Below are 288,358 nucleotides of genomic sequence, written 5' to 3'. Positions count from 1 at the left end.
AGTCTTTTGTACACGAAACGCGCGTCTTGCATATAAACAAATTTTAGTCTTGGTATCTATGATGAGTTTATTTAACCCTTATTGTTATACATAAACTAACATAACTATTATAACTGTCTGCTACCTTTTATATAATACAATCAATCCTTACATAAAATTATAACTCATTTACTATGTGTCTATATAGATTTACATAATAAAATGCTAATATGGTCAGTTTTGGTTATTGCAAAACTAATAATTTTATAATACGAGTCAGTCTGAGGTATGAAAACTACTTAAATTGGTTAACGATTCAATAATTTGTATAAAAATTCCATGCTGGCACGCTTAATTGATGCGAACCAATTTTGTTAGGTCATAATATTCAAATATTGCTACCGTTTATATAACATGTCCGACCGGCAGTAAAGTTGTAGTCCGTTTGGATGTGTGGATGTACAAGTTCTCAACCATATCCTGTCAGAATCGGGACATTAAAGTCGATGCCCTATTTAGATAGAGTGCCACGGTCTGTCCGCGTTAAGAACCTTAGCAACAACTCTTTGATGTATCCGTCGGTGGTCTGTTTCAAGGGAAATGTCAGTTCCAATCCAATTTATACTAATTTTCGTTTGCACAATACCCGACCATAATCCTATTACAGGATCTTCCTATTGTATATATTCGTCCTGAATATTCATGATATATTTGTCACTGGACGTTATGCAACCAGCAATCCAGCAATCATAATGTGATGAAAACGTATTACCTGGCTAGCACAACCAATATATACACCTTGCCCGTCATGAATATTTCTGAAATGTGTCACTTATTTCAGATCTATTTTGGGAAACATGAAGTTAGATTTTTGTTAAACACTTTATTATGCATGTTATGGGAGTTTATAGTATAGCTGTTGTGATATATAAGGTTTTATTATAGTTGCATCAATGTTTATCATTTTTTAAACTGTGTAAGATATTCTTATGCTATTAAGCTTTAAAATACAAAATCATCTGCTTTTGATACTACAACAAAAACAACATATGATCATAAATACCACTGCTACATTCGTTTTAATACTTAACCTTGAACGCCTTTTGTTTTATAGGCATCCGTCTCGTGCAAAGTTTTGAAAGAACAAAAGCATGGAAAAGCCTAGATGCTAGGTTAATTCGAATGGATTCTACAAACCATTGTGATAGATCACCATTTAACACAGATGCCCACTGGGACTGTATAATCAGACATTTTGCAGACAACGGAGGGCATCAAACCGGTACTTGTAGAATGGGTGCAAAGTCGGACCCAACCACTGTGGTTGACCCTTATTTGCGGTAAGCAGTAAGTCCCAATAAGGATTTGTGTTTCTGATTTCTATGAATAACTACTTACTCTAGTTTTCAATTTAATACTTGACACATTTGTGATTGCAATTAAGTGTAATCTTCAGCTATATATGATGAATTTCGTTTTCCAATAATATAGCGTATTTTATATCGTAAAAAACAATCAAAAGTCGTAAATTAAACGATATAATGCATTTTGCCAGTAAGAAGAAAGCAAAATGACAAGAAAAGGCAGTAAAATAGTAGATTCTGCTTAGAAACATGTCTTGGTTCGCCATTTGAAGATCAGAGAACATGAATCTCAACCAAATCCTGGATGAATGCAGGTTCCATAGTTCAACCCGTTTTGATGCAGAGATGATACAATAGCATTAAAATGTTCCATGTCTGTGTTTAATGTGTTATATGTGATATTTTTTTGTATTTGTTTTACAGGGTAAAAGGAATACGAAATTTGAGAGTAGTTGATGCATCAGTGATGAGAAACCTCCCATCTGGTAACACACACGCCCCGACTGTGATGATTGCTGAAAAGGCAGCAGATCTAATTAAGCGAGCAAGAAAATCCAAAAAAATATAATGAAAAGAATTATAACTTGATGGTTTTAAATTTGTACCTTGCATAAAAGTATTAACAAACATGATTCGTGTGATTCATTGGCGCAGATTTTAACCATTTGGGATATGTTGTCGTCTTGCAAAAACACTCTTGTTGAAGCACAAAAAAAATTATTATAAATATTTCTAAAGCATGTGATACAAGTGGAAAATACCAATGATTTAACAAAATGTTTTAATCAAACACAACGCTGTGAAAAAATGCTCATTTCCAATGAGTAATTTTGAGTAATCAATTTTATTTCTTAGATATATGTATTTTTTTCAATCATTTGTAACAAAAAAGTCGAACAAATATGCAAATTGTACTTAAAACGGAGAAAGTTCACAAATTTACAAAATTGACAACATGGTAGAATGAGACACAAAAGGCATCAAAATAGGATAACACTTTCTTATTTAACACCTACCTACAGTTTTTTTTTATTCAAATTTATTCAGATTGGTCCCCTTCATCTTTATTGAAAGTATGACGAAACGTTTAATTGTGGAATTGTGATTTTTTCATGATTATAGCTTAAAAATCGGTAAAAGTGATGACAAATGTGAAAATCAAAATCAAAATTGGGTAGTGTTAATGGCCGTAGGAAAAAAAGTCTACCACCATACAATGCTTTCTTCATCAATTATTTTTTTTACCGTCATATAAATCCAAAAATCTGGTTCAGAATAAAGTTTAATTCTAGAAAAGTTTGGCTCTTCAGAAGTGCGTATCCTTGAGAGTAAAACAATTTTTTTTTACCGATGTTAAAATCAGATACATTCATTCAGATAAAAATATATGTATAAACAAACCGAGGATAACACATGAACTCCAAAAAAGAAAAATAGCTACATGTATACGAAAATGTTGTATGAGTGACTAGTAACGGCAATAGTAACATATAAATAAATTCATCAAAGATACCAGGAATGAAATTTTAAACTTACGTCGGACGCGCGTTTCGTCTACAAAAGACTCATCAGTGACGCTCGAATAAAAAATGTTTAAAAGGCCACATTACTCAGGAAGTTGAAGAGCATTGAGGACGAAACATTTCTAAAAGGTTTACCAAATGCAGCTAAGGTTATCTATTCCTGAGGTAGAAAAACCTTAGTATTTTACAAATTCAAAGTTTTGTTAACAGTTAATTTATACCGCTGTTCAAAATTCATAAATCGAGTGAGAAGAAAACAAATCCGGGTTTCAATAAAAAAAGTGAGGGAAACGTATCAAATATAAGAGAATAACCGCGACACAACAGAAACACAACCACTAAAACACAACACACACACACAAAAATAATAGTATAACAATGGCCATTTTCCTAACTTGGTACATGATATTTTTGAAGAAAAAAATGGTGGGTTAAAACCTGGATTAGTGGCTAGCCAAACCTTCCGCTTATATGGCATTGTTGAATATAAAACTAAAATGATAACATTACTATAGTTCAAATAAACCCCATCCGTTGCATATTAAACAGTTGAAGCCTGCACATAAACGGATGCTCTTACAAGCACCCCATTGCAATCAACGAACCGATGAAAGTGTAAATTCTAGCAATTTAGTTCGATATCAGTTCTAGCGTCGTTGACATAAAATGACACATCGACTAAAATTGTTTAAATCTATCACAATATGAATTGGTTGATCACAACATCCAAAAAAATATAACATCTTGGATGTTTAAATTACAATATTTTTGTTTCAGTGTGCTCTCCTTCACAAATCGAAATAGACCTACATTGTAACAAGACATAATTATTTAAATTTGACATGTACTTTGTCTAAAATTGAGGAGATATGGTACATGTGTAATTCCTAATAAAACATAACTATCAATCAAAGTTGTAATGAAATGGATGCAGATAACGATAGGCATCTGTGTATTCTTCAACAATTAGTAAAACCTGTTCGTCTCTAATTTCTGACAGCATTTAATCAAATTCTTAACAAAATAATTACGTTTGACACATTGACAGCTAATGATATTGTTTGACACATTGACAGCTAATGATATTGTTTGACACATTGACAGCTAATGATATTGTTTGACACATTGACAGCTAATGATATTATAAATAATTAATTAATCATAGTATACAATTGATATCTGTCCTTGAACTATAAAAACTATCAGACTATCGGTTTACATTCGTGAGAGGATAGGTTGAAGAAGATATGGAAAAACACATTAATGGAGTTAAAGATGAGTTGATACAATCATACACTATGCAAGTTTAGAGAAAGGGTTTAAATGCATCAATAAATTATAATATTTCGAATGAAAAGGGTACTTGGCAAATATTCGTAGAATATCAAGATAAAGGTTGTTATAACAAAATAAACAAAAATCTTCGAATGTACACGATAATATAAAGCATATTTGCAGAGAACCAAATGTTATCTTGTTAACTTAGCGTTAGATTGATGTTGAGTCGAAACTGCTGTACAAAAATGTAAACAAACAAATACCAATCAAACATTGTATTGTATGCAACAGTAGTGTACCGGTTTTTAAAGGTAATAAATCGATAGAGAGAAAACAAATACAAACATGACTGATTACAAACTAAAACCGTAGAAAAAAACATCAACTTTAAAATGCAAATTAAAATCTAAATCAAACGATAGAATACCTGTTGGCAGAAGAAAAAAGTACAAAGTTACAACAAAAAGCAGTAAAATAGTAGATCTTGAATATAGACATGTTTCGGGTACTGAGAACAAAAATATCAGCCAAATCCGAGTTGATCGCGAAGTGCCTCGAAAACATAAACAACTATTCGATTCAACCCATCATTTCGCATATTTTGTCCATGTATGTGTGTATCATGGGATATTCTGTTTAATTTTCCATATCTGTGTTTAATGTGTTATATATGATATTTTGTTGTATTTATTTTACAGGGTAAAAGAAATGCGAAATTTGAGAGTAGTTGATGCATCAGTGATGAGAAACCTCCCATCTGGTAACACACATGCTCCAACAGTGACGATTGCTGAAACGGCAGCAGATATAATCAAACCGGCACGGACATTACAAACATACACATAAAAGTTATATTTAAATTGAATGTTTTAAACTTGTACATTGCATAAAACGTATAAACACACATGATTTATTGGCACGAAATTGATTTATTTAGAATATGCTGTGTTCTTTGGTGAAGCAAAAATAAAGGCCAAGCAAACATGAGTAATGTGGGTACATAGTACTGTACATATATGTTTGTTTGGACCAGGAAAGCAGAAATAACCATCGTGCAGCAAATCTACATAAATGTTTCACTACAAAACGGCATTAAAAGATTATCTGTGTTTTGTATCCCTTGTGGAGAGTTGTATTTCATGTTGAGTTATTTTTTTCATATTTTTACATTCGACAATATATCTGGCGTAGACGAGTCATTTAAACATTTCCAAAATCAACACTGTAAAACATATACAGTGTTCCCCTACAACTATTGATTATTATTTATTATTTTTTTTAAATATTTGTGAAAATGTTTTATTATCGAAGTTAGATATTATACTTCAAAGTTTATATATAAATCTTTTTTGTGTATACAATTTCATGAGGAAAATAAGATTTAATAAACATTTGGAATCGATGCACTGTAATTGTATTAAAAAAAATTGCCAAGTAAAATTTCATGATGTGGAGGTGTTACAATGTACATGTAGGTCATAAATAAAAAGGAATCTTTGTCTAGGTTAAATATAGAACCTTTGTCATTAAGATAACTTTGCCTTCGGCATGTTAACAGTAAAAATCTATAATCATTACCATCTTCAATTTAGCAATGAATGATGATTTACTGTTGACATTAGTGGCACAACTTCTTACTAATAACACGTTTGTTTCATTTGAATTGATTCAAATAACTTTATATAGGATTGCTAATTCAAACGTATGTTCAATGAAGTTCGCTACTTAGTTAAAAAAAAAAAGATTTTCAAAACACTAGAATTATTGCTAGAGGATTTTTTTTTCAAAATATGACCCTTTAAAATTTTGGCGGGAAAATAATCTTTCATTTTTTACAGTTTCTTATTGAAAAGTTTAAGTTCTCAACAACAATAATAAACAGAGATTATATAAGACCTACAGATGGCTTAAAACTATTTACATGTATGGTAAAAATATAAAGGCATTCAAATGGATAAAACAAGAAGATTTTGAAAATTCGACACAAATTGGATACATGACAAGAGAACATTCTTAAGTATTGAATGTGTAAATAACCGATTTCATGAGCAAATGTATGACTAAAAGTGAATTAGAAAGTCTGTTTCAGCTTTATCTGAGCAAGTTTTGAGATATGATGAATCGGGGACTAACATGCTCCAAATTGGTTTTTTTTTCGTTATCCAATTTGTTATAATTGAAGTACTATTTACTTTACAAAAAAGTATATTCAAGATTTAAACATAAAAAAAAGTAAAATGCATTGACCAAATAAAATATATTAATCATGCGTTTGTAATCGTACGGTCCACAACAATATGCAAACCCTTTTATTATTATATTAAATACATATTCCGCTAATACAGAACCGACATGATAAATTTAAAAGAATTGAATCGAAAACCATAACGGTAATATTTATGTAAAAGAAATGAACGAAATTCAGATATAATATACAGCAACACATGACATCAACGAATTACAAGCTCTGGACTTGTGATATGTGAGCCGGCACCTTATTCACCACAGTGCAATAGTACAACAAATGGATAAAATATAATAATCACTCGATAAGGATTTTACTCATCTAATGAAAAAATCCACACACACAAAGTAGTACATGTACATGATGTAGGTACACATATATAGAAAGATGTGGTTTGAGTGCCAATGAGACAACTCTCCATCCTTGTAAACCATTATAGGTCAAGGTACGGCCTTCAACACGTTAACTTGGTTCACACCGAACAGCAAGCTAAAAGTGAACCCAATGTATGTATACACCACAAGAAAACAGACATAAGGTACATATCTGAGTGCAATCGAAACTACTGACAGTTATTTCAAAGGCAAAAACAAGTAGTTAAAGACAAAATGTAACTCAAAATTTTGTATCAATCAGTACAACTATACATATAACTATATATATGTCAATTTGAAGGTTTGTCAGTAGATACAAATTTTGTAACACTCTTACGAAATCCAAAAACACAGAAATCAGCTTAAGTATTCAGAGTATAGACATATATAAAGGTAACCTATGAATAATTAGCATAATTAAAATTAACAATATGTCATTAAATAGTTTATATACTAAGATCAATAATATATATATATATATAAGAAAGTTACGGACAGTCTCCCCAGAGGGCATAAATGAAAAAACATAGAACGAGTCCATCATGTTCCTGTGACTACCTGTTTCAAACAACGCCGGATTTAGTACTGGCTTTACAGTTCGAAATTATTTTTAAAATAACAGTTTAAATTACAGGTTTTCATTGATTCGGGATGATGTATAAGTACGTTGCCACGTTCAATTATTTTACCTCATTATACAAAATTTATTTTCTCAATCATTATTAGACTGCTATTTGTTTGGAAGGCTTAAATATGTAGTTTCTGTTGTAATTGCCCTACCGTTGTCTCATTTATACCATTCTGGATCGGTTAGGACATTTTTGATTTTTTTGTTTGAGGACTGCCCTCAATGCAGTTGTAACATCTCATCTGTCACAACCTTTGGAAATCTAGAGTTGTGCCATTTCACATCGTAAATAACTATTTTTATTTTTGGCATATTTCTGTAGTCTTTGCGGTGTGTTTGGAAATTTTAAAATTGTTCCAGCGTTCGTTTAAATTGTATAAATCAAGATTTTGATAGAGACTCAATTTGAATTGACAAGATTCATTTGTCATCGTGCAATTACCGAAGAAGGATATCTGTTATCCGAAATATCTAATATTTGTATATTTTATAGTTATTTTATGGTGATGTTGTACCCTTTTTGACTTGTTATATATTATATTGTGTAGTGTTCAGAATCATATTACATGATCCATCGCCCTGTAAGATTGATCGTTGACTATTTATTCAGTCATTTTATATATAGATATATATATATATATACAACTCGTCTAAACATCAACCCAACAATGTTAGATCTGTAAATTTGCTTTCGCAAATTTTTGGTTCTTCCCTCGCCGGGATTCGAACCCATGCTACTGTGATATCGTGACACCAAATCGCCTGCACTGCAGCCGTCCCGCTAGACCACACGACCACCTGGGCTCTCAAAAAAAAGAGCCTACGGTGGGCATGTGTTACCTTTCCACGTCAGTTTTAATCTAGCGGCGTACTACAGTACATGATATATAAGGCATGAAGATGTTATTGTTACAGATCAGCTAAATTATCTATATATATAATGTCTAAAAATAGCAACAATCAACATTCAATCTAATTAAGCGTGGATCAGTTTGTGAAAATAAACTGATACAGTTACTGAATTAAAATTATATCAATGTATAAGAATATAACTAAAACACACTAATTGATACATAAAAAGTTCTATTAGATGTTAAATAAAAATACGCAATATTTCGCTTAACAAATTAGCTTCATCAGGCGTGTGCATCTCTCAATGTGAAATCGGATGCATGACAAAAAAATATTTTTGTAGCTTAATCTATACAAGATTTGAGGGACGGGTGTAACATATTAATTCGGTCATAAAATATGTTTGTAGCTACAACTACATCAAGTTGGAATAAAAGTTTAACACATTTATAGATGTTCGATTAATTGAATGAATTTTTATAAATTAATTTGTATGATTTCAAGATAACTATGGTTTTGACTTGCTTTGAAATCTTTTTTCGTCTCTCTCATTGAGTCCATCAGGTTCAAGAGTTTGTAACTGGTGCATCCAAAATCACTCTCTTTTTTGTCTTCCTTGTGTATCCCAATTTTGATTTTTCTCAATGATTTGAAATGTGATGTTTTCAAAATCATGTCCTGCTCTTAAAAGGTGTCTTGTAATTGGGCAGTTCCTTTCCTTTGTATAATATGACCGATGGTTATTTAGTCGGATGTTAAATGGGGTTTCTGTTTCACCAACATATTGTAATTTGCAAGTTCCACACGTTGGAACATAAATGCAATTTTACGTTTTGCAATTTGATGTTATAAATATGTTGTAATTTTTCTTTGTGACTGTGCTGATGAACTGGGTTTCTATATTGGCGACTTTGTAGCACTTACAATTGTCATCTATAAATGTGTTAAACGTTTATTCCAACTTCATGTAGTTGTAGCTACAAACATATTTTATGACCGAATTAATATGTTACACCCGTCCCTCAAATCTTGTATAGATTAAGCTACAAAAATATTTTTTTGTCATGCATCCGATTTCACCTTGAGAGATGCACACGCCTGATGAAGCTAATTTGTTTAGCGAAATATTGCGTATTTTCATTTAACATCTAATAGAACTTTTTATGTATCAATTAGTGTGTTTTAGTTATATTCTTAGACATTTATATATATATATATATATATATATATATATGTCATTAAATAGTTTATATACTAAGATCAATAATATATATATATAAGTGCCTATAAATAGCAGCACATGACATACAAATCTATGGGAGTGTGGATTAATCAGTACAGAGATTAATTCAATTACACAAATAAAATTATAGATTGCCTAACAATGTAATTTTAACACACTATTTAGTATGTACATATAAGAATGTTTAAAATAATTACAAAATGATGAAAATAAACGAAATATTTCGCTAGACCAACTAGCTTTATCAAGCGTGCATCTATCCAGGTGAAATCGGATGTAGATGATAAGAAACTTTTGCAGCTCAATGTATATGTTGAACTTAGCTGCCTTGAAAATAAGAAAATTTTGCAGCTCAATGTCTATGTTGAATTTGGATTGAGCTGCCTTAAAAATAAAAAAAAATTGCAGCTCCATGTATATGTTGCTCTTGGATTTAGCTGTCTTAAAAATACATAATTGGAAGTTGAAATTAGCAACGTCCATTGGCCGATATTACGGAATAAAAAGGACGATGCTTATATATCGTAATATCGGCCAATGGACGTTGCTAATTTCAACTTCCAATTATGTATTTCCGATTTCACCTGGATAGATGCACACTTGATAAAGCTAGTTGGTCTAGCGAAATATTGCGTTTATTTTCATCATTTTGTAAATATTTTAAACATTCTTATATTTACATATTAAATAGTGTGTTAAAATTACATTGTTAGGCAATCTATAATTTTATTTGTGTAATTGAATTAATCTCTGTACTGATTAATCCACACTCCCATAGATTTGTATGTCATGTGCTGCTATTTATAGGCACTTATATATATATATTATTGATCTTAGTATATAAACTATTTAATGACATATTGTTAATGTTAATTATGCTAATTATTCATAGGTTACCTTTTTAACAAGTTGCGCAGTATTGAATTACTTTTATTGATGAATGTATGTCTTGTTACATATCTTTATCATACTTGCAGTCATTGTCTTCTTTATGCATTCGTGCATTGTTATTTGTACATATACTTTTCTTTTAACATATATTAATTATGTTTTATGACACCAGAGTTTACATGAAAACCTAATAAAGGTATGAACTACTTTGTTAATTTTCGTTTGATGTCATTAACATACTACATCATCGGATAGTGAATATATTATGTTTGATAATGGATACTGTAATGTTGTTGCCCTATCATAGATTTGAAATACTAATTTTTATATAGTTTTATAGTAATTGTGTTAAGCTCATTCAGTGCTAGTGAAATTTCATCAGAATTATTCTAGATTTGATATATTTAGTAGTAATTGCTATATTTAGATTGATCTCTTTGTTCTCAAGGAAACATGATAAGTTAAACCACATGTTGACCTATTAACCTAAATTGCTGGTGCAACTGAGCCCTTATTATGGTGCCCGGTTGCCCTGTAACTGCTTAGTCAGCAATTATTTGCCCTAGTAAAGTTTATATAATGGTGCCCTAGAGCCCTACTAAAATGATTACTCAGCAATAATATGCTTTAGTAGGGCATATCTTTATGTTAGTTATGTAACTGGGCAGAGTATAGTATAAAAGGAAAGAGAGAGTTAGTGCGAGGGTAGAGAGAGAAATAGAGAGTCCGATTAGTGGTTGTCCGTTATATCTACTATGTTGTTGTATATACTTTACATGTATTTTTAATACAGTATTGACATTTATCAGCGACTTTGTGTCTTTATCTGCAATCTAGTTTATTGAGACTACACAAGGATCCCGTATTTTTCAAGGATATACTTATTGTATTTCTTGTTCTTGTAACCAGGATTTCCTTTAAGGAGGCGCTACCAGTTTTTATCCATTGGGAAATCCTGTTTCGAAGGTGCATCACTTGTATTCGTCGTCTTGTATGCTATATCACTGGCATCTCGTCGTTATACTTATCCTGGACATACCTTAATTGTACACTTGCATTTTTCGATTCGTTACATTGGTGGCAGCGGTGGGATCAGTATCCAGAATAAACTCTGGGATTCTAGTCATAAAATACACAAGTCAGTTTTATTCTTTTTGTTTCCATACTCTATTTTATAAGAAGTGTTTGATATGTTCGGGCGTGTATTTTTATTGAATTTGGTGTCCTGTAACCCTTTCATTTTTGGTGTTGCTAGACCCTTCTCTTATTTTATAGTTTGTTTAGAAACGGTAAATATGGAGGTATTTAACGCTTTGATCCCTGATAATTTTGGAGATCTCAAGCCCTTTTATTTTCGTACAGATGTATATATTATATTGCTCCGTCCTGGACCATAATTTTGTTCAGAGTCCCAAATGTGCCATTTTGGTACATTGTTAATGAATAGTAGCATTAGGTTATATGTAGTTTTTTAAATGGGATTCTAGTCATAAAATACACAAGTCAGTATTATATTTTGTTTTATTTTTATTGATTTTGTATTGACCTTGGGGACAATCAGTTTTCTGATTGTTATATGTATTATTTTAATAAATCCTAACTCATGTAGGTAATATTATGCATAGATATACGTAACAAAAAAAAACAAAAAAAAACTCCATACATTCATACTTTTAAATGCACATTTAAGATAAATGACCAAAAACGGCTTTAGTTTTTTCGACACCAATAATATTAAGGGTCTTAAGCACCAACATTATTAAATTATCAATTAAAATAATACATATAACAATAAGAAAACTGATTGTCCCCAAGGTCAATACAAAATCAATAAAAATAAAACAAAATATAATACTGACTTGTGTATTTTATGACTAGAATCCCATTTAAAAAACTACATATAACGTAATGCTACTATTCATTAACAAGGTACCAAAATGGCACATTTGGGACTCTGAACAAAATTATGGTCCAGGACGGAGCAATATAATATATACATCTGTACGAAAATAAAAGGGCTTGAGATCTCCAAAATTATCAGGGATCAAAGCGTTAAATACCTCCATATTTACCGTTACTAAACAAACTATAAAATAAGAGAAGGGTCTAGCAACACCAAAAATGAAAGGGTTACAGGACACCAAATTCAATAAAAATACACGCCCGAACATATCAAACACTTCTTATAAAAAAGAGTATGGAAACAAAAAGAATAATAAAAAAATTACAAACAAACAAACAAAAATTGTCTACATAAAAGTACATTGCAATTCGAAAAGTGTCTTTCTCCTCCCTTGGTAATCCTGTTCTGTGTTACTCGGCCTCAGCATTGTCATCTGATAGTTCCTCCACCTCTGCTTCTCTACGATGATCCTCTTGAGCGTGTTTAATTATTTCCTCTTTGCACATCTCCAAAGAAGCGGTCCCAGTCTAAATCTCTTGGGTCGTGATGTAATGACGACCCAAACCTATGCTCTCTTCTTTCTGAAAGTAAATTGCCGGTACTTCCTTGAAAATGTTTTGTTGTGATTAAAGTTATAGATATTGTCTCTACAGTTTCAAAATAGTCACTAATTTCCTCGACCTCATCATTATTATCAGCTTCATCTTCACTTTCTGACTGGTACACTTCTCCATATGATAACCCAGACGAGCCAGCAACTTGTTCATCTTCTGGGTGAATACGTACAGATGTGGACGGCCCTGAAGTTATAGGGGTTTCATCAACAGGGTCAGATGTCACGTGACTACTTGAACTGTAGTTATCTGACAATTCCTTTAAACTGTCCAAAAGTTCTAAAAATGTCTCACCCTCTTGTTCAACAGAGTTTACTGACTTTGATTGTTAATCGTCGAATTCAGAACTGTCAGCATGTACTTCAAGAAAATCAACACACTGGACTGATGCAACTGTCACCTTTGACTGTGCTGGCGGTTCACCTCCCACGGCTCCTTCTGTATTGTCGATAGAACTGGGCCCATCAACATACACCCCTAGTGTTGGGCTAGTGCAAGTAGCGCTCATCTTCCGAACTTTGCGGCGTGGTTCAAGTTCACTCCTGTTGCCTTTCTCCATCTTGGCTTGCTTCACTTTTTCCTTAGCTCCATTGTGGCCGAAACCATGGGCACACTCTAAATGAAGGGCTAAGTATTCTTTTCGGTAATAGAACTTGTTACATCTGAGTTCTGGGCACTTCACATAACTGACCTGTTCGTCATGCACCTGATTCCTGTGCCTCATTAAATTCCTCTTGTTTGCATACTGTTGCCCACAGTCCTCACAAATAAGCTTTTCATTATTATTGTTATCCATCTTTGCTTCGTTTTCCTCTACCAAGTGTATAAAATATTTGAATCTCGCTGGTATTTTAACTGCTCTTCCTTTGCGTGTTTGTTGTTTATGTTCTGGTTCAGTAATTTTCCCGCGCAAAGGTTTACATAAGTATCGGACACGTGTCCGGAGCACGCCCGGACTCCGGATTGTACTAGGGCTGGTGCCCGAATCGTTTGGACTTATTGCATAATCAACATCTGGAGAATTATTTAACTCAGACTTTTCTTTGTTTACAATTAATGGACTGGTCGGAATTTCACCTCCTACTTGTTTTTCCGTGTGTTGTTTTCCCGTTTGGTCTACTTTATCCTCGATGAAACGAGATAGGGTTGGAAAAACTGCCGGGACTTGCTTTCTCGGAATTTTTGCAACCCAATCGAGTTTCTTATTTCCTCTATATGGTTTTAAATTGTCTCCATGTATAATAACCGGCGGTGATTTCTGTGAATGTTGAATTTTAAAAATAACTTCGCTAAATTTATCAACAACTGCCCATGGGCCAGTCCATTGTCTAGAAAATTTTTAATTTAAGTCCTGGTGTATTCTTTTTCTGGTTCCTCCAAACTAAATCACCTACCTCATAATTTTTAGGTTTCACACGGGCATTGTATAATAATTTCTGTCTTTCTGCCGAAATTTTCAAATGTTGCCTCGCATAGTCATGCGCCTTTCTCAATCTTTCTTCAAGTTCTTGGACGTAATCAGACGCAAATTGGGGTTCTTCCGTATTTTCGTCTATAGGTTCCGTGATTATTTCTAAAGGAAGGCGTTTCTCTTGACCGTAAACTAATTTATGCGGGCTAATCCCGGTGCTCTCATGTGGAGTAGAGTTGTAAGCCATAGTGAGAAAGTCCAAATATAAATCCCAGTCTCTTTGGCATGATTTTATGTATTTGGAGAGCATATCATTGATACTTCTGTTCATCCGTTCTATCATCCCATCTGAACGAGGATGTAAAGGAGTCGTTCGGGTCTTATTTATTCCTAGTAGTTGGCACACTTCTTTGAACATTGCACTCTCGTATTGCCTGCCTTGATCGGAATGTATCTCCAATGGACAACCATATCTCTTAACCCAAGTTCGCACTAGGATGTCCGCGATAGTTGTGGTTAGCGTATCGGGTATTGCATATGCCTCTGTTAGCTTGGAGAAATAGTCCCCTATGACTAAAATGTATTTGTTCTTATGGTCAGTTATAGGAAAAGGTCCTGCAATATCTGTAGCGATTCTCTCAAAGGGGGAACCGACTACATATGATTTCATGAAATGCCGCTTCTTATTAGGCGGATTTTTGCGTTCTCCACATATCTCACATTTGTTTACATAGTTCCTCACGGACTCTTGCATATTTTGCCAATAAAACGGTGAAAGTTTCGCTTTTTCACAAGTTTTCTTTATCCCTACATGTCCAGAAGTTTTGTTATCATGTAAGTACCAAAGAACTGTTTCAGCCAAAATTTTAGGCAAACAGATCTTCCATCTAGCACTTTCCGTATTATCTTCCCAGTACATACACAAAACATCATTTTTTATCTCAAGTATTTCCCATCTAGCTAGCCAGAATTTTAAAGCCGTACCTTCTCGACTTATCTCTTCCCATTTAGGCTTTTCATCTTTCATTTTAAAATCTAAAATTTGTTTCAAGGTACCATCTGCTTCTTGTTTTTCACGAATTGAATTTAGACTTAAATCGATGCTAGGTTCATCTTTATTCTTTGCTGGTTTTGGTCTATTAGGCTTCCTCCCCCTTCTTAGAGTTGGTGTTTCTCCGGAAACATCGTTACCCAATCCGGGCGTAGCGCCGTCTGAAATGTCGGGCAAACGTCGTGGACTAGGGCAACTTGCTTCGGGGTCCTCTAAATCTCTGTGTTCCAAATCATCATCGTCTGAAACCATTCCTACAGTCTTACTTTCTTTACCTTCTTTCATATGCTCAATTTCAAACTCATTTGGTCCATCATATACATAATTCCAGGGCATTTCACATTGTTTACAAATTTCTCCTGATTGTGTTACAAGTCGAGACATAGCGTCGGCGTTACCATGACGGGCACCAGGTCTATGTTCAATTACCATGTGGAACTGACTCAGTTGTTGTATCCATCTGTGTATTTGACCATCCGGGTCTTTAAAATTCTGCAACCAGGTTAATGAACCATGGTCTGTCCTTGATAATGTTTGTAATACTTTGTAAAGTAGACTACTGCCAGCATCTCTCTTCTGGTTACACAGTAGTTCCTCTGTGGTTTATCTAGGCTGCGGCTACCATAGGCAATAACGCGCTCTTTACCGTCTTGTACTTGTGATAATACAGCCCCGATGGCATAGGCGCTGGCATCAGTATCCAGAATAAACTCGGACCCTTCTGCCCGGGGATATGCCAGTATGGGTGCTGTAATCAACTTCAGTTTGAGGTCTTTAAAAGCTGTTTCACAAGCTTCTTTTATTTTCGTACAGATGTATATATTATATTGCTCCGTCCTGGACCATAATTTTGTTCAGAGTCCCAAATGTGCCATTTTGGTACCTTGTTAATGAATAGTAGCATTAGGTTATATGTAGTTTTTTAAATGGGATTCTAGTCATAAAATATACAAGTCAGTATTATATTTTGTTTTATTTTTATTGATTTTGTATTGACCTTGGGGACAATCAGTTTTCTTATTGTTCTATGTATTATTTTAATTGATAATTTAAACAATTAATGTTGTTTATTTTCTTTACATGCATGCGAACCAAGTTTAATACTGTTTTTGTTTTTTTATGAGATTTATAAGGTGCTTTATATGATATTTTTGGTGTTAAGTACTGAACAGTGAAGGTTCAGTGTTAAGAGGATTTGAAATACTCATTTTTATATAGTTTTATAGTAATTGTGTTAAGCTCATTCAGTGCTAGTGAAATTTCATCAGAATTATTCTAGATTTGATATATTTAGTAGTAATTGCTATATTTAGATTGATCTCTTTGTTCTCAAGGAAACATGATAAGTTAAACCACATGTTGACCTATTAACCTAAATTGCTGGTGCAACTGAGCCCTTATTATGGTGCCCGGTTGCCCTGTAACTGCTTAGTCAGCAATTATTTGCCCTAGTAAAGTTTATATAATGGTGCCCTAGAACCCTACTAAAATGATTACTCAGCAATAATATGCCCTACTAGGGCATATCTTTATGTTAGTTATGTAACTGGGCAGAGTATAGTATAAAAGGAAAGAGAGAGTTAGTGCGAGGGTAGAGAGAGAAATAGAGAGTCCGATTAGTGGTTGTCCGTTATATCTACTATGTTGTTGTATATACTTTACATGTGTTTTTAATACAGTATTGAAATTTATCAGCGACTGTGTGTCTTTATCTGCAATCTAGTTTATTGAGACTACACAAGGATCCCGTATTTTTCAAGGATATACTTATTGTATTCCTTGTTCTTGTAACCAGGATTTCCTTTAAGGAGGCGCTACCAGTTTTTATTCTTTGGGAAATCCTGTTTCGAAGGTGCATCACTTGTATTCGTCGTCTTGTATGCTATATCACTGGCATCTCGTCGTTATACTTATCCTGGACATACCTTAATTGTACACTTGCATTTTTCGATTCGTTACAATACCTTTTGTTTTTATTTGTGCAATATTATCAAAATACTTCGCTGATTTACATTTTCCTCGCTTCCGTAAGTGAGCTGATTGATACTAAAGACATATATACATTGTTTGTTCATGGGCTATTATCCGTCAGTAATTTCGTGGCTTTTTACTGACTTGGTCCTTAATTCGTTTGGGGCTGATTTCATACACTCAGGAACTCCTTAGAAAAAAATAGAAGTAAGCAGTATTTTTTTATTTTTATTTTAGACATATGGCTTTTGATATCCCACTTATGATTTTAAAATGAGGTTACTTTAACGCCTTTACCACATCGAACTTTAGATAAAGGATACAACATATACAGTTGGATCTGCTGCATATCTTGACTTTCATCTATAAATTGATAACGACGGTCGATTAAAACAAAAAATTACGACAAAAAAGGTATATATATATATATATATACAATATTCAAGCGCATATATTTCTAGTCATTTTTTTTCTTATAGAGATTTGCTGCTCACTAAGAAGCTATTAGACTACATATTTGAAGTTGATACTATACCTTATAAAGTGTACGGACACCTGGACCGGTATGAAATATTCGTTTCAAAGATGATGAGGACTATGGGCAGTGGGGCACACGTGGAACTGGATCTTCTTATTTTCTCCCCGAAGAAAGTACTGACCCACAATATATCGCAATAGGTCACTACCACACCGTGTAACGAATTTATCTTACCAACTATCTTTACTTGTGATATTTTGCCTATCAAAATGATCAAGTCTTCAAAACTTAGTATTAGGATCCTACTTCCAGTTGTTCTTACAGAAAACAAATGCAACAATAGCAACTTTCAAGCTTTAAATTTGTTTTTTAAATTAATTCCAGTCGTTCATTAAATGTATTTTAATTACTTCGTCTGTTGAATCCTTTCAAATTTTGTTTTTTGTTTTGAAAGGGAAGTAACCCCGTTATGCCAACAACAACTTGTTAGCTTTAATTATGTTTTATGAACTTCTTTCAACCCTTCATCATCAATTCCTTCGTCTGTTGTTTCCTTTCAGATTTTTCCTCAACACCATGTCGTTTTTATGAAGAGTTGTGGCTTCATTTTTTTTTTGAACGGGAAGTAACTCCTTACTAACCAAATATGAAATCTAACCTGGGACAGGGTTGGCAAAAACCCGGTTTTTATGAGTATTCCCCCAGCCCAGTGAGACATACTGAAAAATACAGTGTTTTACTGGGTTTTAGTGGGTAATACTGGGCAATACCGGGTAATATAAAATACTTGTCTGAATTTCATAGATGATTCAGTGATAAACACAAATTTAATACATTTGATAAGATAGGTGTACCCCATTTAATTTGCCTAGCATGGAGTTACAGAGCAAACAATTTTATTTTTTTCAAATAATTATAACTCCTATTAAGCATGAATATTTACATGTAAATGATGTAAGAAACATTACATTTAAATAATGTATATATGTACTGTCACTAATTTAAAATAAGTAATTATTCAGAATCAGTTTATGTAACAATAATCAGCCCTTTCAAATATATAAGTGTTAATGGCATGCCCCCTAAGGGTGATAATTTAGCAATGTAAAGGTATGACAATTAGAATTAACAATTCACTTGAACACTGCAATAACATGCATGTTTTTAAAGATTGGAGTATTGAAACAATTTAAAAGGTATCTTTAAATGTGCAAATCTTGTATTCTGCCTACATGTAGAATTAAAAGAGAAGAGAATGAAATTAATTTTTTCATTCTCCTAAAAATTACTGTCAATGGTTATATGTATAAAACGTATATATTTAGCTGTAACATTATGAAACTACACCAAGTCTTTACTATTGTGTGTTAAAATAAGCATAAGAAATGATATTGCTCAGAAATGCACAGCATTACCCATTTCCCGGAGTATTGCCCAGCCTGGGAAAACCCGGACCCGGGAATTCCCAGACGAGTTATACATTTCCAACTCTGACCATGTACGGTTGCTAACCCTATATTTTTAGGACGCTCTATATCAAATACTCATAGTCACCACGTGTAGTCCTTCAAACAATCATATATCTATAAATCTATAGGATGTAAGATAAAATTATATATATATCCACATAATTAGTATAACTCGGCAAAATATATGTTACATTAAAAGTTCCTTTTTGAATTCATCAATAATATCTTTGAAACCATTATTGCAGATTATGCTTTTAGAAGAGTGTTAAAGTTAGCAACGGTGAAATGAATATCAGTGATCGTTCAGTGTTTCCTAGACAAATCTCATGCTTAAGAAGTATTTACATAGAGCAATGAATATCTTTTTGATGGGTTTTGCCCAGGACAACTTCCACCTTTCCTTACCTCTTTCGTCAAAACAATGCTTGGACATTTTATCAAACTGTAATCTATAATACCTATTTATGCAATTACACTGAACTGTAACAAAACATTCTATACTCGTTTAAAGGTACTGTAAAATTAGATTATACAGACAATAACACTTTTGTTGGGCCTACTTTTCAAAAGAAATTGTATTGCCAATAATTATTTTTTTCATCAAAGCATCAGATATTTATAGAAAAGAACTTAGTTGCATTCTTTGTATAATGCAAAAAAAAACACCAGGAAGACTAGGATTGAATATAAAGAAGAGTATTCGCCGGAGCAGTAATGGAGCTACTCTCATAAACGTTAGTACTGAATATGGTATGTCATCCTCAAACCTAATGTGATATTGATAAGAAATAATATTGTTATTATCTAGAAACCCGACAATTAATAATAACTATACCTGAAGTATGTGTCAACTCGACAGTCGTAAACTATGCATAATTTTGAAAATAAATCAAACAAAAAAAAATATTCAAGTCAATTTCAAGTTTCGAAACCATTTACAAATCGGACTGACTATTTTTTACGACGAAAGATCAATGCATTGTTCCTAAATGTTACCATTTAGAACGTTTACATCAATTTAACATATACAAGCTATTTAAAGACCACTTAATGACATTAAATGAAAATGATTCTAAGTACGTGAAGAAATTCATATCTGGATTATATGTTGTTTAAATAAAAACAAGTTTGATTTATGAAACTGTTTGTGTCATAATCAACAGTGCATGTATTATTGAAAACAAAGAATTAACTTTTGAATAAAAATATGATAAATAAAAGTTTATATAGAAAAAGATGAAAGTACGTAATAGGATAAAAGTAATCACACATCAATACAAATTATTTTAAACTACACATCGTCCTCATGCGTTTACCTGTACACAATCAGAATAATTAACCTTTTATGTCATTGAATAATGTATACATTAAAATAAATGATTAATGAATATTATCTTTATTTATACATGATGAATTTAAGACTTCAACTGATTTCTATTTTCCTCACAGTGGTAAGTTTTTAGAAAATTATGATCTTCACAATCGGTACTTTAAATTAAGTTTATATGGAATTTTCTTGTTGTCACGATACGGTTAAATTCACTTAATATTAATATGTTAACAAACTTTGCGGAAATAAAAGAGAAAGACAATATAATGTACAGGTAAATGCAAGTATTAGTTTATAAATTAGACTATTATTTAAATATGAACAGAAAATATTTTTGGTTTTACATGTAGGGAATTGTTTAAACGAAGTCGCTTTATATGAATAATTAGAAATTCATAATAAAGGTTTAAACTATTTAACTATTTAAATAATGGAACAGACAATAAAGAACCGTCAAAAACTTTCATTTTAGTGAAGATTACTGGTGCCATTTAGGGCATCAATACTTTCATAACAATGTTAAGCGAGTGTTTAAAAAATGTGATGCTATATTTCATGAATAACTATCAAAGTAAATATTGATAGTGGAAAATTATCACTGTTGTAATAAGATAAGTATGCTTTAGTATCTACGGAAATTATCCTGCGTAATGAATAACTATCAAATTTAATATTGGTAGTGGAAAATCATCACTGTTGTAATAAGATAAGTTTGTTTTAGTAACGTATCTACGGAATTTATCCTGCGTGAAGACGATCACGATTGATGAAATTTATAGTGTACGAAAACATGTGAACCCCTTCATCTTGTAAATCACATTATAAGAGTCGCACATAATTAACGAACTTTCACGGTGAAGTGTAACACTCGATAGTGGTCTATTGTGTCTTCACTTTGTAGTAGAACTAGCGGATACAAGTAACGTTATAGTATATTTTAGGAATCGAATTGATCAAAATTATTAAATATATCTAAAGTGGAGCTATACATGACTTAATAAATAAAATATCGTCACGCGATAAGATTGCAAATGAGATCACTCTTAATAAGAGTCCAATTGAAGAAGATTATAATAGAGGTAGGTCCCATCTGCCTATTTATAGAACAAATCAATAAACAAAAACAAAATATGATACTTAAGTACATGGCGTACATATAATATATCAGAGTTTATGAATATAAGGCAAAATGGTGTAAGTGCTAGTGAAATAACTCTCCAGTTAAGTCGCCATTTGTAAAAAGTAGATCATCACAGGTAAAAAAAAACGGCCTTCAACACAGAGCACCGAACAGCAGATTTGTATAGGCACCCATTATGACTCGTGTAAAATCATTCCACAGGAAAAGCATGTGTGTATAAATATAGAAAGATGTGGTATGAATGTCAATGAGACAACTCTCTATCCAAGTTACAATTTATAAAAATAAACCAGTAAAGGTCAAAGTACAGCCTTCAACATGGAGCCGTGGCCCACACCGAACAACATGCTATAAGGTTAATAACCACTAAAACAAAGCCACATTGGGCCCAAGACCACAATTAATGACCCCGCTTTTCGTTGTCCACGAATATAGTTCCTTTTAATTAGAGTGTATTTTTCCTTAATTTTTTTCTTTCCTTTCCTCACTCATTCCTTAAATCTTTTTGGGTGGAAATGAAAGAAGAGAGATCAAATAAAGTTTTGGATATTGTATTTTAACTGATTTTGATATGGAATGAGTGATTAGGCCAAGTGCAAAAAGGTGATATTTACAGTTTTCGGAACATCTCTTGACTTGTCAATAGGGGTATGGATGTGTATTGGCTATATTTGTAAAAGTGATTACGTCAGTCTTTCTGAATTTTGGATATATATTTGGACTAGGACAATACATTACACACACAAAAAATTTGACAAAAGTGCATGGTGCAGTTTTTTTAATGATGCAAAAGGTTATAAAGAACTGATAGAGGAATTAATTGTGGTATGTGGCCTAAGAGGTGCATTTCAGCAAATTTTGAACTTTTACTTTGGCATCTTTTCTGAATGATCTATTGGTATTGATTTGTCAAACTATATGAGAAGAAATGATTTTCACTTTCATTTGATAGAAATTTTGTGAAAAAGTCACTTTCAGGTTAAATGCCCAAAATGTAGCTTTTTCACTTTTTTCACAATTTTTCCAAAAACAGCATGCTTAATTTCTCTCTGACAGTTTTTTTATAGTTGAAAGTGACAGTCTTGTTACATCCAGGCACCATGTTTTATCATATCTAAGCACAGATTTTAGCAAAAAGAAGTATATCTCCATCTCCCATATCATTTATACGCTTTTAAATATGCAAGTGTGGGGAACGGCCTAAACTAGCAACTTGTTTTTTTAAGCATAACATTGCTAAAGACCATTTTATTCACATGTGTTATGCTATTTGAAACTTATATTTCCATTAAAAGTACATTTATTACCTGTTAAAGTTTTTTTGATAACTTAAAAACTTCAGAAAATTGTGGTAAGTGAAAAATATTACATTTGATATAAGGCCTCACCCTAATTGAAAACCTCTATTTTTTGGCACAGGCTCATATAAAATTAACTTCTGGCCATTTTTCATAATAAGTCTGAAACATGAAGTATGCTTTCTGTTGCTTTAAATAGATGTTAACTTATACATAGAGACATTAAAAATTGTCAGTTTTGGTTTCTTTTGGTTTATAGAAGCTCAAATTTGATAATTTTAATTGTTCTCATTGAACGCCACAATTCAGCACCCAAAGTTCAGATATAAAAAATACCACATTTTTTTATTTGGTATCATATGGCTTTGAAACTTTGTAACCTGTTTTATAATATACTAAGCTTGAATCATGCCAAGTTTTATTAGAATTGGTCAAGTTTTAGGCCCCTAATAGGCCCAAGACCACAATTAATGACCCCGCTTTTCGTTGTCCACGAATATAGTTCCTTTTAATTAGAGTGTATTTTTCCTTAATTTTTTTTCTTTCCTTTCCTCACTCATTCCTTAAATCTGTTTGGGTGGAAATGAAAGAAGAGAGGTCAAAGAAAGTTTTGGATGTTGTATTTTAACTGATTTTGATATGGAATGAGTGATAAGGCCAAGTGCAAAAAGGTGATATTTACAGTTTTCGGAACATCTCTTGACTTGTCAATAGGGGTATGGATGTGTATTGGCTATATTTGTAAAAGTGATTGCTTCAATCTTTCTGAATTTTGGATATATATTTGGATTAGGACAATACATTACACACACAAAAAATTTGACAAAAGTGCATGGTGCAATTTTTTTAATGATGCAAAAGGTTATAAAGAACTGATAGAGGAATTAATTGTGGTATGTGGCCATTGCTTTCTATGTTAAATTCTGGAATTTCAAGCATTAATGGCTAGTGTGTCTTAAGTTCAAATAAAATGGCAGTTTTTTCATAACAAAAATGTACCTTATCCTGACTTTTGCTGAAAAAATCCACATACCTTTGAATGAATATTAAAGCGTATTGATTCCCGGAAGTTTATTAGTACAAAAACAGGGTCTTTTGATCTGAACAACAGGCCAAATGTGCTCTCCTATCAAAATTTCATTTACTTCTTTATTATTTAAACAAATATTTCAAGGGTTTTACAAGTCCACAAGTTTTCATTTGATACCAAAACTACCAAAATATCCCCGCTAATGACAAAGATATAGCTATGCGTAAGAACCATTTTGTTTAAAATATGTACTACTTTCTTGTATGTTCTTTTCGACAAGGCCTGAATAAGTGGTTATATACCATAAAGGGACCCAAATATTACTAATGTAAAACCATTCAAACGGGAAAACCAACGGTCTAATCTATATAAAAACAAGAAATAAGAAACACTTATGAACTACATAAACAGACGACAAGCACTGCACATCATATTACTGGCTTAGGACATGTGTACACTATTGCAGCTAATCAATATACAAAAATGGAGATCAACATCAACAAACGAATAACAGATGCTTGACTTATGACAGCGGGTTAAACGTTGAAATTTGTTTGTTATTGATCATAAAACAGTGTTTTTTTATTCTATTGCATTATTTGCATATTTACATATTTCAGCAAGTCAACATGGCAGCTCTTTAGTTACGAAATGTCAACTTTGGATTTGACGGAAGTTTACGAGAAAACCGTGTAAATTAAAAATGGCAAATGGCTAACACTCAGGATAAAATTAGAATATCACGTCCCAGGCTATATGTAAACTTCCAACAACCTATGGCTTCTATGCATTATTTCTCAATCATTCAAACAATTCGCTTGCACTTGAATAAGATCACCTTATTCTGTGATCGGACATTTTAGTATTGCGTTTTACAAATCCATAACCTACCAAGTTGCATGCAAGATACTTAATCGACAGAAAGCATACTATTTACATAGTTCTTACTTGAATCGATGTTTTCTTTTAATAAACAGTTCGTTTTGGTTTGATTCATGTTAATTTAGATCATAATATTTGTTTGAAATTATGCTATTTTGGATGTTTATACCGCATCTTCTTTTAAGAAAAACGTCCATTCAAGAAGGGCACTATATGATTAGTTCCATCTTGTATGCAATCTAGTCTTCACTGATAGATAAAAAATATATATATATACGTCAGAGAATGGTATATCCCTTTTTAGCTAAAGAAAGGACACACATAACATCCCGTGATGTTGAAATATAGACAAAAGGTTTTCTGATCCCATTTACAAAACGGGTAATCCTCGTTTGCAATATTTCCTTACATATGACGGTAAGTCTTATGAACATATCTGAAGAAGCAAATTCACCCCGAATCTTTCTCGACGGGTTTTTTAAGAGTTTCAACCAAATTTGCAACCATATTCAGATGAAAATCGCCGTTTAAGACTAGCATTTATGTACAGTTGGTATTAATACTATAACGTTAAGTGGGGTGCTCATTTTCACCACCTCTGTCCATGTTTTCTACAGTTTATGTTCAGGTCTAAATGTTTTTGAAGTATACTGATATTTCTATATGAAGATAACTTCATATGCAAAATATTTTTAAGCTTGTAAACGGGTTTGTTTGAAAAAAATCATCTGAAAAGTTGGATTAAAGGGTGTTTGAAATTTCCAGATGTTTTGTCAATGGGGGACACATATTCGCCGTTTTTACACATCTATTTAAAACCAAATAACCGCAGCTTTTAACAATCTTTATCAAAACAATTGCATTATCGATGAATAGCAGACATTTCAAAGGTGAAAAAAAATCAAAATTAGGGCATTCAATCAAATATTTACTTAGAAGTACTTCTTTGAAATCGTGTTCTTTATTCAGAAAATTGTTCGAAAATCGTTGTCCGTTTTCCGGTCATTTTCGGTAGGAGCCGCAATTTTGTCTCAGTTTAAAAAATTATCATATTTGTTATAAAATATAAATAACCGGTACGTTTCTTCCATTTCAGCCATCCGTTGAGGTTTTTACACCTCAAAAACCTAAAACGGCGAAAGTGTGTCCCCGGCGAAAATGAGTACTAAGTGGGAAAACGTTAGTTTAACATGCTGTTAAATTAGGTTTATGTAGGTGCATAGACGGAACTTTACAAATAACCAAAAAATAAAAATGAACAAATATATGATTAATATCAATTATGATACGGTTATGAACCAATTATATGTATCAATGTGTATGTGATGTACATGATACTTATATTTTTTGCAGAAAATTGGTTTTATATCATGTATATCAGGTGGTAATATATGCGACCTACCAAAGGCTGTTGGTTCATGTAAAGCAGAAATACAAAGATATCATTATGATGTTAAAACTAGTCAGTGTAGAAGATTCAAATATAGTGGCTGTTGGGGAAACAATAATAATTTCAAAACGAGACGAGATTGCGCAACTGCATGCCATAAACGAGGTGAGTTATACGTTAAATATATGTTCGATACTGGCCTTCAAACAAAAGTCTGTGTTTCTTTGTAAATGTGTAGAAAACATCTAATAAGGCAAATAATATACAAGTGCATATAAAACAGTTAAACCTGCACAGGAAAACAAAAATGTTTACGCAAGTTCACTAAAATCTTACTTAAGGCGGTATCTAACACTACATGGAGACAGCTCTGTAAGGTCAGCTTAACGTCTTAATTACGTTGTGTTGTAAATGAAATATTAAGCTTCTCAATGACCAAAATTGGTGTTTGTCATACTGCTATATAACCAGTGTAATTTTTCTGACAAAACGGTTGGTTTGAAATTTTTGAAATTTTTATATTTTTGTTTAAGGGTCAAAGTAAATACTTAGACAAAATTTTAAGAAATGTAATCGAGCCAAATTAGTTTTAGTGAAAATGTTGGGTACTTCCTTGAAAAGGTAAAATTACTAAATTCTCACTTAATTTTCACTCACATGGTCAGAATTTAAAATTGTCAAAACGTGAATATTGAAGTATAAATAAAACATATTTCACACAAATATTAATACTGAACTTTTTGTCTATATTCTACCATCAAAGGATGTTATGTGTGTCCTTTCTTTAGCTAAAAAGGGAGATACCATTCTCTGTTTTTGATAATTGTACACACTATTTTACATGGTTTTTTTATATATTAGTATGAACCAACGGACGTTCATACTTTAGCTCTATTTATTAGTAAGTAGCTTTATGGCGATTTAACTTCAAACCGAATTGTCTATGTTGTATTAGTCAAGTATATCCTTCAAGTTCATTTAACTACTCACAATCTACTTGCTTAACAAGGTTTAGCGATGTGAAAGAGGACTGATACATGTTAATAGATATGAGAACAGGTGGTATAAGTACCAATGAGATAACTCACCATTAAAGTCACAATATGTAAAAATACATGTAACAATAGGTCAACGTACGGTCTTCAACACGGATTGTTTTTGTCATTCTATGAAATGCATAACACTTTATATGGTGTGCAAACATCATTATTTGATGTGGAAAGAGCCTTAAAAGATGTGCAAATATCCTGTATGTGAAAGCGTCTGTAAAAGGTGTGCAAATATCATAAAACATTTGCAAATATTACTTATATGATGTGTGAAAATATACCTGTATGATGTACAACTATACGTATATGATGTACACACATACGTATGTGATTTACAAATTAATTCTATACTATGTATAAGAAGCAATCTTAATTAAGTAGTGAGCATATATCCTCATCTCATGTGCATGTTTCTCAATAAAATGTACAGTTTTCAAGACATCATATTCATTTTTCCTAATATCATGTGCATTTTTCCTTTTATTATACACATGGTATAAGCAAACATGTTTGTATGATGTAGTTGTATCGTGCAGCCATATTGAATTTAATCGATGTTTGAATTTTCAGTATGTACGTTACCAAAGTTAATTGGAAAGGGGGATTCAAAATCTCCGAGATGGTTTTATAATCCCACGACAATGCTGTGTGAAAAGTTTATGTATGGTGGGAAAAAAGGCAATGAGAACAATTTTAGAACCGAAAGACGATGTGAGCAACTATGTGATGGCGTTAGTGAGTACAATGTGTCTAGTTTTTGATATTGTTGGTCATGAATATGGATTTTGAAAAATTAGAGTATAAGTATGTGGCACAACTTTTTGGAATTTCTGGTCCTCAATGCTCTTCAACTTTGTATTGTTAAGCTATGCAAAGTTTTTGATCTGAGCGTCACTGATGAGTCTTCTGTAGACAAAACGCGCCTCTGGTGTACTAAATTAAAATCCTGGAACATTTGATAACTTTTTAACGAAACAGCAGAAGTAAATATAAATAAACATATACATAGCAAAATTAGGTCTTACAGGCAAATGGTAGATATACAGAGTGTGGTTATAAGTACTCATCACCTTTGGAGTTGTTGCTATATATTGTATATAAAACTACATTTTTTCAAAAAAGTATTTTGGAGTCATTTTTGGTTTGCTTTTAAACAACTTGGCACCAATAGAAGCAGAATTATCACAGCTTTACTTGCATTTTGTTATATTTGTTATGTGAATAATTTTTTCAAAAAATAACCACAAATATTATTTTCTGTTTAGAAATTTGCTATATATTCAACCAAATTAAATATTTAATGTTGTTGTATGTCTTCACATCAAGAGAAATAAAAAAGACTTGAAGACAAAACTATGACAAAATGACATATTTTAGACAACTCTGCGTCTTTTAAGGGATTGATGATAAAAATCAAATTTAAGTACTCAAACTACTGTTTATCACATAGAGTCAGTAAACACATGATATTTCATGAATTTCAAGGATCAAATACATAACATGATTATTAAGGGGGGACAAATCAGTTCAACAAAGTATTCTCGGAAGGTTAAACCTTTTCTGGTTCGACGATATTCTGACTTGAAACTTCAGGATGCTCGTTCCACTTGTTTATGAGTTATGTCAGATATAAAGATCCTCTGGTTTTATTCATGCAGGGTCATTAAAGATTGTGCCCGCTAACCCATTATTTTAATCAACATGGTTTAAAATGCCATATTTACTTTTGAAATGTATTATAAAATCCTTATAACTTTCATTTTTTTGAATAGAAAAGTGAGGTCTTGTTACATTTATGAAAAACATAGAGAGAATCATTTCCTGGTTAATTTTTAAAGGCTCAATTCGCGAAAACAAGCACTCAAACCATTATAATTGTTCCATTTTCATTTATGTCTTCTTTTTTTTTGGGGGGGGGGAGGGAGGTCGCGTCTTTTTGTTACATACTTTCAGTTAATTTTCTAATAAAAAGCTTGTTTTTATGAACAGAGTATAGCACATCTTTAAGTTTAAAACAAAAGCAGCAATCAGAAAGGTAAATGTTTTTAGTATACTTGTTCTTGTAAGTGTAAGTGGTTTTTTTTTTATCGCTGATATTTGTAGATACCTGTTGATTGTCACATACAATTATACAATTACATTAACATTTGTAATTCTGAATATTTCTAGAGGAGCATCCATGTACACCACACCCGGGATGTCCACGGCCATTACCAGGTATTTGTCGGGGCTATATATATGATATCGTCAATGGCGTAAAGTGTTTTGCTGGATGCACAAATCCAAGTTGTAAAAAGGTAAGTAAATTTAAGTGAGAATTATTGTACATTTATGTAGAAAATAGTACGTATAACACAAATGAGCATATGCTTGTTGAAGGCCATACATTGACCTATAATGATTTACTTTTTTTTTAATTGTTATTTGGATGGAGATTTGTCTCATTGGAACTCACACCACATCTTCCTATATCTATATGATCGAAAAGTGTGAAATTGTTATAACTTATACACTACACATACAATCGTGGGGATTTATTCCACAAATTAACAATATAATTAAAATTTTAACACATGGACCGGTTGCTACTCTGTTGAAATTGGAATAATCATATAGCAAGTATGGAAAACGACACGTAGTTGACTACATTGTGCAGCGCTATTCTAAATTTTATAGTATCATTTTAACATATCAATTCCAATTCTTATTACCCAATATTGATGTAAATGAGATACTTTTGGAGTGTTTTATTAATTTGTTTATAAACTAAGGATCTTTTTTAGGGTTCATGTCCGTCTAGCCCCCCAGACCTTCCATGTAAGTCAAGATGCGACCTAGAAAGTGATTACCAATGTCCAGGTGATCAACTCTGTTGTCAGGAACGATGTTGTCGGGATCCAATTTTAGGTAAGTACAAATCATTCATATGTCTGTGATCTTTTAAAAATCAAAGTTTTATTTCCCCAAATGATATATTAATCTAGCTAAATCAACATATGTTTTCCATATTATGTTTCTAACTCAGGTTTACTTATTGAATAAATACGTATTATCTTTTAAAATTGACTATGCGGTATTGATTTTACTCAATGTTGAAGGTCGTAGCGTGACCTAAAATTGTTTATGTCTGTGTCATTTTGTCTCGTTTGGAGAGTTGTCTCATTAAGAATCATGCCACATGTTCTATTTTTTGAATAAGGTGTCTCACCGTTTTATTAAAATTCAAAGGATCAGAGGACTATTATGACTTACATCCTCTTTAGAGAAGGTAGTTGACCGGTGTAGAGACGTACATCGATATAAATTATTATCAATGTTTTATTCTGAAAATAAAAACAAAATCTTCGGACATCATCGTTTATATCCGTGGTTACCTGTCACGTATTAACAAGTCCTTCTTTTAAATTCATGCCAAGGAAGCTAGGGAATAAAACTGCAGGCATCATTGGTCTACCTCTGACCGGCAGTATAACCAATCCCATAGTGAGACGTTCGTTTGGCTCTGCAAAATGTAAAAATGTGCAGCCACGTCCGGTCAGATGCCTCGTTTGAAAAGTTCGGGGCACGTTAAGACCCCTTGCAACAACTATTTTAGAGGAACAGTAGTCTGCCTGTTACAAGAATAAATGTCTGTCCCTATCCAATTTATCATAATGTTTTGTTGCAGTCTAAAATGTCAACGACTGTCATCTTAATAGACTTCTATTTCAGAATATATCTATTGTGTTTAGTTTTCATTTATGAAACATGCATGAAACATTTGCCAATTGATGTTAAGAAACCAAGAATCAACCAACTGTTCGCACTCGATTCGCTGTTTTTTGTATATATTTGTATCGTTAGCCTTACTTTTGCATTTATTCTATTTTCAGAACCGAAGACGGGTTATTGCCCAGAAGATCCGAAACCAAGAAATTGCTATTTACGAAACTCCCAATGTGAATCAGATAGTCAATGTAAAGGGAAACGGAAATGTTGCAGATTTTCATGTCAAAAATTTTGTGTTGATCCTAAAGATGAACATGAAGTTATTATGATTAGTAATGTTGAAAATTAAAATTATACATTTTAGAACTCGGAATATGTTTCATTTTATATTAAAACGATCATGTATTTCGAAATTATTTTTTTTTTAATTGTGATATTCAGAACAATTTCTTACTCACTAGACGCCTCAATTGAAGCTTGGAATGACTTTACATTTGCGCAAAATGGGGTTGGATATAGTAATTACCAATACTGACAGCAAGTAACAAACATCAAAATACAAATTAAATCGCATCTTCTTTTTAATATTTCAACTCTTGTTCTACATTGCCATTCTTTTGGAAGTAGAATCAAATTTGCTCCTGAAAAAGGTGTAAAGGTTAGCCTTACCATGGAGGTGTACACTTGCGAATACTACTCGCAGCCAAATCGTTGGATACAAATTCAAATCCAAAACGATAAACATATTTTAACAATACAAATATCAAACATACAGAACTCCAAGAAAAATAGAAATCGGAAAGACCGGTATCAATTGTCAAAATCAAAAGCTCAAACACATCAAACGAATACTAGTAAAAAACAGCTGTCCTTTTCTTGCTTGATACAGGCTTTTTCTGATGATAAAATTGAGGAAAAGACAAACTGTATTTATAGCTATTTGAAACTCTCACTTGTATAAAAGAGGGACAAAAGATACCAAAGGGACAGTTGACTCATAAATCTAAAACAAACTGACAATGCCATGGCTAAAAATGAAAAAGAAAAACAGAAAAACAATAGTACACATGACACAACATAAAAAAACTAAAGAATAAACAACACGAGCCCCACATAAGAGTCGCTTACATATTTATGGTATTGAAACACTGTGTGAACAAAACAAATAGAAATTTAAAAAATATATATGAAAGAGGTACATACAGTACTTGCAACCTTAGGCGTTACTATTTCAGCGATCAATCAGCGGTCATCGATCAGTCACCGATCAGTCAAGTTCGCGTCAAACTCACGTCAGCAATCAGTCAGACTTATAGGAAAAGTAATTGACTGATCGGACTGATCGGACGGATAGTACCGATCGACCTTGGTGACGGATTGAACTTGAATACGTCACATGATAAACTAATACAAATTACGGAATCTTAGTTTCGTTTAATTTAATTAAAATGGCGTATCGTGAAAATGGAACGTTCAATGATACATTTTGTTTATTAATTATGTAGCAAAGTTTTATGAATTGGAATGAAAAGAAATGAACAGATAAAACCTGAATTAAAATATCTTTATTAAAGAATGGTCCTTTTCGTTTTATTTAGGTAATATATTTTCAAACCCGGCGAGTTTTAAAACGGGGTCTACATCGCGATTTTAATTTTATTTAATTTCCAAACATACTCGGGGAAAAACAAAATGAAAGGATCGATTTTTTAAAAAATGTAGTCTATTTTGTTCAATATTTTAAATTTTTATATGCTTATAATTCTTTAAATTTTTTTTATCACAATCACATACTTTCTATATTCCTGTCACGATCGAAGCTGTTAAAATAACAAATTACAAAAATAAATGCTGTTTTTTTAACAAGAAATATGAATAATTTTAAACAATCCAAACAACATTACATTTTATTTTTCTGATAGTTTTTTTTACCTTAAAAAACCACTCCTAAACAATGAAAAGTACAAAAATCCAATGGTGGTAAATATATTTCTTAAAAAGAAAAAAATAATTTAAAGCAGATTTTTTCTTGAATAATTCACATTTTCTACCAAAAATATGAAAATCATTTATAACAACTGATTGCAATTGAAATTACAATATTTTCCAATATGAGAAGAAATATTTTCATTTTAGGTAACGCGTACACAACAAAATGAAAATATTTTTCTTTAGAGTAAGCGTAATCTGTGAAGAACAACCAATCTTGATAAACAAAAAGTAATGAAATCATATGGCGGTTAAGAATTTTAAGCAGATTTATTGGCGGTCAATAATGTTCAGTAAAATAAAAAAAATATTTGCGTTTTAGGCAACGCGTACAAAAATTTTATATATTTTTCCTTAGAGTACCCATATCTTATGAAGAACAGCCAATTGTGATGTACAAAAAATACTGAAATCATATGACGGTTAATAATTTGTATCAAAATAAATCTTATTCCACATAAATAAAAGTTTAAGTATTTTAATTCTCATTCTATCTCAATTTTGATTAAAATACTTGTCTCAAGATGGTAAAAATAACCGATTTCAAATAAAATAGTTTCATTTTTAATAAAAAGAAGAATAATTTGGGTTACTTTAAACTATGCGAGTAAATTTTTGTGTGATTTCTCTGACATTCTATGAATTTCATGAAAAAAAACTATTCTTAACTATAAAAAGTACAAAAATTCAATGACGGTCAATAATTTTCAGTAAAATGTAGAAATATGTGATTTTAGGCAACGCGTACAAAAATTTATTATTTTTTTCCTTACAGAAACCATATTTTATGAAGAAAAGCCAGACTTGTACAAAAAATCATATGACGGTTAATAATTATATAAAAATAAATCAATAACTGCATGCTTTTTCCACAAAAATAGAAGTTGAAGTACTTTAATTCTCATCATATCTCAATTCTGATTAGAATACTTGTCTCAAGATGGTAAAAATAATTAATTTCAAATAAAATAGTATCACTTTTTATAAAAAGAAGAATAATTTGGATTATTTTAAACAATGCGAATAAAATTTTTGTATGATTCCTCTGACATTCTTTGAATTTCATGAATAAACCTATTCTAAACTATAAAAAGTACAAAAAATCAATGGCTGTCAATAATTTTCAGTAAAATGAAGAAATATTTGCATTTTAGGCTACGCGTACAAAAATTTATTATTTTTTTTCTGAAAGTAACCATATTTTATGAAGAACAGCCAATCGTGTCTGTACAAAAAGTACTGAAATCATATGACGGTTATTTGTATCAAAATAAATCAATAGCTGCATTCTTATTCCACATAAATAAAAGTTTAAATATTTTATCATATCTCAATTCTGATTAGAATACTTGTCTCAAGATGGTAAAAATAACTGATTTCAAATAAAATAGTATCATTTTTAATAAAAAGAAGAATAATTTGGGTTATTTTAAACAATGAGAGTAAAATTTTTGTATGATTTATCTGACATTCTTTGAATTTCATGAAAAAAAACCTATTCTAAACTCTAAAAAGTACAAAAATTCAATGGCGGTCAATAATTTCAGTAAAATGTAGAAATATTCGATTTTAGGCAACGCGTACACAAATTTATTATTTTTTCCTTACAGGAACCATATTTTATGAAGAAAAGCCAGACTTGTACAAAAAATCATATGACGGTTAATAATTTATATCAAAATAAATCAATTACTGCATGGTTTTTTCCACAAAAATAGAAGTTTAAGTTCTTTAATTCTTGTTATATCTCAATTTTAATTTAAATAAACTTATCTAGAGTTGTTTTATTTCAAATAAAAAAAGTGTCATTTTTTTAAATCAAATTTTTAAAATGTTTTCTCTGACATTCTTTTATAACTATTTTATGAAAAACGACCTTTTCTAAACTATAAAAAGTACAAAATTCCAATGTCGGAAAATTACCGGCATTTTCGTAGGAAAAAGTTTATGTTAACTGACACATGTAATACAATTATGTATCATATATGTCTCTGATGTTTACAATATTTAATACAAATCTATTAATTAACGCAAACAATTAACGCTTTAAATTAGCATCTTCTACTGTTATACTATTTTTACTTTTTTATTGCAACCAATTTTATTACAAATCAACGTGTAAATTATGGTGTCTTCGTCGAGGTCCGCGTTTATGGATTGTAAACACTGTTGAGTTCGGTTTACATAAGAATTTAAAATATATACGTATCCGTCCGATCCGTGCATAAATTAGATTTACTGACTGATCGATGACCGTTATCACGGTAACTCTCACATAGGTAATTTGACTTATCTGACGGATCCTATGAGTCACCGATAACCGATCAATCATCGATCAGTCAAACATCGGTCACCGATCATTCACCAATCAGTCAAGTTCCCGTCAAACAGTAACGCCTAAGGTTGCAAGTACTGTATAATCTTTATCACTTTAATAACAACAGAAAATATGACAACAAAGAAGAAAATGGATTTAAGACACATCAAATCATAAAACAAAGAAAGAGACAAAAATACAAAAATAACAACAGCACAGCAACATACATTTTGTCATTCGCGAGATGCATAGGTCAAGAGTAACGTGAATTATATTTTAGAATATAGACTGAAAAGTAACCATGTAAATACAAGAACACTTTCAACATGGTACATTGTGGTATATAGATGATAAACAACGCTAGTGACTTCAAACTATTCTTAAAGACTCGTATTAGTAACGTTGGTTCGGAAGATTTATCAACACGGTCTTGGTATATTCTAATGAACTTTTTTTTTCTTTTTAAAAAGACAAACAGTTTTTCGACATAACCCTGGTTCGTCAACTTTATGCACATACATTTGTGATATTTTTTAAAGTAGGAGTACCACTGTCAAAAAAAAAGAAGTTCCACGATTCCAAAGATAATGTATTAGGCAACAAAAATTCAAATTGGAATATTCCATTAGCATAATAAAAGGATTAAGTTTTTAGAATAGAGTGTAAACAGGATTTTAATAAACAATAAATATGTTAAATATGTCTTCTATTCTGTCAAATACGGACTATTGAGAACAAGAACTCGTTCTTACCTTTTGAAATTGATATTGCATGTAAACGCTTTCAGCCTTGAGGACATGTTGAACCTTCCAATTTGGGTGACATGTGGAAGTTTTTCAGTTTGGATGACATGTGAAACTTTGCAATCTAGATGGCATGTAAAAGCTTCGCAGATTGGATGACATGTAAAAGCTTTTCAGTTTGGATGACATGTGACAGCTTAGCAGTTTGGATGACATGTTGATGATTTGCAGACTTGATGACATGTAAAAGCTTCGCAGTTTCAATGCCATGTGAAAACTTTGCAATTTGAAAAACACGTGAAAGCTTTAAAGTTCGGGTTAAAAGTAAAAGCTTTGGAGTTTTGGTGACAGGTGAAAGCTTTGCAATTTGGCATGTAAAAGTTTGGCAGTTAGGGTGATGTGTAAAAGCTTTTCTTAAACTATAAAATAATCAGCAAAATTGCAAGAAAAACATATTGAGTATCATAAGCTTATCTCTTACAAGCTTCATCCGTGATTAAACATATAATCATGAGATTCCCAGTAAATAAACTTATCATGGATTTTTATTATTATCATTGATTTTATTATCATGGATACTAGGATTGAAATTTTGTATTTGCGCCAGACGCGAAATTCGTCTACATGAGACTCATCAGTGAAGCTCGTAAAAAAATGATAAAATTGCCAAAAAAACTACGAAGTTAATGAGCATTGAGTATCAACTTTGTAAACAATTTGCAAAATACATGTAAGGTAATGTAATCCTGAGGTAGAAAAGCCTTAGTAATCCAAGAAATTCAAAGTTTTGTAAACAGTTAAATATTACGACAATATCAATAATAATTCATGTCAACGCAGGAGTGATGACTACTTGACCCAGTGGTTGTAAATAAACTCATCAAAGACTTTTCTGAAATTGTGTATTTGAGTCAGACGCACGTTTCGTCTACATACGACTCATCAGCATGATCAGTGACGCTCGAATAAAAAAAATTAAACATGCCAAATAAAATACCAAGTGGAGATTTCTTAAAGTTTATTTAAATGAATGACCATATCAATGTTAAATCAAGTCAACACAAAAGTGCTGACTACTGGGCTGGTGATAACCTCGGGGAAATACACCGTATAAGTCTACGGATGATATGTTTGAAAAGGTCGCACACTCTAACTGATATTTCATCTTTTTATTTCTTATTTCCCAATAAATAAATTGCTAATTGAGATTTAATCCTGATGAAAACTGAAACATGTAAAATAAAGTTTATATTCTTTTTTATAGGCTATGAAACAATGTGTATGCGAGCTTTTAGCGAGCTATTTCGCCTGTTTTGGAACCGAGTACAAATACAGTTGATATTTAAAGACACTAAACAGTTATTGTCTTTATCCTGCAATTAATTCTGTATATTATTTGTGTTTAGAAAGACACAAAAACACATGCTTTGCATTTATTTTCGATTTAAAATCCCTTTAGGTCCGTGTAGTGATACCATACAGTAATTGCACATTCGGCTGCAGAGGCGTTCGAAAAAATAGAATCTCGAATGGTCAACAATAAATTAATATATCGCTCAAGATGAATAATTATTTTTTGCAACATAACAACTAATTTCAACACTAAAAATAAATAACAAAACATTGTCCAATTTTAAACAGGAGTTTATGAGTTGTCCTACGCTTCAGACTCGACATTCACTAAACATGCATGCTGAAATTGACATGTTTTTTTTGTGTCACAATCACACAATTTACGTTTTGAAACGATGATCGATAGTTGTCATTGTAGAAAAGACTGCTTTAAATGTGTGCATTTTATTGCTCTAAAGAAATGTCTAAAAACAAGCAGAACATATAAAAGTAATCGTTGATTGGCAGTTGATATGTCATTGAAATGCGACTGAAATACACATTCTGAGGTCACACAGGTTCATACAAGACTTAGTCCTGTAGTGGGCGGAGCTTTACAGCGATATATGTATAGTATACAGATACAGCATAGCGATATCTGTAGAGCTGTATCTGTATAGTAGAACATTCAATTGCAGTATGAATTACATTTAAACCACACAACAGTCGATGAGATTTGTTTGCAATGCATACACATTGTAAAATCGATTGACATGCCGTACTAAATAAATCATCAAAACAAAGTATTTATAAACCACTTTTTTTCTAGACGTTGTCCTGGAACGTTTAGTGCTATTTGCTTTAGTGTGACCTATAAAATGAACACAAAATGACATCAAAAGGAAGTTTACTGAGTTATATTTTTTTTATCTGCATTAGATGATATTAAAAATACAGATGTTGCTAATCCGCTTATTTAAACCTTATCTGTAAAATTTGCAGCTTTTAATATTTAATAGTGCATATTGTATTCTTGAGGGTTTTTCTGGATCGGTGTTGATTTTATCATTCAGGATGCAGTCAAGTCTACAGCTTTTCATATTTCTCGCCTCGGTAAGTTTCTGATTATCACCATTCACAATGTTATGCTGACTTTGGTATATAATTGTTTATATAAAAAAGAAGATGTGGTATGATTTTATGTTTTTTTACACGCTATAATAGTATGTCTCTAATTTGTGAAATAACGAATTTGAATCACTTATAAATGCTTCTTATATTCAGACATAAATGTGTCGATCTACGTACTGTTAATCTAGAAATAACCATGGAGAAAAGCTATTATACGGTGTTTATTTGATACCTCTTTATAATGTATCAAAAGTGTATATGCTCATCATATAAAAAGTAACTTATCTAGTTTCCTACATAATAAAGTGTGCCTGGTGTTTATAAAAAAAAGAATATCGGTTAATCGACCACTTCATTTATTAAATATGCATGCAATATTGTTACCATTAGGTGATACATTAAAAATTATATGTTTTTGTACATAAGTTAGGCCGATAGTTTTCTCGTTTGAATTGTTTTATGTTTGTCATTTCGGGACCTTGTATCATGTGTATAGCCACTGGTATTAAAGAGATAATCGTAACTGCAATTACGATTATCCCAATATGGCGACAGCAGATATAGGTAAAATCTTTACAGTCATTTTTCTCAAATGAAGCATGTTTTTGTCAATAGTTACTCAGCTGCAAGGTTTTTCTATACCATAACATTATATTTGAATCGTAACGGTGCACTGGAATTGTCGTTGAAAAATTCGGGATGATAATCGTTATTATGGTATTTAAAAATGAGAAGATAATCGTAACTGGATAGTGTTTTATTGTAAGTGACACTAAAAACGTATATATGATAGCACATGATTAAATTATTTCAACATCTTATGACATTTCTTTTTGTGCATATATTAATAATAGTTCTAATGAAAACAGCTACATATTATAATATCATAAAATTGGAAGTTTCAACCAGCTTCGAGGAATTTGGAAATGGGAAAAACACGAACTAGGTTAAATTACAGAAAAAAACAACAAAAAAAGAGGAATCTCACAAAATATGGGAATGAGCGAAGAGGCAATTGTAAAGGAAGTTATGATATATAGCAATAATTGTCGGGCGAATCGCATGTGTCCCCCTACATCAGATTTGTGATTAAGACTGTTAAAAAACATTGATTTATCCTGAATAAACATAATAAATGTAGAAAATATTGTTTTAAATCATTTATTGCAGGGGTCTATATGTGATATTTTCCCCCGGGAAGCCACTGCTGATTTAATTCTAGCCCATTCCCTATTATGCCATAATGAAGTAGAAATAACGTTAAGTTTTCGTTAGAGACAGCTTTATCATAATTAATGTTGATAACATACAGAAAATTACATGAAACTAACCCTTGTTATTTGTTTTGCACGAATATAATTGAACAAATACAAAATCTCCCATACTTGTTTCGTAGGTGACCGTTTTGTAGTGGACATTTTCACATGTTTTATTTTTTCCCCACAATCCCTAAATTGCAATAGTAACCAGAATGATTCTATTCATCAAAGCACGTACTAAGCTGTACACTGATATTTTTGTCATAATTTAAAAACCAGATTTGAAACTGAAGGAGATTTGAACAGTTTCGTAGTGGACATTTACAAAAATACGGTATCATTCTGGTCCATATTATAATTATTATGCTTTTTTTTTCCAACATTTAAACTGCCATTATAAAAGCATAAAATCTTTTGTGAGACCCTTAAGTCTGTATCTCTTGCAAACATTGAGAATGAATGTTGAAATAGGTCGTTTAGAGACATGCTATTTTTGGTTATTTTGAATCCTTCAGGAATCAACAGCTGATTAGTCCCTCTTAAAATAGTATGTTTCTTTGCTTAAAAATGTTAAATCTTATTGCATGTACTGACTGTACAAAAAACTCACTTGTAAAGATCAAACACATTTTTTCCCATAAATTGAGATATATAAGTAAATTTGTCCTAGATATTAACCTGTAAGTTTCTTCGTTTGTTTTTATTTTCCGTTAATGTCATCCATTAACTGGACATTTGCATTTTAACACACAAAATAGCATTGAAATGCTGAAAGACACATTAATTATTTTTCAGTTACTATTATCCGATAAATAAATTACGATTATCAAACAAGAAATATTCCATAGAGTTACGATTATCATCCCGAATTTTTCAACGACAATTTTAAAACCGCTTAGCCAATTACAGGACACAGTTACGATTCAAATATGATGTAATGGTATTGAAAAACCTTGCAGCTGAGTAACTATTGACAAAAACATGCTACATTTGAGAAACATGACTTTAAAGACTTTACCTGTATCTGCTGTCGCCATATTGGGATAATCGTAATTGCAGTTACGATAATCTATTTAATACCAGTGATAGCTGACTATGTGGTATGGACAAACATACAACAATTAAATTCAATCAAATAAACAATCAGAGCACGATGTGGCTTAGCACTAGAACAATTTTATTTGACATCATTATTTTTATTAATATTATTTAAGGCAGTTGGTGTAAGATCGAGTGATAATGTGTGCGACCTTCCAAAAGTGGTTGGTCCATGTAAAGCATCGATAAAAAGATTTCACTACGATGTACAGACTGGGCGATGTAAAAGGTTCTTCTATGGTGGTTGTGAGGGCAACTATAATAATTTCGAAACGAGACAAGATTGTGTTACATCATGCAAAAAACGAGGTATTTGTATATTTTACATTACATAGTATTTCAATAATGAAGTGTTAATTTTTGTAGATATGGGTTAATCATATAATAAGCCGTATTTTTTATTTTAGTTTTCTGTGTCAATCTCGGAGTTTGGTATGACCTGCATTATCACTGAACTAGTTTCTTTATTTGTTTAGGGTCAAACTGACGCCCCCGTGTGAGGCATTTTCTCGCCGCATTGAAGACCCATTGGTGGCGTTCGACTGTTGTCTGCTCTATGGTCGTGTTGGTGTCTCTTTGACACATACAATATTTCCATTCATATTTTTTTTGTCAACACACAATTGTACACTTAACCAGTTAAATAAGACACAATTACCGATAACTTTTTTAAAGATATATAAAAATGAATATGAATCGAATATCTATATTGGAGTTTTAAAAATTTATAAAATGTATGTGAAAAGTAAAATCACAAAAATACTGAGCTCAGAGGAAAATCAATTCAGAAAGTCCATAATCACATGGCAAAATCAAATAACAAAACGCATCAAAAACATTTTTTTTCTTCACATTAACGAAATCGAATGTCATGATTTTCGATTCCTTTCAATATACAAAATAATCATTCTAATATTTGAACATGTGCTTTCCTACGTAAAATGGTACTAAAGTTAAAAAATCAACTGGACGAAGACTACGAGGTGTATTTACTGTTAAATTTATTTTCAAAAGTATACTCAAATTCTCAAATCTGATATATAATATATTCAACCGTATACTCGAGTTACAAAAAAAAAGTATTATAAAACGTAACAATGTATGTACTCTTTTATTTGTTTAATCATCATATGTATTTGTGTTTAAGAAGATTGAACAAACAAAAAAATGATTATATTTTTACAGCATACATGTGTGAAAATTTAACAATTAAAGGTCAACGTGCTACGTTCAATAGCTATGGTGTTTATTTTGTCATACACGTGAGAGGTTTAGCTAGCTACAAAACCATGATTTGTCTACAATCTGTTTAAGAAAATGCCTGTAAAACGTCAGAAATATGACAAGTTGTTTTCCATTCGTTTGATGTGTTTGACCAGTGGTTGAGGTTTTGATTTTGACATCTGATATAGGATTTCCGTTTTTTTTCCCTCGAAGAGTATTGTGTTGCGAACTTCTATAAGCAGTTGACAGTGACATTCCGATAGTCTAGATATTGAACTGAATACATTTTGTCAACATTATTCAAATGTATATTTCTTAGTGTGCACCTTGCCAAAGTTGGTTGGGGATGGTCCATTTTCTAGAACCGGCTGGTTTTACAATACCGACTCGATGAAGTGTGAAAGATTCATGTTTGGTGAAATACAGGGCAATGGGAATAATTTTCGAACCAAATGGCGTTGTGACCGACTTTGTAATGGCGTTAGTGAGTACATTATGAACATACTTATTTCTAAAACGAATCTAAAAATAATTGAGAGTATATGTCAATGACAAAAATAGGAATGTTCAAATATGGTCGTATGAGTAAGGATCGAAAAGTTCCATACATTATAAATATTATTTGTTTGATGTATCAACCCTCATATTGCACTTCGTTTTTCAAGTTTTGTTATTTATACATTATGCATAACATATTTTGTAAGGGGATGAAATTACATGTGAAATGAATAAGATTATGTTTCTTTATCTTAAGGAGTGATCTAATTCGGGTAAAATAGGTAAAAAAATGAGTTTGTTCGAAGCTGTCAAACTGAATTATAGACCCCTTAACATTTGTATATCAATATTTTGAGTGAGAGCTGCTGGTTTTTTTTCTCTAACTTTGAAATTATCTATCCAAAAAGCATTTAACCACAATGTTGACTGATCTATATTTTCTTTAATTTAATTTATTGTCTAAAAGAAATACACCCTGAAATAATTGTTATTGTGGGCCATTCAATGTTGCCGATATTGAGCAACAGGAACTAATTAAAAAGATTGGAGGTTATCTTTGATGCTCCGAAAGAGCAAGTATCTCCTAAAACAGATCATCAATTAAATCTGAAAAATTAAATTTTATCATTCATGGTATTACAACAAACGTTGTGTCATAACAAGGTGTACTGTTTAAATTGTTTCAAAGAAGCAAATACATAACTCAATTATTTAGGAAAACAATATCAATTTCTGAAAATTTCTGAAAAGAACAAACATAAAAACTTGTTCAACAATATTTTAAGTTACATGTGTTTGGACTAGTTCTTCTTGTAGGTGAAAAAAGTATGGTATTGATCGCTGATATGTGTACGAGTAGATTGAGACATAAAATTTTCTATGTTTTAGAAGTATATCCATGTAAACCACACCCAGGATGTCCTGCGCCTGATGCAGGTATGTGTCGAGGACTCATTTATAACGTCGTCAACGGAGTGAGATGTTTCCCAAGGTGCATTTATCGACATTGTAAAGAGGTGATTATATTAAACAATGATACAATAAACTGTATTTTGAAAACATTGCAGTATAGAAAACGGATAGGAATTAATGTAAATTCATTTGTATTCTTTGAGATCTAAAATTTCTGGAATGTATCTACGACACTAAAATGATTCCGAAAAAGTTGTAATCATGACCCGGTTACTTCTCTTTTTGCAAGTTTTGATGATTATTAAAGTATATAAGTCATTTCATTTCTTTTTTTTTAACAACAAATATAGTCTTTATTCTAAAGATATCTTGTTACAATTATACTTCACTGTCCAAGCGCCAGTGGAGTATTCCTGTGAAAAAACTTCTGAGTTGCCAGGAACATACTCAGAATATAATAAACAATATTACATAAACTATTACAATATTTTCAACTTATTCTATTAAATCAATTTCTTCAAATTTATGAAAAATACATTTTCAGAAATTATTTTGCTTTCCTTCATAACCCTTCTTAATTCCTTTATAAACAATTCATACACATCTATATATTTCAATTTTTGCTCTGAAACATAGTATGACTTGAAAATGCAAAAACCTAAAACTGTCAAAAAATAGTTAAAACCATAATAACCTTTATCTGATATTTTGTATCCAAATACTAATTGTTTAACTGATATCTTATTTTTAAAATTGAGTTGTGCAAGAAGATGTTCCACTTTATCCCAAAAGTCTTTTAAAAAAGAACATGTTATAAAGAAATGAAAGTAATCTTCCTCTTCTGTTTGACAAAAATTACATTTACTATTAGTAGAAATTTTCCATTTAAATAGTAATTGCTTTGTGGGAATAATATAATTTAGCAGTTTCCATCTAAACATTTTCATCTTATTCTCTCTTAAAAATTTAAATATAAAATAGTTTACGAATGACATATTTGGCTTGCTATCTAGCTTTAAATTTTTTGTCCAAATATTGATACCAATCGGCTGTGTATACTTTTGATCTACTAGACTATTATATAACATTTTATTAAAGATATCTTGTGCTTGTATTTGTTTATTTCCCCATCTCAAATTATCCTTATTAATACTAATTTTACTCTTTAAAGAGTTTTCTTTAATTAGAATTTGCTGCCATTCCTTTGGGATGGAAGATTTTAATATTGTAAACTCTGCAATCCAATTAGACTTATTGCTTAATTTTTCTAAAATAAAAGCCTCTGATAACTTTCCCTCACGATCAAGTATGTCGTTGATGTAAATCAAACCACTTGCTACCCAGTTTTGAAAGAACAAACTTTTGTTACAATGTTTAACGTATCTATTTCCCCAAATAATCTGTTTTCTTATATTTGAAAAATGATCTTTAAGTCATTTCATTTCAAATGTTAAAACAAATCTTATTTGACTTGTTAGTGTCGCGCTCTGTTTTCTTTCATTTCTTATTTGATTGGACATCGCAACCTATTCTTTTCAGGCAGTACCGGTTAGTCTTATGTAGAGGAAATGCGCGTCAGACGTTCCAGTTAGACACGTTTTCCCCTAATTTGTCCTAATGTATAATAACTCGTTTACCATATTAAACGTGTCTCATCTAGAAATGTAATTTAACTTGACAGTGAACTTGTATAAAATGAGAATTCTTAAAAAAAATGAGGTGCTTATTACAATAAAAACACTATATCAATCTAAAGCATATGAAATTAACAGGTCATGCTTTTTTAATTTTTACTTATTGAAGTATTTGTTTTCTTTATTTTAAAAACAATGGATATTTTTTAGGGTTCATGTCCTTCTAGCACCTCAGTCCTTCCATGTGATGCAAGATGCAAACCAGAAACCGATTTCTTTTGTCCGGGTGATCAACTCTGTTGCAAAGGTTGTTGTCGGGATCCAATCTTGTGTAAGTAAAAAAGAAGATTGATCCTTAATCAGTTTTTGAAGCAAGCTTAGTAGTCAAACTGTTTAAGCTGCAATGATAAGTTTTGTTTGATAAAATTAACTACTTATATAAAACTTTTAAATATATTAAACATGCAAGAAACATTTTGTTTTCTACCTTTAATGTCGGATAAGTCTAGAGATCGGCAAAAAATTCTGATGTTTTTATTTGTTATTATTTTTCTAAGTTTATACATGGCTTTGTATTAAATCATTTTTACATTAACAACTTTGGCGAGTGTCAATCATACGAAATGAACGTTTTGCGTACAATCTCATATCCTGTTATTGGTGATGAGTTTTTCCTTGAACATACATGATGGTTAGTGCATTATCTGGGAGATCTTTCGCACAAATGTCTTTTACCTATGATGGCATATTGAAAGTGTGGACGAACAGTCTAAAAGATAAAAAGCATGTACACTTTTTTCATAATATTTTCGTATTAATTGTCCCATATAATGAAACATCATATAATTGCAGGAATTCTATGTTGAAATGCCTTTTATTTCGTTAAAAATTATAATAGATTAATTTAATTTTTTCATCATTAACTATTGTAAACGAAAAGGACATATTGTCATATGTTATACATGTTTGTACTGAAAATTAACAATCTCCGGATTGCAATGGCCATCACCATTTTTCAACCCCTCTACTATGGCTAAACATTGGTTGCATATGATTTTTCGCTGCTTTTTAAAAACTTTCTGTGTCCTTGTCAATATTGGAAAAAGTATATCTGTTTTTTTTTATTTTCAGATCCGAAGAGGGGTGATTGCCCCGAAGATCCAAAACCAAGAAATTGTGTTTTAAGAACCTCCGAATGTCAATCAGATAGTAACTGTAGTGGGATACGGAAATGTTGCAGATTTTCATGTCAAAATTTTTGTGTTGATCCTAAATTTGAACATAAAGTTATCATGATAAATGTCTAGAATACAAATCTGTATTCGAGATCTTGAGATGTGTTTTAATTATCTTGAAATGATTATGTTTGGCTTTTTTTTTATTATTTTTTCTACTAACACTTAAATACAATTACCTAAAGTAGACGTTTGTTTTATTACATCTGCAGTCATTTGTAACAATAACATGTACTATGCATTCGCTCAAGCTGGGTTTGATATTGTATCCATCAAATAGAGACAGATACAGCTAACATCAACATACAAATAAAAAGGCACATATTGCTTTAGATATTGCAGCTGCACATGTTCATAGATTTAGGAAAATATGGTATGAGTGCCAAATAGACAACTATCCATCCAAATAACAATTTATAAAAGTAAACCATTCTAGGTCAAGGTACACCCTTCAACACGGCGCGTTGACTCCCCACAAAAGCCAAGTTATTAAGGACCCCAAACATCACTAGTATAAAACCATTAAAACGGGAAAACCAAAGGTCTTATCTGTATATAAATATGGGTTTATAAAAAAATTAGGGGTGACAAAAAATTATGTACATTGTACTAGTGTAAGTTTTCAAATTAAGTATGTCAAAAGAACAAAACAAAACAAAGCTTATACAGTTATCAAACTTATGTTCACGGAAACTTAATTTTGCATGTAGACCTTTCTCATCCAATTCGCGAATCTTAAATTGACTTGATATAGATGAATGACTAATGATAATCAATTCAAACGTATCATTGAACGTTCTTTTAAAGTTTATTGGAGACAAATAAATTTTTTATTTGTATTTTATTTGCCAAATACCAATTATTATATACCAGAAATTCAAATATGAACTTCAATCAAATGCATTTTAGAACAGTAGTTAAAACAATTCATGAAGTATGTGTTTAGAAAAAGCAGGACAGTTATGATTACCAAGAATATAAGATGATTAAGATATAAAATAAAAACAGTAAATATACATCATGAATGTCCTATCACCAATATCATGAGCAGTGCAGACGTCTCTGTCTTCAACACGGAGCCTTGGCTCATACCGAACAACAAGCTAAAAAGGATTATAAAATTACCAGCGTTAAACCATTCAAACGGGAAAACCAACGGTATAATTTATATACAAAACAAGAAACATATAAATACTAGTAACATAAACAATTGACTGGTTGTGCGGATGATAACAAGTTTGTTGTTCCTTCGTATATCGCCTCGAGCAATAGTTGATATGCAAAGGAACATGACACTTGCTATTGCCAATACACCCAGTCATTAGGTGTATAATATTAACCAACTGAGAAATTCAGTCTATATAAATAGATGTCAAAGATACCAAATAATATACAATTGATATGAAGATAACCCACTTACAAGGCTAGGTATACTAATAAGAAAGACTGACAAAGATAAGCCGTATACAGCAGCACAACTCAGACACTATAAAAAGAAAGAAACTGAAATATCTTTAGAAAAAATTTCAGGTACATCAGAAACATCAGCTTATCATATGTTAAACGGAAATATTTTTAAAAACAACGTGCGTTCTATCATTTACGAATTTGGTCATACGGTTAACATGAGAAAATCGAATACCAAAATGTGTTTAATCGAGAACGCATACATAAATGATCTCTTCACGCTATGTGCTTGTGCATTGTTTATTTTCCACTTTTGAATTGAGTGAATTGACAGTGAGGCAACAATCTGTTAAAATATTGCTGTTTCTGATGCAACCTCCCTAGTAAACAACATTGATTAAAAATTCTTGAAATCTGATGAAAAAAAGTGAAAGCTTTTTTCGTTTTAAAATCATCAAACACTGACAGTAATTAAAATACCCACACGAAATTAAGTCATATTGCTTGACTAACATAATATTCCCCAAAGACTAATAACTTGTATTTAGATTAACTGTCATTATGTTTTCGGTATAAGTATATTTCACAAACTTTTTTCAGCATAAACACATTCTTTATAACACTAGTATCTAGTTGTTAACATCTGTCATACATATTACACTTATGATATATAGATGTATTCCTGTGTGTTAATCGTTTAGATTTTTCAGTGTTAGAATAATTTACATTTGCATGTGTATTTTACAAGAATTATGCGGATATCAATTTTCTCCGTTTACGTTTTGTTATTGAAAGTTATTTATGTATAACTTTCCAACACGAGTAATTTATCGATGGAGTTAAAACTTTGTCAATCATATTCTCTTTTAAAGTACCATCCTCTATTGGCTACTGAAAATCCATATATAATAATAACGACTTGATTTGAGATATAGATCATGAGAATATATAACAAGATATAATCTGCAAGCTTTTTTGATAAAAAGTAGCACATCCTAAATTTTACGACGATGTTGTAGATAATTTAAATACGATCTGGGTTAACTTGTCATTTTTTTTTTCTCTAAAAGGTAACCGATTCAACTTAGTAATCAAATCTTTAAATATTGTGATTCTTTTTAACTAAATACATCATATATTGATTTGTATTTAGTCAATTTAATCCATGCTAAATATAACACATATGTACTTTTATGATACTAAACGCTGTCGATACCTGTTAATGACGTCTTAATATGGGAGGTTTGCAGTGTATTGATTGATATTAATACAATATATACATATCTTTTTTATAAGTTGTTATTGTCTTTGTTGTGGATAGTTTTCATATTGGCAATCATGCCACATCTCCTTTTTGTTATTTTAAGATAACAAAATGCGTTCAGAGTAACTATTTCATATAAAGAAAATAAAACGAAATATTTTTGTCTGCAAATTTTTACATTTCGTACTCAAATTAATAAGAAATTAAAACCCCTCTTAATCCTATACGGAAATATTAAGTTATTTTTTTCATATCTGCATTAGGTGATATTTAAACTAAACATGTTGCCAATCCGCTTACTCGTGCCTTCTCTGTATAATTTAAAACTTTTTTTATTAAATAGTACATATTATACATTTCATATTATGTTGAGATATTTTACTGGATAATTGTGGATTTTCTTTGTTCGAAATGCAGTCCAGTATTCACATGATATTCGTATTTTTCGCCTTGGTAAGTTTGTCATAAATTTGAATATCACCACTCACAACTTTATGATGACTGAGACATATTTTGTTTTTCATTTTTCAAGACGATACAAAAAATCATAAAACTCATTCGGCAACTTAAACGTATTGTTTTGACACCACAAAATGTATACATTATAAAGACTAGTGCCTTCATACATCACTTTAGATTAGTGCGTTCTATCTTTATTATTGAAAAGCTTTAACAAGAGGGTGATTTTATCTTTATGTAATCTATAGTATTTTTAAATATAGGCCTGCAAAATTGTAGTAAGTGTGAGATACATTCTAAAGTATATGTTATTCTAGATATTTGGATATGACTATTGGTACACATAAACTTCACAAGTTCTTTCAGTAGAGCTTGCTTATATTAACTTTTGATTTATTTAAAAAGTCTGCAATTTCGTACTCTATTTGCCTTTAAAACATTTTTGATTTGAGCGTCCCTGATGAGTCTTTTTTTAGACGAAACGCGTGTCTTGCGTAAATATAAAATTGTAATCCTGGTATCTATGATGAATATATTTAGTACACGGACATTATCAGTCAGTCTGTTGATGAAATGTATCCCGGGTGCGGTATTTTCCATTGTAGCCTTCGGCTTCTCTTTGGTCGGGTTGTCTGTTTGACATATTCCCATTCCCCATTTCCATTCTCAATTTAATTATACCACCTTTTCAAACTGATAGAGTGTTCGTATAACTTGGGAATGGTCAATCGTTTTAAATATTGATATGTTTGGCAATCGATTTCATGTCCTTCCTTCGTTAATCGATCTTAAATTGATGATAAATACTGGGTTTTATTTCATGGTACATCTTGTCAAGTAATATGGAAATTAGAAGTGTGATATTCTTCAAGTAAATACATCTAAATGAATGTTATATACAATTCAATCAGACATACGTGTCGATATAATTGCAGAAAATTGGTGTTACATCGAGTAATAATATTTGCGATCTGCCAAAAGTCGTTGGTCCATGTTAAGCATCGATAAAAAGATTTCATTATGATGTACAGACTGCTTCTTTTACAGTGGTTGTGAGGGCAACAATAATAGTTTTAAGACTAGACGAGATGTGTTATTTACATTTTATTGTGGATATAGTCTCTCAACTATAAAGTGATTACGTGTATGTGTAAATAAAATACTGTGAAAGTATTTGTATTCGTGGGGTACCAATTTTCATGGTTTTCGTGGATGACTCTATCAACGAATTTAAGTGTCCAACGAAATGAAACAATCATTGTCCTAGTCAAGACATCCAAAGATCCCCATGAAGGTTTGACTACCGATATGATTTAGAGAATATGTTGAATAACCTCTCGAATCTGAGAATACTTTAATAGCAGTCACAGAACTACAACTGCATGCCGGATTATACCCATGCAATCTTTGATAACCTAAACTGTACAACTTTTGATTTCCGGTATTGATATGCAAGTATGATAAAGTGTTCATTTTATATCCTCATAGTTCTCGTACATATGGGAAATATTAATTTCATGCTGGGCTTTATTTTGATAAAAATTATTTGACAGTTAAAGATACGGTTACAGCATTTGTTTATGATACTGATTTCTTCAGGTGACATGTTTATGGCCTAATTAACACCTTTGATGGTTTTTAATCTGTTGATCACTTTATCCTGGATTAATAAGTGTTGTCACTACGATTTACATGATCAAATTATGTTTACTTTGCAATTTCCTTCAATTTAGACTATTTGTAACCTTCGTTTTTAAAGGCTTTATTTATTTTTTTTTTTTTTTAAGAAAACTGTATTCCACGAATTTCAAAACCCACGAACATCTAAATATGCTCAAACCATGAAAATTGATACCCACGAATTAAAGTACTTTCACAGTAGTTCAATCAAGGCTTGGACTTAAAAATTGATAATTTAAATATGTCGATCGGTTAAATCCGATTATCCACTTTTATCAATGTAAGAATAATATGTATCATGTATAGCAGTTCTGAATTAAAACAATACTTTACTTTTTAGTGTGCACATTGCCAAAATTGTTTGGGGAATGTCAATCATCTATATCAAGATGGTTTTACAATACCAAGTCAATGCAGTGTGAAATTTTTATATATATCGTGGAAGACTTGGCAACAGAAATAGATTTAGAACGAAAAGACGATGCGAGCGAATTTGAAACGGTGTAAGTGAGTACAGTTTTTTTTTTAATATGGATGCCAGTGTTCACGTTTATCACGAAAACCGAATAAATGTCAAGAAAAATAAATCAAGAAATGTAGGGTTGGCTTTGTATGTATTCCTATGAAAGTATAGCAGACGAACGAAAAAAATCATTAAATAGAAAATACGGACAACCTTTAATCATCAGATTTTCGTCGTAAGATTTGGTTATTTCTTTAAAAAATTTAGGAAAATGTGCAATCTCAGACAGTCTTCTTCTAATAAAAACACGTAAAGTAAACGTGCGCATCATAATTTATTTAAAAATCATGACATGAAAAAAGGTTAGAGACAACAATTTTTTTTTTAAAATTAAGTAGATAGTGAAAAAGGCGGAATGTATCAAGGAAGTACACCACTAATTCATGGTCCCATTGCTTTCTATGTTAAATTCCTCCGTTTCAAGCAGGCACACCTCTTTTTTTTTAAGTTCAAATAAAGTGGCAATCATTGCATGTCAAAGCAACACCTTCTGGTGTCCTGTACTGAAAAAATCAACATACCTTACATTGCATATAAGAAAGAACTGGTTCCCAGACCTTCGGATGTACCAAAACAGGTACTTCCGATCTGACAAAAAGGCAAAATGTACCTCCTTTTTAAATTTCATGCCATTTTTTTATTATTCAAATTTATCAGTCAAAAATTGTTTTACAATGATCACCAGTCATGCAAGTAAAAATGTGAATTATCTAGTTTTTGTTGATGTCAAATCAATACTAAAGAAGATTAGAAACTGTTAATAATTCAGTATATATATTTATATTATAAAATGCACATGTGTTGCAAATCAGCTTATTTGTACCTCATTACTTACCTGTGCATTTTATAATATAATAGTAATGTTGCAGTGTGTTATTTTGAATTATTACTGTTATTTTCTTTAGCAGGATGCGCTTTTTTCAACTGAGTATTGTTTTTCTCGTTTTGGTAAGTATGGTCTATTTCATAAACAAATGTGCAGCTTAACATGTCACCTTTTATTGACTGCTGTGATTTTTCAACGGATGTTTTAAGCTGTTGTCATACCTTATCGGATATCCTAAAAACAAAAATGTTCCGTTGACAAAACTGTTATCCCTTATGAGTCCGTTGGTGTATGTACTGACGAAATATAACGGACGCATAACGAATGCATAACGGACACACACCGGATATGCAACGTACGATAAATGGAAACGTACCAGACAGAACGAATGTCAAACGTATATCTAACGGACGAGTACCGCAACACCTAACTGATAAAACGAATGAACAAGATATATGGAAAAAATACATGTAAATCGAATAAATATTCAAAAAGTTTCTGTGTAACTGGTTGTGGTTTGTTCTTCAAAATGCCACCAACGGGTAGGTTCCGGATTGAAAAAGAGCTGCTAGATAGTGAAGAAGTTACTTTACTTCAAGATGGATTATGAATAATAAGAATTCATGACACTTAGTATATCTGAAATGCTCATTATTGGTATTTATGACGCGAACTTCACAATATGCATTTATCCATTTAAGATCCGTTAATCATCCGTTTTGTACGTTATACGTCTAGAAGGGTCTTGGTCACATTCGTTTTATCTGTTATACGTCCGGTAAAATTCAGTTAGTGAATTTGTCCATCCGACCTCAAACAGATGATTAACAAACGAGTAATGGATGCAAAACAGAAACAAAACAGACGCCTACCGAATGGCCGATTGACCCTTTATCCGTTGGACGTCCGTTCAAATAAGTGAAAATGCTCAAAATTTTTAACCGAACTAAACGGACATTAAACAGATATGTTTGGACGTTTAAGGGAGAAAATGTTATCCGTTTCGAGCTATCAGACGGGGTGTGACCGAGGTTTTAATGTATACAAGCAACATTTATCGAATACCTTAAGACATTTCAGTTATTTTTTTATCTATAAGTTTGACTGTCCCTCTGGTATCTTTCGCCCCTCATTTAAATGCATATAAGACGGTGATGTGCTAGCATGCTATGACTATGGTGTGTCGTTTTAGAAACAAAAATATGCCATGTAACTTGATATCATTATTGTTGCATTATGATATGATACACAACTATTAATCATTTCTATATTTTACTGCGCGAAAACTAAAATAAAAATAAGCAGTAGATATGATATCATTGTGTCGTTTTTATCTCTTGAAACGAATATTGAATGACAATCTTTTGTATTTTTGCCTTTACGAATAAAGTGACTATAATGCATTCTTGAAAGAATTTTCCTTGTAAAAATATGCAGTATTATGCCAAGCTTTACTGCAAAATAACGTTGTTTCATTTATAAGTTTCATCATATAGCTAAGTGAAGTATATCAAATATAAATATGAAGATTCATTACACAGAATAGATCGATAATGCTCAAATGCAAATACTTGATGTACAAGTAAGAAAAGAAAACATCTAAGAATTTCATGAAAAAGAGACCTAAAAACGCCAATCTTCTACTACGTGTTGATTTGACTGAGGGATTTTCAATCTACAAATCAATCAACAGATTCAAAATCTCTCAGTCAACGCTACATTATTCAATTTTAAAGATAAAATATTAAATAATAAAAGAGCTCCAAGAATTTTTTTAAACGGAAAGTCCATTATAAAAAATGATGGCAATATAGATAACTCATACACTTCACACGACTCAAAACAACTTTCGTATTCATGAAGTTTCCTTATGTATAAACTTATTGAGTAATAGTAGTTAGCTTCGTAGGCAAACCTCTCAAAATGACAGTCGCAAACAATTCCATTATATTGAAAACAATGATTGATCATTACAAACAGACATGCAGGCACAAATGGCAAAAAGGGGTACAGCAGTCAAGATTGTGTTGTAATCACCATAAAAAACAAACAAATATGTCAACAACAAAAAAAGACACTATAAATTAATAAATCTCAAATGTATATGTCATGTTTTGTGACTTAATAACTTTACAGGCCTGTCTAGCCACTTCATGTGTATTCGATTATTTAAGGTTGTTGGTGTTTATTCGAGTGAGAATATTTGCGACCTTCCGAAAGTTGTTGGACCATGTCGTGGGAGTTTTCCACGATTTCATTATGATGTAAAAACTGGTCTGTGTAAAAAGTTTGTTTATGGTGGTTGTGGTGGGAACGAAAACAATTTCAAAACGAAAAAAGACTGTCTTACTACCTGCAAGAAACGAGGTAAATTGTAATTTATACGATAGAGATAGTTTCTAAAAATCCTATAATGTGAGACACATGATAAATATAAGTTTTTCAAATAGAACGTCTTCTTCTGTGCATCTCTTTAATGCAACAAATAAAAAACTAGAAAATAAGGGTACATGTAAACTACGGATCGGGCAATGATAATAGTTGAAAATTGTCTAGAAGTATTTTAGAATGTTGATTGTATGGATAAATTGTTAAGGAAAATATTGTTTTATTTATACACACACTCCCTTCAATGTCAACCAGCCTTCAGTTTTCGTTATATCTTAATAAATGTTCATAAATTTGTGGTTAAGCTAGGTTACCTGTCTTTGGAAATGCCCAACTAGGATTATGTCAGTGTTTTGTTCTTGTTTATTTGCTTCAATTTAATATGAACCTCCGCTTTATTTATCTACCTTGGAGTTCAGTATCGTATTATATTTTGTTTACATTTGCAAATTGATTGATTTGGTATGTACTTAACCCCATCCTATGAAGTTCGCGCCATTTAGTAGAAACATAGTCGGTATGTCTGTTTATAATACAGGCGTCAAACACAGGATAATGGGTTATGTTACTTGGTCTTGGTGGTTTATTTTAATTCGCAAGAAAATCTGATAATCTCCTTGTACATTTGACCCTTTAATGGTTTGTCATCGTCCTAGTGCTTCAGAGTTTATAAAAGGATTTTTTCGTATACCTGCACTATCGTGCACATGACGTTTCTTCTATACAGGTGCTAGGAAGATCATTTAAACCTTGAATAATAACTCCTTACGTATCTGAACGGTGACTATAGGTTTTATTTTATACATATCATGCACATCCTATTATCTTGTCGAAGGATGTTCCATTTTTTTATCAGCCAGTTATCTTAAACCATATTTGTCACTGTGCACTTAATGTTCTGTGTTTTAATTTATTGATGAGTTTCCCTTATTGGCAATTAAAGCTATGTATCATCGACTAATATCTATGCATTTATGACGCCAGGTAGTATATGGTTCTTTAATCTAAGGTTTTGAATACCATCTGTTTCAGGTAAACTGTACATGCACATTTCGTGTCACCACTTTTTCACATTATTTGTGATAGTAAATAAATTGATTCCTGTCTGATTTGTTAAATCAAAGGGATAAAATCATTCAATCACTTATACAAGTTAACTTACACACTGTTATGTGATTTTGATAAAGGTTTATTTTTTCACATTGGGCCTTCTAATTGTTTCCAGTATTTATTACGAAAGAAAAAGTTCAATATACGTTGATATACTAGTATTTATTTTGTTTGATCGACGAGGTAAACCATAAATGCTGTCAATAACTTCTATTTGGGCTGCAAAAAAATCGCAAAAGGCTAGGTGTTCGAGTGTTCTAGCTCGTCGGGCATAGTGCAAGTCCATTCGATTCCACGATATTGCATAAGCATGAGTTCTAATCACGACCAGTGAAGAACACAAATTGATAGACCGATATTTATTATAATTATTAAAACTTGTAAGGCTTCTTCTAACACAAAAGGAATGTCACCACCGGTTAAATTATAGCCTAAATGCATTGATTTCGTTGCGCTAAATTTCTCGCTTATTTATTACTGAGATTTAAATATCGGTAAACCATTGTTTCCACTAATCTACAATGATCTATACGTTTTGACATTAACGGAGGTCGATGGTATCAAAATATTATTACTAAGTTAATCGATACTTTTTTAATTTTCAGTTTGTACATTGCCAAAGATAAGTGGGACGGGTCCATTGTCTATCTCAAGATGGTTTTACAACGTCGAAAGTATGAAGTGTGAAAAGTTTATATATAGAGGAGGAAAACGCAATAAGAATAGTTTTAGAAACAAAAAGAAATGTGAACGGCTATGTAAAGGCATAAGTGAGTATGGAATATGTTTTATATTGACCGATTGATTTTGTGTTGTTGCTTAATATCCAATGTTCTCCGATGGCAGTCAAAATTTCTAAGACTTTCATCCAGGAGGTCCTCTATTGTTTATATTGTTATTTTATTCTCATCCTCATATGCATGCAATACTTGCCACTGGACGTCAAGCAACCCAAAATCAACCCATACTAAAAAACTGGACGGTTTATAGTTATTTTGATAACAAAAAAATATAGTTAAACATATTCAGCCGTTAACTAGTGCTTATTTCTGTGAGGTTTTAAAACTGTTTTCCAAGCAAATACTCACCCAGTTGCTATTGCCAGTATGGAATTGCTGTCACAATTAAGATAACAAAAATATCGAATTACAAGGTAAGTCCTAAACAGGAATTCCCTATGAAAATGACAGAATTCAACCTTAAAGACATCAAGCGAATTGAAACAAGGAACGTTGTAGTAAATGTATCCCCATTGAGGAGAAGTAAAGTTTATTTCATTGCAACACATGTATCTGATTTTTTACAGGCATTTTTAGATGTAGAGAAGGATGGATTAAACCTGGTTTTATTGCTAGCTAAAATTCTCATTTTTTATATACAGATATAACCTCCAAGTAGTCATCGGGAAAATCTTAATTAATATGTGTTTAAAGAAATAGACCTAGGTTAAGGGAAATAACTCTTAAAATCATCAGTACGTTTGTGTCAATCATTTTCATAAATAGATTCTAAACTTCTATGTTACATAGATTATTTTCAATCTGTTTCAGGTAAATGCTTAAAATACATTGATGAACTTGACTTTTACAAACGTTTAACTGATTTAAAGAGTTATCTCCCTGAACAAAGGTCTACCACATAAGACAAATGCTATTATCAATCTATGTTCAGATGAAAAGCTTATAATTTCCGTTTTGACTACAGGCATATTTCAGAATGTTTTTACTACAAATATGATATACCAGATACTTTGGCTTAAATACTTACTAACGGGACAATTTATTGGTTTTAAAACAGATTAGATATTGACTCTGATACATGTATTTGTAGAGAAAGATCCATGTGGACCAATACGAGATTGCGCACGACCACTGCCAGGTACTTGCGCGGAACCTGTATATGAATTCATTAATGGAGAAAAATGTTTCGCTGGGTGCATATATCCAATGTGTGAAGATGTAAGGTTATAATATGATCCTGTGATTTATTGTTAAACTAGTGAACAAAAAGTGTTTTGAATAGGCATTAGTATATAACAAAAAAGAACGCATTTGTAAAAAAAGTCTAGTATGTGTGTCAATGAGACAACAATCCACCAAAGTTTAAAGGACGTTGATATGACCACATGTGATCGTTAACACTCATACATCACATAAAATGTAAATGTAGCTTTAATTTGATCTTTAAAACAATCAAACATAATTTATTGGAATAGTAATTCTTTGAGAATCAGCTGGGTGGCATCCTTGATAGAATTACTAATCAAAAAATTAAAATATAGAAAAACGAGCGACAGAACAACACTGTTCTTAATGAGTGCGATAAAAATGCAAACATAAATTATGTATATTATGTATATTAGAGATATGATTATTTATCATAAAACTCTGTGAAAGTCTTCCTTTTTTAAACTAGGGAGGATTGTTTAGGCTTGAAAATCATATGTTGACTTGGAACTTTACATATTAATATAAATCAAGGAAACAGAAGTATACCGCTGTTCACAATTCGAAAATCGATAGAGAAAAAAAACAAATCCGGGTTACTATATAACAGTGGTTTTATGTCTCAATAAAACATACGTTTAATTGAATTCTTGTTACTAAAGTGTTGCAAAACAGCGCAAAACACTTCCGGAAGTACTTAATCACATCTAATTGTATTAGCAAATAGTATGATTATTGTGTAACATAATCTAAAGTAATGATAGGTTTATCAGAATCATTGTACAGTAGCGTTATTGATAATTTTGATATAATGATACATATATCGTTTAATTTGTCAAGACTGCTGTAATAAACCCGCAACAATATCGACCTGATAAAACATATATATATCATGTAATGCAACAAGCTCAAAAATGTTTAATGTCTACATGTGGTCACAAAGACTAGATTATTCATACTGCATTATTTTTTAGACGTAAGAAAACCAAAACAAAGTCACTCAAAGGTACAGAAAAGAAAATCAGCAGCTTTGGTGTTTTTATAGTTCTGGATATATAATCCAGTAGATAAAAAAAAATAAAAACACAAGAATTTGCTAAATGTGGATTTTGCCATTGGACTTAAAACAAATATCAGCAATTATGTGTAAAATAGCTTTTTATTCCATAATTTGTAAAATAGAAAATATTTAATAAACAATGAAGACAATGTTTAGTTTATGTTTTATAAAACCATATACGCATAAGCTTATATATATTCATGTGAATGGTAATACAACAGCAGATGTTTACTACAGGTATATACACATGGAAAAAAGTATTGCAACACCTTGATTTTTTAAAACTTGAAAAATCAGCCTCTTTTTTTTGATAAAACATAATAAAATATGTGTATGATATTATTGAGACATAGTTTATGCTAACATTGGCATTGAAACGAACAAAAAATGTTTGAAAAAAATGATTTATATAACCACAATTTTAATAACAAAATGAAGTGTTTTTTGTACAAAAAAATGCATTTTACAACTTTGACTGTAGTCGAACTTTACAATGTCAGGCATTTCAAATTAATCTTCAGATAACTGTTCGCATCATGGTTGGTCGTTATACGCCAAAGAATTAGTACTTTGTGCGCAGCCTCCAATCAAACGGATAAGCGCATCTCAACGTCTGCTGATTTCTGCCACAAATCGACTAATATTTACCAATTTATATCACAAACAAATCAAATGTGTTTTTTTTCATTTCAAATTCAATTTGGTGTTGCAATACTTTTTTCCAACTGTAGAGATAAAAATATCACTACATACCATAACTAATGATAATCTAACACTTATAAATGTATGTAAACTCTTTGTAGGGCAAATAGCTTCATATCCGTATATCATGTTTATATGCACTGTAAATATCACTTGCATATGGTCAATTACATGGTATAAAAAGGGAGGTTTTGTTATACGAATGCTGAATATATATACCTCTTAAAATATTTCAATGCCAACCAAAACTGTTTTAAATCCATGACAATATTTAAGTTCTTTGAATCTCATTTTCTGCAGAGTTGTGTGTGCATATTATATTTAAAACTATGTTTATAAAAAAGAAGATGCGGTATGATTGCCAATGATCGAGACAACTTTCTACAAGAGACCACATGACACAGAAAATAACAACTATAGGCCACGGTAAGGTCTTCACCAATGGGGAAAGTCCATACCGCATAGTCAGCTACAAAATGCCCTGAAATGACAATTTAAAAAACGATTAAAACAAGAAAACTAACGGCCTAATGAATGCACAAAAAATGAACGAAAAACAAATATTTAACACATACACAAACGACAGCCACTGAATTACAGGCTTCTGACTTGGGAAAGACACATTATAACTCTTATTTCCCATTAATCAGATTATTCATTCCGGATCAATTCAAAATTTAGGTTGTAATTAAAGAGGCTGATTGATTGATTTTGTTGTTAAACGCCCTTTTTAAAACTATTTAGTACTTTGTGGTATTCAGTTTTCGTTGGTGAAGGCAGCTTAAGTTTTTCATCCTTTGGTGTGAAAACTGACAATCCTAGACAATTACGTTTGGAGACGAATGCATCTGCCACGAGTAGAATACAAACTCTCAACCTCAGTATTGACAGGCTAGTGATACAGTAGTTTAACTGTTTATATCACGTGGCTACCGAGACTCCAAAATTGTAAAAAGGTTAAAATACTGGGTGTTCCATCGTGTAAAAACTTCATTTGATTTTCTAACATTTCAACTGCGCATGGCATTTATTGGGTGTGTTATTCGCAGCCTAATTTTTTCTTATGGTGTTTTGCGTTCTTGAATACAACCAGGGGTGCTGCATGTTGAGCAGGATCTGCCTACCCTTTCGGAGCCCCTAATAATACTCGTATTGTTTAGTCTTTAGTTTCCATCGTAGTGGTTTAAGATATAGTACTTTTGTTTGTCTTTTTCTTTCTTTATTGTTGTTACGTCTTGTATTTTTCTCCTCCCCTATAATGAAGTATTTTGGGATCATTGTATATTTCATCAGCAACTTTATGATTTTTTGTCCTTTTTCATGTATTTTTTCTCTCATCTTACTTTGTGATATCTTTTTTTACGTCAAGCTACTCGCTCGAGAAAAAAAATATCATTCTCAATTAGAAGGGACGTGATGTTGTCAATCTAATCATAAGGCGCGCCTTAAGCAATTTAGTGAGGGTCAGATTATCTTTAAAATAGGATGTTTCAGTTAGATTTTAGCTAAGAAATACCCTCTCGTATCAAACACCATCGATATTATATAAGTTATATACCGTTTAGACAATAATCGTATTTTAATATGACTTGCTCTTATATATTATTAAGCATCTGTATTCAGGGTTAATTTGTTATCATATTTACAGAAAATTGATACAATTTATACTTTATTGTAATTCAATTTTTACTAAACAGTAAATGCAAATCTTTCTAAATGTTTGCTTGTGGTTTTTTTTATTATTGATTTTAGACAAATTGGAATGCAGGAAATTTAAAAATCGTTATTGTAATTCAATGTATCATAGAAACAAGGATAGTAAAATTACACCAGACCTTTATACAAGACTTTTCAGTAGTCAGTACTTCGGTGGTGACATAACTGTCAATGATATGGTCATTTTAATAAATTCACTGCAAAAGCATGAGCTATTCGAAATATAAAGGATCTTCTTATACCAGGCATAGATTGTTTTAGCCGTATTTGGCATAAATTTGACGATTTTGAGATCCTAAATGCTCTTCAACATTGCATTGAACTTTGCACTTAGATTTTCGTCTTGTTTAGACTTGTGTGCGCGTTTGGCGTATCAAATTATAAGCCTGAATAAAAAACATCAAATGAAGCTAAAGGTGAAAGGACCAAAATTTTAGAAAAAATGGGTCAAATACAGCTTATACCGCAGTCCCACTAAGCCACGATCGCACTCCGATCTGGAGGGGGGGGAATGCAAATGTTGAAGATCGTATTAATTTTTGGGATCCTTTTTAGCTAGCTGTTCGGTGTGAGCCAAGGCTTCGTGTTGAAGGCCTATATGGTGTACTTTTATAATTTGTTACTTAGAGAGATGTCTCATTGACACTCATAATACATTTTCTTATATCTATTGACGCATCTGTGCCATCTCTGCTATCGTTAACTAAAATATCGTCATTTGAGTTACATGGACCAGCAAAAGGTTGTAATTTAGGTTGAATTGGTCGGTCCAAAATTTGGCTTGATCAGGATTCGTTACTTTCAACTGCATAGCACCCTCTGCTTCTACATCAATACCTACCAACATGCCCACGTGTTCTAGAATATTTTGGTGACATGACTGTATTGTTTCCGATAATTCTACATATGTTTTAATCAGAAATAGAAGGAATGGAATTGTATGGAGATTGAACACGATGTTGACGTTGTTACTGATAACGTAGTAGGATCGCGGTATGAACGTAGTATAATCGGGGTAAATATGTACTATAATCGTAGTAAAAGCGTGGTAAGATCATGTTGCAATCGGATAACTCGTGGTATGGTCGTAGTGAGAACGTGGTGAGCGTAGAAAGATCTTGATAAGCGTATTGAGGTCGCAGAATAAGCGCGGTGATAACGTGGTATAATCGTAGCAGGGTTGTTGTAGAAGCTTAATGAGGATGTAGTAGCATTGTGAAAGCAACGAACATTTACATTTGCATGCCGCTCATTCTGTGACCTCACCACGATCTGAATGTATTTCAGATCGTGGTGAGGTCACAGTATGAGCGGCATGAAAATGTAAATTTTCGTAGTGCGATCGTGGTCAAGTGGGACTGGGGCTTAAAGTAATATATGCCTTGGTTAGTAAGTAACTTGCATAATATATTTATCTCCTTTCATATATATTTATCTTGTTTACGGTATTGCGTCCTAGAACTTGTACACTAGCAGTCTGTAAGCGAAAGTTTCTTAAGTATAGTTTCAAGTAAAAAAGGTGATTCATCCAGTTTTTTCTGGTTTCAAATTAATAATTAAGAAGATTAGAATCTGTATTTACTTTATTAAATAAGTATATATTAACAAAGACACGTGTTGCAAATAAGCTTATATGCACAATATTACTAAAATTAACATATTTCATGTAATAGTGGATGTTGTGGTGTGTTATGTTGAATTAATAGTGTGTTTTTCTTAAGCAGGATGCGCAGAAATATGATACTGATTCTTGCCATTCTCGTTTTGGTAAGTTTGTTCTATTGTCATTAACAAATGTGTAGCTTTACCTGTAACTTGTCTGGATTTCGGTGAAATTTTATATAATGTAGTGAGGTAAAAATGCATGCAACTTTTATCCTGTACCTATAATTTAAATACATTGTGATACCGGTGATGTACAGAAGGTTATGAATGAAATTCGTCGCCTTTTGAAAATATGTCATGTTATTTTCTATTTGTAATGTGGCATTGTCCCTTGATAATTTCGATTAAAAACAAATTCTGCTATTTCACTGTAATATAACTATAAAAAAAATGTATTCATTTATTTTAGTCGTTTCGTCACCTGAAAACATACTGAAATACAGTATATTTTATGTAGGCCTTTCAAAATAACTACTATCAATTCTTAGAACGATATCAATGAATTTTCATGATAAAAGAATGGAGAAATTTGCTCAACTAAGTCCGAAATAGCGTTTTTCAATTCTGAAATTACTTATATAGCTAAGTTAAACACATAAAAAGTAAATATACAGATACCTTATACAGGATGGATCTATTACGCTTAAAGACAAAATATGATGTACAAGTATTAATACATTTAAGAGCCATATAATCATTACGAGACAGAAGCCTAAAAAGCACTACTCTCCCCTTTGCGTAACTTTGCCTAAAGGATTTTGAATCCGTGATTGGTACTAGTAATTCATTCTAAATTTCAAGTCTTTAAACTTTCAAAAAAATATATACCATTATAAAGAAAAAACAATCTCGGAGAAAATTGAAGCCTTGAACGTATGATGGCTTATCGTATATTCTTGAAGTATAACGAAAAGTAAAATAGCAACAAATCCGAGCTCCAAGGAAAATTTAAACGGAAATGGCCACAACATACGACTGGAAAACAACTCTCATATTCCTGATATGGTACAGCCAATTTTATGATTATGTAGATGATTGTGGAGAAATTCTGGTTTGACATTTAACAAAATCTCTAACTTGTATGACAAGCGCATACAATTCCTTTAAATTGATACAATGAGTGAACATTACAAACAGACATACAGCATGTACAGGTAGAAATATCAAAATAGGGTATAGGAGCAAACATTGTGAATTAATCTTAACCACTTTAAAAACAAATAAATCAGTCAACAATGCTAATCTGACAATTTACATTATGTAAAAGTTGTCAAAAAAATCTCATTACCTCCCTTGTGGCTTAATAACTGTGTTGTCCGGTTTTGTCATTAAATGTTAACTGTGTCATTGAAGGTAGTAGGTGTTATTTCGAGGGATAATATTTGTGACCTACCAAAAGTTGTTGGACCATGTAATGCAAAATTACCACGATTTCATTATGACGTAGAAACTGGACGGTGCAAAAAGTTTGTCTTTGGTGGGTGTGATGGCAACGAAAACAATTTCAAAACGAGGAAAGACTGTTTTACAACCTGCAGGATACGAGGTAAATTGGAATTATTTAGCTAGCGATATATTTCAAAATGCGAAATCGTCTTCATATAATAACGTGAATATAATTGCGGAGCACCTGATATCACACCTAGTCGATTGGTGAGGTTCGTGTTGCTTATTCTTTAGTTTTCTATGTTGTGTGATGTGAACTATGATTTGCCTGCTTGTCTTTTTCGTTTTAGCCATGGCGATGTTTTTATTTTCGATTTATAAGTTCGACTGTCCCTCAGGTATCATTCGTCCATCGTATAATATAATTGGTGCTATAAGACGTCATAAACTTGCATTGAGGTGAGATATTTTATGTTTCTCCTTGTCGAAAACCTTACTTTGACTTTGAAATGCAGAGCAGCAATAAAAACACTGATGCTTTGCTTTTTGTGTGATTGTTTTTTGTTGTTCATGTACTGATTTTATGTCCTGGAAAGATACTCCATAGTATTGTTATTATATTATACTAGTATGTGTAACAACATAAACGTATAAAAAAAAATATTTTAATCTTTAATTAACCCATATAATTTTTATTTATTTCTGATATTAATGTTTGATCCTATTAGGCTGATACAACATATTAAAAAACAATATATACTTAGGATAAGTCAATGACTATTGTAGAAAACTGTTTGGACGAATTTTGTTTTATAAACGATATGTATTGGTAACAGAAATAAGAGAATTGTATTTAATACATGAACTCCCCACAAAGCTCTTTAATCGTCAATCCGGCTTCAATTCTCACTATTTGTCATTATTTGTTTCTATATTTGTGATTTAACTACTGGTATGTTATTTTTCATTAAAACATGCCTGTACCATTTATAGTTAGTTGTTTTTCATTTGTTCCTATGTTGATAAATTTATTTTGATTGATCGACGAAGTCAAACTATAACTGAAATTATTCACTATTTTTTGGTCTGCAGCAACAATAACGAGTAAAACATTTGTTTGAAAAATATGTTAATCAATTGATATTATGTACCCAAAAAGTGTAATACATCTAATTGTGTTTACATTCCACAAAACTTGTTACGCCAATAAAATGATATAACCGCCGAATATTTCCAAATACACCGATTGTTTGGGGTCAATTTTTTTTGATGTTGCTATTTCATTCATAAATTTCAAACATCGGTAAAGTATTGTTTCCTCTAATTTCAGATACAGGTTTCGATGATAGCAAAATGATATTTTCCAAATCATTTATTTAATCGAAAGTTATTTATTTTCAGTGTGTTCACTACCAAAGTTAAGTGGAACTGGTCCATTGTCTATTCCAAGATGGTTTTACAATGTCGAAATAATGAAGTGTGAAAAGTTTATATATAGAGGAGGGAAACGCAATAAGAATAGTTTTAGAACCACAAGGGAATGTGAACGACTATGTCAAGGCATCGGTAAGTATTGAATATGTTTTCTAGTAAGTCAATTGGCTAATTGATTGTTTGTTACTGTTTTATATCCGGTGACAAATAGTGCAAGTGTATTCCAGATCACAGTCAGGGTTCTACTTCGTCAAAATTATCTCTCCATTAGTCCAGTTCAATTTCACAATCGTAGAATTGAAGCTATTGTAGGGATAATGCGCTGTCAATTTGGCTTTTGGAAACCGATAATTGTATCGACATTGCACCATTTCGAAACTTATATGTAAGTTGTAATTTAAAAGACATATGTATCAACTAGCGAATGAGCATCAGTTAATGATTTTGTATGCATTGATTCAACTTAAAACTATTGTCTGGTCGGTTGTCAGGTTGAATTTTCAAAAATTCATAATCATTTAAAAAAAATCTAATTCTATAAATTCGTGAAGGGGCACACTAGATTTGTTTAGTGGTTGAGGACTATAAAACTCTCGTTATCACACACAAAAAATTATAATTTTCGAAAATATGCATTTTCATCGTCCAGCTTGAAAGACTGTCGTCGAGTACTTTCTTTAAACTCAAAAAATGTTGTCACAATAGTAAACTTTACAGTTAGCATTTATCGCCTTCTCTAACAAAGAGCATCGATTGGTTTGTTCTATTTCAACCGGGTTTTCGCCCGGATCAGTTAAAAGTCAATTATGTATTTTAAGTGCTAAAGTGTTGGCTTACCCTTGACTATGCTCACATTAGCTCCTTGTATAGTCTTGGTAACGATTGACTATCGTTTTTAAAACTCATTTTAAAACAATTTTCTGTGACATTTTTTACTGGAAAGGAAACATGAAAACAGATATTAGTTCATTATTTAAATCAAGGCAGACAAAATCTGGAAAACACGTATAATGATGTGTGTCTATGCACAGGACTAGAATTAAGTGTTTTTAATCTGTGATCAGATAAAAAAAAAACTTCAAAAGTTGATTTTGACACCACGAATATGGTTTTACAATAAACATGACATAACGGAACTTTCATTTTGAGTTAAATTCTTACAACTGAGTCGATATATAAGTGTATACATGTACTACATATTTTATATTGATGCTTATATGTGTAGAGAAAGATTCTTGTGGGCCACCCCGAGATTGCGCTCGACCTCCCCCAGGTACTTGCGTGGAATCCGTTTTTCAAATCATCAATGGAGAGAAATGTTACGCTGGGTGCAAATATCCAAGGTGTAAAAAGGTATGGTTAAATTCAAATAATCATTTTATTTGAATTTATTCTTTAAACTGGTAAAAAAGAAAGTGTTCCGAACAGTCGTCAGTGTATGCAAGTAATACATGAACCCCTATTTTAAATTCTACAAACTTGTATTACATACAATGTAATTCAACTTTAATTTAAGATTTAAAACGATTCAACTAAATACATAGGGGAAATATTGCATCTGGTGCAGACAAAAATTGGAACCGGTAATGTTATTATAGAATAACTAACACAAGAATTCAAATATAGAAAAAAAAATTAAACGAAGGACTAAACAACACATTTTTTCACAAATGTGAGTAGAATGTAATAATTATAATTACCTTGAAGTATATAGGTTGGAGATGAAATATATAATAAAAACTTTTTTCTTAAACTAGGAGCGATTGAGAGCCTTATCTTGTTTAGCCTTGAAAACCCTTTGTTAAGTTTAAGCATTTGTTTCTCACTGCATCGATCATTTTGATGGTCTTCTCTCTCATTAATGTAAATGTTTAACCAAATTCAAGCTATTTACTTTTTGCAAATCGGCGCAAACTACTTCCTTAAATTTCTGTGGCATTTTAATTGTTTCGGAAAATAGTTTGATTCTTATTTAACTCATGATCTAAACGACATAAGTTAACATTTTTAGAGGTATACATGTATTGTACTGTAGGATTCAAGATAAAACTGTGACCAGGCAATGTAACTCAGCAAACCGAAATGTTCTGGACGTATTCGTAATGAGTTTACAAATGACAGTAAATTGCATGCAAATAGGGGCTCTGTTATAAATTTATACGAAGCAACAAGTTAAAAACGTGTGATGTCCTTGTGTGGTTAAAAAGACACGTTTTTATGATGACGCTGTGTGTAGATCGAAATATTTTCTGTTTCTCGTAGGTTCTTTTAAACTGTAACAATAGTCTCTCAATTGTACAGTACAAAATCAGTAACTTTGATATTTTATAAATCACGATATATAATTTTAGTTAGTAGATCATGGAAGTCGAGATAATTTTATGATAAATATATTGTTATTCTATAGTTAAAAAAAAAAATAGATTTAGCTGCAGATGGGTTTTGTAATGTTACTCATATACATACATGTATAAGTTATTATTTGCAATAAAGGCTTATATATTAGTTGTAAAAACAGAAAGAAAAAATGTAGTACGAAGATAATTAACAATGTAAACATTGTTTAATTTATATATTGTAAGAACTGGTGTTATTTCTATAAACAATCAAATAAAATTACTGTAAATAGTAATAAAACAGCAGATGTGCACCCAAGTTTACAGACTAAAATATAAATATTTACCATAACTAATGCTTGATATACTACTTATAAATTGACACTTATGAATAATTGTAAGTTCTGTTTATGACAAATACCTTATCCGTTCATCATGTTTATATGCTTTGTAAACATAAGTTCCATTTGATTTATGTCATGGTATAAAAGGGTTATCCCAGTTTGATTATTTGACGAATGAATAAACATATACTTCTAAAACACGTCAATAGTAAAATTACAAAAATACTGAACTCCGAGGAAAATTCAAAACGGAAAGTACGTAATCAAATGGTAAAATCAAAGGCTCAAACACATCAAACGAATGGATAAAACTGTCAATCGAAACATTCATAAATCCAGAACAATGTGCAAGTTGTTTGAATCTCAGCTTCTGCAAACTTGTGTGTGTGCATATTATTAAAAGCCGTGTTTTACATTAAACTGTTCATTACGGATCATTATGAAATTAAGATTAAAACTGTAAATGCTGATGGATTCATTGGTATTGAGCGCCCTTTTACAAATCATTGGCTATCACATTGTGGTAAATTTGTATTGGTTAAGAAAACTGCAGTGTTCAAATTGAACCACTGACCTTTTGTATGATTTCAGACAATCCTAGTCAATTAAAATTAAGAGTTTACTGCGAATGCCACGTGTTGGATTCAAACTCTCAATCTTAGTGTTGACAGGCTAGTGATGGAGTCGTTTAATTATTAAGATCACTTGGCCACCGATGCTCCGAAAAGGTATAGAGGTTAAAAATACAGTGTATTATACTGTGTAAAAACTTTCAGTTTTATTATATTAAATTTTCTAACAAACCAACTGAGTATGGAATGTTTTGTATTTTATTGAAAACAATTCTGAGCCTGAGTTTTACAGACTGCTCTTTGTGGTCGTGATTTTTTCCTCTTGTGATATATATGGATTGAAATCAGCTTATCTTTTCGGGTTGTCCAATGTCTAATTGTTGGTTGGGTTCGTGTTTTGCAGTCCTCAGAAACGCGACATGTGTTGCATGTTGAGCTGGATCTATTATTCTTAAAAGCACATGAGGATACTCCGAGTTTTGCGTAATCATTAGTTTTCTAAGAATTGTTAAGTGTGCTATTGTTTAACTGTTGTTTTCCCTTCTTTATCGTGGCGTTGTCAGTATATTTTCGATCTATGAGATTGAATGTCCGTATGGTATTTTTCGCATCCAACTTAAAGGAAGTATTTGAATTATTGTATGCTTTTTCTTCCATATTTTATGTATACTTTCTGTGATATTTGTTCATGTTGTTTGTTATATATTTTCATGTCAAGCTACATGCTTGTGAAAGAAATTTACCGTCATAAATTAAGGGCGCACGTGTTTTTGTCAATGTAAACATCAAGGGCTTTGGTAGGAAAAATAGCGATACAAAATTTAATCTGACATAGAATGTTTCGATGAGATTGTAGCTGAGAAACACCCTCTCATATTAAACCATAATATATAAGTTATGGACCGTTTAGACAATAATCGTGTTTTGATATGACTTGCTTTTATATATTATGTAGCATCTGCATTCCGAATTTGGATCAATAATTCCCTGTTTGGTGATATTTTAAATTCAATTTTTACTTATCCTAGGTGCACGAAAAAGTATTGTGTCTTATACCGAATTGGTGAATACTTTCAATGACTGCATTTGCTTTGGTACATTCAATGTCGTCATTTAAAATAGCACAAAATTCAAACATTCTCTGAAATGTTTTATTCATCTTTGATGTCTTTGCAAAACTACATTATTGTTTCTTTCTTTTATGAATAGTATGTTTTCCAACCGACTATAAAAATGTAATACTGAACTACCATAACATAAATAAAGTATCGTATGTTTCACTTATAGGGTTCCTGTCCGACAAGCGCACCACCTTCCCCGTGTAGTAACACATGCAACGAAGGACACAACGGTGATGACACAAGCTGTCCTGGTGATCAACTGTGTTGCAGAGGAGGATGTTGTCGGGATCCAATTCTAGGTAAGTTTTATATAAAACTTATTTTATTTCCGAATCCAATATCGGTTTAATTCAAAACATTTAAATAACTGAAATTAATTTCCATGTAAGTAGTATCTGATTACAGGAAACAATGATTTCATTATTGATGCTTATCATATTAATTTAGTCAGTTTCCCATTTCAGGAAAGTTTAGTTTATACTTTTATGACAAGCAGATTATTAAAAATATCAAAAAATATTAAGAGCCATTTAGTGTGACTGGTGGATATCAGTAGTATTGCCTATCATACCACATCCACATCTGGATTGCTTTTTTTTGACGTTAAAATAAAAATGAATGCACTAGAACAAGCGAATGATTTCATTGATATTTATTATTCCTGTCATGTAATGTTTTCATTTTAGTTTCTGTGTGTGTTGCATTTAAGTTTTGTGTTTCTGTTGTGTCGTTGTTATCCTCTTATAAATGATTTGTTTTCCTCAGTTTTATAAAAAAAAAAGTGGTATGATTGCCAATGAGACAACTATCCACAATAGACCAAAATGACACAAACATTAACAACTATAGGTCACGTTACGGCCTTCAGCAATGAGCAAAGCCCATACCGCATAGTCAGCTATAAAAGGCCCCGATAAGACAATGTTGAACAATTCAAACGAGAAAACTAACGGCCTTATTTATGAAAAAAAATGAACGAAAAACAAATATGTAACACATTAACAAACGACAAACACTGAATTACAGGCTCCTGACTTAGGACAGGCACATACATAAATAATGTGGCGGGGTTACACATGTTAGCGGGATCTTAACCCTCCCCATAACCTGGGACAGTGGTATAACAGTACAACATAAGAAAGAACTATAAAAAAATCTGTTGAAAAAGGGTCAACTCATCAGATAGACAAAAAAATACAAGTGGACGTGACCGGGTACTTATACATCCCGACACAAAAAGACACAATGAACAGATCTGAGAGTACTTGCAGTTATCTGACAGCTAGTTCAAATCCACTAAGAACTAATAAAAAAAATCATGCCTCTACGAATTTAAACGATTATAAAATCACAGATTGAAACTGTATTAACGACATGGAGTCACTTTTGTAAACACATGCTTACCCGTTTGCAATACAAACTATTGGAGTTCTGCGACATATATCTAATGCATATAATTAGTCATTACAACTTATAAGCTGAATTTGGCGAATCAGTATAGGTCCATTTTTAATATATACATGCAGCTCATAACGTGTTAAAATTTACAACAATGTATCTTGGGAACAAAAGTTTTTGAACGCACGGAATTTTTAAAATGTTATTTTGATAAAACGCATGATAGGAACAAGGATTGAACTTCAATACGCTAGACGTATGTGTCGTCTGAAAAAGACGCTTGAATTAAAAAAAATGAAATAAAGCACGAAGAAAAGAAGACACACAATTTCGAAATGTTATGTTACATACAGCTTAATTAATCTATGTCTTGATAAGACAACCCTTAATAAGTAATTTATATAATACAATTTTTTCATTTAAGAACCGAAAATTGGTGATTGCCCTAAAGATCCAAGACCAAAAACTTGTCTTTTAAAACAATCTGAATGTCAACTGGATGGACAGTGTAACGGAAAACGGAAATGTTGCAGATTTACATGTCACAAATTTTGTGTCGACCCAGATGAAAATAAATAAATGATTGTGATAGAAATCTTTCATTTTAAAACACTAAGGTTTTTTTTTCTTTCGGCTGTCTCATAACATCGTGTATTTTTATTTTTTAACACCTGTCTTATTATCATATATTAATGTGAGAAACAGGCTATACAAGAACAATTGCTTGTCTCTCACCATAGTTATATACAATTATCAACAAAAAAATTATAAAAGATACGAAAAGTTAGAGTAAAAATGGTTTATTTTGGAAATATGTCTATGCAAAGTCTCTAAGTTTGGGAAATATTTGATAAATATTCCACGTGAAAAAAAATACAAGTATCAAACAGCTGTTGAGGTCAATATTTGGTTTTTCAATATCGATCAAACAAAGGGTGGTGGAAAGTTCATGTTGAAACTCACTTGACTTCAAAATGTGGATTGTTTAAAGTATCGTCTACATGGCACAACTTGGATGGGCAGAATCAAGAGGAAAAAGAACAATGTTTTGTACTTGACCACCATCCCAATAAGTTTAGAACATTTAGTATTTAGTAAATGCATTTCAATGCCAAAATCTAAATATTTATTAATACAGTGATGCCGACTAAGACTGTATAAACAAGACGAATATTAGGTTAATCTATATAAAATGTCAGCTAATATTAATGTTATATACATTACATGCATTAGTAATTCAAATATTACAATGAATGATTCAAAACTTACATTACAGATAAAAATAAACTTTTGAGTTAAAAAAAATCAGGAACAAAAATTGAAATAAGTTAATAAAATGCTATGTATTTACAGCAATAAATAAGTAAAAGTAAAAAATGTTATTTGCAAACAGAAAACACACGAGATGATTAATAGATGACAGTCTATATGATCATTGAACACTAGCAGTTTTATACTCCACTACATTAGGTACAATGTATCATCTTGAATAAAATCTAAATATGTCAGATTCAAGATATTTATAGTGAATCGTGTACTGTCTGTTCCCTGAAAAGGGATGATTATGTTCGTACAAATCCTGACAAACGTTTTCCAGCTTCTGCAAACTGTAATTTCAAATACAAATGCACCATTTATTTTACTCTGAAACCAGAGTTGTGCCTTTTAATGATAGGTATTCACACAAAACAAAACCAATATCCATTTGACAACTCACTACATTGCTACGTATTCATTATCACTTGCCCGTTCTCTTGAGACGAGTTGGTTCTGTTCAACGTTATTGGATTCTTCGTATATGCGATTGATAACACCTGTATTTTGGATAGTTTCTAAATGTGGGTTAATGTTTTCTTTGGGAGACTTTTTAGATACACATAAACCGATGATGAAACAGAGAATAACAAATGTACTGAATCCAAACAACGAATAAATGAAGACTTCTGTTTTTACCATATCTACAAAACAATAATTATTTAGTGTTACATAATGAGCATGAAAGAACAGACTTACAGTGTTCCTTCTGTTTGCACATGTTTTATGTAAAAACTATACGGACAATGCACGCGTTATTCTATCTCTTTCTACAAGGTTAAAATGAAGGTTAATGAGGTCGAGTAATTCACTTGCAAGTGAATAATTCAATATCAATGTGTATTAGCTAAATTTAACATAATTGAGCCATTTTAGCTGATAAAAGCAAATTATTATTTCACTATTTCACTTTCATTAATGATTGAACAAAAAACAATCATACTTTTGATGTTTATATATATAGTAGCTAGTGCCCCTTTAAGGAAATAAAAAGCAATGAAATGTGTTTAACAAGAGGCATTTAAAAAAAAGGAAGAGATATGCATAAAACAGTGTTTAATTTCATGTAGTTGGCTGTTGAAATTAGTTTGTGTTTTTTGTTTGTTTTTATTCGCCGGGTTTTTCTATAAAATAAACGGAGTGTAAAAATTGTATAATTAGTAATAATGATTCGACAGCCCATTCAATGCATGGGACCAAGAGGTCAAATATCTAGTTCGCTTTATCAGTAAGAACAATTAAAGCGAAAATTGAAAACTTACCTAAACATGCATTCGTTAAAGATGTTGTTGCCGCCACTGATGTTGGAGCACTTTGTTCATTTGTCACTGTCAGAGGTGTAAAACTGTCTGAAATACAACAATTATTTACTTCATGCAGTCATTTTAAAGTACATATATGTTGGTTATAAAGCGCATACAAGGAATTGTATTGACTTTAAACGATATACATGATAAAAATACCGAATATTTACAGATTATAACATGTTTGTGTTTAGAGAATACTTTTTGTCGAGCCTTCGACTTTTAACGAACAAGCGAGATATAGCGATCCTTTATTCGGCGTACTCGGTGGCGGCGGCGGCATCCACATTTGAAATTTTAATAACTTTCTTAAAATATCCTGGATTCCATTTTTCCATGTTTAACTTATAAATGGACTTAGTTTTTCTTGCAGTTTACAATACATGCAGTCTTCAGTTAAAGTTAAAAAATCATTCAAAAAATTCTTAATCTATCCTGGGTGTTTACCAAACTTGAACAGAAGCTTCCTTCAATCAAAAGATACTATCAAGCGGAATATTACTAAATTGTTTTTCCTCATTTTTGTTAAGCCTGCGAATAATCGGGAAAGAAGGCCAGACACTGGATTCTGTGGAACCCTTACAATTTTTTTGAATTGTATAAAAGTGTAATAAAAAACAACTTCCGGATTTAAAAATAATGTCTAATGTTATAGATTGCTTCCTGGGTTGATGCGTGTGTCGCATTTTCGTAAATTATTGTGTTGTACTTCAGTGTATCTGGTGTTTCTTTTTTTTTCTCTTATAGTTGTAATGTTCGCTCGGCTCCCTCGGTTTTAGTTTGAACCCGGATTTGTTTTCTCTCAATCAATTTATTACTTTTGAACAGCGGTATACTAATTTTGCCTTTATTTATTAAGCTGTTGTGATCTAGTTATTTGCTTGTGGCCTTTTTATATCATATCACTTTTCGTATCTTTGAGTAGTTATACATTCTCATCAATATATGGTTTTGAATGTTATTAGTACAGGTACATTCTAATAACTTAAGGTCTTTGTATTGAACCAATCTAGAAAGTTGCAATTTAATATTTAGGTACACGTATACAGTTGTTTATATCTTTATAATATTAAAATATTGCTATGATAAAAAAGACATTAATATAACTTAGAATGTCATAGTCATAAGTGATGTGCCTTGGTTAAACATGTGCTACAGATATTGTATGATACAAATATATGTGACTGATGAAAACCAAAAGAAAATAATAATACATGTTTGAAACAAGATTTAGGACATAAATGAAACAACTCAATATTTACAATTACAATCTTTCGCATAATAAGATAAACCTAATTTTAATTGCTAGATCATTTGGAAAGGTAATTGTCTTGTTATCTGAAAATTTACAAATACTCTTACAGTTTTGAGGAAGAGACACACCAATTTTGTTCTCATTAAGCCTTCATAATATAGAATACAAATATAAAAACAACATACTAGACAACACATCATAAATATTTGTTTTAATGTTGCTTCGAATAAAGTTTAAATAAAGGATTTATTAACATTACCATGTTTGCTGTCAACTTCTGTGCACAATGGAATAACGTCTACGCATCCATACACAGTGTGGCAACTGTAGACAAATATGTTTTAAAATAAACTAGAGGCTCTAAAGAGCCTGTGTCGCTCACCTTGGTCTATGTGAATATTAAACAAAGGACGCCGATGGATTCATTGTGTTTTGGTGATGGTGATGTATACATCCTAATTTACTGAACATTCTTGCTGCTTACAACTATCTCTATCTATAATTAACTTGGCCACGTAGTTTCAGAGGAGATTTTTGTAAAAGATTACTAAGACTTACGAAAAAATGGTTAAAAATTGACTATAAAGGTCAATAACTCCTAAAGGGGTCAACTGACAATTTCGGTCATGTTGACTTATTTGTAGATCTTACTTTGTCGACATTTATTGTTTTTTTACAGTATATCTTTATCTTTTATTGTATTCAATATGATAACCAAAAACAGCAAAATTTCCTTAGAATTACCAATTTAGAGGCAGCAACCCAACAACGGGTTGTCCGATTAATCTGAAAATTTCAGGGCAGATAGATCTTGACCTGATAAACAATTTTACCTCCGTCAGATTTGCTTTAAATGCTTTGGTTTTTGAGTTCTAAGCCAAAAACTGAATTTTACCCCTAAGTTATATTTTTAGCCATGGTGGCCATCTTGGTTGGTTGATCGGGTCACGCCACACATTTTTAAAACTAGATACCCAAATGATAATTGTGGCCAAGTTTGATTTAATTTGGCCTCGTAGTTTCAGAGGAGAAGATTTTTGGAAAAGATTACTAAGATTTACGTAACATTGTTAAAATTGACTATAAAGGGCAATAACTCCTAAAAGGGTCAATTGACCATTTCAGTTATGCTGACTTATTTGTTAATCTTACTTTGCTGAACATTATTGCTGTTTACAGTTTATCTCTATCTATAATAATATTCAAGATAATAACCCAAAACTGCAAAATTTCCTTAAAATTACCAATTTAGGGGCAGCAACCCAACAACAGGTTGTCTGATTCATCTGAAAATTTTAGGGCAGATAGATCTTGACATAATAATCAATTTAACTTCATGTCAGATTTGCTCTTAATGCTTTCTATTTTGAGTTATAAGTCAAAAACTGTATTTTACCCCTATGTTCTAATTTTAGCTGTAGAGGCCATCTTGGTTGATTGGCCGGGTCGAGCCACACATTTTTTAAACTAGATACCCCAATGATGATTGTGACCAAGTTTTGGTAAATTTGGCCCAGTTGTTTCAGAGGAGAAGATTTTTGGAAAAGATTACTAAGATTTACGAAAAATTGTTAAAAATTGACTATATAGGGCAATAACTCCTTAAGGGGTCAACTGACCATTTCAGTTATGCTGACTTTTTTGTAAATCTTACTTTGCTGAACATTATTGCTGTTTACAGTTTATCTCCATCTATAATAATATTCAAGATGATAACCAAAAACAGCAAAATTTCCTTAAAATTACCAATTGAGGGCAGCAACCCAAAAACGATCTTGACCTGATGAACAATTTCACTCAGTCAGATTTGCTCTAAATGCTTTGATTTTTTTAGTTTTAGGCCAAAAACTGCATTTTACGCCTATGTTCTTTTTGTTAGCCGTGACGGCCATCTTGGTTGGTTGACCGGATCATCGGACACACTTTTTAAACTAGATATCCCAATGATGATTGTGGCCAAGCTTGGTTTAATTTGGCTCAGTATTTTCAGAGAAGAAGATTTTTGTAAAAATTGATGACGACGGACGACGACGGACGCAAAGTGATGGGAAAAGCTCACTTGGCCCTTCTGGCCAGGTGAGCTAAAAATGTTCAACATAATATGAAACATAATTAAAGTTCCTAATGTTGTCAGTGTGTGACGCAAGTACAACACTTGATTTTAAATTTCAAGAATGTGTTGATACAATCGTTATAAAACTACAATGATTTGTGGCGAAATGTGTAAACTTTGATTTTATTATTCGAAATGAATGCCGTCGGGAATGTTCTTTACTATAGTTCAATTATTCATTTGCTCGTTTGACTGTCGCGTGATATTATCTCGTAAAAGTTAAAATAAAAATAAAACTTAGGAAACAATCTTAGTGGACCATTGGTGTGAGCATTTGTACTTTGAAATATGAATTAATAATTATAACCATTGTGTTTCAATGTAACTTTGAAAACATATATTAAGGGTGATTATTTGGGTGATGTCTACCTGCACTGTGCATGCCGTGATATATCATATGTTAATATCTCATATAAATTGACGTTGTGATTTTTACATCAGCTATAAATGATAAGTTGTACTCTCTTTCAGATAATATACGCCTTCTTAGAAATAAGTGTATTTCCACTGTATCCCCATTTAAATAGCTTTATAAACATTTGATTATTTGAAACTATCAATCACCATATTCCAAAGAACCTCAAATTTACCTCGAAGCAGCATAACCCCCTATCCCGGAACACCGTGACTTCTTTGTTCAACTTTAAGCGCGGTTAATGTACTTAACGTTTTGAAAGTTGAGGAAACACAAATTAAACTAAATGCAGAGGAACAAAACATGTCTTCTCTTTGCTGCCTGAAATATGAAGACTACATGACCATCGAATAGTCATACATCACTCGTGCATAGCTCCTGTGAATATGAATTTTGTCAAGTGAACTATCTGTCTATCCCCCTCAGAAACGGGAAATATATGTAAATATGTTTAGGTTATCAGGCTAATCAGTGTAACGCCTGTCATGCATTTCTTTAACTGTTTTGTTTTAAACTACCTTTTTAATTCAAGCTTTTATCATCAAGATAACAGTGTATATCACTTTTTTTTATAATTTATGTCCTTTTTGGCACTCATTATTATTTCCGATTCTCGATATTTTTTGCATGTTATATAATGTGTTCTCCATAAAACCGAATTGCTATTTCGGATCCTGCGACACATTTAACTATTGATGTCATACAACAATAACAATTCCGTCCGCATTTTCAGTGTAGAACGCAACATGCGGGTTATCGGCTATGTTTGACATGGAGTGAGAGTTTTGAAGCAAAGAAATACGATCAAAATACAATGTTAGTTCAAGTATCAAAATTTCTTTTTGAGAATTGTTAGTACTATATATCGTATTACACGAAAGGAACCTCTTATACATTTATAAGAATATGATTGGTTAATAGCGACCTCGTGGAGACCGTATATACTCAATATAAGGTTAGTAGGGAGGCTGGGCTTATTTCAATATACGGTTAGTAGTGCATTTACAACTTAGGAATTGTTTGATTATTAAAAAGTATTAAAAGATCTGTTTGATATTGTTGTTGATAATAGATATGTGTCGTTTACATGATATTATTTTTTAGGGCAGACCAATTGAAAAAGGTTCTTAAAATTGAACACTTGAACACTTTTTATACAGAAATAGAAGATGTGTTATGATAGCAAATAAGACAACTGAGGTCTAAATTCCACAAATAAAGATTGTCGGTAAGATAAATTCATTACATAGTGTGCTAGTGACCTAATATGATGTATACAGGGTAAGTAAATTCCATATGGGGTTCCAGCTTCGCTCTCACCCGGTATGTAATTTACTGACCTTGTATATATCATAGTAGGTCACTAACACACTTTGTAACTAATACTTTTTCCTGTAAGAAGAAGCAGATGCCTCCATATAAAATTTGCAGGAAGCCACCAACAGTCAAACTCCATTATATTCATCATTTAGTTCCTAAACAACAACATTCGAGCACGCCGCAAAAAGCGCTCACTCCAAAAATGAATTCGAATACTCTCTCCACAGAAATACTAACCGGCATCTTTATTATCAAATGACAGTACAGCTGAAAAAAGACTTGAAGACGATGACTGATCTATTTTAAACGATTTCAAAATATGAAAGAATTTTTATGTATTGGGCTTAAAGATATACAAAACAAATGGAAAATTGATATTTAAGATATATGTGCAAATCTTTTATGATCTTAAATTTACATTTGCATTAAAAAATTGAAATAAGTCACGGAAATATAAAAGATTGGTCTGTTCATAGCATTAACTAGAATTTCTTTCTATGCAACTTATTTAAAAGGTAATAATCTTTTTATGTATCGGGTACACCTTTTTTTGCGTATATACGTGTATTTTTCAACAGTTCTGTACTGAAAAGGTATAAAACAAAAATAAGTAACATTTAACATCTCTCCATATACCATTATTTGTCTATTTGGGGCTATTTTCTCTTTTTCCAACTTTAAAAATATACATTACCTAAAAGACAGAAAAATATATGCAACATAAAATACATTAAGTTTGTAATGTATATTAAAATAACAGAGTATGTGTGTTTCTATAACAACGAATCAGATAAAGGTCGATCGATAAGCAAATGTTTTCAAAACATTACTCTGCCCCTTGAGACGCAAAGTTTGACACCCCTAGCAACACAAGATATGAATTTTTTTTTTATCCAGAAATTTGTATATGAAGCTTCAAAATCTACAGCCCGGAAAAGTAGCGAAAAGTGTATGAGAAAATAGAGCATTGAACACGTCTGCTTCTGCTATAAATATATAATGGAAATACATAATGTTTCTGTTCCTTCTACGTAATTCATAATATGGAACTTAAAATACTATAAAAAGAAATATTTATACTTGTACTTATTTTAATCGTTTTCTTTTGTTGCTTCTAATCCAACACCCCGCATGTGGCGTTATACTCGATGGCTGTTTTGTCACACAATAATTCATGACGTTAACATATAATAGCCATTAGCAATGACTAAACAAACTGTGACAAGGTTTTTTTCTATGGCTTTATATGCATCCCAAGTATTTCAACTTTCTTCAAGTCTTTTCTAGCTTAAGGAGGTGTATATGAAATCTTGCAGCAGAATTTTTTTTTTATGATGGAATTAACTCCACAAGTATACACAATTACCCAATATTTCAATAAGAATTTTGTGTTTATAATAATATGAATAACAATTTTCATTTTTTTTTAATTATGTTGAACTTTTTCCACCTTGATCATAGTACATTTTAAATCCAATCAAATCTATCTAATTGTTAACAATTAAATTTGTAAGTATATTGGGGAAAAAACAAAGATACAACATGCAAAATTACCTATTCCAGTTGGATTGTTTAGAACATAGATAGTTAATTTACCGTTGATTGTCCTTGCAAATACACCGCCTGTTCATACAGCTGTATTCAAATGTCTTCCTCCTTTTTTCAAAGCCAGGATAACATTCTACAATCCAAGTTTATAATACCATGAATCAATAACTGTAATTGATTTAATCAACTACTCTCATGCAAGGCAAAATACTAGTATTTAATAATTATGCTTTGTGTTTTGACAAACTCGGCTCCGTAATGTTAACAAATCTCAACTATAACGTTATGCTACAATGTAGTGCATACCTACACTATACTGACTTCATTTACAGGCACTGCTTCAACAAAGTTATCAGGAGAAACGATTTAAAATGACATTCCGTGTTTAGAACAACCCTACGGTTGATCTAAAACGTGATTTTTGTCTCAAGTAATAAAGGGGCCAAGGATACCAAAGGAACAGTCAAACTCAAAATAGAAAAAACAGTGACAACGTCATGACTAAAAATGAAAAAGTCAAAAAGACAAATAATAGTAAACAAAAAACAACACAGAAAACACCGAGCAACACGTGTACGACACCACCAAAAACTGAGGGCGATTTAAGATCATGTTCCACATGTGACAAGGGATGATTTCAACTTCACCATTTGGAACTCTTGGTTTAGTAGCGATCTATGTGAACAGCAATCCTTTTTCACGGAAATCATAATAGGAAATACAAGTGCCGGAATATCGTATCAATTGGGAGAGATGTACTCCGTATGCAGGCGCATATGGAATGTCGCTACATAGAAATAGAAAGTTCACAATGGAGAAGCTGAATTATACCGTTTGTCGTAAAGTTTTGTTTTCAACAGACCCTCATTGTCAATATCTAGATGTTATTCAAGATATGAGGCAGACTTAGCTGTATCTGTTGTATTCTTTATCTGTAGTTTGATGGGATAGATGCGTTTAACATAGTCACCCAATTTCGAATTATTAAGTTAGAGAACATCATCTATATAGCGGAAAGTAAAGTTAAAGGATATTGCTTACTTTTTATTTTCATCCTAAGAAATTCCTGTATGAAGTCAGTCTCATAATAATAAAGAAATAATTCAGCAAGAAGAGGGGCACATTTGATTCCCATTGGAATGACGACAATCTATTGAAAATCACGTCATCCAAACGTAACAAATATTTTGTCAATCAAGCTTAAGAAATTAAGCATCTTGTTAATGTCAGTTTCAGAGATTTTTTTTTGTTTGAAACAGTGTGATCCTTAACACAGTAAAATTCATTCCTCCCTAAGACAATATACTTGTATCGAAGTTTGCCCTTTTTCCTTTTCATGAAACAAAGCAATACCAACTCTTTCAATTTGTCTTTTAGTTTGGAAGGGGGAATACTTATGTAAAGTGTAAAAAAGTCAAATGTGTTCATACTAATGCAAGATGAAAGAGTCTTATATTGTATGTACTATAAGAGCTCTGCGAAATATTTTAGTATCCTCATCTGATTCACGCCACCTCTAGAATAGGCAGTTTCACAATAACTTTGAAGCCCGGCTTTGGTCGCTGATAAAATAAATGTTAATAATTTAGAAAGAGGTTTCGTGGAGCACTTGGAAAACCCAGCAATATACCGTTGTATGCAAGGACACTTATGAAGTTTATGTATCCAATAGAGGGATGAAGGATCCAGTTCTTCATCTCTGGTTGAAATTCCACAGGAACATAGAACAGACCTATGATTATCAAGGATTTCTTGTTGTTAACTGTCGTGAGGGTATGTGTTGATTTTCCAAGTGAATTGTCAATGACTTATTCATTTATTAAGCAGTTTATCATATGTCATTAGTTCTACATACAAAAACGATGTTGTTTGTGGCTTTATCTGCATGAACAATAGCATATTTGTCATGGCAGGACAAGTGTTTTGCAGCATTTGGGTCTTTAAAGATAGACGTAGCATTAGTATTGATAGACCCATTAAATTTGGATTTGTATCAAAAACATCACAGCCTTAACCCCTTTGGAAAAAGTATATGCGTCGTACTTCTCGCGCTTAGCTCATTGCCTGGCATTGCCAAATCCTCGACTGAATTTATCAGTATTTTGAAGTTTGTTTCAATTGATGGATTTAGGGTCAAGATATATCGGCCCTTTTGATAACACATTTCGCAGTAAAATATTATAAACGACACGTTTAATAATTTCTTGTGTCCGAAGCGCTTTTCTGGATTTACCTTCATCAGGAACTCTCAAAGCCAAACAATCGAAATTCAAAGATGTATAAGTACCGAAACCGTTGAAGAGCTATTTGTCAAAAATACCTAAAATAATTAACCAAATTCATCAAAAGCCATTTTGGCCTGAGGGATTTGAAACTTTAGTTTCTTAATAATTTCAAAATTTTTAAACGGATAATATTAGGGTTGAGATCTCAAATAACATGTTAAAGCCCGCCGCAATTTTGCGCCTGTCCAAAGTCAGGAGCCTCTGGCCTTTTTTAGTGTTGTATGTTTTTAATTTTAGTTTCTTGTGTATTTTTCGGAGTTTAGTATGACGTCCATTATCATTGTACTAATATACATATTTTCTAAGGGGCCAGCTGACGGACGCTTCCGGGTGTGGGTGTTTCTCGCTACATTGAAGACCCATTGGTGGCGTTCGGCTGGTGTCTGCTCTATGGTCGGGTTAAGTACTGAAACCGTCGAAGAGCTATATGTCAAATCTATATAAAATAAATAGCCAAATTCTTCTTAAGGCTTCTTTGATTAAAGTTGAAACTTTCTGGATAATTTCAAAATTTTTAAACGGACAATTTAGTACGCCAGACGCGCGTTTCGTCTACATAAGACTCATCAGTGACGCTCATATCAATAATAGCACTAGTGAAATGTCTGGTATCAGTAAATGATTGGTCGGAATGAAGTATGACGTATAGTTTTCTCGGTTTCTTATGAATTTTCCATTGTGACGTCATGCAAAAATGCGACCATGCCTGATGTCGTCACATATATTAAAAGAACGCAGATTTCTGCAGATCTTCGAAATGGAAGGATAAAAATCAAGAAAAACAGATTCCATTATAATATTTTGTGTATGATGATATGTTGTCTCTCTCAACGGTTAAATTTCAATTGTTTAAACAGCTCAACAAGCCTCGCACTTTAAATATTAAAGTAGAACTGTCTCGAATGAAAAATATTGTAACATACTTGTTGCAGTGATATAATCTATATGTCTCCCTATACTAGCGAAATATGCAAAATGATACTTGTTTGTATTTTATAAATCCAAGAATTACCTTTCGATATGCTAAATGCACAGGTCATTTAATGAGATAACGTGATTACATAGATCATTTCAGGTATAGTACCAATAACTCAGGCCCGGTCGGAAAAACAATACAAGAAGTAGTAGATATTTTAAACAATATAGTTCCTCCACATAGCTGTATCTCTGTCAATAGCGGGTAAAATTGGGTAGTTTTTGTATCAAATGAAATCTTGGTGACTTGGGATCACTGTAGAACCCTTGTTAACAATTTTTTTTAAATAATAATGAAGTTAATGAAATTATGATAGGAGGGCACATTTTGGCCTGTTGCTCAGATCTGAAGTTCCTGTTTTTTGTACTGTCAACCTTCCGGGAACCAGTACGCATTAATATGCAATTTTACGGTATGTTGATATTTTCAGCACAAGTCAAAATAAGGTACAGTTTTAACGTGAAATAACTGCCACTTTTTTTAACTTAAGATAAAGAAGCCATTAATGCTTAAAAGTGCAGAATTTAACATAGAAAGTAATGAAGCTATGAATTAGAGGTTTTATACCTTCACAGAATTCGTTAAATTAGAAGTGACATTTAGGATTAGAAAATAAGTACCTTTGCAAATTCCTAATTTCTCTTGTGAATCGTCACAGCAAAATAACTCAAATCTTTTTTCTACACCAAATATATATCTGCAATATTTAAAAAAAAAAGATATTATCAAAATACTGCTAGGAGACATGTTAATATTAGGAAGGATTTTATGCAACTAAAACTATAATACAAATACAGTGAAGATCACTTCTAATCTCTCATTAGACCTGTCAGAATAATCTGTCATAAAACTGTTCTAAACTGTCCTAGAACAGTTCTTCCTAAAACAATATGATTTGATATAAACATCATGGTTTACGTTGCTTCGTTCCCCGTTTTGATAGTCTCTTCCAAATTATAACTTTATGCATTTCATACATGGAATTTTAATCGTAACTTATCTTGTTTGCCTTGGATTTACATTTATGATCCAAGATTCTGTTTTTCCAAATGTTCAAACAAAAACTGTCATTCGTAAATATAGCTCAACATGCAGACTTCTTATACGTTCAGGTATTTTACATCCATTTTTTTATGGAAATATTCTTTATAAAGCACAAAGGTGTCAGTATTCACCTCAGAAACTTACAAAACCTTTGAACAGACTTATCAAGAAGGGATATAATTACGATACTGTTGTCAAGTCATTAAAGATTGCATATGTTGGCGTTAATATTGAGTCACTGATAAGGTCTTTGCGTCGGAACTAAACACATTTATTCTAAAAACAGTTGTTGGCATGACACGGGTTATGTTCTTCTCATATATGTTATGATGGTATGATACTAAACCCCTAACGGGAAGGATAGTGCCTGATGTTCATATGACGAAATCATAATCTTTCAGTCAGTTTAATTGAAGTCTGGAGCTGGCATGTCAGTTAACTGCTAGTAGTCTGTTGTTATTTATGTATTATTGTCATTTTGTTTATTTTCTTTGGTTACATCTTTTGACTTCAGACTCGGACTTCTCTTGAACTGAATTTCAATGTGCGTATTGTTATGAGTTTACTTTTCTACATTGGTCAGAGGTATAGGGGGAGATGTGAGATTTCACAAACATGTTTAACCCCGCCGCATTTTTTGCGCCTGTCCCAAGTAAGGAGCCTCTTGCCTTTGTTAGTCTTGTATTATTTTGATTTTAGTTTCTTGTGTACAATTTGGAAATTAGTATGGCGTTCATTATCACTGAACTAGTATATATTTGTTTAGGGGCCAGCTGAAGGACGCCTCCGGGTGCGGGAATTTCTCGCTACATTGAAGACCTGTTGGTGACCTTCTGCTGTTGTTTTTTTTATTTGGTCGGGTTGTTGTCTCTTTGACACATTCCCCATTTCCATTCTCAATTTTACAGTATATATTTAGGGATATTAATGAAATAAGTGTTGTATGAGTATGTACATTTGTACTATATCGTCAATTTAGACAGACTTGTCGATAACGATTATCAATGATACCTGGGAGTCTGGGACGTCCGAAAAAAATATACTCGATCTGAACATGCATGAAATATTTGCCCCTTGACGTTAGGTGATGAATCGAGTTTGTCATATGTGTAGGATACCCATTTGTTGTAACCGATACATGGCTATATATACTGTTTTCAAACACAATCTTTTGATCAATATCCACAGAAATGGCAAACTAACTTGCAAGAATCGCCAAAAGCTATAAAGTGTCGTATGTATAATGAAAGCTGTGAATTTAAAAATCAATGTTATTTTGAAAATTAAGATGACAGAAATATTATTACTTTATGTAGACTGGTGAACAGGAAATCATAAATTTCCTATTAAGACTTGTAGATGGCAAAGTTGTTGCAAGAGAAAATAGTGCTTTCTTTGTATATGTATCTCTGGCGACATTAGAGATAAATTTCATTATAGGTATTTTACGATTTTTTTATTTAATCTTGCTGAATGAAAATAATCGCAAGAAACTAAGGGAACACGTGTCGTTGTTAAGGAAATTAACCGACTCAAGCGAGAAAATCAATCTCGTTGAGATAACCAACGATAATCTTAAAAAAAATTTGTATATGCTTGCAATCAATGATGGTTGTAAACAGTTTTCGAGAAACAGATATACAAATCAACCAAATTCATTCAAATTTAATGCACTGATGAATTATAGTATAACATATTTCTGATCTTGACACTTTGTGCAAATCTATAAGACTAGTAAATGTGCATGTAGGCTCTCCTGGGTAATGCATTAACTTGATATCATTAGTTTAATTGGTATACTGTACTTTATGATATTTTCGTCACTCTTGCTTCCGTATAACTTTTGTATGTCTGCGCATATACATTATGTTATATCTATTGTGTGTATCTCTATACCAATGTAATTTGGGTTGTTGGGAAATATCCTGCAATTACTATACAGCTACAGCCCTACATATATTGCTATGATGTATCTGTATACTATACAGATATCGCTTCAAAGCTCCACTCACTGCCAGACAATGTTTGTGTATTGCTGTTGACGAGTGTTGTATGAACCTGCGTGATCTCGGAATGTGTATTACAACATTCCAATGACGTGTTGTTTAACTTTATGCGAATTAAAGATTACTTGTAAACGTTCTGTTTGTTTTTTTACTCCTATATGCCGTGCTTTTTACGCTTTGTGTGAACCCCTCCCTCTTAAAAAAAATACAGTGCTAGCTGTTTGTTTCTTTACAAACAAAAAAGGGAGGTTCATGGAAGGGCCTACACAAACGCTCTACCCCTATACACATCGGACATAGACATTACCTTAATTGTCCTAATCAGAATCGAAATATAATTGATGCAAGCTATACTTCACTAGGGGTCGCCCCGATATTCCGACACCCCGTTAGTCCGACACCCCAATGGTCCGACAACCCATTGGTCCGACAACCCAATAGTCCGACACCCCACTAGTCCGACACCCCGTTAGTCCGACACTTTTAACATAGATTATGACAATATATTTAACTATGCAAATGCTTGAAATACTGAACGGACGAAAACATAATTGCAAACTGCATTCGTACATTAAAAATTATATAAAATTCAAACACTCAAAAGCATGATTACAGGTCTGTTCTTAGCGTCTATTTGTTGTTGGGATGTACAAGTTCCTGACAACGTCCACTTGTATGTTTGTCAATCTGTTGAGTTAAGCCGTTTTCAACTGACTTGTATAGTTTTTTTTTATAGATAAGGCCGTTAGTTTTTTCGTTTGAATTATTTTACCTACATGTCATTTCGGGGCCTTTTATAACTGACTAAGTAAGCGTTATGGACTTTGCTCATTGTTGAAGGCATACGCGTACAGTGACCTATAGTTGTAAATTTATGTGACATTTTGATCTCCTGTGGAGAGTTGTTTCATTGGCAATCATACCACATCTTCTTTATACATATATTTGTTGTGTACAAGTTATCATTTTGTACAACAACAAAAAATATAATTTGTACGATATTTGACGAAAATTAACATATTACTTGTACAACAATTTATAATATTGATTTAGTTGGAAAAAGCATTGATACACACCACCATTTAATAGTTATTAAGTGACCATGCACAGTACATCTGATGTACAAAATAAAATTTGAGCGGGTGTGTGAATGATAACATCGGGAATTTCATCTTTTGACTTTCACATTTATTTCTTCGTCAACACTTTGCAATGGCCAATTACTTTAATTTGGGTCAATTGCTCTAATAAGTTTCCAAAGCCGCATATATCCGAGGTATTATTATTCACACTCTTCTAGTCATTTACTCAGAAAAAAGTTTTGAACCTAGCAGGGAATGATACATGAAAGAACAATCATATGTCAAGGACAAGCATAATGGGCTTATAGTTAAATTGAGTATGACACTCACGTTGAAACACCGATCATTCGCCGTGTGGACAATAGACTCGAGACTAATATCTTATCGAGAAAACGAGACAATAACTTATAATCAGAACTTATTGTTCCGGGTTTATGTCATTATACATATTCCTCAGCGTGATCGTGTCCAAACTAGTTCTCAAAATATCTGAGGCGTAATTGTTGAATCTTGTAATTTTTGGTACCAAAAATATAAAAAGCTGTGTGTATTTTAACAGGTTTTTTTTATTTCTTATAGTTAACTTGAAACATTTAAAGACGTATGTTAATTTTACATCATCGGTTCTTGTGCTTCAACTTTTGCTACGTAAAAAGGTTTAACAGCCTTAAAACACAGGTTGTCCAGGGTTTCTTTTATGTAAATGCACAGGCTGGAACTGCACTTCCGAATGTAAATGTGATTGTCAAAAAAACAACAATTCCCGATCCCATAATTCACTCACCTGCTCAAAAGAAATCAAACATAAAGTACTACTTAAGTTTTTGATAAATAAGATGTACTGTGAGGGCATTTTGTAAAAATTCTGTTGTGTGTATCAAAGCTTTAACACCAAAATACATATTATAAATTATTGTACAATTTATAAGTGAATTTTCGTCAAATTTTGTACAAATTGTAATTTGTACAGGCACTTTTTGTACAAATTAAAATTTGTACAATTTGTACATTTTTTTTGTACAAATAATAATTTATACAAAATGATAACTTGTACACAACATATCCACCTTTTGAAGCCTACATGTACCTGAAAATTAGCAAAATCGCAAAAAACTTAAATTGAGGAACGCCGTTTTTGTTACAGTACTTCCTTCTGATTTGTTAACTTTTACTTAAAAAATTATTCTTCCAACCAACATGACCGACATAGAACATAGGGATAAAATGCAATTTGTGGCCTATATCTATGAAACTAAAGCATTTAGAGCAAATCTGACGCAGGTTAAACATGTTCATTAGGTAATGATTTATCTGCCCTTATCTAGGTACATACGAACGCTATTATGCGTTACATTATCATGACTGTCACAATGATATGCATAATTTTTACTGATATATATATTTCTCATGACGTTTGAACATTTTGACAACAAAGAAATGTTGAATGCTCTTTGGTTGGGTGATTGTCTTTTTGACATATTCCCTATTTCCATTTTCAATTGTATTCAAACAATTATTTTTTTTAAGCTCTTGATATTTCATTGGTTATATTAATATACCGTATAGCGGGTTACTTTCGCGGGTGTAAACTATCTCGATTTTCATCGAATAAGGTATACATGCGAAATATTTTGGTGGTTATTATTTTGGCGAATTCATAACTTTATTCAATACCTTTGCATGTACACTTTAATTTCGAGATTGTATTCTATCCGCGAAAATATACAACCCGCAAAAACAACCCCGTATACGGTATATGAAGCGATAAAGAACTCCATTTTGCATTCCATGACGTCAGCGTATGTAGATATATGCGCAGCAATACTTGTTTAATGAACAGCTGCGCCATGAGCGCATGATACGACCGTAGTCTTGTGTGTGAATTTTTTATGCAATAATCATAAATTTAAGTTTCTGACATACAAATATATGGCGCGGAATGTGGGACACCCCCCCCCCCCCCCCTCCTTTTTTTTGTACCGTAAAAAATCAATTACTCTAAAATAAAATTTTGAATAATCACAAAAAAGTATACAGATTTTTATATTGATATAACTAAGAAGTGTATAAAGTTATAAGCAATAATCGTAAATCGTAAACCCTGTTTTAGTTATAAAGTCCCGCCGTATCCCGTAACTCAAACATGTTTAATCTTATTTTTATCACAAAGTATACAGATCGTTTGACCATTATACGAAACAACTACATGTACATGTACAATGTACATGTATGTTAAGTGTCACGAAATTTGGATGAGTCGTTCTCAAGTTACGATGCGACATCTTGACACCGGACACACAGATGAACAGACGGACATTTGTATATAATCATAATACACCCAGTCAAAATTTTGACGTGCGTATAAACATAAACCCAGAACTGCCATAACATTACTTCCAATACTAGTATTTGAACCTGCATTGTTTTTGTTAATATTTTGATACCTTGCCTAGCTTGATGCTTTTTGTAATTATATATACATGTACGTGTGTTTTTCTTGGTTCCGTGAAACTACTTTTGCACATTCGAATACCCGTAACAAGTAAGAATATACCGATCAGCTATCTGGTGAGACTTTCTTTGTAGTGTTGTTTATATCCTTCCAGATCACCTAGTAACATTTCAGAATTTGAGTGCGATTTTTTGTTTTAAACAACTTTTTCTTAATAGGCAAAATGAGCATGGAAATGGGGAATGTGTCAAAGAGACAACAGTCCGACCAAAGAACAGACAACAGCCGAAGGGCACTTATGGGCCTTCAATGCAGCGAGAAATTCCCGCACTCGGCAGCGTGTTGCAGCTGGTCCCTCAACAAAAATGTCTAGGGATTGTTTTACTTGAACATTTGTATTGTCCTTTTTTCTTGTATACTTACAGATCGATTTTTTTGTTGCCTTTGACATAGATACAGTACTCTGGGGGTACCCCTTGATCAAAGTCGCAAAATTCCTGAATTTCTGTTCGCTTTTATTTCAAATACAATAGATCTAAATACAAAAAGCACTCAGTTTTCGGTTTCGGTTAAACTAACCCTTTGAATGAATATCTTTAATCATTAATATGGAATCAATTCATCACCAATAAATGAGTTGACGATGATGATGGTTGTTTGCATCTCCCGCAATGGAGTGGTGAGGGGTAAGAAATTCCGTTCGGATAGTGGGTTAAATAATGTAGAAAGTATGTGTTCAGCTTCGGTATGCAAATTTTCTTATGTTGTTCCTCGTAGAGATAAACATTTATATAATAGTAGGCTACCGATGTGTCTCTAGGTTCACAATTTAGTTAGTTACTGTGTACCAGCTTACTACTATTGGTCGGACTATTGGTGAGTCGGACCAATGGGGTGTCGAACTAATGGGGTGTCGGACCAATGGGGTGTCGGACTAATAGGGTGTCGGACTAGTGGGGTGTCGGACCAATGGGGTGTCGGACTAATGGGGTGTCGGACCAAAGGGGTGTCGGACTAGTGGGGTGTCGGACCAATGGGGTGTCGGACTAACGGGGTGTCGGAACATCGGGGCTGCCCCACTTCACTATCCCTCGGGCAAAAATAAACACGAATGTATAATGCCTACCCATGTTAAAACTACAATAAAGTATAGCTTGCATCAATTATTTCTTTGGAGCAATAAGAATTAACACACTTTCCTGATAACAAACAAACATGAACAGCGATATTTTTAACGACAACAATCATCGATTTCAAACCTTGAACGTGTATGATTGTGTTACAAAATCAACCATGTCAATTTCAGCATGCATTTTAAGTGAAGGTCAAGTTCAGTTCAAATTTTTGAAGCGTACGCTTCTGTTTCAAATTGCACAATGTTTTTTTATAACTGTTGAAATTAGTTGTTATGTTCAAATAGATAATTATTCACCTTGGTGTACCATATGTTATGCGTTTACTTTTCTACATTGGCTAGAGGTATAGGGGGAGGGCTGAGATCTCATAAACATGTTTAACCCCGCCTCAATTTTGCACCTGTCCCAAGTAAGGAGCCTCTGGCCTTTGTTAGTCTTGTATTATTTTAAAATTTAGTTTCTTGTGTATAATTTGGAGTTTAGTATGACGTCCAATTTCACTGTTCTAGTGTACATATTTTTTAAGGGGACAGCTGAAGGGCGCTTCCGAATGAGGGAGTTTATCGCTGCATTGAAGACCCATTGGTGGCCTTCAGCTGTTGTCTGCTCTATGTTTGGGTTGTTCTCGCTTTGACACATTCCCATTTCCTTTCTCAATTTTATGTTATAATTCACTATGATTCATAATGTATGTACAACTGGATCTTATAAGAGATTTATAATGATAAAAAAGAAAAAAAAATACCCGTAATCTTCCTGTACACCATCGTTGCAAATGAAAGAAAAAATCGCGGCGCAAGTGAAAGAAAAAATCGGCGCAAATGCAAAACGCCGCTTTATGAATACTAGGTATACGTGTATCCTAAAATGTGCGATATAAATGTTTGGTTCATGACTGCAAGACAGAAATAAGTATATGTAAGAGAGTGCTGTTATTATTAGCTTACAAACTTAGAACATATAGACTCTATATTTGATTATTCATATGTCCTTTAAAAGTCTGAATGATCACTATAATAGTTCTAATATTTCAACGTTGTATTTACCTTTGACGGCGAAAACATTTACCAATGGATGAAACAAGCACATTCCAAATTGTTATCAAAAGAAAGAAATTTAAAATATAACGCATTCCCATGTTTGTCTGACACAAGGAAATTATTGACAATATAAAAAAAAGTATTAATTTGATTAAAAAAAAACGGAAATTAATAATTACATTACATCCGAGTTCCTAAATAGATATCTGCTAAATAATATTTTTAATTTCGTGTATTTAATGATTGAAAGTGTACACATCAAATGTGGTTTTTTTTTTTATCAATTACCAGAAAATTACTTGTTGTGTATCATATACTGTTTCTGTGCGTTGTGTTGGTTTTTATTTTATAAATATGTTATATAGCAATTGTCTTTAATAACACATGATTCAAACAAAAAGGATATACACAACCAACAATTCTATGATATTTGTCTCTTTTAATTAACATTTCCGTATTATATGTACATACTGGATCTTTTGAATTTATTTGTAATTGTAACATAAATTGGATTTTTTCCTTTGATGTCTTTATGAAATAATTTGCTTAAAAATTGTGGTGAGGGAAAACCATGGTATATTATATGCAAATTAATGTTGTACCATACTTTGCTAATTAAATATGCAACTCAACTAGAATTCAAAGGAAAAAAGGCGGAGCTTCAGCCATGGTATAACATATTCATGTCCATGTTATTCCATGGCACCTTTTCAGTTTTAAATGTATCCGCCTCTTGAATATTTAGGAAACTGTTAAACATACTAAAAGGTCAAGATCTTCATTTGTTTTCATTTCATAACAAAAAGCAAAAAATTATCTGTACCCAAATCTTAAGAAACCTTTTTCAAACTATATAGGATTGTTATGAATTCCCCTAATTTTGGAAACAATTACTAAATGTTTCTTCTTTAAGTTGTGAAAAAAATGAAATGTGAAACTATCATTTCCTTTGCAAAGATCCAATTAAATTTCGATTTAAAAAAGGGGATACCTATAGGAAAAGGAATAAATATCGGCTACAAATATCTGAAAAAAATTTGCGATCAATTAGGAGAACGTACACTATCTACGCTCCTTGGATCCGCTACTGTTTAAATACAGTGTTTTATCATTAAAATGGTGTTTTAATAAATAATCTAAAAATCGAATTAATAAAATAACGGAAGAAAACAGTTTGTACGAAAACTGGAAATGTATAAATATGCATTTTTCAATGAGATGAAAATTCTGTAAAATATGATTAATTTGTATGATACTTGAAAAAAAAGAAATCTTACCGCCATTAGAATAATTATTTAATCTTTGTCTTTTGTTTACCACAGCCTGATGACATTATGAAGTTACTTGCGCAAACAACCATACACGGGGCGCAAAACGAAATAAAAATCGGGAAAATCTGACATTTTCTTTCCTTTTTTGCAAATTCAGGGGTTCTATTACATAAAATACACAAAAGATCATACACGAGGCGCAAAACTGACTTGTGCGAGCTTCCATTTCATTGGATAAAACTGTAACGTGATCAATTTCCAATATTAGTTGAAGGTCTTGAAGCTGTCAATCATTTTATTGATATTACAAATTGTATATACCATGTGTCTTACTCATTAACATATTTAAACAAACTCATCCTTCGGATTCGTTTGTTTAAATATGTAAACTCGTAAAAACCATGGTATATATAGAAAATGTTGATTTAGATCCAAAATGTGTGATGCATCTGTTTTGCTATCTAGGTGTCGTACATAGTATTTATTGAAAGTTAGTATATCTAGTTTGGTCTTCTAACTGACAGTTCACTACCATAGCTTATGTTGCTATTTAAAGTTTTAACTACTCTTACATTTGCAAGATTAATTGAAAAATTGTTGAAATTGGCCAACATTTTTTTTTAGTTTTTTTGTAGTTGTTTGTTATGGTTTTTTTTGGAAAGGGGGAGGGGGGCATAAACTCTTAGACGGAGTTTAGTTTGTTGTAAAAGATCAAACAGTGTCTAGTTATATCTGTTAGTATCCAAGTCATATGATCTCTCTAACGATTTCTCCGGGGAAAAAAATAAGTAAAAAAGACAAATATGAAGAAAAAAAATAAAGAATAGATAAATTGGGTATTAAAATATGAAGAAAAGAAAAAAATGGAATGTTAAAATATGTATAGAGAAAATGGGATGTTAAAATATGAAAAATAGAGAAAATGGAATGTTAAAATATGAAAAATAGAGAAAATGGGATGTTAAAATATGAAAAATAGAGAAAATGGGATATTAAAATATGAAAAATAGAGAAAATGGGATGTTAAAATATGAAGAATAGACATAAGACAAAGAAGATAAAGAAAAAAGAAAAATGGTATGGAAAATCAAAGAAAACAGATATAAGGATTCCAATCCAGACCCTCATGTATATTGTACGAACATTCACTGATGTACATTTTCGACATTTCATAGACAAGGATCAGTATTTAAATCTGTGTTTTGTTTGTCTAATCTTCAAATCTTCTCTCTCTTTATATCACAATGATTTATCATAAAAGAAAGAATTGAAGCATTTAAACTTGAAAGTTTATTAATCATTAGTCTTTAACGTGTTAAATCGTGTAAACAAACTATAATATTCATTATATTACATATTTAGCTTTCATGAAGGTATGTTTTGTGTGTTTTTCTAATTCTAACTACTATTTAATATATTTCGTTATTTTTGTCTATTTCTATAAATCTGTTTATACATAAAATGAAGAAAAAAAGATTACTGCATTGAAAAATGATCGCAATGTTAACATAATTATTATAGTCAATTGTCTCCCATGCTAACTTTCCCCCGAGTGAAGCATTTTCATTTCATTCCTCCCAGGGATTACCATTCCCCCCTCTGAAAGATGACAATACGTTAACATAATTATGTCCACCTTCCCCCGGTGCTAATATATTTTCCACAATATAGAATTTGCTAGATATAAGCATAAAATAACGGCCATATATTGCATATACTTTTCGTATTTCTTTTAAACATTATTGATTCTTAAAATGCTAAAATAGAATGCGTTGGATTGCGTTGCATAAAAGAGATGGGGGCACACTATGCAGGTGTGGGTTTGGGCATATATCTTTTGTTACAGAGATGCCGTTTGCATTCGCAAAAAATACACCCCTCAATATTTTACCCAGTCTGAAAGTTTGATTTATTCGTATGTCTTAAATGCAAACGGTCCTATTCGTATTTGCTATGGATGATAAAAGGCTACTATAAAAAAAAAAAAACACTTCAAAAGCAGGCATAAGCTTGATTTAATTTCGATAAAGATGTTTTGACCCATTGATATGTTGTTAATAACAATGCCTCCCACTGCTATATTGTAAATGATGGGCTAACATATATGTCTACCTGTTCGCTAGTCATTTGACATACTCGCCCCTCGGTCCAGCTATGCGTCAAGATTATTATAATGAATCAACAAGTCTGATAAAATATCAACATGTAGCCTGTCAGTCTGTGTGTGTGTGTGTGTGTGTGTTAACTGGTCTGTTTGTGTCTCCACGATGGCTGTTGTAACTCTCAGCCATTTGCAAAAGGGGGGGGTCTCCACCGGATCGTAAAAAACAGGGGTCCAACCCCAAAATAGCCCCGTCCCCTCTTTCATCCCCAAACCCCCTATGGATCCGCCACTGGTAAACATGACAAGTTAGGGTTTGATGCCGTGTTTAAAGAATAGCATAGACTTTATGCAGGTTTGTGATTCATTCCCATAATTATATGAGGTGTCCATATATGATCTGTTAAAGCAAAATGTATAGACTCTATATAGCAGACTTTATTTTGATTATTCAATTTTCCTTCCCTGATCTAGATAAAACTACAATGTACCTTTGTAGATTGAATTTATTGTTGGTTAGCCTTCATTCGTAATATGCATGAGATGTTTGCAAATAGACAACGCAAACCCAAAGAGATGAAACCAAAGTGACAATAACATTAAAGATTCCATATAAAGAGGCAGCACCATTTAACAAAACAGAATACTAGTAAATAACGAAAACTAAATGAGAACACTTAAAACTGAGTGATTATATTTTTTTGCATTGATTTTACAGTTGACTCTTAACATAGACAGTGATGGCTTTTAAAGGTCTCATCTTCTTGTCTCTATTATTCTCGCTAACATTAAGCTGGTCAAGAGGAAACGTGTTTAGTCCGAAACGTAAGTATCTTATAAAACATATATTGAATGCATGTCAACGAGAGCGGGTGTCACAACTAGTATGGGCTTTGCTCATTGTTGAAGACCGTACGGTGACCTATAATTGTTAATGTTTGTGTCATTTTGGTCTCTTGTGGATAGTACCAGACAGAAGCTAGCGAACAATAGCTAGCGAACAATAAGCCAACGAACAATAAGGCGATATATCGAGAAACCAAAAAACAGAATAAGACAACAACGGCCGTTAAATAAAGAAATATTCAAAAAGGCAGAAAATCAGTTAAAATATAGCAATTTAAACTCAATTTTGAAATGATTTTATCCAATCTATTGATTTAACAAATCGCTTAACTTTTTAGGCTAATATTCAGTACCACAATAACTGGGGGTAGGGTCGGCCTATTCCAGGAGTTCTAGAGAAAAATAATGAGGGGTGTCACGGGGTATGACTGTATAGGTCTTGTAGAGGAGAAACAGGCGCTTCTTTTGCACTAGGTATCGAAGGGCGATATGTTCAAAAATCTGAAACTAGGGCTCAAAATTTGAAAAAAATGTCAAAAAATTAGGGGGGTTGGCCTATTCTAGGACTTCTAGAGAAAAATAATGAGGGGTGTCACGGGAAATGACTATATAGGTCTTGTAGACGAGAAACAGGCGCTTCTTTTGCGCTAGGTATCGAAGGGCGCTATGTTCAAGAATCTGAAACTAGAGCTCAAAATTCGAAAAAATTGTCAAAAAAATGGGGGTAGGGTTGGCCTATTCCAGGAGTTGTAGAGAAAAATAATGGGGGGTGTCACGGGAAATGACTATATAGGTCTTGTAGACGAGAAACAGGCGCTTCTTTTGCGCTAGGTATCGAAGGGCGCTATGTTCAAGAATCTGAAACTAGAGCTCAAAATTCGAAAAAATTGTCCAAAAAATGGGGGTAGGGTCGGCCTATTCCTGGAGTTCTAGAGAAAAAAAATGGGGGGTGTCACGGGGTATGACTATATAGGTCTTGTAGACGAGAATCAGGCGCTTCTTTTGCGCTAGGTATCGAAGGGCGCTATGTTCAAAAATCTGAAACTAGAGCTCAAAATTCGAAAAAATTGTCCAAAAAATGGGGGTAGGGTTGGCCTATTCCAGGAGTTCTAGAGAAAAATAATGGGGGGTGTCACGGGATATGACTATATAGGTCTTGTAGAGGAGAATCAGGCGCTTCTTTTGCGCTAGGTATCGAAGGGCGCTATGTTCAAAAATCTGAAACTAGGGCTCAAAACTTGAAAAAAAATGTCAAAAAATAAGGGGGGTCGGCCTATTCTAGGACTTGTAGAGAAAAATAATGAGGGGTGTCACGGGGTATGACTATAAAGGTCTTGAAGAGGAGAAACAGGCGCTTCTTTTGCGCTAGGTATCGAAGGGCGCTATGTTCAAAAATCTGAAACTAGAGCTCAAAATTCGAAAAAATTGTCCAAAAAATGGGGGTAGGGTCGGCCTATTCCTGGAGTTCTAGAGAAAAAAAATGGGGGGTGTCACGGAGTATGACTATATAGGTCTTGTAGAGGAGAATCAGGCGCTTCTTTTGCGCTAGGTATCGAAGGGCGCTATGTTCAAAAATCTGAAACTAGAGCTCAAAATTCGAAAAAATTGTCCAAAAAATGGGGGTAGGGTTGGCCTATTCCAGGAGTTCTAGAGAAAAATGATGTGGTGTGTCACGGAATATGACTATATAGGTCTTGTAGAGGAGAAACAGGCGCTTCTTTTGCGCTAGGTATCGAAGGGCGCTATGTTCAAAAATCTGAAACTAGAGCTCAAAATTCGAAAAAATTGTCCAAAAAATTGGGGTAGGGTTGGCCTATTCCTGGAGTTCTAGAGAAAAAAAATGGGGGGTGTCACGGGGTATGACTATATAGGTCTTGTAGAGGAGAAACAGGCGCTTCTTTTGCGCTAGCTATCGAAGGGCGCTATGTTCAAAAATCTGAAACTAGGGCTCAAAATTTGAAAAAAATGTCAAAAAATTAGGGGGTCGGCCTATTCTAGGACTTCTAGAGAAAAATAATGAGGGGTGTCACGGGGTGTGACTATATAGGTCTTGAAGAGGAGAAACAGGCGCTTCTTTTGCGCTAGGTATCGAAGGGCGCTATGTTCAAAAATCTGAAACTAGAGCTCAAAATTCGAAAAAATTGTCCAAAAAATGGGGGTAGGGTTGGCCTATTCCAGGAGTTCTAGAGAAAAATAATTGGGGGTGTCACGGGATATGACTATAAAGGTCTTGTAGAGGAGAAACAGGCGCTTCTTTTGCGCTAGGTATCGAAGGGCGCTATGTTCAAAAATCTGAAACTAGAGCTCAAAATTCGAAAAAATTGTCCAAAAAATGGGGGTAGGGTCGGCCTATTCCTGGAGTTCTAGAGAAAAAAAATGGGGGGTGTCACGGGGTATGACTATATAGGTCTTGTAGAGGAGAAACAGGCGCTTCTTTTGCGCTAGGTATCGAAGGGCGCTATGTTCAAAAATCTGAAACTAGAGCTCAAAATTCGAAAAAATTGTCCAAAAAATGGGGGTAGGGTCGGCATATTCATGGAGTTCTAGAGAAAAATAATGAGGGGTGTCACAGGAAATGACTATATAGGTCTTGTAGAGGAGAAACAGGCGCTTCTTTTGCGCTAGGTATCGAAGGGCGCTATGTTCAAAAATCTGAAACTAGGGCTCAAAATTTGAAAAAAATGTCAAAAAATTAGGGGGGTCGGCCTATTCTAGGACTTCTAGAGAAAAATAATGAGGGGTGTCGTGGGGTATGACTATATAGGTCTTGAAGAGGAGAAACAGGCGCTTCTTTTGCGCTAGGTATCGAAGGGCGCTATGTTCAAAAATCTGAAACTAGAGCTCAAAATTCGAAAAAATTGTCCAAAAAATGGGGGTAGGGTTGGCCTATTCCAGGAGTTCTAGAGAAAAATAATGGGGGGTGTCACGGGATATGACTATATAGGTCTTGTAGAGGAGAAACAGGCGCTTTTTTTTGCGCTAGGTATCGAAGGGCGCTATGTTCAAACATCTGAAACTAGAGGTCAAAATTCGAAAAAATTGTCCAAAAAATGGGGGTAGGGTTGGCCTATTCCTGGAGTTCTAGAGAAAAAAAATGGGGGGTGTCACGGGGTATGACTATATAGGTCTTGTAGAGGAGAAACAGGCGCTTCTTTTGCGCTAGGTATCGAAGGGCGCTATGTTCAAAAATCTGAAACTAGGGCTCAAAATTTGAAAAAAATGTCAAAAAATTAGGGGGGTCGGCCTATTCTAGGACTTGTAGAGAAAAATAATGAGGGGTGTCACGGGGTATGACTATAAAGGTCTTGAAGAGGAGAAACAGGCGCTTCTTTTGCGCTAGGTATCGAAGGGCGCTATGTTCAAGAATCTGAAACTAGAGCTCAAAATTCGAAAAAATTGTCCAAAAAATGGGGGTAGGGTCGGCCTATTCCTGGAGTTCTAGAGAAAAAAAATGGGGGGTGTCACGGGGTATGACTATATAGGTCTTGTAGACGAGAATCAGGCGCTTCTTTTGCGCTAGGTATCGAAGGGCGCTATGTTCAAAAATCTGAAACTAGAGCTCAAAATTCGAAAAAATTGTCCAAAAAATGGGGGTAGGGTTGGCCTATTCCAGGAGTTCTAGAGAAAAATAATGGGGGGTGTCACGGGATATGACTATATAGGTCTTGTAGAGGAGAATCAGGCGCTTCTTTTGCGCTAGGTATCGAAGGGCGCTATGTTCAAAAATCTGAAACTAGGGCTCAAAACTTGAAAAAAAATGTCAAAAAATAAGGGGGGTCGGCCTATTCTAGGACTTGTAGAGAAAAATAATGAGGGGTGTCACGGGGTATGACTATAAAGGTCTTGAAGAGGAGAAACAGGCGCTTCTTTTGCGCTAGGTATCGAAGGGCGCTATGTTCAAAAATCTGAAACTAGAGCTCAAAATTCGAAAAAATTGTCCAAAAAATGGGGGTAGGGTCGGCCTATTCCTGGAGTTCTAGAGAAAAAAAATGGGGGGTGTCACGGAGTATGACTATATAGGTCTTGTAGAGGAGAATCAGGCGCTTCTTTTGCGCTAGGTATCGAAGGGCGCTATGTTCAAAAATCTGAAACTAGAGCTCAAAATTCGAAAAAATTGTCCAAAAAATGGGGGTAGGGTTGGCCTATTCCAGGAGTTCTAGAGAAAAATGATGTGGTGTGTCACGGAATATGACTATATAGGTCTTGTAGAGGAGAAACAGGCGCTTCTTTTGCGCTAGGTATCGAAGGGCGCTATGTTCAAAAATCTGAAACTAGAGCTCAAAATTCGAAAAAATTGTCCAAAAAATTGGGGTAGGGTTGGCCTATTCCTGGAGTTCTAGAGAAAAAAAATGGGGGGTGTCACGGGGTATGACTATATAGGTCTTGTAGAGGAGAAACAGGCGCTTCTTTTGCGCTAGCTATCGAAGGGCGCTATGTTCAAAAATCTGAAACTAGGGCTCAAAATTTGAAAAAAATGTCAAAAAATTAGGGGGTCGGCCTATTCTAGGACTTCTAGAGAAAAATAATGAGGGGTGTCACGGGGTGTGACTATATAGGTCTTGAAGAGGAGAAACAGGCGCTTCTTTTGCGCTAGGTATCGAAGGGCGCTATGTTCAAAAATCTGAAACTAGAGCTCAAAATTCGAAAAAATTGTCCAAAAAATGGGGGTAGGGTTGGCCTATTCCAGGAGTTCTAGAGAAAAATAATGGGGGGTGTCACGGGATATGACTATAAAGGTCTTGTAGAGGAGAAACAGGCGCTTCTTTTGCGCTAGGTATCGAAGGGCGCTATGTTCAAAAATCTGAAACTAGAGCTCAAAATTCGAAAAAATTGTCCAAAAAATGGGGGTAGGGTCGGCCTATTCCTGGAGTTCTAGAGAAAAAAAATGGGGGGTGTCACGGGGTATGACTATATAGGTCTTGTAGAGGAGAAACAGGCGCTTCTTTTGCGCTAGGTATCGAAGGGCGCTATGTTCAAAAATCTGAAACTAGAGCTCAAAATTCGAAAAAATTGTCCAAAAAATGGGGGTAGGGTCGGCATATTCATGGAGTTCTAGAGAAAAATAATGAGGGGTGTCACAGGAAATGACTATATAGGTCTTGTAGAGGAGAAACAGGCGCTTCTTTTGCGCTAGGTATCGAAGGGCGCTATGTTCAAAAATCTGAAACTAGGGCTCAAAATTTGAAAAAAATGTCAAAAAATTAGGGGGGTCGGCCTATTCTAGGACTTCTAGAGAAAAATAATGAGGGGTGTCGTGGGGTATGACTATATAGGTCTTGAAGAGGAGAAACAGGCGCTTCTTTTGCGCTAGGTATCGAAGGGCGCTATGTTCAAAAATCTGAAACTAGAGCTCAAAATTCGAAAAAATTGTCCAAAAAATGGGGGTAGGGTTGGCCTATTCCAGGAGTTCTAGAGAAAAATAATGGGGGGTGTCACGGGATATGACTATATAGGTCTTGTAGAGGAGAAACAGGCGCTTTTTTTTGCGCTAGGTATCGAAGGGCGCTATGTTCAAACATCTGAAACTAGAGGTCAAAATTCGAAAAAATTGTCCAAAAAATGGGGGTAGGGTTGGCCTATTCCTGGAGTTCTAGAGAAAAAAAATGGGGGGTGTCACGGGGTATGACTATAAAGGTCTTGTAGAGGAGAAACAGGCGCTTCTTTTGCGCTAGCTATCGAAGGGCGCTATGTTCAAAAATCTGAAACTAGGGCTCAAAATTTGAAAAAAATGTCAAAAAATTAGGGGGGTCGGCCTATTCTAGGACTTCTAGAGAAAAATAATGAGGGGTGTCACGGGGTATGAATATATAGGTCTTGAAGAGGAGAAACAGGCGCTTCTTTTGCGCTAGGTATCGAAGGGCGCTATGTTCAAAAATCTGAAACTAGAGCTCAAAATTCGAAAAAATTGTCCAAAAAATGGGGGTAGGGTTGGCCTATTCCAGGAGTTCTAGAGAAAAATAATGGGGGGTGTCACGGGATATGACTATAAAGGTCTTGTAGAGGAGAAACAGGCGCTTCTTTTGCGCTAGGTATCGAAGGGCGCTATGTTCAAAAATCTGAAACTAGAGCTCAAAATTCGAAAAAATTGTCCAAAAAATGGGGGTAGGGTCGGCCTATTCCTGGAGTTCTAGAGAAAAAAATGGGGGGTGTCACGGGGTATGACTATATAGGTCTTGTAGAGGAGAAACAGGCGCTTCTTTTGCGCTAGGTATCAAAGGGCGCTATGTTCAAAAATCTGAAACTAGGACTCAAAATTTGAAAAAAAATTTCAAAAAATGGGGGTAGGGTTGGCCTATTCCAGGAGTTCTAGAGATAAATAATGAGGGGTGTCACAGGAAATGACTATATAGGTCTTGTAGAGGAGAAACAGGCGCTTCTTTTGCGCTAGGTATCGAAGGGCGCTATGTTCAAAAATCTGAAACTAGAGCTCAAAATTCGAAAAAAATGTCCAAAAAATGGGGGTAGGGTCGGCATATTCCTGGAGTTCTAGAGAAAAATAATGAGGGGTGTCACAGGAAATGACTATATAGGTCTTGTAGATGAGAAACAGGCGCTTCTTTTGCGCTAGGTATCGAAGGGCGCTATGTTCAAAAATCTGAAACTAGAGCTCTTCAAGACCTATATAGTCATACCCCGTGACACCCCTCATTATTTTTCTCTAGAAGTCCAGGAATTTTTGACATTTTTTTCAAATTTTGAGCCCTAGTTTCAGATTTTTGAACATAGCGCCCTTCGATAGCTAGCGCAAAAGAAGCGCCTGTTTCTCCTCTACAAGACCTATATAGTCATACCCCGTGACACCACCCTTTTTTTTTTATCTAGAACTCCAGGAATAGGCCAACCCTACCCCAATTTTTTGGACAATTTTTTCGAATTTTGAGCTCTAGTTTCAGATTTTTTAACATAGCGCCCTTCGATACCTAGCGCAAAAGAAGCGCCTGTTTCTCCTCTACAAGACCTATATAGTCATATCCCGTGACACACCCCATTATTTTTCTCTAGAACTCCTGGAATAGGCCAACCCTACCCCATTTTTTGGACAATTTTTTCGAATTTTGAGCTCTAGTTTCAGATTTTTGAACATAGCGCCCTTCGATACCTAGCGCAAAAGAAGCGCCTGATTCTCCTCTACAAGACCTATATAGTCATACCCCGTGACACCCCCCATTTTTTTTCTCTAGAACTCCAGGAATAGGCCGACCCTACCCCCATTTTTTGGACAATTTTTTCGAATTTTGAGCTCTAGTTTCAGATTTTTGAACATAGCGCCCTTCGATACCTAGCGCAAAAGAAGCGCCTGTTTCTCCTCTACAAGACCTTTATAGTCATACCCCGTGACACCCCCCATTTTTTTTCTCTAGAACTCCAGGAATAGGCCAACCCTACCCCCATTTTTTGGACAATTTTTTCGAACTTTGACCTCTAGTTTCAGATTTTTGAACATAGCGCCCTTCGATACCTAGCGCAAAAGAAGCGCCTGTTTCTCCTCTACAAGACCTATATAGTCATATCCCGTGACACCCCCATTATTTTTCTCTAGAACTCCTGGAATAGGCCAACCCTACCCCCATTTTTTGGACAATTTTTTCGAATTTTGAGCTCTAGTTTCAGATTTTTGAACATAGCGCCCTTCGATACCTAGCGCAAAAGAAGCGCCTGTTTCTCCTCTTCAAGACCTATATAGTCATACCCCACGACACCCCTCATTATTTTTCTCTAGAAGTCCTAGAATAGGCCGACCCCCCTAATTTTTTGACATTTTTTTCAAATTTTGAGCCCTAGTTTCAGATTTTTGAACATAGCGCCCTTCGATACCTAGCGCAAAAGAAGCGCCTGTTTCTCCTCTACAAGACCTATATAGTCATACCCCGTGACACCCCCCATTTTTTTTCTCTAGAACTCCAGGAATAGGCCGACCCTACCCCCATTTTTTGGACAATTTTTTCGAATTTTGAGCTCTAGTTTCAGATTTTTGAACATAGCGCCCTTCGATACCTAGCGCAAAAGAAGCGCCTGTTTCTCCTCTACAAGACCTATATAGTCATATCCCGTGACACCCCCCATTATTTTTCTCTAGAACTCCTGGAATAGGCCAACCCTACCCCCATTTTTTGGACAATTTTTTCGAATTTTGAGCTCTAGTTTCAGATTTTTGAACATAGCGCCCTTCGATACCTAGCGCAAAAGAAGCGCCTGTTTCTCCTCTTCAAGACCTTTATAGTCATACCCCGTGACACCCCTCATTATTTTTCTCTACAAGTCCTAGAATAGGCCGACCCCCCTTATTTTTTGACATTTTTTTTCAAGTTTTGAGCCCTAGTTTCAGATTTTTGAACATAGCGCCCTCCGATACCTAGCGCAAAAGAAGCGCCTGTTTCTCCTCTACAAGACCTATATAGTCATATCCCGTGACACCCCCCATTATTTTTCTCTAGAACTCCTGGAATAGGCCAACCCTACCCCCATTTTTTGGACAATTTTTTCGAATTTTGAGCTCTAGTTTCAGATTTTTGAACATAGCGCCCTTCGATACCTAGCGCAAAAGAAGCGCCTGATTCTCCTCTTCAAGACCTATATAGTCATACCCCGTGACACCCCTCATTATTTTTCTCTAGAAGTCCTAGAATAGGCCGACCCCCCTAATTTTTTGACATTTTTTTCAAATTTTGAGCCCTAGTTTCAGATTTTTGAACATAGCGCCCTTCGATAGCTAGCGCAAAAGAAGCGCCTGTTTCTCCTCTACAAGACCTATATAGTCATACCCCGTGACATCCCCCCCCCATTTTTTTTCTCTAGAACTCCAGGAATAGGCCAACCCTACCCCAATTTTTTGGACAATTTTTTCGAATTTTGACCTCTAGTTTCAGATTTTTGAACATAGCGCCCTTCGATACCTAGCGCAAAAGAAGCGCCTGTTTCTCCTCTTCAAGACCTATATATTCCTACCCCGTGACACCCCTCATTATTTTTCTCTAGAAGTCCTAGAATAGGCCGACCCCCCTAATTTTTTGACATTTTTTTCAAATTTTGAGCCCTTGTTTCAGATTTTTGAACATAGCGCCCTTCGATACCTAGCGCAAAAGAAGCGCCTGTTTCTCCTCTACAAGACCTATATAGTCATACCCCGTGACACCCCCCATTTGTTTTCTCTAGAACTCCAGGAATAGGCCAACCCTACCCCAATTTTTTGGACAATTTTTTCGAATTTTGAGCTCTAGTTTCAGATTTTTGAACATAGCGCCCTTCGATACCTAGCGCAAAAGAAGCGCCTGTTTCTCCTCTACAAGACCTATATAGTCATATCCCGTGACACACCCCATTATTTTTCTCTAGAACTCCTGGAATAGGCCAACCCTACCCCCATTTTTTGGACAATTTTTTTCGAATTTTGAGCTCTAGTTTCAGATTTTTGAGCATAGCGCCCTTCGATACCTAGCGCAAAAGAAGCGACTGATTCTCCTCTACAAGACCTATATAGTCATACCCCGTGACACCCCCCATTTTTTTTCTCTAGAACTCCAGGAATAGGCCGACCCTACCCCCATTTTTTGGACAATTTTTTCGAATTTTGAGCTCTAGTTTCAGATTTTTGAACATAGCGCCCTTCGATACCTAGCGCAAAAGAAGCGCCTGTTTCTCTTCTACAAGACCTATATAGTCATATCCCGTGACACCCCCCATTATTTTTCTCTAGAACTCCTGGAATAGGCCAACCCTACCCCCATTTTTTGGACAATTTTTTCGAATTTTGAGCTCTAGTTTCAGATTTTTGAACATAGCGCCCTTCGATACCTAGCGCAAAAGAAGCGCCTGTTTCTCCTCTTCAAGACCTTTATAGTCATACCCCGTGACACCCCTCATTATTTTTCTCTACAAGTCCTAGAATAGGCCGACCCCCCTTATTTTTTGACATTTTTTTTCAAGTTTTGAGCCCTAGTTTCAGATTTTTGAACATAGCGCCCTCCGATACCTAGCGCAAAAGAAGCGCCTGTTTCTCCTCTACAAGACCTATATAGTCATATCCCGTGACACCCCCCATTATTTTTCTCTAGAACTCCTGGAATAGGCCAACCCTACCCCCATTTTTTGGACAATTTTTTCGAATTTTGAGCTCTAGTTTCAGATTTTTGAACATAGCGCCCTTCGATACCTAGCGCAAAAGAAGCGCCTGATTCTCCTCTACAAGACCTATATAGTCATACCCCGTGACACCCCCCATTTTTTTTCTCTAGAACTCCAGGAATAGGCCGACCCTACCCCCATTTTTTGGACAATTTTTTCGAATTTTGAGCTCTAGTTTCAGATTTTTGAACATAGCACCCTTCGATACCTAGCGCAAAAGAAGCGCCTGTTTCTCCTCTACAAGACCTATATAGTCATATCCCGTGACACCCCCCATTATTTTTCTCTAGAACTCCTGGAATAGGCCAACCCTACCCCCATTTTTTGGACAATTTTTTCGAATTTTGAGCTCTAGTTTCAGATTCTTGAACATAGCGCCCTTCGATACCTAGCGCAAAAGAAGCGCCTGTTTCTCGTCTACAAGACCTATATAGTCATTCCCCGTGACACCCCCCATTATTTTTCTCTACAACTCCTGGAATAGGCCAACCCTACCCCCATTTTTTTGACAATTTTTTCGAATTTTGAGCTCTAGTTTCAGATTCTTGAACATAGCGCCCTTCGATACCTAGCGCAAAAGAAGCCCCTGTTTCTCCTCTTCAAGACCTTTATAGTCATACCCCGTGACACCCCTCATTATTTTTCTCTACAAGTCCTAGAATAGGCCGACCCCCCTTATTTTTTGACATTTTTTTTCAAGTTTTGAGCCCTAGTTTCAGATTTTTGAACATAGCGCCCTCCGATACCTAGCGCAAAAGAAGCGCCTGTTTCTCCTCTACAAGACCTATATAGTCATATCCCGTGACACCCCCCATTATTTTTCTCTAGAACTCCTGGAATAGGCCAACCCTACCCCCATTTTTTGGACAATTTTTTCGAATTTTGAGCTCTAGTTTCAGATTTTTGAACATAGCGCCCTTCGATACCTAGCGCAAAAGAAGCGCCTGATTCTCCTCTACAAGACCTATATAGTCATACCCCGTGACACCCCCCATTTTTTTTCTCTAGAACTCCAGGAATAGGCCGACCCTACCCCCATTTTTTGGACAATTTTTTCGAATTTTGAGCTCTAGTTTCAGATTTTTGAACATAGCACCCTTCGATACCTAGCGCAAAAGAAGCGCCTGTTTCTCCTCTACAAGACCTATATAGTCATATCCCGTGACACCCCCCATTATTTTTCTCTAGAACTCCTGGAATAGGCCAACCCTACCCCCATTTTTTTGACAATTTTTTCGAATTTTGAGCTCTAGTTTCAGATTTTTGAACATAGCGCCCTTCGATACCTAGCGCAAAAGAAGCGCCTGTTTCTCCTCTTCAAGACCTTTATAGTCATACCCCGTGACACCCCTCATTATTTTTCTCTACAAGTCCTAGAATAGGCCGACCCCCCTTATTTTTTGACATTTTTTTTCAAGTTTTGAGCCCTAGTTTCAGATTTTTGAACATAGCGCCCTCCGATACCTAGCGCAAAAGAAGCGCCTGTTTCTCCTCTACCAGACCTATATAGTCATATCCCGTGACACCCCCCATTATTTTTCTCTAGAACTCCTGGAATAGGCCAACCCTACCCCAATTATTTGGACAATTTTTTCGAATTTTGAGCTCTAGTTTCAGATTTTTGAACATAGCGCCCTTCGATACCTAGCGCAAAAGAAGCGCCTGATTCTCTTCTACAAGACCTATATAGTCATACCCCGTGACACCCCCCATTTTTTTTCTCTAGAACTCCAGGAATAGGCCGACCCTACCCCCATTTTTTGGACAATTTTTTCGAATTTTGAGCTCTAGTTTCAGATTTTTGAACATAGCACCCTTCGATACCTAGCGCAAAAGAAGCGCCTGTTTCTCCTCTACAAGACCTATATAGTCATATCCCGTGACACCCCCCATTATTTTTCTCTAGAACTCCTGGAATAGGCCAACCCTACCCCCATTTTTTTGACAATTTTTTCGAATTTTGAGCTCTAGTTTCAGATTTTTGAACATAGCGCCCTTCGATACCTAGCGCAAAAGAAGCGCCTGTTTCTCCTCTTCAAGACCTTTATAGTCATACCCCGTGACACCCCTCATTATTTTTCTCTACAAGTCCTAGAATAGGCCGACCCCCCTTATTTTTTGACATTTTTTTTCAAGTTTTGAGCCCTAGTTTCAGATTTTTGAACATAGCGCCCTCCGATACCTAGCGCAAAAGAAGCGCCTGTTTCTCCTCTACCAGACCTATATAGTCATATCCCGTGACACCCCCCATTATTTTTCTCTAGAACTCCTGGAATAGGCCAACCCTACCCCAATTATTTGGACAATTTTTTCGAATTTTGAGCTCTAGTTTCAGATTTTTGAACATAGCGCCCTTCGATACCTAGCGCAAAAGAAGCGCCTGATTCTCTTCTACAAGACCTATATAGTCATACCCCGTGACACCCCCCATTTTTTTTCTCTAGAACTCCAGGAATAGGCCGACCCTACCCCCATTTTTTGGACAATTTTTTCGAATTTTGAGCTCTAGTTTCAGATTTTTGAACATAGCACCCTTCGATACCTAGCGCAAAAGAAGCGCCTGTTTCTCCTCTACAAGACCTATATAGTCATATCCCGTGACACCCCCCATTATTTTTCTCTAGAACTCCTGGAATAGGCCAACCCTACCCCCATTTTTTGGACAATTTTTTCGAATTTTGAGCTCTAGTTTCAGATTTTTGAACATAGCGCCCTTCGATACCTAGCGCAAAAGAAGCGCCTGTTTCTCCTCTTCAAGACCTATATAGTCATTTCCCGTGACACCCCTCATTATTTTTCTCTAGAAGTCCTAGAATAGGCCGACCCCCCTAATTTTTTGACATTTTTTTCAAATTTTGAGCCCTAGTTTCAGATTTTTGAACATATCGCCCTTCGATACCTAGTGCAAAAGAAGCGCCTGTTTCTCCTCTACAAGACCTATATAGTCATACCCCGTGAAACCCCTCATTATTTTTCTCTAGAACTCCTGGAATAGGCCGACCCTACCCCCAGTTATTGTGGTACTGAATATTAGCCTAAAAAGTTATGCGATTTGTTAAATCAATAGATTGGATAAAATCATTTCAAAATTTAGTTTAAATTGCTATATTTTAACTGATTTTCTGCCTTTTTGAATATTTTTTTTATTTAACGGCCGTTGTTGTCTTATTCTGTTTTTTGGTTTCTCGATATATCGCCTTATTGTTCGCTGGCTTATTGTTCGCTGGCTTATTGTTCGCTAGCTATTGTTCGCTAGCTTCTGCCTGGTGTGGATAGTTGTCTCATTGGCAATCATACCACATCTTCTCTTTTATAGTATACAATTAAGAGCATAAGATGGTTCTCGACTGACTGCTACACTTTGTGCTATCGATGCGTTAAATACAAGCGGATTCCAGTTTAGAAAGAGCAATAAACTGCTAACTCTTCTAGAGGACCAGATTTAAACATATTTCTTTTAAAATCAAGATATTTTGAAATTTGTATATCGGATTATATGCAAAATATACAAAGCAAGAACGCCAAAAGAAACCAACATGAAATTAAAACTTAGTTAGGGTCTCACTGAAAGCAGTTATCGTCCGATCCAGAATGTCAACATAACAAATAGGACAGTCGAAATTATTCAGATCCTATGTCTAATCATATGCCATAGGAACTAGGACCGATATTGTTCTATATCGATATAAATGCTAACGTCCGTTGTAACTTGTTGGGCAATAATATCTAACACGTTTATATGACCTCTTACATGTAACCGAAGTTATATCTACTTTTTTTCCTAATAACTATACATGGGAGATATATGATGACAGTTTAATATAAGATCCTTAAAAGAGAAAATTAAAAACGGGCATAGGACAGACAGCCCGCTTATTTCTGATGAATTCAAATAATTGATATCGATCCGTTTGAGCTTTTGATTTTGTATTTTGTTCCTTAGAGTTCAATATTTTCGTGATTTAATTTTCATTTTATTTGCAGTGGTTTTAAACAGCTGTAACAGGAATACAATAACATTTACAATAAATAATGCTACCGATGGTGGAATAGTGTACATTCTAGGTTCAGGACCCGGATGTAACCGTTCGACATTCTCGGGATATAATACGTATTCATTCGATTTCTCGTCCTGCAATGTTATATGGGTAAGTTCCGATTCTAGTATTAAAATTCAATATTATGATTATGATAAAAAATACAAGATGAGGTAGGGTTGGTAATGAGATAACTCGCCACACGATATCAAAACAACAAAGATGTTTACAACTATGGGTTATCGTACGGCCTTCAACAGTTAGTAAAACAGTCAGCTGAAAAGGGCCTCGAAATGACAAATGTGGTATGATAGTCAATGGGACATCTATCCACCAAATTTCATATCAGGTAGATGTAAGCGATTAAAGGCAACAATACGGTCTCAGACATGAGAATATAAAAACGTACTGTACAATCGGCTATACATAGGGATCCGAAATAAAATTTAAAAAAATCAACTGAAAAAATAGCTAGATATAATTCTCAACATAGCTATGCCCAAGTACCAAAATATTCATCATATTTACGGTAAAATATGAAGAACACAGTTAACAATAATAGGTTATTTAAAACAACACATTTTTCGAAAAAAAAATATGAAAGATATGAACCAACGACAACCACAGGACTCCTGAGCTGGGACTTGCACGTATAAAATATGGAGGGAATTTGGTATACTAATACATTAAATTAAAAGTAAAATTAAGCTTAATAAACTAAACATTCCCAATGTATAGAGTTTGAAATAAGAGCAGTGTTTATTCAAAAGTATTACTTAAATGACATCTCCTTAAGTTTATATGTCCCTTCGATATATTTCGCCTCTCTGTGACCAGGCTATGATAGCATTGTTCGCTAAAAAGGAAAAGACAAACAACAGTACTCAAAATACATCATTAAAAACTAAGGACTGCGCAACAAACACCCAAAGACTGGAAGCGATATTAGTTGCTCCGGAGGGATAAGCAGAGTCTGCTCCACATGTTGGACACGTGGTGTTGTTTATGTTCGAACACACCCGGTGATTAGTCTAATTAGGTCGGTCACATTATACGTACATGTATTATTGAAATAATATATTTAACAGGGAAGGGCGTTTAGGATTGTTATCCAGAGGAAATCTTTGTACCAGACAGGAGACGATAAAATTATACCGATTAACTGTATAGCTGATTTAAGTGACATTAATGTACAGGCTGGCTTAAATATTGTGTAGGTATACATTTAAAGAAATCATTTTATTAACATTCAAACGTCTGTCGAAAGTTTCAAAAAATGTAGCTTTGATACACCACATTCAAACATCATTGGGCTAGCGGAGAGTGCGGATCGAAGAGGTAGCGAAGTTCAAACATTTCGATGAATATGACGTAATTGTCAAAAGCTTTTTGTCTGCTGTGCGTTTATACTATAAGAAACTTTTGTCACTTCTGCATAGCACCTACATGTATATTCGTTCACATTACCCGGTTGCTCTAAACCTGTTTGGATAGCAGCAGACACATGGTTTTGCAATTAATTTACATCGTACATGCACTTCTTTGTTTGTTTCAGTTGTCGTATTTTTTGTGTATGTATGAAAGGTTTAGGCTGTGAATTGAAGATAGGGAAATAAAAATAGCTTATAAGAATTAAATGAGTTCGAATTAAAATGTTAAAAAGTGCTTACCTTAAAAACACATATTCTGGTAGTTACCAGTGTGATAGTATATGCTCAAAGATACAGTATTTTAAAGTATAAAAGTAATCCGAAAGAAATTTAAGCAGAACTTATTATTAGTATTATGGAGAAATCGTCATACGGCATGTTTACAAGTTTTAATTTTGACCGGAAATAATTGATTACAACAGTGGAGCTTGATAGTATAGTATTACATATTTGAATTTGTAATGAACTATAAGAACACATGCATTCCTACCATTTGTTTCAAAGTCTAACTATATGACCAAGCGTTCTGTTTTGTGACATTCCAATGGTATTTGCAAACGCACTGTTTCCGATACATTAATTTAAAGAACAAACTAAACGGAGGATGCATTTTCGACTTTATGGGACCATACTTTCATAACATACCAATAGACAGTAGGACAATGAAATCACCATTTGTTGTTTTTCTTCGTCTTAACCACTTTTCTGTTGTTGTTTTTTTGTTGAAACACATATGTCATGCAATGTATTAACGTTCAATGTTGCACATTCTCGACAACAATTTCTATTGTATAAATGTGCGAATAGCATATAATTTTAATCTCATCACAGTGAAATAAAACTGCATGTGTTGCTGTATGTATATTATTGATTGGTTGGTGGGTTTTTTTCCCCGGCCACTCTGGCTTACTCCACCAATAAAGTCTGTCCACCACACAATATACCAAAAGCAGTGCGTAAAAGTGCGTATTTATGTAATTAAGAGGGTGTCCATGGAAAAACCAGGCAGTGGATGGCACATGACATATTTTGTTTTCAATTTTTTTTCATCTATTTCATATCAAAAATTCATTCTTTCTCAAAGTTAAATTTAGTTTTTTTATTAACTGCAACAAATAAAGAGAAAAAAAATACATAGAAAGCACTGAAAATTCAGTGAAAAGGGGAGATAACTCTTCATTTTGTACAAAATTTTGTTGCGTTGATAGTGAACTTTAAATTCATTTCCTGAGCCATCCACTGTTGATTCAAAAATATCTTTGACATATATATCCTTTGTATGATATAAACATTGCATTGGAACCAAAAATTCAGTGGGAAAAAAATTATGTTGTGCCACCCATATCATAGCATTTGCCTGATATTTACTTGGACAGCCTCTTAATTTGTTTACCACTAAAACATTGAAACTAAAGTCAAGATGACACTCTTCAAATAGTGACCACTAAACCTGCAGCATACATGAGAGTATAAGTAATGTAAATGACGTACAAGGGAAATCATGGTTCAATTGACACGTTCTCCACAATATATTCACGATCTATGAGTTTGAATGTCTCTCTGGTATATTTCACCCCTATTTTACATGGTATGTACCTGTTTCATATATTTGTTATAAAAGTGAGTGTATATACCTATGTGATGTATTCAAATAATTGATTTCTTATAACTAAAACATTGACACTACAGACCTGGACAAGATGACACTCTTCAAACAGTGACAACTAAACCTGCAGCATACATGACACTTTTAAGTAACGGAAATGATGTACGAGGCAAAATGGTCCAACTTACAGATTCAATAACTCTCAATATAGAGCTGTTTGACCAGTATAAAGGTATTATTCAGTTTTATTGGATTTTTTTATGCCCCATTTATGGGTATTATGTTTTCTGGTCAGTGCGTCCGTTCGTCCATCGTACCATCCGTCTGTTCGTTCGTCTATTCGTACGTTAGTCCCGCTTCGGGTTAACGTTATTGGTCAAGGTAATTTTTGATGAAGTTGAAATTCAATCAACTGGAAACTTAGTAAACATGTTTCCTATGATGTGATCTTTCTAACTGCAATGCCAACTAAGAGATTTCCCCCCATTTTCACGGTCCACTGAACATTAAAAATGATAGTGCGGATGGGGCATCCGTGTACTTCGGACACATTCTTGTTTCTTCTAATAAATATGATATATTCTGTATATTTTGATAATGCTACATCTTTCTGAATGTTAATGAAAAAACGTTAAAATCAATGGCCTTCAATGTCAAAATATGTAGATATTATCAAAGGTGGTTGGCCTACTCATATACAAATTATTCAAATAGTGTATTAATGAATAAATGCGTAGAGTATTGTTTAATCCTTATTGTTTCGGAAAACAAAACAAAAACAAATGGCAAATCCTCCTCTTTGAGTGGACACAGGGGATCATCTGAAATGGGGAATGCCCACTTTTCACCCACTACAGAAATTGACAAATAGAACCTCCCGGATTGCCTGGAACCTTTCTTGGCGAGGTTCGTACTGCCTAGTGTTCTGTTATGAAGTGTTTAAGGAGTGTTGTCTTTCGTCCTCTTTTGTGTTTTTCCAACGGTGTTTCTTCGACTTATGAGCTTTGAATGTCCTCGTGTCAACTTCCACCCTTTTGTCATGATTCAGTATTTCACATTCAATCTTTTACGGTAATATTCTTTACAAAGCACAAAAGTGTCAGCTAACAAAATCTTTAAACAGACTTATTAAGAAGGGATATAGTTACAATACTGTTGTCATTTCTTGTCATGGAAAAAAACATAATCTCTTCTAAAAAAATATATTATTATACACTTTTTTGCAGGTGACTTCGACATAAAAGCAAGCACATGTACGGCATCTACTATTACCATTATCGATAGAGGGTAATTTTTGCATTTATTTTCCCTTGTCACCATCTTGTGATGTTTCTATATCTCAACTTGTATGATTCGCTCGTGTACACGTATGTAACAACGTATCAGATGTTAGCGAGAAAATGTATGTATTACTAAAAAAATATTACACCAGGGATTTCAATATCACAAACTAGTCAAAACATTTATTAAATGTTGTCATCGGTATAAGGAAATCATTCGTAAATATAACTCAACATACAGACATCTTATACATTCATTATTTCACATTCAATCTTTTACGGTAATATTCTTTACAAAGCACAAAAGTGTCAGTTTCACCTCTAAAGCTAACAAAATCTTTAAACAGACTTATTAAAAAGGGATATAGTTACAATACTGTTGTCATTTCATAAAGATTGCATATTTTGGTTTTAATATTGATTCACTTATAGGATCTTTGCATCGGAATTAAACACATTTATTCCAAAACCAGTTGTTGGCATGACACATGTTATGTTCTTTTCATATATTTCATGATGGTATAATACTAAACCCCTAACAAAAGGTACTAAGTCTGATATTCATATGATGAAGACATAATCTGTCAATCAGTTTAAATGAGGTCTGGAGCTGGCATGTCAGTAATTGCTAGTAGTCTGTTGTTATTTATGGATGATTGTCATGTTGTTTATTTTCTTTTGTTTCATATTCTGACATCTGACTCGGTCTTCTCTTGAACTGAGTTTTACTGTGCGTATTTTGTTCGTTTGTTTTACTACATTGGCTAGAGGTAAAGGGGGAGGGTTGAGATCTCAGAAAACAAATTTAAACCCGCCTTAATTATGCGCGTTTCCAAAGTCAGGAGCCTCTGACCTTTGATAGTTTTATTTTTATTTTTAGTTTCTTGTGTATATTTCGGATTTACTAAGTAAGTATGACGTCCATTAACACTGAACTAGTATACATATTTGTTTAGGGGCCAGCTGAAAGACGCCTACGGGTGCGGGAGTTTCTCGCTACATTGAAGAACCATTGGTGGCCCTCGGTTGTTGTCTGCTCTATGGTCGGGTTGTTGTTGCTTTGGCACATTAGTTCCCTATTTCCATTCTCAATTTTATTATTAGCATGTGGATGGGTAATTTCAAAATGTACAATTTCACACTCCAATCCCTCATTAAGAAATGGATTGACAATGTTGTACTTCGTCTTCAAAACACAAATGACGGATGGGTAACCTGTAAGAGACAAAAGATACCAGAGGCACATTTGAACTCATTGGTTAAACAAAACCTGACAGCACGATGACTAAAAACGGAAGAAACCAACATACTTAGAGACATACAGACATTCAAAAATACACAAAACACCAACATAGAAAACTGAAGACTAACCAAAATGAATTCAACCAAAAACTTGGGGTGTAATGAGGTGCTCTGAAGGAGGAAATTATCGTAGTGGTTGTTAGACACGGATATGGCCTTTGTAAAATAAATGGCTCATCTTTATTTCATTTATTTTTATTCTTCAAAAAGTGCATAAATAAATACTCTGAACACTTTATGAATTACTAGAATTACATTAAATTACATTATATCTACATTCACATATACAATTGTATTACAGCTGTTCAGTAGACACAGACCTGTTTCCTTCTTTCTCAAAAACAAGAGTAGGCTTCATAACAAGCACATTCAGAGCTTTCGTACCAACAGAACAAACCGGAAGTATACTTTCCTTACAGTTCTCCTGTACCTTAGACATCTGTTTAAAGTCATGTATAACGGTATGAATTAAGTTCTAATAAGAAGGCCATTGGTTGTGTAACTGTTGTATTTTACACATTGATTCTTGTATTTGGAGTTTATGAGACTGTTAAAGAAATAGAGGCTCTAAAGAGCCTGTGTCGCTCACCTTGGTCTATGTGAATATTAAACAAAGGACGCAGATGGATTCATGACAAAATTGTGTTTTGGTGATGGTGATGTGTTTGTACATCTTAATTTACTGAACATTCTTGCTGCTTACAATTATCTCTATCTATTATAATTAACTTGGTCCAGTAGTTTCAGAGGAGAAGATTTTTGTAAAAGATTACTAAGATTTACAAAAAAATGGTTAAAAATTGACTATAAAGGGCAATAACTCCTAAAGGGGTCAATTAACAATTTCGGTCATGTTGACTTATTTGTAGATCTTACTTTGCCAACATTAATTGTACTTTACAGTTTATCTCTATCTATAATAATATTCAAGATAATAACCAAAACAGCAAATTTTCCTTAAAATTACCAATTCAGGGGCAGCAACCCAACAACAGATTGTCTGATTCATCTGAAAATTTCAGGGCAGATAGATCTTGACCTGATAAACAATTTCACCCATGTCAGATTTGCTCTAAATGCTTTGGTTTTTGAGTTATAAGCCAAAAACTGCATTTTACCCATATGTTCTATTTTTAGCCATGGTGGCCATCTTGCTTGGTTGGCAGGGTAAAAAAAACAAATTTTTAAACTAGATACATCAATGATGATTGTGGCCAAGTTTGGTTCAATTTGGCCCAGTAGTTTCAGAGGAGAAGATTTTTGTAAAAGATCATGGAGATTTACGAAAAATGGTTAAAAATTGACTATAAAGGGCAATAACTGCTAAAGGGGTCAACTGACCATTTTGGTCATGTTGACTTATTTGTAAATCTTACTTTGCTGAACATTACAGCTGTTTACAGTTTATCTCCATCTATAATAATATTCAAGATAATAACCAAAAACAGTAAAATTTCCTTAAAATTACCAATTTAGGGGCAGCAACCCAACAATGGGTTGTCTGATTCATCTGAAAATTTCAGGGCAGATAGATTTTGACCTGAAAAACAATTTTACCCCATGTCAGATTTGCTCTAAATGCTTTATTTTTGAGTTATAAGCCAAAAACTGCATTTTACCCCTATGTTCTATTTTTAGGCATGGCGGCCATCTTGGTTGGTTGGCCGGCTAAAAAAACACAAATTTTAATTTAGATACATCAATGATGATTGTGGCCAAGTTTGGTTTAATTTGGCCCATAAGTTTCAGAGGAGAAGATTTTTGTAAAAGTTAACGACGACGGACGACGGACGCCGAGTGATGGGAAAAGCTCACTTGGCCTTTTAGGCCAGGTGAGCTAAAAAAAGAAACTGTGATATGCGCTGCAGTGTTGATATTGAATAAAACTTTTTTGGATGATCTCTCATTGACCGATCTACTTTTTATATCGATTTGTGTGCACTGTAAACACACTATTGTTGGGCTCGCAAATTTACTTACTTTTATATGGTTTGTGTTGTTTCGTTTATTATGATATTTAATCAAAATGATACACACTTAAGTGGCTTAAATTGTTTGAAAACAAATTGATCTTGCGCACATTAAATAGTAGCCCACTAAATACCTTTCAATTGTACTTTTCATTGCGTTGTTTTTGTGTTAAATTAATGCATGACTTTTGATTCGAAAATAAAATGACAATGCCAAGGCTGGAAAAAAAGAAAAGAGCAAAAGACAAATAATAAAATACCAAACACAATATGGAAATTTAAGATTGTACACCTCGAACCCAAACAGTGATCTAAGGTGTTCCGGCAGGGTACGTAGATGTGTTTAAAGATTATAATAACTGTCATCTCATTGATTGGGTGATTGTTGGTTGCTTTTCACCGCATTATAATGTCATCTCAGAAATGAACACCAAGTCTAGTATACATTGAGTTATTGTATTTTACAGACACATTGTCCGAACAGAACTGGCGGTTACGGACGAAGGAGAAGATATGGTAAGCAAGCCAACGTAACATATGACCAGCTACATGTAAGCTCAGCACTCATGGTATCGGTTGACGATGGTGTGAAAATGGAAGGTGAATAATATCAGGGACTATTAAACTCAGAGCAGGATTAAGGGGATCCAGGGTGTCCGTCCCCTTTTTGTGGGTAGAATATTTAGGGAATCACTGAAGCATATAGTGATAGTGTATAAGTGTTAAAAATAGTGTATAATATCATTGTCTACTAAGCAAAAAATTAACTAGAGTTACAGTATATGTATAGAAATTATATCGCCTAATATTCTCAAAAACACCGTATACTCACATGATGCAATCAACTCGGATATTATGATGTAACGATATCGCCTCGTCTTAATTATAGGTTTTGGGTTGTGACTAGCTCAAGCAATAAAAACACGTCTTACGTTGACGACATTTAATAAAAGAGAGTGTAAAACAAAAAGGCGTTTCCGGACATCACATGTACAATTCCGTAAAACATATAAAACTGAATTACACATATATAAAACATATATATCTAAATATATAACAATGAAGTTCGTTGCTTTCTGAATTTATCAAATATAATTTACGTTCACACTTGATTATGTAAACTGCAATTCTTGCTAATTCAGCATAATAAAAATTCATGCAGGCACGTTATTTTGGCGCCAAAAACAGTAAACAAAACTGTTTAATCACTTACATGTATATATTCCGGATTAAAGCACGTATCAGCGTTTACACCTTACAGACACGCACACCTTACACACACGCACACCTTACACACAACTTAAGTCATATTTTCATGATCTCAGTTGGCTATGATTGCTTACATCCGCTACAGTACTTTAATATTTGAACTTTGATTGAAAATGATTTAATTGGCAATCATACATGTGTACATGTACCACATCTTCTTATTTATTAAATTCTATACAAAATAAATATACCTGTGTATTTACTCTTTGCAGGCAACGACACAGAATCAAGAATATGTATGGAAAGATCTGTTTTTATTGTGTGTTTGGTAATTATGCTTGTTTTGCTTCTCCTGACTATCTACTTTGCTGTTATGGCCTGTCGTTGGAGACACAAGGCCATTGAGAGAAAAGAACAAAAATCGATTTCCGGTGAAAGATTATATTACGAAGAATCTAGTGCTGTAAACAATCTGTCAACGGACTCTTTTCTTTGGAACAACAACAGCAGCGAACATTTAGAACAGTACGACTTTGATGTGGAAGAGAGTTCCGAATGCGCAACTTCTACTTCTACTTCTACTTCCATAGAATCAGTTCATTTTGTTCCGAAAGGAATAAAACATGTTCAGTTTGTTTAGTTGTGATTATTACAAATAGTGTGTATAAAGTGCAAATGTGCATATGAATAAAATATTTTATAAGGCTTCATAGAAAGTTAATTTCTTTAGCTTCCTATTTGAGTGCAGTTCATTTGTGTTATATGGATTTATACTTCCGGGAGCAATCTCATGCAATACAATAAGGGATATTTATTGGTGGCTTTCGGCTGTTGTCTGCTCTATGGTCGGGTTGTTGTCGCTTTGACACATTCTCCATTTCCTTTCTCAATTTCATTAGTTATCCCTAAATAGCCAATTTATCAATTTCGGGAGAACACTTTTAATTTAACTGCTCTAAATATACCTCGGTACAACACAAGGGCATATATTTAATATCAATGAGTTTCTTCCTCTCCTGAATTAACAGATTAATTTTCCGTCTTACGAAAAGCTAAGCATATTGCTTTATTACATATTTGTATTATGTGGACCCACATGTCAATTAAGAAAACCAGCTGAATATACAGTATTAATGATATACACTTTATTTAGACAAATATATACACTTACACAATGAACATACTACGAGTACTCTCATATCTGTACAATGTACTTACTAGACTTTTTTATGAATGTAAGTACCCGTCTACATCCACTCTATTTATACGCTCTATGGGTGTATATGTATTTCTATGTATCCATCTGATGAGTAACATTCGATTGTAAGTTTTTGATTAGCTGATCTTTCGCGGAGCAGTTTGACTTTGGAATTTTCAAAATGGCTGCCGTTACTATGGAAACAGCAACATTTGAAAATTAAAAGGGCTTCAAATTCAATGAAACATATTATGACTGTTGCTTAAGCTTAGGGAGACTTGACTTTTGAGTTTGAAACTTCCAAAATGGCAGCTGTTGCCATGGAAACTACTAAAATTTCAAAATTCTTCAAAATTAATGAAACCTTAAACAAATGTTGTCCAGCATATGTAGACAAGAGTTTTGACCGTAAAATTTCAAAAATGGCAGCCATAACCATAGAAACTGCCAAAATGCGAAAAATTCACAATCCTTTAAATATAATGGCACTTTACACAAATATTAACTAGTACAGACTATGAATACTGCAGGACAATAAATTGGGGTCAGTTTTGACGACTTTTGTGTTAGTATCCTAACACAGGATTACTAGTACTTTTTAGCTCACCTGGCCCAAAGGGCCAAGTGAGCTTTTCTCATCACTTGGCGTCCGGCGTCCGGCGTCGTCCGGCGTTAGCTTTTACAAAAATCTTCTCCTCTGAAACTACTTGGCCAAATCAAACCAAACTTGGCCACAATCATCATTGGAGTATCTAGTTTAAAAAATGTGTGGCGTGACCCGGTCATCCAACCAAGATGGCCGCTACGGCTAAAAATAGAACATAGGGGTAAAATGCAGTTTTTGGCTTATAACTTAAAAAACAAAGCATTTAAAGGAAATCTGACAGGGGTAAAAATGTTTATCAGGTCAAGATCTATCTGCCCTGAAATTTTCAGATGAATCGGTTAACCTGTTGTTGGGTTGCTGCCCCTGAATTGGTAATTTTGAGGAAATTTTGCTGTTTTTGGTTATTATCTTGAATATTATTATAGATAGAGATAAACTGTAAACAGTAATAATTTTCAGCAAAGTTAGATTTACAAATAAGTCAAATGACCGAAATGGTCAGTTGACCCCTTTAGGAGTTATTGCCCTTTATAGTCAATTTTTAACCATTTTTTATAAATCTAAGTAATCTTTTACAAAAATCTTCTCCTCTGAAACTACTGAGCCAAATTAATCCAAACTTGGCCACAATCATCTTTGGGGTATCTAGTTTAGAAAATGTGTGGCGTGACCCGGTCAACCAACCAAGATGGCCGCCACGGCTAAAAATAGAACATAGGGGTAAAATGCAGTTTTTGGCTTATAACTCAAAAACCAAAGCATTTTGAGGAAATTTGACAGGGATAAAAATGTTTATCAGGTCAATATCTATCTGCCCTGAAATTTTCAGATGAATTGGACAATCGGTTGTTGGCTTGCTGCCCTCCAATTGGTAATTTTTAAAGAGATTTTGCCGTTTTTGGTTATTATCTTGAATACTATTACAGATAGAGATAAACTGTAAACAGCAATAATGTTCAGCAAAGTAAGATCTACAAATAAGTCAACATGACCTAAATGGTCAATTGACCCCTTAAGGAGTTATTGCCCTTTATAGTCAATTTTTAACAATTTTCATTAATTCGGTAAATTTATGTAAATTTTTACCAAATATTTTTCTCTGTTACTAATGGGCAAGGTTCATTATAGATATAATTGTAAGAAGCAAGAACGTTCAGTAAAGTAAGAACTTCAAACACATCACCATCACCAAAATACAATTTTGTCATGAATCCATTTGTGTCCTTTGTTTAATGTGCACATAGACCAAGGTGAGCGACACATGCTCTTTAGAGCCTCTAGTTTTGTTTTACACTGTTACACCACTGCCGCGATAGGGGAAGTGTTGGCTCATTCAAACGAGTTAAACCCCGCAACATTCTGTATTTGTCTGTCCCAACCAATTCAGTAGCCGGTAATTCAGTGGTTGTCGTTTGTTGTTGTGTAACATGTTCGTTTTCTTTCATGAATTTTTAAATAAATTCGGCCTTTGATATTCTTGTTTGAACTGTTTACATTTGTCATTTCGGAGTCTTGTATGGTTGATTATGTGGTATGGTTTTTGCGCATTGTGGAAGGCCGTAAAGGGTCAATCTGTTGTATAAGTTGTCGTTTGTTTATTGTGTTATCAACACATTTCCTACCTATCCTTGATCATGCGAGTATGTATCCGTATTTCTTTTTTACTTTTTGCTTTCGAAAATCATGGTGAAAAAACACTAAAATTTTGAATGTTTAAATCATACATACATGTACGTGTACGCCAAATTTATAGAAATATTATTAATGCGAACCGATGTGAATTAACTCGATCGCATAAAAGTGGATCAACACCAGAGTTTGTATACGCGTGCAATAGTCTTAAATAGACATTTGTGAAGTTTTACTAACTCTAATGCGTAAAAAAGACGCATTATTGCAACTTCATTAATGAATTTATACTCAATAAGTAAGTTGTATAATTACAGTTTCATACAAAACACATGAGCATTACTTGCAACTAGAACAAACAAATTAAATTTTCATGAACATTAGAACCAAATGAGACAGGCGAAAAAAAACAAAAGTCGGAAACAAACCGACATTGTTATGGGAAACATCGGCCATTAGACAAACAAACAGCATCTACCAAACACAAGGTTAAAAAAAAATGTACAAGTAGGCGTATAATACCGGTATATTTCTGTGAGAAAAATATTGTTGGCCTATTTGAATTGAGTTTGATGATGAGACTTTACGAAAACAACTATATAGCCTTTTTTTACGAATATTAACAAAGTTATTCCTGTTGGTCTTTTTTATGATCTCTCATGTCTGTATTCCTATTCTTTATATTTTAGCACCCCCATGACTATATTTTTTTATTTGTTTCACCTATTTTTCTCTAATTTTTATTTCATTTTTGCCATTAATTTTATTCTACAGGTTTACAACATTATTCTGTAATCCGAACTCCCTGTCTAGGCCTCTTGTAAATACCGGATAACTGTTGAATTTTGAAAAAAAAATTAAATGAACAAGAGAAAAAGTTAAATGCTTCGTCGACTCGATATGAAAAAAAAAGAAAATTGTATCACAAACCGGTAACTTTCATTTCAATCTATTATAGTATTAAGTGAAAAACATGAGTATTACAATTTTCAGGGTTAATCCATGTGGGAACTGAATATTTTGAACAATTTTCATCCAATTTTTACAATACGTTCAATTGAACCCTCACATTCCAAACAAACCCCAACATTTATTTATAAATAAGGTCTCTGTCATTACCTGTATATAACCTATAGACAGTTTTGTCAGTTTGTCACTTTTAACATTTTCCTGTTCTATATGTTCCCGTCTAACTCTACATGTAAGCGTCTAACTCTACATGTAAACGTCTAACACTACAGGTATGCTCTTTGGTTTACTTATATTTTAACATTTTAATTATTTTAATCCATTTTGTAAAGAAATTAATTATATATGTGAAAAATTTTCCTCTGGGGGTTATCTTAAATTCCACCCTTATGTAATATTGTTTTTTAGAAGGGAGGTGTTCTGATTTTATTTCAGATTATCATTTAAAGGAGGGTCTCACTTTGTTTTTGTTTAATTTAAAAAAAATGTCGTTTTTCAGTGGAATATTTAATGCTTCTACTGGTGTTTTTCAACGAAAGAAGATGAAGAACAAAGGAAAAAATGAAAATATTAGTCCATTACATGCGCTGTTGCCTGGCGCTAAAATTACCAATGGTGGCTCAAAGATTTCAGTGAATGTAGGAATTTCTCAAGAAACACTGATATTTAACATCGGCGGAGTGAAATTTGAGACATATCGTTCAACTCTGTTCAAACAGCCCAAAAGTTCGCTTGCTAAAAAGGAGTTTTTGTTGAAGCATTACAGACCAGAATTCAAAGATTATTTCTTTGATAGGGACCCAGATACATTTAAGGTAACATAACCAATAATTATATTTTCTCTCTCTGAACTATTTTGACCGCAATTATTCCAATAATATGAAGAAAAAAGGATAATTACATTTGTCATGCCTTGAAATTAAGAATTGAAATTGACAACGGTTGGTTGTTTTATAAAACGTACCATGAAAATTGAATTATCTTTTTTATTGTAAAAACTTTAATTGTAAAAAAAAATATTCTAACATGAAAATTGCTGCTTGGCGTGAGTGACATTTCAAACATCTAGATTGCTGCCTAATATGAAAGAAAAAACATATTTCATATCCGTGAAGCTCTAATAACTTTACCGGGGTTCAGTTTTCCTTTTGCTACATTTTTCTTAAGTTTTACCGCTCTTTAGCGTTTGTATAAGGTTTTGCATTTTTAAAACCAGTTGACATCAACAATCACTTAAGACACAACAAATGCAGTAAATTCAGTACCTTCTAAGTCATGTTATATACAAATAAGAAAAATTAGTATGATTACTAATGAGACATCAATATACATGTACCAGATGACTTAGAAGTTAGTAACTACAAGTCATTGAACGACCTTCAACAACATCTCTCATTTTTTTTGTGCATTTTGTAAATATGTATTGATGTAATTGTTATCTCTTTACCGATGCATTGGCGGATCCAGGGGAATCCAAAGGTTGGACCCCCCTTTATGGACTTTGGAACAATGCTTTTGAATGGGACTGAGTATATAGTTGGACCCCCCCCCCCCCCCCCCCCCCTTTAAAATGGCTGGATCGGCCCCTGCGATTTAATGCATAGCTTTGTGAGAATAAAAGATATATGACAATATGAATATCCCAAACCATATTAAAGTACGGTATAAAATGTTTTAGGTTGATATACATGTATCTGCACGCGTGATAATAATTGTAATTATAGCTCAAAAAACTTTAAATAAGTTATTTTCGAATCCAAAATTGATCGACCGTTGTGCTACTGTACTTCGAAGCTATTTTACAATTTACAAATGCAAATTAACAATTGAAACAAAAAAAATGCAAACAATACCCTGAAAGAAAGAGTAAATCATATACATTCAGTATGATATGATCTTTATTCATCGACAGTGACAATGCGTTTTTTTAGGTCAACTGGTCAATTACCTAATAAAACATATTATCTACCGTTACCTTTTTATAACCTTTACATGACATAGTCCATTAGTTGTAAACAAGAGTATATGATTACCTTCATCATTATATATAAAAAAAAAATAAAGAGATGTAATATATGATTACAATGAGACAACTATCAACCAAAGTTCAAGTGACGGCGATATCAGAACTATACAGGTCACGTAGATTTGTACGACCACCAACATTGACGAAATTTCGCAAAAAATATGAAAATTATGTTTAATAAATTTTAGATATTACAAAAATGCGAGGGGGGATATTCCCTGGCAAGATTCATTCATGCTGACTTCCTCCAAGAAAGTATTTGCATTTTTACGAAACTGTACAATGGTTTACAGTTCAAAACTATAGAGTTCTTGCATATCACAATGTCAATGTTTGGTTTTCTTTTTAAATTGGTCCCCTATAAATTTATTATTTCTCCAGCCTTGTGAAGGTATCTTTAACATTTTAAAACTAATCGTGTATATCTATAAAAAAAAAAGCATAAGAAGCAATTCCATATTCTGACACAGTAGAACCTTGGCATTAGTGCAGATTTATAATTACAGGTTGTGTTGAATTATTTACGTTCCGGCGAACTCCATTTGCCGACGTATATGTGTGGTCCAGCCATCAAAACTGAACTTGCATTCTGGGGGATACCGGAAGGACTTATAGAAAGATGCTGCAGCATGAATTATAATTCCTACAACAAAACTCTTGATGCGCTAAACCAACTCGAACATGACCGAAAAGGCAGCTTTATTTTATCACAAGAAGATAGCAATTCTAAAAACACTTCTACGATAGATAGCTTCCGGACGAAAGTGTCTTTTGTGCTGAACCAACCAGATTCTTCCAATACAGCCAGGGTAAGATACATGTAGCTGATAGTTAACCTGGAATCCTGTCAAATATTTTCGATTCTGCTAAGCTTCAATTCAAATTCGAACCGGAAGTCCGCTTACGGTATTGAAAATATTTTGTCAGGTTCCCACACTAACTGATCGTCACCTGTCGACTGCATATTTACTTACCATATTATAAGAAAACAGTTTTAAATTCTCTGTATTAAACCTTTGACGTAAAGGGAACACCAGCTTCAGTTTGGATGGAATAGTACTTCTGTTGTGTTTTAAATTATATTCCTGTGTACCGACTCCTTTACATACATGCAAACCCATTGCCTCTTGTCAGTGAAGTACACACAGTTTTTTCAAAAGTAGCACTGTTCGCCTTGAGTGCATGATGTTTTGGGATTATTATGTATTTATTTCATTGATATCACAAAAAGGGGGAGGTAAAATAGTATCTGTCAAGATACACTCACCTCAATTCCTTAAAGAAAGTATTAGTATTTTTACGAAGCTCCCCAACTGTTCTTCCATAGCATACTAAATGCCACTGTCCGACTTTCTTTTTAAGTTGGTGACCTATAAATGTTTAGCAAATTATTATGTAATTTTGTGTTTTCTCAACAAACAAGTGATGATACAGACATTTTCGTCAATTTGACGTTTGAATTAAGTAGGCAGTTTCATGTCTACTTTAACAGGATTTAATCCGATTACGCATTTAAATAAATTAAATTAAAGGTGTTCTACTTTCATCTTCAATGACGGGTGTATAATCCGATTTAATCCGATTTAAATTGTGAGAAAATGCACGTAATACTTACCCGGATATTATCATTTAATTCGTAAATATTAAAATGAGATAGGAAGCTTTAAGACACGCTTGTTTGTATACAAAATGATAAAATAATATATATGCTTCCCTCTTAGGTAAGTCCCCCCCCCTTACAAAAAGTTCTGGATCCACTTTTGTTTACAATAAAAATGTTTTTCCATTGTGGTTTTTTTAATGGCTATCATTACCAAAATTACCTCCACGCATGTCTGTGCATGACGTGTATTCTAGCGGTTGCGTTCTCAGATCGAGTGCCACTTTTATAGATCTTAAGAAATCGTATATTAAGTTTAGAAGTGTAATATAATAGGGTTATTGCATGAATATTGGGGAATATTGTTCCGAGTAGATTTTTATATTGCACGAGCTTGCGAGTGCAATATATGTTCTAAGAGGGACAATATTCCCCAATATTCATGCAATAACCCTTTTATTGTTTAGCAATATACTATTTGAAAGTGAAAATTGGTCTAAACTAAGATTTTGTCGTTGATGACGACATGAATTTTCAAGATTTATTGCACTAGTGCAATATTATACAATTACTGTCTTTTGGTGAGGTAAATGTGTGGTTTTATTGACTTTTGAAAAACTGATATTCACTGAGGCCAACGGCCGAAGTGAATATCAGTTTTTTCAAAAGTCAATAAAACCACATATTTACCGAAACAAAAGACAGTAAATGTTTTATTCCATATTCCGAGAGAAATTAATGTAATGGAAAATATTTACTAAAACCAATTGTACATCAAACGTTTTTTTACCAAAATTATACACCTAAAAGCACGCGACGTTTTGCGCGGTGAATATCCTTTTTCCGCAGGTGAATATGCTTATTTATTCAAAATCCCATTCATATAGAAAACCCTACTAATATTTTATCAATATGGAATAATAGAATTTATTGCACGCTAACTTTTTGTTACTTTCTGTGGGAAATATTATATTGCTATACAATAACTATACAATAACATAAAATTTTGAATGAGATATAATCATGATAATAGATATTTATGTAGCAATCGATTTAAATGATACATAAAGCATTCTCTATCTTGAGAATGACCACTATATTCGATCTTAATGAATTATTCACAGTGGCGGATCTAGGGGTGGGTGTGTGTTCAAACCCCCCTTTTTGGAAGATCAATGCATGTGAAAGGGGACGTGTTGTTGGAACTCCTTCCTTTTTAAAATGGCTGGATCCGCCCCTGATTATTTTTTTTATACAGATATAAGGAGATGTGAAATCGTTGCAAATAAGACAACTATTGATTGAAGTTCAAATGGAGTGGATGTAAACATTATTATAGGCAACCGCACGGCCTGCAACACAAAAACCATACAGTATAGTCTACTATAAAAGGCCTAAATATGAAAATATTAAAATAATTCAATTGAGAAAACTAACGGCCTTATAATTTATGACAAACAATTAACGAAAAACAAATATCAAAGACCACTAAAATACAGGCCAATATTTGGAGAAGAGATCTTCTTTGGATTTGTGAATTCTATACTATGCCCAATTCTGTAATGCTTCAGTAATACTCTAATATTGAGATAAAATTATGCAAACAAAATGGTTTAAGCATATATACTATTTATGACTCGGAGATAATTTTGAAACATTTGTTTTAGATCAATTATATCTGTTTTAGATCAATTATATCTATTGAGATACAGTACTGAACAAATTTCAATGCCAGACTAAAGTCTAGTTCTGATGAAAACCTCGTTGAATGTAGACCTACAATATAAAAAAGAAGATGTGGTATGATTACCAATGAGACAACTATCGACAAAAGACCAAAATGACACAGACATTAACAACTATAGCCTGTCGCCGTACGGCCTTCAACAAAGCCCATACCGCATAGTCAGCTATAAAATGCCCCGATAAGGCAATGTAAAACAATTCAAACGAGAAAACAAACGGCCTTATTTATGTAAAAAAAATACAACTTTACTTTGGTTATATCATTTCCTTGCAAGGACACAAGTACTGAAGAATTTTTGATTTTCTTTTAAATTGAGATTTTTGTATCCTTCATAAATTGAGAAAACATTTTCAATAGATATAGGAAGATGTGGTGTTAATGCCAACGAGACAACCCTCCATCCAAACAACAATTTTCAAAAAGTATTATAGGTCAATGTTTAAAATTCATAATTCTCTGCTCTATGAACATCTTCATCATGTACACAAGGATGAACATTTTGTATGCTAGACGCGCGTTTCGTCTACACAAGACTCAACAGTTTATGAAGATTTGATAGTTACAATAATTATAGGTGCACCCTTATATAATAAATGCACCGTATCAAATGCATATCTAAGATGTCATTTTGTAAAGAACTTCTCAAACTGTCACGCGTAGTGGAGACATGCATCATTTATAACTACCAAACTTAAAAGAAAAATTAATTACAAACTACAGGGTCCATATTTAGGTAACAGTCACATGTGCTTAATCTAACATGTATGTAATACTTGTCTTTTTCCAATCACAAATCATGGTATTTAAAAAAAAACCACCATACAAGGAAAATCCGCATTTAGTTTTTTAAAAACTATTGATAAATTTCATTGTAATTTCAATTTGACGTCTTTGTCATTTTATTTTTTTAAATTTCGATTTCTTCTGCTGAGTTACAATATAAATTATGTAGTATTTGCATGTTTTTAAATTAAAGTCTATTCCAGCCAAAATAGTATTTCACAACATTATGTCAGAACGTGCAACAAAATTAATAATGTTGTACATATACAGTTTTTTTTTATCAGAATCTGTATCTGTTTGATCTTTGTATTTAATCCTGCCAAGACACCATGTTGCGTCAGTGAAAGAGTGGTTAATTTATATATATATATATAAATGTTGTTCATCGACTGTATCACTAGAATGTCATGTTGCATAAGCATTTAAATCGAACCCAAATACCAGTCGCCTTCGGTCTCTTAGGCTCTCCGGCTTTCTTCTCTAATAATAGTTGTCATCCACGATTTCTCCAATAGTGCCAAAAGTGGTATTACACACCAATAATAAATAAATTCTCATGATAATAAAAGCAAATAGAAAATAGGGACTCCATTATTAAACACCTTGAGTTGGTATTACCTAGCTATTGTACCATTTTTAATTGTTATTTGTTTTCCTGTACTATTAGCTACATGGTGTGTTAGTACTTTGCTCTTTTTATAGAAAAAGTAAAAATAACAAAACTACATGGAAAATTTGAAAAAATCAAAACGGAGATTCCCTTATCAAATGTCAAAATCAAAGGCTCAATCACATCAATCGAATGGAAACACTTTCGTATGTAAAAAAAATTAATAAATTTTACCGGTTAAAGCTCGCTATAATATAAAAAAAGAAGTTGTGGTATGATTGTCAATGAGACAACTATCCACAAAAGACCAAAATGACACAGATATTAACTATTGATCACCGTACGGCCTTCAACAATGAGCAAAGCCCATACCGCATAGTCAGCTATAAAAGGCCCCGATAAGACAATGTCAAACAATCCAAACGAGAAAAGGACGGCCTTATTTATGTAAAAAATGAACGAAAAACAAATATGTTACACATGAACAAAGGACAACCACTGAATTACAGGCCCCTGATTTGGGACAGGCACATACATAAATAACGTGGAACATTTTACTTGTATAAAAGTCGTATAAAACGTATTGTGTGAACAAAACAAACAAACATAAAAGTTACAAATTTCAAGATTGTTTAAAGATCTTTTTAGTAAGGAACGTGCTTGTTGGTAAATTCTGGCCAGTGAGTAATATTTTCTTGTTACAATTTTATACATGTAGTTTACATTTCTATTTTGAAAACTATGAATTAGCCTCTAGTGGTGTGTTGGTATTTTGTTTATGGGAGATTCTTGCAACACTTTATATATCATGCATTGTTAAGTTGAAGTGACAATGGCAATTTATTCACTACATATTGAATATTCTGTATTACTTTGTAAAATAAATTCAACACCGGTACCTTAAAAATAGTCAACAGTAAGGGACGACATCAAAAGTTCAATGTAGGATAAAAAAAAAAACTTAATTCACATAGTTTTTTCACTGACCCCCACACCCCTCTTAACTTAATTTGGGAACAAATGATTTACCATTAGGGATATATGTAAAAACGATTTTAGATATAAAAAACTGGCAGCAATTTTAACCCTCCCCCACCCCAACCCCTAAACTATTTGATTTAAGTTTATTTTATCTTACAACGATCTGTTGATGTCGTCCCTAAAGGTAAAGTAACATAATTATTGTTATTGTAATTCTTTATTTTAATTCAGTGGGGATTTGATTTTCTATACAGACCTGACGTTCATAATTTGATTTTTTTCTTTTTCTTTTGTAGTTGTATGGCGTTATATCACTACTGGTCGTTACATTATCAATAACATCTTTTCTTGCCGAATCACACCCTTCAAACCGTATTACAAATTACTACACTGAAGTCACACGTGTGTTTAACGAAACATTGAATGCAACAGTTGATATAGTGACTGAGAAGTCAGAAGAACTTCCTCATCCGGTTCTACTAAGGATAGACTTAGCGTGTATGATATTTTTTACTATTGAATATTTGATACGAGTTCTTACAGCCAGGAAGCGATTCCGGTATATGCGTTCAGTAATGGGCGTCATCGATCTGGTTGCCTTGTTGCCAGATTATGTTCAACTACTCATATTGGCCTTTGATCCTGTGCTTGCTGGAACAGACACCGCCAAGATTATTGCTATTTTGAAAGTTACACGTGTTCTCCGGATTTTCCGTCTGGTCCGACATATTCCTGGACTTTGGATTTTAATTTATACATTAAAAGCAAGTTTAAAGGAGCTGTTATTGATGACTGCGTTTTTAATGGTGGGGATGCTGATATTTTCATCTCTAATATATTTTGTTGATGACAGAGAAACATTCACGAGCATTCCACATAGTTTCTGGTGGGCTCTTATTACTATGACAACTGTTGGTTATGGCGACATGTATCCCGTGACCGCATGGGGGTATGTGATTGGCTCACTTACTGCCCTGTCTGGTCTTCTTATGATTGGATTTTCGGTACCTATTCTTGTCAACAACTTTCTTATGTATTATAAATATACCGAGATTGCCATAGACGAAGAGAGATTGAAACGTACTAAACTTTCCCATGAATCATCGCACAGTGCTAAAAACAATGGTGGACTTAATTTATCAACCAATGAAAACAATAACAAATGTGAGCATATATTTACTTTGGAAATGAGTGAGAAACTGTGAATTAAATATAGTATTAAGAAACTGTACATTGATAAAGTAAAACCCTCAGAACACGTTGTATGTGAAAAAAATGGTTGTACATTCTCTCTCTTGAGAAAATTAAATTTTCACATTTCAAATAATATTTTTTCGAGAATATGGCCAGCAAATTACATGACCGAAATGTAACCACTTTGTGGTGTATTTAAAAGGAACAACTGGCCAAAACTACACTGTAAAAACAAGTGTTAATGATTTAACACTATTATTAACACCTTCCTGGAAACACTTATTTAACATGTTAAAATGTTAATCATTAACACTTGTGTTAATAATTATTAACATGTTAATGTGTTAAAATGATTAACACATTACATGTGAATTTGCCTGGAAACACTTAATTAACACTTTAACATGTTTATCCTTGTGGAAGTGTTAATTTCTTTAACATGTCACATGTTTAACATGACATTAACACTAGTGTGCAAAAAGATGAATGGGTGATTTCTGACGATACACAACATAATTGGTTCTTGTTTTTTACCTGATCAGTTATTTGCATTGGCAAACCAATAATAAGCAACCAAGGATGTTGTTCATTGCCTTTGACATGTTCTTTTTTATGAAATAAAGGAATTGTGCATTTTGTAATGTTTTGAATAAGCATTAATTCAAGGGAAAATTCCAAAATGGAAATAGAACTTCATAAAATATGAATACCAAAGAGAAAAATAAACTGAATAATGTACCACAAATAGACAAAACCTAACAAACGACAGTCTTCTAAACAACACATTGAAAAAAATGGAAATGATACAAGATACAAGATATTGTCCACAGTACACTGGTGCCTGTCTTGCCCTGTCATTTTTTATGTTCAGTGAACAAAGAAAATGGAGTAAAAAACCTTATTTGGTATTGATGTTAGAAAACCATGTTATATACGTGTACTAGTATGTGTACCAAGTTTCAAGTTGATATGACTACTACTACTACTTCACTCTAAACTAACTTCTAAACTAACTTCACCAAAATGTTTTACAAGATTCAGGACAGACAAATGAATGGATTGACAGTCTGAAAAGAAATAATGACATCTACTATCATAGATAAGTCATTGAAGACAGAAACAGCACTAAATATAAACCATGGTCATCTCAGGTACTCTGGAATTCTGAAAGTTTCCTTAAGTGTGAATTCTTAATAAAACATAATAACCATCTGTATAGTTTTTACTCATTTTTATTTCTTGACAACACGTCAGAGAATTTTATCCAATTGCTTGATTTTTGCTGGGTATATTGATCCCCAATAGCCCACTGTTGTAAAATCCCCAGTGTCTGGGAATAAATTTCGGGATAATCCAAATCAAAAACATAATAAACTGCAGTTAGTAACAGTTATGAGTCCAACACATTTAATGTTTGTCCTATTATTTTCCTGCCATCTCCAATTACGTGTGAACATAAGGTATTTCCCTCCTGGTCAAGGAAGACCACTACATACGGAGCCTCTTCCTCTTCCGTTTCCAAGTGTTTTATGGGAAGGGAATCTATTTTCTGCACATTCTGGGAAAAAAAAAAGTCAATTCTTTTTTTATGAACTTCAGTGATGAATACAATAATTGGTCCTTGTACAAAAATTTAATAATTAACTTTTCACTTATTTATTTCATGCATTATATTTTATAAAAATAAATAGACAATGTGTCCATGCGACACAGATGCCTCCACTTGCATATAATTTAAAAAGGGCCATAAATCTAGAACAATAAAAGTGATGCCACCCAAATTCGAATTTGGTCTATGTTTTGAGGTTATTCATGTAATCATTTTGAATATAAGTTTCATTAATGTAAAAAAGCCAATTCTAATGTCAATTATCACAAGCAGGTTTTTTTTTGTGTAACTATACACACATCTTGACAAAAGAGCTATTGAATTCATTACTACCACTATCTTAATTAAAAGTATCAGTTTCTTGTACCAATATCAGAGTTTTATCTGTTTAAACTGTTACAAATTAATCTACCAAAATACTGTTTAAATGAATATACCTTTACAACTTTAATGCATGACTTGGATTTAATCCCTTTCCCCTTCTTTCTGTTAACATTGTTTTCTAACCCTTTTACAAGAGCAATACTCTTTTCTGTCTCTGTTTCCTGTGAAGAAATATTAAATAGAATAAATGAAAATTTCTTTTGCAACATGATAACATGTTTACTAAGTATAAATAAGAAGATATGGTATGGGTGCCAATGAGATAACTCCCCATCCAAGAGTTTGATAGCAATTTATGGTAATTTTACAATTGTAATTTTAGTGTAACTTTCATACTTATATTTCCCAATATAAACATGTCATATTAAAATGGTTTTCTGTGATCAAATTGACCACTTTCAAATTAAGTACAGAAAAAAATTGTAAATCATGCACGCTTTTATGGATTGTGGGGCTAAACTTTATCCAAGCACTATGAGGTTCATCAAGCGCCTATGTGATCGCCATAAAGCAGGATGATCAAGATCATGCCCCTATTAAAACAAAATAATACTGGTCACTTATACCAGAGTAAAATACAATAAACTTGAAAAGTTGTCTAATAAGCTTGATATTATTAACTGTATGTCAAGTAAAAAGTAAAATAACAAAAATACCGAACTCCAATGAAAAGTCAAATTTTGATTTATATATATATATGAAAAAGGTGTTCATAATATATTTGCAGTTAGTGTACCTCAGTGGATAGTTTTACATCTTTTGCAACAATTTTCATCATCCATTCCATTTTACCAGCAATATGTTCTCTAAAATTGTCTGGGTTTTCTTTATTCTTCAGGCAGAAGAATTCATGCATAACCTATAAAAATAAGACCTTCTTTGTTTCATAACAAATAATAAAATATATGTCTTACCTTCAATGTCAACTGTAGCCATTTAAAAAATAATTATAAAAACACTGAAAACATTTTTTCAAACATAAGAAACCCAAAAATATATTTGTATATTAGGTACATGTACAAAAAATTGCCTTGCAATTTGGGAAAAAAAAAACGACTTTTAATGCTACTAAAGGCACAAGTTTTTACTCGTTAAGTATAACAACATTTCTTATCAAAATATTAAATTAAATGAATTTATACATGACAAACTGTATAATATTAAAGTAAACTTACGAAACTTCCTTCCTCAAAGCAGGGGAATTTTTCCATAATTGGTCCAAATTTTCCTGGCTTTAGTTTTGATTGCCAAGTCAAACGCCCATCTCTAGTGTGTTGAAGAAGTGTTCTCAAATGTGTTTGTGACCTTTTGTTTTCCCATTCTTTTGTTATTTCCTTAACATGATTGTCCCACTGACCCAGTCCTCCTCTGGAATGACAGGATTTGATTGATCTCTAGTTCTGGATCCTACTTTAAACTTCTTAACTGGTGTTACATTATCATTATCACCATCAGACTGATCACGCTTACTTTTTCTATTTTCAAAGCATCTTCTTGTTCTTATTCTTTGACTTAATTTCGACACAAAAAAACTCTGTAAATACAAAACAAAAATAAAATTCTAAGTGCAATAAATGTTTAACGTGTTTTCCATGCCTTAAATAAAGAACTAGTATTATAGTATTATTGCGTAACAATATTCATATTGGCTTACATTTGTACAATAATTAATACTGACTTGTTTAAAACAAATTATATTAATGAAAAATGGATAAAATGTAGATCTTATAGAATTCTTTACACAAACATTTTTTATTCACACTAGCTACTCAATCCACCAGTGTGCCATAATCAAAGAGCTGATAGCTCTGAAGTGGAAGAAGGTGAATAAAAAGTAACTTGAATTACCATAAAAGCAGCCCCACTTACCCAGGCTGCTTTGTTCCGTTATTGTTAAAATGTATTTTTTTCTTCAAACAAGAAAAGGTCATAAGTACATGGATTTCCCATCCGTACAATCATTTTCTATGTTCAGTTGACTATGAAAATTAGGTAAAATCTTTAATTTGGCAGTAAAATTAAGAAGATCATATCAAGAGGAACACATGTGTACTAAGTTTCAAGTTGATTGGATATCAACTTCATCAAAAACTACCTCGACCATAAACTTTATAACCAGAAGCAGGACGGACGGACAGACTAGAAAACATATTGCCCATAAATGGAGCATAAAAATAGAAAGACTTGTAACATACCCGCCAACTTTTGAAAGTTCCCATATGGGTTTTTACTGCACAACAACAATTTTAAAGGTTACAATTTTAGCGACGTATTTTGCAAGATCTGGTCATTGTCTAGAAAAAGTGTCATATTTGTATGATGAACTTACATGCCTTTTCCTTAAGTCTGTTTGCATGATTCTAGTTATATATTAAATCGGTAGAAAAAATATACATGAAGCTAGCAGACCAGGGTTTATTTTCCAGATTAAGAATATGAGATGCTTGTTGAAATTTCCAATTTTGAATAATGCACAAAGATGGACCTTTAACAGGTTGGGAACAACACTCCAAATGAGGGTAACCTAACTGGAAGATCATCACAACCCACTGCAAAAAATGAGCACAAAAAAAGTCATTTATATTCATATTATTTGATGAAACTTTTCCCCAAGAACTATGCATCTATAAAAGTACTGAATGGTCAAAACATCATGTGTTTTTTATCGACATAAATTTTGTCGTAAATGTAACCAAATGATGTAGAAATTGTGTTTTTTCTTCAAATTTCCATCAAATTGTAATGTTTATAGTTCCCTTATTGCCTCTCTATTTGAATAAAATAAAATAATAAGAAGAATCTGTTTCTTGTTTTGTTTTGTTTTTGACAAATGATTGTTCACTGCTTGCAAATGAATCATTATATTTATATATCTTATCTGTATAAATTTTTGTTCATGTCTCCATCTCCTTATCATTTGTAAATGTTTAGACAAATAAGAAAGAAATAAGCTCCACATGTATATTTGCAACATCGTAAATTAATTTAAAAAATTTGTAAGGGTTCCGCGGAACCCAGTGTCTCGCCTACTTTTGCTGTAAATCGCAGGCTCAACAAAAATGACGAAAAAATCAATAAAAATATTCCCCTTGATACAATCTTTTGATTGTAAGAAGCTACCATGTACTGTCCAAGTTTGGTAAAAATCCAGCATAGTTTATGAATCTAATAAATGCTTTAAAAACTTTAACTGCAGACTTTACAGGTATGTAATGTTAACTGGAAGAAAATCTAAGTCAATTTAAAAGTAAAATACGGAAAAAGTGGATTTTTTTTTTCAAATTTACTTCTGGATACTATCTTATGATTATAAATAAGCTTCTGTTCAAGTTTGGTACAACCCAGGATAGTTTAAGAAAGTTATTTAAATTTTAAAAACTTTTACTACATGCAGAGTGAATGTAATGTTTCACTGCAGAAAAACTAAGTCCATTCAAAAGTAAAATACGGAAAAAATGGATTTATTTTTTTGTAAAATTTGCTTCTGGATACTATCTTATGATCATAAACAAGCTTCTATCATAGTTTGGTACAAAACAAGGATAGTTTAAGAAAGTTAATAAAATTCTAAAAACTTTATCCACAGAGTGAATGTTATGTTTCCCCGCAGAAAAAACTAAGTCCATTTAAAAGATAAATACGGAAAAAATGGAATTTTATTTTTACAAAATTTACTTCTGGATACTATATCTTATGATCATAAACCAGCTTCTGTCCAAGTTTGGTACAAACCCAGGATAGTTTAAGAAAGTTATTAAAATTCTAAAAACTTTAACCACAGAGTGAATGTAATGTTTCCCCGCAGAAAAAACTAAGTCCATTTAAAAGTTAAATACGAAAAGAATGGAATTTTATGTTTACAAAATTTACTTCTGGATACTATCTTATGATCATAAACAAGCTTCTATCCAAGTTTGGTAGAAATCCAGCATAGTTTAAGAAAGTTATTAAAATTTCAAAAACTTTAACCACAGAGTGAATATTTGTGGACGCCGCCGCCGACGGAAAGTAGGATCGCTTAGTCTCGCTTTTTCAACTAAAGTCGAAGGCTCGACAAAAATAACACACTAACACTAGTACTGCATGGATTTTAAGCATTATGAAAGTCATATTTGTAGAAAGCTTTAAAAAGACTTAAAACAGTGTAAAATGTCTTGCTATTTCTTAGCTTACACAATAAAATCTAATATATACTAACATTTACAAATTTAAATTTCAAGATTTTACTAGGACTAGACCTTTTATTAGTCTAGCTGCACATATTGTATGTTGACTTAAAAATAGTAAGAAACAAATTTATCATATAAACTTCAATGTAATCCTTGAAAGGAGGTCTAGATTGCTTAAATAATTTATAAATTTTAATTTTTTTATTTGTCCAAAATCATTTAAATTCATTTAATCAACATCATTTTATGATTATTTGATTAAAATATTAATCATTTATAGTCTTTTTACAATTTACATTTTTAAAAGCAAAATAACTGAAAACAGGCTAAAACAAAGGGAAGTAACAAAAAAGTATTTCAATATTCCCAATACACATCGTTTTGATAACACAACGGCAGTTAGCCGGAGGTAAACATCGTTGATTACCAGTATGTTTGACACCCAAGCTGTCAAGTGAAGCCATATAATTATACATCTTCTTTGGTGTACAGGTAAAATTTAACACAGGTGTCAATTACACCCGTACAGTAGTAAGAAATGATCAAATATGGCGTCTGAAAATTTTCATTCATGAAATATTTCATACACGGGAGTTTTTTCTCCTAAACGGGAGGACGGGAGGAGACCCCTGAAAACGGGAGTTTTGTTCTCCCGCCGGGAGGTTCACATGTATGTTACGAAGGGCATCTAATTCACATGACAAAGGAAAACCATGAATAAAGTCAACACTTTATATATCCTTTTTATTTATATAAAAACAAAATCTTCTTGTCTGCAGGATTGCAAATTCGTAACTTCAAGGGCGAACTTGTAAACAGGGCGAGTTGTCCCGATACCAAATTCACGCATGCGTAATACAAATATCTACAGTTAAAACATCCTGTTACAAGTAAACAAATAACGTTCATGTGGATGAGATGAAATCTAATAATTTACATAAATAAAAGGGTCATATTTGCGATAGTGATTGTTTTACAATCATAATTTACAAATTAAATGATTCAGATGCCTAATCATGTGTAAAAATCGGTGTCAGGAATCTAAGTTGCTTTGAAATTGTAATACACGAAATGAATGCGGCATACGGAGACTGAATGCCAAGGGTCGGCCCCTTAAGTCTTCAGAAGACTTCACGTCTTCTTCCACTAAAAATGGGATTAATGTGTTTAAAAAGTGATACTTGTCAGTAAATATAATTTTCAGTTTGCATAACCGTCTTAAAATATATGACACAAACATGATAAATCCATTAAATGTAACAGGTATTGAAAGAACACAAAAGATATGCCCATGCTTTGTTTTTTGAACTGTTGAAAGTCTGCACTGTCTGGTACAGTGTACATGCACTTGTACCGGTTGTACTTGTTCTCTTCTTACTTGGGTATATTTTCAGATGTGTAATGGATCTGGAAACAAAAATATTACTGTAAAATAATCGGGTATTACCGTATATGTTTAAGTATGAATTTATCAGCTGGAGTGTATATATTTACATCGGAAATGACTGTTGTAAGGGTTACACTATTGACAGGATTATTGACCGGATAATGACAGGATTTTGACAGGATGAAATATAAAAGATCATAACTTTTTTGTTATTTGATAGATTTAAAAAATATTTAAAACCCGAAAAGATACTAAACTATATTTAATGAAAATCTAAAAAAAAAATGGAAAAAAATATGTTTTAGAGCAAAAAAAGTTGACCGGATGGATTTCAATTGCGCCGAGATATTGCCAGGATTTTGACTATGAGGAAATATGAATGGTCATAACTTTTTTATTATTTGACAGATTCTTAAAATATTAAAAACCCGAAACGATGCTAAACTAAATTTTAATAAAATCTAAAAAAAAAATGGAAAAAAATATATCCTGTCATTATCCGGTCAATAATCCTGTCATTAGTGTAACCCCGGTTGTAACAGTCATGTCGATGACGGTGAACAAGTTGAAAAGTATTCCGTTCGGAGAACACGTGACACCCATCCCCCTTTATCATGTTTATTATAATTTACTAAGTTGAATCCTTTTTAATTCCAAATTATAAGAATAAAAGCCATCACAAATGATAAAAAAGTTATTTTGATTATATAAGTATTTAACAAAAGATAGGGATATATGTATTAACCACTATCAAGCCATCCGGCATCACATGTGATGGAAACGCGCGGCAACTCTTTGAACTTGTCATGCCAAGACTCAGAGATTTCATGTTATTGTCTCTAGACAGGCAAGCATCACACAGAATTATATATAAAAGGAAATACTTACATTTTAGTTGATAAAGTTGTATTTAAATCTATGTTTGCTTGTTTTCTTTGACGTGTTGACCACTTTCTGACTATTCTAGTTGTGATTCCAACTTTTGAAAAGATGGAGCGTTTCGAAAAAGGCGGTAAAATTTCAGCATCCTGTCACGTGCTTATTCAGAAGAGATTAATGGGTGTGTTAATCTGTGTGCATGCTGTTTTCACATCCGTGTTAAAGATTAATTTGTTCTTATCCCAATAGTTGGTTTCTGAATAATTACGTTTTCAATTAATGTCATATTAGATATGCCTAATTTTGCTAAATCTTTATGTGTACAAAGAAGATAATTGGTTCTTGACTCTGTTGGATTCGTTAATTATGTTTTTTTTTTCATTTTTCTAAATTATTTAATGAAATTTTTAAAATAAAACTAAAAAACGATAGTATTGAATACATATTAAATCATCATAAACAAGTGTTCTACAAAAAACATACAATGTACTTCAATGTGCTGAAACAAAAAATTTAGACTTACATCTATCAAAACATTTTAACACTTCAACGTGTTATTCCGGTCCACAGTGTTAATTACAATTTCTCTTTAACACACATGGTGAATATTTTTTAACACTAGTGTATTCATTTTCACACTTTCACGTGTTAAACTTTAACACTATTTTTTACAGTGTAGTTGAAATGCACAGAAAATTATGGAATATAATTAAGAAATAATCATGGGGACTTGAATATATCGTGATTTTACCATGGGTTAGCCCTTTATGATATGATTTTAGCTCACCTGTCCCGAAGGAACAAGTGAGCTTATGCCATCACTTGGCGTCCGTCGTCATCCGTCGTCTGTCGTCTGTCGTCCGTCGTCCGTCGTCTGTCGTCGTCTGTCGTCGTAAACTATTTCAAGAATCTTCTCCTCTGAAACTACTGGGCCAAATACTTTCAAACTTTAACTGAATGTTCCTTAGGGTATCTAATTTATAAATTGTATCCGAAGTTTTGATCTATCAACAAACATTGTCGTCATTGCTAAAAATAGAACATAGGGGTCAAATGCAGTTTTTGGCTTATAACTCAAAAACAAAAGCATTTAGAGCAAATCTGACAGAGGTAATATTGTTCATCAGGTCAAGATCTATCTGCCCTGAAATTTTCAGATGAATCAGACAACCCGTTGTTGGGTTGCTGCCCCTGAATTGGTAATTTTAAGGAAATTTTGCTGTTTTTGGTTATTATCTTGAATATTATTATAGATAGAGATAAACTGTTGACTTTATAGTCAATTTTTCACCATTTTTCGTAAATCTTAGTAATCTTTTACAAAAATCTTCTCCTCTGAAACTACTGGGCAAAATACTTTCAAACTTTAACTGAATGTTTCTTAGGGTATCTAGTTTGTAAATTGTGTCCGAAGTTATGATCTATCAACAAACATGGTCGCCATTGCTGAAAATAGAACATAGGGGTCAAATGCAGTTTTTGGCTTATAACTCAAAAACCAAAGCATTTAGAGCAAATCTGACCTTGGGCTATATTGTTTATCAGGTCAAGATCTATCTGCCCTGAAATTTTCAGATGAATCAGACAACCTGTTGTTGGGTTGCTGCCCCTGAATTGATAATTTTAAGGAAATTTTGCTGTTTTTGTTTATTATCTTGAATATAATTATAGATAGAAATAAACTGTAAACAGCAATGATGTTCAGCAAAGTAAGATCTTCAATTAAGTCAATTTGACTAAAATTGTCAATTGACCCCTTAAGGAGTTATTGCCCTTTAAGGACTTTTTTCGCAATTTGTTCATCATGTTGACTTACTTTAAAAAATCTTCTCCTTTGAAACTGCTGTATCAATTTCAGCCAAACTTAGGCTAAATGAGTTTCAGAGTATTTAGTATAATTATATATTTTATTTCCTTGTATGTCAAGAAACATAGTTACTATGGCTAAAATAGAACATAGGAGAAAATGATTATTTTTTTTGGGCTTTTGAAGAAAATAGGACGATCCAAAAAACATTTAAATAAATTGAAGAGCCAAAATAGACATTGATGAGAGATTTAACCAAAAGAATTAAGGTGAGCGATTCAGGCTCTTGAGAGCCTCTTGTTTTCGATTCTACTGCAAGGACAAATACGGCAATTGTTTTGGATCGAAACGCTCTAGGCGAAGGCATTATTTGCCGTTCCCATATACAAACGCACTATTAAATTGACGTAAAAGAATGGAGCAAACTGAATAAATGACATGCTTAAACTATTTACAATCAAATATTTAGATAGGTTTTGATGAATCTAAATGACAATTGTATTTATGTCTTATAAGTATACACAAATGGCTTATATTCTGACCTGATAGTCTGGAAGCTCATTCATTAAAAAGCATATGACGTGGTAGTACGATCGGAACAGCCCAAACAATATATTCATATTTTACCACGGGTGTGTACTCGTGTAGCGTTTGAAGGGACGTCATGTTAAAACGTAAATTGATTCTTCTTTTTTTTTATACCTTCTCTACAACAGTTGCATACTTAATTATTGTCATACACAAGTTACTACTGTACATGGAGCCCAAACAATATATTCATATTTTACCACGGGTGTGTACTGAAAGCGTTTGAAGGACGTCATGTTAGAATGTAAATTGATTCTTTTTTTTATACCTTCTCTACAACAGTTGCATACTTAATTATTGTCATACATTGTACACATGTTACTTCTGTACATGGAGTTGACATTTAGAAAAAAGTACAAAGCAAAAGATATAAATAATGTATCTATTTTTGTAAAATACTTTACCTAAATGTATTACTTATGTAGGGACATCCATCCATTCGTTGACTTTATCGGTACATTATAAGTTCATTCGGTATATCATATGTCTATGCCAGAAAATCTCGCTATTCCAAAAAGTCAATATTGGTACATGTTAGCATATAGTAGCTTATTTACAATATTTGTAAGCACACAAACGGTCACTATTATTGACTGACCCTCTGGTATCTTTTGCTCCTCTTTTATATGTACATGAAATACACTTTTAGAAACTGCTTTCATATAGAAACCAGTTTTTTTTTCCAAAAGCAATTAGGGTTCATTGTCTTCAACAAGTAACCGATTAGTCCAATGCATGTATCTATGTTTTCTTTATCAACTCACCGTTTAAAAAAAATTAACCATGACATATCTATTTTTTTGGCTTAAAGTTTTTTTGTAGGTGTCATTGTCAATGCAATCAAATTCTCCTTATAAGCGGCTATTTCAGACAATTAACATATTTGTGATCGTTACTGTTGGTCTAACATGTTTTAAAAACAGAATATAATCAAACTAACTAAACAGAAATGACAGTTCTAATCTTGTGTTGCTTGTCCTCACATTGTTGTTTTCCCTATATCACATTTTTATGCCCCACCTGCGATAGTAGAGGGGCATTATGTTTTCTGGTCTGTGGCTCCGTTCGTTCGTTTGTTCGTCCGTTCGTCTGTGCGTCCGTTTAGGTTAAAGTTTTTGGTCAAGGTAGTTTTTGATGAAGCTGGAGTCCAATCAACTTGACATTTAGTACACTCGTTGCTAATGATATGATCTTTCTAATTTTAAAGCCAAATTATACTTTTGACCCCAAGTTCACAGTCAACTAAACATAGAAAATGAAAGTGGGAGTTTTAGTTTAAAGTTTTTGGTCAAGGTAGGTTTTGATGAAATTGAAGTCCAATCAACTTGAAACTTAGTACATATGTAAGAAAAGGAAAGTGGGAGTGGGGCATCCGTGTACTTTGAACATATTCATGTTTCATATCAAAAGAGTAAAATATAGGGAAGCTACAAGGCACACAGAAACAAAAGGATCGAGCAACACGGATCCCCCTCACAAAAAAAAAAATAACCAAGAGCACGAGTACTGTGCAATGAATTATCAGTTCTTTCTCAACTTTAAGAAAAAACTCGTTAAAGATTTTTCGCGATGACCATTTTCAACAGAGGTCATTTATTTCTGATGAAGCAAATGTATAAGAACATATACCAATGCCAAACTGCTTTATCATATTCTACATTAAGTTCAAAATATTACCGGTTGAAATACTCATGTAGTCATTCAGTACACATATATAATATGTAGATATAAGAAGATGTAGTATGAGTTCCAAAAAGACAACTTACTCTCCATCCAAGTCACAATTTTTAAAAGTAAGCCATTCAAACGAGAATGGAATATAGTATAAAATTGAGAAAGGATATGATGAATGTGTCAAAGCGACAACAACCCGACCATAGAGCAGACAACAGCCGAAGGCCACAAATGGGTCTTCAATGTAGCGAGTATATATGATTGTATACGCAAGCAACTGTTCAGGGGTAAATAATGTGCTTCAAGATTGTGATTGAGAAAAGAAGAACATGTATACATGTACATGTTGGGACATATTAGCCCCTTGAGTGAGTCAGCGTTAAAACATCTTCAATAATAAGATAATGAAGTGACGCAGCCTTTGTGTATCCAATCTTCAAGTTCTAAAAATGAATGAAACATTTGTCACTGGACGTTAAGCAACAAAAAATCAATAAATCAATAATTTATCAAGATAACAGACACGTTAACTTAATATCAAATAAAGGACTACAACCAATACATCCAATTATATTAGTATCTAATATGAAAGTAATATAATACGCGCGTTTGAAATCCGACACCTCATCAGGATCACTTTCGACGTCACAAAACACTTCTGTTGACATTTAACATGTACGCATCCGCAAATGGATAGCCGGGAAAATAGACGTTCCGAAATAAATATTCCTTCAAACCTATTCGCACTTTTTTTCTTAACACCAGATTCAAGTTGATTTATGTTTCAGTTTCAGTTTATTCATGCGATTGAACACACATGCATGCCAAAAAGCATTGCATTGCTGCATATTCTGCTATTGATCTTTGTGTTTCATTTAAATTTCAAATGGATACATCTAGACTAGTCTGCATATTTTAGGTGAAAAGAATTATATATAGTGTCCATCATTAGATAAATGATCGATACGTAAAATATTTTATCATAATTTGTATCATAGTAAGAACTTTCAAATCGCGATATACAAGCAAATTATATGTTTTATGTAACGGCTGTACATGTCAGCAGGTTTGTAATGTACTTGTAACCTTTTGTACAAATTGATGAATTTCTGTCCATGTGTATAATTAATTGACAGGTGCGATGTCGATCTTTCTACACCTCAGACAAAGTGTCAACTAATTACATTTAGACATGAAAACGCCAACAATCTTACCGTGAAATTATTAGACAAACAGCAATTGAATATACATACATGTACGATATTATCGATGGGGTTTACAGAATAGAGAATAACGGTAAAAAAGAATAGAAAAATAAAGGAAACAGTAACATACTGATGTTCAAAGGTCATGAATCGAGTGAGAGAAAACAAACCTGGTAACAAACTAAAACTGAGGGAAACACGTCAACTATAAAAAGAAAATAACGGACAGAAACACCGCACTGCAACAAAAACTAACGCAAATGCAACATGCATATAACTTTTTAAATGTCATATTCCTAACTTGGTACAGAACATTTTAAGCAAACATTGTGGGTTATAACCTGGTTTCGCTTGCCAAACCTCCCGCTTTTATGGCAATGTTAAATATATCGCTTAAATGACACCACTACGTGTCAAACAAATACAGCTGAAATAAACGCAAAAAAACTCAGCTCAGAGACACGCGTACATAAATAATATAATAATAGTTTCAAATAGACCAAACAATTACCAAAACTATACAAAGAATGGAGATCAGATCTAAATTGAAGAATACAAAGATACAGAACCACTAACCCATACAAACAACACCAGCCTCCTTATCCATATTTATCATATCACGTACATACATACATGTATATTCAATTTTAAATAGTATATAGATCTGTAATCAGATTTTAAACGATAATAATTTTAACACGATACCTTTAGATGTCTATGCAACATGTAATTTTATCCACAACCCATTCAATAATCAACTGCATGAATAAGACATTATCTCCATTCACCTAGCTTTCATCATATAATTAACTTCAAGTTTTACCTTTAAACTTTGTTAATTCATGTTATAAATAAATGTAATATAATGACTACATGTAAAAATGTTTGCCCTAGATGTATTATGTATAAATAAAGTATGGACAGTACTGTTAAACAACAGCCAACGATATTTCAGTACATGCATAAACTAAGGCTTCGTGCAACTCTCTTATATGCGGACTATACATATTTTGATGCTCCAACATTTTCTCTGGTAGTTGGATCTGTTTTTGTTATCTACATGCTCACTCCATAAATAAATTGCTATGAAATGACCGGTGAAATTTACTGAAATGTAGAAGTTGATACAGTGTCTGCCAATTATTAACTTGGTATTTTTTTTAGAAACTATGCTTATCTTACATCGAATTTTGCGCATTTGCATTACACTTATTGTACAATTTAATACTAGAGAGATTAAGCAAAGGAACTCGAACGTGTACGTCTGCTATATATAGTAGAAGGGGAAAACATGAAGCACTGCGTATTGTGTCACCAGTTTATTTTAGTTAAATGAGGCTGAAAATCAAGATCTGCGTATACAGAACAGCATCGTTGTGCCTTCTAAACTTGGTCTCCCGCCGAGACAAAGGATAATGCAATTGTCTCTTAGATATGATATAAACAATATGGTAATATCCATCTTGGGTCAACTATACCTGAGAGATAAAATTGAAAAAAATAATGGGGAATGTGCCAAAGAGACAACAACCCGACCATAGAGCAGACAACAGTAGAAGGTCACATGGAACTTTTACGTAAAGATGAGGAGCTTGTCCTAAATCATATCACAATGAAGATGAATCGCAAAAAAACCTTAAATTATCAATTTTTTTTTTTTTATTTTTTAATGTTTAAAATATAATTTTTAATCAATACACAACCAATCTGATACATGTATGAATAATTACTAAAATACTCAGTGTTTTACATGTTATTTATAAAAATAATCTATAAGTGTCGCTATATTTTTATATTACTATCCATAGGAATGTATCAATTCCTGAACTGGTTGCCTTTGGTGATAGTGGTCCATTTATTTCACTGGACATGTTATAACATATGACCCAAGTGACAGTTCAGAATCATGCTGTATATACAGTTGGCCTTTCTCAAACTTTATTTCATAAATATCTTGCTGAAATGCAAAAACAAAACTAAGTTGTAATTTTTTTTTCAATCGAATTCGAACTGATTGAAATAAAGATCATGTGTTCTGCCTTAGAATACAATAATTTGACTGTAATATGTTCTGGTAATTATTAAAATTGAGAATGGAAATGAGGAATGCGTCAAAGGGACAACAACCTAACCATAGAAAAAAAAAACCAGCAGAAGGTCTCCAACAGGTCTTCAATGTAATGAGAAATTCCCGCACCCGGAGGCGTCCTTCAGCTGGCCCCTAAACAAATATATACTAGTTCAGAGATAATGAACGCGATACTAATTTCCAAATTGTAAACTTAAATTGAAATAATCATGTATTGCATATATGCCTTCACATTTGTAGATGCATATCATTACATGTACAAGTAAGACAAACCCCCAAGGATCTCGAATGGTCTTTTCAACTGTAAGTATAACCGATCGTGGACACACCCTTATAAACGATGGATTTTTTGGAGAAAAAAAAGTTTATTTCCAGGTTTTGGTGAAAAAAAATTATTTGTTTTGGACCCTGAGAAAAAAAAAATGTTTGTTTCACCCTAAGCTGCCCCTATATGTAATGCTAAAATTGAAAGAAAAAAAATCCCCCCCCCCCCCCAGAAAATCAAATGGTTGCTGCCTTATGAACTTTCCGATTCAATTTTCCTTGGAATTCAGTATATTTGTGGTTTTTACTTTTTTTTATCTGCAATTCTTATTATAATACATATTCAGAAAAAAAAACTCATTAAATTAATATTACGAAATGAGATATGCAGATCCAACATGTGTGTAGTTTACGAATTCAAATACTTCAATCTCATCAATACTCATGCTTATTCAATCTCCACATATTAAAAAGAAATTTATCAAATAACACCAAACGCGACCAAAGTAAACATAAGTTATATCGATTACGCAAATTGAACGGTAGTTTACATGGTATTGGTAAAATAAATGAATTATGAAGATGTAGCCGTGTGTACTCCCGCGTTATCTCGTGTTGTCGTTTTAATACATAACATCATAACATAACAATGGGGTAATGCTTTGACCTTCATCATAACAGACTTATTGCTGTACTACTTAAAGCAAGTTGCAAATTTTGCTTGCACAGTCAGGACAAGGACAAGTTATGATAGTATGTCTATATATCATCCGTGATAAAGTTCGTGGAAATTTGTAGTGCAACAGGAAAATGAGGTTACAGAAACCCTTGTTTCATTGTTATTTACGTGAAGAAGCGCTACAATCACGCCTCCTTCATTACTTTTCTAGCAAACCAAGCTCTGTTTATATCTTTTGAATTTCGTTCAAGTACTACTGTTATTTAAGTAAATAGGTTTAGGAAGATGTGGTATGAGTGCGAATGAGACAACTCTCCATCAAAATAACAATTTATAAAAATAAACCATTATACAGTGGAGATCACTTCTAACCTCTCATTAGAACTGTCAGAATAATCTGTCATAGAACTGTTCTAACCTGTCCTAGAACAGTTCTAGCTAGAACTGTTCTACCCTAGAACTGTTCTAGGTAGAACTGTCAGGATCAGTTCTAGGTAGAACTGACTAAATCAGTTCTAGGTAGAACTGTCAGGATCAGTTCTAGGGTAGAACTGTCCAAATCAGTTCTAGGTAGAACTGTCAAAATCAGTTCTAACCGTAGAACTGTCAGCAGAATTGACTAAATCAGTCAGGACTGTAGAACAGTTCTAAATGACGTCACTACAGTAAGGGCACTTTAGAATTTAGAAGAAATAAATCACTTCCAATAACTTTGCTATTTAATAGCAGATTTTCTATATTTTTTACTAATCAAACGTTACATGTACACATATCGAAGTGAATTGAAGGTTATCCAACTCATCGGAGAAACATTTTTATAAGATTGCATAGATAACATCATTGTTTACGTTTCTTCGTTCCCCGTCTTTAACAGTCTCTTCATAAAACTCTGCATTTGATTCATGGAAGTTTAATCTTAATTTACCTTGTTTACCTTGGATTTGCATTCATGATTTTAAAAGATTCTGTTTTGACAAATGTTCAAACGAAAATTGTACAGTGGATGAATTATGGGATATTTTAACGAAAAAAGTGTTGTTAAACGTAAAAAAACTATGTAGGCTACATTTGCATTATCTCGTAAATATAAATCTGGGAGTGTGGAAGTTGGAACGTCAGAAAAATATACTCAATGTGAACATGAATGAAACATTTGCCACTGGACTTTAGATTACAACCAAAACCAATCATTTTCCTCCTTCAAATTATTCCAAGAAGAGAACTTCTCATACATGTACTTTTCATTTTAAAATAAAGTATATGAATCAGTCATGTAGTGTTGGATGATGCCGTTAAATAGTTTTGTTTAAAAAAAAAACCATCATGAACTACACTGACTTAAAAAGTCACTTTTGTGACGATTCATTATTTAATAATTTAATTTTAGATGTAACGGGTCACTGATTGGCTGACATTATTTTGTTATCAGCCCATAGATAAAAGTAAGTCATGTGACCGTATCGTCATCAACATTTTTTCATTGTTTGCCAAGGTTTTAATTGGAAGTTAAAATTAAATTAAAAGAAATGACTAATATTTTTTTCTGTCTATTTGAAATAACATAAAAAATGTGGTGCATGCACACTGTTAAAAAAACCTGCTACCCGCGTTATTCAGTGTGCACCAAATTTTTTATGTTATTTCTTCATAGACAGAAAAAATATTACAGTCATTTCTTAATAAATAATAATATTATCGATACAGAGAGGAAATAAGGGCTCGCTAAATCGATTTTGAAATTTGGTATTGTCTTTATCATGCAGTATCTATCCTGACATAGAAATATTATTGGTTTACAATGAGGCCATACATGTATATATTTACATGATGAAGTATATATGTTCAGTTTTGTTTGATGTGGTCAAATAATGTTGTTATTAAAACAACTCAGTCTGATATATATCGAAACTACTGAAATTTGTTAGCAATTCAATATTTTGAATATAAAGAGGACATGCTGTCATTTGAATTATACTATCCATCGTGATCGGTTGTTGTCTGCTCTTTGGTCGGGTTGTTGTCGCTTTGACACCTTTCGCCATTTCCTTTCTCAATTTTATAAGTGATTTACTATGCAGCTATATAATTATCTAATAAAGTGTAAATATGGTCAGTTTTGGTTGCTGCAGACACACAATTTTGTTATACCAGTCTGTCTTCGGTATGAAAACTACTGAAATTTGTTTATGAATGCAATATTTTGATTAAAAAGAGGACACGCTGACACTGTTAATTGATGCAAAAGAAATTAGGTGTTCCAATATTTCTATCATTTGTATTATACAATCAATTCTTACATAACAATATAACAGATTTACTATGCAACTAAAAGAGTTAACGGTACATAAAAAAGAGCAAATATGGTCAGTTTTGGCTGATGTAGTCATATATGGTCAGTTTTGGTTGATGCTGTCAAATATGGTCAGGTTTGATTGATGCAGACAAATAATTTCAGATATGAAATCTAACGATGTGTGTTTCTGATGCGATATTTTGAATAAAAGTAGGAAATGCACTCTCAATCAATGATTTTTTTTTTTTGTGGTCTTTAATATCCAATATTGCAGTTATTTATATACTACAGTCCCTCTTGACCTAAAATTATAACTGAAGTACTGTGCAGCTATATAGACTTGCATAAAAAAGCAGATAATTTTTTATGGTCAGTTTTAGTTGATGCGGTCAGTAGATTTTATTACACAACTCAGTCTAAAGTATGAAAACTACTGATATTTGTTTACGATTAAATACTTTGAATAAAAAGAGGACATGCTGGCACTATAAATTCATGCGAACAAAGTTTTGAGGTCATCATTGGTCATTGTTTTCCAATATTGCTGTAACTTGTATATTCTAGTCCCTCTTGACCTAAAATTATATCTGAATTACTGTGCAGCTATATATATTTGCAGAAAAAAAGAGCAAATAAGGTCAGTTTAGATTGATGTGGTCAAAACATTTTATTACATGACTCAGTCTGAAGTATGAAAACTACTGATATTTGTTTACGATTCAACATGTTCAATACTTTGAATAAAAAGAGGACATGCTGGCACTTTAAATTCATGCAAACAAAGTTTTTAGGTCATTGTTTTCCAATATTGCTGTAACTTGTATATTACAGTCCCTCTTGACCTAAAATTATAACTGAATTACTGTGCAGCTATATAGCTTTGCAGAAAGAAAGAGCAAATAAGGTCAGTTTATATATAAAAAAGAAGATGTGGTATGATTGCCAATGAGACAACTATCCACAAAAGACCAAAATGACACAAACATTAACAACTATAGGTCACTGTACGGCCTTAAACAATGAGCAGAGCCCATACCGCATAGTCAGCTTAGATTGATGCGGTCAAAAGATTTTATAACCCGACTCAGTCTGAAGTATGAAAACTACTGATATTTGTTAACGATTCAATACTTTGAATAAAAAGAGGACATGCTGGCACTTTAAATTCATGCGAACAAAATTTTGAGGTCATTGTTTTCCAATATTGCTGTAACTTGTACATGTATATTACAGTTCCTCTTGACCTAAAATTATAACTGAATTATATACAATTACTGTGCAGCTATATAGATTTGCAGGAAGAAAAACAAATAAGGTCAGTTTAGATTGATGCGGTCAAAAGATTTTATTTCACGACTCAGTCTGAAGTATGAAAACTACTGATATTTGTTTAAGATTCAATACTTTGAATAAAAAGAGGACATGCTGGCACTTTAAATTTATGTGAACAAAAATTTGAAGTCATTTTTTTCCGATATTGCTGTAACTTGTATATTACGGGGTCGCCCCGATATTCCGACACCCCGTTAGTCCGACACCCCAATGGTCCGACAACCCATTGGTCCGACAACCCAATAGTCCGACACCCCACTAGTCCGACACCCCGTTAGTCCGACACTTTTAACATAGATTATGACAATATATTTAACTATGCAAATGCTTGAAATACTGAACGGACGAAAACATAATTGCAAACTGCATTCGTACATTAAAAATTATATAAAATTCAAACACTCAAAAGCATGATTACAGGTCTGTTCTTAGCGTCTATTTGTTGTTGGGATGTACAAGTTCCTGACAACGTCCACTTGTATGTTTGTCAATCTGTTGAGTTAAGCCGTTTTCAACTGACTTGTATAGTTTTTTTTTATAGATAAGGCCGTTAGTTTTTTCGTTTGAATTATTTTACCTACATGTCATTTCGGGGCCTTTTATAACTGACTAAGTAAGCGTTATGGACTTTGCTCATTGTTGAAGGCATACGCGTACAGTGACCTATAGTTGTAAATTTATGTGACATTTTGATCTCCTGTGGAGAGTTGTTTCATTGGCAATCATACCACATCTTCTTTATACATATATTTGTTGTGTACAAGTTATCATTTTGTACAACAACAAAAAATATAATTTGTACGATATTTGACGAAAATTAACATATTACTTGTACAACAATTTATAATATTGATTTAGTTGGAAAAAGCATTGATACACACCACCATTTAATAGTTATTAAGTGACCATGCACAGTACATCTGATGTACAAAATAAAATTTGAGCGGGTGTGTGAATGATAACATCGGGAATTTCATCTTTTGACTTTCACATTTATTTCTTCGTCAACACTTTGCAATGGCCAATTACTTTAATTTGGGTCAATTGCTCTAATAAGTTTCCAAAGCCGCATATATCCGAGGTATTATTATTCACACTCTTCTAGTCATTTACTCAGAAAAAAGTTTTGAACCTAGCAGGGAATGATACATGAAAGAACAATCATATGTCAAGGACAAGCATAATGGGCTTATAGTTAAATTGAGTATGACACTCACGTTGAAACACCGATCATTCGCCGTGTGGACAATAGACTCGAGACTAATATCTTATCGAGAAAACGAGACAATAACTTATAATCAGAACTTATTGTTCCGGGTTTATGTCATTATACATATTCCTCAGCGTGATCGTGTCCAAACTAGTTCTCAAAATATCTGAGGCGTAATTGTTGAATCTTGTAATTTTTGGTACCAAAAATATAAAAAGCTGTGTGTATTTTAACAGTTTTTTTTTATTTCTTATAGTTAACTTGAAACATTTAAAGACGTATGTTAATTTTACATCATCGGTTCTTGTGCTTCAACTTTTGCTACGTAAAAAGGTTTAACAGCCTTAAAACACAGGTTGTCCAGGGTTTCTTTTATGTAAATGCACAGGCTGGAACTGCACTTCCGAATGTAAATGTGATTGTCAAAAAAACAACAATTCCCGATCCCATAATTCACTCACCTGCTCAAAAGAAATCAAACATAAAGTACTACTTAAGTTTTTGATAAATAAGATGTACTGTGAGGGCATTTTGTAAAAATTCTGTTGTGTGTATCAAAGCTTTAACACCAAAATACATATTATAAATTATTGTACAATTTATAAGTGAATTTTCGTCAAATTTTGTACAAATTGTAATTTGTACAGGCACTTTTTGTACAAATTAAAATTTGTACAATTTGTACATTTTTTTTGTACAAATAATAATTTATACAAAATGATAACTTGTACACAACATATCCACCTTTTGAAGCCTACATGTACCTGAAAATTAGCAAAATCGCAAAAAACTTAAATTGAGGAACGCCGTTTTTGTTACAGTACTTCCTTCTGATTTGTTAACTTTTACTTAAAAAATTATTCTTCCAACCAACATGACCGACATAGAACATAGGGATAAAATGCAATTTGTGGCCTATATCTATGAAACTAAAGCATTTAGAGCAAATCTGACGCAGGTTAAACATGTTCATTAGGTAATGATTTATCTGCCCTTATCTAGGTACATACGAACGCTATTATGCGTTACATTATCATGACTGTCACAATGATATGCATAATTTTTACTGATATATATATTTCTCATGACGTTTGAACATTTTGACAACAAAGAAATGTTGAATGCTCTTTGGTTGGGTGATTGTCTTTTTGACATATTCCCTATTTCCATTTTCAATTGTATTCAAACAATTATTTTTTTTAAGCTCTTGATATTTCATTGGTTATATTAATATACCGTATAGCGGGTTACTTTCGCGGGTGTAAACTATCTCGATTTTCATCGAATAAGGTATACATGCGAAATATTTTGGTGGTTATTATTTTGGCGAATTCATAACTTTATTCAATACCTTTGCATGTACACTTTAATTTCGAGATTGTATTCTATCCGCGAAAATATACAACCCGCAAAAACAACCCCGTATACGGTATATGAAGCGATAAAGAACTCCATTTTGCATTCCATGACGTCAGCGTATGTAGATATATGCGCAGCAATACTTGTTTAATGAACAGCTGCGCCATGAGCGCATGATACGACCGTAGTCTTGTGTGTGAATTTTTTATGCAATAATCATAAATTTAAGTTTCTGACATACAAATATATGGCGCGGAATGTGGGACACCCCCCCCCCCCCCCCCTCCTTTTTTTTGTACCGTAAAAAATCAATTACTCTAAAATAAAATTTTGAATAATCACAAAAAAGTATACAGATTTTTATATTGATATAACTAAGAAGTGTATAAAGTTATAAGCAATAATCGTAAATCGTAAACCCTGTTTTAGTTATAAAGTCCCGCCGTATCCCGTAACTCAAACATGTTTAATCTTATTTTTATCACAAAGTATACAGATCGTTTGACCATTATACGAAACAACTACATGTACATGTACAATGTACATGTATGTTAAGTGTCACGAAATTTGGATGAGTCGTTCTCAAGTTACGATGCGACATCTTGACACCGGACACACAGATGAACAGACGGACATTTGTATATAATCATAATACACCCAGTCAAAATTTTGACGTGCGTATAAACATAAACCCAGAACTGCCATAACATTACTTCCAATACTAGTATTTGAACCTGCATTGTTTTTGTTAATATTTTGATACCTTGCCTAGCTTGATGCTTTTTGTAATTATATATACATGTACGTGTTTTTTTCTTGGTTCCGTGAAACTACTTTTGCACATTCGAATACCCGTAACAAGTAAGAATATACCGATCAGCTATCTGGTGAGACTTTCTTTGTAGTGTTGTTTATATCCTTCCAGATCACCTAGTAACATTTCAGAATTTGAGTGCGATTTTTTGTTTTAAACAACTTTTTCTTAATAGGCAAAATGAGCATGGAAATGGGGAATGTGTCAAAGAGACAACAGTCCGACCAAAGAACAGACAACAGCCGAAGGGCACTTATGGGCCTTCAATGCAGCGAGAAATTCCCGCACTCGGCAGCGTGTTGCAGCTGGTCCCTCAACAAAAATGTCTAGGGATTGTTTTACTTGAACATTTGTATTGTCCTTTTTTCTTGTATACTTACAGATCGATTTTTTTGTTGCCTTTGACATAGATACAGTACTCTGGGGGTACCCCTTGATCAAAGTCGCAAAATTCCTGAATTTCTGTTCGCTTTTATTTCAAATACAATAGATCTAAATACAAAAAGCACTCAGTTTTCGGTTTCGGTTAAACTAACCCTTTGAATGAATATCTTTAATCATTAATATGGAATCAATTCATCACCAATAAATGAGTTGACGATGATGATGGTTGTTTGCATCTCCCGCAATGGAGTGGTGAGGGGTAAGAAATTCCGTTCGGATAGTGGGTTAAATAATGTAGAAAGTATGTGTTCAGCTTCGGTATGCAAATTTTCTTATGTTGTTCCTCGTAGAGATAAACATTTATATAATAGTAGGCTACCGATGTGTCTCTAGGTTCACAATTTAGTTAGTTACTGTGTACCAGCTTACTACTATTGGTCGGACTATTGGTGAGTCGGACCAATGGGGTGTCGAACTAATGGGGTGTCGGACCAATGGGGTGTCGGACTAATAGGGTGTCGGACTAGTGGGGTGTCGGACCAATGGGGTGTCGGACTAATGGGGTGTCGGACCAAAGGGGTGTCGGACTAGTGGGGTGTCGGACCAATGGGGTGTCGGACTAACGGGGTGTCGGAACATCGGGGCTGCCCCGTATATTACAGTCCCTCTTGACCTAAAATTATAACTGAATTACTGTGCAGCTATATAGATTTGCAGATAGAAAGAGCAAATAAGGTCAGTTCAGATTGATGCGGTCAAAAAAAATTTTGTATAACAGGTCCATCCGAGGTAAGAAAACTACTCGTAAACAGATATCACATTTGTTTAAGATGCAATATTTTAAATAAAAAGAGGACATGCTAGTATTATAAATTGATTGCAAATAAAATTTTGAAATCATTAATGTTTGCCAATATAATTGGTATCCTTGCGTTAAAATAAACTGGATTCCTGCAATGTGCAGCTAAAAGTATATAGATTTATATGAAGAAATCAAATATGGTCAGTTTAAGTTTATAGTGGATCGATGGCAGATCCAGAGGGGGTGACCCCTTTTTGGACGATCAATGCATTTGAATGGGGACATATAGTTGGACCCCCCTTTTTTTCCTGGGTTGGGACCCCCAACCCCCACCCCCTTTTAAAACTGCTGGATCCGCCGGAACAACGTATTACATTATAGATGGTAAGATAATTTTGTTATTTAAAACGAGGCATCCTGACTTCCGGAATGACAAATGTAAAACAATTGACTGAATAATAATGCCCCCTCCCCCATGTTAACGGCCTAATTTATGTTCAAAAAATGAAAGAAAAACAAATAATTTATGTAATACATCAACAAAAGAAAATCACTGAATAACAGGCTCCTGACTTGGAACAGTCACATACATGCAGAATATGGCGGGGTTAAACATGTTCTCTTGCCGACGAAAAATTTGAAATAAAACCGGCAAAATAGCAAAACTCTTTATAATATTAATCGCTATTTTGTCGAAGCCTTTATATTTAGTCAAAGATTTCTTAAAAATTATAAATCAATTCTAGCCGTAGAATTTATCAATCAATTCTAGCCGTAGAATTTATAAATCAATTCTAGCCGTAGAATTTGTAATCAATTCTAACGGCAGAACTGTTCTAGAAGTAGAACTGTCAGGATCAGTTCTAGGTAGAACTGTCCAAATCAGTTCTAGCTAGAACTGACCAAGTCAGTTCTAGCTAGAACAGTTCTAACGGGACTCACTAATTAGCGACAACAAGCGTCAAGAAGCGACAACAAGCGTCAACAAGCGACAAGAAGCGACAACAAGAATTATTTTAGCGACAAGAAGACTATTTAGCGACAAGAAAATATTTTTTTTTATTAAATATTAGATATTAGATATAAAGAAATTTGTATGTAATGTTTTTTTTTAAATTTACGAGCAGATATGTCTAATTAAAATGTTTTATTATATAAATAGACGAAGAAATGAAACATTTGTGAGGAAGAAAGAGATTGTGAAGTTTATATTAGTATATTGGTAGATGAAGAAATTAAACATTTGTGAAGAAGAAAGAGATTGAGCTTCTTTTTTTTTATTTCTAAATATGAAGAATATGTATAAGATAATGTATGTATCTGTTTTCATCAAAGTCAAAGTATGAATAAACGAATGGAGATATATATGGAGCGGGCATAATGGAATATAATATTTTGATTCATTTGCTTAATACTTTGCTCTAAGTGTACTCTTGTTATGTCAATTCGATGCTTTATTTGTAGAACTCTCAGCCACGCTTTGCCATCTTTATTATTTAAGCGTGTTTCCAGACCCCACGACGAGGACGTGGTTCTACCTTGGGGTCCATTTATATTTTTTTTTAAATTATTTTTAGTCATTATATAGTAATATGTACATTCCTATCTAAAACATAATATTTATACATTTTGTACATTGTGGTCCAATTTTGATAAGCCGTAGATTTTGACCACTAAGGTTCACTGTATTTTTGCCCTTTTTGAAGTTGTAGTTTTAGCATTTTTAATACGTTTCCGTTGGCAAGGTTTACGTGCACATGCACTTGTTTTGGGGATTGTCAGCCCACCATCTGTTGAAGTGGTGGACTCTGGGATTGCGTTTAACATTCTCCCATGAGTCAAGAATTTTTGCAATGCAAAAGCCTTTTCTTTCTCCGATTTAATCTGCCATAGAGCTTTTGTGCATTGAAAATGGCTTACTGAGGAGCTTAGCTAAAAGTCTCCATGTCCATAACGTGCGCCATTACAAGACTTTCTTGCAACAGAGCACGTACTTTTGCGAGAATAATACTGAAATGCTGACAATTTAAACATAAAAGTTGAAAGGCTTCAGTCAGCTTGGTAGAGCAAAGGAAATGCACACTCTATAAAATTGAAACAAAAACAAAAAAAGGTCAACTTTCCTTTGAAGGATACTACACACAATGTGGAACATCAAATGAGATTAACGACGCGCGTGTCCCCTGTTTTATTGCTACAATAGCATCCAATTAACACCTTCAACTTTGTACAAGCGTCAGACTATACAATTACACGCGCCAGAATATACAATCATTGTATATAGTGAACACCTGTTGAAAACTCAAGATTGTCATTAATTTCCTTTCATCTTCAACCAATATGCATAAACATGATAAATATCGTTTAATGAGACAATAAACAAATAAAAAGATGAAAACATTCACATTTAAAAAAAATTCCTTCTTGTTTGATTTCAGTTCTTTGTATTTCACAATTTGTGTCAATATTTTCAGGACAATGATGGACAAATAATTCATTTTGCGAGCTTAATATATACATTTGTATTGCACGAAAAGAGTTTTAAAAAACAAATTATAATAAGATAAATAATATGTTCTAAAACACAAGTAAAAGTAATCTCGTAATACAATAATTAAACGTAATACTGGCTGTTATACATAATAGATGATAAAATAAATATGTAAATAATGTTTCATTTTTTTCTATCAATTTTAACTTTCTTGTCGCTAAAATTATTTTCTTTTGCATATTCTTTTAATATTTATTGCAATAATTAATTCTAATTAAAAAAAATATGTTTTCTTGTCGCTAAATAGTTTCTTGTCGCTTGTTGTCGCTAAAATAATTCTTGTTGTCGCTTCTTGTCGCTTTTTGTCGCTTGTTGTCGCTAAAAATTTTGTTGTCGCTAATTAGTGAGACCGGTTCTAACCTAGAACTGACTAAAAGGTGTCAGGCTGACAGTTCTACGTACTGTTCTAGAACAGTTCTCCTGACAGATTCTGACAGATTTAATGAGAGGTTAGAACTGATCTCCACTGTACATTGTAGGTCAAGGTACGGCCTTCAACACAGAGCCTTACCTCACACCATACAGCGAGCTATAAAGGGCCCTAAATATTAGTAGTGTAAAACCGTTCAAACGGGAAAACCAACGGTCTAATCTATGTATCAAAGCTTACATATATTTTACATTGATTTACCTGTAATCCAAGGTCGTTTGTACCAGTTTTCAAATCAAACATGTAGGAATGCCATGGACACATTACATGACATCTGCCATTGTAGTCTTCGATTTGTCCATGATATAAGGGACCGCCTTTAAATAAAAAAACAACAACAAATGAAATTATTTTCGTCTATCAAGAATAAAATTATTAACCACAAATGTAAATTTTCAAAACGTACAAGAGAAAACGAATGCGAAGAGATGGCTATCAGAACCATACTTTTGTTCTTAAAATGGCATCTTATCAATTTTGGTAGTAAAAATTTACGTGTTTGTGTTATCGGGTTTTTAGTTTTCCATGTTGTAAACTGCACTTGGTCCTTTTTCTTCTCACAAGACATGTAGTGGTATATGACATACGAAATTATTATAACCTTATTACAGGATTTGTTTTTACATGAGCAACAAGATGGATGCCACAAGCGGAGCAATATTTGCTTATTTAAAAAAGATGTGGTATGGTTGCTAATGAGACAACAGTCCACAAGAGACCAAAATGACTAAGACATTAACGACTATAATTCTTATATAATATATATCAGTGACATCCGCGGACAGTAAACTTGGAATTTTTAGTTAATAGAAAATACGTTTTCTTTATAGTATTTGTATGATCGTAGTATACAGAAAGAGACCGAAGTAGTTGTCCTGTCCCCAAGTAACTATGAAAATTATTTGCGAATTAAAACAATCCGAAACGGGAGTCTTGTCTGACATAAAAGTCCGTCCAATGACGGGAACAATATCCGGAAACCTTTATTTTCGTTTTTCTCCCCAAAATAATCCAAACTAAATACTCATAAGCAATGATGAAAACTTTGCATGCTACCCATAAGACACAGAGTCATGATGACCGATTTATTGTGGAAGGAAGAGAAGCGACACACAAAATGAGATCTTCTTGTTTTAATATGTATTATGTAAACCAGGATTTTTGGATAATAACTGAAGGGGTCTTAAAATGAGTTTGTCGAGCGAATCGAGATGGACATATTTAGCTTTTTTAATTCAAAAATATTTGTTTTCATTCAAATGATTCAGGAAACATCTTTTTAACAAGGGTTGAACTACCAAATCAACCGAAATGAATCTAACAGTACGGACGACTGGCGAAAAGTACAGACACAAAGTCTCATTTGCGAATGGACATCTCAATGTTGTTTTAAATGCAATTCATTATTGAATCAAAATGTAATATTTTGTCGATGTCTATAGTAATTGATGAAAAATCAATTTAAAACTTTTAACATCATAACAGTACCGTTTTACCATCATTACAGCATCGTGCATGACATTCAGCTATTACTGTTTATCTACTTCCGTAATGTGCGGGGGTTGCGGAAGTAAAACTTGTATGGCTTGATTTATACTATTTGAAGCTAATATGATTGTAAATTGTCATGCATTTTATGTATTTTTGACAAACTTAGCATCAATATGAAAAAAGTGTCAATAAAACTAAAGTTAAACCACTCTAGGTCCGGAAAATGTTGAATATACATTGTAGATGGATATAGCTTGTCCACCCAATCGAAGTTTGTCTTTTTAATCTAATCGGTGGTCGAATGGTCTAAGTATTTCAAGAGAAAAAGCATTTTTTCGTGTGAAATTGAAATATCAGTTTGAAGATCGGTTTTAGTGAAGGCAAACATAACGATTGTATCTGAAATCAATTTTATCCAGGAACTTTGTGGACATTTTGAATAAAAAAGCGAAGTTTAAACTTAAACAAAATATTTGTTTTAAAACGGTGAAGTTTGGAGATACCTTTCAAAGGAGACAAACCGCGACTAACCTAAACAAGCTAAGAAAATAAAAAAATGCAGATATTCATGATTCATTAGCACAGCAATATCTGTACACTTTATATACGAATTCTTGAAAAGTCAATTTAACGTTTTGACAAAGAAGAATATTTTGTCATATTGCTAATGGGATTTATATTGAAGTACATCATTAATTTTTACTTCATACCGGCTAATGATTTCATTTTATTTCTTATTGCCGTTATTGTACATTGAATGCATTTTCGATAATAGACCGCATAAAACGCCAAGACGTGCTTAATTAATATTCATTATTGTTCATTTTCAAAGATCAAAAGATTTTCTTGTAAATTTGAAAAGTAATAAATACTGAGAGGAAATTAACCAGACTCAAGCTGGCAGCCACTTTTATCGGCCAATCAAGTTAGCAGCCACTTTTTTCCAGCAGCCAATTTTGACGATATGTCTAAAAACCAAAAAACTGCATAACACTCAAACGTTCCAAAAATCGCCAAATCTTAGTAAAATATAGTTTAACAGCGGAATTCGTCAATTTCGCGGCTTGTACTGATTTTAAAAGCATTTCATTACGTTTTACATATGTATGTGAAGTTAGCTGCCGGTTTGTTATTTGATATTCGATATTCAATATACAACCGGTTGCTAGCAGTCGGTTCAATATCAAAATTTATTTGAAAATCATTAAAAAGTATGATTTCATAGTTAACAGGAGTGAAAAATTACCCCTTCGAGCTGTCGTAAATTCTCGTTGTCCTCGAATATAAACCCTTATATAAGTTGCATGTTTGTCTTTATGTAATAAAGATTTTTATCAAAAAAACGACATAAAAGATTCAACAAAGATTTAATTTAACATATAATATATAAAACTAAAACTAAAGCCGGCCACTTTAAAAACATTCCAAAATATAAAAAGAAATATCTATGGAAAGCCAAAAAAGAATAAATATATTGTGAAAACCTACGGGAGACCGCTCAGATGACAGTTAGAGCCCTGGTGTTTTAATACCCCAAATGCAACGATATTATAGACTCTGTAGTATATAAAATTGGGTGTAGAGATTAACGTGACTATAAGGATCTTGAATTATGGGTATTGAAAATACATAAATGGGCAACTTTGAACCTCTGTGGTGGCCAGACGGGCCCGGATCCCAGAAAAATATTTAAGTGGGGAATAGCTTGGGTTAATACCTTTAAAATGAGCTAGGTCCGGTTCGGAACTTTGCCGTAGGGATATGCCGAAGAGTACCGAATGTGTAGTTGATATGAAAAATACGTAAATGGGCAACTTTGAACCTCTGTGAAGGCCAGACGGGCCCGGATCCCAGAAAAATATTTAAGTGGGGAATAGCTTGGGTTAATACCTTTAAAATAAGCTAGGTCCGGTTCGGAACTTTGCCGTAGGGATATGCCGAAGAGTACCGAATGTGTAGTTGATATGAAAAATACGTAAATGGGCAACTTTGAACCTCTGTGGTGGCCAGACGGGCCCGGATCCCAGAAAAATATTTAAGTGGGGAATAGCTTGGGTTAATACCTTTAAAATGAGCTAGGTCCGGTTCGGAACTTTGCCGTAGGGATATGCCGAAGAGTACCGAATGTGTAGTTGATATGAAAAATACGTAAATGGGCAACTTTGAACCTCTGTAAAGGCCAGACGGGCCCGGATCCCAGAAAAATATTTAAGTGGGGAATAGCTTGGGTTAATACCTTTAAAATAAGCTAGGTCCGGTTCGGAACTTTGCCGTAGGGATATGCCGAAGAGTACCGAATGTGTAGTTGATATGAAAAATACGTAAATGGGCAACTTTGAACCTCTGTGAAGGCCAGACGGGCCCGGATCCCAGAAAAATATTTAAGTGGGGAATAGCTTGGGTTAATACCTTTAAAATGAGCTAGGTCCGGTTCGGAACTTTGCCGTAGGGATATGCCGAAGAGTACCGAATGTGTAGTTGATATGAAAAATACGTAAATGGGCAACTTTGAACCTCTGTGGTGGCCAGACGGGCCCGGATCCCAGAAAAATATTTAAGTGGGGAATAGCTTGGGTTAATACCTTTAAAATGAGCTAGGTCCGGTTCGGAACTTTGCCGTAGGGATATGCCGAAGAGTACCGAATGTGTAGTTGATATGAAAAATACGTAAATGGGCAACTTTGAACCTCTGTGAAGGCCAGACGGGCCCGGATCCCAGAAAAATATTTAAGTGGGGAATAGCTTGGGTTAATACCTTTAAAATAAGCTAGGTCCGGTTCGGAACTTTGCCGTAGGGATATGCCGAAGAGTACCGAATGTGTAGTTGATATGAAAAATACGTAAATGGGCAACTTTGAACCTCTGTGGTGGCCAGACGGGCCCGGATCCCAGAAAAATATTTAAGTGGGGAATAGCTTGGGTTAATACCTTTAAAATGAGCTAGGTCCGGTTCGGAACTTTGCCGTAGGGATATGCCGAAGAGTACCGAATGTGTAGTTGATATGAAAAATACGTAAATGGGCAACTTTGAACCTCTGTGAAGGCCAGACGGGCCCGGATCCCAGAAAAATATTTAAGTGGGGAATAGCTTGGGTTAATACCTTTAAAATAAGCTAGGTCCGGTTCGGAACTTTGCCGTAGGGATATGCCGAAGAGTACCGAATGTGTAGTTGATATGAAAAATACGTAAATGGGCAACTTTGAACCTCTGTGAAGGCCAGACGGGCCCGGATCCCAGAAAAATATTTAAGTGGGGAATAGCTTGGGTTAATACCTTTAAAATGAGCTAGGTCCGGTTCGGAACTTTGCCGTAGGGATATGCCGAAGAGTACCGAATGTGTAGTTGATATGAAAAATACGTAAATGGGCAACTTTGAACCTCTGTGGTGGCCAGACGGGCCCGGATCCCAGAAAAATATTTAAGTGGGGAATAGCTTGGGTTAATACCTTTAAAATGAGCTAGGTCCGGTTCGGAACTTTGCCGTAGGGATATGCCGAAGAGTACCGAATGTGTAGTTGATATGAAAAATACGTAAATGGGCAACTTTGAACCTCTGTGAAGGCCAGACGGGCCCGGATCCCAGAAAAATATTTAAGTGGGGAATAGCTTGGGTTAATACCTTTAAAATAAGCTAGGTCCGGTTCGGAACTTTGCCGTAGGGATATGCCGAAGAGTACCGAATGTGTAGTTGATATGAAAAATACGTAAATGGGCAACTTTGAACCTCTGTGGTGGCCAGACGGGCCCGGATCCCAGAAAAATATTTAAGTGGGGAATAGCTTGGGTTAATACCTTTAAAATGAGCTAGGTCCGGTTCGGAACTTTGCCGTAGGGATATGCCGAAGAGTACCGAATGTGTAGTTGATATGAAAAATACGTAAATGGGCAACTTTGAACCTCTGTGAAGGCCAGACGGGCCCGGATCCCAGAAAAATATTTAAGTGGGGAATAGCTTGGGTTAATACCTTTAAAATAAGCTAGGTCCGGTTCGGAACTTTGCCGTAGGGATATGCCGAAGAGTACCGAATGTGTAGTTGATATGAAAAATACGTAAATGGGCAACTTTGAACCTCTGTGAAGGCCAGACGGGCCCGGATCCCAGAAAAATATTTAAGTGGGGAATAGCTTGGGTTAATACCTTTAAAATGAGCTAGGTCCGGTTCGGAACTTTGCCGTAGGGATATGCCGAAGAGTACCGAATGTGTAGTTGATATGAAAAATACGTAAATGGGCAACTTTGAACCTCTGTGGTGGCCAGACGGGCCCGGATCCCAGAAAAATATTTAAGTGGGGAATAGCTTGGGTTAATACCTTTAAAATGAGCTAGGTCCGGTTCGGAACTTTGCCGTAGGGATATGCCGAAGAGTACCGAATGTGTAGTTGATATGAAAAATACGTAAATGGGCAACTTTGAACCTCTGTGAAGGCCAGACGGGCCCGGATCCCAGAAAAATATTTAAGTGGGGAATAGCTTGGGTTAATACCTTTAAAATAAGCTAGGTCCGGTTCGGAACTTTGCCGTAGGGATATGCCGAAGAGTACCGAATGTGTAGTTGATATGAAAAATACGTAAATGGGCAACTTTGAACCTCTGTGGTGGCCAGACGGGCCCGGATCCCAGAAAAAATATTTAAGTGGGGAATAGCTTGGGTTAATACCTTTAAAATGAGCTAGGTCCGGTTCGGAACTTTGCCGTAGGGATATGCCGAAGAGTACCGAATGTGTAGTTGATATGAAAAATACGTAAATGGGCAACTTTGAACCTCTGTAAAGGCCAGACGGGCCCGGATCCCAGAAAAATATTTAAGTGGGGAATAGCTTGGGTTAATACCTTTAAAATAAGCTAGGTCCGGTTCGGAACTTTGCCGTAGGGATATGCCGAAGAGTACCGAATGTGTAGTTGATATGAAAAATACGTAAATGGGCAACTTTGAACCTCTGTGAAGGCCAGACGGGCCCGGATCCCAGAAAAATATTTAAGTGGGGAATAGCTTGGGTTAATACCTTTAAAATGAGCTAGGTCCGGTTCGGAACTTTGCCGTAGGGATATGCCGAAGAGTACCGAATGTGTAGTTGATATGAAAAATACGTAAATGGGCAACTTTGAACCTCTGTGGTGGCCAGACGGGCCCGGATCCCAGAAAAAATATTTAAGTGGGGAATAGCTTGGGTTAATACCTTTAAAATGAGCTAGGTCCGGTTCGGAACTTTGCCGTAGGGATATGCCGAAGAGTACCGAATGTGTAGTTGATATGAAAAATACGTAAATGGGCAACTTTGAACCTCTGTAAAGGCCAGACGGGCCCGGATCCCAGAAAAATATTTAAGTGGGGAATAGCTTGGGTTAATACCTTTAAAATAAGCTAGGTCCGGTTCGGAACTTTGCCGTAGGGATATGCCGAAGAGTACCGAATGTGTAGTTGATATGAAAAATACGTAAATGGGCAACTTTGAACCTCTGTGAAGGCCAGACGGGCCCGGATCCCAGAAAAATATTTAAGTGGGGAATAGCTTGGGTTAATACCTTTAAAATGAGCTAGGTCCGGTTCGGAACTTTGCCGTAGGGATATGCCGAAGAGTACCGAATGTGTAGTTGATATGAAAAATACGTAAATGGGCAACTTTGAACCTCTGTGGTGGCCAGACGGGCCCGGATCCCAGAAAAATATTTAAGTGGGGAATAGCTTGGGTTAATACCTTTAAAATGAGCTAGGTCCGGTTCGGAACTTTGCCGTAGGGATATGCCGAAGAGTACCGAATGTGTAGTTGATATGAAAAATACGTAAATGGGCAACTTTGAACCTCTGTGAAGGCCAGACGGGCCCGGATCCCAGAAAAATATTTAAGTGGGGAATAGCTTGGGTTAATACCTTTAAAATAAGCTAGGTCCGGTTCGGAACTTTGCCGTAGGGATATGCCGAAGAGTACCGAATGTGTAGTTGATATGAAAAATACGTAAATGGGCAACTTTGAACCTCTGTGGTGGCCAGACGGGCCCGGATCCCAGAAAAATATTTAAGTGGGGAATAGCTTGGGTTAATACCTTTAAAATGAGCTAGGTCCGGTTCGGAACTTTGCCGTAGGGATATGCCGAAGAGTACCGAATGTGTAGTTGATATGAAAAATACGTAAATGGGCAACTTTGAACCTCTGTGAAGGCCAGACGGGCCCGGATCCCAGAAAAATATTTAAGTGGGGAATAGCTTGGGTTAATACCTTTAAAATAAGCTAGGTCCGGTTCGGAACTTTGCCGTAGGGATATGCCGAAGAGTACCGAATGTGTAGTTGATATGAAAAATACGTAAATGGGCAACTTTGAACCTCTGTGAAGGCCAGACGGGCCCGGATCCCAGAAAAATATTTAAGTGGGGAATAGCTTGGGTTAATACCTTTAAAATGAGCTAGGTCCGGTTCGGAACTTTGCCGTAGGGATATGCCGAAGAGTACCGAATGTGTAGTTGATATGAAAAATACGTAAATGGGCAACTTTGAACCTCTGTGGTGGCCAGACGGGCCCGGATCCCAGAAAAATATTTAAGTGGGGAATAGCTTGGGTTAATACCTTTAAAATGAGCTAGGTCCGGTTCGGAACTTTGCCGTAGGGATATGCCGAAGAGTACCGAATGTGTAGTTGATATGAAAAATACGTAAATGGGCAACTTTGAACCTCTGTGAAGGCCAGACGGGCCCGGATCCCAGAAAAATATTTAAGTGGGGAATAGCTTGGGTTAATACCTTTAAAATAAGCTAGGTCCGGTTCGGAACTTTGCCGTAGGGATATGCCGAAGAGTACCGAATGTGTAGTTGATATGAAAAATACGTAAATGGGCAACTTTGAACCTCTGTGGTGGCCAGACGGGCCCGGATCCCAGAAAAATATTTAAGTGGGGAATAGCTTGGGTTAATACCTTTAAAATGAGCTAGGTCCGGTTCGGAACTTTGCCGTAGGGATATGCCGAAGAGTACCGAATGTGTAGTTGATATGAAAAATACGTAAATGGGCAACTTTGAACCTCTGTAAAGGCCAGACGGGCCCGGATCCCAGAAAAATATTTAAGTGGGGAATAGCTTGGGTTAATACCTTTAAAATAAGCTAGGTCCGGTTCGGAACTTTGCCGTAGGGATATGCCGAAGAGTACCGAATGTGTAGTTGATATGAAAAATACGTAAATGGGCAACTTTGAACCTCTGTGAAGGCCAGACGGGCCCGGATCCCAGAAAAATATTTAAGTGGGGAATAGCTTGGGTTAATACCTTTAAAATGAGCTAGGTCCGGTTCGGAACTTTGCCGTAGGGATATGCCGAAGAGTACCGAATGTGTAGTTGATATGAAAAATACGTAAATGGGCAACTTTGAACCTCTGTGGTGGCCAGACGGGCCCGGATCCCAGAAAAATATTTAAGTGGGGAATAGCTTGGGTTAATACCTTTAAAATGAGCTAGGTCCGGTTCGGAACTTTGCCGTAGGGATATGCCGAAGAGTACCGAATGTGTAGTTGATATGAAAAATACGTAAATGGGCAACTTTGAACCTCTGTGAAGGCCAGACGGGCCCGGATCCCAGAAAAATATTTAAGTGGGGAATAGCTTGGGTTAATACCTTTAAAATAAGCTAGGTCCGGTTCGGAACTTTGCCGTAGGGATATGCCGAAGAGTACCGAATGTGTAGTTGATATGAAAAATACGTAAATGGGCAACTTTGAACCTCTGTGGTGGCCAGACGGGCCCGGATCCCAGAAAAATATTTAAGTGGGGAATAGCTTGGGTTAATACCTTTAAAATGAGCTAGGTCCGGTTCGGAACTTTGCCGTAGGGATATGCCGAAGAGTACCGAATGTGTAGTTGATATGAAAAATACGTAAATGGGCAACTTTGAACCTCTGTGAAGGCCAGACGGGCCCGGATCCCAGAAAAATATTTAAGTGGGGAATAGCTTGGGTTAATACCTTTAAAATAAGCTAGGTCCGGTTCGGAACTTTGCCGTAGGGATATGCCGAAGAGTACCGAATGTGTAGTTGATATGAAAAATACGTAAATGGGCAACTTTGAACCTCTGTGAAGGCCAGACGGGCCCGGATCCCAGAAAAATATTTAAGTGGGGAATAGCTTGGGTTAATACCTTTAAAATGAGCTAGGTCCGGTTCGGAACTTTGCCGTAGGGATATGCCGAAGAGTACCGAATGTGTAGTTGATATGAAAAATACGTAAATGGGCAACTTTGAACCTCTGTGGTGGCCAGACGGGCCCGGATCCCAGAAAAATATTTAAGTGGGGAATAGCTTGGGTTAATACCTTTAAAATGAGCTAGGTCCGGTTCGGAACTTTGCCGTAGGGATATGCCGAAGAGTACCGAATGTGTAGTTGATATGAAAAATACGTAAATGGGCAACTTTGAACCTCTGTGAAGGCCAGACGGGCCCGGATCCCAGAAAAATATTTAAGTGGGGAATAGCTTGGGTTAATACCTTTAAAATAAGCTAGGTCCGGTTCGGAACTTTGCCGTAGGGATATGCCGAAGAGTACCGAATGTGTAGTTGATATGAAAAATACGTAAATGGGCAACTTTGAACCTCTGTGGTGGCCAGACGGGCCCGGATCCCAGAAAAATATTTAAGTGGGGAATAGCTTGGGTTAATACCTTTAAAATGAGCTAGGTCCGGTTCGGAACTTTGCCGTAGGGATATGCCGAAGAGTACCGAATGTGTAGTTGATATGAAAAATACGTAAATGGGCAACTTTGAACCTCTGTGAAGGCCAGACGGGCCCGGATCCCAGAAAAATATTTAAGTGGGGAATAGCTTGGGTTAATACCTTTAAAATAAGCTAGGTCCGGTTCGGAACTTTGCCGTAGGGATATGCCGAAGAGTACCGAATGTGTAGTTGATATGAAAAATACGTAAATGGGCAACTTTGAACCTCTGTGGTGGCCAGACGGGCCCGGATCCCAGAAAAATATTTAAGTGGGGAATAGCTTGGGTTAATACCTTTAAAATGAGCTAGGTCCGGTTCGGAACTTTGCCGTAGGGATATGCCGAAGAGTACCGAATGTGTAGTTGATATGAAAAATACGTAAATGGGCAACTTTGAACCTCTGTGGTGGCCAGACGGGCCCGGATCCCAGAAAAATATTTAAGTGGGGAATAGCTTGGGTTAATACCTTTAAAATGAGCTAGGTCCGGTTCGGAACTTTGCCGTAGGGATATGCCGAAGAGTACCGAATGTGTAGTTGATATGAAAAATACGTAAATGGGCAACTTTGAACCTCTGTGAAGGCCAGACGGGCCCGGATCCCAGAAAAATATTTAAGTGGGGAATAGCTTGGGTTAATACCTTTAAAATAAGCTAGGTCCGGTTCGGAACTTTGCCGTAGGGATATGCCGAAGAGTACCGAATGTGTAGTTGATATGAAAAATACGTAAATGGGCAACTTTGAACCTCTGTGAAGGCCAGACGGGCCCGGATCCCAGAAAAATATTTAAGTGGGGAATAGCTTGGGTTAATACCTTTAAAATGAGCTAGGTCCGGTTCGGAACTTTGCCGTAGGGATATGCCGAAGAGTACCGAATGTGTAGTTGATATGAAAAATACGTAAATGGGCAACTTTGAACCTCTGTGGTGGCCAGACGGGCCCGGATCCCAGAAAAATATTTAAGTGGGGAATAGCTTGGGTTAATACCTTTAAAATGAGCTAGGTCCGGTTCGGAACTTTGCCGTAGGGATATGCCGAAGAGTACCGAATGTGTAGTTGATATGAAAAATACGTAAATGGGCAACTTTGAACCTCTGTGAAGGCCAGACGGGCCCGGATCCCAGAAAAATATTTAAGTGGGGAATAGCTTGGGTTAATACCTTTAAAATAAGCTAGGTCCGGTTCGGAACTTTGCCGTAGGGATATGCCGAAGAGTACCGAATGTGTAGTTGATATGAAAAATACGTAAATGGGCAACTTTGAACCTCTGTGGTGGCCAGACGGGCCCGGATCCCAGAAAAATATTTAAGTGGGGAATAGCTTGGGTTAATACCTTTAAAATGAGCTAGGTCCGGTTCGGAACTTTGCCGTAGGGATATGCCGAAGAGTACCGAATGTGTAGTTGATATGAAAAATACGTAAATGGGCAACTTTGAACCTCTGTGAAGGCCAGACGGGCCCGGATCCCAGAAAAATATTTAAGTGGGGAATAGCTTGGGTTAATACCTTTAAAATAAGCTAGGTCCGGTTCGGAACTTTGCCGTAGGGATATGCCGAAGAGTACCGAATGTGTAGTTGATATGAAAAATACGTAAATGGGCAACTTTGAACCTCTGTGGTGGCCAGACGGGCCCGGATCCCAGAAAAATATTTAAGTGGGGAATAGCTTGGGTTAATACCTTTAAAATGAGCTAGGTCCGGTTCGGAACTTTGCCGTAGGGATATGCCGAAGAGTACCGAATGTGTAGTTGATATGAAAAATACGTAAATGGGCAACTTTGAACCTCTGTGGTGGCCAGACGGGCCCGGATCCCAGAAAAATATTTAAGTGGGGAATAGCTTGGGTTAATACCTTTAAAATGAGCTAGGTCCGGTTCGGAACTTTGCCGTAGGGATATGCCGAAGAGTACCGAATGTGTAGTTGATATGAAAAATACGTAAATGGGCAACTTTGAACCTCTGTGAAGGCCAGACGGGCCCGGATCCCAGAAAAATATTTAAGTGGGGAATAGCTTGGGTTAATACCTTTAAAATAAGCTAGGTCCGGTTCGGAACTTTGCCGTAGGGATATGCCGAAGAGTACCGAATGTGTAGTTGATATGAAAAATACGTAAATGGGCAACTTTGAACCTCTGTGGTGGCCAGACGGGCCCGGATCCCAGAAAAATATTTAAGTGGGGAATAGCTTGGGTTAATACCTTTAAAATGAGCTAGGTCCGGTTCGGAACTTTGCCGTAGGGATATGCCGAAGAGTACCGAATGTGTAGTTGATATGAAAAATACGTAAATGGGCAACTTTGAACCTCTGTGGTGGCCAGACGGGCCCGGATCCCAGAAAAATATTTAAGTGGGGAATAGCTTGGGTTAATACCTTTAAAATGAGCTAGGTCCGGTTCGGAACTTTGCCGTAGGGATATGCCGAAGAGTACCGAATGTGTAGTTGATATGAAAAATACGTAAATGGGCAACTTTGAACCTCTGTGAAGGCCAGACGGGCCCGGATCCCAGAAAAATATTTAAGTGGGGAATAGCTTGGGTTAATACCTTTAAAATAAGCTAGGTCCGGTTCGGAACTTTGCCGTAGGGATATGCCGAAGAGTACCGAATGTGTAGTTGATATGAAAAATACGTAAATGGGCAACTTTGAACCTCTGTGAAGGCCAGACGGGCCCGGATCCCAGAAAAATATTTAAGTGGGGAATAGCTTGGGTTAATACCTTTAAAATGAGCTAGGTCCGGTTCGGAACTTTGCCGTAGGGATATGCCGAAGAGTACCGAATGTGTAGTTGATATGAAAAATACGTAAATGGGCAACTTTGAACCTCTGTGGTGGCCAGACGGGCCCGGATCCCAGAAAAATATTTAAGTGGGGAATAGCTTGGGTTAATACCTTTAAAATGAGCTAGGTCCGGTTCGGAACTTTGCCGTAGGGATATGCCGAAGAGTACCGAATGTGTAGTTGATATGAAAAATACGTAAATGGGCAACTTTGAACCTCTGTGAAGGCCAGACGGGCCCGGATCCCAGAAAAATATTTAAGTGGGGAATAGCTTGGGTTAATACCTTTAAAATAAGCTAGGTCCGGTTCGGAACTTTGCCGTAGGGATATGCCGAAGAGTACCGAATGTGTAGTTGATATGAAAAATACGTAAATGGGCAACTTTGAACCTCTGTGGTGGCCAGACGGGCCCGGATCCCAGAAAAATATTTAAGTGGGGAATAGCTTGGGTTAATACCTTTAAAATGAGCTAGGTCCGGTTCGGAACTTTGCCGTAGGGATATGCCGAAGAGTACCGAATGTGTAGTTGATATGAAAAATACGTAAATGGGCAACTTTGAACCTCTGTGAAGGCCAGACGGGCCCGGATCCCAGAAAAATATTTAAGTGGGGAATAGCTTGGGTTAATACCTTTAAAATAAGCTAGGTCCGGTTCGGAACTTTGCCGTAGGGATATGCCGAAGAGTACCGAATGTGTAGTTGATATGAAAAATACGTAAATGGGCAACTTTGAACCTCTGTGGTGGCCAGACGGGCCCGGATCCCAGAAAAATATTTAAGTGGGGAATAGCTTGGGTTAATACCTTTAAAATGAGCTAGGTCCGGTTCGGAACTTTGCCGTAGGGATATGCCGAAGAGTACCGAATGTGTAGTTGATATGAAAAATACGTAAATGGGCAACTTTGAACCTCTGTGAAGGCCAGACGGGCCCGGATCCCAGAAAAATATTTAAGTGGGGAATAGCTTGGGTTAATACCTTTAAAATAAGCTAGGTCCGGTTCGGAACTTTGCCGTAGGGATATGCCGAAGAGTACCGAATGTGTAGTTGATATGAAAAATACGTAAATGGGCAACTTTGAACCTCTGTGAAGGCCAGACGGGCCCGGATCCCAGAAAAATATTTAAGTGGGGAATAGCTTGGGTTAATACCTTTAAAATGAGCTAGGTCCGGTTCGGAACTTTGCCGTAGGGATATGCCGAAGAGTACCGAATGTGTAGTTGATATAAAAAATACGTAAATGGGCAACTTTGAACCTCTGTGAAGGCCAGACGGGCCCGGATCCCAGAAAAATATTTAAGTGGGGAATAGCTTGGGTTAATACCTTTAAAATAAGCTAGGTCCGGTTCGGAACTTTGCCGTAGGGATATGCCGAAGAGTACCGAATGTGTAGTTGATATGAAAAATACGTAAATGGGCAACTTTGAACCTCTGTGAAGGCCAGACGGGCCCGGATCCCAGAAAAATGTTTAAGTGGGGAATAGCTTGGGTTAATACCTTTAAAATAAGCTAGGTCCGGTTCGGAACTTTGCCGTAGGGATATGCCGAAGAGTACCGAATGTGTAGTTGATATGAAAAATACGTAAATGGGCAACTTTGAACCTCTGTGAAGGCCAGACGGGCCCGGATCCCAGAAAAATATTTAAGCGGGGAATAGCTTGGGTTAATACCTTTAAAATGAGCTAGGTCCGGTTCGGAACTTTGCCGTAGGGACATGCCGAAGAGTACCGAATGTGTAGTTGATATGAAAAATACGTAAATGGGCAACTTTGAACCTCTGTGGTGGCCAGACGGGCCCGGATCCCAGAAAAATATTTAAGTGGGGAATAGCTTGGGTTAATACCTTTAAAATGAGCTAGGTCCGGTTCGGAACTTTGCCGTAGGGATATGCCGAAGAGTACCGAATGTGTAGTTGATATGAAAAATACGTAAATGGGCAACTTTGAACCTCTGTGAAGGCCAGACGGGCCCGGATCCCAGAAAAATATTTAAGTGGGGAATAGCTTGGGTCAATACCTTTAAAATAAGCTAGGTCCAGTTCGGAACTTTGCCGTAGGGATATACCGAAGTGTACCGAATGTGTGATTGATACGAAAAATACGTAAATGGGCAACTTTGAACCTCTGTGGTGGCCAGACGGGCCCGGATCCCAGAAAAAAATATTTAAGTGGGGAATAGCTTGGGTCAACACCTTTGAAATGAGCTTGTTCCGGTTCGGAACTTTGCCGTAAAGATTTTCTTAGGAGTTCCGAATTTATAATTGTTGAAGAATCTCAATAAATGCGTTGTGTTTTTTATTTACTTTGATGAACCTTAACTTAAACAGACGGTTCATGATTTGAACTGCATCGGAAAGTTTTTGCAAAAATGAAGGGGTGGGGTGAAAGAGGTCTTTGTTCGATTGAAAGGGTAGCCTAAGTCCTTAAACTCTTGATTCAAACAATCAGATATGCAGTAACAACCTTTTACTTTTAGCAAGTATAATCTTTGACAATATTTGCCCACGATTATAAAGGATACTTTCGTTATACGAGTATTGTGGTGAAGGCTTACACATCTGGGCTACTTCTTTACCAAATATTAAACCAATTACGGGTTTTAATCTCCCACCAGCATATTTCAATAGATTACACATGGTCAGATCATCTAGATCTTCCTTGTGCTCTTAAATTTCAATTGACAAGGAAAGTTTCAAGAGTTCATCGATGTTTTATGTGGCGAATTTTTAATCTGATTTACCCCGAGTTCATTTTGTAGAGTGGTCTTAAACTCATCTACGTTTTTCTCGAGTTCTTTAATGGTTGTATCATATCCTTTCTCTAGTCTTTTATATCCGTCTTCATCTGGTTACACGCGGATTGTAATTGTAAATCTAATTGTTTCGTAAAGTATTTCAATTGACGCATGAATCATCATTTTGTTGCAGCATCCGTATTATTTTTCGGTGATTTAATGTTAGTGATACGGTTGTCGTACATGTTTAATTCTTCAAGCAATTGACTCGTATTTATTTCTCCATTTTCATAAAATCCAAATTTGTCTGCCATGGAAACTCAACTTCATCACTGTTTACCAGTTACTTCAGACAACAATTTTGACACATACAAACAATAGTGTCCACAGACCATTGTTGGTGCTCTTATCTAAAGTTCATTGGTGATGTAGTAGATCTTAAAATTCAAGTAATTTCCATTACGTAAGGGGGTGGAAATCCGTAAGAATCAAAATACACTTCGCTGGTTGTCGTATTTAACTAACACGTCCAATGGGTTCCAGATCCCATAATGGAAAGATTAAAAGGTTTTGAAAAAAGGGTAACCACACCTCGAAAATAGAATAACTGTAGAGTTTAACTGTTTTTCTAACTTTCCGTTTGATAGAGGCTTGTTGGAAAATAGAATGTTGTGTACATGTATCATTTATTTTACTCTCCGTTTGATAGGAGCTTGTTGGGAAGTAGAATGTTGTGTACACGTATCACGTATTTAAATATTTAAAGTTTTCGGGCCTCAAAACGGGCGCGAAGTTGAATCGTCTTTTAATAATATCCATATTCTGTTTACATATGACAAATATTGTCGTTCTTTATATAATGATTTTAAGAGGTTTAATGAATCCAGGCATTGGTACTTTCATTTCCACACGTCCTTATAGTTTTGTATGTTCAATTTTGTAATGTCTAAGTGAGGCAATGATTCCATCTATTAAAATGTATCATTTGTCATATTGTGGTTATTTCTCCAGACACCTCGTTCTGGAGGTTATTGCGACTGACGTTTATTTTTCTATGATATCTTTACTGGGTCATCAAACACGTCTTGTAATCGTAAAATGTAATGTTCTGTCAATTGACTTGTTTCTTCGTTCCTTTAGCTTTCCTGGTATGTTGACCATCACCCATTCGATATTATTACATCTTGTAAGAAGTCGTACAAACTTATTCATCATTTGACGACGACATGCATACCAATAATGTTTTTTGTTGACGTTTGTCGGAATTTCAAAACGGGTTTTCCATACAGTAGGTTGATGTGTCAAACTTGTTTTGAATGTGAGACATGTCTTTGTAAAAGTCGTCGGTTTGAGTTTAATAGGCTTAACTATCAGTGTCTGTAAACAGTAGTCGAATTTTGTTCCCTTTGGTTTTACGCACATAGTCCAAATGAATGTCGATCATTTAAAATCTTGAATTTTCTACGATGCATGCTCCTAAGTTCACAGGCTTGTCAAGCTTGAGTGTGGTTTTCTTTATGGTTACTACTACCATGGACTCGTTATACACCACGAATTGGTCACAGATGGTTTTTGCTATTAGTTTCAACGGTTGCCTATCAGTAGTCATTAATATTATATTCACCCGTTAACGTATGTTTCCATGGTATTTTCAAACATTGAGTTGTTCATCAGTACTTTTCATACTTTTCAAACACTTCGCTGGATGTGATTCTAAGGTTAGTGTTCAGGTCAATGGAAATTTTAAGCCAGATTGATTGTTTAAATTTTGACACACGATGCACTTTAGTTAATATCAACCCGTGGGAATAACACTGTTTCAAATTTCTATGATGAAGAACATACTTTACACATTTGTTTTATCTAAATGCGGTACCAACTTATGAACCTTGTTCATTTCTATGTTTTCATGTAAAAATGATTAGTCGTTATGGCAATTGTATTGTCTGCTGGGTAATCCAAATCACATTCAATTTTGTTCCAAACTTCATCATCATAGTTCCACATGTCAATGTCTTCAAGGTGGTCCACGCATTCAAACCCCCTGTTGGTTACGGACATGACTAACACATACAAATTGTTAATACCTAAGTATTCCTAAAAAGTCGTTGGTTGTGAAGGGTGTATTCACTCATGTATTTGTTGTTGGCCACCCCATGGCGAAGGCTTATTTGAGCATCCCCTTTTCGTGTTGCTTATTCAAACAGAATTAACATGACTGGGTCGTGTAACAATTCTAATCTAACTTTGCTTATTTCAACGCCACATCGTAAGCTAGCCCTGTTAATGTGTAATAATGAAATGCGTCAAGCCTGTAGTATTTTAAACAATAGGCACTAAAGTTTTTAAAGATATCTTCCAATTGCACAACGTGTCCTTTCAAGTACAAGTCATGGTAGTCTTGACAATTTGTAATGTTTGACAGTTAAATTTAGTAAACACATGTTGTTCATCAGCATAGTCAACCACACTTATGTGTTTATTGTTAAGTCGGTCAGCAGATAGTAGTTTTCGTCATGTTGTAATGACCCTTCATGAAATCATAATATAAACATTTTGTTATCATCAATTCATAATGCTACCCAAATCACGACTTTCATACCTTAAATTGGTTCAACTTTAAAATCTTAGCTAAATATATAAGGTGTCGAACGATTTTAACATAAACCTACACAAATAGATGAAAAGCATTACCCACCCATCCACGTTCTTAGAAAAAGATATGCTCTTTTCATCAGTGTTGGGAATGCAATTCACTTCACCATCGATAAACCCCAACGCCTTAACGAACAAGTGGGAGTCATACCCTGTGAAGGTTTGAAACACAATGGGAACAAAAGTAGATAGTTGACAGTTTAAGTTCCATGTTTTATGTGCTGCACCATGAAACCCACCTGTCAGATGGCCCTGTTCACGAACTTCCCCCCCCCCCCCCCTAATTTATCATCGCACGTGTGACAATGTTAACTCGCTGTAAAACATTGGGGATCTATTTCAGTCATCATCGGGTCTTTTTATCCATGTATATGTCTGTCATGTCTGTTATCTCCTAAATTATCTCTTCCATTCAAGCCAAAAATCTCTTAATAATGTCTTCCCCTGAGTACACTTTTGTGTCTTTGTATTCCCCATGAGTATACTTGAAACGGTAGTTTAACCAGAAGGTGTATTTTTTGGGGGGTTAACATCCATGTAAGCCTTTAATTTGCCAGGCTGGCAAGTGTCTATCTGTTCTAAGTTACATGGAATGTCAGCATAAATAACATAAGGAAATCGCATATTACTTTTGTACTAAGTTGTAAAATATTGTAAAGGCATCTTCTTCTGGAATCTCTATTTTTACTTCATTCCTCTTGTTCGTCTCAAAAGTCCTCACTTCAACAGTGGTGCATACATCTTCGACAATAGCACTTTACCATTGTTGGATGACACTTGGGGACTTAACAAATGTGATAATCGTTTTATTCAATAGTAATGATATTTAGTAGCATTGGTTAAATACAACATGTTTTTGTGAGTTCTATCCATTCTGATGTTCTTTGAATTCTTTACGGGTTTCACCTCAAATTTTCTAAAGAGTTGTTGTTTATTTCAACGCCATACCCAAACACATAAAGTATACAAGGTAGGATTTAGCCTTTCAAATTTGGTCAATATGTTTCAACGACAATAACCAGCCCCTCCCACCCCCTTTTTGTTCAACTCGTTTTACTATGTTTTGTATTGACTCACACGGTGTTTACTTTTCTGATTCACCTCTTATGTGATTTTTGAGAGCACAACTCACGTGAATAATAGTCTTCTTCTGTGCTAGTTTTTCTGAAAGGCGTAAGTCAGACTTACTATTCAGGGATACAATTCATCCCTATGAAGGTGGACCTCTACAATATAACTAACGTTCACTCACTCTCATGACGCATGTGAGTTGATATGCTTTCTTTTGCCATTGTTATCATTACTGTTAGTTGAGTGTCTTAGTTGGTTGATTCATGAGTAATACTCTTTAACTTGAGTTGACCTAAAAAGTGAAATCACTGTCATCTGTTTCAGGGTTTGTTTTTACCAACTGTACTAAAAGCACTTATTGTACCTTTGATGCCTTCTTTAATTACTGTGCGTCTGAAATTTTACTAATCAAATGTAGGTTAAGCACTCCATCTTTTACCTTAATAACAGGTTTCTTAGCTATGTCTTGTTGGGATCGTTTTTCTTTTACATAGATCAATAATATGCACCGTTTCTTTGCTCTTAGTATAAATTCATTTTTAGTGAACACTTCTGTACGGGGTAACACTTGATGCGTTTTGTCTTCAATAAGCTTTACCAACACGTCTTTTGGATTTATACTATATCCGTTTAACTCAAAATCCTTTGCCATTCGATGTAATTGGTTTACCGTCATATGTAAAGGTCCCGTTGGTATTGTCTTTATAAACCTAGCACCACCACTGTATTAAGTATAGTACGTATATTAAGCGACAATCTAGACGGACCCGGTATGTTTTTGTTTGTAAATGCCATTGTTTATTTAATACTTTACACAAACATGTCTTTTATGATGATTTTTTTTACACCCCTAACCACCACTTGTATGTTTTTTAATCTAATGATTACTAGATATGAAAAGAAAAACAAGGACACGTACTTACACGCGGTTTTCTGTCTAATTAGGGTGTAGACAATCGTACTTCTGATGAACGGCCCTTCCAACGTTCTCGTTTCGTAATACAACCCACTACAAGCCAACACCTTTCTTGTTACCGACTTCCTTGACTTCAAGATAAGAAGGTAACTATCACAAAATATTCCATCCACACTTGTAGTCTATATAATTTGGTTCACTTCACTTGTTGGCAGGTTCCTCCATTTATTTTTGTTCTTTTGTATCAAAGGTATTCAGATCAATGAAATGATATTGATTATAAGATACCATCGTAATCTCAATAAAAAATATTTCGATATTTTGGTGTGTTTTTTTCGATTTAAAAAACACCACCCCGTACTCCTATTCAAATTCTAACTCTAACACCCCTTACCCTTACACACCTTACCATAAAATGTAAAACACCTTACCATAAAACGTTAAACACCTTACCGCTATTCAACGGATTTAAATTAGACTACTTTAACTTTACACCATGACACTACTTTACCTGTATAATGTTACTTCATTACTTTTACTTACTAATATGACGTCACTTTCTTTTTCACTGTCACCTTCCTTCTTTCACGTTCGCTGTTAGTTAACAAATTTAAAAGTGTGGCAACACTCTCTATTCTACACCACTGGTATTGACCCAAGCTATGCACTACTTTTTTTTTTATATAATCCTGAGCCACCTGGCCATTACAGTGGTTCCGAAATTCATGTAACGTATTTTACTTACAAACCACATATTCGGTACTTCTTGTCATATCCTTAAGGCGAAGTTCCGAGCTGTTATATTTTTCTTGGATCATGGCAATTCTGACTACTATTGTGCCTTAACAGACTTTTCATAATAATCATGTCAGAAATTACGCGAAATACAAACATTACGCTATGGTAACGTTGTAACCATAACGCTATAGTGAGTGCCACTATTCATTAGCTATCACGACGATTGAACGTATATAGAAAACACAATGCATTTATTGAGATTCTTTTACATTTATGGTGGCGTGACTGACGAGAAATTTGTTCAACAATGGAAACGAATTTTAGGCAATACGTGTTGGCAACAGAGCATCAGCGACAAAGCTTTGGATCAAACTCGAGGAGCTAAAGGAGAATCCTGAAAAGTCAAAATGGAGGAATTCAAGGCCGTAGAGTATGCCGTAACCCAGAAAAAGAAGATTATTTATGATTTAAACGAGAAGATGAAAGAAGTCCTACAGAAAGATCACATTGAACAAGAAATTACAGAATCGGATGAATACTAGTATATGTTTAATTTAGATAGTAAACAAAGGCAAATACGAAAACTTAAGCAAACAATCAAATCCTGCAACAATACTTCTAATTTAAAAGAAAAGTCAACTATTAAAGCTTACGCTGAATGCTATAAACCGACATCAAACGCTATTAATACAAACTTATCAGCCGTTTACACACTAAACACTAGAGAACGAACTCCATCAGAGGAAAATCCTACCGGAAATCAATAACACAACTTTACTGGTCCGCCCCGCCTAACCATAGCAGGATTTGCGCTTACGCACGCCAATTATGAGACAGCCGCTTTGAGAAAGATTTTGAAATCCACACAGAACTTTTTATGCTTACATGAAATCACTCAGAAGCTACCCGCACCGACAAATGATACATTTAGCTTGAGGTCTTACGGAGACAAACTTGAAACATATGTGCATGGATTAGAGTAACTTTGTCTGGGATGTATGGTTCGCTTTTGGTACCTGTAGTTTTGGACTAGTTACCAATGGACATAAGAAAATTTATTGCAAGAGAACACAGGAGGTATAGTTTGATATTGAAAAAAAACTACGAAAATCAATAACTAAAGAGATTGAAATACTTGCAGCGGGGGAAGAATCATGGATTCAGTCACTGCATTTTTTATGGGTACGCAATCACATTCAAAACACCAACTACATCAGTTGTAAATAACGACCAAGAAGTAAAATGTACTTTAGTAACCTCATATTTGACCAGGGGGCACAGTGTTCTTTTATAACTCAGAAAATAACTGAAAAGTAAGCATTCATCCGTCTGTGTAAGGAAATTTATCCCAGAAGGTTTGCAACTAAGACACCGCAACAATACAGTTACAGACCGACCTAGTAGAAAAAGTCCAAATCGATACACTCAAAACAAGATTTCACAGACTACAAGGAACTTGCCACATTTGAAAGGCCTTAAATTTAAGTACAGAACGTTTGAAATTGACTTACTCATAGGACCCGACTACTACTGGTCAATTATTAAGGACAGAGTTATAAGAGGAAAATGATCGCCCGCTGTACAGTCAAAGATTGGATATTTGTTATCAGGACCAATCAATAGAAACACCAACCATCCGTCAACACCTACAGCTCTTGTAAACGTCATTGAAAACAAGACAAAGCTATTGACAAAAAAGGAAAGTCCACGGCAAAGTTGCTATGAAAACATGACCCTCCAGATATTATACCTTCAGGTACGACCGTTGCCAAAAGAAGACCAGAAGACACATCACAATGGTTCGTAAAAAGTAAATCAGACATGAACCATTTTTTAAGAAAATTTCCAAGGAATAAACTTGCTACCTAGAATGTCCGAACCAACACACCTACAACGGGTAGAGTCAAGAAGCCAAATAGATACAGGAAAGGAACAAAAAGAAAATTACCGCTTAGTGAAGCTAGTACCGTATGTGGATGAAAAAATATCTCTGAATGGACTATGAGATAAACTTTAGTTGTGATCACTTAAGGTCAAGGAACTAGATTATTTAATTTGAGATGGACATTAATTTAAAATTTCTTTTCTCTACATTGTGAACTTACATTTTCTTATAATTGTTCCTAACATATTTCAAATTTCTTTCTCTCCCCCCCCCAGAACATAAAAAAAATACGAAAAGTACAAACATTATGCTATGATAACGTTGTAACTGTAACGCTATAGTGAATGATGTTATTGCATTATACCTATCACGACAGCCAAACGTAAATAGAAAACACAACGCATTTTTTTAGATTCTTCAACAACCATAAATTCGGAACTCATGAGAATATCTTTAAGGCAAAGTTCCGAACTGGACCTAGCTCATTTTAAAGGTATTGAACCAGGCTATTCCCCACTTAAATATTTTTCTGGGATCCGGGCCCGTCTAGCCACCACAGAGGTTCAAAGTCGCCCATTTACGTATTTTCCATACAAAACACACATTCGGTACTTTTCGACATATACCGACGGCAAAGTTCCGAACCGGACCTAGCTCATTTTAAAGGTATTGACCCAGGCTATTCCCCACTTAAATATTTTTCTGGGATCCGGGCCCGTCTAGCCACTACAGAGGTTCGAAGTTGCCCTTATGGCAAATTTTCATTAATAATCACACACTCGGTACATTTCGTCATATCCCTACGGCAAAGTTCCGAACCGGACCTAGCTCAATTTAAAGGTATTGAACCAGGCTATTCCCCACTTAAATATTTTTCTGGGATCCGGGCCCGTCTAGCCACCACAGAGGTTCAATGTCGCCCATTTACGTATTTTCCATACAAAACACACATTCGGTACTTTTCGACATATACCGACGGCAAAGTTCCGAACCGGACCTAGCTCATTTTAAAGGTATTGACCCAGGCTATTCCCCACTTAAATATTTTTCTGGGATCCGGGCCCGTCTAGCCACTACAGAGGTTCGAAGTTGCCCTTATGGCAAATTTTCATTAATAATCACACACTCGGTACATTTCGTCATATCCCTACGGCAAAGTTCCGAACCGGACCTAGCTCATTTTAAAGGTATTGAACCAGGCTATTCCCCACTTAAATATTTTTCTGGGATCCGGGCCCGTCTAGCCACCACAGAGGTTCAAAGTCGCCCATTTACGTATTTTCCATACAAAACACACATTCGGTACTTTTCGACATATACCGACGGCAAAGTTCCGAACCGGACCTAGCTCATTTTAAAGGTATTGACCCAGGCTATTCCCCACTTAAATATTTTTCTGGGATCCGGGCCCGTCTAGCCACTACAGAGGTTCGAAGTTGCCCTTATGGCAAATTTTCATTAATAATCACACACTCGGTACATTTCGTCATATCCCTACGGCAAAGTTCCGAACCGGACCTAGCTCATTTTAAAGGTATTGAACCAGGCTATTCCCCACTTAAATATTTTTCTGGGATCCGGGCCCGTCTAGCCACCACAGAGGTTCAAAGTCGCCCATTTACGTATTTTCCATACAAAACACACATTCGGTACTTTTCGACATATACCGACGGCAAAGTTCCGAACCGGACCTAGCTCATTTTAAAGGTATTGAACCAGGCTATTCCCCACTTAAATATTTTTCTGGGATCCGGGCCCGTCTAGCCACCACAGAGGTTCGAAGTCGCCCGGGTTTAACCTTATTTAAGCTGTCCTCGGTAGGTTTTCACTAAACATTTCTGTTTTTTTTTTTTTGGCTTTCCATACATATTTATTTTTTTATTTTTAAATATTTTTGGAGTGATGGTTTTTGTTTTTGTTTGTTATATAATACATGTATATCAAATAACATCTTTGGTGTCATTTTATTGATACAACTCTATATAAAATAAAGAAAAATATGCAACTTATATAATGGTTTATATTCGAGGACAACGAAAATTAACGACAGCTTGAAGGAGTCATAAAACGATTTCCGGAGTAGCCTTTCCTCATGCTTTTTAATGATTTTCAACTAAATTTGAATATTTAACCGACTGCTAGCAGCCGGTTGGATATTGAATATCAATTATCGAATAACAAATAACGAACAGACCGCTAGCTTCACATACATATTTTAAACGGAATGAAATGCTTTTAGAACCAGTACAAGCCGTAAAATCGTCGATTTCCGGTGTTAGATTGCATTTAACTAATTTTTAGCGATTTTTGGAACGTTTGCGTCTCATTCAGTTTTTTGGTTTTTAGACATATCACCAAAATTGGCTGCTGGAAAAAAGTGGCTGCTATCTTGATTGGCCGATAAAAGTGGCTGCCAGCTTGAGTCTAGTAGGAAATTATGTGGGTGCATTTATTTTGTTTTTCTAAAATCATGTTTGAAATTAAAGACAGAAATCATGTACGATATATCATCAAGTTTCTGGTATCTCCAGTTAAATTACAAATAGGTTTATAATGGTATAAAAATAAGGAGACCTGGTATTGTCAGGTTTGTGACAACCAACCGAATGGGGAACTATTCCACAAACGAGTACCAATAGTTATCATAGGTACCAGGATTATAATTTAGTACGCCTGACGCGCGTTTCGTCAACATAAGACTCATCAGTGACGCTCATATCAAAATAGTTATAAAGCCAAACAAGTACAAAGTTGAAGAGTAATCCCTCATTTAAGTGATCATTTGAAAGTGCTGTAATGAAATTTTCTTAACAAGGTCATTTAACTTATAATCGCACAAATTTATAGAAATGGAACAACTTCTTTCTAAGAACCATGTGTTTGGTTTTTTTTAAGGCAGTAGTATTAAACTCTGCTCTGTACCAGAACGACACACTTATTGGCGTGCTTAACTCATTTCAGGAGGCAACCGTACTCGTGAACATACTGTATGTCACTAACTGAACACATAATTCTGACTTCAAACCTACCAGTCTTTGCTCTTGCTCCTTAATTCCATGTTCATGAGTGGAGTATAAGCAATTATCAAACCTCCTATACATTTCTAGAAATATGATTGGTTAAAAGCGTCCTCGTGGAAATCGTATATAATTGATATTATGTTAGAAGGGAGGCGGGGCTTATTTCATACACGGTTAGAAGTGGAGTTACGTCCCTTTATGTTCCATATAATGAGTATCGGCAAATACATACTAATTTTAAAATATTTGGCTTGTGCACAGGAAAATCGTATTCATTACACCCACATTTGAGGCATGTTCGCTATAAAAAAATCACATAAGCGGTCAAGGGATGTTGACGGTCAATAAGGTCTTCAACAATGAGAATAACATACAAAATAGAAGGCTATACAAAGCAGCGAGGATAACAAAATGTGAAACATATCTAAAAGCAATACAATAGCATTATTTAGGCAACATTGTAATAATCAAATAGTTGCAATGACGTCACTGGACTAAAGGAAGTACACCACTAATTCATGGTCCCATTACTTTCTATGTTAAATTCCTCCATTTCAACCAGGCACACCTCTTTCATTTTAAGTTCAAATAAAGTGGCAATCATTGCATGTCAAAGCAACACTTTATGGTGTCTTCTACTGAAAAAATCAACATACCTTACATTGCATATAAGAAAGAACTGGTTCCCGGAATTTCGGATGTACCAAAACAGGTACTTCAGATCTGACAAACAGACTAAATGTACCCTCTTTTTAAAATTTGGTGCAGTTTTTTTAATATTCAAAATTAAAAGTCCAAAAGTGTTCTACAATGATCACCAGTCCTTCAGCTTTCATTTGATACCAACAATACCTAAATATTCTATATATTTTGAAAGTTACACTCATGCGTAGGAACTATTTTGTGTTAAATATGTACTACTTTCTACCAGACTGTCTGTTGTTTTGTATTGGATTACTGTAGATACAAAAGCCGTAGAAAATAAGCCAAAATTGACAACTGAGGCGATTTTGGTAATTTTGTGTCATGAATAAATCATTATTTGAACTGTCATAGAACGGAACGTTGTCAGGAATCTTTGTTACAGCAGATTGATATAATGTAGCTATGAAATCGATATTATAACAAATTAACACAATATTAAAGATTATTAATACCTGTTTTTGCTGATCGTTATTTTCTCATTACATTAATTTCGATATACTGCCGTAAGACTTGAAGGTCACACACTAGTCCGAGAAAACATTGATTTATCTTGTGCGGAAGAAAGACATGTATCATGTTTCTGTGCTTTGCACGTTTATTGACTATTATAAGAAAAAGTGATATGATTGTCATTAAGATAACTATCTAACACAGTCATAATGAAGTTAAAGCAACTATAGGTCAACGTACGGCCATCAATAATGAGCAAACATTCATTACCTTTAATCAGTTAAAAAGGGTCCGAAATGACAAAATGGATGAACAAATTAAACAAAAAACAAATAAATCAACGGCCCGATAGAAGACTAAACAGTAAACGAAAAATCTTTTAACATGTTTAAGGTGGTACCTAATACCTCAACTAAAATTAATTTGGCTCTTTTAATTTTCCTCATTTTTTTACAATGTATTGATTTTGACCCTTCAACTAAAATATAAAAATTTCAAAAAAATTGAACCAAACGTTTAATCAGAAAAATTACATTGGTTATATACTAGCAGTTTGACAAACACTTACATTTTTATTTTGATCATTGAGAAGCTTAATATTACCTTAAAAACACAACGTTATTAAAACGTTCTGCTGATTTTACAGTGTATATCCCTGTAGTGTTATATACCACCTTAAGTAAAAGGCAACCAACAACAATAACATATGACAACGATAAAAATAAAATATTTAACTAACCAATGCTATGTTTAATATTAATGCAAGCCTAGTTTTACAAAGTGCTGAAGATATTAATTTGTCGCATTGTCAAAGAAACTTGGATTACATTGCCATAACACACTGAAGGGGGAACACATGTTTCTACCGTAAACACATTCTAATGCAAGACTAGTTGCACAAAGTGCTGACGGTATTTATGTGTCGCATTGTCAAAGAAGCTCTGGTCACATTGCCATTAGTTAACCCACTAAAGGAGGAATACATTTGTCTACCGTAAACACATAGTAAGTCTCAATTTCAGTGGTTCTCGTACTTTTGCTGGTTGTAACATTTTATTTTATGTTTTATTGTTTTTTTCGTAAATCGAACTATCTTTTATTCTGTGTCATTTCGATCTGTTTAAAACAAACATTTTCACGTTTTATTATTATTCGTTTTTGTCATTCAGTATCGACAAGGAAAAAAGGGATGTTTTAGACGGAATTTAACAACGCCATCCGTATCGAGTATCGACTAGAGTCGATATTAAGAATTGAACGATGGACAGTTAGTGCGTGAATTTTTCTTGCTACCTGATTGGAAGATATTACGAGACATGAATAATCAAAGTTTATTGATTGGTTAGGACAATCCAAACCTAGTAAATGTCCTTCAATCCCGTAGAGCATCGGGTTTGTCCTCTCTATTTTAGCAATTAGATTTTGTCTGGTCATTAATCATTCATACACAGGTAACTTTTATCTTTAAATAGTCAAATCGTCTGGAGTTTCGTAAGCAACAACGTTAAACGATATATACTACTTCATAATGTGTGACCTCGCGTGTGTGGTAAAATTGGTTAATTGATGCACGTGGCTATTCTAGTAAATTACTTAATCTACAAAGCGAGAGCACTTTCCATTTTCATCAGCTAAGAGTCGACTATAGCCCTTTTTGAAAAGCTTATGCTTGTGTCTTTAGCCTGTGTTTAATATATGATGAATACAAGGACTAATAATTGATTTTGCAAACGTAATTGACTATGATCAGTGACAAACAAACACAATGATTTGTCCACTGTGTATTGAATAATTTGTCGCTTAAAGGGAAATACCATTTATTAGAATGAACTGTTAAGGTAAATTAAGATAAGAGTTTTCATTTGCAATAATAGAAAATCATGCTAATATTGCTTATTATAAAACAAACTGAAAAATTCTACAATAGCGTCCCTGTGTCCAGTCCAAATATCATTAACTATTTCAAGTGTTAAAACTTTATACAATTCAGCATTCATGAAAAGAAGTTATCCACTATTCTTTATTTACTTTAAACAATACAGTTTATCAGTATAATATGCATAAATATACAGTTTACAAGTTGTATAGCGTTAACATACACATAAATAACAAACGTCAGAAATATCAGTTACATATTATACAGTTTGTGAGTTTCATACTACATATAATAAACATATAGATCTTAAATATTATTCCTGCACTTAAATGCATAGAGTAAGTACTTTCCTAAATTACAGAGTTCCTTAGTGTTTTCAACAGAAAGCAATTGTACTAATTTATAAGTTGACGGTCTAGTCCAATAATATTTCTTGATAAACTTTTTACGTATATCATTATAATTTGTACATTGTAAAATAAAATGAAATTCATCCTCTACTACATTTTTATCACACACAATACACATTCTACTATTTATACTTATTCCATAAAAACGACCAGTTTCAATGCATAGATTATGTGAGGACAGGCGAATTCTCGTTATCCATTTACGAGCTATTACAGGAATACATTTTTGTAAATAAAATTGTAATTCTACATTTGACACAATAAACTTATATAATCTACACTTTGGTGATGTTTCAAGCGTAAAATGCAACTCTTGTTTAGCTTGATCATATATTCGTTGTTTGGTTAATTGTAAAAATGAACTATCCAAACAAAGTACCCATTGGTTGTCCCAATAATAATTCATACCAAGATCATATAAAATTGTTTTAATACAAGTGGCCCAGTTTTTACATTTATTGCTATTTGCTACTAGTTCTTTGTAACAAGACTTTATAATACAATTTTCACTACCGTGAATTTTAGTCCATAATTTGAGCATCCTAAAATTTCGCTCATATAACAATGGAAATCTTCCTAATTCATAATATACCATTACATTAGAAGTGGATCTCTTGACACCTAGTAATGTTTTACAATAGTCCAAATGAACTTTTTCTACATTTGGTGCTCTATGAACACCCCAAACTTCACAACCATACATTAAAATACTACATACATAAGTGTCAAATAAACTTATAGAAGTAACAGTGTTCAGGTATAAGGATAATGCCTTTTTCCTCATACTAAACATAGCTTTCCTGCCTTGTTCAGCACAGTGGTTTTGAGTAATATAAAATTTACAATTATAATGAAATAACACACCCAGATAACAAAAATGATCTACAATATCTAATGGTTTACCATTATAAATCCATGTCTCAGTAAGACTAATTTTCCCACCTTTACGAAAAACTACTATCTTTGTTTTTTTGGTGTTAACTGAAAGACCCCATTTCTCAGTATAACCAGATATAAGGAGTGTAGAAAAGGGAGATTCTTTTCACATTACTTTATGGGGTAACATAATGTAAATACTATACAATTCCAAAACTGAACGCTGCATTTTTGAGCACCTGTTCTAAGTCAGGGTATCTTGTTCAGTGGTTGTCGTTTGTTGTTTGGATTCATAGGTGTCTCTCGTTTCTCGACTTTGATATAGATTATACCGTTGGTTTTCCTGGCACTCATACCAAACCTTATTTATATCAAATAGAATTTCAGTTGTGAAATTTTCATGGTATAGTTTAGTATGCAGTTTATAAATATACAAATTGCAAATCTGATTAAACGACTTGTTTGAATCCAAAGTCATTGTCCTATTAGATATGCAACTGTTCAAGGGTAATAAATGTACATGTATAATAAAACCTTTGAGAGAATTAATGATTAAGAATAACACAATTGAGTGCTTTTTCAAGTATCTTTATCGACCATTTGGGTTTTAGAAATGATTGATGAAAATATAACTGTCGATATCGTTGATGGAGAGTAAAGAAATGGTGAAAAATTTGTGTGTCAACAATATTATGTTGTGTTGTCTAATTTGTTTTATATACACCATCATGGCAATCATACTGCATTTCTGAATATAAAATATTGCAATTGCCTCGAGTTACGACCAAATCGTTATATTAAATGGATTTGATCGATTATAGTTTGTTAACATGTATAATATGTTTCTTGACATTGCTATGACAGTAGTTGTCTATTTGCAAAATCGGTCATTGCGTTGTGATTATACTTTTTTAGTACGAAATGTTTGTACGAAATGTCTTCCTGAGATAAAAAAAAATAAGTTTCCATTGCCAATGAATACATTTAGCTACCAGACATAGAACATTTATCAAGTGTGCGAAGCATTCAAAAATTGTATATGTTATCTGTGTTTTTTTTAAAATCTTTTAGTAACTTTTTATTTTGTGTTTAATAAACACTTTGAGTATCACTAAATTGTGTTAATTTTTAACAAACATAAGTTGAATCTAGCGATTATATATCTCTTTCAACTTACTCTTGTTTCATTGTTTTTCATTAGACATACGTTTTCGTTGTTTCATGGGGTAGGTTGACGACAATTAAAAATGATACAGAACGTGTAATTTTACAACATAAGTACTCACCCATGTGCGAACACCATGCTGATATCGCATAGAATTTTCCTTCGTCACAAAATAAGGCTACATCATATTTTTTTCCAGATTTAGCGTGCACGTGATGGCATTTTTTCTTGTTTAATTCCTTAACTTCTCCAACATACCGCCATTTATTTTCTTCGTCTACTTCCGGTTTTGGGACATCTCTAGGTTCTGCCATGCTTATGTTGAAACACAATATTATTTAAATGAAAATAGTATTATAATAATGCTTTAAATGTTTTTTATAACGTATTCATCGGTTCATTTATCGATTCAATCAATTATTTCCCCATCAAATCGAGTTCTCTTTTTAATAACGGCTGATAAATAACTACTAGTGAGTAAGTGTTAACTAGCAATGTGCGAAGAAACCATTGTTTATATTTACCAAGAAACGATCAATACGCCACCTGTATCTATAGTGATGTTTACGGTAACTATAGTGATGTAATTAAACTAAAGTAAATGATGACTTATATCAATGTCATGTCTGCTATTGATTTAAATCGCCGAGTCTAATTCTCAATAATTTTCTTTAATCATGTATCAAAAGTATTTTCAAGTCAGTTTGATTCGTCTGATTACGCATATTAAATGAGTCAGGTAGGTAAAAAAAGAGATTTTCAACTAGTTTTGTTTTATAGGTGATCTCGATGTTACATTATAAGTTATATGATTCGCTACTGACCCCCTACGGATCTATAGAGGGTTAGTAAAATCCATAGGGGTGAGGCCGGATGGTGCTCTATAGATCCGTAAGGGGTCAGTTTACTGTAGTTAACCGTATAACGAATTTATCGCACGCTGTACTTTTATTCTGCGTTTTGTTGAAAAATAAACAATAAAACACAACATCAATAAATGTCGTCACCATGAACGCGTCATGGACCCCCTATGAAATTTACCAACCCCCTACGGTCTCATAGGGGGTCACCACGTGACATCTTTAAACCAATCACAACGTGATAATTTATCCGTAGATAAACACGTATCTCTGCATATTAGTGCACTCGAAATGTTCAATCGATGGTGTATTCAATTGTTTTTGTTTTTGGCTGTATTTGTGTACTTGATATTACATTAATCCATATAAACCGACATGCTGACAGTGGTTGTCTTTCAACTTTTATTGTTTTTTTTCAATTTAAGCATTCATTTAGAAGTTTTCTTTTAAAATACCATGACAAGATTTCCTAAGCAGGAGGACCAATCGTCACACAGTAATATTGAACAAGTTTCGAAACACAAAATGAAATTGAGAATGGAAATGGGGAATGTGTCAAAGAGACAACAACCCGACCAAATAAAAAAACAACAGCAGAAGGTCACCAACAGGTCTTCAATGTAGCGAGAAATTCCCGCACTCGGAGGCGTCCTTCAGCTGGCCCCTAAACAAATATATACTAGTTCAGTGATAATGAACGCCATACTAATTTCCAAATTGTACACAAGAAACTAAAATTAAAATAATACAAGACTAACAAAGGCCTGAGGCTCCTGACTTGGGACAGGCGCAAAAATGCGGCGGGGTTAAAAGTATGTCTGTCTAGACATAGATAGTTTTATTTTTATTTGGCACTAGGGGTTGAAGTCGTAAAACTTTGCTCAGTGCTTGGAGCACAAAGTTCACGCAAGGCCAGTTTTGGAAATTTTCTGTTGTTTCGTGTTTAAATGGCTCTCTACATGCAAATGTTTTGTTATGAGCACAAATGACGAGCCTTTAGTTGCATATACGTACACGTAAAAAAGAGTGATAAACGCACCAGAAAAAAGCCTAGTATAGTTGATGAGTTGTTATGGTTTTACACATCGGTACATTTAACGTAGATTTGGTTTAAAGAGTTCAATTTTTTTAATTTGTTTGTGCGCAATAGAAATGAGAATGAGAATGGGGAGTATGTCAACAATTCAACCCGACGAAAGAGCAGGCCACGAACGTGTTCCTACATATCGAGAAATGTCCGCACCTGAAGCGGGTTTCAGTTACCTCCTGAACGAAAAAGTGCTCTAGTTCCGTGAAAATGAACGTCACAAAACTCCGAAACATATAAATGAACTGAAATTAGAAAAAAAACCAACAAACTACGCAAACTGAATGTTTATCACTACCGCCTAGAAAACCTTTGAAAGTTATAAGTGTAATATGTAAAAAAAAATAGTAATATGAACACAACATTAACCCCAAGGGATACCTGGGATAAAGAACCACATGTATGGCTATCCGGTAGTACTGTTTGTAATTGGTTGTGCAGGGTGTATACAACATAGCCAAGTCGGTTCGAAAATGGACGTTTACTGTATACGTAACAAGCTTCGCCTTCTATAGCATATTCATTATGTCTTTATTGATCTTTTAAATAAGTAAACTCATCATAGATACCAGGATTTCATTTAATGTTTACGCGCATTGTTTTGTCTACAAAAGACTCAATGTTGACCCTCGAATCCAAAAAAGTTAAAAAGGCCAAATAAAGTATGAGGTTGAAGAGCATTGAGGACCGAAATTCCTAATGTTTTTGCCAAATACAGCTAAGGTATCGATTCCTGAGGTAGAAAAATCTTACTTTTAAAAGCGTGAATTAGACTGTCTTGTAAATAACAAAGTCATATTAGTTTATATATATTATTATCACTATATTAACATGTGTTAATTTAAAAATATAAAAGTCATTTTGGTTTATTTGTATCATCAATTATCACTATTGTTTTAATTTGTTGATACTTCATAATTTTTTATTGAAACTGGTTCTTTTGTTATGTCAAGTTTTTTTATGTACTTATATCAACTAATTTATTTTTATGTCTTATTAAATTTTTTTTACAAAGTCCTAGGGAAATCTGTTTTGTCTCTGGAAAAATGTACATTAAATCAGAAAGTGTTACTGTAGTAAATTGCATGTTTTCAAATAAAAACTAGATGTGTCAAAGCGACACGAATGGCCCCGTCCCAAAAAGTTGAAAAATCTGCAATTTCAATGTAAGCATAAAATCATGTGGACACAAACATGATCATGGTAGTCTCACATATCAAACATCGGCTCTAAATCTGGAGGCGTACAGAAAAAAAATCCGTAATCTGTGATTTTCGGTGATTTTCAATAATTTATCAAAGTCCAAAGCCCGTAATTTCGGCAAAAAATAGTGAAGCGGAACGAAACTTAAACTTGATCTGTAACTCATCATGGTTAACTCACATACCAAAAATCAGCCTAATATCTGAAGGCGTTTAGACCAAAACTCCGTATAATGGTTTGTTGCGGAATGACGGAATGACGGAATTTCGGAAGAACGGACAAGGTTAAAACTATATGGCAACCATTTGTCATCTCCCTCATTTAAAATTTGTCGACGTTTTGCTTTTTTCTGAATTTTAAATATCCCAAAAACGATTTCTTTGTCGTAAAATTTTTGTGTTTATTTTTTCTTTTCGTTTAAATAAGGGACCTTCTCGCAAAATTCCTCATTTACCAGGGTATGCCTTTTTACTCAAATCAAAATAAACTACACACTGCACGTAAAAAACTGACACAATACAATGTAATCGTTTATTCCTTTCCGATAAATATATGATCGTCAATTTTCAGATTTTTATTGCAACCATTTTCTGTACAACAAAAATTACACTCCTTGGTATCTACTAGTTCAACAGATTCGCCATTTTGTAAAGTAAGACACATTGGGTCGTCTGCAGTTTTCAACCACCATTTCCTATTGCACTCGTCTTCAGATACACAACTGAAAACATAAACGAACACTTAATCGATATAAACATGCTTAATACGATTTTAAGGAACAATTAATCGATATAAACATGCTTACAATTTTTAAGGAACAATTAATCGATATAAACATGCTTACGATTTTAAGGAACAATTAATCGATAAACACATGCTAACGATCTTAATGAACAATTAATCGATATAAGCATGCTAACGCTTTCAAGGAACAATTAATCGATTTAAACATGCCATCGATTTTAAGGAACAATAAATTGATATAGATATGCTTACGATTTTAAACAAGAGTGCGGGAATTCGAGGGTTTGAACCACAGTCAGCTGATTTAAAACAAAATACTTTAAAATTGGTAGCTGATGATTTTAAAATATGCAGAGCCACGTGGTATAACCGAGTTATTGCAAAGACTGTTCTGATCAATGAAGAACAATGCGTTCGGACTCTAGAAGTAAACAGAAGTCAATGTATAATAAAACGACGAATAATGTGCTTAAATAAAGATACAAACCTTCTGAATATATCTTTTGTACCATTAGTGTGAGCAGTAAGGGTATTCATACAATACTTTTTACCAGAACTGCATAACTGTAATTGACCATCATCACAATTTGTAGAATTGCATATAAAACAACTAATTGATCCACCATTTGTTGTGGGTATGTTGATATTAGTTGTGTGTGGGTTCAAAGCAGAACCGCTAGTAGGTAATGGCGACGGCCGTATAATAGTTGTTACTGGTTCTTCTCTCGAAGGTAGTGAAGACGATGGGTAAACAGCTGTGACTGGTTCTTCACTATTTGACAGTGGCGACGATTGGTAAACAGTGTTGACTGGTACTTCAGTAGAAGGTAGTGGAGACGGCTGGTTAACCGTTGTGACTGGTTTCTGAGTAGTTGGTAGTGACGACGATCGATAAATAGTTGTGACTGGCTCTTCACGCGTTGTTTGACTTTCTGGTGTTTTGGATGATTGCGGCTTCGTGTAATATGGTAATGTTGAGATTGACGTCGATGCCATTCCCGATGTTAATGACGATGAATGTAGATGGTGGATGAAGGTTTTTGGGATGAGAACTATATTAAAAAAAAGTTGTTTTATATATATTTAGTTCATAATCATTATAAAAAAATACCTGAATGGGTATGAATAGGTTTAATAGAATAGTGAAAAATGGTCACCCCCAAAAAAAATTTAAATAGAATAAGGGATTGCTTTTAAAAATAAAATAAAAATGAATGCTAGTAATGGTCAAAACATATAAAATAGATAAATTGGCATAAAAGAATTAAAGAATACAGAATTGAAAGAACGCCACCAAAAACCTCTTGTATTCTTCCTATCTCAAGTTTGGCTTATCTTTCATATTCAATCGCACTTTTTACTTGCAAGTGCTTAGCATAGTTACTTTTTAACAGCTAAATATTGTTTCAAAGATGCTGTGTCGAATAATACACTGTAAAATTGTAATTCAATATTTTGATATATCAATTAATCTGCATCAAAAGTGGTCTTCTCATGTATGGATTTGAAATTTCATATATCCGTTTAAATCCTAATTTTATGGTTGTTGAATATGTAATCTTCTTTTTTTTTTTAAACATGTTTCAAAATATCAAGAATATTCGGAAATAGTACGTTTAGTGTACAGAAAAATACGAATCCTTCTTAATAATACTTTTCGTGAACATATTTGCCTTGACGATCGATGACTGCTCTAATTAATGACTACTAAATAATTCTGAAAAACTCATTACATTAACAGGCAAATGAATTGTATACAAGTATTGTCATAAAACAGTATGTAGCATAACTACAATATACATGTAGTAACGCAAACAAAAATAAAACATATTGAAACATGTCTAGACCTGCAATAAAACTTTATAAATGATGTTTAAGGCTTAACTTATTATTCCCATGTCGGGCATCCACTCATTGTTTATTAATCGTTCAGTATAATACAACATTGGTTTACCATCCCCTTCTCTATGAAAAATTTCCCAACTCCCTAAATAAGGGCTATCATGTATAGTTTTTATTTTAATGAACTTTGTAAGACATATGCCCAGAATAATATTCTAAAAATGAAAACAAACCTCCATGACAAAGACATACGTGACATTTCCAGGCGTTATTATGAACTGTGAATGCATGACAATGCGATGGACAGTCACTTGCATATTCAAGACAATGTATAGTTGAAGCTATGACTGTAAAAAATCATACATTTTGTTAAAACAAAATAAATCATACATTGGTAATTCAAATATTTAATATAAGAAAAGAGACCCGGTATGATTGCTAATTGGACCATTACAGTTATCCACCGAAGTTGTAGATATCAGGATTGAAAAAAAAATAAGTTCGCCGACGCGAGTTTCGTCTACAAAAGACTCATCAGTGACGCTAACATAAAATTCATAAAAACTTACAATAAAAAAATCCAACACACCCGTAAATTCGACTATACTGCTCTTTTGAAGACACTTATATAAAGGTAGGACATTCATTTAAATACCATGTGAATAACATAAGATGTTGAAAATGTTAATTTTCGTGTTTCCTGCATAATTTTCATTCAATTGATTAATGACATATATTCTGGAATATGAATCGAAATTTGAATTCGGAGACTGGTTCAATGACATAAACAATACATCGTAGTAATTATGTTCCTGTTAAAGTTTCCACTGGATAGTAAGCACAAGGCATTTAGTAAATCAGTAAATGTGCAAATGTTTATTGTCCTTCTTTTTAAATATATCTGATATATTAATGCAAACTTCATTAAGTGGAGTGCCTCGGTGGCCGATTCGTCTTAGTAGTCGAGTTACTGTATCACTATCCTATCCTCACACGTGGCAGCAGGTGCTCTCGACTCCAAATGTAATTGCTAATGATTTTCAGTTTTCCTACAGAAGCGAGTTCCCAACAATAGAAACACGGCTGTGCAATCGAAAAAATGTGACAGTGCATATGCATATATACGTCTTGACATCGCCCTATAAATTAACAAAGTTCTGGGTTAAATATAAATTGGTAAATTTTGTAATTTTTCGCTAACTAGTAATTACCAGTGTTGCAGTTGACATTACCTTCTTTGTCTGACCAAGAATATTTAACACCGGTTTTATTCCATGATCCAACACAGTTGCTAGTTTTAGTTCTTAATCAATATTATACTCACCACTATTTGTAACTTTTAAATCATCTTGGAGTAAAAATCTTGATTCTCTTTCTAAGTCTAAAAATAAGTAAAAAACATTACTACATATATACATAATATCTGTGTATTATATGTTGTGACAAACGTGATAATTTTTTTGAATTCATTATTTTTCGATAATTATTCGGTTGTTTCGAATCGCCGCGATTCTGTTATAATTGGTCATTTTATCTTTGCCCTTTGAATTCCTAATTTATTACTTGTTCCGGATATTGTTGCTTTTTTTAATACACTTTTTATTCCTCTGTTGTTGTTTTTTTATTGCGAAACAATTCTGTACTAGTGATGGTAGTTATTCTTGACTCTAGATTAAAAGGTATATTTAATTTTACATAGAGCCATATGCTAATAAAATTTCGTATTGAGCTTGTCCGTTATGCTGCTATGATACCATGCCACGCCCGTATCTATTTAGGTATAATATATTTGAAATGCATAGATACCAGGATTAGAATTTTATATTTACGCCAAATGCGCATTTCGTCTACAAAAGACTCATCAGTGACGCTCGAATAAAAAAATATTTAAAAAGCAAAAAAGAATAAGACAGTGTACCTACATGTACCTTGTTTTTTGGTTGTGTTACAGTCGCAGTAATCACATTGTATGGTTCCAAAAACGATATCTTCTAAATGTCGAATGGTACAATATGATGGACAAACACGAACTTTATGACTGCAAGGATTTATCATAGCCCTAAACACTTCTCCTAAAAATAGGACACAAAATGTTAGTCAATGAATTGATATGTAATTGAATAAGAAAAAGATTCAAAGATCAAATAAGAATCAAAACTGTTTCATTTATCTGACAGATGAATGTAATTGTTACAGAATTTAATTCCAGTAAATCTTGTTTATACTTGTCATATGTGTGTGCCTTTATTTATTGGTCGGTGTAAGCCTAGGCTCTATGTCGAAGGCCGTACTTTGACCTTTAATGGTTTATATTTTACAAATTGTGACCTGGATGGAGAGTTGTCTCTTTGGAATTTGTACCACATCTTATTTATCTATCATAATGAAGATCTGACGCGGAGTAAAAAAGAAAAAAATAGTTTCAACAAATAAATGATCGCCTCGGTTTGAAGTCCAATGTAAATAAAGTTTTAGACAAATCCAAACCATAGTGTTTCTCGTTTCTGTTTTTTTATGTTTAAAGACCGTTGGTTTTGCCTGTTTGAATGGTTTTACACTGGTCATTTTAGGGACCCTTTATACATGTAGCTTGCTGTTCGGTGTGAATGCCGTACATGTATTTTAACCTATCATGGTTTACTTTTTACAATTCATTACTTATCTCATTGGCACTAACACCACATCTTCTTATATCAAGATACATGCAGTACATCGATTCATTAGTCACACAAAATCGGGGATAATGTATGAATTTGATGAAAAATAGATAAACGCAATTTTAGAATTTCATTCCAAATTGTGCCTCAATGACACTAGTACCACTTCTTATATCTACATATTCAAACCTTGTGGACAGCGACAGAAGAAACAATGCCAATTATCGACTTTAATGTTGTGTACCATACAGTCTCGGTGGCAGTATTCTGGGCCCGGCAAACAAAACAGCTCGGTTGGATCAGGTCTTGAGCCTAAAATAGAAACACACCAATATGAACGTATGAAGTTTGTGTCTGTAATGTTTGCGAATCTGTAGCACTACAACCCCTGTTTTATATATATATATAATATAGAAACACATAAAATTGTATCGAGAACGCATGAAGGTTGTGTAATATTAGTGTATCGAGAACGCATGAAGTTTGTGTGAAATTTGTGCGTAGCCCTTATCACTACAACCCCAATTTCAAGTAATACCTAAATATTATTTGTATTTAATAAGTGCTTATTTTCACGGAATTTACCTATAGCAATCTGGCAAACCAGTTTGCAAGTTATTACATTCGCATTTGTATCTCTTTTATCATGCGAAGTTATCAAAATTGAAAAAAATAACGAAATAAATCCGTCGCGTAAGGTAAATACAAATATATTCTGAACTCTGTACTTTATAAATTGAGAGATGCAGAGTACCTTTTTTGAATGATCCTTTATTAGAAAATAATGTTAACGTCAAAAGGAGTGTAAATACACGTGGAAAAGTCCAAATTAAAATAAAAATAAGTTAAAAAATTTGGTACAAGTTCATCTTAGGTGTACGTTGCCTGAATCATTGTAATGCTATATAATACCTGAATGTGCAATCTTTGTTGATGTTACCACTTGTGTCGTTGTCGGCTCCAGGGTACTTGTTGCTTTAAAAATAACAATAATCGTTTTCAAATGAGTGGATACATTGTAACATTGCTGTATATAAGTCAACATTTTTAAAGACGAGACAATGTTACAATGTAGGTCATTGTCTACAGAAGAACACTTAGCGCGTGCTTTAATTAATTTACACGTTCATCGTTTATCAGGAGAACACGACTGAAAACGACTCTACACAAGTTTAACAGTCGCAATCACGAATTGGTTGACCGATATATCCTTTTGTCACTCGTTAAATCTGATTACACATTTTGTCAAAAGTAAAGATGGGAACATATTGTATAGCATCTCCCTTAAAATAAAAGCGTGGAACATATTGTATAGCCTGTATACCTGCCTATCTGTCTAATGTTGATAATTGCTGACATCTTTATGCTATTTATTAACAATAAATTTGGTTGTTGTCTCGTTGACATATATCCCAAGTATCACTTTAAGCATATCAGATGTGTTTAAAAAAGAAGATACAGTGAGACCTGTTTAAACCAACCACTTCGGGACTTCAAATGTTGTTCACTTTTGGCCGATGTTCGGTTTTATCAGGTTCACAACGCAAACAGTTGGTATGACGGTGCTTTAGAACATGTCCGGTCTATGAAGGATTCTATTTCGCAAAGTTTTTCTGTAATATGTTTACCTGCATGCTGCTTGATACACCTGCATATTTGACATCCGTCAAGTCCTATTTCAAAAACTTTCCCAGTAGGGCAGCGGAATAAAGGACAAAAGAATGGAACACACCGCTTTGTTTTTTTATTGTAAAATTCCTCACTTCTGTCTCTGGTATTTTCTCTCTTTAACTTACGACCAGGGAGCACGACATTGCCCAGTGGATTGTCACGTTTTCCTATAAAATATACGGACAACAAATAAAAAATATACTGAGAAACTTTTTTCTAATGTAAATTTATATCAACACATTGAAGTATATTAATATCTACTGAAATATAAGATGGGGAGATACCTACAAGTATTTATATTAAAAAAATCCATGGTAAATTATATTAACGGGAAGTCCACTAAAGCTCAGAAAATCAAATCAACTGAAGAATTGAAAACAGCTTCCATATGTTTTTTTTTTTTATCATTTTAACCCATTTCAATTGATATTTTAAATCGTGTCTTTTTACGTTGTTCTGTTACAATGCTGCTTCTGGTTTGGGAAAGGTTTGCGCTTGTTAAAACGTTTCAATCCGCTAGATTTGTATTTAACTGCCCTAAGTTAGGAACCTGCTATTCAGTGGTTTCGTTTGTTTGTGTGGTTCAAGGATTAGATCGTTCGTTTGTATGTTTGAATTGTTCTACACTTTGTCTAGTCATTTTAGGTGCCAAGCTTGCTGTGTGAGTCAATGCTCAGTGTTGAAGGCCGTACTTAGACCTATAAGTACTCATCATAGATAATTGTTTACTTAATGTACTACAGTATGACTTAGATGGAAAGTTTTCTCATTGGCACTTACAATGTATACCAAAACTTCTTAATAATATTTTCACAATAACAACATAGCCAGAAATTAGTAGTGGTTTTGCTAATTAATATTCATAATATGTAAATGAGAATTGTACCACGTGACCCGTATCCGATTTCTTTAGTATAATATTCAAATAAGCAAAGTGGTGTTGATTTCTGGATATGATAAGTTTTTATTTTTGTTATACACACGAGAAAATATAAAATTACTAAACACAAGGGTCAGGGTGAGACTTTCTGAATAGCGAATAATGGACGTAAAGTGCAGAACAACAAGAATACAATATAAAAAAAAAACAAAAAAAAAAACATATCTAAAGGAAGGGAATGATGCGGGTGCTTAAATACAAAGAATAGTGATTAATTATAGTCAAAAAGATTTTTTTTTTTTAATTTTCCAAATATATATGAAAAATAAAAACCAAATGTCAAAAAGTTAAAGAATAAAGAAATAGGGGACCCCAATCCAAACCTTTCACAAAAATAAAAAAAAAAGGTTCCTTTATATTTTTGAAATTAAACACGTGTCTTCGTTTTAACGTTTAAATGTATGTCAACAAAACTTACCAAACGATTCCTTCAGAATTTTACAGACGCAAGTTTCACAAATACGACCATGGTATGACACATTGGACTTGTCACAGAACGTCGGGCACATGGCAAGTTTCTGTTGACATGGGTTCCTCAAGGTTACATAGGTAATGTTATTAACAGTGATATACGGAGATCTCGTTCCAGACGTTATTATCGTTGGTGGAATCGTTGTTGGTACAGTTGAAACAGTGGTCGGCCATAAAACTACGATAAATATTCCAGAAAACGAATTAAACATACTAGTCTTTTTTTATATAATAATTAATGTGAATCTACATAAACAAATATTTAAAAAAAAATGTTTACGTTAAATACACCTTTTATTGTTCCTTCTTTTAAAAATCTATCCGACGCCTGTTCCGTATTATCTATAGCAACGATTTTCAGACAGGTTTTCGATTATTTGTATCGTGACTTCCATATGTGGTGTACGCACAAATCCCGAATGGATAAAGATGGTTACCTGATTTATAATAAAGTTAACCACCTATACTAAATGATGGCTCTTTAACATAGATAAGACACGTGGTTTAGAAGGAAGTTGGGTCACGTGCTTTTTCTGTTTTCTCTTATATGGTACAGTCTGTTCGTGTGTAGAATGCAGATTCAGGTTCATGGACGTACATGTACAGTCTTTACAAAGTCTTAAATGTTATTCTGCAACCTTCCAACTATTGTACAAATAAAAATAGAACACAAATAGTATGTTGCTTTGTTTGTACAAATGACAACTCTTATTACCCCGCTACGGTAATATTTCTTTTTGCATGACAGTTCAGTAGGGGTTTTCTTCACGGTCCGTGTTTAAACTACAATGTATGTTGATTTTTTCTAAAAAATGATTAGTCATTTTGAAATGAGTTTTTGCTTTCGTCGAGGTGAATATCCGCGGAAAAGACATTTGAAATGAATTTCTGGTGTAGTCGGTGTGAATAGTCGGGGCAAAATCATCCGAAATGAGTCTCAGTTTTCAGTCAGGATAGATAGTCTGGGGTATTAAAAGTCATATGAAATAATTTCTATTTAAAGTCGGATTTAAAGTCATAAGAAATGAATTTCTGTTTTAGTCGGGGTAAAGACGTATGAAAGGAGTTTCTGATTATAGTCAGGGTAAATAGTCGGATTAAAGTCATGTAAAATGAGTCTCAGTTTTAGTTGCAGTAAGGCCAACTGTTTTTTAATCCACGTTGTCTTTTATTACTAGTTTTAAAACTTTTCGCTTTGCACTTGTGCTGTGTGATCTCGAATATCAAACGAGTGTTGTAATGGGTACATGTAAGACCACTGCATATATATACAGAGAAGCAAGTGTCGACAAATTAAAGTACAGGAAGACAATATTTCAAAAGCAGTTGGACAAAGTTAAAAATTGAAAAAAATGTTTTAAAAGTACATATTACCTACTCTCATTATCTGGATTTTTACAATAACAAAACTCACACACCACGTCATTTTTCATTGAGACTACCACACATAATGAAGAACACAGCTTAAATTTTTCGTAACATGGATTGTCAAGGGCATAGAAAGATGGCGTGGCCTGTGTTTGAGCTGAAATAAAATTAAGATTGAATCTTTAACATAATTTACGTATAACATCCATATACAAATAAGGCATACATGTAAATCCCTTTTGGACATATAGCTCATCACTTACTTTGGTACGTATACTTCTTTTTATCTCGTGTTTTTTTTAATTGAGTATTCCTGATAGAAGGCAAACCAAAAAAGCACTTATGACGCAACACATCTAAAATGTTTAATTTTCAGTTTTCAAAACTGAAATGCCATCTTACCTTTTATCAAATTAATAATTAAAAAGCATTTACATAAACCATAACTGAGGCCAAGCTTTAAAGAATTAAAGGACCATGAAATGTGTCACCGGTTACAGACTGGAAGTTACAATGATATTCCATCAAATAACTGATATATGATTCGTGGTTATGGTCCGATTTTGCTCATTGATGAAGGTCGTGTGTTGACATTGTTTGCATTTTCCAATTTTAGGCTATAGTGGACCCTTTCTTTGGTCATAATACCACATCTCCTTATTTTTATATTCATGCTGCTAATATAAATGGGACATACGTACATGTATGAATATCAAAATAAGAGGCTCTCAAGAGCTTTACTCGCGCACCTGTTATATTTTGCTTAATCTTTCATCCTTGATGTTTTGCTTTTTTATAAATATTTATGAGTGGCTTAAAAATGTCATTGTATCTGCCATATTTTCTTCAAAAGGAAAAAAAATGCATTTTACTCATGTGTTCCATTTTAGCCATAGTGTCTATGTTTCTTGACGTACAAGAAAATAAAATACAAAATATATACTAGATTCATGTAAAAAAGATTGTTAAAGTTAAAAAACATAAAAGAAATTGTCCTTAAAGGGCAATAACTTCTTTAAATGGTCAATTGACCATGTTGGTCCTAAAACTTTTTTGTAGATTTAACTTTGCTTAACATTTTTGCTTTTAAGAGTTTATCTTAATCTTCACCAATTGTACAACTTTACCCCATGTCAGATTTGCTCTAGAAGCATTATTTTTTGAGATATAAGCCATAAACTGCATTTGACCCCTATGTTTTATTTTTAGCCATGACGGCAATGTTGTCAAAGGATCAAAACTTCGGATAGCTTTTGTAAACTAGATACCATAAGGAAACTTTTGATAAAGTTTGAAGGTATTTTACCCAGTAGTTTCAGTGGAGATGATTTTTGAATTAGTTTACGACGAAAGACGCCGACAGACACCAAGTGATGGCACAAGAACTTGCGGTCATCCGATGGTCAGTACTTCAGTACTTTTAGTTCTTCTATCGACCTGCTTTTCGAAACCGTTATATAGCAGCCTAAGAATGAAATGGCGGTTTATGGAAATTTATACGAAATGAATGCTAACTTGATTCCGATAAGCATATAGTTCAAGCAGTATAACAACATCTGGTAAACATTTATAGTTTGAATCAATATTATAAGTTATATGGTTCGCTACTGACCCAATACGGATCCATAGAGGGTTAGTAAAATACATAGGGGGTGAGGCCGGGGGTCAGTAGTTAACCGTATAACGAATTTATCGAACGCTGGACTTTTTCTGCGGCGTTTTGTTGAAAAATAAAAAATGAAACACAGCGACATTAATAGATGACGTCGCCATTAACGCGACAGGAACCCCATATGAAACTTACTAACCCCATACGGTCTCATAGGGGATCACCACGTGACGGCGTTCAACCAATCACAACGTGATAATTCATCTGTGGTCCGATATAACAAAATATTTCACAAAGCGAGATAACTGATGCTATCGTTCATATTGTTAGATTAACATAAAGTTTTCAAAATATTAAGTTTGTTGTATTGAACAGCAAGACAGGGGTTGTCATCTGTACTATGCCAGAATATGAACGCAAGCACTCTTTAAGATACAGGTATGAGATATAAAAAAAGGTGGTGTATAAATACCAATGAGACAACTCTCCACAAGACACGACCAAATAACACATATATTAAGAACTATAGGTCACCGTAAGGCCTTCAGCAATGAGTGAAGCCAATACCGCATAGTCACACGTTCCGTTATCTACGTTATTTCATCGTTGTTGTTTACAAAGTACTGGAGATGTAGGTTGTACATGTACTTCAACGAAGGCAATCCAGAAAAGCGCCTCGGACGCATTAAGGCGAAGTGTACGCAATTGCACGCCCCTAGCGGAATACGGGATTAATAACGTTCGATGTTAGTTACGCAAGTTATCTCCCTTACTCTAAGAAAGGACACACTAAAGTCCACTAAAGAGAAACTACTTCGTGCGGTCTATCGTGAATCCAACAAGCACGCATGTGCTGTCTTAAAACCTAATCATGAGAAATTATCTGAATTAGTCCAGTTAGAAATCAAAGCATAATCTATTATTTCGTGCAGCCTGACTTTAATACCAATTGACTGTATTTGTCTTAGACGCGTCGGACATGGAAGGCAAAACGTGTTGTTTTGATTTTGTATAGCACTGGATTGATACCTCCGCTGGTGGAGTATTATTCCCCATGGGTAACGTGGGCTCTGTACTGACATGATTTACGACAGGCTTTCTAAAATTGTCCGTTTTAACTTCATAGATTTTTTAATTTTAAAGAAAATGAGGTTTCAACTTTCTCAGGCAAATTTGACCTTGGTGAGTTTAGCTGTTTTTATGCTCTTTCGGTCTTAAAGTTCTTCAACTGTTTCGGTTTTTATACATTAATGGCCTTAAATTGTTAGACTTTGATGAAGGTAAACCCTGAAAAGTGCTTCGGATGCATTACATTAATATTAAACGTCTTGTTTTCATTTTTTGTTGTTGCAGAATTGGCATTTTTTTAGCTAGTATGGACTGTACTATTTGTTAGCATTGTTGAAATTAAATAATCTTTTAGCTAGTATGGACTGTACTATTTGATAGCACTGTTGAAATTAAATAATCTTCTAGCTAGTATGGACTGTACTATTTGATATCACTGTTTTTAAATGATCTACAATCGTATTAGCTAGTATGGACTGAACTATTTGATAGCACTGTTGAAATTAAATAATCCTTTAGCTAGTATGGACTGTACTATTTGTTAGCACTTTTGAAATTAAATAATCTGCAAACGTATTATCTTATATGGACTGTACTATTTGTAAGCACTGTTGAAATTAAATAATCTGCAAACGTATTACATGAAGCTAGTATGGACTGTACTATTTGATAGCACTGTTGAAATTAAATAATCTTTTAGCTGGTATGGACTGAACTATTTGATAGCACCGTTGAAACTAAATAATCTTTTAGCTAGTATGGACTGTACTATTTGAAAGCACTGTTGAAATTAAATAATATTTTAGCAAGTATGGACTGTACTATTTGTTAGCACTGTTGAAATTAAATAATCTACAAACGTATTAGCTAGTATGGACTGTACTATTTGTAAGCACTGTTGAAATTAAATAATATTTTAGCAAGTATGGACTGTACTATTTGTAAGCACTGTTGAAATTAAATAATATTTTAGCAAGTATGGACTGTACTATTTGAAAGCACTGTTGAAATTAAATAATATTTTAGCAAGTATGGACTGTACTATTTGTTAGCACTGTTGAAATTGAATAATATACAAACGCATTAGCTTGTATGGACTGTACTGTTTGATAGCACTGTGGAAATTAAATAATCTTTTAGCTAGTGTGGACTGTACTATTTGATAGCAATGTTGAAATTAAATAACTCTTAGCTAGTGTGGACTGTACTGTTTGATAGTACTGTTGGAATTAAATATAACAACAGAATGTCTATCAACATACACATACATTGTGTACGTCTATTTTGATAAACAGTCCGATTTACGTTATCAATTCCCTAATGCTGCGCTGTAACTGCAAGATGTCATTCAATGTGATGCATACAATGTATGTTTATCGTGCATTTATCACATTTGATCATAAATTAAGATCTTTTAAATAACTGGAACCCACCTCCAAAATCATTGATCATTTTGCGTTAATCATTTTGGAAATATATCAATCCCTTATTACTCCATATAATAATCATTGATGGACCCTTTTCTGATTATACACGGGCACACGTTTACCTAAATAAGTTTTTTTTTACTAGAATTCAATAAAATCAACATACCATAGGCAATTGTGAAATATGTAATTCCGATTATAAGCTTTCCAATAGACATATTAAGTATTGTTGTAAACAATGTCACATAGTACAGATATCGACAGCACCTGTTGGAACGTGATAAGAAACTTTGTATATCTGTTGTGAGTGTCATGGTTTACTTTAATAGGCACACAATTTATTTTAACATTTTTTTTTTTTTTCAGGACTATTGGTATAAGGGATGACAGTATGCATAGATGAGACAGCGATCTAGAAACACAAAAAAACTCATCTACCAGGGGTCGACGTGTTCAATATCGGAGTTGCTACGTATACGTAGGGCTACGCAAATTTTTACTTATGTACGTATAGCTACCCTAGTCGCGTCATAGATTAAGATAGCGCAAACAGAGAATCAAAAACTACGTCATTCGTTATAACGGATAAGTAATTCGTTATAACAGAAAATTAATCCTTTTAACGGAATGTGTATGTTTACACAATATGAACGATAAAAATGTCAATTAAAAACTGATATTGAGTTAGCCTATAATTCATCGCAACAAATCTTCATATATATATAAAGGACGATATATAAAATTAAAAAAAAAAACACCCTACCTTTTCTGCTGTACCATAATTGTTTGGGCAATTTCATCTATTATGTGTGTTTGTTTTGTTCACACATTGTTGTCAATATGATGGAATTTAATCCGACTGTTAAACAAGTGATCCACTATTTTCTACATAAGGCGGATACCTGTATCAATATGTTTAATGTGTTTTGTCTTTTGATTTAACCACCGAATAGACTTTCCGTTTTGAATTTTCCTTTGAGTTAGTAGTTTTTTTTGTTATTTTACTTTTTGGATATACGAAGTATTCTTTTGTGATGATTTTAATCGCATTTAAATTTAAATTAATACAAATGCATTATGTTGAAAGTCGGAGATTAATAATGAATCAAGCATCTTTATTTAACTCTCTATAAAACCCGAGTTCAAAGACGAAGTTGGTTAGTTCCTTGTACAAGTACTTATCTATAGGTTTTTTTTGGGTAATATTTTGTTATGTTGTTTTTCTTTTCCTGTGTAGCAAATGTCCTTATAGTTTGTATTTGATTCATGACTTTTGTTTGTTCTTCTTGAATCCTCTCCCTACATTTTCAGTTTTTATTGCAAAAGCATGTTTTTCAAAGTATTATATATCATGTATATAGAGCACTTCGGAGTGATTCTCACAGAAATACAAAAGTATTAAAAATAAAATTACTATCATTTAGAACAAGTCGGTACAATGAGTGAGTACATTTTCATGACTGAGTAGCATATACGGAACACATTAATGCAGACAAAAAAAATCACTAACAATAACTAAACGTACATTTATTTGGCATTATGTATTGTTGATATGTCACTTGACATCTGTATCTGTTCCGTTTTTTCATTCAACTAATGATAATTAAGAAAATATAACACCTAAAACAGTGTTACAGATTTTTTTTTCTATTTCATTCTTCTGGATCTACACAGAAATTCATACACGAGAACTTGCAGCACTTCCGCTTGCCGTCACATTGACTATCCTTTTCACATTCTGATGTTTTTCCATAGCACTGTTGTTGTCCAGGATCAGTTGGGCAGGTTCCGGGTTTGTTATCTGATTTAAAAAGTAAAATCACAAAAATACTGAACTCAGAGGAAAATCAATACGGAAAGTCCATAATCAAGTATACAAAAATTATTAATATAAAAAAATACTGCTTCTAAACTGTCCAATATTTGACTCTGATTTTGATTTTTCTGCATATTTATACTCGAAAGAATGCAGGTCTTAGTGTCCTCATCAATTCGACACTGTCTTTTACACACAATATTTCATTTTGATTATCTTTAAGAATCACAGTAAAAATTAAATACTAAGTCTATCAATTTAATGTATTTCGGGGTGTCCCGAGGTTGTGTAACAGTTTGTATTGTTTTCTTTGTCAGATGTATTGTATTGATTTTACCCATAGTTTTTATCTTTAATTCGCAATTGTGGCGTAGTCGACAATTTGCAATAAAACTAGGGTCATCCATTTCTTGTATTGATGTGAGTTATTATGTATGATCTGTGTCGAAGGCCAAATCGTGACTATAAGATGAAGTACAGAAATAAAAGCGCTTGATCTATCTTTATTTTCTTAGCATGTCCTGATTGAGTGTTAACAATGGATAACCCCATATCTGTTTTTTTTAGTAAATACTGAGTAACCGGACCCCACCGACAATTGGTGGTGATACATGTAGCAGATACACGGAAGTCTAGCATATCCTGCTCCCATAATGACGTGTTAAGCATTCAATTTGTATAAATAAACTGATTTCACACTCCGAAACACGAGTAACTGATTGCTGTCACAACAATTGTAACATAAATATATAAATAGTAATCTGTTTAGTTCAAACATATTTACTTAAAGTGGATTGGGGAAAAACTTATATTAATTCCTTTCCACTTTGCGGGAGCGAGTGCTGCCTTATAGCGGCATTAGCCTGCTCTTTTTCGAAATCTACAAGGGTGTCTTTAACGTGCAAGATATATGGCTCTCTCTTAACACGGGTCAGCTATTTATCGTCCCCTTCCGACGGACTATCATCGTTTACTCGAGACCATACTCGCAAATATTGTCAAGGGAGAGCCGGAAAATACAGTTTCTGAAATTTTCATCCCAGACAGGAATCGAACCAGGAACCTTTGTGTTAGTAGTCTGATGCGCTAACCACTATACCACGGCTCTCTTGTTTTCAAAATGAAATAGTAATCTGTAAAACCTATATTAAAGGGTTACTTGCATACAAGGAGGATGTTAATTGTCATAAAGTCATAACAACTAATCAAACGTTCTAAATCTTTCAAGCGATGTTCTCTTAATTTTTGTCATATTACTAATGCACACTTATTCAACAGAAAATATATTCTAATTTGCAAATGCACTTATACTTTGATTGGACGGTGTTACCCTCTTTTTAATAAGTAGATCCGTTTATAAATAGACAACCAATGTAATTAGATTCATATAGATATAGGAAGATGCGGTGTGAGTGCCAATGAGACAACTCTCCATCCAAATAACAATTTAAAAAGTACATCATTATGCATTGTGTAGAAGTATAGTATAATTGAGATGCAATGAAAAAGATCAAATCCATATTTTTAATTACCTAGAGTTGGAACTCGACAGCAACCGGAGCAACATAACTTGTTTCCAGCACATTCAATGTCCAAGGCACAATTACTTGTACATCCTGGAGAAGGATTAGTTGGACAGGATCCCTGAAAATAAAATCAAACAGAATGTTACTCGATATCTTCTAATCAACGATATAATCGTTAACCTGTTGGTACAATTGTAAAAACCTTGGTAATCAAATGTACTGAATTTCAGGATACACGTGTGAACTTTGTTTATTATTTTACAAACATTATAGATAGGCTTTACTTTTCACTAAATTTTACGCATTTGAACGTTATGTTCATCAAAGTTTAAATATCATAATGTTCATCATAGTTTAAATATCATAACTCGACGAAAGAGACACATCAAGACAAAAAACAAAAATATATGCTCGTGCATAAAATAAAGCCTTTGCGTCATCACCCGGTGTGATTGGTTTCTTGAATCAACGCGGTTTTAAAAGAAGTTTTTTTGTTTTATTATAACCCCCCTTTGTACAGGTGACAAACACATAACTTGCAATGTATGCAATCTATAAAGCTCATTCTGTTAAACTGCAATATACATTTAAGGAATGACTGTAATATGTTTCTGTCTATAAAAAAATAGCATAAAAAATGTGATGCACACTGCAAAACCGACGAAGTGGGGTATTCAATAGTGAGCACGATATTTTTTATGTTATTTCGTATAGATAGAAAAATATTACACTAATTTCTTATTATTTAATTCTAAATTCCATTTTAAACCTGAGTAAATCATGAAAAAACGTTCATCATGTCACAGCCACATGACAGAATTATGTCTTTGAGATGATGAACAAAACATTGTCAGTCGATCAGTAGTAAAGTTACATCCACAATTAAATCATTTAATACAAAAAATACCTGTTTACATCGTGAATTACGACAACCAATAATACACTCCACTCCATTTATCACATCAAATGTAAATTCGCCACACTCATTCGGTCGGGGAGGAAGACACGGTGGTATATGTCCACAAGGATCTCTTTCTGCAATAAGAAAAATAATTGAAATGTGTATGAAGTAAAAAATGTATTGATAATAGAAAAGAAACGATATGGGGTATCCATTCATGACGTAAAATTAGTAAATGTACAGCTCATGTAGTTGTTAGCCATGACTATGGTATTCGCATACTCCCTTTCTTCTTTTGAATACTGCTTGATGCAAGTATTCTAAATCCCTTGATTTTATCCATGTTATGTCAAAATAAGTGTTCAAATAGTACTGTCTACAAAAATTGTTATGGATTAGCCTTACCATTGATTCAAAATAAACATGATGTTTTTATTTCGTTCATCGAGCAGTGTCGCTTTATGCTGTTTTTGGATATTTCTTTCACAAATGAAAACTTTAAAACTTAATTCTGGTTAAACTGATTTAAAAAAAACTTCCCTAAAGAAGCCAACTAATAAGTTTAAAATTAAAGTTTCATAACTTTATCATTTGCATTATATTTATTGTATAAAGCTTTTTTGTATTTTATTTGTAACTTCAATATAATCAACTCACTGACGCCCTTACACAGCTTTTTGCAGCTTCGTCTTGTTCTGAAGCTATTCTTGTTACCATATGATCCACCATACTTAAAAGTTTCACACTTCATTGTCTCAGAATTGTAGAACCATCTTTTGATTTTAGCTCCACCAAACCCATAATTTACTACCAAAGTACATACTGTAGAGAAAAAAAGTGTCTTATATCAAGTTCTTAAATTTTTACATAGTATAATTATGTAAAATTGAGAATTAAAATTGGATATGTGTCAAAACGACAACAACTGACCAAAGAGCAGAATACATGCTTACAAGTTTCAAAATTACTTTTCTTTACTGCGTAATGGAAAGGATTATATAGTTATATTACACGAGAAGACTAGTTTGTGTTTACCTTGCACAAGCAAGATCGATCTTATTTAATCCAGTGCGTTTACATTACAACATAAACAGAACCGATATGACCTTTATTTTAATATCTAAATATAACATTCACCTGATAAGCGTTTACACCCCATAAAAAACCCGATCGATTCAAATAAGATCGATCTTTTTAAAACCACCTTTAGAGGTAGACTTTTTTAATCCGATTAGAGATCGATCTTACCCGTTTTCCCTGGACCAAAGATCGATCTTTTTTGTCAGTGTAAACGAATTCTTACTTTTCGTACACAATATGTTTAGGGAAGCAGTTGGTAGCATTCATGTATTTTTAAACATGTGTAGCGAAAATTTAGAATTGTAAGCCTGGCAAATGATCTAAATTAAAAAATTTCTATGTTAACAAACATACATATTACCTATAAAATTTGTAATGTAAAACATTGGAACATAATTTTTATTTTGATATCGAACTGGATGCATGTTTTTTCGTTGTTGTGAGAGTTGTTAAGGTACGTTTGTCTCACGTGTGATGTTTTCTTTTTTGCTGGCAGGAAAGTTTTGAATTTTGACTTGCCATAAGCAAGAACAAACTCTTAAACTTTGTATATCACAAAAATAGACGCACACACACCTTTTTTTTAATTAATTTGAATCATGATTTATGCATCTTATACATTTTACCTCGTTTTTCGCAGTCGGTGAAACATTCTTGTTTGGTTTTGAAGTTATTTTCGTTGCCATCACAACCGCCATAGAAAAACTGTTTACACTCCCCAGAATCTACGTCATAATGATATCTGCTCATCCGGGCATTACATTGCCCGACATCTTTCTTTAGGTCGCATACATTGTCTACTAGTTGTGCATCACTTATTTGCTAAATCAAAAATAAAGACGATTAAACCATTTATTTGACGTACGTATACTTTATAGATGATGGTGATTTATAATAATTTTTCCATTGTGATAAATTTTATAATCACATATAATCGTTAATCTCAATTTTTAATATTGTCCTGCGTTCCACCAGATCTTGATGGAGACTTCGAACTTGAAATACGCCTTGCTAAAACCTATTTGAATAAGTCGGTTAACAATAAATGAAATGGTTCTTTGGTTATCTTCATTATAAACACCCAAAGCCAAATGGCTATAGTGATCAAAAGTTGATGATGCGGGAGAATCTACAAAGATGAAGAGGATATAAACATATGTAAGAGCCGTAGTGTAGTGGTTAGTGCATCGGACTACTAACACAAAGGTTCCTGGTTCGATTCCCGTTCGGGATGAACATTTCAGAAACTAAATTTTCGGCTCGGCCTTGACACCATTTGCGAGTATGGTCGTAAGGAAACGATGATAGTCCGTCGGAAGGGGACGATAAATGGCTGACCCGTGTTAAGAGAAAGAGTCATATCTCTTGCACGTTAAAGACACCCTTGTAGATTTTGAAAAAGAGTAGGCTAATGCCGCTACAAGGCAGCACTCGCACCCGCAAAGTAGAAAAGCATTAATATTAGTTGCAAAACTTGTTTCCCAATCCACTAAAAATAAAAATGTTTAAACTAAACTAAGGTCTGGTTCATTTGAACCAATATCTTGTTCAATAAACAAAATGACCTTAAAATATAAGTAGCTGGATGCATTTAACCAAACTGTTTGCTTAATCAGTTAAAAAACTATATCAACATTGTGCAACTGTACAAATGTCTGCAATACACATGTCAAATCCATGCACAAAAAAGTACATCAATCGACATTGACATTGCAAATAACACAAGCACTAATTGTGCTATTCCGTTAAAATTAAACCACTGGTTACTAAACGTCGCCATAGATCAAATTCATGCAGCTTTCTTGGTAAATCCATCAATCGTTTGGAGCGAATTTGACTTCTTTATATTCAAAGAATTTATTTAGCTATATATAATGGACATTGACAACACCTATACTCATTGATGACGATAGCACATTTATCAATTAGATTTCGTCTTATCGTTTGGTTATTCATTCTCGTTTTTTATTATTAATTATAGTACATTTTTCTTCCATGAAAAGGAGTTTAATTAAAAATCTTTCTATATTTCAGTTGCTATGCATATTTGTTATTACACCTTATGCAGTTAAAACATCTTAAAATATTGACAGAATACAATAAAATCTACTTAAGCTACTTTAGGGTTGACGAAAATATGTTCTTGTTAACAGGTAAATTATGTAAAAACTAAAAAATATAAATGTATCAACACATTATGCTGACATGTGCGGAAACTGTCATACAGTAACGTTTATTTTTGCAATCACACTTAAGTGGATACTAATATTTTGGATAGTTTCAAAGTGTTAGGCTTTTCAGCGAATATCCAGAAAACTGTTTTATAGAAATTGGATCAACGCAAGACTAAGATCAAACGAACCACCTGTTTATTAAATAAAGATATTCAATAGGTCAGGACAAGTTTACATCAGGAATATATTACTTTAGCTGTATTTGGAAAAACGTTTAAGGAATTTGTGTCCTCAATGGTCTTCAATTTATTTTACTTTATTTGGCCATTTTTACCTTGTTAGATTAGAGTGTCACTGAGGAGTCTTTTGTAGACGAGAAGCGCGTCTTGCAAATTTACAAAATTCAATTCTGGTATCTATGATGAGTTTATTTGGGTAAGAATTAGATGAATTTTACTATGTCAGAGACCTTCATAATAGTACAACCTTTTATTACACATTATGCATGTTTTATGGTAACCTTAAAGTCGTCAGAGATTTTTTAAGGTAAAAAATGTAACCATGCTTACATATTCATGATATTACTTATATTAACCAGTAGACATGCAAATATTATACAAATGTTGTATTTTTTAGGAGACTTTGTTCTACTTAAAATAAAACTTATATATACTTATACAATTATTACAAATGACAATTAATGGTTAAGCCGAATCTGTCAACAAAACGATTTTTCGTGTTGCTGCCTTTGACCATTTTTACATTTTTTAGTCATTTATTTTTTAGTTGTCTAACACTCTTAGCACTAGCTTACCAGTCTCCCGTATAGGTCCAGTTAAAGAAGGTATTCAATATATATATATTGTATCCTTGGATATATAAGTGGATCATATAGGATTTTCACATTCATAGGAGGTCAATGACTTCTAAGTGTACGAAACATTTCATCAAACTATCGCATCCTTAAGACTCTTTTGAATTTTAATATTAAGTTATATGACAGATAGATCAAAAATAGTAGAATAAAGAAAGTTAATTGTAATATTACAACTACAACACAACAATTTGTCATGCGTCATATGTTATTTATATGTAAGCTTACCAACGTTATGTAAATTAGAAACACTAACGGTCTTCCTATATCATGTATATGCATCCTGAATGTACAAATTATATAACGGAGAATCACATATATTCAAGTATGTATATAGTCTGCGCACACCATTAATCCTATTGTGTCATATGTTGTACCAATAAATAAATGTAGAAGAAGGCGTTTATGTTTTATAAATACATGTTATATATTATATATTATACGTAAATGTGGTTAACTAGATTAATGTTGTGATGTCATATGTAAATATTTATATATTCGTGTTCATACTGGCGTAACTTAAATTGTAGATTTGTTTTCTCTTTTCCAGTGGCCTTAGATGGAAATTGGCAAGCAATAAGATGGTCCCATATGTTTTTTTCAAAAAGTGAAAATGCTATTTTTTTAAAATCTTTTTTAATAATCGTTGTTTTTATTTTTTATTTTCTCATTAATTTTAGGAATTTAAACATATACCCTTCATAAAATGTATCCTGATTTGATATTTGTTTATTTTACCGAATCTGATATTGAGTTCGAAAAGACAGACTCGTTGTCAACAATTGGTTGGTTGAAATGAAAAAAATAATTAAATATAAACATATATCATTTTAGTAAAGTAAGTTAGGTTGCGGTGAATCAATATTACTAACTTGGTGTAGGAAATTGAACTCAGACATCTTGCAGTTTCCGCACAATTTACCGTGGTCTACTTCTAGCTGGTTCTGCATACCTTTATTATGTATGTTGGTTTATTTTATTGAATTTCACAAGTGTAATTGAAATATATGAATTTCATGAATTCATGCAAAGATGATTCATACGTACTTTATCGAGGTTATTAGTAATAACAAATAAATATAATCGTTTGAAGTAGAGATATTTTTAAACTTTCCATTTTAAGCTAGAAACCAACATAAATAGTATTAGATTTGTGACAGTGTCTCGAACCGGCGTATACATTGATTGAACGATTTGTGTTTAACGCCAGTTTCTGACGAGTGTAGTTTTCGATATAGGTACATTTTTGCCAATAAGCTGGAGTGCCTGACTAAAACTTGAAAAATTTATTTATACATCAATGCTATTTGATATGTGGTGGGTAATTTTATTGTTGTGACTTAACTGATATATGTTATCCGCATCTGTTTACTGGTGTCTTCCCTTTTTCTGTAGATTCAAACTAACATACTCTCAGACGGAGCCTAGTCTTTTCAATCAACACAGCCTTTCTGTATGGGACGTTCACCCATGTGTGTTGCATTGCCGTTTTTTTTGTTGCACTTCAGTGCTTCTGTTGTTTCGTTGTTTTCCTCTTATTGTAGGTGTGTTTACAACGGTTTTAATATGTAGCCCGGATTTTTTTTACTCTCAATCGATTTTTGACTTTGGAACAGCGGAATATTCCTGTTGCCTTTATTGTGCATAATGTGTTCACTGAAATTTGTTTTTAAAAGGGTGTCTAGCTTCTTCAACGCAGAAGACTTCTCCGTCATCATTTGTAAAAAAATCCTTAACTAATTGAAAGAGTATTGAAATATGTTAAAGGGACAGTCAAACTCATAAATACCTTAATTACTATACTAAGGTAAAGTTTGAGTGCTGTCTTATGTTCATCACACCATGTCACTTTCAATAATATTGATTAGATTTATAAACATGTTTAACGTAGTATTAAATAACTAGAAAAGCGTTTACAAAATTTTAATGTATACATTTTTCATTTATTTGTCAGGGTCTACACATAAATTCCTACACGAGAACCGGCAGCACTTCCGTTGACCTTCACACTGGCTGTCACGTTCACATTCAGATTTCCTTATATAGCATGTTCGCTGTATAGTAAGTTGGATTGACTCATTTGGACATTTCCCAGGCTTGGGATCTAAAGTAAATTGAGAAAATAATTATGCATGTCAAAAATTTATACGGAATCGTATTTGTTAAATAAAAAAGAATATGGGTGTTATTGCCAATGAGACAACTATCCACAAAAGACCAAAATGACACAAACATTAACAACTATAGGGAACCGTACGGCCTTCAACAATGAGCAAAGCCCATACCACATAGTCAGCTATAAAAGGTTATGTTCGTTTTTGTAATTATTAAATATGAATGATTTTCTGTTTTTCAGAGCAACCTGGTGTTGTTGATTAATTGGTCTGTTTCAGATTCAAATAAAGGCAACAGTAGTATACCGCTGTTCAAAACTCATAAATCCATGGACAAAAACAAAATCGGTTAACAAACTAAAACCGAGGGAAACGCATTAAATATTAGAGGAGAACAACGACACAACACCGAAACACAACACACACAGAAACGGACCAAGCATCAGACAAAACACCACGAGAATACCAAATATAACATGAAAACCAAACATTTTTTCGTAATATCTATGTGAGTGTTGTCTATTATTTATTAACGTTAACTTATAGTTTATTAATTCATAGATTATATGCTATATTGAATAGATCAGTATTCCCAATATGTATTTACATGCACACACAACCGATGTTCATGTGGAACATATACTGCTTTCTCTTTCGGCTGAATTTGGTGCACCCCTAATTGGTTTCACAAAGGAAACACATTGTTTTTGTTGTTGAATTTTTCGATTTGTTACATTATCTTCCATCACTACAGTGTCAATTTTTTTATTCTCTTAAAAACTTCCAAATAAGAAAGATCTGACCTACCTATAACTGGGTCTCGGCAACATCCAGAGCAACATATTTTATCCCCATTACATATATCGCCGAACAGCTGATTACAAGTTGAACATGTTTCTATCGGATCTTTCGGACAGGGTCTCTAGAAAATACGTATCATTTGATGTAATCTTATCATCAGCTGTTTAAAATAATGATAGCGTGCTTTATAGAATAATGAATATAAAAAAAAAGATGTGGTATGATTGCCAATGAGACAACTATCCACAAACGACCAAAATGACAAAAACATTAACAAATATAGGTCACAGTACGACCTTTAACAATGTGCAAAGCCCATACCGCATAGTCAGCTATAAAAGGCCCCGATAAGACAATGTAAAACAATTCAAACGAAAAAACTAACGGCCTCATTTATGTAAAAAATGCCTGTATTGTGAACGTATTTTTTAATTGGATTGTCGGACAATTTATTATGATATTTGTTAGATTGATTTGCTAGATATATACACTATATTTTCATGTCAACTAAAATTGTGAGCACATCTATTTTTTCAGTGCAGAGATTGTGACCAGCCGATAGTAAATAACCCAAAAAATACCGGTACTGCCCTAGCAGAGGACTCATAAGGGATTACCACTGTCCGTCTGTATACACGACCCGAGAATGGTTCACGTTAACGAACTTATGTTTGCCTCTCCCAAATGATATGAAACTTATACAAAATGACAATTGCCAAATTATACAAAATGACAATTGCCACAAAACTAGTCTGTGAGAAATTTTACCTCTGAACAAGCGTAATTACAACCTGTTATACATTTCACACCGTTTATGATGTTATAGGTGAAACCGAAACAGGAATCCATAGGAGGAGGAGGACATGATGGCCGCTGTCCACATGGATCTTTCTCTGTAATATAAATGTATAATTAACTAAAATCATTCATTAAAATGCACTGTTTATTATTCATATACTTATTTTTCGGTGTTGACATGAATATCAAAAATGTGGTCATTTTTATAAATTTCCTGTTTACAAAACTTTGAATTGTACAAAAAACTAAGGATTTTCTTATCCCAGGCATAGATAACCTTAGCCGTATTTTATTTTGGCACAACTTCATGGAATTTAGAATCCTTTATGCTCTTTAACTTTGTTCTTGTTTGGCTTTTTAACTATTTTGTCATAAGCGTCACTGATGAGTCTTATGTAGACGAAACGGGCGTCTGGCGTACTAAATTATAATCATAGTACCTTCAATAACTATATACGTTTTTTTTCTATTTTAATGTTTGCATAGAATTCTGTGAAATATTTCTAAATGCTCTGTAACTTGGCGCTTCGTCTGCTGGTCTTGGCAGTTTTTGATTTGATCATCAGTGATGAGAATTTAGGCCAAAATGGGTGTGTAGCGTACCCAATTATAAACCTGTCGTTCATGTATCTTTTGCTCGTTTTGTATTTACTAAACTGAATATGAAATATTCATCGATATATCTCAGATAAAAAGACAAAATATACTGTTCTTACAATATTCAAGATAACCAATACTAGGCAAGCTTTTGTTTCGATGCTTGTTAACGTCTAATCGTTTTTCATTTTGTACGTCAACTATTTTTTTAGTATTGCGTTTTAAAGTTGACCCTAGTTCACAACAATTTTCGTTGATTTGCAGATACATCTCCAAAACGGAAAAATACAAAAAAAAAAAACCGTGACCACATGGACGCCTTCAACATATGTACAAACAGCTATTACAGTCAAAACATCTTAACATTTTATTGTATAAGTTTAACGTAGTTATCCGGAAACGCTATGTACCTCCGATGCAAGTGTATACTTCAAAAATTAGAAAGTTTAACTATCTTCCAAAAGAGCATATATCAATGAAAATCAAAACCCTGACCACATACACAACTTATAACATTATATGTACATATAGTCAGCAAAGTGAAAAAAAAACCAATTCATTCAAACCGTAAAAAGAGTCATCTAGCCTGATTTTATACACATTATGGGACGACTTGACATACAGGAGGACGACCTGACAAACATATGCCCCAATTTTCAGTTGTGGAGCAAACACAAATCTTTTTAAATGTTGAAAACATTTTCTAGCGGTGAAGCCTTGACTTGAATCTGGACTTTATCAGAGTTTCAAATACCTTCTTTTTTAAATGATATTATTACAATGAAATATTGCACAAAAGCAGCTTTGCAAGCAAACATTCGTGTACACTATAGCTGTCAGTTTATAATACATGTAATACATGGACAGATGATAAAAAAAAGATGTTTCAGTTGTTTGGTGTATAAGTAACACGTTAGTAAATATACGAAATACTAGTAACCGTATTTATATAATTCAGAAACTATGGCATAAGTGACAATCAGACAACTCTCTAACCATGTCACTAAGTTAAATTGTATATAAAGGTAACAGCTAGATAAAAAAGAGCCCAACATTACTTGTGTATTTATGAATTGATTTCTTAAAACAAACAGAATCACAAAAGACTTACTGACGCCGTTGCATAGTCCCTCGCATTCTGTTTTTGTTTTGAAATTATTCTTGTTACCATTCGATCCACCATATGTAAATGATTCACACTTCATGGTGTCAGAATTGTATAACCATCTTTGAATAGCTACTCCACCCGGCCCACCAACTTGCGGCAAAGTACATACTTAAAAAAGAAAACAACATATAAGAAATAATGTTTATTAAAGGTATCAGGATTATAATTTAGGACGACAGACGCTCGTTTCGTCTACATAAGACTCGTTAGTGACGCCCATATAAAAATATTTATATAGCCAAACAAATACAATTTGAAGAGCATGATTTAATACGTTTGAAGCACTGTTCTGGATGTATCCAAGCCGATCAGCCGAAGACCCTGCTTCATAAATACACAATTATCTTTTAAATTTTACCTATTATTTTAAGTGAACAAGATGAGTTGTGCTATTAATACAGTAAATCCTGTTATTCGTTATCACTATTTAGTCATATCCGGATAAAATCACATGCGTATACAACTTCTTGTCGGGATCAATTGTGATATACAAAATGTCATCAGTTATGATCCATTAGACGCTCCAAAACAAACATTTGAGAACTTTGATTGACTACTAACCAGTTTAAATAAACCTATGTGTTATAGGTTGCACTTTGTAAATACAGCTGTGTCTCAAACCATGCTTCTTTGGGGGAGAAATGGAATAATCATAGATAATTTATTTTGTTTACACACTGGTTACCATTCTGATCTGTAGAATGCATCCCATAGAGACATAACTTGGGAATGTTACCAGTAAATATACATATTGAAATTTGAGGTAACCCTACAGTCGAGGTAAAAAAAATTGTATTAGTTTATTCTCTTAGAAACTCGGGGATATAAACGTTGAAAATATGCCGCACAGCCCTATATTTTGACCATTGAAAACAATAGAAGTACGTATGAACTTTCCATTCTGTGATATGATTTTTTTCAAAACTTCATAGAAAAAGTTGTACAGTTTTAGCCGTTAATGCATTGTCAATATTTACAGAAATGCAACCTTAAAGGGTTAAGTCGACCCTACAATACTGGCCCCCGTAAGCTAGAACTAGTTTTTACGTCATTGAAAAGATGTGTCATTTCAGAACTTATCTGGATTGGAATAATAGCAATCAGTCTATATATGCAATATTTTACGAAAAATATTTCATTTTCTAAAAGCATGATATATATTCTTACCGCGTTTATTGCAGACGGTTTTACATTCTTCAATTGTTTTGAAGTTGTTTTCGTTGCCGTCACATCCACCATAGTAAAACTTTCCACAACTTCCAGAATTTACGTCATAATAGAACCTTTTAATCCGGGCATTACATGGTCCTGCTACTTTTGGTAGGTCGCATATATTATCTGATTGTTGTGCTTCCGCTGTCTGTTATTATTTAAAAAGAAAGATATAATAATGAACAAAATATAAGGTTATGAGTTTATTAATGTCTTCTTGTCACAAGTGATTAAGCGAAACTATTCACCACTAAATTAGTTAAAAAAACCTTCCATTAGTTACCTTTCACTGGCGATGTTTAATGATGTTTACGCGCAACAAAATAGCAGTACATTAAACGAATGCATAACGAAAACGAATTCAATAGAATTCATTGCCGACTTATGGCATTTTAGATTATAAGTCTTGTACCTTTGAAACACTATATACCCTTCTAGGTCGAAGCCAATGCCCTTGGACGTTGCGTCCCTAAGGGTATCATCAGCCCTTCGTTGTTGATATTAAAATCAATTATATAGTCATTGTTATACAAAAATATTTTCATCATAGGCATAGATACCTTAACTGCATTTTCTGGTGGACGTTTTTTTCACCGAGGGTATCACCAGCCTAGTAGTAAGCACTTCGGTGTTGATATTGATATCAATTATATGGTCATTTTTAAACTAAGGATGTTCTAATCTAGCACAACTTTGGGAATTGTGGGTCCTTAATGCTAAAAAAATCTGTACTCTGGCTATCTAATTATTTTTTTTTATCTGAGCGTCAATGATGTGTCTTATGTAGACTAACGCGCGTCTGGCGTATTGATTTATAAGCCTGGTACCTTTGATAACTATTAATTCCACCGGGTCGATGTAACTGCCAGCACTTCGGTTGAACACGAATATCAATTATATGGTCATTTTTATAAATTTATCGTTTGCAAAAGTATGAACAAATATACCGAAGAGGATATCACTGCCATGCTGGACTTTTTAAATGACAACATATTTGTTGAATTAGGAAGTTTGGTCTTTCAGCAGACTATTGGAATCCCAATGAGTACCAACTGCGCACCTCTACTTGCAGATTTTTTTTTATATTCCTATGAAGCAAATTCATCCAAGGGCTTGTACAGAAAATAGAAACGAATTAGCCCTGTCTTTTAATTTCAACTTTCGGTATATGAATGATATACTGTCTCTTAATAATAATAGATTCAGTGATCATTTACATTTAATATATCCAAGTAAACCTTAAATTAAAGATACTAACGACAGTTAAATCTGCTTCATATTTAAACCTTTTTTCTCGAAATGACTAATGATGGTAGGTTGAATACCAAAATGTATGACAATAGTTATCAAAGGTACTAGAATTATAATATAGTACGCCAGACGCGCGTCTCGTGTTCATAAGACTCATCAGTGACGCTCATATCAAAATATTTATAAAGCCAAACAAGTACAAAGTTAAAGAGCATTCAGGAAGCAAAATTCCAAAAAGTTATGCCAAATACGGCTAAGGTAATATATGCCTGGGATAAAAAAATCCTAAGTTTTTCGAAAAATTCAAAGTTTTTAACAGGAAATTTATCAAAAATTTATTATAACAAATGCGATGATTTTAATTTTCCTATAGTCAACTTTCTATTTCTGTGTAGCAACATTCTAGCGGCACCAGAATATGGAGTATATGTGTCTCAATTGATACGTTACTCTAGAGCTAGCTCGAAGTACGCTGATTTTGTTGAACGAAGAGTACTGCTTTCTCAAAAGTTGTTAAGTCAGGGCTATGAATCAATCAAATTAAGGTTACCTCTCAAGAAATGTTACGGTCGCCATCATGAGCTGATTGGCCATTATGACAAAAGTGTGTCAGATATCATATCTGATATTCTTGCTCAGTCATAATAACCTTCCATCATTATCGGACTGAACAAAGAAATAACACGACGGGTGCCGTATACGGTGCAGGAAATACTTACCCTTCCGGAGCACATGATTTCACTCTTGATTCTTAATAAACCGTAAGTTCATTAGTAACGAGTTGGAAAGGGAAAATTAAGAAATAGATCGTTAGGAAACTTTCAAAGAATATGATCCACTTTCAAAATCAAATTATAATCAAACAAATACAAAAAAATGTATTTGTTTAAAATATTTACAATGATTTAAACAGGTTTTGTTAACAGGTATCATGTATGGTGCATTGTTTAAACAGGGCCCTAGATAGCTTCAACGGGATGATAGAGTTGTGTAATTTTATAACTTACCTGGAATGGAATAAATAGCGATAAGGTGTATAAAAGTCATATGAAACTTGAAAGTAAACGTGAACCTTTTTTTAGAATAAAATCTGTTATTCTATTTAAATTTTCATAAATGTACTGATATTGAAATATTGACTTCTCAGACACTTAGTTGATGATATTTTTCCGTATGACGAGACTTTATCTACATAACCTATAGTTAACAGTTCGACCACCGCATAGCGTTACCAATGTGTATTTAAGCTTGTCAGAACATGATGCAATCTTTAATAGTATACGTGTGAATCAGATGTCCAATTTTAATATTAAGCCTAACTTTTTCACCCAAAATGTTAATACATTGACAATGAATAAATATCATTTACCTTATGATTGAAATGATGCAAATACAGCTTTGCAACTATCAAACTTACCAGAACTAAGAACAGGAAGATTACTAATGATTCAGTATACATCCTGGTAGATCAATATACAATATCAATTTAAAATGTATATTTACGTGCACGTTATAACAAAGTACTTAATAATCAATTTTAAACACAGTTAATCCCTTTTGCAATGTGTTGTACCAATATGAATCGGTTAAACAACTTATGTGTATTTGTAATAATTACGTATGTGTTTATGTATTTGTACGCAACAGTGGTTGTAAAGATTGATGATATCTTTTTTAATGGTTTTCTTATTATTGTTTTGGTGTTTATCATGTTTATTAACCACAACTTCCATTGTAATTTGACGTAACGACACAATAATTGTAGATACTTCTACATGAATGAACATATAGATGTACTATAACTTTTGATGTTTGTATGGATACAGACAATTGAAGATATTTATCAGATAGTAAAATGTGTTTTTGCAGACTTGGTTTAATAGACTCGAGCCGGACTTAATCGAGACAGATTGCAAATTTTTAAGAGACTATTTACCGGATTTGTTATCACATAAGCAACAAGACGGTGCCAAATGTGGAGCAGGATCTGCTTACCCTTCCGGAGCATCTGATATCACCCCTATTTTTTGCTGGGGTTCGTGTTGCTTATCTTTAGTTTTCTATGTTGTGTCATGAGGACTATTGTTTGTCTGTATGTCTTTTTATTTTGAGCCATGGCTTCGATTTATGAGTTTGACTGTCCCTCTGTTCTCTTTCGTCCCTCTATTTAAGTTGACTGTCTATCGTAGAACACTTTAACTCGACAAATTAGCCATAGTCTTCTGAAAAGTATTGACTACATGTACATGATTGTTTTTAATTATTTCATAAAAACTGTTGAAATATAATGTTGGTAGAAAATAAACGAGAAGACTACATTACATAGAGGACACAATGGATTGTCTAGAACATGTAGAATATGTAGAAGCTGTATACTTTCACCATGAACCAGTGTAGATTCGACTTAGCAGTGGTGTATAAATAATTATTAACATGTTTAAGCCGTGTAATGGTACATCAGTATATCCAACGTTTTAATAACTGTGTGCATTTTTAACAACATAAAAGGTGTAAAGGACATTGACAAAATATATGTCATATTCAATATGTACCGTATAGCGGGTTATTTTCGCGGGGTGTAAATTTTCGCTTATTTTCGCGGATAGAACAAAATCGCCAAAATAAATTCCGCCAATTTAAAAGTGTACATGCAAAGGTAATGTTAAAAATGTTGAGTCCGCCAAAATAATAACCGCCAAAATTTTTCGTATACCTTATTCAATGAAAAACGCGAAATTTTACACTCGCGAAAATAACCCGCTATACGGTATTATAATGCTGGTTTTATTTTTAAAAAAATGACTGGTACTGTTCGATATTTTATTAGATTTGTTTTCTGCCTCGTACATTTGTATTTTTCGTTTGTTTCTCTATTAAGGTAACAGTAGTGTACCGCTTTTCGAAACTTCGATTGAGAAAAAAAACATGTTTAACCCCGCCGCATTTTTGCGCCTGTCCCAAGTCAGGAGCCTCTGGCCTTTGTTAGTCTTGTATTATTTAAATTTTAGTTTCTTGTGTACAATTTGGAAATTAGTATGGCGTTCATTATCACTGAACTAGTATATATTTGTTTAGGGGCCAGCTGAAGGACGCCTCCGGGTGCGGGAATTTCTCGCTACATTGAAGACCTGTTGGTGACCTTCTGCTGTTGTGTTTTTTTATTTTGGTCGGGTTGTTGTCTCTTTGACACATTCCCCATTTCCATTCTCAATTTTATATCCGGATTACAAAATTATAACCGAAGCAAACACATCAAATATATGAGGTGAACTACGACACAGCATACACACAACACTAAAATGTGACACACACACAGAAACGAACTATAATATATCAATGGCCATTTTCCTGACTTGGTACAGGACATTTTAAGAAAAAAAATGGTGGGTTGAACCCGGTTTTGCGGTTAGCCAAATATCGCGCTTTCATGGCAATGTTAAATTTAACATTAAAATGACAACATTACATGACAGGACTACAGTACAAATAAATGCAAAAACATGCAGGACAAGAAATATACAAATCTATGTTTCCCCTGAAAGTTAAATAATATACATGTAATTGAATATTAAGAACTAATTCGTTGACATAGAGTGAAGCATAACAAACTAACATAACTAACTATATAACAAGAAAACAATCCACAAAGTGTATCACATACATTAACTACTTTAAAGAAGTCTTATTTATTTGAGGCCCCTCATGGGATAGTCCAAACAATAATTAACACAATTGTGTTGCCAAAATAATCACATAATCTGTAATTAGTTTTTAAAATAAGATACTCAAATAATACAGAATAAAGTCCAAGATCATCAATTAATACACAAAAAAAGTCTTAGATTATCAAGTAATAAATAAATAAAGACCTATATTATCAAATCATTCAAAATCATTCAATATTTAGTAAAGTAATCAAATAATCACTATAACAACAGCACATTCATCACATGATCAAAGACCTACAATGTAATGCGTCGGCTTTTTGTCCGATCCATAACACTTCCAAATACATATTTCAACCATAACACAACATACAATAACAAATAAAGCGTTAAGAATATATTAGATACATAGTGTCCAAATTCGATATATATGAGATCAGTAAATTCCATATGAGGTGAAAGCGATGCCAAGTATATCGTATTAGGTCACTAGCAGACTATGTAACAAATTTTTCTTACCAACTATTTCAACATATGGTATTTTAACTAGTGGCCTACGTATTGAATTATTATCCTCGTATCAAAGTGATCAAGTCGTCAATATTGTAAGTATTAAGAACCTTCTCATATTGATCTTTACAATGACAATTGTCAATAACAACAAATTGTTAACTTTAAATGTGTTTATTCATTTATTTCATTTGATCATCATCAATTTTTTCGTCAGATGAAGCATGTAAGATTATTTCGCAACACTTGTAACACTACTGTTAACCGTGTATCGAAATAACCCCTGCCTATAAACCTAGTATGGAATATGAACAGTCTCCGCGCGGTTGTTTTAAACCAATCATATTCTTAGATATGGTTACGAGGTAACATTAAAATATGTAATTGGTTATCTCGAAATTCAGCATAATCAGGGTCTACGCAGATATTCCCACATGAGAACCGGCAGCACTTCCTGTTACCTACACACTGGCTGTCACGTTCACATTCAGATTTCCTCAAATAACATGTACGATGTACGGTTAGTTGACTAGAATCATTTGAACATTTTCCAGGTTTTCGATCTATAATAAATGGATAAGAACAACATTACAACAAAATATATCCATAATCGTATGTGTTGCACGCTATTGTCATTATTAATTCTGTCTGTATTTCTATTTGTCAGAGGATCGTAAGAAGTGGGATCAGTTTAACGATCCAATAACTTTTGGTAATATCTGTATTATTATATCTTTATTGTGAACGTTATACGGTTAATTAATTTGGATCATTTAAAAATTACACAGACTTGAAATCTATAGTTAATGGTTCGACAAAAAAATTACAATCATAAAATTAAATAAAATTAAGAATCGAAACAGGGAATGCACCAAAAAGACCAAAGAGTATACAACAGTCGAATATATAAAAAAAGATGTGGTATGATTGCCATTGAGACAACTATCTACGAGAGACCAAAATGACGCAGACATTAACAACTATAGGTCACCGTACGGTCTTCACTCATGGGTGTTCAATACAGCACAACTAGCGCACCCGGAGGCGTACTCCATTTATTTAGCATATAAAACACATTTGTTCGCTTTCGTACAGTTTTGTAAAAGAACATGTATATCTTTCTATTCAGAGGAGTCAGATCTTGTTGATTGTAGCACTGTCCAAGGTTTTTCCCTAATCAATGTTTTGTTTTTTTATTTCATACACATTTTATTTGTTACATGTACATATATACCTGTACAAAACGAAAAAATACGAAGAATTGTCATCTGCACTGGACCCGCACACCACCCACCCACAATGCAACGCAGCACAACCCACCCATAATGCATTAGCAACACCACCCACCCGGCATGCAACAGCAACACCGTCCAAAATGCCAAAGCAACACCAGCAGGCAATGCTTTATTCACAGATTAGGAGAAGCCAACTGTAGTCTTGTTTTTAAGGGTTTTGTGTTTATTTTATATTCAACATGAGGAAAATATAAACTACCTTCTGGATCTCGGCAACATTTAGAGCAACACAGTCTCTTTCCATTACAATCTCTGTCACTAATGCACTTAGATGCACATGTAACTTGTGGATCTTTCGGACAGAATCCCTGAAAAATAATTGGTTTGAATACAAAGTAAAACAAACATATCTCTTTGTTAACTTTGTTATGTTAAAAGTAAAGCATAAAAATCCCGAAAATTCAAAACGAAAGGTCTTTATGTCAAATGTCAAAACAAACGCTCAATAGAATGGATAACAGGTGCAATATTCTTGACTTGGTAAGGCAATATAAGAATAAGTTTGCCTTTTTTTATTACAAATGTTTGTTATTGGGATTCTTTTTTTTTCTTTTCAGATGCATGTGTATGTTTTATAATTTATACTTTCGATATTTCACGGCATGTGTTTTTTTTTAACATTGATCTCTAGCCACGAATTATACTAGATATATCCGTCGTCTAAGAATTTCAGTAGTTTAAGGTTAAAAGTGTTTGCTCTTTTATTTTGTTTCTTTTATTTTGATGGGTTTTATTACTGTGTTGTAGTAAACCCACATCTACATACCATATCCAGTCTTTTATGTTATCAACAACAGATTCCGGTGCAAGGTTGGATACATTGATTTATATTTCCAAGTAAAAACAGAAGTAAGACAAGGGTGTACAATGTCATCGGCACTCTTTAACATTATTTAGATGTATTGAAAGCTCTGTTTAATATTGTTATATCAAAGTTTTTGATATTTAACTGTCATTTTTGACATGTTTTGTTGTTGTGCAGACCAATCGAGGAAGTTCTTAAAATTGAACCCTTAAACACTTCAATCTTAACATAGGAATATGACCTAATACGATATATACGGGGTCAGTATTCCATATGGGTTTCGAGTTTCGATCTCGCCCATTATGGAATTTACTTACCAAGTATACATCGTATTAGGTCACTTACACACTATGTAGCTTAAAAAAACGTATAAGCATTTTTATTACCAATGGAGGAGAAGAATCTTACACCAAAAGACGACTTCAAATGCAAGGTCAGCTCTAAACAACCTACAGGCTCCTAAGGAGATCTGGTCAATATACCATCCGAACCAAACTCAAACTTCACAGCAGCGCTGTTTGCCTGTAGTACTTTTGCATGGTTCGGAATGTTTGCGGATGACAGAACACGACCAAAAAAAACCCTGTCTATTAAAAGAATGTGACGGATTCTGCGTATCTTGTGGCCACATACTAATTTAAAACAATTTGCAAACGAGAACCATTTTACCAAATGCCAACAACAAGATAGTTTAAACATATTTATTTATAGTGGATTGGGAAACACGTTTTGCAACTTATATTAATCCCTTTCCACTTTGCGGGTGCGAGTGCTGCCTTGTAGCGGCATTAGCCTACTCTTTTCGAAATCTACAAGGGTGTCTTTAACGTGCAAGAGATATGGCTCTCTGTCAGCCATTTATCTCCCCTTCCGATGGACTATCATCGTTTCCTGAAGACCATACTCGCAAATGGTGTCAAGGGAGAGCCGAAAATTAAGTTACAGGAACAACAAGATATAGTCACAACTATGATGAAAAGACACTGGGAGTGAATTGAACATATCCTACGGAGAGACCAGGAGTATTTCACAGACACAGCACTCAAATTGAACCCATTAAGCAAAATAAACAGAAGAAGAATTAAAGTAACATGGGGAAGAATTGTAGAGGCAGTGTCTAATAAACATCAACAGATATATGGCACGCTACAGAAAACTGATAACGACCGATAGGAGTGGAACATCTTTGTTACTGCCCTACACGTCAATGGTATACAACGACAGTAAGAAAATACTATTAATATTACCTTTTTACACCTCCTTTCAGTGCCACATCCTGTACTACAAAACACACCATTTTTTATGCTACGTGTGTGTTCGTAACAGTGCATGTATCTATTACGCTGAGGAGTACCACATTCTGGTAATCGTCCACAAGGGAAGCTCTCTGTATAGAAATATTTAACAAATTGATGAATCATTCATTATATGGCAATGTTTACCAATGACCTGCCTTGTTTATTTTTTGTGTGTGACTTTGAAGCGGACCTAAAATACAAGTTTAAAAGGCATACATCTTAATTTTATGATAACAACACGATTTACAAAAATCAATTGTTTCACAAACAGGAAATGAACTTATACATGTTGAGTTACTTTTAGTATGATTTTTTGTTCCAAGCGGGCAATATTATGATACTGTCACAAATTCTAGTTTTCCGGCTTGGATCAAAATACTACTAACATTGCTATTCCAATTGAGAATTTTGCCATGTACAGGCAAATTTCTATTGCAATTAGAACTAGCTTTGTGTCAAAAGGGGAACAAAATCATATCAGAATTATACAATACATTAACATAGAAACAATAGACCAACAAACTACATCGATATAAATCATGTATAAATGTTATTTGTACAACAATAAGCAACAAACAACCGATAAAGTGTTTATATCGTATAAACTTTTCCAGTGGCAAAGTCTTGGTTTGAATTAAACTTGATCATACATGTTTCAAAAAACTTTTTTATTTTATTTTTGAATTATTACAATACACTATTGCACGAAAACAGATTTGCAGGCAAAAATGTACACTATACGTAACAATGAGACAACTCTTCACTTAACTCATTAAGTATATAATGAAGAAAAGTACGGTCTTTAACGCAGAACAGAAAGCTATAAAGTACCCCACAATATTTACGTATTGTTTGCTTAAACGAATAGAAACTCAAAAGACTTACTGACGCCGTTACATAGTCCCTCGCATTCTGTTTTTGTTCTGAAGTTATTCATGTTACCATTTAATCCACCATACATAAAACTTTCACATTGCATCATTCTATCATTGTAGAACCATCTTTGGATAGCTTCAACACCAGGCCCTCCAAACTGCGGCAAATTACATACTGAAAAAAAAAAGAAAAAAAAAAGATGAAAAATGCCATGCGTTCAAAACGCCAAGCACCACCAAGAACATTCGAAGCAAATTATCTGCCCTGGCCGGTGCAGCTTACCGGTGAATTAATTAAGTTTTTATGGCATCAAGTCTTGTATCATCATTATTCGATGGCGACCCGATGTGTAAATCTTAACTTATCTCAGAATACCAGCTATGTAATGTGCATCAAAATATTTTATTTTTTTGGAACAGGGTGCACCATATTAGGTTATAATTGGTAATTTAGTGAATTTTCCTTGTTAAGAACAAATTTAGTTTACTGCTTTTCTAAAAACGAGTGAGACCAAAAATCTAGTGTCAGTGTTTAAATTTGATCGTAAAAAAGCTTCTAAAACCATGTTTTTTTTTAAGTTACTGATATCGGTATTTCAATGCATATAGCCCGTATTTCCTTTTTTCTGTATCAATATAATAACTTGTCTGTCTTAAACAAACTTAGGACACTGTGTTTATACAAAATCCTCACAATTGTTCTCCTCTTATAGTTAATGCGTTTCCCCCAGTTTTTGTTTGTTACCCCCAGTTTTTTTGTCCACCGATTTATGAGTTTTGAACAGCTGTATGCTACCGTTGCCTTTATTTAGCGCAACAATATGCCTCACACGAATTGTTCTAAAGGATTTCGATTTTTTTCATTTGACTTTTGGTAAACTTAGCACGTGACAAAAAAAGACTTAAAACTATTTTGTTCTGATATGTTCGATTATTTATCTTTTATATGAACCAAACATGGTACATGCATTACTAATATTACCAATGTACAAACAAAGTAAACATTCGGAAGACTATGACGTCATATTAAGGTTTCCCCCATTATATATATAAGGAATAACAGTACTGTAGTTAAAGAGTTGCCACCGTCAATTGTAGATTTGACGGTCGCAAATGCAGTTTTACTGGCGACGCGTAGCGGAGACAGTAAAACGGAGATTTGCGAACGTCAAATCTAAATTGACGGTGGCAACTCTTCAACTACAGTACTGTTATTCCGATTCTAATGCATTACAAAAAGAAAAATACGATAAAACTTGAAAAAAATGTCTAAATTTGTCAAATTAAAAAAAATCCGCGAAACTTCATGAACGAATTTGGCACAAAGACGTCATGGCTAAACGTGACGTCATACAAATGAACACTTACAAACTGGAGGTTATTACGTTACCTGTACGCTTCAAATGCGAATAAAATTACATTAAAACGGCGAATTCGAGGTAAGTGTTGTTTTATTTTCGATTAAATAGTAGTAATCGAACATTTGTCGATTCATCAATTCAAAATGGCGGGTTTCTCCTTAGTTACGCCTGGTCAACTGTAGATTTGACGGCAACTTTTAGCCAATGAAAAAATCTGTTACATCCAAATTGCATTAGAATTGACAGTCTTTACCCGAATTGTTATTCTGATCGGACGTCCCTACATAACGTGACGGTATCCAAATTGCACCTATTTTGACAGTTTTTTCACCTACGTTTTTTTATGATCAGGAAAAAAATGTCCATACTGTGTTTATTTTGTAGCCCTATCCTTCTTTGTCATATAGGTACACCAATTTAATTTTTAGTCCATATTGAGTCATTAAAAAATGGGGTTTGAATCAACCTCCAAACTATCCATGATTCTGTAATACACCTTATCGCTATTTGTCCGCCATTACTGGATATCACACAGCTAGGTTCCTGTAAAATTATGACGTCATAAAACAAAATAGCTGACGCCACAATGAAAAAGTGATTGTTGTATGCGTCAAAAGTTCAAGCGGCAGAGTCAGCCGGGAATAGCGATAAGGTGTATGAGGAGTACCCAAATTGCATCCATGCTTAAATTTACATCATCAAAAGTCTAATAACCGAGCTTTTGTTTAATTTCTTCAAATATTTTGAACAATTGGATATTTGTCCATGCTTACTATTCATATTTTACGAAATGGATACTTATAATATATTGTATTTGCCAATTTTAAAAAGATGACGTTTTGATGACGTCGCATGGTGACGTTTTCGTACATTTTGTTTTTTTTAGTAAACAGTCCATCTGTTGATAAATACTGTGAACGTTGTGTGTATAACTAAATATGTTTACCTATGTTGAAAGACGGGCATAGTATCAAATCATAAAAATACAACTTGTTTAGTCTCTAGGAAATCTTGTAAGATTTTTATTGCTATTTTTTCTAAATATGTGCAATTTGGGTACTCGGTGCAATTTGGGTACCCTTACGTTAGATGACCAAGTGACTCAAGCATACAATTGTTATATTCATGTAATATAAAACATACACACAACCCTATAAAATCATTTCTTAATTTAACAAACTTATCCGGAATGGAAAGATTAGCAAACATCGCGCGGTCTATACACAATATTTCAATTCTAACGGCAAAAAATATAATTTTATATATACCAATATCGTTTATTACAGACGGTTTGACATCCTTTTTTTGTTTTGAAGTTGTTGTTATTGCCATCACACCCCCTATAGAAAAACTCTCCACACGTTCCAGAATGTACGTCAAAATGGAATCTTTTAATCCGGACATTACAAGTTCCCACAACTTTTGGTAGGTCGCATACATTACCTTGTGGTTGTGCTTCGGCTCTCTGAGATATTTTAAGAAAAATAAAAAATAAAATAAAAATGAAGAATATTTTTTATTTCAATTTATATAACAATCGAGTTGGTGAAACTTTTAAAGAGCACCAAAATAAGTCACAAATATAACCTCTGGAACAATGTGTACGCACTTTTCCAAATGGATTGAAGGTCAGTTATTGTTAGAAATATGAACATATGGTATGAGTAATGAGACAACTGTCCATCCAAGTCACAATTTGTAAAAGTAAACCATTATATGTCAAAGAACCGAATCAACACGAAGCCATATAGGGCATTGAAAGCAACTTCTAACTTTGAAACAATAAAAGAGAAAAAAATATAAGAGACCTGATTTTTAATTATACAATATGCCAACAGACAACAGTATGTTCCTGACTTTAAACATGCAGATAAATAATGTTGAGGGATTAAATATGTTTGTTATCACTTGTATCCTAAGTAATGTACCAGCATACTAGAATCATATTCAAAACAGTGTGGTCCTGGCCATTGATTGACGACCTAAATTATCCCATTGACTGGGACAGATTAGGTGAACGTTTGTCTGTAACGACCATTGCTCACTTCTTACTTATTATAGAATTTAAACTGTGGGGTCACCAAAAGTTCTTAACGCCTTTAATAATAAAATAATTCGAAAAATTATTCAGGAATAACCTTTATATTTTGATTTATATTATTGATATAAATCAACACATCGTATTATTCCGGATTCGTTTTTCGAATTGCTTTTTTAGGGGTTGAGAACCTTTGGTGACCCCACAGATTCATGAATCTCACATGAAATTCCTTTGAAAAAAATGATCGTGAGTTTAACCTTAAATGAGCTTATACATGAAACTCACGTGAAACTTTTAATGTGAATTGCATATGAATCTCACATGAATCGCACGTGATTTTTTTCACATGAATTTCACGTGAACTTTTCAGCAACAAAAAATTGATATATTTTATGATTTTAATTGTATTTGTAAATTTAGATGGTATTTGAATTATTTTATTAAAAAAATCATATGACTTCACGTGTGAAAAATGCTTGTGATTTTCACCTGAAATTCACATACGTTTGATATGAGATTCATGTGAAACTCACATAACTGATTTCATGTGAGTTTCACGTATAAGCTCGTTTGAGGTGAAATTCAAGTAAAATTCACGTGAGATTCACATGAATTTAATTTCCAGTAAAATTGATGTGAGGGATTTTTTATATATTATAGATAAGACCCGTCAGTTGGTTTTCCCGTTTGAATGGTTTTACACTAGTCAATTTGGAGCCCTTAGTAGCTTAATGTTACATTTGTAGGTGTGAGCCAATTACATTTTTATAGAGGTTATTAATATCATAAAAAAAAATAAACAGGAACATATACATGCATCTTTATACCAACTGTGTATTATGTATCTGTCGTTTGTATAATTAGAGATGGGGACAGTATTTTAATCATTATGAAATCGACCAAATAAACTTGGGGGTATTGTTTTCGTGTTTTGATCTGATTCATGTATGCATTACATGTGTATATGTAAGCGTCTCGGATCTTATAGATGTGACCCAGAACATATTATACGATTTCATCCGATTCTATTATGTAAACCCGACCTTCACCCTCATAAATCTGTTCTAAATTGTGGAGACCTGCAAATCTGGATATGGTAATACCAGTCATGCGCGTAGCTACGTTTACGTCAAAACGCCCGGGCGTACACTTGAAATTTAAAGAATGAAAAAAAAATTCAAAGAGAATAAGAAAATCTGGTTAAAAGCACATCAGCTGTGTGATTCTTTTTGCAGTTGGTTGTAATTGTGAATGAAAATGGACTGCATTTACTTTAATCAACTAGATCCTATTATAGATTTCTTTTCATTTTCTGTGAGAGTCTGGATATACTTTGAATTCTGCGTACTTTTCTTATATTAAATGCAATTCATTTATCTGCCGAGATTCGATATGCGGTTTGCATTTTTTGTCGAACCTGTGATTTATGTCTCAAAAGCGAGTCAAAGCGTCGTCGGCGGCTTCAATATTAAGGTGCCAAATAGATAAAATGTTTTGAATGGCTCTCCGTGAAATTTTATGAAAGTTGAAAAAAAATTATTATCAAAATAGTATCCAGAGCAATATAATAATGCTTTGATTTCCCCGCATTTAACGGATTAGAGGTATTCTTTTTGCAATTAATAAGTGGTTATAGTTTGGGCTTAATACTTGTTAATTCTCAATTACATCATTAAACTACTTTGTCAAACCTTTATCGAATTTTATGAAAGTTTGGAAAAAAAAATTCATGATTAATGTCTGAAGCAAAATTTTGAAAGTATTTGTTTTTGTTCATTTTTCTGGGGTGGTGTTCTCGAAGCTATCTTAGGATTAGGACGTGTCCTAAGTCTATCTTATGACAGAGTCGTGTTCTCGAAGCTCACTTAACTTATGATATATCTCATTTTTCGTCCTAACTTTAGGACACCCAATAAGGTGTCTTAAGAGCATCCTATCTTCATCCTAGTGTAATTATGTTTGAATTTCGCTTTTTGCTCATTATTTTACGTAAAAATGAACATAAAATAAAACGCACCATCGGTTATTAACTCGTATATAAAGAAATTGTGCATGATTTTAAACTTTGAACTTCGTGTTTCACGATACGATTACACTACAAATTTAATTCTCATTTCAAAACAAATTGTTTTCAAGTTTAAATAACAATCCTTTTCGATATAATTACATTGGTAATTATGCATTTAATTCTGTACATGTTATTATAAAATTTGTAAACAATTTTGTTAAATAATTTCGTCATTAACAAATGTTTTATCACAAACTTACTTCAGATATTTAAAATTTCGACTTAGGAAATGTTTAGGACGTCCTAACATAAGATTCGTCTGAGAGAGCTTCGAGACACAACTTAAGAGTGTCCTAAGTCGATCCTAAGTCCATCCTAAAATCGGTCTTATCTATGACTTAGGACGAATCTAAGGATACCTTCGAGAACACCACCCCTGATCTTTATTCATAGCGGACTTTCTTTGCGCAATTAATTATTTTTTCATGATCAATTTATTAAACTTCATAGATTGTCATAAAAATAAAAATATTGGCACACTTTAATATTCTAGTACAAGAAAAAAAAAAAAAAATATTATTTTAAAATTGATAAATTGATTCACTTTTTATGGGAAAAATTAATACAGGTGTTCCAGGGAATTAATATATTGCACCTGTAAGAAAGAAATTGCCATGTCCATTAAAAGGTGCTTTCGTCGATTGTATGGTCACTCATGGCTCCCTTTAAAAATGTTTGAAAGTAATATTAATTTGGACGTTTTCTCTAAAACCAATGCCCACTAGTTTAACACGATGAATGAGGGTTTTGGTGGGGTTAAATGATTTAAGAATAATGCCCTTTAAAATGAAGATTAGAGAATAACGGGCAAACAAAATGAAGATTAGAGAATAACGGGCAAACAAAAACGTGGTCAATTTTTTGAAGATTAGAGAAAAGGGGTGAAAATTTAATGTTTACAGAATAGCAGTACCCCCCCCCCCAAATCCAGACCCTCATGAATAAGTTAAGCATATTTCAAAATTAAACATTAAAAATAAGCCAATTAGATTCAAAAGTATGTTGCTATTCACGAATTTTTACTGACAGGAATGGTAGATCTCATTCTCGATAACTCGATAGCTTTCGGGGACTATGTCCCCCCGAACCCACTACCAGCAGGTGCTTTGACATTGAGCGGTTGGCACCCCCTCAGACCTCTCGCCAAGATTCGGGCGTACACGTAAATATGACCCAGCTACGCCACTGCCAGTCAAAGTTACTGCGAGAAAACCAAACCTACATTTTGACTTGCCTCTTATTTCGCCATGTAGATAGATTAGAAATGTTTTAAATTCGGACGAATTTATGAAGGAATATTTAATATATGTAGGCGTCTCGGATCTGATGGGCGTGACCTCCGATCATATGTTACGATTTCATCCGATTCTATTATGTATACCTGACCTTCACCCTCATGAATCTGTTCTAAATTGTAAAGACCTGCAAATCTGGATATGGTATTACCAGTGATCACTAGTTGGGTCAATGACTTTTTACAGTATACTACATGTACAAATGTACATGCATGTGTACTAATAGTTAGTACATTGACTTCTTATCAGGATATCGTCTCATTTCGTCAATTGCCATAATCTTATAATAAGACGTCTAACTTACTTGAGCTATAGGTTAAAAATGACTAGTCTTCTCAATGTATTTTGTCTTTTGGCTTTAACCTTTCCTTCCAATGGTGCTTTTGAAAGCGGTCAAAAACAAAGGGAAACGAAGGATCAAAATAGCAGTCGAACAATATCTGAAGGTAGGATAGTTAAAATGTACTGAAACTGCATACTTATTTAATTATTATAAGAGTGTTATAAAGAGAGGAATTCCATTGATATCTTGATTGAAATTGTCTTTAGCACCGGTTTAGAAAAACTGTTTGATAAATATTTCGGATAGACTTTGTTAACTGTAACATGACCAAATCGGACCCGGTCAAATAGAACATACATTGTATGTACAAGAAAGAAATGCATATCAAATAAAAAAGTTCCTATAGTATGCATAGGAGTAAACATAAAACTATATAGAATAATTTGAATTCGGTATTAAATCAGTTTTCTTATAAATTAACGTGTTAAGAACTTATATTAAAAGTGCCGACTTAAATGACGAAGATAGCATTTATTAAGCAATGTCCTACAAACAGAAAACTGTTCTTGTTTAAATCTACTAAAATCTGAGAAAACTGCATTATACAATTAGCATAGAAGAGCGGAATTAAACCATTTCTTTCTCAATCGATATATACTTGTGTAAAAATGGATAAATATGGTTAAAACCTTTCACAGTTCCCCTAGGGCATGGAAATGCGATCATCGCTTCACCAGACCAACAGTTAAATCCACAAGAAAGAGGGAATGTCCATTTGGCTGTGTGGAATGCATAATTTACAACCACAGCCAGCCAGAATTTGAACGTTCAATCCGATGACTTGTATAGAGTGCCAATCTCTCTGAACGTGACGAGCCCTTGTAAAAGCCATTTGAAGGGTTCATATCTTGTTTTAAAGCAAAATATCAGCCCTTTTTAAACACTCCCTTATCTTCCAATTGCATTCGAAGTCTCCGCCCATCATCCCGCTTGGCAAAACATTCACTGAAAATATTGTTAATTTCTTATCCTTCTGGAATGTCTGGAATATTTGAAAATGGACGTTAAACAAACACTCATCTATCAGTTAATCAATCAGATCAGCGCATGCGTACTTTTTGCCTGCCATGTTGTTACTAACACGAACGAACGAACTACTTAACAGGCCATAGTTTTCTATTGTTTCATGTAAAAAAATGTCAAAAACTATATTAGGGTTCGATTTTAATGAAATTTTAAAGATTGTTGACTTATTGTGGTTGTACAATTAAATGATGACTTCTGTCCAATAGTCAATAATTTGTAATAGTTTTTCACACACATGAACTTATTTATCTTGATTTTTTGATTTTTCAAGTTTGTACACAATTCACCATGTTTATTTCAACATGAATGAAGTTCGGATGCTAGCATTTATTAAATTTTGAATTAATTCTTTAATTTCAAAGATATCAATCATTTTGTTATCACTTCAGAAGCCATTTTACCACCAAAGACTATTAGATCTGTGACAGCATTTAGAGATGACTTTAACAGTTGGAATCCCAACAACTATCAAGTGGCTTGCACTGCTTGGGGAGGAGGGGTAAGATGATTTTGTTTTCTCAAATTACATATAAATAGATAGATGGGGTATGAGCGACAATAAAACAACTCTTCATCCAAGTGAGGATGTGTACAACAAAGTACAGCCTTCAATACAGGATCACACCAAGAAGCAAGCAGCAAAGGGCCCAAAATGACTAGTGTAAAAAAAATTCAAACAGGAGAACCAACTGTTTAATAATCAGTGTCTCATTTATATTAAGAATGAGAGAGGAGAATAACGTATGAACCACATCAACAAACGACACTATCTAAATAACAGGTCCCTGACTGAGGACAGGTGAACACACATGCAGCAGGTTGAGACATGGTTGTATTGTACGATTGCGTTTGTGGAAGAAAAGAAATTGGTTAAATGATACTGGATATGTTATGAATAACCGGGATTCATAATAACTATGCTTTGGATTACAATTATTCATCTTTACTATAATTGAATATATAATATAATATACTGTACAACCATAATGAGAAAGAATTAAAAAGGAAAAACAAATCTCAAACTACGACAACAATCATCGATCAATAAAATTGATTGATTTTACAAAATGTTGTTGAACATAAGCGTGTACATGTTTCGGAGTTTAGTGTGACGTCCATTATCTCTGATCTAATACACATTTCTAATTAATGGGCCAAACGACGTCCGCCTCTGCGACGCTAGATTTATGTCCAGCGACAAATATCACATGCATATTCCGACGGGAGATTAACAGCCAGCGACAAACATCACATGCATATTCAGACGAGTGCTAAAACGTCTATCGACAAAAATCACTTGTATATTCAGGCGAGTGGCGAACGTCCAGAGACAAATATCACATGCATATTCAGACAAGTGCTTCACATCCAGCGACACATATCACTTGAATATTCAGACGAACGTACAGCGACACATATCACTTGCATATTCAGACGAGTGGTTAACGTCCAGCGACATATATCACTTGCATATTAAGATGAAGTTTAACGTCCAGCGACAAATATCACATTCATAGTCAAACGAGCGCTTAAAGCCTATTGACACATATTGCTTGCATATTCAGACGAGTGTTTAACGTCCAGCGACACATCTCACTTGCATATTAAGATGAAGTTTAACGTCCAGCGACAAATATCACATTCATAGTCAAACGAGCGCTTAAAGCCTATTGACACATATTACTTGCATATTCAGACGAGTGTTTAACGTCCAGCGACACATATCACTTGCATATTAAGATGAAGTTTAACGTCCAGCGACAAATATCACATTCATAGTCAAACGAGGGCTTAAAGCCTATTGACACATATTACTTGCATACTCAGACGAGTGTTTAACGTCCAGCGACACATATCACTTGCATTTAAGATGAAGTTTAACGTCCAGCGACAAATATCACATTCATAGTCAAACGAGCGCTTAAAGCCTATTGACACATATTACTTGCATATTCAGACGAGTGTTTAACGTCCAGCGACACATCTCACTTGCATATTAAGATGAAGTTTAACGTCCAGCGACAAATATCACATTCATAGTCAAACGAGCGCTTAAAGCCTATTGACACATATCACTTGAATATTCAGACGAACGTACAGCGACACATATCACTTGCATATTCAGACGAGTGGTTAACGTCCAGCGACATATATCACTTGCATATTAAGATGAAGTTTAACGTCCAGCGACAAATATCACATTCATAGTCAAACGAGCGCTTAAAGCCTATTGACACATATTGCTTGCATATTCAGACGAGTGTTTAACGTCCAGCGACACATCTCACTTGCATATTAAGATGAAGTTTAACGTCCAGCGACAAATATCACATTCATAGTCAAACGAGCGCTTAAAGCCTATTGACACATATTACTTGCATATTCAGACGAGTGTTTAACGTCCAGCGACACATATCACTTGCATATTAAGATGAAGTTTAACGTCCAGCGACAAATATCACATTCATAGTCAAACGAGCGCTTAAAGCCTATTGACACATATTACTTGCATATTCAGACGAGTGTTTAACGTCCAGCGACACATATCACTTGCATATTAAGATGAAGTTTAACGTCCAGCGACAAATATCACATTTATAGTCAAACGAGCGCTTAAAGCCTATTGACACATATTACTTGCATATTCAGACGAGTGTTTAACGTCCAGCGACACATATCACTTGCATATTCAGACGAGTGTTTAACGTCCAGCGACAAATATCACATGCAAATTCAAATGAGTGCTTAACAACCAGCGAAATATACTATATGCATATTCAGACGAATTTAATATATATGTTTAAGGAGCTAGATAAAAATAAATGCATTTGAAAACTATGTCATTGCATGTGGTGTCACATGTAGACTTTGCTTATCTTAAACGCCGTACTGTGACTTTTAGTTATTAATTTCTTTGTCATTTGGAATTAGGTCTCTTGTGGATAGTTGTCTCATTGGCAATCATACCACATTTTTTTATCTTTTATAAACAAATTAAATCCGTTATAATAATAACGCTCATGGGCGGATCAAGCCATTTTTTAAGGGAGAGGGATTCCAAACTGGGATACACTGTTGTGTTTAATCCCCTCTTTTTCCTAAGGTGTCTACCAGTGAAGCTATCTGTAATATTTATGTGTTTCGTTTCTTTCAGAACAACGAGTTACAGGTTTATACTCCTGGACAATCAAATCTATTTACAAAGAATGGTCATTTGTACATCAAACCTGTAAGTGTATAGTAAAATTGTGATATCTTAAGATGGCCATTAGTTGTTACAAAACAGTATAAACAACATTATTATTTAGCAACTGATACTTATCAAAAACTATAAAAAAAAAAAAAAAAAAAAAAAAAAAAAAAAAAAAAAAAAAACCAATAAGTAACTCTATTATTATTTTATATTGTTAATATAGAAGTTTATATAATCAGTTCAACAAGTCAAAGTTGTATGCAAAAGGTTACATTGTACCAAAATCTTTGACATTGCATATTAAATGTAATGGGACATTAAGTTAATACTTTTTGAGTTCCGTCTTTTAGTTCTTTAAACCCTGTAAAAAGGATAAAGCTTATTTACCTCCATTTATGATTTAGGGTTGAAGATATATACAACTAGACGTATGAATTTTTTTCAAAATCAGCTAACAAATTGTACGTTTTATTTATAAATATAAAAATTCATTTCGATATTAAGACTGTAAAACTTACTATTTAAAAAGAAATGAATTTCATCTTCATTGTTCGGACTATTTATTTATCAGACGTTGACAGTAAATCATCCAGATTTTAACGATGTGAAGCTGTACCATGGACAAATGGATCTAAATGGTAGGTTATTTTCTAGCTCTACATATTCCGGTTTTTTTCTCAGAGTTTTGACTTCGCTTTTATAAATTTTGTTTGTCTCTGTATTGTTTAAGGGTGGTATCATCTGTTGTACGGTAACTTTTACAGTTTTTTTTGTTACTTTGTCGTTAATAAAATATATTTTTCGTTCATTCTTTGGTTCCGCTTTGGCCGAATTTTCTATGGTATACGCTGATTTATTTTTATCCTCAGTTTACTTCTGCTGTCAATAAAAGACATCATATTGTCAAATAACATGTTTGTTTGCATGTACTTGCAATTATTTTTATGGCAGATGCTTGCTTCTAAAATACTACTAAAAATAGCCAAAAAATATAAAAAATCCCCAATTTTCAAATTATCTTCATATATCTTGAATGATTATTTTTTCCGCTAAATCAAAGAAAAAAAAACTGAATTTAAACTATTAAGAATACACCAATGTGGTTAACTTATATATATGTTGTTACTGAAAAAAAGGTTCAACGTTGTATTTCTGAATTCAGGAGCCTGTTGTTCTGTTGGTACCCGTTGCAGTTTGTTGAAGTGGCTCATTAGTGTTTCTCGCTTTCTATATATATATATAAGACCTGTGGTTTCCTTATTCAATCTATTTTACAATAGTCAGTTTGGGCCTTTATAACTATAAAAAAAACTTGGTGTGATTCGTGTCGCTCAGTCATTAGTTTTATTTGTTCTGTTTTGTGCACAGATGTGTGTCTTATAGTGTTTTTTCATGCTATGGCGTTGATATATATTTTCGACTTGGGAAGAGTTTTGTATGCCCCATTGGTTCGCTGTGAGCCAATGCTCCATGTTTAAGGTCATACTTTTAACTTTAATTGTTTATTGTTTACTTTTTACACATTATGATTTGTATGAAAATATGTCTCTGTCGAATTCATACCGAACCTTCTTTTTCTATTTATAAGGTCTTTGGGGGTATTGTACACAGGGGAGTAACAGCGGATGTAACAAACATGGCGGACAGGATATTCTACCTCCTGTTATGTCAGGATATATAACTACTAAAGCGGCCATTAAATACGGACGAATCAATGTCAGGGCAAAGCTTCCAAAAGCTGATTGGACATGGCCAGGTATATAAATTAGGCGTAAGGCTTCACATTTGCAAATCACAAGTTGAAATGCAATTACAATTATAGTCAGATAGATTCAATTAAATTTAACACAATTCTAAACAGCACGATTGCCATTTATTGAAAATTACAAAAAGAAATATGTGTGTACTTTGATCTTTAATCGTTAACTTTTTACACATTGTGACTTAGAACGAAAATAGTCTCATTGGCACTCATATCAAATCTTCTTATACTTTATATGTAAATGTTTTTGTTTTTGTAAATATTGTTAGGACATTAAATTGGGATGGAACAAAATAATTATGAAAATACAATAGTATAATTAAAATTGTAGCAATATGGACGTTACCACGTGATAGTACTTATGGTGGCTGGCCTCAGTCTGGCGCAATGGACATCATGGAATCAAGAGGTAACTTTTGATTGAGATACATCGTCTTTTGTATACAGTTATTTGTAAGTTTCTGGATTATGTCAGTAGTAAACACATTTATTACATGCACCCCGTTTAAAAAAACAACATTGAAATCCACGGTCATTTGTACATCTTAAATGTCACGTATGCTAAACGATCTCGTGAATAGGTTTTCAAATGTAGTATTCAATTTGTTTCTTATAATCAGGCATTTTCGGTATCATTCTATTCTCTCTGTTTCGACCCTTTTTCATCTTTTCAATGTATCCTCCCCCATTATTTCCTTCTCTTTAAACCCTCTTTCTACCCACATCTATATATGCAAAACAAACCTTTGAAATAAAATATTCAAATAAGTCGACCTCAAGCGATCGCCCCCCTTAATCACCTTTTGCCTTAATGTCCGACATGTCTGTTGTTTTCCTCATCATTTTTGTTTATACATGTATCTACAGGTAACGCTGTGGCCATGGGAGGCGGCGTTAATCATGGAGTAAATGAAGTAATGTCCAAACTAGATTGGGGACCATCTGGAGATACAAGTCAGTTTTACAAAACTCAGGTATTCAAGTAAGTATTTCAGAATTGTTTTAGTACAAAAAAATAAGGCTCTGGGAAAAACTGTTTAGCCTGTGTATATATGAACGAACAATATGATTGACATTTTTTAAAATTTCTATTTACAAGACTATCTGTGGGTAAATGTGGATCTGTGAACAAGGCTGTATAATCATATACAATAGACAACTTTCCAACACAGTAACTATGAAGCAGATGTAAGCAATTATATGCAAGCATACAGCCTTCAACAATGAGAAAACACCTATACAATATATATATATATATATATATATATAACATATACATAGCGGGAAACTACAATATAGTTTAAAAGTGCAGAACAGTTAAGACATTGATTATATACGTAATTTAAACGCTTAAGGTGGCTCGTGGGTACAAAAATTTTAGCAAAAAATTAAACCTTATTTTTTTCATTACAAATTTTATTTGTTACACTATTAGTTGTTACTTAATGATATGGTACAAAAAACAACCCCAAAAAATTATTTGGTTTGGCCCCAGATGACTATAAAAATTGAAAAAGCTCCAAATTATCTCCCTTTGGTGCAAAAATGCCATTTTTTGGCCTTTAATTTGAAATATCTTTTTTAACTCATCGGTGACCTATATTTTTTATTATTGTTTTCAAATAAGCTGTATATAAACTAAATAATTGTAAAATTTAAGCGATTTCTTATATTAGGTTATCTTTTTATTTCGATATTTCCTCTTTTTCTCCTATTAGTTCAACAGAAAAAAAGGACATTAATAAAAATGTATGCTTCTTCCAGATGCAGATTTTAGCTTAAATGAACGGTGACCCCATTTTTTTATTTCATTTTTCTTTCAAGTATATGATAAAGTTCATTTATGAAAAAATATAGCGAAATCCTATATTAGAAAAAAAAATCATTTATACCCAGGAGCCCCCTTAAGCGGTTTTCGTTAAAATCTGTGTTCGATATCTTTCTTAAGAGGTGCATACTAGTAACGAAGTCAGCTGAAAAATGAGTACCTATCAATCTACGTATTACTGAATACTAGATAAGAATAAAGCGGATCTTGAGATGCATCAATGTACCACTCAATGTGTGATAAAAGTCCGGTCTGAATTACGATCCTAACTATTGCATGGAACGAATAAGGTTTACATTTTACAATCGAATGTTTTCAATGGTATTATGCATTTCATCGGATAATAGATTAATTCGGAAAGAAGTATACGAATACTTTTACGATAAACAGTATAACATTGATCGAAACAGCATTTATTTTGGTACACCAAATTTGTTAATTTAATTTCAAAGTAGACATTGATAAAAGACTGTTTTGAATTTTTATAGAATTGGTGGATTTTTTATGAGGCACTAGACATGTGGTCTTAACAGAAAAGTTTAAAGATATTTTTTTTTTAAATTTCAGACGAAAATCTAGTGGTGACTGGCATGATGATTTCCATGTATATAGTTTAGAGTGGACAGCTGACCATTTGTAGTAAGTATTTTACATTTGTACAACGCAAATCAGCAGAAGCAAACCATACAATAATAGTTGTACATGTACATAACTTTATAGTTGTTCCACGGAATCTTTAAAAATCTACTCATCTAAAAAATAAAATCCCAAAAATACTGAACTTTGAAGAAAAATCAAATGACAAAACCAAAAGCTCAAACACATCAAACGAATGGATAACAACTGTGATATTCCTGACTTGGTACAGGCATAACATGATCAGGTAGATCATGCGAAAATTGAGGTTATTACAATTTAGACAAACGTGCTAGACAAACGTGGTAGACAAACGTGCTAAGATACATGTAGAATAATTTCACAATGAAATATTTTTGGATTTTTAAAATTTCAATATAAAAATTGACTTTTAAAGAATGTAATAGTGTGAATAAAGGTGGGTTTTTTTACACCTCGAGAAGCTGCATTACGAAAGACTTGCGTACGAATTTTTGTCTACACGAAAGCAATCTAATAATAAACAAATTGTATTTATAGCTTGAATAATGCTTTAATTGTCTGATCTATTTTAGTACCTATGTTGACAATGAAATTATTTTGAGGACTGACACACCTAGTAATAGTTATTGGTCATATGGAGGTTTTTCTGGTGACAACATCTGGAAACATGGCGGTAAAGATGCTCCATTCGATCAATACGTAAGAGTTATTTGAGTTGTTCATATATGTCAATAATTTTTCGAGTTTTTTATGACCCATTTATGGGCATTATGTTTTCTGGTCTGTTCATCCGTTCGTCAATTCGTCCGTCTTTTCGTCGTACCGATCGTCCGTCCATCTGTCATGCTAGTTTTTGGTCGAGGTAGGTTTTGATCAAGTTGAAACTTATAACACATGTTCTTCATGATATGATCTTTTTAATTTAATGCCAAAATTAAAGTTTTTATCCCAATTTCACGGTCCACTATATATAGCTAAACATAGAAAGTGATAATACGAGTGTGGCATCCATGTACTTGGGACACATTCATGTTATAGTTTGTTTTTGTGTTGTTCTGTTACACTAGTTGCCTATATTAGATGAAGAGTAAAGCACTAGCTTACAGGCATGCTTTCCATGTCATATTATGATTGATTCATATTCGGCTCTTTAACGTCCAGTTGCAAATATTTCATGCATGTTCGAGACGAGAATGATTTAAAAATAGATACAAAAGGTAGGTTCTATAATAGAAGCGACCGGGGTTAAGGTCGAAGAGATTTAGACTGTTAAGGGAAACGTGGGTTTATTGGATATGAACAGAAATTTAGCCCCGCAACATGTCACCTATGTACCCCTCGAAAAGTTTTTGCTACGGTTCTTGACGTACAAAGAGTCTGATTAAACGTCCCAATTCTGATCGGACGTGGCTGCAAACTATACAACCTGAACCGGCAAATGGACGCCCAACATTGGCAAAGGTTTTACTGCCGGTTGGAAGAAGACCAAGAGTGACTATACCTCTGTTTCCAAATCACCATTAGGGCCATTATATTGTGTATTTTTTCATCTGATCAGTAGACTGTTAGTAATTCAGTAGTCATGGTATTTGACGTTGGTTGCTGTCAGCATGGTTTTCCTTCTAAAGCAGGTTGTTTATTTTCTTGTTTTACGTTTTTTGAAATCGCATTGGAGGAAATCTGGTAACTTCTTCTTACTTACATTTGCATTTCGTTGATAGATATCTCTTAAAATTGGCAAAAAGCAAATACATAATACATGTTGTATGCATACGCCTCTTTTCGTGTATAGAAAACCAAACGAATCATAACAGTTAGACATCCATTCAAAGTTGAAATCCATTGAAAACCAAAACATTCAACCAATAAAACTCATAAACCACTTTAGAAATGTAGAAAAAATAAGGTTTGTAAATATTTAAATACATGTTATTAACAGTAACTGTTAATTAACGACAACAATGTTAGTGACAAACGTCCACCACTTTCAGTATCGGTCCAGGGGTTGTACGATCCTTCAAAAGATACTAAGATTATGGGTTCGGTGTGAGCCAAGGCTCCGTGTTGAATGCCGTACATTGACCTATAATGATTTACTTTTATAAATTGTTATATTTATTTGGATGGAGAGTTGTATAAATGGCACTCACACCACATCTTCCTATGTCTATTATGATTTGGTACGTGATATATACTTTTGAATACATAATACAGTTCAGTGGTACAGAATGAAAACAATTCCTAGTTGAAGGGGAAATCAACTATACGACAGGCAAATGTAATAGACTAAGTTATGACTATATACAGTAGGACATTATTTCTGATCAGAAAAAAGTGCGTTGTCATAGATATTATTTTATTTATTAGTTTCAGCTAGTACTTAATGTTGCTGTTGGTGGCAATTGGTTTAAAAACGAATATCAGTACGCTTATACACGACCATGGACAGACTCGTCTCGCCATCCAAAGAGAGATTTTTGGGAGCACCGAAACCAATGGCAAAATTCATGGCAGGGTGATAATGCGGCTATGATTGTTGATTACGTTGAGATGATCCAATATTAATATACGTGGAAGAGTACCTGTGTTAATTGTAAAATATATTGTTCTTTTTTTGTAATTTGAATTGTTTTTACTCTTCATAAAGTGTGTCTTTAGTTGATAATACAATAATAAATAATAATAATAAATTATTTTATTAAAGTGTCACGTATTGATTAACATCTGAACAATATACAATTTAACATATACAATATTTAAATTAATCAACACCCAGCCAAACAAATTGACTTATGAGTCACACTGATAAATCTGTGTTGTAATAAATCTCAGTCGTTCGATTTCCTTCTTGCATGCTTTTACTTTTTGTTAGACTAACAAACCTGTATAGCCTGCTATATAGTTTGCGTTACGCTAATTGTTAAAGGCCGCACGGTGACCGTTTGTTCCAATCTTCGATTTTTAGGATGAATGAATCGTTCCTTAGCTTGTTCGTTATTGCACCACATCTGCTTTTCTTTTCTATTAAAGACAGTTGATGCTAACATGTAGAAATCGACAACTAGTAGGTAATTTACTAAAAACTGAACAGGCCGAGATGCAGCAACCCCAAGGGTGCAATTTTTTTTAGCTGTATCGAAGGCCAATTGATGGCTATCGGTTGTTTTTCCGCTCTTTGGTCGGATTTTGTCTCTTGTACACATTCTTCATTTCTATTTTCAATATTATGACATGTGAACACATAAAATCATGATAAAAAATTGTATAATTTATGCTTATGTTAATCAATAACAATATTGGATAGGCTCCATCATTATCATAATAAATCTTTCTTATTTTATTTTAAATCAAAGACAATTAATGCTAATAATTTAGACATTGACACACACTTGGCTTTTTACTAAAAACTAGAACAACACCTTAGCTAGGTTCACACTGCCGATCAGATCAACTCGATCAAGCCCGATCAAAACAAATTACGTGATCCAGAGACTGGTCTGCCTCAATCGACAAGCATGCTCGGGATAGTCTACCTTGCTTTTCATCCATCTGACTTTCTACCCGAGAGTTTTGGCATGTCAAAAACATTTGAGTAAGAATCGATAAGCAATTCACTCGATAAGAGATCGATAAATCGTCGAGTAACGGTCGAATTGATCGGAAAAAAATCGTGTAGAGGTCGGAATACAATTTTTTACCGATCAGTACTCGATCATTTCCATCCTTGCTCGACTAATGTCCGATCATTTCCCGATTAACTCGACCAATGCCCGATCAATGCAAGATCACTGCGACTTCTTTATTTATTTGATCAATATCCGATCCCTTCGCGACCACAATAGACCACTCTCCGATCTCTACTCGGCCATACACGAGAACACATGACTGCTACACGATTCTCTAAAAGTGTGTGCAGATCTGATTAACTCTCATAACTCTGCTTCCGTAAAAATATATTGGCAACATGTTTTTTAATTGTACCAAAATTCCTCCATGTACAACACGTCGTGTCTTAACTTTTGCTAGGAGAGGTAACATTTTAAAAGAGAGGCAAAAGACATCAAAGGACAAATCCAACTCAAAGGTCGAAAAAAAACCACGACACAGTCATAGCGAAAAACTAAAACCGACACGTAACCAAGATGTTCCGGAATGGATGAACATTATGCAAATTGGCACCGGCGGATTTTTCAAATATGAAAGTAATTGTGCAATAACATTCATTATTATTGAAAAAACCGCCGGTTCCAAAATTTCAGAATATTCTTCGCTTCCGGAACACCGGAGATTTTTGCAGGTTTTGTTGGGTTACGTGTTGCTATACGCTGTGTTTTTGACAGTTCAAACAGGGTAAAAAAAAATCTCTGATTAAACGATGCATTTGTTTCTGCTTCTGTAACGTTTAACAAACTATAACAAACGGCACATAACAGTCATCAAACTTTGGTGATCTCTTCGGGTAAACATTTGAGGAAATATATGACATCTTTGCCCTCGTTTGCAATATTATTTAGCAAATACATGCAGGTTTTCATACAGAAAAAAAAGAAAATGAATATGTTTAACCCTTCAACCATTGTCAACTACTGGATATCAAATCTATGACAAATACTGTTAACATACTTATGCACAATAAATGACACAAACGGTACGTATATTAGTAAAAAAGCAAGGAGAAGGGGTGGTAAAGTTTATGTTTATTGTTAATGCAAACAAAGTGTTATTACGCAAGAACGGCCACCCAAATTCGCATGTGAGCAGTGTTTAATGGTAGTAAGCATTGTTTATACGGCGTTTAATTAAATTCGATTGAGGCAAAATAAAATTAGAGAGCGGAAACTAATATTGTTGGGACGTACGTACGGACAAGGGTAATACTTAATATCCACCCCGAAGCGGCGGGGAATAAAAAATTCGGAAAAATGTGCATACCCGACCAATTCCAGATTATATCAACGACCCATATGCGATCTGGTTGATCTGGTCAGGTCAAGGTCAGGTTGAGATCGTGATTAGTTAAATTGGTCTAGATAGTCGAGTAAAGATTGTGAATTGATCGAAATTATCGAATAAGTATTCATTTTGTTGTCGGGATGAAGTCGTGATGGAGTCATTAAGGAGTCATGAATGGTCGAGTTCAGATCGTGTACAGTCGGATGGCGGTCGGGTAGAAGTTGTAAACAGGCACGATCAATAATTTGGTTGAGCTTGGTCGTAGAAATTTGGACAATCGGGATCATCGAGTTGATTTGATCGGCAGTGTGAAACTAGCTTTAAACATAACAATTACAAAAAAGAAGGAATTTTACAAAATTGGTACACCAGTATTAGATATTAAGTCTACGAATATGTTCGTAAATGTTAGTCGCTAGTCTAACTAGTGTTAAACCTACGTTAAATTGTAAAAAATATTCTAATTAGTTCTCGCCGCGATTTAGCCTTTTTGGGCTAATGTGGCGTAAAGCAACCAACAATCAATCAGTTAAACCTACTTTATGTCTCTATTAAAAGCGGATATGCTGTATAGGAACATATAAGATATCACATTTATTCACGATATAAAGTCTCTACTTGCAGTTTTAAAATTAACAGTAAACGAAGCACTACTTGTATGACTGTTCTGAATGTCCCGGTACACCACCATATTTTTACCATAAAGTGATCAATTGGGCCAATATATTACACTTAGCCGCTGGATTGTAAACACATACATTGATATTTTGTTTTCTTTAACGTGTTTTATTTACATATCGTCCAAACATTTCAAATTTGTGTTTTGAAGGCTTTTTTAACATTACATGAAACGCAACCATCATTGTCTTGTAAGCATTTTGAATAAAAATGCCACTCGTGATCCTCATCTTTTATAACGAGTTGTCCCCCTTCCACAAATTCACAGTTCAATATGCCTTCATACCGGAAGTTGAACCCAAGGCAGTCATTCGACTTTTGACATTCTATTGCGCAATATGTTCTCGTCTTTTGTGTTGTTATTGATATAAGATATCCTGTTGCATGGGTATACGACATTCTGCAGTAGTATCCTGTTGGATTTGCTAGAAGGTGAATATGCATATATTTAGTATTGTAATTTAAGTAAGAATATGTATGTACAAGTGTGTTGTACATGCATCATCCGTAAAAGTTTCGCTTGAAACAATACATATCATAAACATGGAGGAAATGCAAATTGTTAATTAGGATTATTTTCATGCAACGTTTTCGGCCTTTTTATTTAACGTGTTGTCGTGTTAAGACGTTTTCCCGTGTTAGATTCGATGTGGTTGCTTCGTATTTCCCGGGATTTATATTCCGTGTTCATGTCGTTACTTTTAAATTCATCGTGCTTGTCCCGCATTTTATTAGAAAGTAAACCGTTACAAATTCAAAGTCAGCACGGATGCAGTTTTTGACTATGGATCAATGAACTAGTGCCCAGGGTCTTAATTGCTCTCTTCATTACTAGGAATATATTTTTTTTAGATAAGATTCAACTAGCGAACGCTTACATGAGACCGCATGACCTTCATTGACATTAATAATGACTTAAATGATCTCTAAGAACGGCTGGCTATATGTAACATAACGGTTCCTGAATCGAACCCTGCTCCGGGGAGAATAATTCTGGAACTGAATTTGCGGCTCTCCCTTGACACTATTTGCGAGTTTGGTCTTGAGAAATGATGATAGTCTGTCGGAAGGGGACGATAAATGGCAATTGTAAAACATTTGGTGTATAAAGTATAAAACAAAATTCTGATGAAAAATCTCAATGTTCCTGAATCATAGACGTTTTTAAAAAAAAATATAAGCAAAAATTATTTAAAAGCCGCTTTTCAAAAAGAAACATTTGTGAGAAATTTATTTTTAATTCATTATTTAAAAATTAAAGTTTATTCAAGTACTTAAATTATTACCTTTGATAATGAATTTCCATTCACCCAGGACTATAGACGTAACACCCACACCGTGAATGTTAAAGGGTCTGTCATCTATTGCTGATAGAACGTCGATGCTTTCTGGATTTCCGGTACCAAACGTTATCACTCCGCTATCCCATTTTACCCAGACTACAGTCATTTCAGAACAAGATATTAAGTTCGGAACAACTTTTCTGGCAAGTTCAACTGATTCTCCTTCTGATATCTTCCACATGATAATCAAATTCCCGTAAAATGCGAAACATACTTCATAGAATTCGGTTCCGGTGAGATCCGCATTCTGAGTAAGTAATATACAACCACCAAAGCAAGCAAATTCCAAGATGGTTATATTTTCTGAAACTGGCGGAACCAATCAAAAAGGTGTAAGGTTTGTGTAGCCTTTGTTCTTGTCCTTTACATCAAAGTATATTGTATCATTTAAAAACGTTTCAATATATACCTCATTTATACGATTACCTAAAAAACATGGATTTATTTTGTTAATCGAAAAATGTAAAAGTTTACACGTCGTCAATTGAAAATGTGTTGCAATCAGGGGTTTTACTATGAATCTACAGATAAAAATTGAAAGCTTCAATAACCATCATGATAACTGTTTAGATAATTAAATCATAATCAATTGATTGGCAAATTTGTTTCTGTGATACTTTGACCCCTAACTTAAATAAAAAAGAAGGTTTATCAATAATAATTATATAGGTTACTAGCAAATGTTAAGGCTTGTTGTTTGGTGTGAGCCAAGACTCCGTGTTGAAGGCCGTGCATTGACCTATAATGGTTTACTTTTTTTTTGGATCGAGAGTTGTCTCATTGGCACTCACACCACATCTTCCTATATATATTTACTAACTAAAGATATTTGTCGTTTTAATAAGTCAAGTGTTGCATATTAGTTCGCATCATAAGGATGGCGAAATCATATAACACAAAAATACATGTCACATACAATATAAAAAGTCGGGATCACGTAAAAGTGTAAACAAACCGACTAAAATGCAGAAAGCAGCCCAAGGCTACAAACGGGTAGCGAATAAATCCCTCACCAGTATGAAAGCTTCAGCTTGACTAATCTGTTTACTATTCCATCGAATATGGAACTCCAAAACACACGAATGAACCAAAATTAAAAAAGAAAAAACAAGGGTTCGCAACGTCCAAAGAGCGTGGCACACTTTTTACACGAGATTTGGTATTTAACGTCACTATTCTGACCAGACGGGGTTCGAACTTGATACATCTCGCATAGCCAAACGTACGCCTTATTTTGGCGAAGGTTGTACTACTGGTCGTAGGAAGAGCAATCGTGACCTCATTTATAATCGCCACTAACCCGATGGGCATAGGTAACACAAAAATACTGAACTAAGAGGAGAATCAATTCGGAAAGTCAATAGTCGCATGGCAAAATCAAAAAACAAAACACATCAAAAACGAATGGACAAGAATTGTCGTATTCCTGACTACATACATGCATTTTTAAATGTAGAAAATGGTGGATTAAACCTGGTTTTATATACCCTTTCACAACAGAAGAAACTTAACAAACTGACCAGTATACACAAAATCCAACAAAGTACTACAAACAATTACTGACATGCCAGCTCGAGACATCAAATACATTGAATGAAATATTATGTCTTACATCTGATGACACGTTTGAAAAAAAGATTGTTTTTTGTGTTTCAAATGTCTACGTCAGGGGTACTTTCGTGGTTTCAGTTCTGAGTTTACTATGTATTTTTACAATCGGAGCTTCTGTCTACAAAACGCCATAAAACCCCTTGAAATTTATGGGGAAAAAAACATAGATTACATTCACAATTAACACTTTCAACATCGAAGGTGAACTCGTTTGATCTGGAAACAAAAATAATTTCATATTGAGTTATTTTGTGAATGTCTCCCTAAATTTCCCGTGGTACGTGGTAATAAGAAATATGCATTTGAGTCTGTGTTACTTAATTTTAGTGTTTTTATGTTTTTTTTTTACAGTTTTTATCCTTTTGTTTAGGTTCTATTTTTTTGCCATGGTGTTGTCAATTTATTTTTGTCTTATTATTAAGACTGTCCGTCGGGTATCTTTAACTGCTATGTTTTCTAAAGTTTGAAGTAGTTAAAATATCAAAAGAATCTTACCTAGAACGCCTGTTATATAGTTTGTGCCACAACAACATATCACCAGCACAAGTATGTACATCATGTTATATGTGAGAATAAGAAAAAAATAGTTTATATTACTTATAATTTGTTTTCAACATAACCGTATGACCTTATGATTTTTATAAATATTTTTTTTCTATATCTTCTTAACCATGAATTCAAGTTTTTTTTATGTAAATGTATTGAAGTGATATCACATTTACCTTATCGTTCATAGCAGACTTAACAAATTCAGTCTCTTGAGAAAAAAAAAATCTTATTTGATATGTAGGTAATTTAATTTTTCGAAATCCGATATAAAAAAAAGAAACGCCATATCTTTTATGGTTAGAAATAATTGATAGTTTGTCTAAATAGTAAAGTAGCTTATCTATAAAACTATTGTTTTTATTGTAAGAATGTAAAAAAAGGCATCTAAAAAGTATTCTAGTTTTACTGTTTTCTTTTAATAAAACTTTAATATGGTTGCGTTGACATATTGTGATTTCTCTGTGTAATATAATAGATTCTAACATGACGTCCTTCAAACGCTTTGAATACACACCCGTGGTAAAATATGAATATATTGCATTGGCTGTTCCGATCGTACTCCCACGTCATATGTTTTTTTATGAATGAAGTACCCAACGTCATAAAATATTTACGTAATAATTTCAGCATTTTACGATAAAATACACGCTTCTGAAGCCGAAAATCATCACAACAAGGAAACGTCTACAAACGCTGCTAAAATGTCCTATAAGCCCATTGTTTATACATAGAAGACATATAAGTAAATTATCATTAAAACTCATCCAAATCTATCTAAATACGTTATTGTAAATAATTTGAGCATGTCACTTGTTCTGTTTGCCTCGTTAATCGACGCCAATCTAAAAGTGCGTTAATTTATGGTTACGGCAAATAATTGCCTCAACCTAGAGTGCTTCGATTCAAAAGAATTGCCGTATTTGTCCTATTTGAATCGAAATAATCCATTGGGGGCTTAAATATATCTAAATTTTACCACGGGTTGTCCCTTTATGCAGATATTTTACCCCTCGTTATCGCCCTGGGTAAAATATTTGTCATAAAGGGCCAACCCATGGTATAATCACGATATATTCAAGCCCCCATGGATGATTTCTTGATAAGTTACTGCTCTGACCTCGTAATCGTGTTCAAGGGATTGACCACAACGTTGCATCAAAATAATGGGGAAAGCAACGAAAGCAACAAATGTTCTTGACTATCAGCTCAGCATTTAAATTGAAGCGCGTATTCGTTACTTATATGTTGTTGTGTGTGCTCTTGTAACACATTGCAACGTCTTAAACGATTCGGGTTGGTTGAACAATTTTAGTGTTTACTAAGTACATTTGAAGACATTAATATTTTTCAAACAAGAACTTGTTCTTCGATTGCTTTCTGGTCAATTATGGGTATTTAAAAGTCTACGTCAGGGGCGCAATCGTGTGTTTCAGTTTTTAACTTTCTTTGAAGTTTTGCAATCGAAGTTTCTTTCTACAAAACGCCCCTCTCCTGAAAATCATGTGACACCATAGATGACATTCAAAACACACACTCTCATCATCGAATGTGAACTCGTGTGTTCAAGAAAAAAAGCATATTGAGATATTTTGCGTATGTCACCTCAAAATGCACTTGGTTACAATGAATATTGGTTTTTGGTTGCGTTGCTCCATATGTAGTGTTCTATGTTTTGGTTTTTGTCTAGTTCTTAATGTTGCCATGATCGATTTTACTTTGAGTTTCCTTTCTGGAATGTTTCACTGCTTTTTCTAGAAATTTTGAAGCATGTTAGAATATCAAAAGAATGATAGTGTCGTACCTAGAACGCCTTTAAGATAGTTGGTACGACAACAACATATCACTAGCACATACTATATGTACACCATTCTAATGTTCTATGTGAGGTTAACGAAAATTAAATTATAGTACTTATAATTTGTTTTCGAAATAACTGTCTGACCTTGTTATTTTTATAAATATATTTTTTCCTTTATTTATTTTTTTAACCATGAATTCCTGTTTTTTTATCATTTGTATTAAAGAGAAATCACATATATATATCATTAGTATTAATATCAGAATTAACGAATTTAGTCCCTTTAAAAATGATACCATACCTTTTTTGATAAGTATACATTATTTTTTTTTGAAATCCGATATTAAAAAAAAAATATTCACGGCATAACTTACACTGATTAAAAAACTTTGTTCGTTTGTGTTAGTACGTAAGTACACTTTAATAAAAAAAATGACATTTTCTGAAAAGAATGCATATTACTATATAATTGTTATTGCTCGATTCTAACAAAGGCATTCACAATGTAGTCCAGTTTCACTGTTTCTATTTATAAAAGTAGTAGAATGGTTGCATTAATTTCATGTGATTTCACATTTAAATCAAAATCAGTGTTTTACTAAATTATATTACAGAAAAACCCTTTTATTGACTGTTTACGACGCAACAATGGCGTTGCAGGTAACAACTGTTGAAACACGAACAAAAAAAAACATCTCCATGTCTTTTCAGTTGTATTTACATTGAAGTGCAAACTCGTTGTTTTATTTGTTGTGTGTTTGATCTGTTTAATGCACAAACCTTGCAACGTAAGGAGTTGGAATATAATGAGCGTGGTCTTCAATTAAAAAACAAAGCATGCTTTTGAAATTTAAGCCTCTGCTTTATAGATAATATTCCCTCACGAAATAGACTATATATATAGGAAGATGTGGTATGAGTGCCAATGAGACAACTCTCCATCCAAATAACAATTTATAGACATTGATAGAAGTAAACCATTATAGGTCAAGGTACGGCTTTAAACACAGAACCTTGGCTCACACCGAACAACAAGCCTTAAAGGACCCCAAAAATACAATTGTAAATATATTCAAACAGGAACAGCAACGGTCTAATCTAAATAAACGATATGTTAACCCCATCATCATCATCTAACCAAATCTCACTTAAATTGAAATGTAGAATATTACATACTTATTTGAGACTGTATCATACATTGACTTGTATTAAGAAATTGACTATCCGGTCACGTCCCCGTGTTTTTGTAATATGTATTTCTATTTGTATCCTTTTTTTAACTGATTTTATAGTCCTTTTTGTTGTTCTTTTACACCACTGTCCAAGGTTAGGGGAGGTTTTGGAATCCGCTTACATATTTGACCCCGCCACATTCTGTTTGTATGTGCCTATCAGGAGACTGCATCTAGGAAGTTGTCGTTTGTTGCTGTTTTGCATATTTGTATTTTGTTCATTTTTGTTTTACATTAATAAGAATGTTAGTTTTCTCGAAACAAATTATCATTTGTGATTTCGGGCCCTCTTATAACTGACTATGCGTTATGGGCTTTGCTTTTTGCTGAAGGTTGTACGGTGACCCAAAGCGGATAATGTCTGTGTTATTTTGTCCTTCTGAGAGAGTTGTCGCATTGGCAATCATACCACATCTTCTTTTTATATGGATTGTTTAGTAAACTGTTATTCTATTTTTTTTTAAAGCTTTCATGTTACTGATATGATTTATAATAAACCATTACAGAAACAAACAAAGGGGATTCATTTCCATGTATTTGTTTCGTCTTCGTATTATATGTCGCATCTTTTCTTTTAGAGAAATCAACGATAGTCTTTTGTATTGCTCCTTTTGGTATCCATACGATATGATTTTTTTCAAAAACATTGATACCTCTAAACAGGCGGTTCTTCAGTCATTAAATTTGAATATGTTTCTAAAAGATTTGTTATGATAATTACTATAATTAGTATAAAAAAAATGGATTTTCATTTCATTCTATTTTAACATTAGTTATAACTGAATTGCATTTTGAATTCTGCCATAGTATATATTAACAAATCTTGTCATAGTGGCAAACTGAAAATAATATACAACACTATCATATACTAAGTAGGTTTTTATATAATTTAATGAAGGCGGAAAACAGATGTAATGTTGGATGTCATTGCATATTCAATAAAGATACACAACGAATCCCGAATTACCGTTAACAACAAATTGATGTTTTTCAGTATATACCAAACAGCATTTTAACCTTACGTTGACGAGAAACAGCAAAAGAAAAAAACAAAAATCTATAAATCAACTACCATTTTACTTCAAATTTTTATTAATTTTAATTTTATGTTGACGCAGATATATTACACGTACAAAAGCTCCACAAAGGTCGTTAGATGATAAATCGTCCTCCGATCATGCAAAATTGTCTTGAAAGTATTGAATTTTATCGGCACTGTAGACAAACAGTCTTGTCTTGCAAGCATTTTGCATAGTAATGCCATTCATAATCATCTTCAGTTTCTATCAGATTTCCCCCCTCAATCAGTTCACAATTCATTCTTCCTCCATATCGATAATTGAACCCAACACAGTCATTAGATTTCTGACATTCTGATGCACAATATGTTCTGATCTTTTGAGTTGATACTGACAATAACTTTGTGTAGCAATATGTGTAAGTCATCGCGCAGTAATATCCGGTTGGGTTGGCTAAAAAAAAAGATATTTCTAATTAGACAAGACATGTGATGTATTTGCAAGAGTTAGATAACACTTATAAGAAAACACAGGATAGTGATAGTCGGTTGTATTGGTTAAACGATATTTTACACTTAAAGAAAGCATATGTTTTTTTTTGTATAGTACTAGTTTATTGTTATGGATAAATGACAGATAGCACACATTAGAAAAAATGTTAATTTTACAATGTTGTCATTAATCATTGGATACTATACTATCGTTTCAGCAGACTAACTTAAGCAAAGAGACTAAACCGTTACAAGCCACTGTCACATTCTATGTCCATGTTTGGTTTTCTTATTACATATTTTTTTGTTTTTTATAATGATTGGGATAGCAATACAATTTTGATAGTTGCACCCCTATTTTAGACATGTTTACCTATTGTGACTGCTTGTTTTGTTCATCATTTGTCAATATGATAAAATTGTACGCGACTGTCAAATAAGGGTAAGAATAAGCTGTAAAACTAGATCTAATACGCCAGTTTCGAAAGAAGAATATGCCATAACAAGTTAAGAAAATGACAGTTGTTAAATATTTGAATGATGCGTTTTAGCTTTTGTTTTTGCTGTTTGCTAAGAGTCTGTTTTGGTTTTTCTAGGTGTTCGTATTTTTGTTATTTTACTTTTCTCTATAATAGCGATATTCGGCCAAACTTTTTAACCTTAAGTCTACTGCTTGTACTATTTAGCGGGGACACGATTTATATTTTTTTTTACTGTTTTAGAGGTTTATAACGCAAGATGTTATAATTGTACTGAGATAATTCTACCTTTAATTTTAATTTTCCAAATACCAAGATAGAAGGACGTGACACCAACGCCGTAAACACGGAACGGTTTGGAGTCCGCTGTAGCTATTATCTCGTTCAAACCTATACTTCCGGTTCCAAATCCAATTACACCATTATTCCATCTAACCCAGACCTGTGTGTAGTCATCACAATCGAGAAGTATTTTCGTTAAACCAACACTTTCTAACACCACTGAATCATTGCCTGAATTTTTTACAATGGTTATCACATTATAAATAGCACGAAAACAAATCTCATATGAATTTTTTCCTTCCAAGTTTACGTCATCATTGAGTAAGATACAACCACCTTGGCAATCAGCGTTCATTTCAACACTGGTTACATTTTCTGAAATTAAAGGGACCAACCCAAACGGTGTTAAGTTTGTGTATAACTTGTATCTAGTAGCTGCATTATAATAATTTAATTTAGTCTTGAGGGTTTCAAATACAATCTCATCGAAGCGGTTTCCTAGAAGTAAACAAATAATATATAATTGTTATAAAACATAAATAAAAATGGTAATCTGTCATATCAACGTCAATATATGTAAATTAATAACGCAATATTTCTATACTGTAAAAAAAGACTATTCACAGCAGTTTTATTGGGACAAGCAAAAGTACATTCAAGAATTTCTTTGTTGTGGAATAGAGACGGAAGATTTTAAATGGATATTCAAACTCACTAGCCAAAGATAAATTGACCACGTCATAGCATAATGGAAAGACGATCAAAAGACAAACAATAGTCCACAAAACAATAAATAAGAAATTAAAACAACATGACGCCCATTACATCCGATCATTTATTTCGGAAAGTGATATTTGAACCTTACACTTTATCGGGAAAATGAATGGAAACAGCTTTAGAAACGATAATTATGATCATTGAGAAGCTTTATATTTCCTAAACAAAAGAACTTAATGAAAACGTTCCTCTGTTTTTTACTGAATTATCTCCCTTGGAAATGGTCAAAAGTGAATAGAAAAATGAAGTTATAATGTGACAGCATCGCCAGTCTTATAAATGTTATCATACAGACGGCAATATTGTAGACTATGTGATCTGGACAACCATCTTTAGAAGATGCACATTGTAAAACCGCTGTTTTTTCAAATCAAGCCGTTTTTTTGGGATAGATATATAGAATTAAATAAATTTTCGTTTTATTTACCATGTTTACGCACTGGCTCAAAAATGATCTCTATGTTTCATCTCATAGATACTTAACTTGGGAATGTTACCAGTATAAAAAAATACTGTTGCAGTGAAAATTATAAACTAAAGTAGGGACAAATAGAAGAAAGGAGTAGTACAGAATTTCAGTAAAAGTTTTAATTCAAACAACTCAGGAGCATATACATGTTGAAAATATGCACAACCTTATTGTTTTACTTTAAATAGTAATGCATATCAGCTTTTAATTCAAGGATATATTTCTTTTAAGAAACTTCATAGTAAAAGAGGCTCAGTTTTAAACACAAATGAATTTCCTATGTTTTCAGCTTAGTCTTACAAATAACCTATACATTCATATAAATACCACTTTGATAATGATCATTTGCATGTGGGTGTATACATATATTGATGCGATGTTAAGAAAAAAAAATGCAGACTATTTGATCGAAGCTGTCTAAAAATTGTGCGATGATTAAACGTTTCTACCATCTATTTCTTTTATTCTCACGTTCAGAGTTATATCATAAGCAACCATATTGGTACCTTTTGAAATTAGTCCCAAGAGTGTTGAATACATCTCATTTGCTGTATTTTAGATATTTGAAAAAAAAATCTTGATGAGCCGAAGAAGCCGATAAACATACATTATAGTCAAATCTTGTTAGGGAATCATAGGGTATAAAGATGGCTACACAAACATACATTATAAATTTATACATAATCTTTATCTATCAGGAGAGGTGACAAGGTGTTCTGAGCATTAATAAAGTTAATACCAATGTATGGTCAGCACATGTTCTACGAAATAAAGAATGTTCATAGTGCATAAAGTCGACAATGAAAGTGTCCGACAATATGTTAGACTAGTCAAACCAGACAAAACGGGCTTGCATATATCTAATCCCGCAACTGAGATCATGGATATTACAGTTAGAATAACAAACACATCTAAAACATACTCGGATTTCTCTTGAACTGAATTTTAATTTTCGTATTGTTATGCGTTTACTTTTCTACATTTGCTAGACGTATACAAGAAGGGTTGAGATCTCATAAATATGTTTAACCCTGCCGCATCTTTGCGCCTGACCCAAGTCAGGAACATCTGGTCTTTGTAAGTCTTGTTTTTTTTTAAATTTTAGTTTCTTTTGGAGTTTAGTATGGCGCTTATTATCACTGAACTAGTATATAGTTGTTTAGGGGCCAGCTGAAGGACGCCACCGAGTGCGGGAATTTCGCTCTACATTGAAGACCTGTTGGTGACCTTCTGCTGTTGTCTTTTCTATGGTCGGGTTGTTGTCTCTTTGACACATTCCCATTTCCATTCTCAATTTTATGAAAATGGGCGAAATATACCACAGGGATATTCACACTCAGTAATCGAAAAGAAACTGACAATGCCATTGCTAAACAGAAAAAGACAAACAGACAAACATTAGTTCACAAAACACAACGTAAAGTACTAAAGGCTAAGTAACACGAATTCAACCAAAACAGTGGGTTATCTCAGGTGATAAGCAGATCCTGCACATCTAATTGCACTCATCGTGTTAGTCATGTTAGTACAAAACCGGTAACATATCTAATTCGGTTTGTTACACGTATCAGTGTGACCTTGCAGACTATTTACCATATCAGTATATATTTCATAAGAATTAACAACAGTATACGTAAACGTAAAAAAACTGAATATTGATATATTATTTCATAAATGAAAACATATCTCACCTAATGCCGCTGTTAGAATAAAAGCACAGTAGAATTTCACAATGAAACATTTTGACATCATTACTTAATTCATAAAATTATATATGACCAATACTAATGTACTGCCCTTATATTCTTTGTTCTTGATATGCAGGCGTCTTCTTGGAATGATTTTCTTTGCAGAAGATTTAAAATATTGTGTCTATTACTGTAAAAACAATTCAGAGAAGATATCGTTTTTTGTATCTTTTTTTGTTAAAATACGTCATTCCCAGTAATAATCAATTGTATAAAGATTATAAATTCAATCAATAACATAACGGAATTCTGGCTATCTATATTTGTTATATTCTAAATCCAATATTTTATCTGCGAGAAAAAAATAAATAATTGACAGGGTTGATTGAATGCCTTTAATTAGGCGTTGCAAAAACAATATGTATTGGTCAAGTGTTCAGCATAATGTAATTTTGATTATTCTTATTCCTGGTATACCTTTCAAACGAATTTATCATAAAAATATGCAGTAATTTTAAGAGTATTGTAGAGAAGTTTCAGTAAACTCTACATCTTTTAAATTAATTGAGGGATATTTTTGAAGGCGTCTAAGAGACAAATACCGACAATTCAATAAAAGACACCTAGAGACTGCGCATTTTGTAATGTCATATTTTTTTTTACTGAGAAATATACAAATGTTACAACACTGTACAAGACATAGATACATACGAATAGATAGTTTTCAAGTCATTACAATTTGAAATTATCTCGGAAAAATTTGACATGATAATAGTAATAAAACTATATTTTTTTTCTTCTTTTTTAATAAAATTTAATCATTAAGCATTATATCAATTTAATAAATTGAGATAATCGTCTGCTAAACTCACTGGGGTAAAGCTGATGACCGTAACTGCATTCACGGTCATCACAAGATGTCAGCTGAAAAATTAGGTCAGTATTTTTATTGTCTGTTAAGGTGTTTCTACATCATTTACTTTACAAAGCATACTTTGATACGATGTAAATTTATAAAAGATTCACACGGAAGCCACAAATCTCTTCCGAGGAATGTGTATAAAACGGGAATTTGGGTTTGAAAAAATCGCTAAGATGACCGTAAATCGTAATCGAGATGACCGTAACAGGATTAGCAATTCATAACAAGGCTGACCGTAATTGGTTAAAAGATGACCGTAAATTGTTAAGGATGACCGTAATTTATAAAGAATGACTAAATTTAAAAGGATGACCGTGAATTGAAAGAAGTATCCATATGTGTATGCATTGTTTTTTGTTGAGTTTGTCGCAATAGGGGCTCGGTTAGTTCTTTTTTAACTATTTGGCGTATTTTGAGTTTATACGAAAATGATAGTAAATTATTGTATAATCAATGTTGTGAGTAGTTTTGATTTAAATGGACACTACAGACAAGACACCTGCAAACAATTGGCGATTTTAACTTTGTAACTGAGTGGACCGTATCAAATGAAACTCGTATGTCTGTTTATTTTGCTATCTTCTGCATATATATATAAAAAAAATGCAACTAAAAAACCAGGTAATTTAGTGTGTTTTTTTTTTTCAAATATAGACTTTATATATCCTGCCGCGCTTTAATGTTTATGTACCCTTCTGTAACCATTTTTGTACGGTTTTTTTTAAAACATCAATTGTATAAAAACTACAGATATAATGAATAATAGATACAGTCCATTTTAAACATGTACTAGGGGAACTTGCATTTAATAGAAAATAAGTACTTTGTGGCAAATAAACCCAAGACTTTTATAGAAAATCCACAGCCTTCAATAAAGAGATTTTTGTTATAAAATTTGAAACATAGATTACTCAATTGCTTTTCTATGATGTGCTAGGTTTTTTTTTTACAAAAAGTTTTAACCAACCTGTTAATTTCAAAATACCTCGTGCAGAGTAACTAAAGTCGAGCGCACCCTAAAAGGTGTACTTGATTTGGTCCATATTTTTATTTGTTCTAACCAATAACTACGTTATTAAACTTGTTTTAAGGAAATCAATGCTGGCACTGCATGCAATTATCTTATATCTATTGGTCATAAAATTGCAAAATATGATTAAACAAGGATAAAGGCTGTGGATTTTCTATAAAAATTCCATATGTTAAGCATTGAAGCAACACAAGGGTACATAATCCTAAATACTTTCCTAGATGCATCAGTTTGTCTGTTCTCTTAATAGATATGTGTGTGTAAAAACGGCCATATTTTTCAATTCCCTCAGATGAACCTTTAACATTATGAATATCCGGTAATTGAACCCATGTGTATGGTTCCAGATGAGCAGAATAAAATCTTGATTTGTCTTGAAATATAAAAAAAACACTTCTGTTTTCTGTTTATACAATTTACAAGGCCTTTGAAATTCGCTATTATACAAGACTATTCTAGGATCTATTTTGCTGGAGCTCACCTTCACTAGTTTGGTCGGAGTATTTTAAAAACATTTTCTGTTATTTTACTTACAAGATAAAATGAAATGAAAGACCAATTAACAGAGACAAAGGTTGAGGTAAGTTTTAACCTTTTTTTTTTGTTAATATTTTATTGAAATATATTTACATGTTTGAAGTTCTTTTTAAATTATTAATTCTCTATATATTAAGTTGTTAATAACATGCAATGGATCACAACTAATCAATTGACTTTCTTTTTTTTTTAACAATTTGTTCTATTTAAATGAATTATTTTTACTTTTTAAGGATATATCGTTGGACAGTATTGATGGTATATAGATAGTCTGGGCACTTACACTTATGAACACATGATCAACTCTTAATTTTAGTAATTTTATTTTAGCTATCAATTGTTATGAGTCTAATGATGTAAACTTCATGATTTGAGTCATTGCAAAATTTTGAATCACTCTGTTGGTTTTCTATTAGACGGGGTCGTATCATAAACGTTGAAGTATGTATACGCATCTGCAGATATACTAAAAACTGTTATGTGATCCCGAGATAACGACTATTATATGTTTTCACTATGTTCCTCTGGTATCTTTCGCCCCTCTTTTCCAACAATTAAGACAGCTACAAAATTAAATACTAGCATAAGAAATTAATAAGTTGCCCATCTGCATTTTTGAAAGTATATACAATTAAAACTCGTGATCACATACTGTTTATTGGCAAATATGCAGATGCATATATGGCAACCTATATGATATTAAATTAACCTTGATTCATGCATGTCATTGTGAAAGTGCCCGAGACAGATTCGTTTATGAGTTATGTTCTATTTGTTTTTTTATTGTTGTTGAAAAGTACATTTCTTGGTAAAACTCCAGGGGAAAGGGGGTCGGGGTTGGTGGTTGTAGGGCTGACAGCTTTTTCATAAATTTCTTCTAACCTCGATAAATTTGAAAATAAAATTCAGGCTAATCGTTTCATATCTCCGTGTACTTTTTCAGTAAAAATTGGAATTGTTTTGCAGTATTTGTAATATATTTTCTGAACCGTAAAACTGTCTTAATAAAAATTTGACATGATCGAATCTACCTGGCCTGGCACTCAACTCAGAATCAAATGATCGTTCCATTACCTAAAAAGTTATTAAATTTTCAAATATGTGTTTTTCTAGAAATTCTTTCATCACCCCTGAACAGAACACAACTGTGTTATTCAGTCAGACTATAATTTAATATCATCTGGATTTTATAAGGAAATGTACTTTAGGTAGTCCAAGGGTATAACATTTGCAACATGGTAAGTGAAGGACCCTCTGGCTACCTTAAAATGTTGTTTTTTATTCATTATTCTTGAGTTTTGTTTTGTTTTGTTTGTTTCGTTTGTTAAGAAAACATAGTCCATAATTGATATTTCCGATGAAACTAAATAACAGAATCGATTGTTTTTAATATTCATCTAAGGAAAATTTCAATTCAAATTACTTTTTTTTTTTAATTTTTGGCTGAAAGTTATAAGAATTTTAAGGTTTCTGATCCCAAGTTAAAAATGATAAATCTATTGTTGAAAAATAAAAATCTGGAACTTTATTAAAAATCTCATGATTATCTTTTTCTTGATATACATTGTTGCAGCTATGACTTAGTTATCATTTATATATTACAGGAAAGGATATATCAGGTCACGACGGGTCAATTCTTAATTTTGACCCTGAAACCCAGAGTGCAAGTACCCCTTTGGAAAAAACGGTCACTGGTAAGATGTATTTGGAAACTGTCAAATAACAATACTCGTCCGAATAATGCTTTAGATAGTTCCCACTGGACGTAGAGCAAACAACAAACAATCGTGCAATACATTACATAGAAAGCAATAAAATATAGTAAAAGTAAAAGACAAACTGAAATTGAACTCTCAACATTTCTGTAAACAAGGTCGTTGTCAACGTCCGTTCACTTCAATGTTAAAACAATCCTGAGTTAAAAGAAATATATAATTTATTTGATGGCAGTAGACATCTTTATAACTTATAGTATAACCAATCAAGGGTTTTGTGAATACGAAATATTCAAATTGTGACTGATAACTCTTCAGTATTGCATAAGTGGTTACTCCAGAATATTTTTAATGACAAATATAAAATTTAAATCAATATTTTGTTATTTCAGCGACTCAACAATGTGACAAATGTGGGAAAACATACCAAACCACGCAGGGTCTAAGAGTCCATAAGAAAAGAGAACATGAGGAACCTCCTTTCAGTTGTGCACAGTGTCCTAAAAAATATGTATCAAGGACTTTGTTTCGATCTCATGTTTTGAATCATGTGCAGGTAAACTTTAGATGATTAATTGAATCTCACATTGAACAAATAAATTTTATGAAAATGGGGTCAAGGTCTTATGACCCCTGCCAGTAGACATGTACACCTTACAGTCCTTCCATACACCGAATATACTAGACATATAGCTTATTGTATCTGAAATATTGAACTTTACCTTATTCACTGATACATAATATGAGGCCCATGTCATGTGAAAACTGTCTGGCGGGTATGAGGGACTTACAAGGTACGCACATACCAAATATAGTTACCCTGTTGCCCATAATAAGATAGAAAATTAACATTACAAAAATTCCTAACTCTTTTTTAAAATAGTCACTAAACCATGAAAATGAGGCCAAGGAGCACGGACATGTGACAGACGATAACGTTGTAACATGAGGCATCTATATACAAAGTATGAAGCATCAGAGTTTTCCAACTTCTAAAATATATAACTTTTAAACATTGAGCTCATGCCGCAGTAGCCGCCACATGATCACTATCCCTATACCTAGTTTTCTGCAACAACAATTGCAGGCTCGACAACAAACCACATTGTATTTATTGTCTTATTTGTCATTGTATATTGAATCTATTTTTCGGTTAATTTATTTCAGGAGAAGCAATACAAGTGTAAGGATTGTGGAAAGGACTATGTCCACAATAAGGACCTACAGATACACATCAAGGCAAAACACTTACAACAGAAATTTGCGTGCAAGGAGTGTGGCACCAGCTTTTCTTATAAAAGATCTTTAAGAAGACATGAACAAGCAGAACACATGGCCAAGTGTTTAGTGTGTATAATCTGTAACATTTCATATAAATATAGATCCAATTATAAGAGACACATGACAAAAAAACATTAAATAATGTACATAAAAAATGCATTAAATAACAGATGAAGAAATTGACATGTGTGTGGTTATTTTTCATTTTCATTACAGATTCAATTGGACAGCAGCAATTAATTTTTTAAATCTATATTGTCATCAGAAATTCCATATCGTCTATGCGCTAATATCTTTTCCTCATTTGTCTTGTGGTGAGATCGTGCTCCTTCTGCACCTCTACTAGGGACACCAAATGAAGAAATTCTTCCACATTTTCTTTTGGGATTAACAGCTTTTCTTTCAGGGAGATCAAATTGGTTTGATCTGTAATATACATAAAACATCATACATTTGAGGGATAAATATTATTTCATTCGAATACATCAAGCATATAGTTTAATGGTAGTATTATTATTAATACCCATTTCAATAGAAAATAAGTAAATCCGATCAACAGATGACAAAATGTTATCCGCTTGTACACAATTCTGTTAATGACTAATGAAGTTCAAAAGCTTAAAGACTTTTCAGTTCTCAATTTTGCCTATGAATATCATTGCAATTAAATTACTGTGCACTTGACATCGATTGTGTGTTTTAACTTCAAACATTGTCATACATAAAACATCATGATATTTTATACGGAAATGTAGTAAAAGGAAAAATTACAAAAAATCTCTGCGGTTTTCTACACCAGAAAGTCTCTAATCAAATGGCAAAATCAGAAACTCAAGAAAATCAAACGAATGGATAACATCTGTCATATACCTGACTTACTTTATTTTAATGATACGAGTATTGAAACAGTTGTACAACTCAGTTTCTTCCATTTCTCCATCGGCGCTACAGTTTTGACTGAGACTTTGTTCTGGATAAACTCTTGTTTTCTTGGACGTCTTCATATAAAATTTTCTACAATGAAATGTTAAATATAATGACAGGGAATGGTGTTCATAGTATTGAAAATACCATCAACAACTATCAAAATAAGACAATCAGATGCCTGAGAGTAGATCTTCCTATAATTTACAATTTAAATAATTCAAATATGATATTTAGTATACTAGTAATGTACATAATAAGCACTGAATAGTTGACCATTTAGAGAGATTAACGACAAGCATGGTCAAATAAATCTGTATCAACAGAGAATATTTTGAGATATATGAGACAAAACTGCATTTGACGATAAAACTGAGCACATTATAGCGTTTAAATCACCTGTTAGAATCCATTCGTTGACTGAACAAACACACTGCTGCACCTAAAGCTGTTGGTATATCATCTGGTCTCAACACACCAGTCCCCTTTGGGTCATAGTCCTAAAAAAATTAATTTTGTATTAAGTTGTCCATTAAAAACAATTATCTAAATATAACGAAGTACTTTTATATGATATTTATAATTATTGAAGACTTCAGAAAATGGTTACACAATACATTACACTTATCAAAATACTAACCGTACGCTGATCATTTTAATATTAACCAATCAAACATGGAACAGTATGTATTTATAATAGTTTCAAGCTATAATCCAAAATAGTGAATTCGTCAAACTTGGCTTAAGCTTTCATGTCTCATGATCAAAGGCTCAATTTCAAATCATCGTACACAATAATTAAAGTTAGCCATATATATAGTCCATAACAATATTTTCTGTTCATTTTTTGATGTATGATCAATGGCAGTGGTCATGAATTTTAATTTGTAATGTCAGTTAAACATATTTTTCATATTTACCTGAAACCCTGAAAAAAATGTTTCTGAGTCCAGGCTGGTAACAGCTCTTTGGTTATAACTTCCTCGTTGTACCATTCCATACAGCTGCAATCGCCTGTCAACATTGCTCAGTATCCCTTCAAACTGGGCCATTGGAAGAGAGGCTACATATGCTCCTGGCGGCGGAAAGTGACCAACATGTAAATATGGCAGTAATTTATCCCTCATCGCTAGTAAGCATTCAATACGTTTCTCTATACACATACCACCCTCATCGATAGCTGCATACCAATTTCGAATCAGTCTACACCATTCAGCCTCTGTATAATCTCCATTTTTCATCATTTCAAATTGTACTTTTTCGCTGAAAGTGGTCTGCGCATAAGAATTTTTTTGTTTGTCACGAAGTTCCTTAGCTATCTCCAATGATAGACCTGTGCCGTTTTCTGTGCAATTCCCAGCTACTTTCCACCAAGCTTCACTGCTGACTCCCATACCAGAAATACCTTTAGAACAACATCTTGCCCTATTATTGACAAACAGATGATGAGGATCTATAATAGGCTGGATCATTTGGCCCTTTGCTATCATCGGTTGTGCGTACCATCGATGAATTTCATATTGTTGTCCATTTTCCGTTTCCATATTCCATGACCCATTAAAAGCGTTTTCACTTTCCCATTCATTTAGTGCACTTCGAAAGTTTAATTGTGCAAATGCAACATTAACTGCTGAAATTGGCCATTTCTTTATCTTGCACATAACGAGTGCCTTTAGTGATTTCGGATTGGTTGTTCTAACAGAAGATATATTGGACCCATCGCCATATAGCTTGCACACTAAGTTTACTAATGCTGGTTTCAACATCTTTGAATATAACGCCAAAGTCTCGGTAACACCTGCAATTACTTTCAATTCTGCTGATGTAAAGGATTTTTTTATAGTTTTTGCATTTGCAAAGCATTGCTTGAAACATTCAAACGAGACTTGCATCCATTTTGTCCCTTCATCTGATGATGCAATCAGCGATATTATTAACGTTTCAAAGTCAATATCCTCTGGTTTGTAGTCAGTTTCATTTGCCAGTGATAGCTCATTGGTATTTGCATCATCTGTAACAGCTTTACATGGTTGTCTAAGAATTTCGAGCATGGACTCATCCAATTCGGATACAATCTCATTCGGAATGTATTGCAAAATATCCAGGTGGGCAGTCTTTAGGTTATCATCTGATGTAGTTTCTGTTTCGACATTCTTGACGTTTGACTGTGAAGCCTGAATTGCTTTGCTGATATTCTTCCCAGATAGAGTTTTTGTTACTTTTTTCTTTCTTACTTATTGTTATCATTGAGTTTGGAGTTTTATGAATATCAAAATGTTCAAACAGATCTTTAGACGTTGATATAGACGGCAACTTGTTCAGGTTCAATAAAGTAGTCAATTTAATAGCTTTGTCGGTCCTTTTTACCTGATCCCAGAACTGCTTCATAAAACGACAGATTGTAAGAGGTCGGCCACAGTCGTCAGAAACCGCCAACTCAAGAAATTGCCCATCGAAGGCGATTGCCTTAACATTTAATTTTCGACTTGAACATTCTACCAACGACATGTCTAGTAATTTTCGAACGCAACACATTGAAAGACTGTATCCAGAAAGAGCATATTGGATAGGAACTGCATAGTTTGCTGTGTCAAAATCATCAGAGGTCTTGCGTTCAAGATCGGAAACAACAGTCAGCAAAATCTCTTTTGCTGGCTTGCGCAAAGTTTGGTAGGCATCATTCAACGCAGTACACGTTTTATCCACTACAATTGAAAGTGTGTCCAAAGAAGTGTTCAACGACGATATCCGTATACATTATCATAATCATCAGTAGACTCACAACTACACTGGACGCTTAACAACGAAGGAAACTCGGCAACGAATTAAGATGCTGTTGCATACTCTTTCAGATCAGCTAGCAACACTTTCTGCTCTGGTTTATTTCTCGTAGGCCTTGTTGCATCCACTCTACCATACAGTTCCGAAGTAGAATCCCATACCTTACCCCATAAATCATCATTCATAATGCCTTCAATGAAGGTTGTGCTTCCTGGATTGTAACTCAAGTAACAAAACTTTAAACTTTGTTTGGCTTTCAGTTGACTTAAAACTTGAGTTGAGTAGTACACGGGTATCTCGTAGTGTAAATCAGTAGTTCTTTCCTTATTTGGAATCGGACATTTAATTTCAAATGCTACTTTATTTTCACCCATATGATCAATACCACTGCCATCACCGCTGATTATGGCATATGAATCTCCAATCGGAAGAATCTTACAACCATCTTCCCTATATTGCAACTGAGGAAAGTAGACAGGTATGATCGTCCCAACTAGTGTTCCTATTGCATTTATTTCCTGGGCTGTACCATAGTCGAAAAGCTGCTGCAGTTTTGAAGACACCGGAACTTCAACACCACGATACACTTTGTCGTAATGTGTTTGTTGTTCTTTCAGAGTGCCCAATCCTATAGCACGGAACAATGTACTACCAGTTACTCGACTACCTGCTCTCAAGTTTTTCCAGTTATCACTCCTTTGTTTTATGCTGTCTGACGTTTCGGCATTTATCTCGAGGTCTGTTGTAAGATGCTTCAAGCATATATAATTAGTTTGATTATCTAGATGAACTTTTGTCCCACATCCTATTACATAGTCTGCAGCGGTGCCATTAATGCACGCAACAATAAAGCCAAGATTGTCAATACAGTTTAACAGATCCTTTATTGTTGACTGTGAGTGAATAATTTTTGTCTTGCAAAAACTGATCGCTGGTGCGAGTTTACTATCTTTCCAGTCACCTTCTACTTCTTTCATCAGGTTTGTCAATCCTAACTTCTTTTTCACAATTAGCTCCCTCAAGTCTTTAATGCGGATGCTTAGGTTTGTGATCGATATAAGAATTGCTTGTTTCATTGTTAAAATATTGTCCTTGTCTAAATCAGTAATATTTATCGTGTTATCTATTGAGTTTGTTTCTGTGATGTCTTTTACTTCTTTCAGAGTGTTAAGTTCTATTTCAAGATTTCTTTTACGGTCAGACAGAGTTGGGGGATTTTCAAACCCGCACAAATCTTCATCACCAAGTACACCTAAACCACATGCCAACTTTGTACCATCTATCGACAGTTTGACATCTTGACCAGTTTTATTCTTTGTGAAGGCATCTAGTGATGTATGTAACATTCCAGTTTTTTCGGCATCTGCCAGAAAACTAACACATTCTCTTGTCAATACTGGATCTGATGGAACAGCAAAATTTATTTTGCATTCAGTTGGTTTGACTGGTGCGTTTTCAGCGGATATATCTTGTGCTTTATAACCTCTAAAAAAGTTAACTCCTTTACCCTTGAATAGTTTCTTAATCGTTATCCAGAATGCCAGAGTTTCTGGAACATATCTTGTCGAGTAAATTGTTGACTGGGAATAGAATCTTCCGACATCCAGTAACAAATGAAAAGCAATATTTTGAGTTAATATTCCACTAGCTATGGATTTCAACACTGAAATGAAGTTCTCGTATCTTCCAATCTCTTTTAGCTTTGTTTCAATATTTGGCAATATATCATAAAGTTCATTGTTTAATTCAGTTTGACACTCTTGTTCGATATAATCGCCACTCACTTTCAAAGTCGAGGAACATCTTTTGAAACATATGGTTTGTTCTTCTAAATTTATATTTGGCTTATAACCTTTTGCTAACATCATTTTAAGTTTTGTGACTTCAATTCCGAAATGTACGGACCTATATGCTGTATGACCAGTGTTTTCATCCAAAACTTTCTTCCTAAAACTAAATGTTTGTGGACCAAAATGATTGTCTATAGTGTGTATTAAAATGCTGTCTACATTAGATGAGGTGAACTTGCAAGTGGAAAATTGATAACACATGTACGTATCTGAAATAAAAAAAACGACATCTGCAATGGTAGTTGAAACGACATGATATAAATGGCTGTACATCCATTGCCTTTTTTTGTCATTTCTAAAAAGATGTATTTATTATATAAGATTAATAGGAATCTCAGAAATAAAAAAATCTTTTGGCTTGTAGTTTGATGTTTCATATGACGAACCATGTATTTGAAGCACGTCTTATTTTTCTCTACCTTTATGATAATGTTGTCTTATAGATACGTCTTACACTAACACGATTAATTATTTGTTACAAAAAAAGGTAATGCAAAGACGGATATTTCTTAGAAATGACGGTTATACTATGAAAGTTACGGTCATCCTTTATAAATTACGGTCATCCTTTCGAAATTACGGTCATCATTTTACCAATCACGGTCATCCTTATTATATGTTACGGTCATCCTGAAAATATTTTAAAGATGATTTACGATCATCTTAGCGAATTTTTCAAATCCAATTTCCCGTTCTATACACGTTCCTAGGTAGAGATTTGTGACTTCTGTGTGAATCTTTTATAAATTTACATCGTACCAATGTATGCTTTGTAAAGAAAATGATGTAGAAACACCTTAACAGACAATAAAAATACTGACCTATTTTTTCAGCTGACATCTTGGGATGACCGTGAATGCAGTTACGGTCATCAGCTTTACCCCAGTGAAACTAGAGTTAACTTGTCTTCAATTTTTAAGGACTTGAGCGTCTTTTATTTACCCATATAATTTCATACGCGGTTTTCCCGCTTTTATTTGGTATAACATTGCATGCTTTTCGTGATTTGTTCATAGCGTGATTTGAACTGAAGGAACACAAAAGGGATAGGCTGATTTAGATATAATATAAGACATATGTTTTATTGATAGATAGATTTAGTTATTTCAGTTGAATTTTCCGAATAATTTTATTTCTGTAATTTGTAAAAGAATAATTTTATTTTATTTGAAAGTTATTTCTTGCAAATAGTTTGATTCATTAATTTATCTTATCGCTTACTTGGGTAGCATTTATACTGATTAAACTATTTTTTAATAGTTAAGTTACATTTGTGCTTAGATGTATTAAATAAAAATGCTTTGTGTTGTGTAAGCCGTGTTAACATTTACATGCCAGCTAATGATTAATTTTGTTACACGTTACATCTGTTATAAGTTTTAAATTTGCGGATAATTAAATAAGTTTGGTAATAGAATCAACTCACCGTTTATAATGATGTCTTATTTTGTTAAAAGGAACACATTGTACTTGTTTTAATTATGTTTTGTAACCAACGTCAGTTGCTTAATGCATTCAAATGTATTAAATTTATAATTTAAAACAACTTAGTGGGGTAATATGTTGGTATTTCAATTTATCTGAATTGAATGATTGAAGGAAAAGTTGAATTCTTATTTTTAAGTATGAATAGGGCTTTTACGACTTGATGCATGTATCTAGTTTGTCTTTATAATTATAACTAGAACACACCCGTGATATCGCGGGTTTGTGACTGAATTAAAGAATATAACTATGCGAAAGCCTTATTTTAGTATTAGTATTGTCATCTGATAAAGTCATGCCGAATATAAGATGCACGGTTTTCTCTGCTTTCAATATCTTTCTGTTTGAACCCGTCGACCTGGAACTTATCAATTATTGGTATCATTAATTTTATTTGGAAAACAAAAGGGCCTGGAAAGGAGTATTTTTTTAAACAACATCATTGTCCTTTATGAGTTATATAAAGTTGAATTGTTTGATTCGCTGTTTTACGTCAAATTGAAAACTGTACATGCTGTACCTATACGCCTTATTTTAAGTCCAGATTTTTATTATTCGTATTGTCATCTTAGAAAGTCATACTGATTAAAATACTACAATCGGGAACAATGTGACAATGATTTAATTAAGTAGTGTCAACCCTGTGATTACGACCCGTGTATATAGCAAAATTCTAATTACAGCGTTTGGTGGTGCGCCTGTCAGATGCGGAACGTACAGATTAGGTAATAGGTGACAGCTGAATATACTATTGGTATCGGTGTCGGATTCGACCCGGAACTTCTTAATTATTGGCAATATTAATTATGTGGAAAACAAAAAGGGTCTGGAGTGGTGTAATTTTTAACCAACAGCATTGTACTATATTAGTTATATATAAAGTTGAATTCTCTGATTCATCGTTTTTACGTGATGACGGCTGACAAATTGGACCTCGTAATTTTAGTATTATAGATAGTTTATACCAATGCCAAGAGGTAGAGGTAGGCGTCGCCGGCAGGAACCGGTTGGAGGAGGTCGGGAACTACGTCTTAGGAGGGTTCCTAGGGAACAACAGCCATAGCTATTTGTAAGAATAAGAGGAGGCGTCCTCAAGCTGATGTTTACGAAGAAGCCCCTATAGTAAGAACTCGGAGGGTTGATGAACCACAACTAGTTGTTAGGAATAAGAGGAGGCGTCCTTAAGCTGATGTTAACGAAGAAGTCCATACAGTAAGAAGACGGAGGGTTGATAAACCACAACTAGTTGTAAGGGATAAGAAGAGGCTTCCTCAGGCTGATGTTAACGAAGAAGCCCCTATAGTAAGAAGATGGATGGTTGATGAACCACAACTAGTTGTTAGGAATAATAGGAGGCGTCCTCAGGCTGATGTTAACGAAGAACCCCCTATAGTAAGAAGACGGAGGGTTGATGAATCACAATAAGTTGTTAGGGATAAGAGGAGACGTCCTCAATCTGATGTTGACGAAAAAGCCCCTATACGGAGGGTTGATGAATCACAATTAGTTGTTAGGAATAAAAGGAGGCGTCCTCAAGCTGATGTTAATGAAGAAGTCCTTATAGTAAGAAGATGGAGGGTTGATGAACTATAATTGCCTTGTATCCATATGTAGACATTCAAGATAATGAGCCGCAATTAGCTGCCTTAGGTGAGGTTAATGAAGTTTTTGATGAACCTCTAATGTTGCCTGGTTTTAATGAGGTTGACATATTTATTAGCCAAAAGCTTAAGGATGAAATTGATAAAATTTGTAATTTTGAGTATATTGATTTGTCCATTATGCATTTCAACAATTTCAACAGTTAAACAAATAATGAAAACACCATTGGCATTAATGACGGTATGCTAGTTATTCAAAACAAAGTTAAAAAAAACGTTCTGTTAATTCTGTTGAAGATTGGACTGATTCATGTATTGCCTATGCCCAGGTCCTGATCGAAAGGTATCCTGGAAAAGCAAGTAAAATTTTCTTGTATATGTCAATAATAAGGGGTGCAGCAGCTGATCATCTTTTTGAAAAGTGGTATTGTTTTGACCAACAATTCCGTTTAAGGGTATTAGGGGTCATACAAAAATTATCATCCATAGATGGTTTCTTGTAGCTTGCGTAGGTAATTTCGGGAATAAATGCTTGAAAAAACTTTTTAATTTCTTTAAATTCCCAAACCTAACATTTGCCATTTTTAATTAATATGTTTTTCTCGTAAGCTTCCGTCAAATCCAAAGTTGACATTTTGTAACTAAGGAGCCGCTATGTTGACTTGCTGAAATGAGTAAATATACGAATATTGCAATAGAATAGAAAATAAAACAAAACCTACGCTTTTGTTCATCGCTTTTTTTTTATTATGCATACGAATAAGAATAAAAGTTATTTATTTTATTAATTGCACTTTTAAAAAAAAAAAAAAATCGGTAAAGGGTCTGCAAACAGGTTCCAATACATGTAGATTTACGTGGGAAGTATATTACAACAGCCATTTTTATGTATATCTCTGAGTCAGCGCTAAGTCTATGTTATCGAGAATTTTCTCACAGTGTTGTTTACAAAGCTGTAGAAACACGTAATATTAGATTACAAAATTTTCAACAAATGACATGTTTTGTGGATTTAAGTTTTCAATTTTCAGTTTAAAGCATTGCATATTTTTTCAAGACAATTTTGTTGCTGATGCTTATCCTCTTGGACAGATGACGTGATTGCAATGTCGACTTGCAGCCACAAACTAATCCTCAAAATATTCTTAGATATTTTGATGTATAAGCTTTAAAATGATTGAACTAATCAATTTCTCAAATAACGAAAACGTTAATGAAAATGCAATGCGTTCGTTTAACATGTTCAGGACGAAATATTCTATTCCACTTTATTGGCCAACACGAAACAGACAACTTATTAGTGTTGTTGCTATTTTACAATCCTCATTTTTCATCTTCAATTAGATCATACAGATAAGTTACAATTCCAAAATTCAAGGTTCTCTGATTTTCTAAATCTGAACATTCAGAAACACTTGGGTGGTTGTAATATACTTTACATGTCTCAATCTCGGAGCACCATTAAATATTGATATTATAAACAGATTTATGTGGCGTTGAGGAACGTGTGCTCTTCTATACATGAAATCATGATGTTTCAAACGGCATTTAACTTCGCATTTACTGCTTTGTACGTGTGAGTAAATTTGCCACTACAGCAAATGTTGTATACAAGAGCATGTTTAACATTGACAATGTAAATCAGCTTTTTGATACTACAAATTTTGAAAACTGATTAAACAGAGATATCCATTACTTAAGTTGTTGGTAATAATGAATCAACTATGATTTGTCCCCTACATAGTTTCAATATTTTCAAATAAGGCATGGAAATGATGGTCCTCTTTTTTGCCATATTACTGGGAAATCCTTGACAAGAGTTCAGTTTCAAGTTTGTGGATTTTGAAACAACTATATATACTACCTATTTGTTTAGAATTGGAGAAGCGACTTCGGTCTTATGTCTGGTAAATCTGAAAATCAGATAAAAAACTATGGATTGATGGATGTCTGCATGTTGCATAGTATGGTTGATATACTAAGTTGAACTGTTTTATAGTATAATTGATATACTCTGTTGAACTGTTGTAAAATATAGTTGATTTACTACGTTGAAATGTTGATTAGTATGATTGATATACAACGTTGAATTGATATGATTGAGTTGAAAACTTATGTAATTTCAGAATTTATTGTGTGTGTTAAATATTTTTGTCATGGTTTGATAAATTTTGATAACGCCTCTTTTGGGGAGATTTTGAATATTCATAGAAACTAATTTTGTTTACATACTGGTTCCCAGTTATGCTCTCTGTGTTCCGTGTCACAGAGAAATAATTTGGGAATGTTACCAGTATATAAACATGTGCATATTGTTTACATTGATATCTGCAGTTACCTTTCATTCGAGTGAGGGGTAGTTAAGAAAAAAAGTGTTAGTCTAAAATTTGAGAAGTTCAGGGCATAAAGACGTTGAAAATTAGCCACACATCCCTATATTTTGACCTTTGGAAAAAAATGTAATGCATGTGAACTTTCAATTCCATGATAAGATTTTTTCAAAACTTCATGGTAAAAGTTGTACAGTTTTAGTCGTATAAGGGAAATTGCATTGTCAGTATTTACAGAAATGCAACCTGTATATGACAAATGCAACAAATGGGAGCATGGGAATTACAGATAGCAAATCAATCAAATCTAAATAGAACTATGAAAAAGGGGTGAAATATTCCAGAGGGACATTCACACTTATCAATTAAACCAAAATGACAACGCCATTGCTAAATAGAGCAAAACAGACAAACAGACAAACAGTAGGACACAAAACACAACGTAGAGTACTAATGACTAAGTTGTACGGTTCCAAACAAAACAGAGGGCATTAAACAAACTTATTAATCGAAAATGAACTGACAACGCAATTGCTAAACAAAAAAAAGACAAACAGTAGTAGAAAACACAACTTAGAATATACATGACTAAGTAACACGAACACAACCAACACAGGGAGTGATTTCATATTGCATACGTCGTGTTAGTCATGTTTGTACAGATCCGGTTACACATCTAATTCGGTTTGTCACACATATCAGTATGACCTTGCAAACGTACCCACAGGAGTATATATATCTTTAGAATATCCAACGATATAAACACAAGTAAAATACGTAAACTACTAAATTTTGATAAATTAATTCGCATATCAAAAATGTTTTACCTCAGACTGCTGTTGGAATAAAGACACAGTGGAAAGTCTCAATGAAACATTTTGTCATCATTATTGTGTTCATAAAATTCGAAATGACCAATACTAATCTACTGCCTTTATATTCTTTGTTCTTGATATGAAGGCGTCTGCGTGAAAATCATAATTCTTTTTGCAGAATTTATAAATTTTGAGCCTATCACTGTAAAAAATAATTCAGAGAAGATATTGGTTTTTGCACTTTTTATGTTTAAATACGTCATTCCCACGTGCACTAATTTAATGATTTAAAATTTAATACATAACATAACGGACTTTTGGCTATGTATTTGTTTTATCTATAACAAACGTTTTCCTTAAAATCTAATATTTTTATACCCGTGACTAGTATCAGTTAAGTGAAAATGCATTACATGAGCTAGCGGTCAGTAGCTAGGGCGAGTCCATACTGAAGCCGACAATATGCAATGTTTTAGGGTGTAGTACCTATATAATAATTGAATCCCTTTCAAATGATTTAAAAACAATATAATACTGTTTGAGAGAGAATTTAGCGTTCAAATATATGTTTATCCACTTGAAAGCATTAGATATAAAAATTTAATAAAGTGAGTAAAAAACGTATCACAATTTTTAAGAGAAAAAAGCTGATAGCTAAAAGTCAAGCATAATATTTCAATTCATTATTTATATTATGATACATCTATATACATATACTGTGTATCTTTGATTTAAGAAAAAAAGGTGTCCATCCAATCACTTTAAAGGGCGTGTTGAGTGTTTTTAATGCATATCTATTTATGCACAATATAAAATATTCACTCACAAGTTACTGATAAGAGTAAACTAATAAAAAAGTGAAAACAAATATAATCACGTCAATGAAACTTTTTATATTTTTGTAAAGTGACTTTATGATAGTAAAGTTTTCCGAAAGTTCATACGTCGCTGTTAATAATGAATTAATGTATCCTTTATGTATTGCTGTTGCTATGACAAAATGAGAAATTAAATTGTATCGTGAAAAAAATATGCAACGTATAAGATGATATGCATATTACCACTGTAAAAACACGTGTTAATGATTTGCCGTTTCAACATATTGCCTATTTGTTTACTGAAGTCAGATATAACGTCTAATATTCATCTTGCGATTACTTTTGACATAGATTCCTTAATGTAAAACGGATTCATTCTTCGCAGTGCTAAGTTTATGTTGTATATATCAAAGATGTGGTTTGGTTTTCTTGTTCTGTGCCTGTGCGCGATGGAAATATCAAATGGTAAGACATTACAGTTATTAATTTTACAGAATTATGGAAACTTTTAAGGTAATAATAGCCCTTTGTATTCTTCAAAAACAAACTAATTTTAAAACACATTCAGACGATAACATGATTGAATCGTTTAATATGTGTGTATTTATTTGGTGAAATATTTTTTTTCATGTAAATATAAAAAAGAAGATGTGGTATGATTGCCAATGATACAACTATCCACAAAAGACCAAAATGACACAAACATTAACAATAATAGGTGGCCGCACGGCCTTCAACAATGAGCAAAGCCCATACCGCATATAGTCAGCTGTAAAAGGCCCCGATAAGACAATGTAAAACAATACAAACGAGAAAACTAACGGCCTTATTTATGTAAAAAAATGAACGAAAAACAAATATGTAACACATAAACAAACGACAACCACTGAATTACAGGCTCCTGACTTGGAAGAGGCACATACATAAATAATGTGGCGGGGTTAAACATGTTATCGGGATACAAATCACTCCCCCTAACCTGGGACAGTGGTATAACAGTACTACATAAGAACGAAATATAAAAATCAGTTGAAAAAGGCGTAACTCATCAGATAGACACACAATACAAGTGGACGTGGCCGGGTACTTATACATCCCGACACATAAAGACACAATGAACATATCTGAGAGTACTCGCAGTTATCTGACAGCTAGTTCAAAGCCATTAACAACTAATAAAAAAATCATGCCTCTAAAACTAAGCAATCAATCCGTACACATCCAACATACAATGGATTTAGTGTAAAGACGTCATAAACAGCCAGAGGAAAACATGACCTTGTGCAATGCCAAGTTACAGGTATCGACTGATTGTAGATCCATGAAAATGTATATGTATATAATATACTAGTTATATATAGGTAGCTTTTAATCTACTGATAACAAAGTCAATATTTATACCAATAAAACAATATTCAATGATCTTATTACAGTTTTGAATAGGTATTATTTTAATTTTAGTTTCTTGTGTAAAATTTGGAAATTAGTATGGCGTTCATTATCACTGGACTTGTATATATTTGTTTATGGGCCAGCTGAAAGGCCGCCTCCGGGTGCGGGAATTTCTCGCTACATTGAAGACCTGTTGATGACCTTCTGCTGTTGTGTTTTTTATTTGATCGGGTTGTTGACTCTTTGACACATTCCCCATTTCCATTCTCAATTTTAACCTTTAAGAATAAGTTTATTTAAAGGAGCAACACGTTTACATGGATCATTTCTAAATTTCCGGGCACAGTTAACAATATTTCCGTAAAAATGATAATGTGCTATCCCGTTTGAAATAAGTTTTCTACAGGTACAACTAAACTTCAAAACCAAATATTTATATCTATGGAAAAATTTAGTAAAGGTTTTAAGTAATTTTTGGTAACGATATCCATGGTTTAATAATTTACCAGTAATACATAGGTTGCGTTCGTTAAAATAAAAAACGTCACAACAGACACGGGCATAGCGAACAAGTTGTGAAATATAAACACCGTAAGATGGTGCCAAAGGAACATCACCATCTACAAATAGAAAAATTAACAATAGGGAACGAAAAATCGTCTCTTTTGTCGTTAATTTTAGTGTGTAGTTTCCCGTTTAAAATCGAAATATCTAAATCCAGGAAAGGACAGTTATTATTGAATACATTTGATTTATTTAAAGTAAGTTCCTTGGGGTAAATTTCAGCAGTATATTGAGAAGATTCTTCATTAAAGTTTATGTTAATGTGAGTAACGACATTATGAGTAGTCAAACCTTGTCAACAACACACAACAAAGAAACTCAGAAACTAATTTAAAATAAAAACTGACAATCAGTACCTCAATAAAAATACAACATTGCTATTGAAACCAATCGTTAGAGGTACATATAACACTGTATAGGAAGCTTGAATTTCAGACAGACGAATCCCATGGAAAGCAACATCCACAAATCAACTAAAACTAGACTTACAGAAACACGGCACGATAATAGACACACATATGAAAACAGATTGGAACAGAAATTCATTCAATTAAGTTCGTTCAATCATATGAGCTCCAGTTACAAGTCAGAACAAAAAGAATAAGATTATTCAAATCGCAAGTTTAGATACCATTTAAAAAATTGTAAGATAAAAAGTTGTCAATCAAACCAAATAATTAAAGGAAAAACTGAAACTACGTGCTATGGCCCAAATA

At 33.6% G+C, this 288,358-nt stretch overlaps 11 protein-coding genes, 1 long non-coding RNA gene and 1 pseudogene across 15 annotated transcripts in view; 8 read left to right on the top strand and 5 right to left on the bottom strand.

The window, feature by feature from the left end:
* The window catches only part of LOC134717978 (glucose dehydrogenase [FAD, quinone]-like), a 6,672-nt gene extending 1,682 nt beyond the window's left edge, over nucleotides 1-4,990 (top strand). Inside the window, exons 4-6 of the mRNA XM_063580478.1 lie at nucleotides 1,094-1,319; nucleotides 1,767-1,883; nucleotides 4,843-4,990. Of these exons, the coding sequence (XP_063436548.1) occupies nucleotides 1,094-1,319; nucleotides 1,767-1,883; nucleotides 4,843-4,990 (491 nt within the window). The remainder of the gene's footprint in view (nucleotides 1-1,093; nucleotides 1,320-1,766; nucleotides 1,884-4,842) is intronic.
* Nucleotides 4,991-20,652: 15,662 nt separating this feature from the next.
* Nucleotides 20,653-31,476, top strand: LOC134719668 (carboxypeptidase inhibitor SmCI-like). The gene is made up of 6 exons (XM_063582642.1): nucleotides 20,653-20,725; nucleotides 26,309-26,510; nucleotides 27,965-28,129; nucleotides 29,564-29,691; nucleotides 30,178-30,301; nucleotides 31,267-31,476. The coding sequence occupies exons 1-6, from the start codon at nucleotides 20,681-20,683 to the stop codon at nucleotides 31,449-31,451; spliced, it is 849 nt and encodes a 282-aa protein (XP_063438712.1). The 5' UTR covers nucleotides 20,653-20,680; the 3' UTR covers nucleotides 31,452-31,476.
* A 21,686-nt stretch (nucleotides 31,477-53,162) lies between these two features.
* LOC134717977 (actinia tenebrosa protease inhibitors-like) lies at nucleotides 53,163-72,390 on the top strand. The gene is made up of 8 exons (XM_063580477.1): nucleotides 53,163-53,175; nucleotides 54,770-55,000; nucleotides 56,737-56,901; nucleotides 57,962-58,009; nucleotides 66,008-66,172; nucleotides 67,266-67,393; nucleotides 70,580-70,712; nucleotides 72,236-72,390. The coding sequence occupies exons 1-8, from the start codon at nucleotides 53,163-53,165 to the stop codon at nucleotides 72,388-72,390; spliced, it is 1,038 nt and encodes a 345-aa protein (XP_063436547.1).
* A 23,296-nt stretch (nucleotides 72,391-95,686) lies between these two features.
* Nucleotides 95,687-120,915, top strand: LOC134717976 (uncharacterized). The gene is made up of 9 exons (XM_063580476.1): nucleotides 95,687-95,745; nucleotides 97,192-97,298; nucleotides 111,426-111,589; nucleotides 112,567-112,691; nucleotides 114,598-114,746; nucleotides 115,741-115,801; nucleotides 117,398-117,557; nucleotides 119,534-119,666; nucleotides 120,548-120,915. The coding sequence occupies exons 2-9, from the start codon at nucleotides 97,214-97,216 to the stop codon at nucleotides 120,913-120,915; spliced, it is 1,245 nt and encodes a 414-aa protein (XP_063436546.1). The 5' UTR covers nucleotides 95,687-95,745; nucleotides 97,192-97,213.
* A 4,222-nt stretch (nucleotides 120,916-125,137) lies between these two features.
* On the top strand, nucleotides 125,138-133,834 carry LOC134719667 (potassium voltage-gated channel protein Shaw-like). Its single transcript, XM_063582641.1, has 3 exons — nucleotides 125,138-125,493; nucleotides 127,211-127,513; nucleotides 132,722-133,834. The coding sequence occupies exons 1-3, from the start codon at nucleotides 125,164-125,166 to the stop codon at nucleotides 133,628-133,630; spliced, it is 1,542 nt and encodes a 513-aa protein (XP_063438711.1). The 5' UTR covers nucleotides 125,138-125,163; the 3' UTR covers nucleotides 133,631-133,834.
* A 1,001-nt stretch (nucleotides 133,835-134,835) lies between these two features.
* Nucleotides 134,836-137,831, bottom strand: LOC134717975 (uncharacterized; annotated as a pseudogene).
* An 11,227-nt stretch (nucleotides 137,832-149,058) lies between these two features.
* Nucleotides 149,059-193,524, bottom strand: LOC134718871 (Rieske domain-containing protein-like). The gene is made up of 3 exons (XM_063581695.1): nucleotides 193,108-193,524; nucleotides 161,730-161,845; nucleotides 149,059-149,278 (listed from the first exon to the last, which is right to left on the bottom strand). Exons 1-3 carry the CDS (start codon nucleotides 193,298-193,300, stop codon nucleotides 149,177-149,179), a joined length of 411 nt encoding a protein of 136 aa, XP_063437765.1. The 5' UTR covers nucleotides 193,301-193,524; the 3' UTR covers nucleotides 149,059-149,176.
* Nucleotides 193,525-196,653: 3,129 nt separating this feature from the next.
* On the bottom strand, nucleotides 196,654-210,203 carry LOC134718870 (uncharacterized). Of its 4 annotated transcripts, none has more exons than XM_063581693.1 (11): nucleotides 210,100-210,203; nucleotides 205,836-205,986; nucleotides 204,409-204,639; nucleotides 203,008-203,217; nucleotides 202,292-202,354; nucleotides 201,569-201,691; nucleotides 200,645-200,794; nucleotides 200,047-200,103; nucleotides 198,956-199,069; nucleotides 197,368-197,932; nucleotides 196,654-196,857 (listed from the first exon to the last, which is right to left on the bottom strand). In XM_063581693.1, exons 2-11 carry the CDS (start codon nucleotides 205,885-205,887, stop codon nucleotides 196,668-196,670), a joined length of 1,755 nt encoding a protein of 584 aa, XP_063437763.1. In that variant the 5' UTR covers nucleotides 205,888-205,986; nucleotides 210,100-210,203; the 3' UTR covers nucleotides 196,654-196,667. The 4 variants fall into 4 exon arrangements, with proteins under 4 accessions (XP_063437763.1, XP_063437761.1, XP_063437762.1 ...); XM_063581691.1 differs by having other exon boundaries at nucleotides 205,840-205,986; nucleotides 210,100-210,197; XM_063581692.1 differs by having other exon boundaries at nucleotides 200,651-200,794; nucleotides 205,840-205,986; nucleotides 210,100-210,197.
* Nucleotides 210,204-211,444: 1,241 nt separating this feature from the next.
* On the bottom strand, nucleotides 211,445-239,205 carry LOC134717974 (papilin-like). Its single transcript, XM_063580474.1, has 15 exons — nucleotides 239,145-239,205; nucleotides 234,704-234,868; nucleotides 233,768-233,907; nucleotides 231,915-232,023; nucleotides 230,773-230,983; nucleotides 227,615-227,705; nucleotides 224,950-225,142; nucleotides 223,726-223,890; nucleotides 221,988-222,112; nucleotides 218,533-218,622; nucleotides 215,883-216,078; nucleotides 214,834-214,998; nucleotides 214,183-214,310; nucleotides 213,282-213,393; nucleotides 211,445-211,734 (listed from the first exon to the last, which is right to left on the bottom strand). The coding sequence occupies exons 1-15, from the start codon at nucleotides 239,203-239,205 to the stop codon at nucleotides 211,586-211,588; spliced, it is 2,100 nt and encodes a 699-aa protein (XP_063436544.1). The 3' UTR covers nucleotides 211,445-211,585.
* A 2,533-nt stretch (nucleotides 239,206-241,738) lies between these two features.
* LOC134719666 (beta-1,3-glucan-binding protein-like) lies at nucleotides 241,739-252,833 on the top strand. The gene is made up of 10 exons (XM_063582640.1): nucleotides 241,739-241,904; nucleotides 243,217-243,326; nucleotides 245,982-246,056; nucleotides 246,592-246,658; nucleotides 247,609-247,776; nucleotides 248,114-248,191; nucleotides 248,650-248,764; nucleotides 250,178-250,249; nucleotides 250,801-250,927; nucleotides 252,596-252,833. The coding sequence occupies exons 1-10, from the start codon at nucleotides 241,781-241,783 to the stop codon at nucleotides 252,791-252,793; spliced, it is 1,134 nt and encodes a 377-aa protein (XP_063438710.1). The 5' UTR covers nucleotides 241,739-241,780; the 3' UTR covers nucleotides 252,794-252,833.
* A 17,183-nt stretch (nucleotides 252,834-270,016) lies between these two features.
* On the top strand, nucleotides 270,017-273,131 carry LOC134719665 (uncharacterized). The gene is made up of 4 exons (XR_010107652.1): nucleotides 270,017-270,129; nucleotides 271,691-271,780; nucleotides 272,194-272,357; nucleotides 272,969-273,131. It is a non-coding gene; the product is annotated as an uncharacterized LOC134719665 (long non-coding RNA).
* Nucleotides 273,132-273,210: 79 nt separating this feature from the next.
* Nucleotides 273,211-275,526, bottom strand: LOC134719664 (uncharacterized). Its single transcript, XM_063582639.1, has 4 exons — nucleotides 274,927-275,526; nucleotides 274,406-274,506; nucleotides 273,962-274,096; nucleotides 273,211-273,508 (listed from the first exon to the last, which is right to left on the bottom strand). Exons 1-4 carry the CDS (start codon nucleotides 275,494-275,496, stop codon nucleotides 273,319-273,321), a joined length of 996 nt encoding a protein of 331 aa, XP_063438709.1. The 5' UTR covers nucleotides 275,497-275,526; the 3' UTR covers nucleotides 273,211-273,318.
* A 10,514-nt stretch (nucleotides 275,527-286,040) lies between these two features.
* LOC134719663 (uncharacterized) overlaps nucleotides 286,041-288,358 on the top strand; it is a 4,245-nt gene continuing 1,927 nt past the window's right edge. Inside the window, exon 1 of the mRNA XM_063582638.1 lies at nucleotides 286,041-286,151. Coding sequence (XP_063438708.1) covers nucleotides 286,082-286,151 — 70 coding nt within the window. The 5' untranslated portion in view covers nucleotides 286,041-286,081. The remainder of the gene's footprint in view (nucleotides 286,152-288,358) is intronic.

Source organism: Mytilus trossulus, chromosome 5, assembly GCF_036588685.1.
Source record: "Mytilus trossulus isolate FHL-02 chromosome 5, PNRI_Mtr1.1.1.hap1, whole genome shotgun sequence".
Taxonomy (NCBI): domain Eukaryota; kingdom Metazoa; phylum Mollusca; class Bivalvia; order Mytilida; family Mytilidae; genus Mytilus; species Mytilus trossulus.
Note: the sequence above shows the minus strand (reverse complement) of the source record. Positions and strands in the feature narration are given on the sequence as shown.

Excerpts from the sequence above, each read along its gene's own strand:
- LOC134717976 (XM_063580476.1), top strand. The coding sequence starts at position 97,214 with ATGGCTTTTAAAGGTCTCATCTTCTTGTCTCTATTATTCTCGCTAACA. Across the intron at positions 97,299-111,425 it reads AAACGTGTTTAGTCCGAAAC|TGGTTTTAAACAGCTGTAAC; the intron begins GTAAGTATCTTA and ends TTTTATTTGCAG. Across the intron at positions 115,802-117,397 it reads ATTACCATTATCGATAGAGG|CTGTTCAGTAGACACAGACC; the intron begins GTAATTTTTGCA and ends ATTGTATTACAG.
- LOC134719667 (XM_063582641.1), top strand. The coding sequence starts at position 125,164 with ATGTCGTTTTTCAGTGGAATATTTAATGCTTCTACTGGTGTTTTTCAA. Across the intron at positions 125,494-127,210 it reads GGGACCCAGATACATTTAAG|GTTGTGTTGAATTATTTACG; the intron begins GTAACATAACCA and ends TTATAATTACAG. Across the intron at positions 127,514-132,721 it reads ATTCTTCCAATACAGCCAGG|TTGTATGGCGTTATATCACT; the intron begins GTAAGATACATG and ends TTTCTTTTGTAG.
- LOC134719664 (XM_063582639.1), bottom strand. The coding sequence starts at position 275,496 with ATGATAGCAAAGGGCCAAATGATCCAGCCTATTATAGATCCTCATCAT. Across the intron at positions 274,507-274,926 it reads CATTTTTTTCAGGGTTTCAG|GACTATGACCCAAAGGGGAC; the intron begins GTAAATATGAAA and ends TAATTTTTTTAG. Across the intron at positions 273,509-273,961 it reads ACTCGTATCATTAAAATAAA|ATCAAACCAATTTGATCTCC; the intron begins GTAAGTCAGGTA and ends TGTATATTACAG.
- LOC134718871 (XM_063581695.1), bottom strand. The coding sequence starts at position 193,300 with ATGGCAGAACCTAGAGATGTCCCAAAACCGGAAGTAGACGAAGAAAAT. Across the intron at positions 161,846-193,107 it reads AGCATGGTGTTCGCACATGG|GCGGTCCCTTATATCATGGA; the intron begins GTGAGTACTTAT and ends TTTTATTTAAAG. Across the intron at positions 149,279-161,729 it reads CAAACGACCTTGGATTACAG|CAAGATATTTATGAAATAAA; the intron begins GTAAATCAATGT and ends TTTGCATTTCAG.
- LOC134717977 (XM_063580477.1), top strand. Across the intron at positions 66,173-67,265 it reads ACGACTATGTCAAGGCATCG|AGAAAGATTCTTGTGGGCCA; the intron begins GTAAGTATTGAA and ends TTATATGTGTAG. Across the intron at positions 70,713-72,235 it reads TTGTCGGGATCCAATTCTAG|AACCGAAAATTGGTGATTGC; the intron begins GTAAGTTTTATA and ends TTTTCATTTAAG.
- LOC134718870 (XM_063581691.1), bottom strand. The coding sequence starts at position 210,151 with ATGTCTATTGGAAAGCTTATAATCGGAATTACATATTTCACAATTGCC. Across the intron at positions 205,987-210,099 it reads ATATTTCACAATTGCCTATG|CTCAAACACAGGCCACGCCA; the intron begins GTATGTTGATTT and ends ATTTTATTTCAG. Across the intron at positions 196,858-197,367 it reads ACAAAAGATATATTCAGAAG|TTGTGTATCTGAAGACGAGT; the intron begins GTTTGTATCTTT and ends TTATGTTTTCAG.
- LOC134717974 (XM_063580474.1), bottom strand. The coding sequence starts at position 239,205 with ATGACTGGTATTACCATATCCAGATTTGCAGGTCTCCACAATTTAGAA. Across the intron at positions 223,891-224,949 it reads AACCGTCTGCAATAAACGCG|TATGTACTTTGCCGCAAGTT; the intron begins GTAAGAATATAT and ends TTCTTTTTTAAG. Across the intron at positions 213,394-214,182 it reads GTAATTCACGATGTAAACAG|GGATCCTGTCCAACTAATCC; the intron begins GTATTTTTTGTA and ends TTTTATTTTCAG.
- LOC134719668 (XM_063582642.1), top strand. The coding sequence starts at position 20,681 with ATGATGAATTTAAGACTTCAACTGATTTCTATTTTCCTCACAGTG. Across the intron at positions 26,511-27,964 it reads AACTGCATGCCATAAACGAG|TATGTACGTTACCAAAGTTA; the intron begins GTGAGTTATACG and ends TTGAATTTTCAG. Across the intron at positions 30,302-31,266 it reads TTGTCGGGATCCAATTTTAG|AACCGAAGACGGGTTATTGC; the intron begins GTAAGTACAAAT and ends TTCTATTTTCAG.
- LOC134719666 (XM_063582640.1), top strand. The coding sequence starts at position 241,781 with ATGACTAGTCTTCTCAATGTATTTTGTCTTTTGGCTTTAACCTTTCCT. Across the intron at positions 241,905-243,216 it reads CAGTCGAACAATATCTGAAG|AAGCCATTTTACCACCAAAG; the intron begins GTAGGATAGTTA and ends TTATCACTTCAG. Across the intron at positions 243,327-245,981 it reads GCACTGCTTGGGGAGGAGGG|AACAACGAGTTACAGGTTTA; the intron begins GTAAGATGATTT and ends CGTTTCTTTCAG.